The following is a 288,358-nucleotide window of genomic DNA, read 5'->3' as shown; positions in this document are numbered from 1 at the left end:
CTGAGAAAACAATTGCCAGGTGAGCAGCTTGTTGGTAACAGGAAAAGCACACCAGCCACAAATAACACAATGTCATTATTTTGTGTTTCTCTTTAATGCAGAACTGCTTTAACGTGACAAATTCACGGAGCCAGAAAGACTTTCAGAAAATGAATTTTACCAAACTCTTGTGTTTTAAATCTAGCAGTGACTTGCTTTTATATGTTACTAGAGGCCCGGTGCATGAAATTTGAGCATGGGTAGGGTCCCTAGGCCTGGCCGGCAATCAGGGCTGATTGGGGCCTTCCTTAGTTCCGTGCCGCCCCCTGGTGGTCATCGCATGTCATAGCGAGTGATTGAATTCCCGGTGTCTCCGTTGAACTCCCTAGGGGACAATTTGCATATTAGGCTTTTATATACATAGAAGATTGAAAGATATGCAAGAAAAGCCCTTACAGATACAGTAGGGAAAAAGGAGGCATATTCAGGAATTAGTGTGTACAGCTCTCTGAAATCTCGTATTCCTCCTATTGGCCATTTTCTTTTTCTTCTCCTTCTTCCACCCATTCCATTCTGACCCACAGTCCACCTCAACTCACTTGTGAATTTTGGAGTTGTATTGATGCTAAAATAAAAGCATTTTGCTGTAGTATATTAGTAGTTGCTTTGCTAGACTTAGAAATGCTTTGCTTGCTCTGACTGGTTTGGCTCAGTGGATGGGGCATTGGCCTGTGGACTGGAGGGTCCCAGGTTCGATTCTGGTCGGGGGCACATGCCCAGGTTGCAGTCTTGATCCTGGAGGGGGGTGTGCAGGAGGCAGTCTATCAGTGATTCTCTCTCATCATTGATGTTTCTATCTCTCTCTCCCTCTCCCTTTCTCTCCGAAATCAATAAAAATATATATTTTTAAAAATGCTTTGTATTGTTAAATGTTAAGAATTTATTTCATGGAAGGAATTCAGTTGAGTGAAAAGCTGATGCGTGGGCTCCAAGGAAGGTGGGAAATGAATGGTTGGTATAGGAGGGGACAGGAGGAGGCTGCCTGCATGATCCCCAAAACTGTATTCAAGATTATAACATTACCCTTCATTAAACGCTTGCTTTTAAACACACAACTTTAAAAGTTTATATAAATGACTTTGCATGTGAATTTTGGAATTCTGTTTTAACTGTTTCTCTATGAAATTTTCTGCAGTTAAGCCTCTTGTTTCTATTGCCTCTATAAAAATGACAGCTGACATTTATTTTGTATATTCTATGTGTGAGATATTTTTCTAAGCACCTATGTTGTATTTAACCATCACAACAACCCTATGGAGGAAGATATCATTTTCCCATTTTAGAGACAAGGAAATTGAGGCACAGAGAGGTAAAGTAACTTGCCCAGGTCACCCAGCTGATAAATTGAGCCACATTTCAAAACCAGGCACTTTGTCACAGAACCTGCTAATGTAAACACTGGATTATACTGTAATATATACTGTATCATTATATGGTCCCCAATATGTTTGCCATAGATATGTTAGGAAATTACTTTTCTTTCTTACTTAGATTTTAATTTTTTGAGCACTTATGAATAATTGTATTTTGTTGTTCTTGGCACTGGAATAGATGCTACAGAATAGAGTATCCTGGCCTAGCCTTTCCCCCTTCCCTCTCCCTCCCCTCTTTCACAAAGATGAAATGAGAAGGAATTGATGAAGACAGGTTATTAGATTAGGGTTCATATTCATGGCTGTAATAGTATTGAAAATTCCTCCTGTCATTTCAGTTTGTGTTCAGGAAATGACACCTACCTTTTGTGAATCACAAAGACCAGTGTCTTACATAAAGCCATTTAGACTTGGGGGATAAAATGTTTAAAAAGTAAAATTTTATTTTCCAAGTTTTTTTTTCTAATAGTAATTTTTACATTTGTTTTAGTTGTATGTTCTAAAATTGTTGCAAAAAGACATCAAACAATGGTTTAAATTTTAATTCATGTGGGTCAAAATGTGCATTAGAATATTTATTGCCATCAAGTTTTTGTTATTGCTTAATACTTGATCATACAGTCTTCCCATTTTCATTTATTCTCTTGGGCTCGCCCCTGTTTTGGCACTTTCCTTTCTGTGCTGGTGTTGGAAGCACAAGGTGGAGGGGGAACTTTCCAATAAAGTATACCTGACGTCGAAGGACAGTTTTGGTCTATTTGCCATATAGTCAAGAGAGCTTGTGTAATGCAATCTCTGTTAATAGATTGTGAAAAGGTTTCTCGTATTTTTTTTTACTCTTGACAGTCTTGGTCTCCCTTTTTCTTTATAGGCATACACACACACACACACACACACACACACACACACACATGTATATTTCAGAGAGGAAGGGAGAATGAGAGAAAGATAGAAACATCCATGATGAGAGAGAATCGTGGATCGGCTGCCTCCTGCACGCCCCCTACTGGGAATTGAGCCCGCAACCTGGGCATGTGCCCTGACTGGAAATTGAACCTATGAGCTCTTGGTTCAGTGGTCGGCAAACTGCGGCTCGAGAGCCACATGCGGCTCGTGAGCTACGGTTTGCCGCTCTGTTGACTAATGAGTTTGCCGACCACTGTCCTGGTTCATAGGTCGACACTCAACCACTGAGCCAGGCTGGCTGGGCTTGGTCCCCCTTTTGTCTGCACTGGGGAGCATAATTTTTAGTACTTAATTATAACAATAATTCTTTTTCATAGAGCCTTTCACTTGCCTAGTTTTAGGCTGATTATTTCACATCTCATTTAATCCTTCCAATATCCCTAGAAGATTGACATCATTCCCATTTAACACTCTCAGATAGATTAGGCAACTTGCCCAAGGTCAAATAATTGGCCAGTAGCAGAGCCAGGATTTGAACTCAACCGGTCTTCAAAGTCTGGCTTCTTAGCTATTATACCATGGCTTCTTTCCAAACTAAAGAATGTGCCCAGTGCCTGGTTTGAATGTACTACACCAAGATTAGGAGTCTCAGGGTCTTATCAGCTGAGCCAGCAAGTTCTTTTTTATTTTATGACAAACTATTTGTAATGTCTAATGACACCCTGAAGGTTTTACTTGACTACCCTCCTCACCACCACCACCACCACCACCACCACACCCCCCCGCCCCGCAGACCAACAAAACTCAGATATGGACAGCCATGGATTGGACTACACTTTGACCTCTGCCTTCCCTAACTCATTTTGTGTCTCACCTCTACCCTGTACTGTCTACCTCAGCACTGCCACTTCCAGCACTGGAGTGGCTATGAAAGAGATGGGACTGGAGCAGAGGTGTCTAAGGAAGTGGAACAGGGCAGTCACTGGGAAAGTTTTTGTGGAGTCAGAATTGTACAACATGTGGCCTTTTGTTTGTGTCTTCTTTCATGTGACATAATATTTCAAAGGCTCATTTCTGTTGTAATATATATTAGTACCTCATTCTTTTTGATTGGTGAATAATTTTCCATTGTATGGATATACCACACTTTATTCATTAGCTGATGGACATTTGGGTTATTTCCACTTTTTGGCTATTATGAATAATGCTGCTATGATCATCCATGTACAAGTTTTTGTATGGGCACATTTTCATTTCTTCTAGGTAGTTACCTGTGGTTGGAATTGTTGGTTCATGTGGTAACTTTATGTTTAACCTTTGAGGAACTGCCAGACTGGTTTCCAAAATGGCTCTACCAGTGTAGTGTATGAGTGTTCCAATTCCTCCACAATTTACAAACACTGTACACTAGCATCACCACCAACGACATGAGTAATGCATCACACTGCGATGTTATGATGGCTGTGATATCACTAGGGTGATGGGAATTTTTCAGTTCCATTATAATCTTATGGGACCACTGTTGTATAGGTGGTACTTCATTGACCCAAGTATCATTAGGCAGTGCATGACTTTATTTTGGCTATTCTGGGTCTCTTGCATTTCATATTAATTTTAGGATCAACTTTTAAACTTTTCAATAAAAAGGCAGCTGGCATTTTTATAGAGATTTCATTAAATCTTTGGATCAGTTTGAGAAATGTTGCTAACTTAACACTTAAATCTTCCAATTCGTGAACATGGGATGTGAGTATATTTGTCTTTTTAAATTTCTCTCAACAATGTTTTATATAAGTTTTCAACATATGTCTTGCACCCCCCCCCTTTTAAAAAAATTTATTTCAGAGAGGAAGGGAGAGAGAAATAGAAACATCAATGATAAGAATCATTGATTGGCTGCCTCCTGCACACCCCCTACTGGGGATTGAGCCAGCAACCCAGGCATGTGCCCTTGACTGGAATTGAACCTGGGACCCTTTAGTCCGTAGGCCAACGCTCTATCCACTGAGCCAAACGAGCTAGGGCTGTCTTGCACTTATTTAGTTAAATTTATTCTTAAGTATTTTATTCTTTTTAATGCTATTGTAAATAAGATTGTTTTCTTAATGTCAGTTTCAGGTGGCTCATTGCTAATATGTGGAAATATAATTTATTTTTATATAGTAACTATCTTGTATATTGTATATAGTATCCTGCAACCTTGATGAACTCCTTGATTAGTTCTGATAGAATTTTCTGTGATTTTTTTTTTTTTAGAATTATCTATATACTGGTACAAGATTGTTACCTGTAAACAGAGATGGTTTTGCTTCTTCCTTTCCATCAAGATGCCTTTTATTTATTTTCTTGCTTAATAACCTTGGATAGAACCTCCAATACAAGGTAGTATAGAAATGGATGTTACCATTTTTATAAAAACGGTGAAAGGGTATAAACTATTCTTATAGCTATCAATATTGAAGTGGGGTGGCTTCATGAAATTGGTATCATACCTATAGGATAGTGATTGGGGCTGTTCTGATCTAAGAAACATGTAACTTAAAAAAAAAAATTGATCGAGGAGCACTAACAGTTTTCCTTTTTTTCTTTTTCTTTTAGGTTTTCTCAAATAATGATGAAGGCCTTATTAACAAAAAGTTACCAAAAGAACTTCTTTTAAGGTAAATGTAGATAAACTTTAGATAAAGAACTCAGATTTGATTCCGTCATCAAATTCCAAGACAATCTTCTTTCTCACTGTGAGTCCGTAGCACAGAAAAACAGCCAGAATTAGCCTAACCGACTTTTTGTTTTTGTTTTATAGAATGCTGTTCAGCTTGTTGTTAAATTTTACTTGGTCTAATCCAGAATGTACTAAGTATGTACATAGCATTGGTCTGGATTCTTTTTGTAATGTGGTAAGTATTGTAATAATCTTCAGTAGGGGCCATTGTCTTGGTAGCAGTAGATAATTCCAATGTAGTCCATAACACGAGGAGAGACTTTTCAGGTTCTGAGCTCCTGAAGTCCTAGACATTTAGTTGTTTTCTGATAAATTGGTTTTAAAAGAAGTACACTTACTGAGCATTTAAAATGTGCTCAGCCCCAATATTGATATGTTTTTCTCCATTTTATGAGAATGGTGTGCTACTTGACAGTGAGTACTACAGAAACTCTGCTTTTTGTCCTTGGTTTCTGGCATCCCTGAATATGGAGCAAGTGGTATTTTCCTTGTCATTTTTACCAAGTAGAGCTCTCAACCAACATTTGTTGACCCTGTACTGCAGTTTCCTTCAGTACTCTGCAATCATCAGCTAAATCTTATTTTAGTTTGGTTGTTACATTTTAGTTATTAGTACGTATATCCATGGTAATCTTTGAGTAGCATTTCCTAGACTCTTCTCTTATCCTTGATGTTCCTCCAAACAAAACGAAAAAAAAAAATAGGTTTTGTGAACAAATAAGTATGGGAAACGCTAGGTTAACAAAACCAATTTCTTCACTGCCTGACTTCTCAGAGCCTTAGTAAGCCAGTAGGCATAGCGATGCTCCCTCATGGATAGCTGTGGCATTTAAACTCGCCATGGCACCCTTTTAATATTCCATGGAAAAAATTTTGGGAAATGCTGACACGCAGTAAGAGACTGACCAGATGACTCCATTCCCTGGCTGTGCTAAATCTCTCTCTAACTTCTGGGGAACGAGTATGAATTCTGTTTACATATTGGAATTCATCACAGAGTCATTGTAAATGCCACAGATGACTAACCTCTGCTGTCCACAGTGTGTTAGACTTTTTTCTTAAGCCAGAAACGGAGTGAGGACTTAGCTTCTTTGTGGTGGTGATCACATTTCCGGGGCTTCCGAGGGTGTCTCATTAGTCATCAGGTGTTGTTTGTCACTGTTGTCATGAGCTCACTCTACTCTGTTAATAAAAAGGAAAATTAACTCATGACAGGATCATGTGAAAAAATGCATCAACTATATTTTATTTCAATAAAACAAATAGTTGTTTGGGTCAGACAATATTTTTGGCATTTTTAGGGCATTTTAAAGTTAAGCAAGTGGTAACAAGGAAGGAATGATATGTTTATCATATAAACCCACAAGGTCTTGGTTTAGCGTCATAAGCCACTAGAAACAATATGGCTGGGTTAGGGTGGGCAGGCTGTTGGTAGACAACGTAGGGATGCCATCCACAACACACTACCAAATGGATGGTGTCCCCTATTGTCCAGTGTTTTGTTCCTGGTCTGCACATGTAGCACAGACATCGAGCTGTAATACGAATATGTCAACTTTACTCTGAGGAATCATAACCAGCTCCAGGCTGACCCATCTTAGTCATTCATGGGTGTGATTAAACTCCACTCGTGAGCGCTGCTGCTGTCGGTGACTCGAGGCTGCTAACTTAGTATGCTTTCCCTTCTGGTAGGTTTAGCTTTTATGCCGTACTCAGTCATGGAACAGTTTCTATCTATTGAGCAAAAAAAACCAAAACAAAGCGGAATTATATTGCCTGGCTGGTGTTGCTCAGTGGTTGAGCATTGACCTATGAATCACAGTTTGATTTCCAGTCCAGGGCACATGCCCAGGTTGTGGCTTAATCCTCAGTGGGTGGTGTGCAGGAGGCAGCCGATCAGTGATTCTCTCTCATTGATGTTTCTATCTCTCTCCCTTTCTCTTCCTCTTTGAAATCAATAAAAATATCCTATATAATAAAAGCGTAATATGCAAATTGACCCTAACGGCGGAACGACCAGAACGACCACTTGACCAGTCACTATGAGACGCACTGACCACCTCTTGGTCTCTTTCCCCGGGTGGGTGGCAGGGGATGCGGGTGGCGCCAGGCCAAGGCCCCCGCCCTGCCAGTCACCCCACACACACAGGGCAACCCTCGGCAGGGGCGGGGCCGGCGAGTGGGTGGGAACACCTGACCTCTCAGTCCCTTCCCCCTGGCTGTCAGGCTCCGATCGCCCAATGGTGAACGGGGAACCAGGGTGGGTGGCGGGTGGGGGCGGCGCTGGCTGCGAGCAGCCAGGGAAGATGGCCCCAGTTGTAGGACAGGCCTAGGGACTGTACCCACACACAAATTTCGTGCGCCGGGCCTCCAGTATTTAACCTTTTGCACTCGGATGTCGAGTGTGATTCGACACGGTTAGCATCGGTAGCAGCTCTTTTTATACTCTTTGAATGTATCAATAATTTGAAATATAAAAAATCCAAATAAATAAGTTTGTATGAAAAGAAACTCCAGTTTTTTATTCTATTGCCGTGCTTTGTAAAATCTGGGGTATTTAAAAAATTAAATCCCGAGTAGAATAAAGGAATCTAGAAAAAAGCAAGCAAGTGCAAAGGGTTAATAAAGGGGAAGGGAATTATATTACTTTCTGTGCTAGTGTGATTTCTGAACTGCTGTTTTAGAACGCGTAGTTTTTTTGGGTTTTTTTTGACTTTTAAATATGTATATATTTTTATTGATTTAAGAGAGGAAGGGAGGAGCAAGAGATAGAAACATCAATGGTGAGAATCATTGATTGGCTGCCTCCTGCATGCCCTCTACTGGGGAGCAACCGGGCATGTGCCCAGACCAGGAATCATACCCGGGACCCTTCAGTCCGCAGGCCTAAGCTCTATCCACTGAGTCAAACTGGCTAGGGCTGATTTTTTTTTTTAAGTTGAAATCTTTTTTTTTTTTTATTTCTTTATTGATTAAGGTGTCACATATTTGTCCTCATCCCCCATTCCCATCCCCCACCCCCCTGTTGTCCTTAACCATTGGTTAGGCTTGTATGCATGTACACAAGTCCTTTGGTTGATCTCTCCCCCCTACCCCCACCCTCCCCTACCCTCACTCTGAGGCCCGACAGTCCGATTGATGCCTCCTTGTTTCTGGGTCTGTTCTTGTTCATCAGTCTATGTTGTTCATCATTTCCCCTAGATGTAGAACTCGTAGTTCTTTTAAAGATCCATGATGGAGCTAGCTGTTAAGAATCCTGGAGTTACAGTTTTTGAATTATGCCACAAGGCTCATACATAGATCATTTTTTTTTTAAATTGCCATTTGAGAGCAAATATACATAATGTATCTATTCACTTGTGTTCTTTTTTTTGTTGTTGTTCTTATTTTGGTATCTCTACGGGGGATTTAAGTTGTCAAGTGCTGCCATACAGGTCGTCTCTGGCTCACGAGTCTCAAAACTAACTGTAGCCAATCACGGTATTTTAATTTGTGTTGGCCTTTAAACCATTTCTGCCATTTTACTCTCAGACTTTCTATTACAAGTAATAGTAGCTCTCCCCTTGCCTGGCTAACCTTTCTGAGCAAACTTCTGAAGGGTTTGAGCCGGTTACCAAAGCAGCCATCCACCTCCAGCCATCAGTCAATTCCCTAGTCACGCGAGCGCATGCAATGGTCTCCACCTTGTGAGCTTAAGTGTTGGTTATTTTTGCTCAGTTAAATGATGCCTTCATACTTGGTTTGTCCTAGGCTTATGTCTTGGCTTCCTACTGTAGGCTTCTTTGTGACAGTGCAGGCTGCGGTTCTGTTCTTGTTGAATTCCTGCTCCCTGGCAGTCTTACTTCACCAATAGGTGTGGTTCTTTGACTTGAGAATCTTGCTTGTAGCTGAGGTCATTTTCTTTTCTGCCATTTTTACTACATCTGTTACCACCCTCTTAAATCTCTACCAGCTCCCATCACTGGGCACATCAAGTGAAGCCACAGCTTCCCCTTTGGAACCATTCACAAGCATGACCTGGGATTATGTGCTTTTCTTCATCTATTTATGTTACTTTGAATCACTCAGAAAAATCTGTGAGTTTTTTTCATCAGATCATCTTCTTGCTAGTTTTAAGACAACTCAGTGTTATTAACTCACATATTTCTTTTACCACCCATTTTCAGTTTGTTATTTAACACGTTTTTGTAATTTTGCTTTTTCTACCCAGCTTTCACTCATAAATTAAAGGTATTCAGGTTCTCCTCTCTACCCTTCGCTCTCACACAGTTCAACCATACAGCCTGTAATTTCACTCTTCCTTGGGAGTCAGATATGTAATGCTTATAACAATGGGGATATTTAATTTGTTGTTATTGGGAGTAAATATTTTTAAACATTCTAAAAACACAAAGCTCTTGTTAGGTACAATAATGAAATCTCTTTTTAGAGACATTTTTAAAAACTTAAATCACCATTTTTTATGTCATTTCCTTCCCTTTTTAAATGTATGTGGATACATGACATAATTAAGCACTAATAGTGTTTGTTGGCTTGAGGAAGGAAGGTTTGATTGCCCCAAAGAGGATTGCTGAGCCTAATAATTCTGAGCAAATGAAATCAACTACACAATTACATCTAATTTGCCAGTTTAGTAGTTTGCCAGAGAAAATTATAAAATGACTGGCGCATAAATTTCCAAATTTTCCTTTTCTAAAATTTAGGAGCCAATTCTATGGGCAAAAATAATTGTGGCTTTTGTTGCAATCATTAAGTTACAGCCCAGTGCTTATGTGTAATTTTGGGATCTTGGGGAGCAGTGCGGTGAAGGACTCATTCCTGTTTGGGGCATCATGAGTGGGTGTCCTTGCCTGCTGGTTGGTTTCAGCACTCCATGGACTTTTTCAAGGACTGGTGCCTCCACCTCCTGCTGTCTGTGACACCTTATATACATTCCAAGACAGCTGAAAATCGTACCTAAGCTGCTTTTTTGGGGGGTATCCGCAATTTCGAGTTTGAGCATCTATGCAGATTTTTCTTTTTTGTTAAAGAGGTTTTTTGTTGTTCATTCATTTTCATAGTTGTATTTGCCTTGCATAAAGCCAATACAAGACTGAATTAATGTGTTGAATCAGATACAGAAGCTTAAAGGCCCATTCTTTTTATTACCTCTGTATACTATTATTAAAAGTAGATTAACTCTTAGAAAAAGCGTTTGAAGAAGTATGAACAAAGGAAGAAATAAAATGGCCGATAAAAAGATGCTCAGTCAGGCCCATATTTAAGTATAAAGTCTAAATCAAAATAATGAGTATTGCTTATCTAACTGGTAAAAAAACGTAGTTTGATGATACCAGGTTTTGGCAAAGAGGTAGGAGACAGATACTTCAGGCACTTTAGAGGTGGGAATATATATGTAACTGTTCTGTGGGGGCCACTGGGGGAAAATTCTAAGTGCTAAATGTACATCTTCACAAATTCCATTTCTAGGAATTTGCTAACAGCAGATGTATTAGCAAAGATGTATATACAGGGATGATTACTGCAACTTTTTAAAAAACTAGTTAAATTGGATTACAGAATTGGATTCCTTCTAATTCTTGGTTAATGATGCAGTTCATCATTGATCCATCCATTGCCCTTTCTCTCTCCTCACCATCATATTCATATTATCAGGAACTTACAATATGTTTACTTATGCTTAACTTTATTTAAAAAAAGTGTATCTTCTGAAACATGGTTTTCACTCAAAATTATGTTACAGTGATCCATGTTGCTTTGTTTGGCTCCTGCCAACATCCTTGCAGATGTCTCTGGTACAAATATACAAGCTTCTCTAGTAGTAGAATTGCTGAGGGTCATAGGTTATACAAATATTTAACTTCATGTAGTAATATTAAATTGTATTTCTAAAGTGGTCTTACCAGTTTGCATTGATAAGATGTGTCATCCTTTCCAACATTTAGTGTTGTTACATGTCTGAAGTGTAGAATAGCATCTCATTGTTCTCTTGATTTGAATTTTCCTGAATTCTAGTAATGTTGAGCATCTGTCTATATGTTCACATGTATTTTCCTTTGCCTATTGGGTTATTATTGATTTGTAGTTCCTCCCCCCCCCCTTTTTTTCTTGTTTTAAATATTACTGAATTTTCTGTATTTTGTCTTTATCCAATTTTCTATATAGTGTCCCAATTTAATACTCTTTATAAGAGGGCAATTTGGGGTTTTAATGATTAAAGCTAATATTTTTATTAAAGCTATGATTATTATTACGATTTTCTAAATTGTTATGGCTTGAATTATTCTCCCAGAACTATTAACTTCTTAACTCTTACTCTATCTCATCTCTCACTCTTTTCCAACTTCCTTGCATATCCTGGCAACTGATTTATTTCCAGTCCCTGAAAGTGTCATTTTCTAACTTGCTCTCTCCCATATTCTTTCTACCTGTTGATAGTCTCTCTCTTTTGCTTATGTTTTCTTCACCTAGTTGAACCTAAAGCTTTTCCTAAGTTCAAGGCCATCTTCTTTCCCTCTTAAGCATTTTACAATTTCTGGTGTTAGTCCTGGGTTTTATGTTCCATAACAGAGTAAAAAATCCCCTAACCTGGGGAAGGAAAAGGAAATCCAGATCCAGGAAGCCCAGAGAGTTCCAAATAATATGAACCCAAAGAAACCCACACCAAGGCATATTATAATTAAGGTGTCAAAAGTTAAAGACAAGGAATCTTAAAAGCAGCAAAATCAATCAATCAATCAACTTCTTAGGTATAAGTATACAAGCTTCTTTCTGGGAGATAAGTATTCATATTTCCAGCTCTGATACAGGTTTCCTGTGCTGTCAGCCACTAGGCAGATGTGACATATTTTAGACTTTTGTTCTAGAAGCACCCCACTCAAGGTATCTCTGTATTAGTATAGTTACAGTAGGCTCATGTGGCATACACATCTAATATACATCTAATGTCTTTAATACAACACAAGTGTACTTATTGCTCACCTGATAGATGAGCTGTCAGTTGCTCTCTGCAGTTATTGGGGACCGGGCTGAAGGAAGCTCTGCTGTCTTCAACCACAGCTTCCCACCAGCCAGCTCACTTCCCATGGCTGGCTCTCAGTTATGTGCCTCACGTACCTGCAGGGGAAGCGGGGGAATGAAGTGTAGGTGTGTATCCAGGAAACAATTGTCATCCCGGGAAGTTGAACATTGGCACATTCTGTGACTGAGCGTTGCCACTTCTGGGTATGCTCTAAGGAAGCTCCTGTAGATGTACACCTGGTGACATATAGAAAAATGTTCATCAGAACACTATTTGTAATACCAAAGATAATGGAAACAACCACATATTCATTAACGTATGTGGAATATGAGAAATGTAATGTGATGCATAATGTGTGATGTGAATTATAAATGTGTAGAGAAATGGACTGCAATCTCACAAAATGGCATGGACAAAACTTAGTTATAATGCTGAGTGGAAAAAAGCCAGCTGCAAAAGTCTATGTACAGCATGTATTGTTTTTATAAGATTAAAAATCAAGCACAAAACTACCTGGTATACTGCTTAGGAATGTATACATTGTGATAAAACTGTTAAGCACAAGGAACAAATCACATGGGCATTGACTGGTTGAGAGGTGGAGAAAGAAACAAGGGAGGGACACAAAGTAGGTGCAGTGATGCGGGGAATGGTCTAGTTTTCAAATTTGAGTGGTGACTCCTGCAGTTTTATTACTCGGGACTACAGAGTGTCATGTAGTCTTTTGTATGGATCAAATATTCCAACTAAAACCATTGTGAAACGTCTGAAAGGTACGAAGAGGATCTGCTGCATTTTATTTTTCCCCTTGATGCCTTCTGATTACTGGGTTTTGTCCCTGTGGCTGGTCCTCTTGGTGCTGCATCTCCCCTGGGCTCTCCTGTAGGGTCAGGTGTCCCTCATCTTCATGAATATTTTGTTCCCATTTCTCATTCAGAACTGTTCCCATGTGCTGTGCTCCAGCCTCTTACTGTGTTCACTGTTTATTTCTCAAAGGACTTTTATTAAGCTCTAGCTGGTTTTGCTCAGTGGATAGAGCATCGGCCTGCGGATTGAAGGGTCCTGGGTTTGATTCTGGTCAAGGGCACATGCCCGGGTTGGGGGCTCGATGCCCAGTAGGGGGCATGCAGGAAGCAGCCAGTCAATGATTCTCTCTAATCATCGATGTTTCTCTCTCTCTCCCCCTTCCTCTATGAAATCAATTACACACACACACACACACACACACATATACATACATATATACACACACACACACACACACACACACACATATATATATATATATATATATATATATATACTAGAGGCCCAGTGCATGATTGAATCATGCACGTGTAGGGTCCCCTACACGCTTTCGCTTTTGATCGCGGGGGAGCTGGGTGCCTGTCTGCTGGTGCACCAGGCCTTTCGGAAGCCTCCGGCTCGGCGGCGGCTTCCGAAAGGCCTGGTGCCGGAGCGGACAGGCATCCAGCTCCCACGCTTTCGCTTTCGATCGCGGGGGAGCTGGGTGCCTGTCCGCTGGTGCACCAGGCCTTTCAGAAGCCTCCGGCTCGGCGGCGGCTTCCGAAAGGCCTGGTGCTGGAGTAGACAGGCACCCAGCTCTCCCGCTTTTGATGGTCCACGGTGGGACGTGAGCTCGCTGCCCCAGAGGCCCCTTCTGTTCTGCAGCACAGCCATGGCACAGACGCTGGCCCAATCGGCTACCCCGGCCACCGCAAGTCCCGCCCCCTGCGGCTCCCCCTGGCCCAATCGTGGGCGTAGCGGAGTGATGGTAATTTACATATTACCATTTTATTAGGTAGGATACACACACACACACACACACACACATACACATACATATAATACATATTTTTAAAAAGGGCTTTTATTAAACTTCAGAGTTACTTTCTTCATCCTTTGTTGTAATTTGATTCAGTCTTAATACAGTCTATCTGGATTTCCTGTCCATTGTTGACTTTGCTGATCTCTCCTCTCCAGCTCCATGCTGCAGTTGTCTAACTGGAAAATTTCACCTTCCCATCAATCCATTTCTATTTTAAAAATTAAATCTTTCGTCCTCTAGGAACTTGATTATGGATACTTTAATATCACTAGCATTAAGGCAGAAGTGGAGTCATCATTGTTCCAGCCTCCTGCATTTGCACGAAGTCATTGCTCTTTCCTTTGACTGGACTCTTGTTGTTAAAATGCCTTTTAAATAAATTTAGTCAGAAGCTGGCTGATTTCCTTTCAGGGTGTGTTTTAATTACTATTTAGTGCTCAGTATTTATGATGAAACCTTGATTCATGAATTAGTAAGAGGATAATTGGAACCAAGCCATAAACTGTCTATTCTTTATCAGAAAATGTAATGATTACAATTTTAATAATGAACTAATTAACTTAGCTTTGACTTCCCTTAAAAATACGAGGGTCCAAACCAAAGAGAGACTGCCCATTCATGTGAGGCTAGTTTTGCTCTTCTGGAGTCATTTTCTTTCTTTAATCTTTTCTTTATTAGATTTTAAATTAAAGTGCTTGATCATTTTAGCAAGTGACACAGTAAAAGGATGCATAGAGAAAAGGTAAATCTCCCTCTAACATACTTCAGCTCTCACATTCAGATAACAAGTGTAAATAGTGGCCTGCTTGTGGAAACATTTCTGAAGTGGTAAACTCTTAGTGCAGGCTCATCATTACTGTTATGTGAGAGTTCACATGAGGTTCCATCTGATTTCCTTCCGGAAAATCGGAGCCTTTGCCTCATGTAGTTCTGATGGGGTTAGACTATAGGGAGAAAACGTGGTGGTTTCGTTTCAGAATCTGCTCATCTCAGCAGTTCAAGTTTATGTACACGTTTCTCTCACAGTTGAGTTCTTTGGAGATGCGCTTAAAAGAAGACTCATGGAACTTAAGGTTTTCTTTTATATATAAAATCACTAAACCAATACAAGACAAATTTAACATTTGCTTAAAGAACAATTGTTTTCACTAATGTACCTTGGTGTATGAACACAGGCTTTGTGGGCTTTACGAAAAAAATTATTTTCTGTATCCACACTTCCAAGACCAGTCATTTGCACAAAAGAACTGAGCCTAATGTTTTTATCTTAGGGCAGTGGTTGGCGAACTGCGGCTCGCGAGCCGCGGTTTGCCGCTCTGTTGACTAATGAGTTTGCCGACCACTGTCTTTGGGGATACTCTAAGTAGGCAGTTCTCTGAAGAGTGTGGGCAGGGCCTGGCATCACTCTTGGTTATCCTAGCTGACCCAAGGTAATCATATTCTGGGGCTTATTGCCATTCTTATCCTACAGCAGAACCAGTGATGTGCATGTGATAAAGTTCTCCACACTTTCCTAAGGTTCTGTTAAGGTTCTGCTTCCAGTTGAGAGACACTGTTGATATTTCTATTTATTTTAAGAAATTGTTCTCAGTGTGTATCACCCCTTCAGTCTAACATTTGTTCCTGATGATTATTTTTTTTGGGGGGGAATGTTTCTTGAGTACACTGTAGCAATTTCAAAAACATCACTTGATACTCAAAATAATCTCTTGAAGTAGGTAAAACAGTTTTAATCACCTTCATTTTATAGGTGAAAAATCTGAGGCTCAAAGGTTGAATGAGTTAAGATTCCACAGTTGTTAAAAACGTGAGCTTTGGAGTATGAAGGGTCTGTGTGGGTCTGAGGCTTCAAGGCCTATTGACTTTGACTCTCATGTTCTTCCTTCTTCTTTTTTTTTTTTTAATAAATCTTTATTGTTCAGATTATTACAGGTGTTCCTCTCCCCACCCCCCCCCATTGCTCCCCTCCACCTGATTCCCCACCCCACCCTATGCCCTTACCTCCCGCCACTGTCTTCATCCATAGGTGTAAGATTTTTGTCCAATCTGTTCCTGCACCCTTCAGGCCCCCTTTCCCCTGATAATTGTCCATCCCCTCCCTTTCTATGTCCCTGATTCTATTATATTCACCAGTCCATTCTGTTCTTCAGATTTTTTATTCACTTGATTTTTAGATTCACTTGTTGGTAGGTATGTATTTGATGTCTTTTTGTTGTTCATAATTTTTACCTTTACCTTTTTTTTCTTCTTCCTCTTCTTAAAGAATACCCTTCAGCATTTCATGTAATCCTGGTTTGGTGGTGATGAACTCCTTTAACTTTTTCTTGTCTGTGAAGCTCTTCGTCTGACCTTCAATTCTGAATGATAGCTTTGCTGGGTAGAGTAATCTTGATTGTAGGTTCTTGCTGTTCATCACTTTGAATATTTCTTGCCACTCCCGTCTGGCCTGCATAGTTTCTGTTGAGAAATCAGCTGACAGTCGTATGGGTACTCACTTGTAGGTAACTAACTGTTTTTCTCTTGCTGCTTTCAAGATTCTCTCTTTGTCTTTTGCCCTTGGCATTTTAATTATGATGTGTCTTGGTGTGGTCCTCTTTGGATTCCTCTTGTTTGGGGTTCTGTGCGCTTCCTGAACTTTTAAGTCTATTTCTTTCACCAGGTGGGGGAAGTTTTCGGTCATTATTTCTTCAAATTGTTTTTTAGTATCTTGCTCTCTCTCTTCTTCTGGCACCCCAAAAATTCAGATGTTGGTATGCTTAAAGCTGTCCCAGAGGCTCCTTATGCTATCCTCACACTTTTGGATTCTTCTTTCTTTCTGCCTCTCTGGTTGCGTGTTTTTTGCTTCCTCATCCAGATCTTTGGTTTGACTCTTCGGGTACGGTGATCTACAGTTGAGTTTCTGTATATTCTTTATTTTAGACAGTGTATGCATAATTTCTGACTGGTCCTTTTCCATTTTTTTGGTATACTCATTTAGGTCTTTGAAGGTCTCTTCAAGTTTCTCAGTGGTTTTTAGAAGATTCTTGAGTAACCTTATAAATGTGGTTTGAACACTGTGTCATCCATTAGTTTACTTTCCTCCATCTCTTCTATTCGTAACATACTTTGGTGTCTCCGCATTTTGGCTGCCTCCCTGTGTTGATGGAGTGGCTTTGTGTGGTCAGTGACCTATAGGGGCTAGTAGCTCAGCTTCCCCAATCACCCTAGGTGGTCGCTCTTGGTACACCCCTTTGTGGGCTGATTGGAAAGTCTTGGTGTAGTTAAAAGCCTTGATTGCTGTTGGTGCACTGGGAGGAATTGACCTCCAGGCCAATTGGCTGTGAGGACCTGCTCTGTCTATAATGGAAGCGCTGCTGCGCTGGAGACATGCTTATGGTACAGGGCTTGTTTTAGTGGGGCTTTGGTGCTCACTGAGTCCGCCTCCCGAATGTGTCACTTATGGATGTGAGGAGTTGAAATCTGGTGTCTCACACTGACCACTAGGTGCATTGGCTTCTGGATCTCCAATGGGGTGCAGTTCAGCTGCTGTCTGAGGCTACCCTGCAGGAGCTACAGCGAGAACTGCCTTCTTCTCCTCCCTGCTTAGAGCTTGGAGGCCTTGGAGCTGTCTGTACCGGGTTGCAAGTTTACTAGTTTAAACTGCAATAGAGAAGGCCATTCATATGAAAAAGCCGCTGCTAGGAGCTTGGGTGTGTTTGTAGATTGTGCGGGGCGGAGTCTCAGGGCGTCACTAGGCTAGGGTGTGGCAAACAGCAATGACTGGCAATGAGCCACCTCCGACTGCGTTCCCTCGCCTCTGACCGCGTCCCCGCCGTCTCGCGCCCCGGCGCAGCCAACAATTCTACCTCCACGCAGCTCTGCTAGTAGCCACCCTCACTCCGACCCGATGGCAGACAGCCCAGTCTCTCCCCAGAAACTGGATTTCAGAGAGATTGGGGGCTTGTCTCTCTTCGGATTGAAGAAAGCAACGCCTACCTCCAGCTGGGCTCCGCCGCCAGCTCGTATCACCCGTGCGCTCCCCTGTACCTCAGTTTTTCAGCGTTTGTGCCCTGCTTGCTCCCCTCTCTTTTCGGTCTAGTTGCAGAGGTTCCGCTCAGCTAGCTTTCCCGTGGTTCTGGGTGAGAGACGTTCTGTCTTTTAGTTGTAGTTTTGGAAATTGTTGTGGACAGCAGCAGCCCAGATGTTTATCTACGCCGCCATCTTGGATCTTTCCTGTTCTTCCTTCTTTGTAAGCAAAAACTTGTAGTTGAACAGATTATTCAGCACTATAAGTCATATGTCTAATCAAATAGCTCATGTACCTAGTGTTTTGTTGCTTCTGTTGTTTTTTGCTACAGTAATGGAAGTGAAGGATAGTTGGTATTCTACCCTGTAGAGCATTCTATGTACAGGGTGTCCCAAAAAATGTATACACACTTTAACAGCTGATGCTCAGTTTTGAAAATGAAATGTATCTTAATAAACACTGCCTTTTATAATTATTGAAAGTGTGTGTCTATATGTTTTTTGAGACACGCTATATTACACTGTTAATTGTTATCAAAGAAAAGGAGCACCTGACTTCTGGATTCTGTAACCTTGTAATTGGGCTAGCATGAAAACACAAGGAAAAGCAATGATTATAGTAAGATAAAAAAGTAAAAACATAGTTCAAGAAAGAAATAATCTCTGTGTACTCATAACTGGAGTGGTTAGCAGACTGTCAGTGGCTCTGACTTCAATGCTACCGTGAGAAAGGAGATGAGGCTGTGGTGCTGCTTGTGGGTGCATTGCCTTAGGGTACAGCTGGTGCTTTATTACTGTTCTTCCTCGAGCCCACAGATTTTCACCTCACCACTGATTGTTTCTCTGAAGAATTTTGAAGAATTTATAGGTGGCTGTTTGCCATCTCCCCAACACCCCCACGATTCTCTGTGGTTGAGTTTGCACGCGTTCATATGCATGCTAGGACTCCAAACTGGCAAACTGCAGCCTAAGCCAAGTTCCTGAGTCATGTGTCAATGAATGAAATAAATGCCCTGACTGACAGAGCCTGAGACACTGGCAATAGAAAGAGTGACAGAGGAGTTAGAGTGGTGGGAGATTGAGGTCTGGCCCTTGAAAGCATCCCCCCCCCCCCCCCCGGAAATTCCTTCCTACCTCAATTGTGGTAACTTCACCCTTAACTAGAAAAGCATGGCAGGTCCTGGCCAAGCTGGTTAGAGTGTCCTGATTCACCAAAGTTGTGGGTTCAACCTCCAGTCAGGGGAATCAACCAACGAATGCAAACCGGTGTGTCTGTCTGTCTGTCTCTCTCTCTCTCTCAAATCAATATTTTTTTTTTAAGCACTGCAATGGCAACTTGGTTATCAATACATATGTACAGGGGCATATAGAGTGGATGTACTTCTGGACTTTGTATTCGGTTCCATTGGTCTGTCTGTCCACCTTAATAAGACCATTTTAGATTTATGAAGCTTTATAACAAGTCTTGATGTCTGGTAATGTAAGTCCTTCAACCTTGTTCTTATTCATCAAGATTACCTTCTTGGTTCTTTGAATTTCCACTTACGTTTAAAATCAGCATATCAATTTCCACAAGAAAAGTTGATTAAATTTTTAATGGGATTTCACTGAGTTTATAGGAACTTAGGGAGAATTGAAATCTTTATAATATTAAGTCTTCTAATCCAGAAACTTACCAATAACTACAAGAAAGGAAATCTACAGACCAGTCTCTCTTGTGAGCATGATGCAGAAATCCTAAATCAAATCCAGCGATATATATTTAACATATCATGGTCAAGTCTAACACTGATTTAACATTTTAAATCAATGTAATTCATATTAATAGAACTAAGGAATAAACCTTATGCTATCTCAAAAGATGAACTGTGGGACAACTATAAGAGATGTAACATGCACACAATGGCAATCCCAGAAGAAATATTTGACGCAAAACCGCGAAGTTTTCAAATTTAGTGATAGGCACCAAACCATACTGTCTCAAACCATAGATTCAGGAAGCTCAGAGAACTCCTGAAAACAGCAGCAATTTGTTGAAAGAGTGAGAGAATCACTAATCAGCTGTCTCCTGTTCTACCTACTTCAAGGCAAATACCGGCCTATAATTTAACTTTTTTATAACACCCGCATTCAGTTTGGTATTAGGTAATATTGGCCTCATGAAATTCCCTTTAATCTATTCTAAAAATATTTTAGCTACTTTGCTTCAAACATTATCCCTCCTACATTTTCTCTATATTCCTTGTCTATAGTTTCCTTTATATATACGTTGAGTCATCTAATTCCATCTTCTGGGTCTCTTAATCTTTCCTATATTTCCATATCTTTATTTTTCTATGCTGAATTACTAGTATATATAAATTTCCCATATCTATTTTCCAGTTCTCTAATTACCTTTTCAGCTTCATCTAATAGATGTTTAATCCATTTACGGTCCCTTATGGTGGATCATTTCTTTAGGTATTTTGTAATACTTTATCATGACCTCATTTTCTTTTAAATCTTATTATAAATATGTTTTTATTTAATTCAGAGAGAGGAAGGGAGGGGGGGAGAGAGATAGAAATAGCAACGCCCCCTTCCACACACAGACTCTGGTATTTACCTTCCAGGACTCTAAGACCTGAGATCCTATGCCTGTCCCTGACCTCATCCCATGCACCTGTGTTCTAGAGAAGCTGTTGTTTTCACTGTCACTGCCCACAACTGAGGCGCACACAGCTGTTGGTCACTATGCTGTCCTCAGCAACCCATCCCCTCCACTGCCAGGATGTCAGGACCCAACCCAGGCCCCTGCCGGCACGGCTCCTGCCTCCTCCAGGGGCTTACTGGTGTCAACTCAGTTTTTGTGTGCTTCGCTCTGTTTTTCTTTTTCCCATCTTTCCCATCTTCTGTGGCTTCTTAGCTTTTGCTCACAAAAAACTGGTCACTTATAGACCTTGAGCTCCACCTTTCTACCAAAATAGGTTTTATCATCGAACTTTTCTTGGACACGTTGTTTGAGGCTCAGGCATCTGAGCCTGGTTAGGGCATCTTCCACCAAAAGAGGGGTTTGCGCTGTGAGGCAGGGCACAGAATTAGAAGGATTCAGCTCTTACCAGGCTCAGTTCCTGGGAGATTGGTCTTTGAATAGAACAAGTTTATAGTCTGACTCATGTCCATGCCTAGAGCCAGGGAAATTAAGTGTAATGAGTTCCATTTTAAGGGGATTTGTGTGTAGGGCATCTGAAACAGCTTGGGAACATGCAAACATTTAATATTTCACAGTAGTGTGTAAAATTATAGCATACTTGTGTGTTGCAAATTGAAGAATCTTGAAAGAAAAACTATGATCTATCCAGATAGCTCATATCTTTCAAGTTAAAGATATATCCTGAAATGTTAACACTGTTTCATTCTTTGTGTTTTTCCCTTTCTTCCTAGAATATTTTCCTTCTTGGATATAGTAACTTTGTGCCGATGTGCACAGATTTCCAAGGTAGGTTATCAACCAGATTTTTCATCAGTAACTCTCAAACTTTATTAGGATGAGGATGAGTTTCAGTTCAAGTAAATAGTTAAAAATTAAAACGTCATCTTTTATATTTAATTTAACACACTGTTGTCATCCTATATAATAAAGAGGTAATATGCAAATTGACTGTCACATCCTCACATAAGATGGCCTCCACAAGATGGCCTGCAGGGGAGGGCAGTTGTGGGTGATCAGGCCAGCAGGGAAGGCAGTTAGGGGCGACCAGGTCAGCAGGGGAGGGCAGTTGGGGGCAATCAGGCTGGCAGGGGAGCAGTTAGGCATCAATCAGGCTGGCAGGGGAGTGGTTAGGGGGTGATCAGGCTGGCAGGCAGGCGAGCGGTTCGGAGCCAGCAGTCCCGGATTGTGAGAGGGATGTCCCAGATTGGAGAGGGCGCAGGCTGGGCTGAGGGGACCCCCCCCCCACCATGCACGAATTTCATGCACCTGTCCTCTAGTAATTCCATATCCTATCTAATAAAAGAGTAACATGTAGATTCACCATCACTCCAACACACAATATGGCTGCCCCCATGTGGTCAAAGATCCTGCCCCTATGTGGACACAAGATGGCTACCACAAGATGGCCAGCAGGGGAGGGCAGTTGGGAGGGACCAGGCCTGCAAGGGAGGGCAGTTGTAGGCGATCAACCCTGCAGGGGAGGGCAGTTAGGGGTGACCAGGCCGGCAGAGGAGGGAAGTTGGGGGCAAACAGGCTGGCAGGGGAGCAGTTAGGCATCAATGAGGCTGGCAGCAGAGTGGTTAGGGGGTGATCAGGCTGGCAGGCAGAAGCGGTTAGGGCCAATCAGGAAGGCAGGCAGGCGAGCAGTTGGGAGCCAGCAGTCCTGGATTATGAGAGGGATGTCCGACTGCCCGTTTAGGCCCGATCCCCAGTGGGATCGGGCCTAAACGGGCAGTCGGACATCCCTCGAGGGGTCCCAGATTGGAGAGGGTACAGGCTGGGCTGAGGGACAACCCCCCCTCCGTGCACAGATTTCGTGCACCGGGCCTCTAGTTTGATAATAAACTTAATGTATATCAAGAATATAAGCTTGAAAACACACAGGTTGAATCAAGACTTTCTTTAATGGTCTCAATAAATGTATCTTTTTCACCCCAATCCCTCCTCCTTTACTCCCACCTCCCAGGCTTGGAACATCTTAGCCCTGGATGGAAGCAATTGGCAAAGAATAGACCTTTTTAACTTTCAAACAGATGTAGAGGTAAGTTAACTGTGCTTTAGACAAAAGACTTTTTTTATTTTATTTCTTTATTGATTAAGGTATTATATATGTGTACTTATCCCCCCTTAACCCCCCCACCCCACTCCCAGACAAAAGACTTTTTAAGAAGATAAGTGAACTGCTCCTTCTTTCCTGCGTTTTTATTGTGTTGCATTTAGATTTAATATTAACTTGGCAAAAGGTAGAATAGAGTGAGGAACCTAGAACATATTTCCATGCATCAAGACCAAAATTCTGCTTGTATTTTACTTTGCTCTGTATTGGTAACAGATTACTTTTTTCATATTTATTATCTGAGTTTTATCACTTAGCTTCTTAAAGCCTCACACCTGCCTCGTTAGCACCTGCTTCTGTGATTTAATATGAGGGGGCCATTGACAAAAAATTGTTGATCTGAAAGATCCACTGAGAATTCTAGTTCATCGTCAAGAATGGAGAAAGGGCCCAGCCAGTGTTGCTCAGTGGTTGGGCATCTACCTATGAACTAAGAGGTCACGGTTTGATTCCCGGTCAGGGCACATGCCTGGGTTGCAGCCTTTATCCCCAATAGGGCACATGCAGGTGGCAGCCGATCAGTGATTCTCAACATTGATTTTCCTATCTCTCCCTCTCCTTTTCTCTCTGAAATCAATAAAAATTAAAAAAATAAAATAAATAAAAAAGACTGGAGAAAGGGCAGCAGCACGAGCCAGGAGTGATGCGAGGTGTCACTGAAGTGTCACTCCAGCTCGGCCACTTGAGCCAGTGCCTTAGTTTTATTGCCTATAAAATACTCTTTAAAGCCTCTTACAATTCCAGGATTCTGGTATATTTATCTGGAAATATGTATACCTCTGTTTAAGAGTAGTAAACCTGACCAAATGAGAAGATTTTATTTTATAACCGCTTTAATATTAATATTCAGTTTCTGAACTTCCTAAATTTCAGGTTATTATTGTTAGATAAACAACATGAAAAACAAAATTTCTCTCCAACTTTCTTGGTTCAAGGGCCGAGTGGTGGAAAACATCTCCAAGCGCTGCGGTGGGTTCCTGCGGAAGCTCAGCTTGCGAGGCTGCATTGGTGTTGGGGATTCCTCCCTGAAGTAAGTCGAATCTCAGTGACTCACCAGCCACAGCAGGTTGTAGCTGACACTTCCATCAGCGAAAATACACCAAGCATATTGTCTGCTTTTCTTCTGTGAAATTCTTTCCTGGTGATTTGCTTAGAGCAGGGTGGGGCCATTTGGATATTTATAACATCATTCGGGGCCACACAAAATTATCGGCTTAAAAATCAGCCTGCTATATTTGGTCACACATTTAATTAACTCACCCCCAATGCCTTGGCAGGGCCAGGCCCCATGATTTTGCGGGCCTCATACAGCCTGCAGGCCGGGCGTTCCCCACCCCCTGGTGTAGTGTAGTGGGAGAACCATGACTTCGGAGTCAGTAGGGACAAGAACCCCAAGCTCTTCTGTGTGCACATTAAAGTTTGAGGAGCACTAGTCAACAATAACATACTGTACGCTTAAGATTTCGTTTAGTGAATATATCTCATGTTAAGTGTTCTTTGTCCAATAATATAAAATTTTAAGTTTGAGGAGCACTGTTCTAAATGTGAATGGTTATATACGCCCTCTAGTGGCTGCCCAGCAACTTGCAGGGAGTTTTTAAATGTGTTATCTTTTTAGAACCTTTGCACAGAACTGCCGAAACATCGAACACTTAAACCTCAATGGGTGCACAAAAATCACTGACAGGTAAGTAGGGAAAATTAGTTTGGTGACTAATTGGCTATGGGGAGACAGAGAGGAGAGAAACATGGTTGAAAATATCTTTAGTGCCTCTGCTCGTTTTCAGCACGTGTTACAGTCTTAGCAGATTCTGTGCCAAGCTGAAACATCTGGATCTGACCTCCTGCGTGTCCATTACCAACAGCTCCTTAAAGGGGATCAGGTAAGAGGACCTGTTGTTTGTGGTCAAGAGAAGCACCTTGGTGTGTGACACCTTTCTAATGGTCCCCGGGGTCCTCTCTCCCCAGAATTGCTTGTGATTTACTAAACTCAATGTTGGTAATGCATTCTCTACAGGCTAGACTGCACATGCGTGGTTGTGTTTCTTGTTCTCTCAGTGAGGGCTGCCGGAACCTGGAGTACCTGAACCTCTCGTGGTGTGATCAGATCACGAAGGATGGCATCGAGGCCCTGGTGCGCGGCTGCCGAGGCCTGAAGGCCCTGCTCCTGCGGGGCTGCACGCAGGTACCAGGCTGACGCAGCCGCGCTTACTACCGAGTATCTACAGTTAGGGGTGGGCACTTCATGAGGGCCTTGCTGTTGCATTTTCCTTGGTGCCCCACTGTTCTCACCTGGTTTCATCCTCTTGTTTTCTCCGTCCCAGTTAGAAGACGAAGCTCTAAAACACATTCAGAATTACTGCCATGAGCTCGTGAGCCTCAACCTCCAGTCCTGCCCAGTAAGTAGCGTGCCTTTCCGCTGTGCACCCTCCCGCTCGTGTCCTCCCTCAGAAACTGCTGGGGGTCCCCCTGACGCACCCAGGCAGGCAGGATGATCGCCACACCTGACCTCTTATCCTGTGTCCTTCTGTGATCTGTCCATTTGCCACAAGACGAAACCACACTGTAAACAGAAAGGCCCGTACAAAGCCTCTGACACTTCCCCTGTAAATGATATCGCTCGGGGTTTTGGGTTATTGAAGATATTAGGAAGGCTGTCACTAGCCTCATCAATTCATGGTAAGGCCTCAGCGTCTTCTTTATTTGTTTATAACCTGGGGATGACGACACTTCTCACATTGTCTCAGTAAATGAAAAGGAACACAGACATGAGAATGCTGTAGGAATAAGGGCAGGGCATCCTTTCCAACAGCGCGCCAGCCCGGGAAAAGCTGCGGTTCCTCTCCCCTGCCCTTGGAGACGCCGTAACTGAGGAGGATGCTTTCTAATCTCCTGGTTTCTCAGGCGAGAAGTCCCTTGCATTCGGGATTTAGCGCATGAATCATAAATCTCTAGAGTCCCTGATAATGGGAGGTAAAGGAGAAACTATCTTCTGGACTTACGTTGACCGATGGGCCTGCAACTGTTCAAAGTCAGACCTTGAATTGCATGTAGGCTAGCACTCGCCGTGACTTGAAATCCTATATAATAAAACCCTAATATGCAAATCAACCAAACGGCTGAATGACGCGCACTGACCACCAGGGGGCACATGCTCAACGCCGGAGCTGCCCCCTGGTGGTCAGTGCGTTCTCACAGGAGGAGCGCTGCTCAGCCAGTGGCTGGCAAGCGCAGTGGCAGTGGTGGGAGCCTCTCCTGCCTCCATGGCAGCGCTAAGGAGCAGGAAGCAGGTGGGCAGTAAGGAGCGAGAGGTCCTGGACTGTGAGAGGGTGCAGGCCAGGTTGAGGTACCCCCCCCCCGTGCATTATTTTCGTGCACCGGGCCTCTAGTATAACAAATGCATTTTTAGCTCCACCTAAATTAGTATATTTAAATAAATATTTTGAATGTTGACTTATCAATAATTTAGTGATTTAATTTTTCCATTATAGACACATAGCATTTATATGGTAGACAACTAAAGCATTAATCTATAGAAACTCAACCAAAAATTAATGTCAATTAGCCAAGTCTCATGAGCTTTTTATTTAATCTGATTTTTAATATAAGTTTATGATTTTTTTTCTGAAAATCCAATGAATCTGGGAAGGTAAGTGGAATTTTAAAATATCGCTTTCATTAGTAATGCTATAATATTTTTAAAGCTGTGCAGAAATAACATAAATACCCGTCTGCCGAGTACATCACTTTATTTTGTTTAAATTACTAGGCTGCAGTGCTGGTAACTGGCAACCTAGACCAGTGGACCATCAGTAGATCCCACGTTTCAGTTTCCTGTGCCTTCTGACCTGCCTTCCTGTTTTGGGTTCCCAGCGCATTACGGACGAAGGCGTGGTGCAGATCTGCAGGGGCTGCCACCGGCTGCAGGCCCTCTGCCTGTCTGGCTGCAGCAACCTCACGGACACCTCTCTCACAGCCCTGGCGTTGAACTGCCCGAGACTTCAGTGAGTGCGCATGCCTTCTGCCTTGCAGCTCACACTGTGGTGGGCCGGCCAGGAGGGCTTCCGTCGGAGGGGAAGGGCTTGCCAGCTGGTGGGACAGGTGGTGGCGGCGGGGGCAGTGGTTATGCTGTTGTCGGATGGGTCAGGGCGGGGCAGTGTGGCACCCAGTTCATTTTGGAATGTAGGGGTAGTGCTAAACTGTCCACCACCAGGGAATAGGAACCTTAATGTCTTGATGGACCGACCGCACAGGCCCACCTGATTTGCCTCATCCTGTTACTGATATCAGAGCGATCTGATCGTGAGCAGGATGACAGCCTCTCTCCCAAGTGTCACCAGTTTCTCCTCTAAACCAGCTGCTAAATGGACAGAAGGCGGGAGGGGCAAGGCAATCCTAATCGCCCTATTTGTCATCTCTCAGCCAGAAGAAAAGTTTTGTTTTAACAAAAAATGATTTATTTTTTGATTGGCCACATAATACAGTGAATATTAAGTCTTTAATAATGACAACAAAATACTAATCATAGTTAACATCCGTTGAACTCTACGTGAGGCATTATCTCATTTATTAATGTTCTGCGTTAGGCATTATCTCATTTAATCCTCACCACATCTCTAGGAGGTAGGTACTACTATTGTCACATGTGTTGCAGAGGAGAAATTGAGACTCAAAGAAAACCACATAATTTGTCCTGGATCACATGATGAGTAAGAAGTAAAACTAGAGTTTGAACTTGTGGAGTTTGACGTCAAAACCAGCAATCTTAGCCCCTCTCTATCCAATAGGCAGAAAAAAGATGCTTGTTTAATTATTATTTTAAATATATTTTATTGATTTCAGAGAGGAAAGGAGAGGAAGAGAGAGAAACAACAATGATGAGAGAGAATCATTGATCAGCCGCCTCCTGTATGCCCCACACTGGGGATTGAGCCCGCAACCTGGGCATATGCCCCAACCGGGAATCAAACAGTGACCTACTGGTTCATAGGTTGACGCTCAACCAACCACTGAGCCACACTGGTCGGGCTTGTTTTATTATTTTTTATTTGCTAGTGGAACTGATTTCTCATGCTTGTATCAGTTACATCTCGTATAAAGGTTTTCTATTTTTGTCTTTTGCCCATTTTTTTTATGTTGTATTAGGGAAGATTTTAGATATTTTGATATTTCTGCATAAAAGGAATCTATGGGATTAAAAGTGGTCAGAAAGGAGGTTAAAATTATTGCTATAAGAGTATTTAACTTAAAAATGTTATCTATGCATTCCTCCTGTTAAGCATGGGTGTTGAGAATTAACTCTGTCTCTCACTGGCTATAAATTTTTAAGTTTTCCTATACGGTAACTGAGAATTTCAGTAAATGCAGTATTTATCATGATTTTGTTGAGTAAAAGTTCATTTTAATGATGTTTAAAGACAACAATATGGGGAAAATGTTTGAAAACAACAGCAGCAACAATGTACTGTACTGTGGAAGATTCCTGGACTTACCGTCCCGAATTTCAGATGGGACTTTGGGATTCAGGGCAGGTCCCATTCCTCCCTAAGCTTTGTTCTCCTCGTCCTTCCAGTGGGGACAGTATCTGCATTTACAGCCTTAGGGCTGTTACCAGAAGCAAGAGTGTGTCTAGGAGCAGAAGGAACTCGAGTGTGCGCCACAGAGGATGAGTTTCTGTTGCTGACCAGTCGCTGCTTTTTCTCCTTATCCCAGGATTTTGGAGGCTGCCCGGTGTTCCCATTTGACCGATGCAGGCTTTACACTCTTAGCTCGGGTAAGGCGGAGGTTTCAGAAAACCAAACCAAACTCTAATTCACCTCCCTCATTCAAAGTGGCTTGGAGTGGTTTTGGAGTGAGGACAAAAGTAAACAGGCACCAAGTAGAAGAGTCCTCAGGGTGTGTTGTGCCTTTTTTCCAGCTGTCAGAAAGCTAGGGCGGCCCTAGAGGGATTTGTAGCGGGTCTAGACCTCTTGCACGTGGTCAGGTGGGACCACAATAGAGAAGCCTCCTCCCTGGGAGGAATTGGCCTTCCTTACACAGACCCCGACCGACTCAGCCTCTCAGCGCTTCCCCTCACTGGGCTGAGCTCTGCCTCTGCGAACGCAGACCCCTGGCCTGCTGCCAGTAACCCTTCCCTGGGGCTGCTGGCACACGCCTCCTGCCCCACCCTCACCTGCCCAAACTGTGGCTCGGCGCCCACCTGAGGCCCTCAAAGGACCTGATCTGCGCTGGCATCTGTGAAGACTGGGCAACTACCTTTCCAGGATGCGAGGAGATGCAGCCAGGGCAGCCCTATTCCCATTCCCAAATGGGTGGGATTCAAAGGGCACCTGCTTATGCCGGCTGACAGGGCAAGCCCCCAGGACTGCCCTTACACCAACTGCCTGGTGAGGGATGTCTGTGGACTCTTTCAGAATTGCCATGACCTCGAGAAGATGGATCTGGAAGAATGTGTCCTGGTGAGTGGACCCCCTATGCCCTGTAGGGCTGCCCCTCAGTAGCCAGGCACGCTGATGGGCTGTTGTTCACAGCCTCCTTGCCCAGCGTAGGGTCAGGGCTGGGGAACGCATGAAGGCCCTGGCAGTGGAATGTGTAAACTTTGGACTGCCCTCAGTCATCAGCCAGCCACAGCCCAGAAGTTCAAAGTTGCTCCATCTTTTGCCAAACATTAAAAAAAAATAAAAAATTAAATTCTTATTTTCACAGAACTAAAAGAGAAAAATAAGCTTGCATGTCCAGGATGAAGTGATGACATACAATCCTGGGGGACCCTCCTTGCCCACTCCCCCTTTGTCCAAACCCTACCCACGGCCCCCTTAGGCTCCAAGAGACTGAAGAAAGCTTTGAGTCTCCAGCAGTGGGCAGACGAGGTTGCTGATGAATGAGAGGCCCCCTGCCTGAGTGCTGGAGATGAGTCTTTAATTCTCTTTTGCTCCTTGATGCTCATGTTCAGAAGCCAGAGTCAGGTGTTAAGTTCTGGTGTAGAAGCCACACTAACCCAGTGTGTCTCTCTCCAGATAACCGACAGCACGCTCATCCAGCTCTCCATTCACTGTCCTAACCTGCAAGCCCTGGTAAGTCTGAGTGGGTGTGACCCTGTTCACCTCACCACAGCAGGAATCTGGGTTTCCTTCCCGTAAAGGTACCATCGTTCTTGGTTCCAAAGGTCTATAGGTTGGGCTAATGTGGGAGACAGGGTATCTAAATGTTACTGTTTCCCTTTAGGATAGGAACCTAATTTAGGGGCCCATGCCCTTATCACTTAAGTTCCTGTTCATGTCAGGTAGAGTGAGAATTAGCATGTTAACATGATATAACCTCAGGTGAAAGATGGGAGGCCATCCTTGAGTTATATTTGCACTTCCTATCTGCACATAGATAATCCCTTCTCCGTATATGCATGTATATGGAAAAGGAACTAGAATATATTAAAAAGGTCCAAAATGAGCAGTGGAAAGTAGCAGTGGCACCCCATGCACCTCTCACATCCAGCTGTTTGACTGGAGTGGGGAGTGGGATGGAACCCTGTTCATGGAGCAAGGCCCTGGACACTGTGCTACCTACACTCTCATTCAATCCCACCCACAGCCCGGAGTGACTCAGGCATGTGGGCATGATTTTATCCGAGGGAAAAAGAAAAAAGGAAGCTCAGAGCCGTTAAGGAGCCTGCCCAGAGGCCCCAGGTCTTCCCAGTCCTGAGATACACAACAGATTTCCTTACGCCAGTGTTCTCTGTCGTCCCTGAAGCTGGCTCTGTCCTCAGAGGCTAGAATTTTTAACATCACCAAAGCTCCATTTGGCCTTGTTACTCTCCACACCAGTTTCCTTATTTTCACATTCACTCTGGGACTTGAGTTTGGGGTAGGAAAAAAACTAAAAAAAAAAAAAAAAAAGGAATTTGGGGTCAGATTTCAGACATCAGTCATGAATCTACCTGTACCATTCTCTAAGCTGTTTCCCACCTACATATTACAGATAGTTTTGTAGTCTGACGTCTCTTCTCCCTAGTTGGTTCAGAGTCCATATAAGTGAGATCATAAGGTATTCATCTCTGACATTTCACATAGCATAATGCTCTCAGGGTCCATCCATGTTGTCACAAATGGCAAGGTTGTGTGTTTTTTTTTTATGGCTGAATATGCCACTGTGTATGTGCATTTATCTTACATTCTCTTCACCCACGTATCTGATGGTGGACACTTAGGTTGTTTCCACTTCTTGCCTGTTCTCAATGCATGTATCTTTTTGAACTGTTTTCATTTTCTTCGAAAACCGCAATAGTGAAATTGCTGGATTATCTCTAATAACTGTATTTAAAATTTTTTTAAATGAACCTTCTAGTTTTCACTAGTAATTGCACCAATTTATATTCCCACCAATGTAAAAGAGTTCCCTTTCTCCATGTTCTCATCAATACTTATTTCTTGTTTTTATAAGTCATTCTATCAGGTTTGTGTTTTTATGCCAATACTGTACTGTTTTGGTTACTATAACTTTGTAATGTAGTTTGAAATCAAACTGCATTGGAGCATGCCACCAGCTTTGTGCTTCTTAAGATTGCTTTAACTTATTAGGGTCTTTTGTGGTTCTATGCACATTTTAGGATTTATGTTCTGTTTGTGAAAAATGCCATAGGATTGCATCAAATCTGTAGCTTTGGATAGTATGAACATTTCAATATTAATTTTCTAGCATGGAATTTGTATCCTCAATTTCTTTCATCCATGCCTGTTTTCAGTGTATAGGCCTTTTACATTCTGGTTAAATTTATTTATAGGTGTTTTATTTTTTTTTCATGCAGATATAAGTAGGATTTTTAAAATATATTTTATTCATTTTTTTACAGAGAGGAAGGGAGAGGGATAGAGAGTTAGAAACATTGATGAGAGAAAAACATCAATCAGCTGCCTCCTGCACACCACCTACTGGGGACGTGCCCGCAACCAAGGTACATGCCCTTGCCCGGAATCGAACCTGGGACCCTTGAGTCCGCAGGCCGACGCTCTATCCACTGAGCCAAACCGGTTAGAGCTAAGTGGGATTTTCTAAATTTCTCTTTCTGATAATTTATTAGTGTATAGAAACACAACATTTTTTTGTAAATTGCTTTTGTGTCCTGCACCTTACTGAATGCGTTTGTTAGTTCTATTGTGTATCCAGTTAGAAGCCTGCCCATCAGGCTGTAACTAATAGGCCTCTTTCACTAAAAGACTGAGCTCCTGTTGGTTCTGTTGTGCCCTGGAGGTGGCAGCTGTTGAAGAACTCTTTCTCTGTTGGTTACAGTCCTGGGGCCACCAGTGTAAGCCCATGGGCCGCCAGAGCCAAGAGATGTAGGTGTCCCCCGGCGGCAGCCGCAGTAACTGGGGCCCCAGATATGCAGAGACAACGGTGCCCACCAGGAAAGGAAAAAAGCCGTTTTAAAAAATGGCATCTTCCAGGTAGAGAAAGGCAGGAGTGCAAAGATGGCACCCACTAGTCTCCATCACCAGAGCGCGCCCCAGCGTTCCCCCAAATGCGTGTCTAATCAGATGCCTACCCCTCAGGCTGGTGCTCCTCTCCCCATTTGCCCAAGGTCCCTCTACTGGCCCTTCCCACGCTGGGCCCTTTATGATCTGCTGCAATCTTGTGTCTTTGAGCCTGTTTGTTTTCAAAGCTAGTTCTTTTGGGGGCCTGTCACTCAGGTGTAGGTCTTAAAAGTCAGGGAGTGGGGGCAATGTGGGTTTTTAACCCTTCCCTCCCCAAGGAGAAGCTCCGGGTTTTGGTGCCCCCTCTGACTCTGGGTCCCGCACTGCGAGTGGTGTTTATGGTGAGATTGTGTCCCAGCCCCTCCTACCTGCTTTGTCACGGGCCGTCCCTCATGGTCCAATGTGTAGGAGGCGCTAAGCCAGTTTTTAGGCTTTTTTTTTCAGAGGAAGTTGTTCCATGTGTAGCTGTAGATTGTACAGGGGAGGTGAGCTCAGGATTGAACCAGACCATCCCCGGCAATTCCGACTTGCTTTTATATTCAGGAAAGAGAGAGAAACCGCTCCCCAGCTGCAGCAGTCCCACGGCCAAGGGCCCAGGCTTTGGGTTTGGCCCTGTAGATAAGCGGTTGCTCCCCTGCTTTTCCCAGGCCGTAAGCATTGGAATGAGGGTCTTGCAAACGTGTTGTCCTCTCCCTGCTGCAGAGCCTGTCCCACTGTGAGCTCATCACAGATGATGGAATCCTGCACCTGAGCAATAGCTCCTGTGGCCACGAGAGGCTGCAAGTACTGGAATTGGACAACTGCCTCCTCATCACCGACGTGGCCCTGGAGCACCTGGAGCACTGCCGTGGCCTAGAGCGCCTGGAGCTGTACGACTGCCAGCAGGTGACCCGCGCAGGCATCAAGCGGATGCGGGTAAGTGTGGGACAGGAGCCGTACACCTGGCACAATTTCTAAGCAAGCAGCAAATACACCAAGAATCAACATGCATGTTCCAACACACACACGTCTAAATGTCTCCTGAGGCTTCTTAAAAATTCCTTAATCGGACCCCAGCCTGGGTTCCAAGTAGTCGGGTGATCAGCACTCTTACAAGGAAAGGGGCCTGAGGTCATTACCGGTAGGAGGTAGATGTGGTCTTGGCTAATTTCCAGGTGAGAGCACTTAATAGAATGTGGCTTGCTTTCTACACATAGTTCATCTGCATTGTTTTCTTGAACATGCTAAGTTTTTAACTTTGCATTTACAGGCCAAAGCTGCCCCAGGATGCTACAGCTGGTGGGAACTCCACTGGGGGCCAGTGACCACACAGGGGCAGAAATAGTCTTAGTTTTTCCTTTGTCTTTGGAAGGTGCTGTTTTAGGGGATGGATTATGTAAACAGGAGTAGCTCTAGCCTACCCCCGAAATTCTTTTTGCACTATTTGCCTAATAGTAAAGTGAAGCCAATTCCCCGTGGAGAACTATGGGCTTTTTCTAGGACTATGTTTATAATTCCAAAAATATCAGTCAAGATTACTCCACCTTTTTCTTCTGTTTCCAGGCTCAGCTCCCTCATGTCAAAGTCCATGCCTACTTTGCACCCGTCACCCCACCGACAGCAGTGGGGGGAAGTGGCCATCGGCTGTGCAGGTGTTGTGTCATTCTCTGACAGCAGCTGCGGGGCCAACTCCAGAGAAGACCCGAGTCTTCCCTACCTTCTCCACGGTCACCGAAATCTGTTGATTCTCCATTGGGAAAGGTATTTACAGGTAAAAGACTTCTGTAGGGATTGCAGTAACTTTGGCGATAGTTTTGACTTTAGTCTGCTGCGATACAATCAAATCAAAGCCTTGTCAGTAAACACACAGCAAGAGTGGTTTCAGTGCAGCCAGGACCATGCAAGAAACCTGGTTTCTTAACAAGGTGGGTTTATCTTCCTAGGGGCAAGAGTTCTGTTCTCAGCTTTGTCAGCATTCCTCAGACCATCAGTGTTAGCACAAATTGAGCAGAAAAACCAAGCTGTTGATTTTTTACCTGATAATTAAGATAGTGGCCTACTTTAATTCACAACAATTCCATTTTGATTAGCAGGGCTTTTCCACTTTGACGCACCTTTATCAAAGTGACTGTACTGCAAATTCGTAATACCTAATAGTTTTGTATGTGGAAGGCATGTTAAGAAGTTTCTATGAGACACCAAAGAAATGAGGACTCTACACTGGGTGAAGCTGGGTCTTCACCTATTTCTGTCAACTTGGGGACCAAAACCAAAAACTCAACAGTAAACTCAGAGTTCATGTTGCCTGATTGGAAATTAGAAGCTCTGGTGTACGCTATAGCACACAGTTTTATTATAGGAGAAAAGCTAATGGGGGACCTTAAAAGCAATAGAATTAAATAAGGCTTAAGTTATAATAAATTAAAAATAATGAGTGGATGCATGTAGAACGGGTGTAATTTTTTCCAAGTTTATTTTAAAATCTTAGAAATCAAGTTACACCAGAACTAGTCAAAAGTTTTATACAGTTAAAACTCAGATCAGTCAAGTGTTGGCACCTTTTAGACTCAAAATATAAAAATGAATAAACCATTGCAATACTTAAACCAGAGGGTTTTATTGCTATAATCTATGGCAGGGAAATCTGAGCAAAAACACTTTCCAAATTCAAGACCTTCCTAATGTTACCTAAGCATCTGATAAGATGATCTAGTTTCTGCCTGTGCTGTCCACATTGGTGATCTTTATTAATTAAAATTAGGAACCCATCACCACCCTTCCTAGCAACCACTCCTGGACTGGAGTCCAGAGCTTGTGAGAAGCAGAAGTGAAACAGCAAACAGGGTTTTCTTTTCCCACAACTAGCAGTATTTCTAGACGGGCAGTTTTAGAGGTATTCAGGACACAGTACCTCAGCTGCTTCTAGGAAGAGAGGGCATACATAGAACCCCAAAAGTCGATTTAATGGGATTACCAGAATAAGCATTCAAGTCTTGATGATTTTATTGCTTTATGATATACTCTGGTGTTCACAGGTCTAAAAATTGTGTGTATACCACAGTAGTTACTTAAATATACATTTGCAACACCGTGTGGGGGAGAAATGACTGATGCTATTTAAATAAAACAAAACATATACCACAGACCTGCTTCAGTGATTATGAATTAGTTTCTATTTTATGTAAATGGGCCTTCTATACATTATCTCCCTTGAGCCAGGACACAATCTATCACAACTACTTTATTCACTGCTCAGTGACCCATTTATAAACAGGAGAACCTCTAATAAGAAAAGTAAGTTACTGGAATAACATTACCTCTCCGTTGCAGCAGCTTTGAGAAAACCACCTGGGTCTCAACTCTTATAACATTTGGACTGGTGTGTCCTCAGAACATACATGTGGAGCCTCTCTGTTCTGTGACACTGGCAGGAACTGGGATTTTAAATGACACACACACTTGCAAAACAATCGGAAAACATTTATTATACTGAAATGTATACATCCTACTATTAAAAAAACAAAGCAAATCTGCTGGTGCCATAATTTGTTTCACTGGGACAGACTAATGCTCAACACCACTTGGTGTGTGATTTCAAGTTTGACAAGCTTTTAACTTTTTTACCCCACTTCTAAAATCCTATGAGGAATTCAGAATAGCACACAGCATTGACTGACATTTATTGTTCCATAAGTCTTGAGACTCAAAAAGGAATGCTAAATCGACAAGCAAAACTAAAACAATTAATAGAAACTCTCTTCTTTCCCAAGTGATTGGTACAGAAAACATGTGCTCATACAAAAGCAAAGGGAACATGACAGAAAGGAAGGCTCTCCTGCTTTATGGCCTGTAAGATATTTTAAAACCAAAGATGGAAACAGACACCCCCCACCCCTTAGGAATAGAACAGTCAAGCTTTAAATCACTGAAGTAGTTCATCTTCTGGGAAAAGATATTAAATTCAAAATGACTCATTCCTATTTCTGCCCAAACAAAGAAAAGGATCAAATAATACATTCAAAACCAAGACACCTGGGTAAATGGACAGAGATGCTATAATTAAAATGGAATTGAAGTTTAAAAACAAGTTGGGTGTTCTATACCACAGGCCTCACCAATTCTTGCTGAGGAATTTTGGGAAAGGCTTTAGATAAAGGGAAGAGATAAAGAGTAGGAAAAAAATTGCAAAAACAGTGGGTTCTCTTTGATAAGTACAGTGGCTGACAAGTTGGTTTTGTGAAAAGAGACAAATTTTTTCTAGAAAAAAGAAACTATATGTGGTATATAAAAAGGCCTCTAAATAATCACCAGAATGTTTACTCATGATTGTACCAAAGCTCAATATTTGAGAAGTGTAAGCAGTTTACATGATACAATTTAGTGTTTGATTTATGATGTCTAGTGTTCCAAGATTAATTTCAACTTGTTGATAAAGACTCCTTGACTCCATGTCGGAACCTATACTTTTTCTCCTGCTTACCTATTTCCAGTGTCTGGGGTCGGGCTTTAAAAATGTTTAAGAGGGAGGATGGTGTGGGGGTGAGTTGGGAAGGGCAGTCAAAGACAGAGGGAAGGAGGAAAAAGAAAGAAAACCACATAATTTAAAAAAGGCAATGGGGCTTTAAAAATGAAAACCAGAAATAAAATGCTAAAAATGGAAGCAGAAGCAAAAGTTTTTCAATAAATCTGTGACAAAGCAAAAACACAAAGTCTTTGTACCTATTAGGATTTACACTGATCCTCTCACCAAGGTACTCTTGATAATGCAGCTCGCTTCCAGCCAGTCTTCCTGCGTGGCTCTTCCCAACCTGGCATGATCACGTGAGACGCACACCCTTAGACACGCTTCTTCCGAGAAGTGCCAAGCCTCTTACCTGACCACCAGTCACTGTATCAGCACATCGCATCTCTGCAGACAGGCTCCCTGCTGGCTCCACAACAGCACTGTCCCCAGCCCAGGTCAGCAGGAGGTTCAGGCCAAACTGGCACAGAAAGGTAAATGCCCACAGTAGGTTTTTACATTCATTTCCAAACCGCATACAGTGTAAAACGACAGCCAAAGCTGCTTTGAGGAACTCTTATCTACTGGCCTCTGCCAGAGAGGCAGGCAGCCCGGCCTGCACCGTGGCCCCAGAGCAGGCGTGCTGTCCCGACGTGCTCACTCTCACGAGGATGCTTGGCTATGGCAGTGACAGTGAGGAGATTCGCCTCTTGTGTTTTCAATATGAAACATTCATACAGTAAAATCCAATCCCAAGACTTCTTGGATTCAGTCTTCACACACTTTTAAGCGTGACTTTATTTGGTAATGAATATAGTTCAGACTATATAAATCACTTCAAAATTATGTGGATACCTCCACTATTTTCAACTGCAGAAAAAGGAAAGAGAAATTACAAATACAGCTTTTTTTTTTTTAGCCAGACTTAGGAAAATCAGGACTATTAAATTGAAACTCCCAGAAACTGACAACCTCCTCCCAGTTCATCTGTTATCTTTAAGTAATTCTACAGAAAAAACGCTGGTTAACCTGCTCCGGTTCCTCTTCCCTAAGGTAGCTTCGTGTACATATTTGCTTTTTGGTGTCTGGCCGATACTCCCAACAGCACCTGCGCCTATACTACTTGCCAGTGAGGGGCTGGAGGAGGGGGTATCAAGACACACAGCAAAGCGCTGTCGGCAAGGGGGGAGGAGCGGGAGGCAGGACAGTCAGCTCTCTACAAAACAACAAATAAATGGAGGGCTTCTATCCACCTTTTCTAGAAATGATTTTTGAACTCCACAGAGGTAGATCTGAAACATTTAAAAACACATCACTGCCCAGCCGGGTGTAGCTCAGTGGTTGAGCATCGGCCCAGGAATCAAGAGGTCACCGGTTCGATTCCCGGTCAGGGCATATGCCCAAGGTTGCGGGCTCAATCCCCAGGGGGCAGGAGGCAGCCAATCAATGATTTTCTCTCATCACTGATGTTTCTCTCTCTCTCTCTCCCTCTCTGAAATCAATAAAAATATATTTTTAAAAAATAAAAACACATCACTACTTTTGCCTGATGCCCTCGTGTTCTCAGGAAATGCGGAGACGCAGTACAGGCATCCATCATGGAACAAATGAATTTTTTCATGAGCACAAATTCTGAAGAAGGTGCACTGAGATTGGAGGGGATATCCCATGATGCCCGACATTGGGAATGTCCACCACTTCCTCAGAACATAACCACACAATTAATTCAGTGTGCATTTCCTTCTTTAGATAATGTGAGTTTTGTAGAGTAAAAACTATATTGCTCTGAGAACAAAAAATTGAGAAGGGTATCAAGCTGAAGATGTCTGTGAAAGTAAAGGATAAAGTGCATCAGTTTACAGTTAAACTCAGCATTGCAAGTAACTTGATGGCACATGCAACATGCCAGGCAAAAAGTGAAATGGTAATTTTAGTACTGTTTTGGGCGAATCCCTTCAAGAGTGTTCTTTGAGGTGCAGCTTCTGTGCTAAGACTAGATTTAGATTTGAACCTGTCAGACTTTTAAAAACATAATTTTGCATTTAAAAATCCCTTCTTGCAGAATACTGTAAACAAAATCTTTAAAATGGCAATAACTACATGCTTATCAATAATTACTTTAAATGTAAATAGACACATGCACCAATAAAAAGACATAGGATGGCTGAATGGATTAAAAATCATAACCCATCTATCTATATGCTACTTCCAAGAGACCCACTTACAATTGAAAGACAGGCTGAAAGTGAAGGGATGGAAAAATATTCCACACAAACAGAAATTAAAAGGAAAGCTGGACTAAGCAATACTTATACCTGACAAAATAGACTTTAAAACAAAAAATGGAGGCCCTGGCTGGGTAGCTCAGTTGGTTAGAGCACAGTCCCAACAGGCCAAGGTTGTGGGTTTGAATCCCTGGTCAGGGCACATACAAGAAGCAACCAATCAATGTATAAATATGTGGAACAACATAATTTTTCACGAGTCAACTCAAGAAGAGGATAAAACAATAGTAAACACCTAATACCCAACACAGGAAGGCACACCTAAATATATAAGGCAATTATTAATGGAAATAAAGGGAGACATCCACGGTAATACAATAATAGCAGGGGATTTTAATATCCCATTCACATCAATGGATAGATCATCCAGTCAGAAAATTAAAAAAATAATGGTCTTGGATGTCACATTAGATAAGATCGGCTTAATAGACAATAGAACATTTCACCCAAAAACTACAGAATACAGATTTTTTTTCCAAGTGCACATTGAACATTCTCCAGTTTAGATCATGTTAGGCCACAAAACAAGCCTCAATAAATTCAAGACTGAAGTCATACCAAATATCTGTTCCAACCACAATGGCATATAACTAGAAATCAACTAGAGGGAAAAAACTGAAGAAAAAAACCCCACAAACGTGGAGGCTAAACAACATTCTAATATACAACCAATGGATCAAAGAGAAAATCAAACAAGAGATAAAAAACCATTTTGACCCCTCCCCCCAATGAAAACACAACTTTTTTTTTAAATTTATGGGATGCAGCAAAAGCAGTACTAAGAGGGAAGTTCCTAGTTATACAGGTCTACCTCAAGAAAAATCCCAAATAATCCAACTACACTTTTAAAGGAACTAGAAGAACAAACAAAACCCAAAGTAAAAACCCTTTCTCTTTTCCTAACCCTTTCAATGCGACTCACTTGTGCCAGGTCTTGGCCCTCTTTCAACCTCACTCCTTAAAGGACATCAATGATTTCTACAGCTTTGAATCACCACTGATATGCTGAAGGTTTCCAAACTTACATCTCAAGCCAAGGCCTGAGAAAGATGTAATTAAATGCCAACTTGACATTGCTACATATCTACAATGGAACTCGGGACTGTTTTTCCCCATCCAAACCTACCTCTACCGGGACCACTGTCTGCCCACTCTTTCAAGAGTCACAACCACTTAACTGGAGTCCAGCAGAACCCTGTCTATAAATGTAAGATACCATCACCGCTCTCCTAGGTGACACCTCCTGCCTCATCTTCCCACCTTCCCACCTGTCTCCAGAGTTGCAAGAGTGAGGGAAAAACCTAACTGTATCACTCCTTTGTTTAAACAACTTCACTGACTTCCCAGTGCATCCAAGTCAAATCTAAACTGCCTCACCAGGTCTTACATACCAGACTCTGCTTCTCGCTTTGTCTCCATCTTGTTCTGCTCATCCCTCACACACTGCATAGTAGCAACACGGCCTTTTAAACCTCCTAAGAAGCCAAGGTCTTTCCTTCGCACACTGCTTTGGGATACTCCTCATATGGTCGATCCCTTCTCACTCTTCAATTATCAGCATTAACCTTTGCACTCGGATGTCGAGTGTGACTTGACACGGTTAGCATCAGTAGCAGCTCGAGAAAAAAGCAAGCGAGTGCAAAGGGTTAATGATACCACCTCAGAGAGGCCTTGCCCAACAGCTTCATGTCCCCCTACCCAGATTCCCCTCATCCATAAATACCCTACACTTTCCCATTCCTCCATGGCACTTAAAATATTTGTAATTATGTGCATCTGTTGGCCAATTCTGCTTTGCTTTTCCTACTATAGTAAGTTCAAGATTTGTTTAGCACCACAAGCATGGTGTCTGACAAAGGTGCTCAGTAAAAGGTTGGCTAAACGAACTGAGAATCTGCGCCCCCCCCCCCCCCCCGGGTCATCAGGATTGACTTCTCTTCCTTGTTGGCTAATTTCTATTACAACCCTTAGAAATATTCTCTGAATTCATTTTTCAAACTCTTCTTAAAATTAGTAAAGCCAGCATTTCAAAAATAAACACACAAGATGAGTGATTACAAGCACACACTATTTTTCATGCCGCCAGCATTTCAAGACACATGCACACATTCAAAGTACCTTTTACTGTGGAGAATAAAAAACAACTCTCATCTTGAAAGTTCTGAACCATCTAGAAGGAGAAAGCAGATGTGGTTAAGATCCAACGGTCCCTTTGTATCTGGTTAAAATTTGCGGTTAAAGGAAAATAGTATAATCTATATATTGCTGCACAAGCACAGGACTCGACGGCCAGAAGGCTAGCTAGCGGGTGAACGCAGGTGAGTGGTAACACTTTACACCTGCTGCCCTGGCAGCAGTGCCTGCTCATGATGGTCCCCGAGGACCTAGTCAGCCGGCCATCTGACCCCCTGGGGAGCATCCCTGCTGGGTCCTGGGAGTAACTGACAAAAAGTCACGGCATAAGTGCTCTTCTATTATTACTTGCTTGTCACTGAACACTGGAGGAAAAAACTATACCTCTAGCCTTACTGCTTTGTAAATTAGTCATCAACTAGTGGACAAAAGGAAAACCCATCCAAATGCCCCTCTCCATAAAAGCGGTGAAAGCCCCACTAACCTGCAGCCCCCCTAAGGGAGTGTCTGAGTTGCAAGGGGAGGGAGAGAGCCAGTTATCCTTGATGTGTATTCCTTAGGATCACCAGCATACCTGAAACTCTTGGTTATATATTCTTACAAATTTTGATCCCAACTCTTTGAAAAGGATTTTCATGAGTACTTGTAACAGAGGTCACAGAATTTTTCTAGTTCTTCAGCGATATAACAGTATGAATGGGAAAAGCAAATGGGCATGTCAGTTCGAGTTACCTGATCACTAACAAGAATGTGAATACCAGTGGGACCCTGTCTGTAAACCTGGTTAATCTGGTGGAAAGGAATATTAAACACCAACGCAAGTTTTCGAGCAACTTCTGAGGCAACCATTTCTTCCAAGTAGATTGCATGATAAACTGAAATTAAAAAAAAAAACACAACAGCATTTTAGCAGTAATCTTTTATCTGTTTTCCACCTGGATCTATAGGAAGATTACATATAAACATTAAAATAATTTTGTACAAAAGGATCTGCGGTTTTAATTTTTCTTAAAAATAAACAGGAGTTGACTGCAAATGGGCCCGGGGACCTTTCTGGAGTAATGAAACGGAACGGGGTTTTGGTGATGGCTGCAAAACTGCATTTACTGAAACATCACTGAATCATATCATTACAACGGGAGGCTTGTGGTATATACATTATACCTGAAGGAAACTTCAAAAAACGTGTTTCTAGCAATATAGTTTAAAAACCAACAAAAACCTAAGGTCACAGTTTTTGATTCAGTAAGCCTATGAATGGGAGTTCATCCATTTACCCTAAGGAATAAGAGCCCCCCTGCCCCACCCCCACCCCCCCCCCGCCGCCATTAAACACAGTATAAAAGACAGTACTCGAAAAGCTAAGGGTGTGGACCATGAAGCCTTCTGCTACCCTACAGAAGGTCCCAGGTGCAGCCCACGTAGTATCCTGTGTTTCTTTCTGGAACATGTAACCTAGCAGCGGCTCTGTTGGCACAGCACCAAGCACATCTGCAGTGGGTCTGACTCTTGTAGGTCAAGCTCAATTATTAGTGATTCAAGCCAGACATTGATCAGGAGTATCAGTGCCAGAGCTTTGCTTTCCCAAACAAGGGGAACCTCTGCCAATCATACACCATGAAAAGCTTAGAATTTGGAACTATAATTAGGGGAAGACTATAGAGATGATGTAGAGCAGGGTCACCAAACTACAGCCTATGTGGATCAAACCTGCCCTCCACTTGTTCTTTCAAAAATGAAATGTTATCAGAACATAGTCACACCTGCCTTCTACATACTGTGGGTTTGATGCTACGATGCAGAGCTGAGTGGGGAAAAGGCCCTATAGTCTGTGAGGTTGAAATATTTACTACCTACCTGGCCTTTAACAAAAAGTTTGCTGACCCTGATCTAGGATTAAATTTGCCTGTATTTCCACATACACCTACACAACACTCATGTCTGAGGATATACCTTCCAGAATATTACGATCCTGACCATATATAAATGGTGGAGAAGAGCTTGATGACCCATGCAGAGCTCCTTTAGAACTTTTAGCCTTTAAGACCAAGACTTTGTATATTTAGTCTTAAAATTAACAGCTTTTGAAGTCAAAATGACACCAAATGGGAAAAATCGTAACAGTAAATGCTTTCCTTGGGACTTTTACTAAAATTCAAATCACAAAGTAGTTTTCAGAGCTCTATGCAATTTGAGGGCAAATAGCTGTCTCTGAATTCCATGGCACACTTCTCCCTGGACAGTTCTTAGTGTGTTGCCCTTATTTTGTTTCAGAATGTGGGAAGAGGGGAGAGATGACCACATACCCACTTTACAAACGAGAACACATACGCTTTAAAACATTAAGAATATACATGCTTTTTTCCCCCCTTCTACAGACCATATTAGGAGGAGGGGAGAGGGGGCAGGATTTTTACTTCTGCCCCGATCCACTCCATTACACAATCAAGGACACCTCCCAGCACTCGGATGACCATGATGTAGAGTATGCTTAGTGACACAGCTCACAGTGCTGGCCAGATGCTTGTCTGAGACAAGTCCACACACTCAGCTCTGACACATGCGTGCATCTTTACTCAGGTGATATTTTAACTTTTCTCCCACAGTCAGTAAAATGGATTTAAAAAAAGAAAACAAAACCCTCCTCCTTTCTGGTCAAGATGCCAACGTCATCATACTCATTGCACCTGAGGATTTTTCTTTTTAAAGGCAGCAAGCTAGTCTTTCGCTTGTTAGATATTTCTGGCGTAAAGAGCCATATAAAAAGAGCTCTACCATGTGGCGGACATAACTGAGACAGGCCGATAGTTCCTTACTCTCCAGAAGACTTGGCCCTGGAGCTCATTGCTGCCAGGACTCCCACAACAGCAACTCGACAGAACTAATGGGACAGGGGTCCTTCAAAGCTCCAGTTACACCTCGGTGTCAGAAAGGGAGTGACAGGAAGCTGAGATACCCTCCATACCCACCGTAGGGTGTCCCACTGCCATTCTCGGCTCCACTGCCTGCAGCCTGCTGCTGCCCTTGCAGCAGTGAGCTGCCCGGCTGCTCCTGACAGACATAGATGGTTAAGCGGGGCCTAACCGACCTGTAATCACAAGATGCCACTCATGAGCCAAGGAGAGAAAGCTGCCTCACCACATGTACAAATGACAACTACAGGAATCTAAGTTCTATTTCCTTATGAGAACTTTACAATATTATTTCATTATACAAAATAAATTACTAATAAAAATATAAAAACACACACCTCACACCAACTATCACAGGTGGTCTAATCTGATGATCCAGACTCTAAACCACTGAGATGGTCTGTCAGATGCTGGTAAATTTAAGTTCCAAGATTAAGTCAGCAATTTAAAATCAGTAAGATTCAGTTTTAATGGAATTCTCACACAAGTCTAGAAATAGCAATAATAGTATATGAATCTAAAAATCCAGCAGTTACGGTTCTTTCATTTTAATTCACAATCAGAAGTTTACATTTTTAATAACTGTTTAGTAGTAGTCATATGACCTTGAAAACCATAGATTCTGTATAGCTCACCTAAATGAGAAGTTTGTTTTCTTGGCAACAAACCCAGTCGTCTTCAAGAAATCAGTACTGCCCATGTGCATTTCTACCAGTCTTACAGTCTATCTGCCCTCATCAGTGCCTGCATCAAATCTGGGCCTGCCCTGAAGGTGTACACAAAACAGTCTTCTTGTGAGCGCGACACTGCCGAGGCTCGACAGCGCACACAGGCACACGCCAACCCAGTGTGGAAACCCCTTCTGCCCCAGTCCCCACACAAGGAAAGGTACATAAGACATTCCTTTTAAACACAGTATTTTACCTTGACTTCAGTGAATTATACAGCCGAATTCCATCGGCTGCCCCACAAATTTGTACTAAATCTTCCTTTGTCAGTTTTAATAAGTCGGCACCTGGAGAACAGCATAAAGAGATTCCTCTCAAAGAAAAGGAAAAAGAACGAGCAGTTTGGTGGCTTTATGACATGTGTCTTCAAACAGTTAGATGACCTTCAAAACCATCACAGGTCTCCTGTGTATACACAAATACACACACAGACACACAAACATACACCATCACAGGTCTCCTGTGTATACAATATACACAACATAACACACACACACACACACACACACACACACACACACACACACACACGTTTCTCAGAGCCAAAGACAGTGCTGACTCTTCCACGTCCTGTATGAAGAAGGAGCTTAGAAGCCCAGAGGCTGATAAATCTGAACAATGAGCAGAGCCGACAGGAGTGTCTGTTCCAACACGGGATCTCACCGCCTGCATTATTCTGGGTGTGCTTATTGTGTGCATAAACATGATTCTGACCTCAGATAATTTACCCTGAGATCACCCAGACCAATCTTCTGTTTTACAAAAAAAGAAAATGTAAGTCCAGAGTTTTGGGAACTTGCCTAAAGTAACACGAGTTGGAAGGACACCTAGGTATAGGCAGGCCTCTCTCTGCACCAAGCAACGTCAAGTCAAGCACTCTGTAACCAGCAGCCAGTGTTAATACGAAAGCATGGCAGAGAAACAGTAATATACTATAAGATTCCCCCACAAATACTTGGTAAGTGTAAAGGACATATCTAGATTTGCTATGAACTACAACACAAAAGGGGAGAGGGAGTGGCTAAGAATAAGACTGATCAGTAAAGCTGGTCATTTCTGAAACTGGAGATGGTTACACGAGTCCATCGTTTCTTCTCTCTACTTTTTATGTGTGAATGTATCCTGTAATCTTTTGTTTTTTGTTCCCCTTTTGTTAACAAGATGTAGTTTACTGGGAGAAATGAGATGCCCTCTGGGATTAAGGCATGACTTCCATGTGACAAATATCCACTTACCTATTCGACTAGATAAAGGGGTTATCTTTCTTTTTTTGAGGGCTTGAATGTGAGAGCCTAATAACTTTACAAGTTTGTAAAAGAAATAAAGACCAGAGAAGCACATTTCTTGTGAGGCACTAGCATTGATGGAGTCAGTTAAACAAAGAGAGGCTCTCTCATCTCTCTACTGGGGACAAGGACATGCCTCTGAAAACAAGGCTCCCAGTTGTGAGCAGAGATGAGTGTGTGCACATCCTTAACCCTCCACAGAACTGGACAGATACTCATGTGCACAACCCTCTCCGAAATGTGAATGCCCAGGAGGCTCAGAGAAGGAACTCAATCTCCTCCTCACCATTCTATTGTTGGGAAGATCACAGGGCAAAGGCCAGAGGCCAAGCCACATGGTCACTGGTCACAGTGGAAAGAGCTTAGAACTCTCTAGATCAGTGATGGGCAACCTTTTGAGCTTGGTGTGTCAAACTTCGCCAAAAAACTGAGCATAACTCGGGTAGTGTGTCACTTTGAGGAAAAAACTAACTCCAATACTCTAGTCGCAAATGTTTCATCCTCAGGAGCAGCAAATGTTTCATCCTCGGCATGCGGCCGCGTGTCATCAGAAATGGCTACGCGTGTCAGTGCTGACACGCGTGTCATAGGTTCGCCATCACTGCTCTAGATGGAAATATGTACCTAATCTAACAGACATAATCTAGGACCTCCCTCAGCTCCAACGGTCAGAGTTTTATGTGTGGGTTTTACTCTTCATCTGTCTTCTTTTTTAAAAAAATATATTTTTATTGATTTCAGAGAGGGAGAGAGAGAGAAACATCAATGATGAGAATCACTGATTGGATGCCTCCTGCATGCCCTCTACTGGGGATTGAGGCCACAACCCGGGTATTTGCCCTTGACTGAAATCAAACCTGGGACCCTTCAGTCCACAGGTCAACACTCTATCCACTGAGCCAAACCAGCTAGGGCCATCTGTCTTCTTTATGGGAGTTCAAGATGCGTTTCCCTCTCACACACTGAAATTTTTAAATTTCCAGTTTCTGCTTAATCATAGAAAGGTGGCTGGTAGCACATGACTTTCATCCAGTACTTTAGAGAGACAAAAAGCTACATGTGAATGGCTAATCACCCATACAAAAGGAAGCCACATTCTTTGTGAAATCAAGCTTTCCTCTTGGCCGGGTATGTGCATACGTTCTGTCCTCTTAAAAGGCTCCAGCTGCATGTTTATAACCACAGCACTGCAGGCACTTTCCTGTGGCCCAGTGTTTCTCAGGACATGCTGGTCAGTGTCTTGTAGGAAAAGGGTCCCAGGGACAAATATGTTTGGGGAAAATCTCCCACCTGGTGTATCTATTACTGTCCCTCTAAATAGTTTTCTCCTGTTAAACTGCTTAATCCCTGTTAAAACCCCAGTAAATATTCTCTTTGCTTACTATGCAAGACTACACTTAAGTACTATAAAAACCATCCCCGAGCAGTTCATGCCATGCAATACTACACAGCAATAAAGAGGAGCAAACTACTGATACACACAACCACCTGGAGAGACATTACACTGAGTGAAAAGAAAGCCAATCTCAACAGGTCACATACTGTACGATTCCATTTATATAACATTCTTAAAATGACAAAATAGTGACAGAACAGATTAATGGTTGCCAGGGATTAGGGATGGGGGGTTGGGGGTTTAGGAAAAAGGGAAATCCTTGTGATGGCGTAGCTCTCATCGTATCTTCAGTGGTGGTTATCCAAATCTATGCATGTGATATATGACATACAACTACAATGTCAATCTCATGATCTGGATATTGTACTGTAATAATGTGAGTGAATGATACCCTGGAGCATCTCTGTACTATCTTTGCAACTTACTGTAAAGAAAAAATTATTTAAAAATAAAAAGTTACTAAATGAAAAAACTGCATAGAACTCTATGTGCCTGTACACAAATGAGGGCACACAGGACTGGTGAAGAAATAGATTGTACTGATGTCAGTTTCCTAATTTTGATAGTGTACAAATAGGTGTGCAAAGTATTACCCCGGGGGGGAACTGGGTGATAGGTACACAGGACTACCTGAGACGTATTTTAACAACATCTTATGAATTTATAATTGCTTCAACATTAAAAAAAAATAAGGTTAACTGAAAGTACAGAGAAAAATATGCACGTGCATGTGTGTGCTTACACATGTACATGTGTGTACACACACACAAACATACCTGAAAAATTGGAAAACAGTCTTGTGTAGGAAGAAAATCTGTTTTTGAGCAGCCACTGCTGTGTTTCCTGGGTGGTGGCTGAAGGCTGAAGTTGCTATTAACAAAGAAAATGAATATAAATAGAAGAAACTATTCAAACTTATAAAAACATAACCCAGGCCTCTAGCATGTTATAAATAACATTGAAACAAAACACAGAAATCCTCCAAATTTGAGGTAAAAGAACACCCAAGAAGAGCATTAAGTCTGACTACTCAGTGACCCAACCATTGACTCAAGCTTCTGTCAGAGCCTTAAAAATACAGGCCCCCAAAAGCATCTGATAGTTGGAGGAACAAGACACTTACTTCACTAGAGGTTTGTGAAACTCCATCTCCCTGATGATTTGGGGAAGAAGAATTGCTGGGGAAAAGGGAGAGGGGAGGAAAAGATAGTTATTATTTATATATTTATATAAAATCAAGATATTAAAGACTATTAAACTAGGTAAACTTAAAAAAATTACTGTGTGACAGAGCAATATAAATTTGCAATAAGAATGTTGGCACAGCCCTAGCTGGTTTGGCTCAGTGGATAGAGCATCGGCCTGTGGATTGAAGGGTCCTGGGTTCAATTCCGGTTAAGGGCACATGCCCAGGTTGTGGGCTTGATCCCCAGTGGGCGGCATGCAGGAGGAAGCCGATCAATGATTCTCTCTCATCGATGTTTCTATCTCTCTCTCCGTCTCTCTGAAATCAATAATAATAATAATAAAAAAGAATGTTGGCACAATTGGTCAGGGGTGAATATGATGAGATTAAGACAGAAGACTTCCTTTATAAAAATATATATTTTTTAATTAATTTTTTACGGAGAGGAAGGGAGAGGGATAGAGAGTTAGAAACATCAATGAGAGAAACATAGACCAGCTGCCTCCTGCACAACCCCTACTGGGGATGTGCCCGCAACCAAGGTACATGCCCTTGACTGGAATCGAACCTGGGACCCTTCAGTCCGCAGGCCAACACTATCCACTGAGCCAAACCAGTTAGGGCAAGACTTTCTTAATTTTTGCCTTTTCTTTCTCCATCTGTGATAGTAAAAGATTCTAGTTCTGTGAAACAAAAGGGTTCCAATTATCTCCAAGTGAACAGGAAAATGAAGGACACTCATTCATTTTAGTTGGGGGGAGGTGGGGGAATGTAAGAAATCAAAAAAGATAAACAATTGAAAGTAGCTGCAAAAAAATCTACTTTAAGAAAACAATGAGCTATAAAGGAGTGGTATGATAATTCTAAATCAAAATGATATCCCTTTTAATACATTTATCCATTATTAGAGGGCAGAAGTCAAGAGAACAAAAGAAACAATCGCATACTACTATCCTTTTGTTTCTAAGGTAAACAAAACTGAGAACCAACTGCACAGCGGATGTGGCCACCGCCCTGGTCCTGGCTCTGACTCCTGTCTTAGCACTCATACAGAAGTTTTACTTAGGTTTATTATGTTGATTGTTCAGCATCCTCCTCTACCCACTAGAACTTAAGCTCCTCAGAGAGGGATTTGTCTGTCATTTAAATGTCACAGCACCCGGAACAGTGCTGGGCACACAGTGGGCTCTCAGAAACAGCCAGGTAACTAGTGAATACACGAATTCACAGCTTACCTCTACTATCATAATCGTTTTCTAAGATGATTCAGGCTGAACTTGACCAAAAGAAGAGCCCCCTACATGGCAACATGCCGGTCTCCTGGTCTCGTTCCCGGTCTCTGAGCCCAAGATGGTTTTTCTTCTCTTAAAGCACAATAACTTAAAAGGCTGCCTCATCAGCTTTTCCATCTCGGAGGAAAAGCATGTTTGTGTCCCCTCAAAATCATATATTGAATCTTACCCACAGTATGACAGATAGTATTAGGAGGTGGGGCCTAAACCTGCTATCAACAGGGAAGTTCTGATCTGATCTGTCACTATTCCTTCAGCCAACCCCTAAGAATGCAACGTCCTGTGGGGCACCACTGTGGCACTGTGAGAGGCCCGAGACACAGCTTCTGCTCCCACCCGCCGCGCACTAGACTCTGATTTGCACATCAAGGCCAAAGAGTAGAACAAAGTCCACCATTCCCATTTCTAAAACCACTTAAGTTCTTTAAGGGTAAAGAGTCATTTAAAAAAAAAGTGTATCTATTAGGAGGAGAAGAAATGGAGCAGAGAAATAACCCTTGTGTAGTATGGTGAGCATTAAATTAAAGACAAATGTACTTTATAATGATTGCAATCTTAACATACTGATTCATAGTTTCACCTTAAAATCTCATTGTTCTTTCTCTGTCCACGAACCTCAATAATGTTCTTTTTATCTCACAAAGAATATATCTTGAAATGCTCCCCTTCTACAACTTCCATAGTTTGTGAGTGTGTGAGGCACAAAGGGCCAGAAGGAAAAGGCAGGCAGGTGAGGAAAGGTGATTTTCTCCTGAAATCGAGGAGGCTATTTCCCATGACCACATACTTCAGATAAACAAATGGAAAGGTAGCTGTAAATTGGGAGAAAGGGAAACAGAGGAGCGTGAGCATCAGTCAGCTTCAGGCACATGAGGACACAAAGCAGATACCTGTCTGGGACGCTGCAGGTGCTCTGCTGTGGGGAGGTGAAAGTGGGTGCTGTGGAGGGACTGTTATTCACATAGGCTGTGGGGGCATCGGGCCACGGAGAACACTAAGGATAGAAACAAAAATTAATTAATAATATGCTTTTAAAGGGTGTGGAAGAATACTTTGTATTTCACAATCTAGTCTGGCCAAACAAGATTATAAAACACAAGACATCTGACACTCATCAAGCAACAGCATGGGAACATATCATACTTCCTTCTATGTGGCAAGGAAAATTTTTACCTGCTATATGTGTCTAGACACTGATTAATTTTAGAGAAGCCCAGAAGTAATGATAGCAGCAAAACGTCATCAAGGCATTTTAAATGTATATTTATATACAATTTGCTTTCAAGAACTTTTTACCTCCCTCTTTATCAATTCTCCAAAAGGTGCTTATCAAGGTTTAAGAATAGCAGAGGCAAGAAAGGATTCATAAGCAACATCTGACATCACACGGTGACCAAGACAGTGCCTGTCCTTCCTAGTGCTTCTTCTGCCCTCACCAGTACCCACTTGCTTCCTTCATTTCTCTAAGATTAATAATCCCCAAGTAAGCTGAGACCATTCCAGTGCCAAAATACACCTGTGTATGGTACTGCCTATTCCTATCTATCCCATGTGTTTATTTCTTATATTTTCTGGACAAGGCATGGTGAACTAAAGTGTTTTTCAGCTCTAGACACAATTCTGACCAAAGATAGCTACAAAGACACAATGACATCAAAAGCATGCTGACAGGCCAGCATGGTGTCAAGTAAAAGTCTTCAAGCCTGAGCTATGGAGGGAATCCAATCACTCACCCCACATATTCTTCCTAAAACTAATCTGCTTGAGGATGCCCCTGGTTTCAAAGGTCCCCTTTCATAGTCACTCTTCTCCTACTTTTCACAAAAAAGGCTTCGGATCTCACGATGGCTAAACATGGGGTATAAGACTCTTCCAAATTAAAGCAAAAAAAAAAAAATTCAAAAATTTAGGGTAGATACTAAGAAAGTACATGACTAAAAATGGGGAGTTAGTGGAGAGTATGAGCAGATAAATGGTTTTAGAAGGAGACTTGACTTGGGGTGGTAAAAACACAATAGTGTACACAGATGATGTACTGTGAAATTATGCACCTGAAACCTGTATGATTTTGTTAACCAGTGTCACCCCACTAAGTTCAATAAAAAGGAAAAGAAATAGTCTGTGGGTTAATATTATTTCTTTTGCCTCTCAAACACAAAATTTTTTTTTAAAAAATTCTGTATGTCTGGTAGCTTCCAATTATTTGCTTTCAAAACAATTCTGGAGGATCTACCATTCATTAGCTGACACAGTATTAAAATAATCTACTAGGGTCATATAAAATCCATCACTGGGATATTTGGCAGATAACTCAAAAGGAATTTCAAAACCTGAAAGACACTGCCGAAAGAAAAATAAATATCTAAATAAACTTTCTCTTATCTAAATAACACTTCTATTTTTATATTTAAAAAATTCTCATCAAAATCTGTATGGCCCTGCCTGGTTTGGCTCAGTGATTATTGTGTCATCCCAGGTATCGAAGGGTCTTGGATTAGATTCCTAGTTGGAGCACATTCGAAAGGCAACTGATCAATGTTTCTTACATCACATCAAGATTTCTCTCTCACTCTAGAATCAATGAAAAAAGCACGCATATTCTTGGATGAGGATTAAAAAATAGTGATTTCTATGATTTGTTGTTTTGATAAGTTGGTTCCAATAATAAAGCTTAAATTTTTCAACTGACTAAAGAACCTATGGTCACAGGACATTTTAACCTTTTGCACTCGGATGTCGAGTGTGACTCGACACGGTTAGCATCGGTAGCAGCTCGTATGTCGAGCCACACTCGACACGTAGTTTCACTGTGTCTATTTTTCCAGTATCTTTTCTTGTTTTCATTAGCATGAAAGGACAAGTAAAATGTAAATGCCGTCTCAACTGATGCCAAAAAAGAAAAAATGAAAAACCGATAACGCATGTGAAATTTATTAGGAAACTAGTACATGATCTTGTTGGAGAATTCAGAGATGGTACACTAACTTTCAGGGGTAGATTATTATCCACTAACTTAGAGCAACGTTTAGATGGAAAGCTCCATATAATCACACCTCACCCTAACAAAAAACACAAAGATTGTGTTGTTTGTTCTAACAGAAAAATCAAAGGAGGAAGAAGAGAGACGATTTATATTTGCGAAACATGTGAATGTAAACCAGGTCTTCATGTGGGTGAATGTTTCAAAAAATATCACACCATGAAAAATTATAGAGATTAAAATTACTCTTTGAATGTATCAATAATTTGAAATATAAAAAAATCCAAATAAATAAGTTTGTATGAAAAGAAACTCCAGTTTTTTATTCTACTGCTGTGCTTTGTAAAATCTGGGGTATTTAAAAAATTAAATCCCGAGTAGAATAAAGGAATCGAGAAAAAAGCAAGCGAGTGCAAAGGATTAAAACATTTTCAGGCATAATAGTATGTCCTATCACGGTAAAACTATTTAAGGGGAGTGGAAGAGAAAAACAGATCAAGAAGGAAGAGCAGAGTAAAGTTTCATGAACTTTTAAAATGAACAATGGTGGGTGTCAAATTGCTATGGTAGTGGAGTCTACAGAATACACTTCAAAAAGCAATGTAATAGGTTTATCTTAAATGCAAATACTCATTAGGTCAGAAAATGGTCTCCTTTTGCAATGATTTAAATGTATGATGAAAACTTTCAGATGTCAACGTAAAAATGTGGAAGGGAGTATATTTTTTCTTAAAACTCTTGAGCATGGAGCCGAAACCGGTTTGGCTCAGTGGATAGAGCGTTGGCCTGTGGACTGAAAGGTCCCAGGTTCGATTCTGGTCAAGGGCATGTGCCTTGGTTGCGGGCACATCCCCAGTGGGGGGTGTGCAGGAGGCAGCTGATCGATGTTTCTAACTCTCTATCTCTCTCCTTTCCTCTCTGTAAAAAATCAATAAAATATATATATATAAAAAAAAAACAAACAAAAAAAACTCTTGAGCATGGAAGAGTCATGACCACTAGTGTGAAGGAGCTAAAAGACTGTGCAGCACTCTGGGGCAGAAAGGAAGTCTCTCCAATGGTTACAAGAGCTTAAAGCAACTGACAGCCATCAGAAGCATCGATACAAGGAAAATAAAACAGAAACCCCGAATCTTATTTACAACTGCCCATCATGTATTCTTCAAAAATGGGGAAAATAACTGCACTTATTGTTTCTACTACTATCAACTTTCAAAAAAAGGAATTTACTGGCTGGACAGCATTGCTAAGCATATTGCATAGCATACCAATTTCACTATAAACTTCACACAACAAGGCCATTCTTTTACTTTCCACCTTAGGAAGTAGTTACCTCCTCGGCTTATACAGTTTGAGGAAACGTAAGAGCTTGTGAGCCAACTGACAGATCAAATAACTATGGGTGTGCCCTGCTCATAGCCATCTCCACTACCCAGAAGATCTTCCTGCTACACCATCCTCCTCAGATACTAAATACCACCATTAGCAAGGGTAACTGCAAAATAATATAAACCTTTTAATGTCAAGCCTCCCAAAATCTGCCTTGTAATTTTTGCCAGCTGTCTACCGAGAAAATGAAGCCATCAAAAGTTTCAAGTTAGTATGGCAGTGCAGCGACAGCGACACCAAATTGCCTAAAACTTCATAAACATATCTATTTTCACTTACACATCTAGACTCTTAGCAGTAGAGAAGTAGAGCTGTTAATAGCTGACATCTGAAACTTGCCCAATAAATAAGAGACTCGATTCACTTAACACAGTGGTCGGCAAACTCATTAGTCAACAGAGCCAAATATCAACAGTACAACGATTGAAATTTCTTTTGAGAGTCAAATTTTTTAAGCTTAAATTATATAGGTAGTTACATTGTTATTAACTTAATTAGGGTACTCCTAAGCTGGCCTTTGCTAAAAACTCAAGGGGCCAAAGAGCCGAAAGTGGCTCGCAAGCCACAGTTTGCCGAACACTGACTTAACAGTAGAAAACTAGTGTTCAATGAAAGCTGGTTCTATGGGGAAGCCTCTACTTTTAGAAAAGAATGGATTCAAAGTTCTAAAATGGCCACCAAGCACCAAGACCTGCCTGCGTTTCATAGATTTCTCTAGCAGTCTCAACCCAGGAGGGTAAAGGCAGAGTAAAGAAGGAAGAGCAGGTCATTCTGCCCTGTCTTTAAAAGCGAAGGTGCAGGGCCTGTGTTCCTGAAGGCAACCTGTAATCCATTACCTGGCCTGGACCCTTATAGTCACGACACTGGTGCACTGGGAACAGAGTCCCTCCTCAGGCGGACTAGAAAATGATGACCCACCTGAGACTGCAGAAATTGGCAGCCCTGATTTGAGCCAGTAAAATACAGCTCAGAGGCAAAGAAACAGACACACTAAGTAAGGGTTTTGTTGTGCAGCAGCTCTTAGGAACCAACCACAGTGCCTGTATTCCACGTGGGAGCATTTCCCACAGCACCTTTTAACTTTAACAGATGAGTCTGGATATTCCTCTTTACCGACAGCCACCTGCAACTATCCAAGACTAAGAAAAATGTTGCCTTCCTCTGTAGGCACTCGAAACAATGAAATGCACCAGACTTTCTTTTTAACAGGTACCCAGCTTTTTTAAAAACAGATTTCCAGGTGGAGCTCTAACCACCCTTAGGAATATCTTAACCAAAGCAAATGCAGCCCGGGCAGCAAGCAACACACACAAGGAAGATGTGAAATCCCAGGCTCCCAGGCCAATGAACTGCTGACGTTTTGCATACTTTAGACTTGAGTCATTAATAATTTAAAAATAATTCTACCGTCTTCAGATTAGCTCTGGGCTCGAATAGATTTAATTTATTAATTATGAGAACCCACTCCTTTTAATTAGTGAAGTAGTTTCTAAAAAGAGTGGAAAGTGATTCAAGTTACCAGTATTTCCCCCAAAAAATTTAAGAATCACTTGTTATTCTTCAGCTGGAAAATCATAAGAGGCTAAAAACAAAATCAGATGGAGTATATAGTTGTTCCATACAACCTTTGAGTGGCATTAAAAAAACCAGTTAAAATGCAACAAGTGTACTCCCCATCCTTTCAGATTAGTCACTTACAGTTTTATTGTACAGAGAAGCATTTAAAACATTTTCAGTCAATGCTTTTAACTTGGAAATGATGTTCTAGTGATTGTGCTTGTGACTTTTGTAGTCTACAAATAATTAGACACGTTTCAGAGTGAAAAATTCCATTTTTGTCACCTTGATAGGATGAACACCGTAATGATAAATAGTGTAGCCATTAATACAGCTGTTTAAGAAAAGGTTTAATACTCTGTGTTTACATTTACTGTGGATATATAGCTGATCTAGACTGTTAGATGGAGAGTTGTGTCATAAAGGAAGAATTTGCTATACTCAAGCAGAGAAAGCTCATATTCAACCAAAAATCCCCTGGCTGTATGTTGGGGGGATCCGGATCGGAGTATAGCAAGGTGCACTGCTCTGGCCTGAAGCACAAGTTCATGATGCAATGCAAGTTCACGGTGCAGTGCAAGTTCACAGTGCATTGCTGAGAGGAACACTGATGCAGTCAAGGCCATTTTCCTACCAGTGCTGCCAAACAGGCTTTTAAAAGCACAGACAGACACACATTCTTACACTACATGCAGGGAAATGTGACACAAAGTATTGCATATGTTAATGTCAAGCTTGCTGCCATCATTTCTCTAAATATCCATGACATTTTCTTATCAGTTATACACATGAGGAAGCAAACCCTTTAAAATTAAACAAAAATGCTAACTATTTTACTAAATAATGTATTTTCCATTAATTTCAGTGCTCTTAAAGGAAGTGTGTGTGCCGAGGAGGGAGGGAGAGAAAGGGAAGGAGACAGGGAGGGAACACATTTCTGAGTGTCGTTTTTCCCTCTAAAACCACCCAATAAGGTCAACTTTGTTTTAAAGTGTTAGATTTAGGAAATTTTCCTCAGCAAGGAACAAACAGAAAGCAGGAAGTCTAAACAAAAGCAAATTAAATCAAGACAAGGACATCAAAAACAAATTTGGCTTTACTTTTCCGTGGAAGTAGGTCCTATATCTAACACTGCACAAGGTTTCCTGCACAATGAAAGGAGAAGAAGTCCCTTACACTGCCTCGCTTTGCCAGAGAATCACCGTAGTCTGCTGGCAAAGTCCGCTTGCTGGACTTTTTCTGCTCATGTTCAACTGCATCTTCAATTATAGGCTCAAGCCTCATCTGGACAAACACCAAAGATTGGGATCAATGTCTTTTCATTATACAAAGAAAGATCCAATACCCTGTTTATGTCTCTGCAGTCCAATTAAACAACTGCATGATTAGCAGGATTCAAAGTTAAAGAAAATGCAAAACCCCAGCAGTGACAAAATCAAACTTTCTAGGCCCCGGTTTAATCTCTTGCCAACTTCAAGGTTTTTAAGGTCTGTTTCTGAGACCTGATTGGGATTTCAGCATCTTCATTCAAGATCCCACCCAGGAAACTAATCCATTAAAATCCCAGAATTTAAATAATATATTTCCCCCACAAATTTCACAAAGAATATATGTCAAACTACCCCCCAACCTTCCCCAATCCCTTCTTGGCAAAACTCATCCTTATAAATAGTGCCAATATGCAAACCTCTGCTTCTCTCCAGACACCAAAATGCTGCTCTGCATTACCTCTGTGAGGATTGTGGTATCATAGGATGGCTGATACTTTTCTTTTTCGTGAGCAGTTCTCTTCTCCATCTTCTCTCGGTCAGTTTTTTGCTTCCGGTCTGCACCTTTAGGCTAAAAAACAGTAGATTATTTTGTCCATCAGGGTACAAACAACTTTATAAGCAAAACTGGGCCTTAATTACTGGAAGCCTGGTTTCCATCTCTTACCTTAAAAACTTTGATTTGGCAGCTAGCTGAGTGTAGATGATCTGTATATTCTCCATTTTCATTCTGCTTAAAGGTGTCAACCTGGATCCTAAAAGGCACTCCCTTTTCACCTCCATGCTTCCGTGGAGTAAATTCTGTGCTGATGCAGTGTACCTGGACAATTGGAGATGGATTCAAAGTACCATCCACTGGTTTGTCCCTCTGGATGTCCTGTCACCGCTATAAACGTAAGTTCTTTTAAAACAAACTCCCACATCGTAGCCAGGTATCTGTTACGGACTTCTCTGATGGTTTTTAATATATGGTTTTCCTTTCACACAGCCAGCTGGGCCTTTCTGCACTTTCTGGGAATGAGCTCTTCTTCCCCATTCCAATGCCTCTCCTCTGACGAAGGACTTGCTCTGATCATGGGTACAACAGTACAGAGGCTTCCTGCCTACTTCCCCTACCTCCACTCCAGACCATATACTGATCTCAGACCCAGCTAAGCCTTGCACGTGGCTCAATCCACGGCAATCTTGAGCTCATCATTCAGAGCTTCCACTACTGCCCTCTACTGCGAAATACCCTAACTACCCATTCAATCATCTTACTGTTATTCCAACCTCCATCAACTTGGAATACTTTTGCCTGGGGAACTTCCACAGGCCAGAAAGCCCACCACTTGTCCTACCTGTATCCATCTAAACTCTTCTGTCAACCCTTCCAAGGGTCCTAAGGGCATGTTCCATCGCTCTGCACCCTCACCATGGAGACAGCTTTAGGATACTTCACAGGACCAGTAAACAGATTTTTGTAATTTCAGACTGATACACATCCTGTCTTCTAGTGACTCTCAAAGTGAAAACTGATCTCTGAAGGAGACTGTGCACAACCTGAGACTTAAGGCCAGCTCCTACATCACTTTCATTCACTGTATGTCTAGTTATCCTGTTAGACAAACAGTATGAGAAAATATTCAACAAATATGAACCATGTTCTAGTGACTACTAACTGATGGGATATAGTATTTGCCAAACCACAAAAATTCAAAATACCAGATTCTTTACTGTTCACAAAAACCACAGTCTACATAGGCTGGTCAGCAATTAAGCAGTATGTTTTTTCTACGTAAGATTACCTACTCAGTATTTTTAATCTTTCCAATTACAAATCTGAACATCTTGGGTATTAGAATTACCATGCGTTTTACTGTATATATTTTTTATATATATATATATTAAACTTCCATCTCTTAAAGATACAAACTGAGTACTTATGGTTGACATGAAATGCCTGAGAGTTGCTTTAAAGCAGGGGTCCTCAAACTTTTTAAACAGGGGGCCAGTTCACTGTCCCTCAGACCATTGGAGGGCTGGACTATAGTTTAAAAAAAACTATGAACAAATTCCTATGCACACTGCACATATCTTATTTTGAAGTAAAAAAGCAAAACGGCAAAAACACCCGCATGTGGCCTGCGGGCCGTAGTTTGAGGACGCCTGCTTTAAAGTATTCCATCAATAACTTAAAAAGGGGAAACTACTTGTAACTGTTGAAGGAAGGTGATGAGTACACAGAGAATTCATTCTTATTATTCTCTTACTTTTGTGGTTTGAAAATTCCAGTATTAGAATGTTGCTAACAGAATCTTAAAGCAGTACACTTTTTTTCAGTCACATCCTTTTATATGTCAGCTTTGGTTCCAAAGAAATGCATCTTATGAAAAATGCACGTTTTGATTACTGTTACTACCAGTGGTAAAAGTAACATTTAAATAATGCTTGACATATCAGCTTGCCTTCACATGTGTTAGTCTGTAATAACAGCTTTAGTGTATTAACTCCAATTTAAGTATATAGTGTATTTTTAAAAAGACACTGCCAGATAGTTTACAAATAAGCTTTTAAAGAAATTTATATCATGCATCAAGAACTCAACCTCAAAAAGAAAAAGAAAAAAGGAATTCAACCTTATCCATGACCGTCTAAATGACGAGGCTAGTATATGTCTAGTAAAGTAAAAATTCCAAACCTGAATGAAAGCAGATGTGCGTTTTGCAGGGTCCCACAGAAATTCAACCGCATTTAACTGGCTTGGATTTGTCCTTGTGTCAATTATTCCCACGGACATTGGAATATCTGTATTTTAAAAAGAAGTTACATAGAAACTCATCTACTAAGAATAATTTAAAAGCTTATAGCTTACTCTAATTATGTTTTAGTGAAAATGTTATACCTCTATGCTGCACTTTGTTTTTCCATGTTCTCTGTGGTCAACCATTTTAACATCAAAACCCACCTAATGAGTATCAGACTTTCTCCCACCATGGTTTCTATTCCATTTTAATCAGAATATGATGGATAGTACCCAAAGGAGAATTAAATAAATGGTTTCCAACTCATAATATTACTGGCTCAGGGTCTTTCAGTTTCACCAAAACTCTACAGTTGGTCCTCACACAACATGGGTGGGAACTGCACAGATCCATTTATGTGTAGTTTTTCAATAAATACTGTAAGTGTATTTTTCCTTCCTTATGATTTTCTTAATAAGATTTTCTTTTCTCTAGCTTAAGAACTCAATATATAATACACATAACATACAAAATATGTGTTAACTGTTTATATTATCTGTAAAGCTTCCGATCAATAGCAGGATATTAATAATGCCATTTTGGGGGAGTCTAATTATGTGCAAATTTTTCACTGCATGGGGGTCAGCCCATACTCCAGCGTTTGTTGTTCAAGGGTCAACATTTTAAACTATAAAACAACTCCAGGCACACAGAATCCACTCACACCAAAACACACTCCACACAATTATATGTGGTGCCAACATGGGTAAAACTAAAATGCCTTTATATCTCCCTCCATGGTCTTCTGACGGTCACTGTACCTAAATCAAGAAGTCTATCTCCTGGGCGATTCCACTTCCAACCTTCGAGTTGCTGATGCTCTGTATACTGTAGCCGTCTGTCATGGAATACGACTCTTATGATGCTCTATGGAATAAGTGGGGGAAATGAGTACTTTTAAACTGTTCCAGCTAAAATGCAGAAGCATTTTCACTTCTTATGCATTCCTATAATAGAAGAGCATACAAAAACAAATTCTGCTTTAAACAGTTTGATAAAACTGCTAATTTAAAATAACAGTTAATAACTGAGTGTCTGTAAAACGATAGTCATCTGGGGAGAAGAGGGGACATCTGCACCCACCCTGAGAACTTATAGGCAAAATTCACTCTCAACTATTTTACCTGAAAGAGAGTGAAGGAAAACCAAACCAAACCAAAACACATCAAGGTAACTTTATCCAAACACTCAAGTCCTAAGGAAAGACTTTTAACTTCACAAACTCTAGGCCAAGTCTCTGTTCTCCACCTTTCATCCTTTCTTCACCTTCCACAGGTTTGGGGAGCCAGCTTCTATTTCATTCCAGGGGCCAGAATTAAAGAGGTCATCAAAACACATTCAGATGCCAAACTTGTACTAATTAGTGCTTCTGACACATGTATAAATAATTTTCTCAGACTATGCTGCAATAAGATAATCATATTTTCTTTTTTTAAATACATATTTTTATTGATTTCAGAGAGGAAGGGAGGAAGGGGGAAAGGGGGGAGAGGGAGAGAGAGAGAGAGAGAGAGAGACAGACAGACAGACACATCAATGATGAGAGAGAATCATTGATCGGCTGCCTCCTGCACACCCCCACTGGGGATCGAGCCCACAACCCGGGCATGTGCCCTGACTGGGAATCGAACTGTGACCTCCAAGGTTCATAGGTCGACGACACTCAACCACCAAGCCACACGCTGGGCAAGATAATCATATTTTCATAGGCTCTACTGGTTCGAATAGGAAATAATTTGTTAGCAATACATATAAATACTTTAGTGCGTCTGCCTTCCCCATCCCACAAATAATGTCCAAAATGTAGCTGATAAAGTTTATGTTATTTTTAATATTATTTTCAATCATCACCAGAGGGTATTATTTTCTCTCTTTTTTAATTTTATTTTTTTCTTTATTGATTAAGGCAGTGGTCAGCAAACTCATTAGTCAACAGAGCCAAATATCAACAGTATAACAACTAAAATTTCTTTTGAGAGCCAAATTTTTTAAACTTAAACTATATAGGTAGGTACATTGTTATTAACTTAATTAGGGTACTCCTAAGCTGGCCTTTGCTAAAAACTCAAGGGGCCAAAGAGCCGCATGTGGCTTGCAAGCCGCAGTTTGCCGACCACTGGATTAAGGTATTACATATGTGTCCTTATTCCCCTATTGCCCCCCACACCTCCACACATGCCCTCACCCCCCTGGTGTCTCTGTCCATTGGTTAGGCTTATATGCATGCATACAAGTCCTTTGGTTGATCCAGAGGGTATTATTTTCCATTGATTTTCAGACACAGTGGAAGAAAGGGAGGAGGGGGGGAGAGAGGGAGGGAGGGAGGGAGGGAGGGGGAGGGAGGGAGGGAGGGAGGGAGGAGAGAGAGAGAGAGAGAGAGAGAGAGAGAGAGAGAGAGAGAGAGAGAGAGAGGAGACACATCAATTGGTTGCCTCTTGCACACACCCTGACCAGGGGTGGGGAGCAAAACTGCAACTGAGGTATATGCTCTTGACCAGGAATCAAACCTGTAACCCTTCAGTCTGTGGGCTGATGCTCTAATCACTGAACAAAACTGGCCATGGCTGGATCCAGTTTAAAGGACCTCAATGCAAGACCCATCAAGCCCTATTCATTTTTTTAAATTAGTTTTTACAATTAAAACAATTTTACACCCTTTACACTGACTTTGTTTTTAAAAGTCAACATCTCAGAGTCATCAAATTTAACTTTCACAGTCACAGGAGAGTTCACCCATATCTTCTCTTAAAATATTACTAGGTCAAGCCCTAACCGGTTTGGCTCAGTGGATAGAGCATCGGCCTGCAGACTGAAGGGTCCCAGGTTCGACTCCGGAAAAATATATATTTTATTGATTTTTTTACAGAGAGGAAGGAAGAGGGATAGAGAGTTAGAAACATCGATGAGAGAGAAACATCAATCAGCTGCCTCCTGCACACCCCCTACTGGGGATGTGCCCGCAACCAAGGTACATGCTCTTGACGGGAATCGAACCTGGGACCCTTCAGTCCGCAGGCCGACGCTCTATCCACTGAGCCAAACCGGTTAGGGCTAGGTCGAATTTTAATCAGGTGTGGTATAGCTGGTAGATTTGTCCAAAGTTGAACCAAGCTGGTTAGGACCAAGGGCATGCCGAGAAAATCTTCACATTTCTAAGTTTCCTAGACACTGGAAAATGAGAGCTATTGTCTGGCTCCTTGAGCAGACCCTTAGCTATTTGCCACTAGCGTCCAATCAACCAAAATAGGGCTTGCTCAGTGATAACAATGCTGATGACTTCATAAAACAATTCATCTAATCAGTGAATGCCAATATCTTACCTTATAATAGAGAAACATGCAAATTGACCGCACCTCCGCTATGCCCACGATTGGGCCGGCAGGAGGCTGGGGGCGGGACTCCGGGTGGCATATCCACCGTTGAGAAGATCAAGATGGCGGTGCCCAGTGGCCGGGCCCATGCCGCCGCTCCCGGGGGTGCCTGGGGCGATCAGCACCCCGGGGGGGCGTGGCCGAGCCCATGCCGCCGCTCCCGGGGGTGCCTGGGGCCATCGGCACCCCAGGGGGCGTGGCCGGGCCCATGCCACCACTCCCCGGGGTGCCTGGGGCGATCAGCACCCCGGGGGGCCGTGGCCGGGCGATCGGCACCACGGGGGCGTGGCCGGACCCATGCCGCCACTCCCCAGGGTGCCTGGGGCGATCAGCACCCCGGGGGGGCGTGGCCGGACCCATGCCGCTCCCGGGGGTGCCTGGGGCGATCGGCACCCCGGGGGGCATGGCCGGGCCCATGCCGCCGCTCCCGGGGGTTCCGGGGGTCGATCGGCCACCTGGGGGGGCCTGGCCTGGCCCCTCTCGCCCCTCCCAGGGGTCCCGGGGGGGCGATCGGCCACCTGGGGGGCGTGGCCAGGCCCCTCCCGCCCCTCCCGCCGCTCACGGGGGTCCCGGGGGTCGATCGGCCACCCGGGGGGGCGTGGCCCGGCCCCTCCCGCCCCTCCTGGGGGTTCCGGGTCGATTGGCCACCTGGGGGGGCTTGGCCGTGCCCATCCCGCCCCTCCCGCCGCTCCCGGGGGTCCCAGGGGCCGAGGCTTTCCGGGCCTTGGGCACCAGCGGGGAGCCTGCACTGATCGCAGGAAACCACTGGGGGTCGGCTCCTGTGATCGGTAGCAGGGACGCTGGGTGCGGCGAACCCAAGGCCGGGAAAGCCTGGGGCGGAGGCTTTCCCGGCCTTGGGCACCAGTGGGCAGCCTGCAAGGATGGCAGGAAACCACTGGGGGTCGGCTCCTGCGATCCTTAGCAAGGATGTTGGGTGCCGCGGAGCCCAAGGCCACCGTCCGGGGCCAAGCCCCGACCCTGAAAAAGGCAGAAGGCGGTGGCCACAGTCAAGGCCTGGGTCCCTGGTGCCGGCAGAAAACTGGTGCAGGCAGCCAGGTGAATGAAGGTCTATTGCACGAATCTTCGTGCAAACGGGCTACTAGTCGGGGAATAAAAAAATAAGATCATTCCACTCATCCTCTAGGGAAATGAGCAAATCCACTGATTGAACACAAACATGACAGACCCAAAGTGCAGATGGATCCTTCTGATCCAAGTATACTGGGAGTCCCCGAGTGAGATGGGGAAATCCGGGAGCTCACTCTAGGTCAGTGGTCGGCAAACCGCGGCTCACGAGCCACATGCCGCTCTTTGGCCCCTTAAGTGTGGCTCTTCCACAAAATACCACGTGCAGGCGCACACGTACAGTGCGATTGAAACTTCGTGGCCCATGCGCAGAAGTCGGTTTTCGGCCTGGGCGAGTCTATTTTGAAGAATTGGTTCTAATGCCAAGCCACACTCAAGGGGCCAAAGAGCCGCATGTGGCTTGCGAGCCGTTGTTTGCCGACCACTGCTCTAGGTTGACAAGACAATGATCCAATGGAGACCAGACCCCTTATCTTTTCCTTCATCTTCTCAAGGATTGAGGGCTTCCTGTCCCAGGAGTGGGAGGAATACTAAAACATGTCAAAGACCCTCCAGGTGCTGAGCACCTGGCTTACCCAGACACCCCAAATTTGCTAGCTTTAGTATTAGTATCCACTGTCCCTACCAAGGCTGCCTTTTACATGCTCGCCCTCTAAAGAGGCAGATCTACAAAGGAGAGAGTCTTTCCAATGGAATGCCTCTCCATAGTGAGGGCCCAGCAGCACCTGGGCCCCATACATGCCTCTCTGTGGGGAGATGGAAGGATCAAGAGAACTCATGCTTCTCTTTTGCTAACACTTAGCCACACTGAAGTTTTGCCTTTTCCTAATTAAGTTTCTTCCATAAACCTTGCCCTGTAATGCTATGGAATTGGTAATAAACCGTGGTACATGATAAGTGAGGCTAGAAGGACCCACCATGCACGACAATGGAGGGGGTGGGGACAGTTCTGAAGATATATCCTATAAGCAATGGGTTGGCAGGCCAGTGGTTACACCTCCTATATCTGGAATGACTGCCTTCTTCATTCATATACATCAGTAGGGTAAAGAGAAATTTCAAAATTTTTTTAGAGAAATATTAAGAGGTGAAATAAAAGGACCTTTTGAAGTTTCATTTTAACACATTTTCCCTCATGTTATCTTTTACTTTTAAAGAGAAACTTTTTTTTGTAGTGGTGGTAGGTCTTTGCACACATAGCTGCAAGTAAATTTCATACGGTACGTTTCCAAAGGGCTTTCACATTACGTCAACAAGTTAGGAGCTTTAAAATAGTGAAGTTAAGTTTTTTATAAAACCTCTTGCAGCAAAACTGCTTTTTAAAAATCACTACAATATCTATTAGGAATGTAAAAGGATCGGCCTTACCTTTACCAATTTTCCAGTGATCTCAGGCATATCTCCCATTTTCCGATTATCCAGCATCCGAATTTCATAAGACTGACCTATTTTTAAAGAAATTGTACATTAAAAACAATCCACATAACGAACATTACTGTGTTTAATAAAAATATTAACTATCTTTCAAAATATAAAATTACACAATGTTCATTTGCTGGAAAAGCAAATTCAGGTTTATTACCTTTCTTTTTCCTGCAACTCATACTATCCTTTCCTTCTTACACTATTACATAAGACTATAAAGAATTTCTGTCAATTTATTTTCATTTTTATCTATTACTCTTACGTTAAATTTACATTATACATATATCCATTACCTGAGACCAACTTTTTATAACAGCTTTTTAAAAAATATATATATATATATATATAGTCCTAGCTGGTTTGGTTCAGTGGATCGAGCACTGGCCTGCAGACTAAAAGGTCCTGGGCTCGATTCCAGTCAAGGGCACGTGCCCAGGGTGCGGGCTCGATCCCCAGTAGGCAGCCAATCAGTGATTCTCTCTCAATAAAACATTCAGAGGAAGGGAGAGGTAGAGAGAGAGAGATAGAAACATCAATAATGAGAGAGAATCACTTATTGGCTGCCTTCTGCACGCCCCAACTGGGGATCGAGCCTGTAACCTGGGCATGTGCCACGTGCCGTGACTGGAGTTCATAGATTGACCATCAACCAAACCACTGAGCCACGCTACCCATGCAACAGCTTTTTTGAAATATAATTTACATGCCATAAAATTCACCCTTTTAAAGTATACAATTCGTTTTTAGTACATTCAGAGCTATGCAACTGCCACCGCTACCAATTTTAGAACATTTTCATCACCCCAAAAAGAACTCATATCTATTAGCAGTCACTACTCATCACTCCCATCCTCCGAGCCCCCAGCAACCACTAATGACTCTACTTTCTGTCTCTAAGGCCTACTTTGGACACTAGATATAAATGGAATCACACAATATGTGGCCTTTGTGACTAGCTTCTTTTACTCAAGAATGTTTTCAAGGTTCATGCATGTTACAGCATGTATTAGTATTTCATTCCTTTTTACTGCCAACTATTATTCATTGCATAAATACACCACATTTTATTTGTTCATTCATTCATCAATTAATGAACATGTGGGTTGTTTCCACTTTGGGCTACTATGAACAATGACATTAAATTCAAAGCATTTATTTTTAAGGTCCTAATATAGAACTTTAAAACAAGAACCAGACCTAGCCAGTTTGGCTCAGTGGATAGAGCGTTGGCCTGTGGACTGAAGAGTCCCAGGTTTGATTCAGAACAAGGGCACATGCCTGGCTTGCGGGCATGATCCCCAGTAGGGGGCGTGCAGGAGGCAGCCGATCAAAGATTCTCTCTCATCACTGATGTTTCTATCTCTCTATTCCTCTCCCTTCCTCTCTGAAATCAATAAAAAAATATATTTTAAAACAAGAACCAAAACTAACCTCAAGGAAATAAGATTACTGTGCAAAATGAAATTAACAAAAAATTACAATTATATGTGTCTCATCTCTAGGGCAAAGAAAACTAAGGAGAAAATAAACAAATGGGACTACATCAAAATAAAAAGATTCTGCACAGCAAAAGAAACCATCATCAAAATGAAAAGGGAGCCCACTAGATGAGAACATATTTGGCAATGATACATCTGATAAAGGGTTAATATCAAAATATAAGGAACTCATACAACATAACAAAAGGAAGACAAACATTCCAATTAAAAAATAGGCAAAGGACCTAAATAGGCTCTTCTCCAAAGGGGACATACAGATGGCCAAGCGACATATGAAAAAAATGCTCAAAGTCACTGATCATCAGAGAGATGCAAATTAAAATGACAATGAGATATTACCTCACACCTGTCAGAATGGCCACCATCAACAAATGACAAGTGCTGGCGAGGATGTGGAGAAAAGGGAACCCTACTACTCTGCTAGTGGGAATGCAGACTGCTGCAGCCATTATGGAAAACAGTATGGAGTTTCCTCAAAAAATTAAATATGGAACTGTCATTTGACCTAATGATCCCACTTCTAGGAATATGTCCTAAGAAACCCAAAACACCAATAAGAATGTTTGCACCCCTATGTTCATAGCAGCACAATTTACATTAGGTCAAATGACAGTTAAGATCTGGAAACAGCCCAAGTGTCCATTAGTAGACAAGTGGATAAAAAAGCTGTGGTACATTTACACTATGGAATACTATGAAGCAGTGAAAAAGGCTCCCTTACCCTTTGAGACAGCATGGAGGGACTTGGAGAGTATTACTAAGTGAAATAAGCCAGTCAGAGAAAAGCAAGTATCACATGATCTCACTCATATTTGGAATCTAATGAACAACATAAACTGATGAACAAAATAGATCCAGAGACATAGAAGCATGGAACAGACTGCAGAATCTCAGAGAGAAGGCAGGGGAAGGAGGGTGGGTTGAGACCAACCAAAGAACTTATATGCATAACCCGTGGACAAGCTCACTTATATCATGAGGTGTGAAAGCATCAAAGACCTGGCTGGAGCTATAAAACAGGGGGCAGCCTATTCCAGCTAAATCCCTGCTAAAGGGAGAGCCAGCTGTGTTTACTCCACCCTCTCGTGGTTCCATGTTGGGATTACAGGTTTTTACTTCACATAGTCAGACTGAACGCTTCTCGTTACCTAAGAACAGGTGCTTAAGGCATAACCAGGAAAACACCAAGTTTTTTAAACTCTGAATTTCTATTGTTCAAAATAGTACCAAAACGGATACTTTAAGGCATCAGTACAATTGGAAAACCTGTTCCAATTTCTATCTTACTGAAGACAAGACTACACAGAATTTACTTTTTATTTTTTCTTTATGTTACACAATGGCAGGTGAGCAATGATCTTTAAGGGGAGGCTACTAGGAGTACTAGTAACCAAGCTATGGCCAAACAACGGTGCAGAGCCCCTGCAATGTGCCCACCCTCCTATGAGGAAATTGTCCATTTAAGGTGGTTGAGAAGGGAAGCTCTCATATTTGCCTGAATATTCAAAATAAAAAATGCAGCATGGTCCCCAGACTAGCAGCATCAGCATGACAAGGAAACTTATCAGAAATGCAAATTCTCCAGCCCCACTGAATCAGAAACTCAATGGAGCTCAGCAATCATGTTTTGACAAGCCCTCTATGAGATACCAATGCTTGCTGAAGTTGGAGACCCTACAAATATCTAGTCAGCCAATACTATTTCGAACAGAAAGCGTTCAAGACCTTCTCCTGGGAATAACTTAATACTCAAAAAGCTGTGAGTAAATGGTAAGAATCAACCATCTTTTCTTAGAAGCTGAACAAATTCTGTAGGATATGATAAACACTCTTCCAAAGAGAAAAATGGCCTAATTTGGGATGGCTAATTATACATTTGCATCATTTTGCATAAGGCTCATTTAATACAATGATATATGAAGCACTGCACAGTATTACAGATAATAAGATTTCAAAAGTCCTTTTTAGTTCAAATTATTTAATTGTCTATGGTAAAATTAAGAACTAAGTCTATCTAAAGCTGTTTAAAATAAACTACAATATGATTACTTTACAAGTAACCAAAATTCACTGAAGTCATCAGGTTTGACAGGACTGTAAATCTCGCAATGGTCTAGGGCAGCTCTCACTCCATTACATATGTATGCTTCACAAATACACTGATGTTCACATATACATATGTATGTTCCACAAATACACTGATGTTCACATATATCCATTACATATGTGCATACAGTCAATATATTTGAATATACATATATGCACACATTTTATATACATAAGCCAAGAGCTCAAGGTTCATTAGATGCCCATTTGAAGACCCAGCTTTGACAGAGCTTTGAAAGATAAGCTAAGGAGGCAGTACTGCAGGAAGCAGAGTCTTTGTCTAAAGCCGTGGTCAGCAAACTGTGGCTCACGAGCCACATGCGGCTCTTTGGCCCCTTGAGTGTGGCTCTTCCTCAAAATACCACGGCCTGGGCGAGTCCATTTGAAGAAGTGGCGTTAGACGAAGTTTAAGTTTAAAAAATTTGGCTCTCAAAAGAAATGTCAGTCGTTGTACTGTTGATATTTGGCTCTGTTGACTAATGAGTTTGCCGACCACTGGTCTAAAATATATTGCATCCCATAGCCATTTTTAAAATAAGCCAAAATTTTTTGTTAACATCTTAATTTCAAATTTACACAGAACTTACAAGATCACTACAAAGAACTACGTATTACTAAAGAACTATTAACATTTTACCATCGCTTTATCATTTTCTCTTTATACTAGAGGCCCAGTGCACGAAATTCGTACACGGGGGCGGGGGTGTCCCTCAGCCCAGCCTGCACCCTCTCAAATACTCCTTGAGGGATGTCTGACTGCCCATTTAGTCCCAATTTCGGTAGCATCGGGCCTAAATGGGCAGTCAGACATCCCTCTCACAATACAGGACTGCTGGCTCCCAAATGCTCGCCTGCCTGCCTTCCTGATTGCCCCTAACCGCTTCTGCCTGCCAGCCTGATCACTCCCTAACCACTCCCCTGCCAGCCTGATTGATGCCTAACTTCTCCCCTGCCAGCCTGATCTGCCCCTAACTGCCCTCCCCTGCAGGCCTGGTCCCCCCCAACTGCCCTTCCCTGCTGGCCTGATCACCTAAAACTGCCCTCCCTTATAGACCTGGTCCCTCCCAACTGCCCTCCCCTGCTGGCCATCTTGTGGCAGCCATCTTGTGTCCACATGAGGACAGCCATCTTTGACCACATGGGGGCAGCCATCTTGTGTGTTGGAGTGATGGTCAATTTGCATATTACTCTTTTATTAGATAGGATATACGCATCTGCTTATGGTACCAGTCCCACTTGCACCCGCTGCTGGTGCCGGTGCCAATCACACTGCGCTGTCGGTGCGGGTGAGACTGGCACCGTCAGGTTGTGGGAGTGGCAGCAGCAGGAGCGGGGCTGCCGGCAGACAGGGGACCGGGGCTGCACGGGGGCGCAGAGGATGGGCTGAGACCCGCCCCTGTGCCCACCGCAGCCTCATGGCCCACAGTTCCTTTCAAGGTGCACGAATTCGTGCACTGGGCCCCTAGTGTAATATATAATGACTTTTATATCATGTAAACCACCTAGAGCAAGCAGTAAATTAAACATCCTAGTCAAGTACACTTTTTCTTTTTTTTCTTTTTTTAAATATATTTTACTGATTTTTTTACAGAGAGGAAGGGAGAGGGATAGAGAGCTAGAAACATCGATGAGAGAGAAACATCAACCAGCTGCCTCCTGCACACCCCCTACTGGGGATGTGCCCGCAACCAATGTACATGCCCTTGATCAGAATCGAACCTGAGACCTTTCAGTCCGCAGACCGACGCTCTACCCACTGAGCCAAACTGGTTTTGGCCACTTTTTCTTTCAACACTGCAAATAAACTTTTGCTTTGGCTATGAACGTCCTTGTGCTGAAGGGATACGCCTCTGTTTCCAGTCTTCAATCCAGGTCATTACAAGTTTCTCCATGTCTGATACAGACTCTTCTGGAATTTTTGTTAGTCTCATTGCCTTCAATAAAGCAGATCCTTGAATAGCTTCTGTCACTTTGTTTTTGTTTTTCAAGATGGTAGCTATGGTGAAATGGGACATGCCCGACTAATGAGCAATAACCATAATTAATTTTCCACCTTTGTAATCCTTAATTTTATTTTCCTTTCCAGGCCAGTCACTTGATGTGGCCTCTTACTGGCAACATTAGCAGTGGATCTTGTACACAGGAGCCATGATGAACAAAACAACATGAGATTAAATCAAGCACAAGAGAAAATGATGCTATTAGGAGACACAGTAAACACAAGATGCACGAGGCTGCAGCCGGGGTAACACAATTCACTGTTTTATGCTAACTTTTTTTTTAATAAGCAGGAAGAGTACACTCTAAAATAATGATAAAAACTATATAAACTAGTAACAGTCATTTATTATCATGACTATACATAATTGTGTGTACTATACTTTTATAGCACTGGCAGAACAGTAGGTGTGTTTACACTAGCATCACCACAAACGTGGAAATATTAGATATAGGCAGTATTTCTAAGGAAATTATGTAAAAATTCATTGAGCTATATATACTCTTTAAAAAAAATTTTTTTTTTTTTATTTCAGAGAGGAAGGGAGAAGGGGAGAGAGAGAGAACTATTAATGATGAGAGAAAATCACTGACTGGCTGCCTCCTGCAGGCCCCACACTGGGGATGGAGCCCGCAACCTGGGCATATGCCCTGACCGGGAATCGAACCGTGACCTCCTAGTTCATAGGTCAGCGTTCAACCACTGAGGCATGCCAGCCAGGCTGAGCTCTATACTCTTACTAGAGGCCCGGTGCATGAAATTCATGCACGGGGGTGTCCCTCAGCCCGACCTGTACCCTCTCCAATCCGAGAGCCCTCAGGGCATGTCCTGCTGACGGCTTAGGCCCGCTCCCTGTGGTTCTCTGCTCTCTGCAGGGCTTGCCTGCTCCACACCATAGCGATGGGCAAGCAAGCCCTGCTGGGTGCTGCCTGCAGCTGCGCTTGTCTGCTCCCGGGTCGCCGCGGCAACAGCCAAGCAGGCCCTGCTGGGTGCTGCCTGCAGGCTCACTTGCCTGTTGTGGGTCGCCGGCAGCTACCACCAAGCAGGCCCTGCTGTCTGCTGTCAAGCTGCACCGCTGGACCTACCCTCAGGCCCACCCTGAGGTTGCCTGTCCAGCCCTGCCTGGCTCCCCGGCCCCGCAGCAGCTGCAGCCACTGAGGTCTGGCCCTGCGTCCCTCTTTGGCCCTTGAAGCAGCCTTGGTGGCTGCTGACCAGGTCCTCCCCAGTGCAGGTGCATGGAGGCGGGTCCAGGCACCGCCGCCCCAGACCCGCAAACGCTGATGGGCCGCTGCCGCCCCCAGAGAGACCCCGCCGCGGCGGCGGGGGCGGGGTCTCTCCGGGGACGGTCGCGGCTGCGGGGTCTCTCCAGGGATGACGACGGCGGGGGCGGGGTCTCTCCGGGGGCGGCAGTTGCGGCGCCCAGACCCGCCCCCATCCGCCGCCACCGCTCGGACCCGCGAACGCTGAGGGGTCTCCCCTCAGCAGCGACGGATCCGGCCATTGAGAGGCCACCCCGAGTCCCACCCCCCAGCCTCCCGCTGCCCAATCGTGGGCATAGCGGAGTGATGTTTATTTGCATATTACTCTATTATTAGATAGGATGACCTGTGCACACTACTGTATATATACTTCAGTAACTTTTAAAAAATCTAAGATTGACCAAATTGATATTGAGCAAGCTGATTAACTGCTCTAAGCTTCAGTTTTTAAATCTATAAACTAGATTAATAGAACTTTTCCTGGGTTGTTGTGGAAGATAACACATATAAGGTATTTAGTACAATGCTTCATACACTGTAAGCACTCATAAATGTCAGTCTAACAAATCATCACTATAGATGGTGGACTGCAACTTTTGTCAATATAAACTATCTTTTTCTGGCTTAACAATAATAGTGATAAATTATCAATATTTTCCCCCAGACCCATGAACTTTGTGTGTGTGTGTGTGTGTACTCATTCATCCCAAGGTAAGGATGTAAAAGAACTTATTCAATCATTCTCCAATAAGAAAAATTCAGGATATTTTCTTTTTTTGTCATTAGAAATAAAGCTACAGTGAATATCCTTGCCTCTACATTGTTCCTTCTAATAGTTTTTTGCCCCAAACAGATTATCATATAAACTATTACAGTTCTTTCAAATATGAAACTTAAGTCTCAAATAATTGAATGCTTACCCAAACACTAATTCAACATTATACTAAATCAATATTAGTAACAAAATTAGAGTACGGCTATAAGTGCTACAGATAGAATTACCTAAAATAAAACCTCAGCGATTCTAAACTTATACATGAAATGAAAAGTTAAAAATAAGCTATTCTTTCATATTTCTGAATGTTATCAAAAGGAAATATACCTAAATGTTAATTTGTTATCTTGGTGAGATGCAACTGCTGTCAATCTTCAGCTTTATACCTTGACATATTTCCCAACTTTTCTACAATGAGTACGTACTATTTTATAACAAAATATTCGCATTTAAAAAAAGTTTCACATGCTTTCACTTTAAGTATCCAACAAATTAATTCCTGCATAACAAAGTACGTTTGTTTACACGTGGAAGTCACACTGGCCTGTGCCCAAAACTGCTAAGAGCACCAGAAAAAAATCTCTCATACTTCCCAAAGGTAAATTCTGCCCCGCCACATCTCTATTCTCCATCCATTCTTCCCACTCTCACTTTTCTATCACCAAAATATAATAGACTCATAAAGTATAAATAAGATATGTGTAGACAGGAGAAACCAAGATGGCGGCAAAGGTAAACACCTGAACTGCTGCCTCGCACAGCAATTTCAAAACTACAACTAAAAGACAAAACAGACATCATCCAGAACCACAGGAAGGCTGGCTGAGTGGAAATTCTACAACTAGAAGAAAAGAGAAAAGCACAATGAGACTCACAGGAGCTGCGGAAGTGCAGAGGTACGGAGGCACACGCACGTAAAGGGCTGGCAACTGAGTATGCAGCTGGCTTTCCCAATCGGGAGGGAGACACAAGCTCCTGACTGCTCTGAACTCCAGTTCTGGGCAAGACTCTGGGGACCCAGACTCATACGGGGAGAAACTGGACTGTCTGGCAGCAGGCAAAACTCGAGGGCAGCTTTCTCTCAGAGGTGCTTGCAGCAATTACCTCGGGACACTGAGACTCAGGGGCCTTTTAGGGCAGGGTTGATGGGAAGCCATTGCTGTTTGCTCCGCCCTAAGACTCCGCCCCATCCAAGCGGAGTGTAGAGTCTTTTGCATATGAATGGCCTGGTCCTTTGAATTCTAAACTTACCTAATAAACTACAGCTGAGTCAGAGAGACCCAGAACATCCAAAAGAAGGCCCAAGGCCCCACAGCAGCTTGCATTGCTTCACAGCTGGGCCTCATTTGGGCACCTCCAAAACCCAAACAAAGAAGAGGAATCTACAGATCTCTCCGTAGCTCCTGCTGGGTGGCCTCAGGCAGAGGCTAAATTAGCACCTCCTTGGAGACCCACGAGCCAGTGTACCCAGAGGTCAGAGTGGGACCATCCAGATTACAACTCCTCAGATCCATAAGGGACACACTCAGGGGGCAGACTCAGTGAGCACCAAAGCCCCACTGAAGCAAGTCTTGACCCATAAGGGTGTCTCCAGCACAGAAGTTCTCCCATCATAGACACAACTGATCCTCACAGCCAATTGGCCTGGAGGTCAATTCCTCCCAGTGACAACAACAACAATCAAGACTTAACTACAACAAAGCCATGCACACAGCCCACAAAGGGGTGCACCAAGAGTGTCCACCTCAGGTTAACTGGGGAGGCTGAGCCACTGGGCCCTATAGGACACCTAGCACACAAAGCCACTCTATCAACTCAGGGAAGCAGCCAAAATGAGGAGACAAAGAAACAGGTCACAAATGAAAGAAATGGAGGAAAGCAAACTACTGGATATAGAGTTCAAAACCATGGTTAAGTTTTTCAAGAATTTTCTAGAAAAGGTGGATAAATTTAGTGAGACCTCAAGGATATGAAAAAGGACCAACTAGAAATTAAGCATACACTGACTGAAATAAAAAATATTATACAGAGATCTAATAGCAGACTAGAGGATCGCAAGAATCAAGTCAAAGATTTGAAATACAAAGAAGTAAAAAACACTCAACCGGAAAAGTAAAAAGAAAAAAGAATCCAAAAATATGAAGATAGTGTAAGGAGCCTCTGGGACAACTTCAAGCATACCAACATCACAATTATGGGGGTGCCAGAAGAAGAGAGCAAGATACTGAAAACCTGTTTGAAGAAATAATGACCAAAAACTTCCCCCACCTGGTAAAAGAAATAGACTTACAAGTCCAGGAAGTGCAGAGAACACCAAACAAAAGGAATCCAAAGAGGACCACACCAAGACACATCATAATTAAAATGCCAAGAGCAAAAGACAGAGAGAGAATATTAAAAGTAGCAAGAGAAAAACAGTTAGTTACCTACAAGGGAGCACCCATACGAATGTCAGCTGATTTCTCAACAGAAACTATGCAGGCCAGATGGGAGTGGCAAGAAATATTCAAAGTGATGAATAGCAAGAACCTACAACCAAGATTACTCTACCTAGCAAAGCTATCATTCAGAATTGAAGGGTAGATAAAGAGCTTCACAGATAAGAAAAAGCTAAAGGAGTTCATCACCACCAAACCAGTATTATATGAAATGCTGAAAGGTATTCTTTAAGAAGAGGAAGAAGAAAAAGGTAAAGATAAAAATTATGAACAACAAATACATATCTATCAACAAGTGAATCTAAAAATCAAGTGAATCAAAAATCTGATGAACAGAATAAACTGGTGAATATAATAGAATCAGGGGCACAGGAAGGGAGTGGACTGACAATTCTCGGGGGGTGGCGGGGGGGGGGGGAGAGGGGTGTGGGGGATGCGGGAAGAGACTGGACAAAAATCGTACACTTATGGATGAGGACAGTGGGGGGGGGGGGGGGTAAGGGCAGAGGTGGGGGTGGGAACCGGGTGGCGGGGAGCTATGGGGAGAGAGGGAGAGGAACAATTGTAATAATCTGAACAATAAAGATTTATTTTAAAAAATAATAAAATTTTTAAAAAAGGATATGTGTAGACAAAATTTGACATGATTTATTTTAGCCACAGACTCCATCTTGACACAGCTTATGTCTATTTTCAGCACGTACATGCTTCATGCCGGAGACCCAGGTTCCTTGCTAGCTGGACTTCTAATTCATTCTCAAATTCCACATTGAAACCACTGTTACTAAAAATAACTGACATCCTTTCCTACTTGCTCCCCCTTTGGATTTTATCTGAAAAACCATATAATAAATCTTGTTCCATAGACTCTCATGCAAATCAGTCTCCACAAACTATAACTTTGTTGGCTCACAATAAGTTTCCTACAATTTTTGTGAACTAAAGTTATATAACTTAAGGGAAAAAAAATATAACTCAAAATGACTTCCAGTATTCTAGGCAGTCAAAACTTTCATTTAGGATTCTTGTAAATTCTAGCATCAAAATATGACACAGCCATACTAACCTTGGTTCAGGTAAGTGAGCGTTTCATCATGCAGTTTTACTGCTGGAGATGTTGCGGCACACATCACATACTGAAAGGGTGGGTTTTTAGTTTCATCATCCAATGGAAGGCTAGAATCTTCCTGCTTGAAAATGGGCAATGCCAAGACATCACTGAAAAGCAAAAAAAAAAAAAAAATCAACATTGACCTTACTTTGGGTTTAAAATATTTAAAAGCATGTAAAAATGTTTAGAGGTAGTTTCTTTTAAAATTTAAGTTTAGAAATGATACATAGAATAAAAGAATTATCAATGCTAATCTGGCTCCCATAAATGATAATATTAAACCTGTTATCTCTAGTGTGGCTGTGAGAAGGGAAGCAGCTATGATTAGGTAGCTTAAATAAGAAGTATTTAATAGTAAAGTCCATGCTACTGATAAAGGCTAACAAAAAATGTCACTTACAAAGTTACTTCAAAAAAATTTTTAAACACTTTAAACTCCATATCCTTCTTATAAAAAAAAAAGAAGAAAAAAAAAGAGCAAGTCAAGAGTGTGTAGCTGCCTGTTTTGAAAGGCAGGAACTATTGCTGCCAAAGGTAGGTCACATTAGCACCATGAAATCACAAAGAATCATTTGATTAAAATGGTACTTTACAAAAAGTTTCCTGCTAGGCTTGGCAAGTGCTGAGAACATAAAGCTTCATGCTTAGTCTAAAACAATGGCATCTTCTGAGAAGCAAACAGTGGCAGTAAAAACAACTGCTATTTTTTCTCCCAAGAATAACTTGGGGCATTAATTGGGAGGCAAATGGGAGGGAAGGTGGGGGTGTCTTCTGGGGCACTGTCTATATTCTGTTAACCTGGGAGGTTAAACATACGTGGATGTTTGGCTTGCTTTTAATTTTAATAATTTAAAAACAGCTGAGATTTAAGTTACATATCATAAAATTCATACTTTTAAAGTATATAATTCAGTGGGTTTTAGTATATTCACAGAGTTGTGCAGTCATCATCACTACTTCCAGAACATTTTCATCATCTCAAAAAGAAATCTCGTACCCGTTGGCAGTCATTCCCTGTCCCTTTTCCCCCTACCATACTCCTAACCCCTGGCAACCACTGATCTACTTTGTCTCTATGGATTTGCCCATACTGGTCATTTAATCAAACAGAATCAGGTGGCCTTTTCTTAATCTGTTTTGAAGGTCCACCCATGTTATAGCATGTATCATTACTTCATTCCTTTTTATGGCTGAATGATATTCCATTGTATGGATACACCATTCTATTTATCCATTCATCAGATGATGAACATCAGGGCTGTTTCCAATTATGGCTATTATTCATAATGCTGCTGTGAACACTTGTATGTTTCTGTGTAGACATGTGTTTAATTCCCTTGGATATCTATATCTATCTAGGAGTAGAATTACTGGGTCATATGGTAACTATGTTTAACTTTTTGAGCAAGTGCCAGAGTGTTTTCCAAAGTGGCTGCACCATTTCACATTCCTACAATTAGCGTATGAAGTAATTGACATAATTCACTAAGATGTACATTTACATCTTGATAATTTTTCTATATTCATTTTTCAATAAAAAAATAATAAAATATTCAAATGAATAACTACTATAACACCAATATCAACGGCTTGTCTGAATTACTTTATTTCCCTTTTTGTTTTCTGCAAGCTGTTGACTAACTCAGGTATTTGGCTGGCCCATTTTAAGTAAATTTAATTTACAAACAAAATGTGGAAATGAAATGGGAGGAAAATTCTGCATTCCCTCCTTCTCGGATACATTTCTATTAAATCACTAGACTTATTATTCAGAAACTAGATTACCACTAATTCTACTTCTCTTTTATTTATACCCAAGAATTATAAAAACACTCTTCTGCACACAGTATAACTGAGGAACGCAGTCAGCGATCTCCCCCAGCCCTCCTCTGGAGTTCTTCTCAACACTGTGACCTAGGTAGGGGCTTAGTTCCACTTAAGTGGAACAGATACAAAAAAATGAGACTTATGAAGACTCAGATCAGTTGTCTTTATGAAAAAACAACCATACCAGCCACAATGGCTCTACAGTAGATGAAAATATGTATATACCTATGTCATATATATATATATATATATATATATATATATATATATGCATTTAAAATCCTCTTGGTGAGAATATAAGTAAGAATGAAAGCTATGACTTAGAAGTATTAGTTAATTATACTGAAAGGTGACATGGGGAATGCATAATTTTAAGATCCCAATGCTAACTCTGTGGGTTGATCAATAAATACACGCCATCAAAATATGACATAAGATGGGCCTGCGTGGCTCAATGGTTGAGCATTGACCTATGAACCAGGAGGGTCACTGTTTGATTCCTGGTCAGGGCACATGCCCGGGTTGCAAGCTCGATCCCCATTGTGGGGTGTGCAGGAGGCAGCCGATCAATGATTCCCTCTCATCATTGATGCTTCTCTCTCTCTCCCTCCCTTCCGATCTGAAACCAATTAAAAAAAAACCCTAACAGGTTTGGCTCAGTGAATAGAGCGTTGGCCTGCAGACTGAAGGGTCCCAGGTTCGATTCCCGTCCAGGGCATGTACCTTGGTTGCAGGCACATCCCCAGTAGGGGGTGTGCAGGAGGCAGCTGATCGATGTTCCTCATCAATGCTTCTAGCTCTCTATCCCTCTTCCCTTCCTCTCTATAAAAAGTCACTAAAATATATTTTTAAAAAAATTATAAATAAAAAGGAAAAGAGATCTTTCCCTCCTCTCCAAGCAACCAGACAGAACAAGCTATGTGAATACACAAAGAAGGCAGCTGCCTATAAGCCAAGAAAAGAAGCATCAGAATAAATTCTACCTTGCTGGACTTCCCAGATTCCAGAACTGTAAGAAATAAAAGTCTGTCTTTAAAAATAATAATAATAAAATATGACATAAGACTGCATAAAAATGCCCAGCCAGCATGGCTCAATAGTTGAAGCTTGACCTATGAACCAGGAGGTCATGGTTCAGGCACATGTCTGGGTTGTAGGCTCAATCCCCAGTGTGGGGCATGCAGAAGGCAGCCGATCAATGATTCACTCTCATCATTGATGTTTCTGTCTCTCTCTCCCTTCCTCTCTGAAACCAATAAAAAAATAAATAAAATAAAAAATAAAAAGTTAAAAAAAGAAGGTAATACCTAGAATAAGTTCATCAAGGTCGTGGAGGGAAAAAAGGCAAGACACAAGAAAAAATTTTTTAAATAGATACTATATATAGCATTCCCAAGTGATTCTTCCTATCCAGAACGATCATATTCCCACTACCTTGAGAAGACTTCTCAATTATTAATTGGTAGGTAGCAAAGGGTGCCACAGAAAGAGGGGGGTCAAACCCCAGCTCTGGAGGTTCAAATCCAGCTCTGCCATTTGTTGAGTGATACTATGGCAGGCTATTTAACTTCTCTGAGCTCTAATAATGGGTTTGTTTTTAATTTAGAATATTTTAACTATCCTAATTCTAGGCGCACATTAGATCAAAGGTTTTCAAAGTGTGGTCCGTGTAATCCTGGGGAACCCGAGACTCTTCCAGGGGGTACAAGAGGTCAAACCTATTTTCAGAATACACTATTGCCTTTTTTCACTTTGTTGACATTTGTACTCATGGCACAAAACCAATGGTGATTAAAACTGCTGGTGCCTTGGCATCAATCAAGGCAGGGGCACCAACTGTACTAACAGTCATTGTTTAAAATTAACTTTATTATATATTAGTCCTTGGGTAGGTATAATGTATTTCGGGGCACACCTAAGTGCAATGGTTGTCTCAACGAAATGATTCTAGCACTGGGATCTGACCTAGCAGTTTCTCTCACAGAATATTATTTTTAATTTGAAAGAAAAACTGACAAACTGAATATTCAGATCTGGGTATTTAACAAAAATTTCCTCAAAAATGAATAAGTGAACCCATCGTTTACAACTGTGATATTTGTTGCCAATGATAAAAATCTGACCCCTCCACCATGTGCTTTCTCTGATAAGATAGTGGCCACATTGATTTTTTGATACCGCATAGTGAAAAGCATCAACATTTAGAAGATCTGCACAACTCAGAAAAAACCACTGTTTTTTTCAAATTAACAATGCATGCACATTTCAAAATCATGCAGGGTAAGAGATCAGATTAAGTCCAAGACAGACCAATTGATTCTAATGTAACAAGACAAAAAAAACACAATGACACAATTGCCAATTCTAAGTTGCAATTTTAAGAAACCACCACTTGTCAAGTGCTGGTATAATATCAAAGAATATCTAACATTACTTAAAAGGGCTATTAAAATAATCTTCCTTTTTCCAACCCCATATGTATCTGAAGCTAGACTTTCTTCATGTATATCAACCAAAACAATATATTCCAAAAGCAGATGAGAATTGATTTGTTTTCTAAGTGAGATATTAAAAAGATGTGCAAAAAGCGTAAGACAATGCCACTCTTTTTCACTAATATTTTACTTAAGAGAATAATATTTTAAATAGGAAACATTGAGAGGGAGAGGAGATAAAGTAAAAGAGAAGGAAAGTAGGAAAAGGGGCCTTGAGATTATTAGGAGATGGCTACTTCCCACTTCCCAGTAATATAAAGGCCTTTGTTATTTTTAAAAAATATGTATTTTATTGATTTTTTACAGAGGAAGGGAGAGGGACAGAGAAACATCGATGAGAGAGAAACATCGATCAGCTGCCTCCTGCACACCCCCTACTGGGGATGTGTCCGCAATGCCCTTGACTGGAATCGAACCTGGGACCCTTCAGTCCACACGCTCTATCCACCGAGCCAAACCGGTTAGTGCTAAAGGCCTTTGTTATTTTAAGTAAATTTTTAAATTTATTGATTATGAAAGGACTACAAAAAAACACAGCATACTATTCTATTTAGAGACAAAGTAATTTGAGATTGAGACAAAGTAATCCATAAATGAGTGAAAATGACACCAAGGAGTGATCTTACTCAAAGTCATTCTGCTAAAATGACAAGAGATCCTCTGAACTCAAAACAGTATTCACAGGTATATTCTAGCTTTGCTTCCAAAATTTTATTTTTCATGTTTAAAAACAACAGCTTTGACCACTACATATCAAGATTGTCAAAGAGAAGGAGACAAACACTAAGCGCAATGATGTCTGAGATTGAAACCCAGATCACAAGGACAACAGACGAAAAACCGTGAACCACATAAATTCTGTACTTTACATAACAGTACTGCACCATGGCATCTTTTAAAACTGTACTCTGGCCCTGGCGGGGTGGTTGGAACATGGTCCCATATACCAAAAGGTTTTGGGTTCGATCCCCTGTTAAGGCTACATAAGGAAGGCAACTGATTTGATGTTTCTCTCTCACATCAATGTCTCCTCCCTCCGCCCCCTTCTCTCTCTTAAGATTAATAAAAACATATCCTCGGGTGAGGATAAAAAAAATTGTACTCTGGTTATGGAAGTAGGAGGAACTGGGTAAAGGGTTCATGTCAACTTGCTAGACTATCTCTGTAAGTTGTAAATCTAAAATCATTTAAGAATAAAAAAATTAAGTTAAAAATGCGGTTGCACTTAATAAAAACTAGTTCTTTTGTAGTCCATATCTCAAGATAACAATTTTACAAACTCCAAAAAACTCAGCAAGTTTTTTTTTGTTTTGTTTTGCTTTGTTTTAATATATTTTATTGATTCTTTAGAGAGGAAGAGAGAGGGATAGAGAGTTAGAAACATCGATGAGAGAGAAACATCCATCAGCTGCCTCTTGCACACCCCCTACTGGGGATGTGCCCGCAACCAAGGTACATGCCCTTGACTGGAATCGAACCCGGGACCTTTCAGTCCGCAGGCCGACGCTCCATCCACTGAGCCAAACCGGTTTCGGCAACTCAGCAAGTTTTAAAAGAGATTGCCACACCAAGGTTCAACACAGATCTGTTTCATATCCATCTATTAGTCATGTACCAAAGCAAGCAAAATAATTGTTACAGAGCTCCTAAATTCAGTCACAGAACCTAAAGCAAACAAAGATGAGGCATCAGATGGTATTTCCACTAATAGCAAATGTTTAAGTATGTCTTGGCAAATTGACAGGTGTCACCTTAATATCAAATTTATGAGACCCTATCAATAAGCTGTCACATTTCAAACAGCCCTGAACGAAGGATATAAACAGCATTGAATCTTGTTTTTAGTGGGGAGAGGGGACACTATAATTTTTAAAACAGAACACAAAATCTATGGACGAATAGAATGTATGTTAATTAGTTGACATTTGTTAGTCTATATAAAAGTTATTTCTTGAATATAAGATTTCAATACGCAGCAAATCTTTCTAGAGGCAATCAAAGCCTATTATTCATCTATCTTTTGGAGCAGGGGTTGACTAACTACATCCCAAGGGTCAAATACAGCCAGACTGTTTTTGTACAACCATGATCTAAGAATGGTTTTCACACTTTTAAAAATGGTTGTAAACAAACAAAAAAGCGTGATAGAGACGCTCTGACAGGCAAAGCCTTATAATTTATCTGGCTTTTTTTTTTTTTTTGCCAATCCGTTTGAAGGTAATACATTTAAAAACCAGTATGAACAATATGATCTGAAATCAATATGGTTTCAATCAATAACTTATTAAATTCTTATAATTCAGCCAAGATTAAAGCCAGAACAAGATTTTAAACTTTGAAATGAAAAGTTTTATAGGAATTATTGCCAATTCTGGAAGTAGTCTCAGGCACCACTATAATACATTTTTAACATTTCACTGATCCTAAAATTTTTCTATACTTCCAAGACATGTCACCTACTCAAGAACCCTTTGTTTTATTTAGCATGAGACCAAAGAAAAACATCTGCTATTAATAGCTACATAATAAACCATATCCTTAGTAATCTTTCACTAACTTAAAACTGATCAAGTTGAAATTTTCCCATTACCTCACAAAGTCTGTACACTGGCATTTTAACCTATCAATCAATAGAGGAAATTTGTCTTCACCTCAAAGCAGTTTTGATTTAGCAAATAATTTGTAAACTATGAGTGCATCTCCTACAGAATCTGTAATGTGTAACTTTTGCTTCAAAATAGACTTATACTACAGGGAAGTTTAACAGGGCAGACCAATGTCCTTTGTAAGGTAATAATTTAATATCAAAGTTTTTATGTGTAGTCTAAAGAAGTTGCATTATTTCTTTTTGGGGGAAGGGGGTTTAATCCTCACCCAAGGATATTTTTTCCATTGATTTTGAGAGAGAGAGAGAGAGAGAGAGAGAGAGAGAGAGAGAGAGAGAGGGAGAGAGAGAGGAACATCTATGTGAGAGACATATCGATTGGTTACCTCCCACATGCACCCGGACCAGGTCGGGGATTGAGCATGCAACACAGGTATGTGCCCTTGACCGGAATCGAACCCAGGACCCTTCAGTCTGCGGGCCTTGCTTTAACCACTGAGAAAAACGGCCAGACCGGTATTATTTCTTAAATCCTGAAAAGTAACATGCTACAGATTATAATTTCATGTGAACAATGATGGAAAGAAAATTACCAGTGGTCCAAATGACCCTACTAGAAGTTTGAGTTACTTAGTTACCTGGTCCTTACTTCACAGAACATGAATGACCCAGATTTCAGATGAGTTTCAGCCTTCATTCAGCATGTGGGAGCTGAGCCTTCATTTGGAATGGTAGTGCCACTGACAGGCCACTGGGGCCAATCACTTAACATCTATGAGCTTAGGTTTACTCACTTATAAGGAAAGGACTGGTCTATTGGTTTTCTAGGGTCTCTTCATCCATCTCTAGAATCCTGATGTTGTAACAGAGATTTTAAAAACTCTATGTAACCTGCCTCATTTTCTATAAAATCTGAAGCAGCTCATATCTCACAACAATACACACAGAAGAACACAATACACAAAAGGAGGGGAAAAAGGGCAGCAAAGGCAATACCAGAAATTAGCCTCAACATATCCCAATACTATCCACCTACATCATTTAATGCAAATATATTTTTAAGTTAAGTCAGACAATTGAGAAAAAGGATCTCTTTCAAGCTAGGTACCATAAAACCTGAAGAAACCATTTTCTAAAAAGAAGTCTTTAAAAATCCCTCTTGTTTTAAGTCATCCAAAAATCAAATACAGTAAGCATACTCCACTTTGAAAGGAAAATGCAAAGCTGCCTACAAAGTAAACTTTTATCAATAAGTCACTTTTCAGCCCTCGCCTGTTTGGTTCAGTGGATGTAGAGCATAGATGGGCCTGTGGACTGAAGGGTCCCAGTTTCCATTCCTGTCAAGGGCACATGCCCAGGTTACAAGCTCCATCCCCAGTAGGGGGCGTGCAGGAGGCAGCAGATCAATGCTTCTCCCTCTCTCTCTCCTCCTTCTCTGAAATCAAGGAAAAAACAAAGTCACTTTTCAAATAATTTCAAGTTTAGCGCAAGTTTACTTCTTGAACTTGAGAGAACAAATGAAAGAAGGACAAGCATCAGTCGCCCTTACTTCCCATTTGACACCAGAGGAAAAGAGACTGCCATGCAGTGAAAGGCCACTGGGCATTTCCGAGACCCACCGGGCCGCAGAGAGCTCCAGGTCCAGGTGGGGAATGCGATGCAAACAAAGGCAGCACAGCTTAAAGCACTCAGACTTTCTCCAGGTCAAGTCAATTTTGCAATTTCCTAAATTTGAATCTCAAATAAAGGGTCTTGAATTTGCAAGAGGCAAGGACTCTCATGGGTTCCTCTTAGTTTTTGAGGAGCAAACGGATACCCAAAATATATGAAAAAAATAACCAAAATTTGCCTTCAAAGATACTTGAACATTTTAGATTAAATGACACATACCGTATCACCAATAACCAAAAGCATTCAAGGGGAAAAGTTTCCCCATGAGAAGTGTTGTAAAAAACACAGAATTACAAAGATATCACACATTACTTTAAAAAAAAAGTCAGGGAAAGGTTTAACATCAAGATTTTACTTCCTTTGCACAAAATAAAAGTTCATTAGTTGGTCAAATCACTAAAACAAACAGAACTCTTGGGGGAAAAAATAAAAGCTCAAAATAACTCAATAAACAATGCTCTCAGCAGCAAACTTACATTTTGTCATCACTGGTAACTGAGAAGCAACTGAAGAGACACATTGAATTTGTTTCACCTGCCCTCCTATTCCTTGTAGGGCAAGTCCAGGTCTCCGGGAAAAGCCGGAGGCCACCTTTTTCCCCAGGCAATCGCTGCCTCTAGTACTCCCATCTGGGTTGACCCTATGACTTTCAGTAGCTCAATTTCCTCAACAACTGAAACAGTTGTTCCAAAACAACAAGCCACCTCATGCAGTTGCACAACTGCAGAGAGAAGTAGTGCCAAGTTCAGAGAGACCAGCACAGACAGAATCAGGGTCAGAGACTGGTGAACGAGGGCTTTCCTTCAAGCACTTCCTCTAACACCTCCATCTTTCTGAGAGTTACTTGTTTATAAGACTTAAAAGCCTAATTACTTCAGGGAGCAGCCCCCGCCAACCCAGGCCTACACTGACCCAGAAGTCTTTCTTCTTCAGGACATGTGTCCTCCCCAAGAGCAGCAGTGACATGGATGGAGGCTGCTGGGCACCTGGACAGCACTTCAGGGCATTCCTTTAAGGAACACATTTGGAAATAAATATCTCACTTTAGTTCGCATGAACAAAAAGCTGCCAAACCATCGCGTTTCCTACTTTAAATGGGGCGACTTTATAGTATGTAAAACGGAATTTCAAAAAAAAAAAAAAAAAGCAAAGAAATAAAGAGCTGCCAAGTTGACAGGGGTTAAAAGAACAGTATTGCTCAGGATCAAGGCCGGAGACGAAACTCAGATCAGTTTCAAGCCCTCAAATTTCAACGAAATGAATGGCTGCCGATACAGGCGGTGAAGACTCCACAAACTTATTGTTTGTGGTGCATTCACCGTATCTTAAAGGCGTCTTCAAAAGGAAGCAAGCAGCCTAAGAGGGTAGTCCCCAAAATGAAAAAAAATTTCAATTTGAGACAAAGAACCGTCACTACTGCTGATGTGCTTTTCTCCCCTGTGGCTATTGTCACACGGAATCACGTGACTAAAATGTGCAACTAGGAAAGACTACAATGTAGAACAGAGTAGGTAGGAACCGATTATCCAAACTTTGGAGAAGTACGTTCCCCATTGTAAGTCCTAACATTTCGTCCCGTTTTCCAGCTCTAAGTGGCCCGTAAATCACTTGCAAGGAAATGAGACCCCTTCCCCATCAACCCAAGCCATCGTTTGTAACAGCCGGGCGTGTTTTACAGCAAAAAATGAAACCCTCGGCCATGCCGGGGCCCAAGGTTGCAGGGCCGCGCTCCCAAGCCCGCCACCGGGCTGGGCAGAGGCCTGCGAGGCTGCACGGCCCCGGCGGCCACGCGGCAGGCCCGGACCCCGAGCCGGGTAGGCCCGGGGCACCGCTGATCGCAGCCGCGCCTGGCAAAGGCCCAGGGTCCTGCAAGCCTTTCCCCAAGGGTACGGAGGCGCCCGGCCGGCCCAGGCCGTCCCGTACCTCATGCTGTAAGCGCCGGCGCCCAGCTCCTGCCCGATGCCCGTAAGGCTGGCGTCGAAGTCGTGCACCAGCCCGGACTCGATCACCTCGTCCATCTTGAGCACCCAGGCCATCTTCCGGCCTCGCCGTCACCCGGCGCGCAGCGCGGCGAAGAGGCCGGAGCTCCGCGGAGCGTCCTGGGGGAGGGCGCGGGTGAAGCCTCCGCGGCGCGGCGAGTGGTCACCAGCGGCGGCCGGGGCGGCGGCCGGCACGAGAGCGGCCGGGGCCCCGCGGGCAGGGCAAGGCGAGGAGCTCAGGCGGGAGCGGCAGGGCCGCCGGCAGCGCCTCCCTCCCGCGGGCGCCGGCCCCGCGCCTCATGCCGCCGCCGCCGCCCACCCCCGGCGCCGCTAGCGCTGCAGCCGCCGCCGCCGCCCGTCCCGCCCCGGGGCACCCGGCTGCATCCTCCCCGGGACTGCGCGGGGAGGGGCGGGAGTTCAGCCCGCTCCGACGACCGCGCGCGGGGGAGCCCGCCCGTCCCCCGGTTCCCCGGCCTCGACCCCCGGGCTTCAGCCCGCCCGCCCAGGCTCTACCGCCCCGGCCAACCCCGCCGACGCCGCTCCGCGGGCGCGGACGATGGCTTCGCCACAGCTCCGGCTCGAGCTCACTCGCCGCTTCCGCCTCCTACGGCTCCGCCCCGGCCCTGCCCCCGCCCCCGCCCCCGCCCCCGCGATTGCCCCCCGGCCCAGGCCTGCCCCGCAGGGCCCGCGCACGGGACAGTCCCGGCGCTTCCCGGCGGAGGCACTCTCCCTTCAGGGAGGCACGACCCCGCCCACACGGCAAGTTCCCAGCCCCGGCGGCCGGCTGCCCTTTCACACCGGCCCAGGAAGAGGCGGTGCCAAAAGGGCTGTCTGTTTTCGTCCATCCTGAGAAGCTAATTGATTGACAGGCGAACAGGACAATAAAGGCAAGTGCTTGGTCGAAACTCCCGTGAGCCTCTGTGCCCCTGTACTAAACAACCAATCAGAATGTTCTTCCTCTTGGGCGGGTTCCAGGACTGAATTTGCTGCCAAAAGAAGGAGTTCATTGGACCGCACTAGACCCCACTTCCTGTGGTGCATTACTCCTCTATGGTCTTTTGGGTTGTCTTTGGATTTTGCTCACACTACCGAAGAGAAAGCGGGTGGGAGTCTTAGCCAATGGGCTCGCACCTTATTTGTGGACTGAAAGGCCCATTGGGCAGAAAAAGCTTGATTGACATGAATATAAGTCAATCAGTGGTCCCAATAAAGGGTTCTGGAAAGAGTTCCCACAACTGCTGATTCCTGGGAGCAGTATGGCGAGCTGGAGTTAAACTATGGGTTCGTTAGCAGTAACAGCTGGCAATCGTGTTATTTATTGTCTTGCATTTATTGTACTCGGATTCACTGGGCTTAGCTAGGAGCTTCTTATTCAGGGTGCAGTTATATGACTGGGGCTAAGCCTCAAGGGCTTCTGTACGGAGGGACACAGAAGAAATAAAATGGTGTTGGTATAGTCATTCTGCCAAATGAAAATTAAGTTGGTTGAGGTGTGTGTGGTAGGCAATTAGACATGAGTAGAACAAGGACGTTGGGCCAGGTATAGAAAGGTCACCACGGTGGAAAGTCCTTGGAGCCTAGCAGAGGACAATTGTAGGGTGGGACCTTGCCCCCAGGGTGATCTTTCCTCCCCTAGCATATCGCTGGTCCTGTGGTTTGGGCTCCCTAGAGATAAGATCTAGGCCTCAGTTGTATTTCAGCTCCAGGCCCAGGAAAGCAACAAAATCAGACAAGCCACACCAAAGCTGACCTCAGGACCAGCTGCATTGAATAATGACCCCCTGCTCTGGTGCCACAACCCTGCTAGGACACACCTGGAAAACTGCTGACCATTCTATTGAAATCTTCCCTGGGGCCTACCCCAAAGTCTCCACCCTTAAAACCCTTAGGACAAAGGACCCAGCAGGCTCTCCCTCCCTGGAGCATGCCCACACCTTTCCCTTAATCCTTTCCCCTTCTTCCCCTTTCCCATCCCCCAGACGTGTTACCATTAGCTTCCTCACTCCCAAACTCAAAGGGCCCTTTCTTTACTTGTATAAATGTTCTCTTATAGTTGGAGTCTTGGCTCTGAATTCTTTCCTAGCCAGAACTCAAGTACCAGGGTTGCTGAACCCAGGTCTGGTCTGACCCCATAGGTGTAACACCCAGTGCTGTTCCAGCCACCTACAACAGAGAAATGGAGACAAGATTCTATTCTTGTTTTAACTAGCCTGGGAACGTAAACTTTCGACATTTACAGTCCTGCTTAATGCCTGCATATACATCAAACCTCAGATAAACCTCTGATTACCCCCTGGAGGACTAAGGAAAGAGTATCTAGACATCCTGGAGGACTAAGGAAAGAGTATTCAAGTAGCCATACCACCTGACATCTATTATCCATACTGCCTGACATCCATTGTCCAAACCACCTGAGGATTACAATCTTGGACCAGTCCAGAGGCTAAGAATGCAGGACTGATTCTTCTCAAGAATGTACTCTTAACTATAAGAAGCTTTTCTTCTTTCTTCAGAACATCCTGGATATTACCTACTTGTGTGTTTAGTTTGCAAACCCTAAGACCCTTGAATAAATATTTATTTTTAGCCAAAGCTTTCTGATTCATTTACCATCAGTCAACAGTACTCACATGTTTATAGCTCGATCTTGGTTGTTGTCTGGGACCTCAATTGGGGCTGCTGGAATTCCTACAACAAAAATCCTGTAAGGTGGGTTTACCCAGAACTCCCCTTACTAACTTGATGTTTTCTCTTAGTACTTTTCCATCCACTGCCTCCCGACCTGCACCTGGGCTCTAAATGCCCATTTACCCATATGGAGTTCAGCCCAGTCTCTCCCACTGCAAAATCACATTGCAGTGGTCCCTATACCTATTGTGATGCTCCTGAATAAAGTCTGCCTAGCCATCTTTAACAAACGTAGAATTTTTTTTTTTTAACACTGAAGACCCAGGACCAGAAACTATTGCAGAATCTTTATTCTGTAGCGTATTTTATTAGTCAAACAGCCACATAATCAGATTGATGGGAGTAGAGTGAAATAATTTGGAAGTCATGTTTTAAAATTTCTGAAATCCACACTCTGGCTACAAATGTTTTACATTTGATGACCTTGACAGTTTTGAGGAATACTGGTCACATATTTTGTATGATGCCTCTATATTGGAATTTTTCTTATGTTTTTCTCATGTTATTGGCTTTGAGGAAGAAAACCACAGGGGTAAAGTGCCCCTTTATCACAAATAGCACATGGTTTACCAATGTAGATATTGACTTTGATCACCTGGCTTGTCAGGTTTCTCCACTTTTTTTTTTCTAATATTGGTAATGTTTGTCTTCTCTCTTTTTCTTGGTTAGCTTGGGTAGAAGTTTAACCTTTTCAAAAAAACAGCTTTTTATTTTTGTTGATTTTTTCTCATAATTTTGTTGATTTTTCCTATTTTCAACTTCATTGATTTATTTTTTGTTATACTGTTGTCTTGCTTTATACAGTATATTGTTCTCAAGAAGACTAATGCCTTCCTCCTTTTATTTAGAAGTCATTGATCTGTTTGATTCCAGGCCCAGAGGATTTCCCCCATTACCTTTAAAGTCTAGTGGTTTTCCGAGGATATGTCTAATAATTATTTCAGAATAATTTCTCCAGGTGTGCCTTTTGATTATGTTGATTCATATCTTCTTTTCTTTCTGGAAGGTATTTTTGGATTTTAAATATTTATTTTTTTAAATATTTATTCCCTTTTATTGTGTGTGTGTGTGTGTGTGTGTGTTTGTGTGTGTATGTTTAGAAACTCCAACTGTGTGGATGATGAATCACTTTTGCCTATTTTCTACCAGTTACTTTTTTTGTGATTACTTTTACCGCTGACTTATTTCATTTTCTTGAACGTTTTATTTCCTCAATATCTCTTATTTTTCTGTGAAAATTGTTTTATCTTGGATACTTTAATTTAGTCTTCTTTTCTGAGTATCTGAGATCTTTCTTGAATTTTTCTTCTATGTCCTGTCAACTCTACTTAATATCTTTCTGTTTTACATCCACACATATTCTGAGTTGTTTTTTTTTAAATATATTTTATTGATTTTTTACAGAGAGGAAGAGAGAGGGATAGAGAGTTAGAAACATCGATGAGAGAGAAATATCGATCAGCTGCCTCTTGCACACCCCCTACTGGGGATGTGCCCGCAACCAAGGTACATGCCCTTGACCGGAATCGAACCTGGGACCCTTGAGTCCGCAGGCCGACGCTCTATCCACTGAGCCAAACCGGTTTCGGCTATTCTGAGTTTTTGAATTTTTGATTTAAGGTGTTTTTGATTTACAGGTGTTATCTGTATGTTCATTTTTGTGAAGATAGACTTATTTGGGAGTATTGAATATTGTCTAATAGGAATCTTTAACTTATAAAGTCACAATAGTATTCCTTTGCCTCAGCCTTTGTAACACACTAAACACAGAAGCATTTTTCAGGCATGGGCATCACTATATGCAAACTAGGGTTCTAGTTGCATGAATAATGGTTCTTAAGAAAGAGCTTTCTTCTGTGTCTATTTACATTCATGCTCCAAATTACAAAAGCATTAAACTTGAGGCTCTCAGGCTAGCATGGTGATAACTGATCTTAATAAAAGTGGTCACTAAGAAGTTTTAAGTCTCCCATTAAAAATATATATATTTTTTAATTTCAGAGAGGAAGGGAGAGAGATAAAAACATCAATGATGAGAATCACTGATTGGCTCCCCCCACTCCTCCCCCCCAGGGATAAAGCCCACAACCTGGCATGTGTCCTGACTGGGAATGGAACCATGATCTCCTGTTCTGGTTCATGGTCAGACACTCAACCACTGAGCCACACTGGCCGGGCTCTATGTTGTTTTATAACTGGTATGAAGTCATGCAGGTTAAAACTGGTGAGCAGCAAGTAAATGCCGTTTAGACAAATGTTTGGCAGAACATGGTTGATAAATATTGAGAAACAACAGGTCTAATTTGCAGTATTAGATTAAGTACTGCTCAACTCTTTTCTTGGTGAACTTCATTTATAAAAATAAGTCTACAGCGGGTGGCCGAGGAGAGGTCAATGGGGGAAAGAGGAGACATTGTAATACTGTATGTAATACTTTAAACAACAAAGGATTTTTTAAAAAGGGTCTACAAAAGAGACTGCGTTTCTGGAAAAGCAGTGTGCAAACTGCAGCTTCTCAGGCAATCCATGGAAAGCTGCTGGACAATTAGATCTTCAAGCAATGATAGGGTTATATTCCACTCAGGGTTCACAAGAAGTCACGTTGTGGGGGTGTTTTTCCACACATCTCATTGAACTAGGACTACATTTTTGGAAAGAGGCTTAACAGAATTTCAGTACTTAAGTGTCCCAGACTGTGGCTGGGCACTGATATGAAACATTGCAAAGTTAGATAATGAGCACTTGTCAAAATCTTATCACATGTTTGATAGCAAGGGAATCATTTCAAAAAAACAAAACCTGGCTCCTCAAACATTCCTGAAGGGGGATCCCCTTGAAAAATTTTAAACAAGGTTGGCAAGCTAATGCACTATTTTTAGTCACATTGTAGCCTTTTATTTTTAATTTTTTTAATTTTTATTTAAAAAATATATTTTATTGATTTTCCACAGAGAGGAAGGGAGAAGGATAGAGTGCTAGAAACATTGATGAGAGAGAAACATCGATCAGCTGCCTCTTACACACTCCCCACCGGGTATGTGCCCGCAACCACAGTACATGCCCTTGACCGGAATCGAACCCGGGACTCTTGAGTCCACAGGCTGACGCTCTATCCACTGAGCCAAACCGGTTAGGACACATTGTAGCCTTTTAATAATTTGGCCATTTAAACCTGGATCATAATGTCCTAGGGCAAGCATGTCAAACTCACAGCCCACAGGCTGCATGTGACCCACAATGGATATTTTTTGCAGCCCAGCCAATATAACGGTATGTAAGAAACGTTTTAATAAAAATTTCATTAACTTAATTTTTACAATATCCTGTCATACATTATCTATACTAATAAAAAGGTAATATGCTAATTAGACTGGGAGACCTTCTGGGAGAACTTCCGGAAGTCTTTCCGGACAAAGCAATGGTGGCGGGGCCGAGGCAGAGGTGGTTAGGGGCGATCAGGCCAGGAGGGGAGGGCAGTTGGGGGTGATCAGGCCTGCAGGGGGGCAGTTGGTGGCAAGCATGCTGGCGGGGGAAGGCAGTTGGGGGCGATCAGGCCTGTGGGGGGGTAGTTGGGGTGAGCAGACTGGCAACAGGGGACAGTTGGGGGCGATCAGGCTGGCAGGCAGAGTAGTTAGGGGCGATCAAGCAGGCAGGCAGGCGAGTGGTTAGGAGCCAGTGGTCCCAGATTGTGAGAGTAATGTCCGACTGCCGGTTTAGGCCCAATCCCTGGATCGGACATCCTCCAAGGGGTCCCAGATTGGAGAGGGTGCTGGCCGGGCTCAGGGACTGCCCCCCCCCCCCCCCCCCCGTGTGTGCATGAATTTCGTGCACCGGGCCACTAGTTATTAATAATGAACTACAACGTTTGCTAGACTGATTACTATAATCGTGTTGCATTCATTTCCCTACATGCCTTATGCACAAGTGCACCATTTCTCTCCACTAATAACTAGCAGCGAATATTTTAGCAGCCGATTGCCACGTCATTAGTCTTGGACTGATTTGTTTGGTGTGTGAAACAGGAAATATTTCCCTTTCAGAGAACAAGAAAAATAGGTTGATTTGTGCTACACTTATTCATTTGTGCAGTTATTCAGTGTCTGGTCAGTTAATGCTCAAGAAAAAATATTTTCATCAAAATGTTCTATTATTTTATGTTAACGATTACTCATTTATTTCAGCCCTTTGTATTCAGCATCTATTGAAATAAACCTGTTTCTATGAAAACTGAAGCTTTTGTGTTTTTGTGGCCCACATAAACTTAAACCTTGTTTATTTGGCGCATGTTAGTCTTTGAGTTTGACATGCTTGTCCTAGGGCCACTTCCCGGAGTATGGACAATGTTCCAGAAATATTGAGTAATATGGTGTGTTGCCTGTCTTGAATGGGGGTATTTTTCCTTCTCAGTTCTTCCTTTTGGCTAAGCCACATTATGGGGCTACCTTGGCTACATGAAGAATTTCTTCATAGATTTTTTTTTTTTTGCGCTAGATTATTGATTGGTCAATTTTGTTTTGCTTTTCTTTTTTTCTTTCTTTTTAAATACATTTTATTGATTTTTTACAGAGAGGGAGAGAGATAGTTAGAAACATCGATGAGAGAAACATCCATCAGCTGCCTCCTGCACACTCCTCACTGGGTATGTGCCCACAACCAAGGTACATGCCCTTGATCAGAATCAAACCCAGGACCCTCGAGTCCACGGGGCGACGCTCTATCCACTGAGCCCAACTGGTCAGGGCTGTTTTGCTTTTCTATTACTCAGTTCACTCATTTCTGAGTTGCCTGCCTTTAGATGCCTGCTGCTTAGTCTACGTTTCTAAGTAGAGTTATTCAGCTTAAGTGACTTTAATTGTCAACAGTAGTTAAAGCAAGACCGTAAAGAACAGGTCAAAATCAAACCACTATTTAGATTAAAAATGATTATATAAAACATATCAAAGGTATGGAACATAAAACATTACTAAGAAGCATTCAATGTTTAAAATGCCTTTTCATCTTAGAGCTATAATATATACATGCATACATAGCTATATATACTTAATTGTGGCTGCTATTCCTGATAAATCTTTTCTCCTCAGATGCACTTATAAAATTTATTGACACATGAGCTTTTTAAAAATCTAGTTATAAGTGACTTGTCACACAGTGAGACAGAAAAACAACTGATATGTATTGTTAATTTTTTCAAGTAATGTTATGTACAGTTTTATTGCCAGTATATGCACAACAGTAAGCATAGAACTATAAATACACAATGTAATTAACAGTAGAAAACAAAATTGTTACAGGTAAAGGGGAGGAGATACAGAGAAACTTCCTGCTGCAAGAACAGAAACAAAGGTAAAAGCCGATGACAAATCCATTCAGTACTCTTAAATTCTTTACATACATTTCTACATTTTGTTCAATTAAACAAAGTACAGATAACTCTGTAACAACAGCAAATGGCTTCCCTAATAGCTATTTGCATTTCCAGTCAAATTCACTTAGTTAGGATTAAAAAAAAGTCAAGATGAGCAATCATTAGTATTCTGGTTCCAAATTATCTACTTTGCCTTTCACCAACACTGGTAATTTTTGCAAATTGGCTGCACATGAAAAGAATAGATGTAGCCAAAGGTGATTTAAAAACGTAACAGAAAAATCACCCTTTAGTTTTCCAAAAGACACTATAGGCAGCAGCTCAATTAAAAGTATTAGCCCTGAAGAGGTAGAGAATTTGAGCCCATTATACAAGATAATAGCCTTGGCACCATCTTCTCTCTCATCAGGATCAACGTTTTCAAGTAAGAATTTCATGGTAAAAGGAAACCAGGTTCCACCATTTAAACAAAAGGTGCTGGTCGACTCCCATGTCTCAATAATTAGTTTGTTTATTAAATGAGAAACAGAAGACTGTCAAGGACACACATGCACTTGATTTTTTTTTTTGTCTGTTTCCATTATCAAGTTTATTTGTAAGTGAATTTGATATTAATAAATATAAAAAAAGCATCATTCACAATAAAGATAAACAAACCAAAAACCCTGCAATGAAACCTTCCATTTTAATAAGTATTAAGAAAAAAACAGGCAGATGATTTGGTGCAGCTTTCTTAAGGGATCATAGAGGGGACATGGTTTTAAATAAAGATGGCAAGATCAGTAACCAACAAACAATATCAGTTTTACAAAACTGGCTGATTCTGTAACATTTCTCTTTGAAGTCTTAGTTTTAAAACTACAGACCACCCCAAAGAAGTTATAGCTAATGACATGTATCACAATCACACCAACAGAGTCCGGCTGTAGCTCAAATTAGTCCTGCTGTGTTTCACGTCATTTCAATATTACTAGCATAGGACATGATAGGAAACAAAACTCAAAGTAGCAATTAAAAAATATTATCCTGCATTTGAATAAAGGCAAAAAATGTTTTAGACTGTTCAACTTTTAAAGCTTTAAGCATTCCTGTTTAACCAGCATTAAAAAAAAATTATACAACCATAACACTGGCAAAGGTTAATGGGGAAGACAAAGAAGTACAAACAGTGAAATGATAAGTTAGATTTAAAATTACTTTATATTGATCAACTGTTGTTAATACTGCTTTTTCTTGGATTTGGGATAACTATCATAAAAGTTACATGCAGACTGAGGAGAGCCCTCTGTTACAGAAAATACAAAACAAAACAGAAAACTAAAACTAGGAAACAATGGTAAGCTCCAAAAGATGCATTTGAAAATTTCCTTCCATTGATGAGGGTGGCCTGTGTCTTTCCCTGGAGAGACCTGGTTCACTTCCACCGGCTTCACTAACTTTGCCCAGGGACATCAGTAGTGGGATCAGCTCCTCCAGAGCCTGTTTGTGCACGTTTGATGTAAAGGTTCAGTAGCTTCATCTGCAGATTGAAAGCAAAGCAAACATGTCATTTGAGCAAGCTGCCCTAATTTATAGTATAAGGTTTATTAAAAAATTATATACATAGTAGAGGCCCGGTGCATGAAATTCGTGCATGGGGGAGGAGGGAATGGGGGTTGGGTGTGTCCCTCAGTCTGGCCTGCAACCTCTCGCAATCCGGGACCGCTGGCTCTTAACCGCTTGCCTGCCTGCCTGCCTGATTGCCCCTAATCACTCGCCTGCTTGCCTGCCTAATCGTTCCTAACCACCTCTGCCTCGGCCCCTGCCACCGCAGTTTCATCCGGAAGGATGTCCGGAAGGTCATTCGGCTGTCCAGTCTAATTAGCATATTACGCTTTTATTATTATAGATATGTGAGCTTTAAAAGATAAATTTTGAACAGAAGGGTTATTATAATGCCCAAGTTATTATTGACGATTAGAAATTATAAAAAAATGTTTTTGATTTGTTCACGATTTAGTAATCTAGAATGTCCTTTCAAAAACTATTGTAGCCCTAGCTGGTTTGGCTCAGTGGATACAGCATTGGCCTGTGGACTGAAGGGTCCTGAGTTCAATTCCTGGTCAGGACACATGCCCGGGTTGTGGGCTAGATCCCCAGTGTGGGGTGTGCAGGAGGCAGCTGATCAATGATTCTCTCTCATCATTGATGTTTCTATCTATCTCTTTCCTTTCTTCTCTGAAATCATATATATATATATAAAACTATTGTAGTGGTAACATAAAACTTCAAGTAAATTTAGAAAAAGAAGTCACCATTAAAACAATAATGACAAACATTTAAGTACTATTTGCTATACAATATACTAATTGCCTTATCTTATCACTTTTTATCTTCAAAACAGAACGTGTGAGTCACTCACTGCCTAAGGTCTCAGAGCTAAGAAAGAAGTGGGCCAGGATATAAAATTAGGCACTTGGGTTCCAGGACCCAAGATCTTAGACAATTATGCCACTGTCCTCCTAATAAAAATGTTTTTGAGGTGGGGTGGTGATCACACAGTTCAATGTATGGATAATGTGTTGTGGGGGTTGTATGCCTGAACCCTGTATGATTTTATTGGCCAATGTCACCCCAATAAAGTCAATTAAAAATGTTTTTTTCATTTCTCATTTTGCAGTGTTTACAGTATGAGACCATATTTTTATAGTTTGTAATCAGAGCATATACATTTTTTTCATCTGATGTCATTTCCAAATATTTTCCCCCTACCTACCTATTGTCTTCGTATGCAACATTATTTATTACTGGCTGCCTAATATCCCGATAAGGTGATTAATTTTAATCCTCCTGTAGGCAACTCTGAATTATCAGGACCTAACTTAAGCTCCTAACAAAAGTTAGGATCCATTTTTCTTTGAAAACCACTTTATTATTGAAAGTTTTCTTTTTTAATATTAACTCTTTGATTCAAGGGTTTTTAACCCAGTGTCCATGGGATTTAAGGACTCACTGCATCCTCTGAAACTAGGTATAAAATTTTCTGTATGTATGTATTTTTCTTGAGATTAACCCCAGAAAGGTTTAAAAACCAGTGCCTTAATCTATGTATAACTTGTGAAAGGCGTATACCTGAGCTCATTTTCCTTTATGTGTATTTTTCTCCCCTTTTGCTATTTTAAAAATAAATATGATCATAGTAACGACAATCATTTGGATTTGGGGAAACTCTTTAACTAAAGGCAAGTGTCTCCTATTAACTTGTTTATAAGCCACAGTTTAACAATCATAATCTATCCTTACCCCCTATAACAAATTTCAAAATTTTGGTAGTATCAAAGAAATGAGAAAAGCAAGACTTATTTTTTCAACATACCAATCAAAGTTGTACACTTATCTGGATCAAAATAAGAATGGAACGAGAACAGATATTTATCATAGTTCATAGGGGGAAAATTTAAATATGTTCAAGTGGTCCATATTTTGGGAGATATAAAGTAATTCATGAATATATAACCCTGTCTATTTTTAATTAAACAGTCTTTGAGGCTAAGGATTTGGTTGTAGGAGTGGCAAAGAAGCTGGCTATTTTAAATAACCAGAATCTATAGGCATTTCTTTCATAGCAATCTACCAGCCACCCTACCAAACTGCCTGACTTCCCCTGAGTGGCAAATATGAAAGGAGAAACAGCTAAAATGCAAATGGTAGGAGGAATAAGTTGAATGCTCAAAGCATGACTTACTAAAAGCTGAATACAAAAATAAATTTTGTATTAACACAGACACACACACAAATAAATTTTGAAGAATGTACCATGGCCAGCATCCTTAGAACAAAGCAGCTCTACTTACTTTACTGCCAGTAAGCTGACTGAGATGTGGTTTTAGTTCATCCCCAATTACCGCATGAACAGCCACCAGGCAGAAGACACAAGCTTTCCGAACACTGCTCTCTGAATTATCATAACCCTAGGGAGAAAAGTCCGTATTAGCACTCCTGGGGGATCTGAGAAAAGCACGATTCCAACAGAGACAGAACAGGTAACTCAAAGATGAGATCTCAAGCTTTAATGACCGATGAGCTTTTCAACCTTTTCAGGCAGAGACATTCCCTTCTTGCCTTCCATCTCCCCTTCGGCACCTCCACTGTTAGCCTTCCTTCCCTTTATTTAGCCTGGAAAGCTGCAATTCTCTGACTCTGAGGCTGCCCCTTTGCCAATCCACCCTGCAAAAAGTCTCCAGATTAACCTCCCTAAAGCATTCAGTTTTATAGAACTCAACAGCTCCTCACTAGCAAATAAAGTCTCCTTGGCCTGGCAGTCAAGATACTCCTATAATCCAGGCTGAGTTAAGCTTAGTATCTGTCCCATCCCTACCACTGCTCCAAACTATTCATCCAAACATTTATTCAGTATTCATGATATGTATGACATATACATGATACACACACACACACACACACACACACACACACACACACACACATATATACACACACACACACATATACACACACACACATACACTAGAGGCACGGTGCACGAAAATTCGTGCACTTGGGGAGGGGGGGTCCCTCAGCCCGACCTGCGCCCTCTCACAGTCTGGGAGCCCTTAGGTGATGTCATACTGATGGCTCAGGCCCGCTCCCTGCGGGGAGCAGGCCTAAGCTGCAGTCTGGCCTCCTTCTGTGGGAGAAGACCGGGTGTATAGGGGAAGGCGCCGCCCCCATCATCCTGCCTCCCTCTGTGGGAGGCTACCAGGCGGCCAATTAGGGAACGGCGCCAGCTGGCGAGGCCCCGCCCCACCCCACCCACCATCGCCCCTCCACCGAGGCTGGTTGCTGCTGCCTCCCCTCCCCCCATTGCCGTCCCCTCCCTCTGCCCACTGGCACGCACCTTGGCTGGCCTGGCGCCGCCTGCTCACCAGCCCCGCCCCCCACCAACTGGTCATTCCGCCGTTTGGTCAATTTGCATATTACGCTTTTATTATAGAGGATTCTATTCTTAGTATCAAAGCATAGACCAAGAAGAAAGATATTTGGATCTGATCTTCAAAGATCGCACAATTAAAACTTTTAGGGCTTAGAATAAAGTCACAAAGATAATGCACAAAGAAATAAATGATTAATTCTCTTCAGGAGGGGGTCTTAATATATACACTATTGCATTAAAATCACATAATAGAATATTATTTATTGGATGGCAGAAATCTCATAATCTATGAAGTTAAGCAAAGCATGTTATAAATTCCATATTTGTCATAATGTTTATATGAATGGGTTTGTGTGCATAGAAAAAAAAACTGCATTACATTTATGACTATAAATTACGACCTATTTGAAGAGGAATCTGGTAATACCTAGGAATTCTATTTCTAGATATACACATATAAGTACAAGAAATTTCGCTGTAATACATATTTAATTAAAAAAATGGAAACACCCATATTTCCATCAACACATTAATGGATAAACAAATTGTGGTATAGCCCTAGCCAGTCTGGCTTAGTGGATAGAGCGTCGGCCCATGGACTGAAGGGTCCTGGGTTCAATTCTGGTCAAGGGCATGTACCTCAGTTGCAGGCTTGATCCCTGGTCAGGGCGCACACAGAGGCAACCAATTGATATGTCTCTCTCACACTGATGTTTCTCTCTCTGTCTCTCCCTCTCCCTTCCACTCTCTCTAAAAATCAATGGAAAAATATCCTCAGGTGAGGATTAACAACAACTACCACCACCACCCCCACTCCCACAACCCCCCCCACAAATTGTGGTATAAACATACCAGTAAATGGAATATTATTCAGCCAAAAAAACAATGAAATTGGAATACATCCTACAACATAGATGAACGCTAAAAACATTATGCTAAGTAAAATGAGCCAGCCATGAAAGGACAAACACTGTATGATTCTACCTCTATGAGGAACCTAGAAAGTAGAACAGAGGTCACCTGGGACTGAGAGGAGAAAGAATGGGGATCATTGATTAATGGGTACAGAGTCTCCATTTGGGATGATTAAAAAGTTCTGAAAATGAATAGTGGTGATGGTTGTGTAACCTTGTGAATGTATTTAATGCCATGAAATTGCACACTTAAAAATGACTAAATGGTAAATTTTATATTATGTATATTTTAACACACACACCACACCTGCCTACTGTCTTGGATGTTCAGAGCAAATAGGCAGGCGTGGTCATGCCATTAGTGTTGCCTGGAAAAGTCCCTAAAATAACTGAATCCCAAATCTATCGTAACTTATCCCTCCAAGCTTAGCTGCTTACCTGTATTAGGCCTGGCATAATTTCTGGTAAAAGCAGATTAAGAGTTTCCTTGGACACTCTCTCTATCACTTTTGTTTGCATTTTGATTGCAGCAAGATTAATGGGGTAATCTGCAGTTTGGATGATAGGACAAAGCACTTTGATGCACTGCTCTGGACTGATTGAAGTGGCCAACACGGATGCAGCTTCCTCAGCTGATCTCACCACCTAAAACAAAGAGGAAATTGAGAAGGGAAGTAATAAAAAAATATTTTTTATACTGTGTCCTGGAAGTACAAACTTCATGAAATAGGTAATTGGACATAATAACTGGAACTTGATTTGAAAATATTATAGTAAACAAATAAACAAAAAGTAAGAGTATTGATAAAACAGGGTTGGCAAAATGTAACTGTTGAAGCTAGGAAATGGATTCATGGATCTTTATTAAATCATTTTTCCTTCTTTTGTGTTATTTTAATGTTGGCTAAAACGATTTTAAAATCATATTGTGGTCTAGTTGTGCAGGGAAGTGAAGGCTCTATTTACCTAGACTACAATGTGGAGTCTTTTGTATCAGCCACGGTGAGATGCTGCTCATTATTAGTGTCCTCAACTCCAGGAGTGCTATGTCCCCCTTTACCACATAATTACAACATAAAACATTCAATACGTTATCAAGTAACATGCTATTCCTCCTTCTGTTCATAATGATTTTCTTTCCTTCTGTATTGGGCTTGGGCTTCTTTTTTCAATAAAGAGAAGAAACAGTTGTCCACCTTCTTATTAGAATCTGTAATCTCTAATGACGGTCTTGAAAACATGTAAAAATTATTGCTTTTCATGCTACTTTGGTAGTGTCTTCCTTATGATCTCAATCTGTGAGAAGTGCTCAGAAAAGCACAGGGAAAAATACACTGGAAGTCAGAAGACCGAGGGCTAATTTCAGGTATAACACCTTAAGAATGTTAATTTTATCTTTTGTAAAAATAGGGATGTTACAGGCATTATTTGGGTCAGAAGGTGGGTAACTAAACTATAAATATTAGTTTTTTAGACATTCAGCAAGATGTTAAACACCAGCTGAAGAAATCTGAATAAAAATCCAGGCAGATTTAGAAGTTATGATTCAGTCTCCTCTAAGGGTCACAATCATATCTTTTGAAAAGTGAGTTATAGAGGCTTTCAATTTCTTCATATCCTCACCAACACTTCTTAGTGCCTTTTTCCTTGGTCTGTGTTAAGTGGTATCTCACTGTGGGTTTTACCTGCATTTTCCTAAGACTAAGGATGTTGAGCATCTTTTTGTGTGCTTATTGGCCATTTGTATAACTTATTTGCAGAAAAGTCAATCCAGATCTTTCGCCCATTAAAAAAATATATTTTTATTGATTTCAGAGAGGAAGGGAGAGGGAGATAGATAGAAACATTAATGATGAGAGAGAATCATTGATTGGCTGCCTCCTGCACACCCCCACAGGGGATTGAGCCTGCAACCCAGGCATGTGCCCTTGACCGGAATCGAACCTGCCACTCATCAGTCTGCAGGCCGATGCTCTATCCACCGACACAAACCGGCCAGGGCTTTTGCCCATTTTTTAATTGCGTTGTCTCTTTGTTGTTGGTTTGTAAAAGTTCTTTATATGTTCTGGTTGGTAGTCCCTTATCAGACCCATCATTTACAAAATTTTTCTCCTACTCTGTGGATTGCCTTCTCACTTTCTTTATAACATCTTTTGAAGTACAAAAGTTTTAATTTTGATGAAATCCATTTATCTTCTTTCTTCTTGTTGTTGTAGGTTACTTGTACTTTGCATTCTATCTAATTACTGCCTAATCCAAGGTAACAAAGATTTATACTTGTCTTCTTATGAGATTTTTAAAGTTTTAGCTTTTACATTAAGTATTGATCTATTTTGTCTCACTGCTATTTTAATGTTCCTTTTTGACTTTTGCTCATGTCTGTTTTACCAGACACCTAATGCTATTGCTCTGGTGCTTTTCCTTAGAATTGCAGTTTCTATTTGAAATTTCCTTTTCTAATTACTTCTGAGATTTTATAAAAATCCTCATGATTATCTTATCAACGTCACTGGTGGTAGTGGCAATATTAGACTCTTCCAGGCAAACTGTCCTCATTATTTTATTTAATAATCTTAAAAAAATATTTTTATTGATTTCACAGAGAGGAAAGGAGAGGGAGAAACAGAAACATCAATGATGAGAGAGAATCATTGATCGGCTGCCTCCTGCACGCCCCCTACTGGGAATCGAGCCCGCAATCTGGGCATGTGCCCTGACTGGGAATCCATCTGTAACCTGGCTCATGGGTTGATGCTCAACTGCTGAGCTATTTAATAAACTTTTAACAGATATCCAGCTCATATAGGCAATTTACCACTTTAAAATAGTAATGATTCTTATCTTCATTACTTAAAAAAACAAACCAAAAACCAAATTCTTATTGATAAGTGGAATGTGAAAATAACTTTGGTGAACGCTAAGTAAATAACGAAAAGTGAAATGAAGGAGAGAATGATTAATTTTATTTCCTAGAGGTAGCCATGATATTACAATAATTCATTTAATACGAAGGAATATATGCCTGTATCTCAATTAGACATTACCTTGAAAATCAAGGTAAGTGTTCATTAAGGAAATGATGGATAAGGATACTTTTTAAGCAACATTTATGTTTTATGCAATATAGTAGTCCCCCAGTTTTCTGGGGGCTCAGTTATCTGCACTCAACCATGGTATAAAAATATTAAATGGAAAGTTGCAGTAAGAAATCATACATTTTAAACTGCACGCTATTCTGAGTAGCATCATGAAATCTTGCATCATCCCACTCCGTCCCGTACAGGACGTGAATCATCCCTTTGTCCAGCATAGCCTATGTTATATACACTACCACCTGTTAGTCACTTAGTAGCCAGCTCAGTTATCATATCCATTGTTGCAGTATCAGTGCTTGTGTTCAAGTCGCCCTTCTTTGACTTAATAATGGCCCAAAGCGCAAGAGTTGTGATGCTGGCAATTCAGATGTGCCAAAGAGAAGCTGTAAAGGGCTTCTTTTTAGTGAAAAGGTGAGTAGAGTGCAATAGGATATTGTGCAAAAGACCACATGCACATAACTTTCATTACATTATATTGTTATAAATGTTCTATTCTATTATTAGTTATTGTTGTTAGCCACTTACTCTAATTTATAAGTTAAACTTTATCATAGGCATTTATGTGTAGGAAAAAAAACCATAGTAAACATAGGGTTCGGTACCATCTTCAGATTCAGGCATCCATTGGGAGTCTTGATACATAACTCCTGAGGAAAAGGGGGGACTGCTGTAATATCAGAAGTACTAGGAATAAAATAATAATCATGTAAGTGTCAGGTAACTTACCTCCTTATGAGGATCTTTATGTGCTTCCAATGTTTTCATGACAGTCAGTTCTGCATAGTTTTTAAATCTTGCTGGTTGATGCCTTAGGATTTCTTTTAAAACTTTTAATGCCAAAGCCCTGATTGTAGGCTAAGAAGAAACATTTTAATGTTTTTAATATTTCGAGTTATAGATAATCTTTTACATTTCCCATGTCTGAAATGTAAGGATCTTAATATTGAGGTGAGGGTCGGGGGATCATAGACAACTGCATAAAGTATGTGGAATATTGCATAATTAAGTTTTCACATCTCTAGTTGGAAACATACACACATCTTTAAAAAACTGAGAACCAACTAAATACTATTAAAAAGGAAGTTTTACTTCTGAACTAATTTAAGTAAGCAAACAAGTAACCTGTACTCTCCCGTAAAGACCTGTCAGCAGCCCCAACCGGTTTGGCTCAGTGGATAGAATGTCAGCCTGCGGACTGAAACGTCCCAGGTTCGATTCCGGTCAAGGGCATGTACCTTGGTTGCGGGCACATCTCCAGTAGGAGGTGTGCAGGAGGCAGCTGATCGATGTTTCTCTCTCATCAATATTTCTAGCTCTCTATCCCTCTCCCTTCCTCTCTATAAAAAAATCAATAAAATATATTTAAAAAAAACAAAACAAAAAAAACCCAAAAAGACCTGTCAGCAACTTCTCATATTTTTGCCATTGTCAATTATTCAAAATCGCTGGGCTACTTGGTTTATAAGAAAAAGCACTTTACAGTGAAAACTTCATGCAGAAAGCAGCAGCAGAAGAGACTCGTTTTCCCAATTTCCAAATCTGTGTAGTGCTTGGTTAATTGGCAGTGACATGCAACAGAAGGCAGGAAAAAACAGGCGATTATTTACATACTAGAGGCCTGGTGCACGAAATTCATGCACTTTGGAGGGTCCCTCAGTCCGGCCTGTGCCCTCTCGCAGTCAGACATCCTTAGCACTGCTGCAGAGGCAGGAGAGGCTCCTGCCATCGCCGCTGCACTTGCCAGCCATGAGCCCAGCTTCTGGCTGAGCAGTGCTCCCCCTGTGGGAGCACACTGACCACTGGAGGCAGCTCCTGCATTGAGCGTCTGCCCCCTGGTGGTCAGTGCGAGTCATAGCAACTGGTCATTCCGCCATTCAGTCAATTTGCATATTAGCCTTTTATTATATAGAATTATGCCATTTACCTCTTTATCCCCAAGGGTTTCAAGCAGTAAAAGTAATATTGTTTTGAAGTGTTCATCCCAAACACTAAAAGATTCTTCCTGGGTTAGTTTCATAAGTTCATAGAGGGCAATTTTTCTTTCTTCTACACGTTCATTATGGTTCGACAACTCCTTCAACAACTCCGCAACCAGGTCAGAATGGTCTAGGGAAAGATCTGTCAAAGGACATGGCTTTCATTTTATAACTTCATAGGTAAATTCTCACAAGTATGGGGATAACAACTTCATAACATGAAACAATGCTGGCTGTAAAACAAGAGAAAACTAAGTAATTTTCTTTTCCATTTATCTTTTCCAAAACACCAATGTTAGTTTAAAACTTTTTATAATAAAAATTCATGCTGAAACCGGTTTGGCTCAGTGGATAGAGCGTCGGTCTGCGGACTGAAGGGTCCCAGGTTCGATTCCGGTCAAGGGCATGTACATTGGTTGCGGGCACATCCCCGGTAGGGGGTGTGCAGAGGAGGCAGCTGGTCGATGTTTCTCTCTCATCGATGTTTCTAGCCCTCTATCCCTCTCCCTTCCTCTCTAAAAAAATCAATAAAATATATTAAAAAAATAAAATAAAAATTCATGAGATTACAGTATAATGAACCTCCATATACTGACCACCCAGATTTAACAATCATATTTTTACCATTTTTACTTCATCTTCGTGCACCCCCTTTTTTTCCTGAAACATTTATCACAAATACCAACTATTTTATCCTTGCATACTTAAGTATGCATTTATATGGTGGCATCCCAAGAGGCAATGATCACTGAATTTAAATGGTAGTAACTTGTTCCCACCACTATAAAGTTCCCTATCAAACTTTTCACTAATAGTTTCACCCACTGATTGTTGCTAAATCAATTATTTTATTAGAAGTTAAAAATGGGCTGAATTCTTCTGTAGAGAGTAACTTCATCAACTAGAGCTAAATACTCTGAAATATAGTTTGATAGAAGAATAAATACTTAATATTTTCCCTTTTAAATTTCAGAGTCAAGAGTTGGGCCCAATATTGTTAAGTTTTCATTTGTTTTTGCTTTTAGTTGTTGTTAATCCTCACCCAAGGATTTTTCCATTAATTTTTAGAGAGTGAAGGAAGGGAGGGAAGGAGAGAGAGAGAGAGAGAGAGAGAGAGAGAGAGAAAGAGAGAGAGAGAAACATTGATTGGTTGCCTCCCACACGAGCCCTAACTTGGGTTGTGGATCGAACCTGCAACCCAGTCAAGTGCCCTTGACCTGGAAATCCTTTGGTGTGCTGACTGATGCTCTAACCACTGAACAACACTGACCAGGGCTGTTTTTGCCTTTTCAAAGTATAATTATGAAATCATAAATTTTATGAATGTTAAAGGACACTTATGTCTCACAACAGTCATTAGATAATGCTTTGAATAATTTTTGTGGGAAAGACAGTTGTCCAAAAGTTCACATTAGAACGTTACAAAATAACAAAGTTCTTCCTAAATTTTTTTTAATTACTTGATTGATTAAGGTATCCCATATTTGTCATCAACCCCCCCCCCATTCCCATCCCAAACCCCCCCACACGCATGCCCCCATCCCCCTGTTGTCTGTGATCACTGGTTAGGCTCATATGCAAGCACACAAGTCCTTTGGTTGATCTATCTCCCTTGTCCCCACCCTCCCCTACCTTCCCTCTGAGGCCTGACAGTCTGATCAATGCTGTTCTTGTTCTTCAGTCTATGTTGTTCATCATTTCCCCTAGATGAGTGAGCTCATGTGATACTAGGAATACACTTATAGGAACCGAAAATGAGACAAGCAATAATGGTTATGCTGAGAGGCAAATGAATCAGTCTATAGTGAGTTTCTTTCTGGGCCAACAGTTCTTTTGAGTCCCGATTTCTATGTCCAACAGTTGTTTATGCGTACATAACAGCAATGATATTTCAGTTCTGGATGGTGGACAAATGGTGGCAATGCAGGTCCGACCTTCCTAAATTTTTTTTTTTAAATATATTTTATTGATTTTTTACAGAGAGGAAGAGAGAGGGATAGAGAGTTAGAAACATCGATGAGAGAGAAACATGGATCAGCTGCCTCTTGCACACCCCCTACTGGGGATGTGCCCGCAACCAAGGTACATGCCCTTGACCGGAATCGAACCTGGGACCCTTGAGTCCGCAGGCCGATGCTCTATTCACTGAGCCAAACTGGTTTCGGCCCTAAATTTTTTTGATGATAAAATACATAAGTTCGGACCTTGAGGGACTTGGGCAGACAGTGGCTTGAGCTTGTGCCATAGACTCTTTTCCTTACTAACTCCTTCTCTGAAACAAACAAGCAAACAAACAAAGCGCAGAATATGGTGCCTGAGCCTGGAAGGCACTTCCCTGGGCCATTCTCTCTCCTGAGTCTCCAGGAAAGACAGCATGGAGCGGTGTTCTCTGTTAGCCTACTTGGTATGAACATGCTGGCCTTTTGTGGGAAAGGGCTACCATTCTGCTGATCCTAACAGACCAGAGAAGGCTTGTGAACCTGGCATTTGGGAGAGGGCTGCTGCCCACAAAAGAAAAGCTCAGGAGGAAAGAGCACTCTTCCCCCAAATGCCTTAAGCTTGCACTTTGCCAGATGGTTCCCTATTGGGTCCTTAAAATAAGCTACCATGTCTCATCCTGCCAGCTGCTTAGCCTCTGACCTAGAGCTACCAATGGCCTGACAATATAGGCCTCAGGGAACATACAACTACAAGCAGGAAAATGAAAAATATATTCCATGTAAGGGGATTCAGAAACCTGAGGGAAAAAAATCAAGTCCAGCTATTAGAACATATGACCTCAACTAGAGGAAAGCGAACTGATGATAGGAAACATGTAATGACAACATTCATTGACTATTAAGAGAAAGTTTGTTATGACAGCTTTCATGGAACTAAAACTACAGCACTAAGAACCTCTGTCCCCAAAAACTTATACACAGAGCACAAAGGAGAATCAAATTAGAATTTAAAATCTTGAGGTAATCTGGAAAGACTGATCACTAAGGAGAACCAAATTAGAATTTTGGGAGGTCAAGGAGAATTTATGCAAAATGCAAAGCAAAACAATGAAAAAGAAGAAATTTGGTTCAAAGATAAGATCTTAACTTGGAGGAAAATATTGTCCTATAATAATTTCATTTGTATAGACCAACATTAGAACAATATTGTTGGTTTAACAAGAACTACTACAGCAGGATGAATACATCTCTATAAGCCCCACAAAAACCACTCCTGGAAAGTTATCTGACTCCCACAGATGTTAGAGGATCATTCTGACAAGAGGGTTTCATTTCAGCTGAATAAATGGAATTCAAAAGAAAATGCTTTCAAAGGAACCCAGTTCTTTTCTCCATGAATATAGCCTTTGTAATTACTCTAGGAGATAAATTAGAAATGACTAGACATAGAATGGTCTAGAGATGACACAGGGAAATAATTTCTGCTGAAGAAAGCACATAAAATATTTGTTACAAAACTGAACTACTTATACCATATAAATTAGATAAACCTAAGGTACTGAATTAATTAAGGTAGAGTATACTCAAGTATATTTCCTCTGTGCCTGACACAAAGGGGCAGTGTGGTCATGTTAAAAAAAAAAACCCACAAAAAAACACAGGCTCTGGAGTCTTACCAAACCTCTGCCTCTTGCCCTTTGTGTGATAGGAACATGTTCTTAATCATTATGGAGGCTCAGTTTTCTTATCAGTAAAACGGGAAAGTAAGAATCACCTCCTAGTGTCATGCTGAGGACCTGGGCCTGGAATACAATAAATTCACTAAGGCTAATTTGCCTTGTGTCTTCATGACAAATGTTGGCACAATTACAATTCTATTTTTGTTGCAGGGCTCAAAAAATATAGAATACTAGTAGCCTGCACATGAATCTGTGCGCCAGTAGCTCTCTGCGGCCCAGAGGCCCATCCGCGGCCAGGAGTGGAACACTTGCCTCGTTGCTGTGGCGACAAAGCAAGCATTCCACCAGGCCACTCACACTGCCCGCTCTCAGTGGCCGCCCCCCCCGGGACTGGGGGACTCCGGTGGGGCTGAGAAGACTGGGCGCCACCATCTTGTGGCTATCGGCGCTGCCATCTCTGTGACAGAGTGACTGTTAATTTGCATATTACCCTTTTATTAGATAGGATTCTTTCAACTTGGCAAACTCTGATATGAGTCTCCCCTGGATACAGTAACATCCTAAATAGAGGCAGTATTCTGAAATATTATAGTCCCTGGTAAACTTTACAAAGGCTGTAATTAGACATGAACACTAGATGTATTTTTCCTGAGACTTGTTAATTTTGATAAATTTATCACTAATGTATCTGTCTGTAAATATGTACAGAGACATCTGAGTGAGACATACTTAGTCTCAGAATTTAAAAACAATATGCTTTATAGAATTTCTGACTTGAACAAAATAATTATCTTCTCCCAAAAATTTTAGGTTTTAAAATAAGAAAAAGAGAAGATATTTTGCATAATGGGGGTGGGGTATGGTGGCTTAAAGGAAAATCAAAACAGCAACAAAAGTCAATAAAATTTTTTAAAAAGGATACTATTAGCAATGTTCACAATACAATAATGGCAAACAAGGCTTCTCCATCTCAAAATTAGAAGTAAAAATAGACAATGAAAACAACTGGTATATGAACTTGGAGCAACTACTATTTGGTTAACTGAGGGCTTATCTATCTTTAAAGAATGATTACACAACCAAAAATGGCTACCTATGTTTCGGCAGTCTATCAAGAAGTATTATGCAGTGAAGAACTTAGGTTCTCAAGATCAAAAACATTCTATCCTGTTTAGGTTTCAGTTATATAACTTCCAAAGATGCCTTCCTTTAACAAATGGAAAATATATAATCCTTGAAAAAGGAGAAGAATATTAGACAATAAGGGGGTGATCTCGCTATATTGTCATAATTTTGACTTTGTGATATTTGTGCTATATTAAGTCTCTTAACATGAGAAGTTATTAAAAATATGATTCTTCTATGCCATAAAATATATTTTTCCATTTATAAAAATTACAAATGACCAGCACTGGGGATACAGATTCCTAAGCAGAATAAGGAAGATATCCACATTGAGTCTTCATTAAAAAATAAAATAAAAAAATTAATGGATTATGTCATTTGGTAGAGGGAAAATGTAATTCTTTATTATTAAAAATAAAATATCTGCAGTGTTTTGTACTTTTTAATCACTTTTTATACATTTTTTCCCAAACCTTACTGCATACTGTGATCAGAAGGGCAGGTGGTACAACATCTGCATCCCTTTTAAAGGTGACAAGTGAGACTCAGGGAGGTCAACCAATTTATCAAGCTTTGCAGTTTAGTAATGTTGAGCTTAGACTTAAGCCCATTGTAAGCATTAGAGCTTAGACCTAAGTTGACTCCAAATCTTTTTTTTTTTTTAATGTATTTCTTTATTGATTTCAGAGAGGAAGGAAGAGGGAGAGAGAGATAGAAACATCAATGATGAGAGAGAATCATCGATTGGCTGCCTCCCGCACGCCCCCTACTGGGGATTGAGCCCGCAACCCAGGCATATGCCCTTGGCCAGAATCGAACCCGGGACCCTTCAGTCCGCAGGTCGACGCTCCATCCACTGGGCCAAACTGGCTAGGGCGTGACTCCAAATCTTTTTTTTTTTTTTTTATTGAATTCATCTTTTATTCTTCTTTTGGCAAACAGATAATATGAACAAAAGTATACTGCTCACTATAGTTATACACACTCTGTCTTGCTTTACACAAGTTGTAAACATATTTAAGTGGATAAAATTCTTGACTTAACACATTCCAAAATTCTGACATACTTTTTGAGTTAAAGCAAAAGAAACCTTATGAAACTTCCATTGGATTATCATTACACAGCAAACGAAATTAGTATATCTGCTTTTAAATTAACATCTACCATTTTTTAAAGACTTCAATTTTAGGTTTGAGCTAAATGATTTTTATCTAAGTGACTCCAAATCTTAATGGTAGCTTTTCCCATATTTGTTCCTTGGATATATCTTATTAAAGCATATGTTTATGGCTTCACACTTAATAGGCTTTTGTAAAGAATGGGTATTCCACCCTAGCCAGATTGGCTCAGTGGATAGAGCGTTGGCCTATGGAACAAAGGGTCCCTGGTTCGATTCCAGTCAAGGGCATGTACCTTGGTTGCAGGCTCCTCCCCAGCCTGGGCCCTGGTCGAGGCTCATGCAGGAGGCAACCAACAGCCATCGATGTTTCTTTCTATCTTTCCCTCTCTCTTCCACTCTCTCTAAAAATCAATGGAAAAACAACCTCGGGTGAAGATTAACAACAACAAAGGGGAAAAAAAGAAAAAAAAGAATGGGTATTCCTTCAGAGTTTTGTCATTCTGGTATAAAAATTAATGACTGAAATGGTGTCTAAAGATAAGTTTATAAGCTACCATTGGTTTCAGTTATTTCTGGGAGGCCATTAAGGTTTTCTTCATTTCAAGGATGATCTTAGAATGATCACTGTTTCCCATTCTTGGGAAGATATCTACCAAACCATTAGAAATGAGCTCCTAGAAGATGGGATAAAACTTGACCACTGCAAAGATCCCAACTTCTTAGGATACAAAAAAAGAGCATCTTTTGCTTCATTGATGATCAGGCCTCCAAAACACAGGCAGTAACAGTATGACACAGAGCATACATACCATCAGGAAACTGGTCGGCATCATCATCAAACATAGCTTCCTTGAGGGCAGACTTGTTAAAGGGACTGATGCTGTCTGAATAGTTGTACGGATTATAATCTCGAGAGCGCGGAGAGGAGTGAGCAGGAATGGAATGGAGTAATGAGGCTTTATTGTCAAGGGCTGTTTGGCCTGAGTCAGTAGCATCACCTCCTGCTCTTGGGTCGGGCATCCCAGGACCACCACACATCTATTAACAGGAAGGGAAAGACAGCACATTAACTCATTTTCAAGTATCAATTCAAAATTCTAAGAAAAGGTTTCCCTACTGCTTAAAAGGTGATTTTATTTTATTTAAACATTTCTTTTTAAAAAAATATATTTTATTGATTTTTTACAGAGAAGAAGGGAGAGGGATAGAGAGTTAGAAACATCGATGAAACATCGATCAGCTGCCTCCTGCACACCCCCTAGTGGGTATGTGCCTGCAACCAAGGTACATGCCCTTGACTGGAATCGAACCTGGGACCCTTGAGTCCGCAGGCCGACGCTCTAGCCACTGAGCCAAACCGGTTAGGGCAAAAGGTGATTTTAAAAAGGTAACAATAGCCCTAACCGGTTTGGCTCAGTGGCTAGAGCATCGGCCTGCGGACTCAAGGGTCCCAGGTTCGATTCCAGTCAAGGGCATGTACCTTGGTTGCGGGCACATACCCAGTAGGGAGTGTGCAGGAGGCAGCTGATCGATGTTTCTCTCTCATCGATGTTTCTAACTCTCTATCCCTTTCCCTTCGTCTCTGTAAAAAATAAATAAAATATATTTTAAAAAAATAAAAAGGTTATAATAACCTGCTGAAAAAAATTTACGTACGGGAAAGCAATGAGTTAAAAGTTACATTCAAAATGTCAACGCTTATAGTAACGATGTAAATAAACCTGTTGTTGGATCCCTGGTCAGGGCATATACAAGAATCAGCCAATGAGTGCATAAATAGGTGGAACAACAAATGGATGTTTCTCTCTCCTTTCTCTTCTCTCTCTCTAAAAAAAAAATCAATCAACCAAAAAAATAATTATAAAAATTAAAAAGAAACAGCAAGGAGGCCAGTGTGGCTGAAGAAGACTCAACAGGGAGGAAAGTAGGAGGAGATGAAGCCAGAGAGGCAACAAAGGAGAAAAGTGTATTGTGGAGACTTCGGCTTTTACTCTGAGACAGGGACCTCCGAGGTGTGAGCAGAGGAGTAAGAATTGACTAGGAGGGCAAAGGCAAAATCAAGGAGGCCAGTTAGGTGTCTATCTATTTTAATAATCCAGGTGAGAGAATTAATGATGATGATGGCTGGAACCAGAAAGGCAGTGGTGAGAAGTGGTTGGATTTCAGATATATTCTGAAGATACTAGTACAATCAACAGATACCCTGACAGACTGAGTATGGAGGACAAGAAAGAGAGAGGAGACAAGAACAACTGTCTTGTCAGCGGAGCAAGTAGTGTTGCTATCAACTAAGATAGGAAAGAGCAGTTTCAGAAGAAAAGATTAGGAGTTTAAACAGGCACTTGATGTATGAATTTGGAGCTCAGGTCTGGGCTGGATGAAGTCATGTGACTTATTATACTCACAATAACTTCTAAGATGTACAGAAATACCCCTACCTTCCTAATGAAGACACGGAGGCTTAGAAGTGATTATTTGTCATAGTTCGGCTCCCAGTCAGGGCAATACCTAGGTTGCAGGCTCGATCCCCAGTAGGGGTTGTGAAGGAGGCAGCTGATCAATGATTCTCTCTCATCACTGATGTTTCTATCTCCCTCTCCCTCTCCCTTCCTCTCTGAAATCAATAAAAAAATGTCTATTATAAAAAGTAATAATCAGACTAGCTAACAGTTGCCAGGAAACAGGATTCAAACTCGTTATGCCAGCTCCCCACAATGTACCCTATCTTTGGGGAGAGAGGGAGAGTCTCAATCAAGCAGTGATTCTTACTAACCTGTCCGTACTACCACTCGCAGCCTCTGGGATAGAGAACTTTAAATGCGAATGGTTAGCTGGTTTTTAGCATCCAGTTTACCAGGCCCATTTGCCAGAAAGGCACGGAGAGAAAAACAATAGGAAAGAAGCCAGGAAGGCAGAGGGGGTAGCCCTTTAGAGATGTGCTGAAGCACTGCAAGGTTCTCCAATTTTGAAAACCCCGAGAAACCCTAGATTCCTTAGAAAAGAGTGGGATGGCTTATGTTGAGAAAAGTTAAGCTGTCAGAGAAAAGCCTAAGGCACTGGTCGGCAAACCGCGGCTCACTAGCCACATGCAGTACTTTGGCCCCTTGAGTGTGGGTCGGTGTTAGAACCACTTCTTCAAAATAGACTCGCCCAGGCCGAAAACCGACTTCTGCGCATGGGCCACGAAGTTTCAATCGCACTGTACATGCATGCCTACACGTGGTATTTTGTGGAAGACCCACATTCAAGGGGCCAAGGAGCCGCATGTGGCTCGCGAGCCACGGTTTGCCGACCACTGGCCTAAGGAATAAAAAGTAACTGCTCTTTGTATAATGGCAGAAGCAACAAACTGTACAATAATACTCACAAATATCAGAAAGAGATCATAATATTCTTATTGGAAGCACACAAACAACTGATAATGCAAATCACTGTCACTACAATAACAGGGAAAAAAACCTACGCGCCAAGTTTTGTCTTGTAAGATCCAGGTAATCTGGTTCAGGTGCCGTTCCTCGCCTCTTTCTTTCTTTTTTTCTAAATATATTTTTATTGATTTCAGAGAGTAAAGGAGGAGAAAGTAACATCAGTGATGAGAGAGAATCACTGATCGGCTGCCTCCTACACACCTTCACTGGAGACTGAACCCACAACCCAGGCATGTGCCCTTGACCGAAATAGAACCTGGACCCTTCAGTCTGCAGGCCGACACTCTAGCCACTGAGCCAAACTGGCGAGGGCTCCTCACCTCTTTCCTAATGCTCCACCTACACTGGCTTTCACCCTGGCCGTCAACTATGCATAGGGTGTTCTCATCTAATTGTCTTTACAGCACTTGCTATTTCTTTTAAGGAATTATCCTCTCCTTAATTTAGGTCTCAATGCAAATGTCACCTTCTGATTGAAGACTTCCTGACTACTTAATCTAAAATAGATTCACTTTACATTTTAACTTAAAACTCCATAGTACTCAGTTCTATCTGAAAATCTACAAGGAACTTGAGGACCTAACTCTGCCTTCTAAATATAAGACCCAGAACAACGGTATATACACAGTAAGTATTTGTGTGACCCCTGAAAAATTAAGTTTGCAAATGATAGAAAGCAAAGTTAAAAAAAACAACAACAACCCAGCCCTAGCTGTTTGGCTCAGAGGATAGAGTGTCAGCCTGCAGACTGAAGGGTCCCAGGTTCTATTCCAGTCAAGGGCACATGCCAGGGTTGTGGGCTAGATCCCCAGTAGGGGATGTGCCAGAGGCAGCCAATCAATGATTCTCTCATCATTGATGTTTCTATCTCTCGCCCTCCCTCTCTGAAATCAATAAAAATATTTAAAAACAAAAACAAACAAAACAACAACCCAAACCAAAAACTCTTAATGAAAAAGTCTGTAATGTAAGAATATTCAAATACTCACTGAATCTCCATCATCTTTTTTAGAATCCCTTTTCAATGGCTCATTCATATCTTCTTGACTACGGAAGCTGAAATTCTGAATTGCTTCAGTGACACCTCTAAGAGAGCTATAAATGTCTTCAGAGTTCATATTTTCTGTGTCATAATCAAATGCACTATAAAAAAGACATCAACTAATTTTCATTTATGTGCAGTTTTAAAATACTAACACATTTGAGGAAATCATGTAGGATATTTATAAAGATGGGATTAGAGAATGTGTATTCCCCAAAGCAAAACAAAATCCAACAGCTATAGATGGTTAAAGTACATGTCCCCTTGCCCTCCTATTAAGGACAGCTTACAATGACTCTAACAATGTCACAACTGGTTTGTTTTTTTACCTTTAAAGATGTTCTGATTAACCAGGGGCCAGCAAGCTATGCCCCTGAAATGTAATAATGATTTTTTACATGTTTAAATAGTTGAGAAAAAAAATCAAACTATTTCGTGACACATGAAAATTATTTAAAATTAAAATTTTAGGGTGCATAAATAAATGGTAGTAGAATATAGCAATCCTAATTTATTTGGGTATTGTCTATGGCTATTTTCACCCTATAACATCAGAGTTGAGTAGAAGTGATAAAGACTGCATGGCCACAAAGCCTAAAATATTTACCATATGGCCCTTTGCAAAAGATTTGCTAACTCCTGTGATTAACTCACTAACAACAGAGATAAATGTATTTACACAATTAAGAAGGCAGAAAATTTTTAACACTGAACATATTATTGACATGAATTCTATAATCACATTCTAAAATTCAACTGAAGCTGAAATGTAGCTATTAAAATTGTTACATAACAGGAAGAAATAGGCTACACGAAAAGTGTGCAACATACTTTTCTTCCTTATGCTGATGACGTAGCCTATAATTGTAATGAGTATGATGAAGCATGGTATGTATGGCTAAATAACAAAAAATCCAGCTAATAACTACAAATGGACTACTATGCAAATTACTTTTTAAAAGGATAGGAAAAAGGAAAAACTATTAGTTTTTTAACGAGTCAGAACTTCATCTGAAATACAGCCCAAGCTTGAATTGCACAAGTGTGTGAAAATTATATGTGTTATATTTTATATTAAGGACCAATCTCAGTTACATTTTCCTTAATTAGTATTACATAATGTTATCCCTTCTCTATTTTTGTTTTTGTCTGTAAGCTTTATTTTTTCCACTTTTAGAAGTGGTTGGCTAATATTAGATCTAAATATCCATCGTTATAACTTGCCCTCACCATTTTCACTAAGTAGTATAACTAAAAGACACAATTTGCAGTTTATTGGATTTGTACAGCATATTTGAGAAACTTAACTATGCTATTCAATGTAACAAGCTGTAATTTACCAAAGTTATGTCACTAACTTTCCTTTTGACTTATTAAAAAAATTCTGTATCATATACATTATTATCATTTAAATGGTTACTTTTGGAATAAATGTTATATTTTTTGAATCTACTAAGTTTCTATTTGTCTGAAACCTTTCAAGTCAAGTGGAAATCAAATGGAATTATATTAACATCTGTTTTTCAATAACGGGAATCTGCAATAACAAACCTTGATGGAAAATTATCCCTTTATTACCTTGGAGATAAAGTATTCTGTGATGTATTGGTAGGAGAAGTAAGAGGACTGGACCAGTTGGCTGGTGAACGTGGTGTTGGTCTTGTCAAAGGACTCCCCATGGAACTCTGATGGAGGGAGTCAAATAAATATTAACGTATGATAGTTGTGTTAAGTTCAATTAAAATGCTCTTAAGGCATACAATCAAGAAGTTGAACAATATGAAAGACATATTTATAGATCTACCATTTAAATATTCATGTACTTATCTCTGATTTCTGTAGAAAAAAACTTTCTCCCCATTTAGAAGTCTAACTCTTCAGTCTTTTTTTGTTCTCCTCACTCACTGACTTTCCATTATTATCAATATCTTTTCATCAAAGATTCAACACAATCCCAAATTAAGAATTTTAAATTAGTTTCCTGTTCTGAGCCAATTTCCTTTTTCTTTTTGTTAATCCTCACCTGAAAATATTTTTTCCCATTGCTTTTTGAAAAGAATGTATTCTATAATCACATTCTAAAATTCTGAGAGGAGAGGGAGAGGGGAAAAGAGAGAAACAGCAATGTGAGAGAGACACATCAATTGGTTGCCTCCCACATATGCCCCGACTGGGCAAGGATTGAACCTGCAACCTAGGTACATGCCCTTGACCAGGAATAGAACCCGTAACCCTTTGGTGTGTGGGCCAATGCTCTCAACACTGCACAACACCAGCCAGGGCTCAAATTTTATTCTTCCCTGAGTTTGTTTTACAAATGATTTTCACAAGTCACCAAAGGCATAAAAATCTGGTCATATTATAAATTTGCCTATCTCTTAAGATGTATAACAATCCCTTCTCCTTTTAAAAAGATAACTGACTTTGGTCCCAGGAAATTATTCTCCAGACTGTTTTTAACATTCAGACTTTACTTTAAGCTTGCCATAAGTGAATCGATTTGTTCCTTTAGCCATTATCAAAGGTCTGTCTTTTAAAAACAAGTTAAATTTTTTAGGCATATTACATAAATGATCCTATACCATTTAGATGTATATAACTGCATTGTTTCATTTACTCTAACTTTATTTCTCTCAAATAAAATCCAATATATCTAGCACCTTTGGACTGACAAGCCTGTAATTATTAAATATGAACACATCTTTAAAGAATATTTTTATTGACTTCAGAGAGAAAGGGAGAGGAAGAGAAAGATAGAAACATCAATAATGAGAGAATCATTGATTGGCTGCCTCTTGCACGCCCCACACTGGGGATCGAGCCTGCAACCTGTGCATGTGCCCTGACTGTGAATCAAACCATGACATCCTGGTTCATAGATCGACGCTCAACCACTGAGCCACACCAACCAGGCTGAACACATCTTTTTAAGCACTACCCTCTTTGGATTTATACATTAATTCTGGAATAAGTCATCCCTCTAGTCCTCAAATAAGATTGGTTCATCTAAATAGCATGTTCTAATTTAATGGCATGCAAAGTTGATGCCTTCATCTAAATTCTTGTTCACATTTCTTTCCTTGTTCATACTTTGGTCACCATTCACCACCCTAATCTATACCAAATTATAATATAAACATGACAGGCCTAGGGATTCTATTCTTTCTGGGACAACAGTTAATTAGACTTAGGAAATGCTGTCTAATGTAGATGCAAACATTACATACTAGGGTCAGAAATTTATTTCACGTAGAAAAAAAAAAAGCAGTAATTGTTAAACCAACCATCATATTATACTAGAGGCCTGGTAAACGAATTCGTGCACCAGTGGGATCCCTTGGCCTGGCCTGCGGGATCGTGCTGAAACTGGCTCTCCGACATCTGCCGTGGGGTTCTGGATTGTGAGAGGGTGCAGGCCAGGCCAAGAGACCCCATCGGTGCACGATCGGGGCTGGGGAGGGATGTGGGAGGTTGGCCAGCCAGGGAGGGACCGTGGTAGGGCTCCAGGGTGTGTTCGGCCAGTCTTGCTCAGTCCCGATCGGCTGGACCCAGCAGTAAGCTAACCTACCAACTGGAGCGTCTGCCCCCTGGTGGTCAGTGCATGTCATAGTGAGTGGTCGAGCGGCCTTAGCATATCATTAGCATATTGTGCTTTGATTGGTTGAACGGTCAACCAGACGACCAGACACTTAGCATATTTGGCTTTTATTATATAGGATAATAGCTAAGAAAATAACTTAAAAATACCTGGGTTCCATTGCCAGTGTTTCGAAGGTGGTTATAAAGAAGCTTGGTAGCACCATCCTGAAAAGTTTTTGGTAAAGCTCCTAATAACATTGTAAACTCTGGGGTATTGAGTTCAAAGAGGGAAATCAGCACTGAGTGCGCCGCCTAGAAAACAAAGACACACAGAGGTAGATGAATATATTTTGGTTACTCAAAGAAGACCATTTTCTTTACTCAATATTTCTGTTCAATAACAAGGCTATCTTTCTCAGAAAAACAGAAGTTCTTATACACTTTAAAATTTCTTTATTAGAAATTTTTAACCTATTTACTTGAGCATATGAAAAATATTAGCCATAGACATGTGGCAGGGATGTTGAAAATACTAACAGATACTTAAAAAAACATTAGAGCCTTGACTGGTGGCTCAGTTGGTTGGAGCATCATCTGGTACACCAACAAGGTTGCGGGTTGGGTTCAATTCATGGTCAGGGTACGTAAGGGAGGTAACTGATTGATGTCTGTCTGTCTCTCCCTTCCCTCCTTCTTCCTTTCTCTCTAAAGTCAATAACAAAAAAACATCCTCAAGTGAAGATAAAAAGAACATCAGAAAGATCTGATGATATAGGAGTGAATACTTCCAAAGTTAAAATATAAATCTTTTCCTTTGGTGACCAACAATTTATTCATAACTATTCTGAAGATTATGGGGAAAGATCTAGGAAAGGATGTGGGAATAATATAGGAAAATTTAACGAGGTAGATAGACAGATACATGACTAAATTCATCAAAAGATCAATAGATAATGCCTAAAATTAATAAGTCAAGAACAGTGTAAGCTCTTATTTGAAATACATAGGAAAATAAATACAAGGGGAAAGATTTGAAATATTTTGAATGGTTACAAGATTAGAGGTTAGAGAATTATGGCAAGAATAGTTTTTTATTCTAAGTTTGAACATTATGCTCATATTAAGTGGATAAAACTTAGAACAATTTAAAACAGAACAGAAGATTAAAAAAAAAAAGGTCTTCATATCACCAGGTAAATAACTCAATGCTAACTGGTAATGACCTGAAAATATTAGCTTCCTTCATTGGCAAACCAAAATGACTGACTTGCTTTTCTAATTTATCTTTTAAAATTTATATTAAAACATACCTTCCGAACTTCAGAACTTTTGGGTTCTGTTGTCCAAGTGATAAACCGAGAGACTGCCAAGCGAGTTTCACTGGAATTTACAAAATCTCCTGGATCCATCTGTTTGGCTAGAGTTTCTATATATTTAAGGATAGCAACCTTCACCTGCAGAAGTAAGCACAACGAGAGGACAATCAGATAGATGGTCACTGAGGGACACTGAGAACACTTCAAAAACAATTAGGTGATTATTTTTTGACAAATAAAAGATGAAAAAAACAAATGCAACCAGCAAAGAATTAAACCACCACCTACCTACCTGAGGTACAAGTGTATGACAATGTGGATTTTTGTTTTTCACACACAGCAGTACTTTTAAGTCCCAGACGTTTCACTGCCCGGTTTGATCAATTGCTGAAGACTCTCTTGACAGAATTATACACCTCTCCTTCAGTCTGCCTTCAGAGCTTATAAATGACTCTTGTCTAGACTCCCTGAGAGCCAGTCTTTATCAACTGAGTATAATTTGGCTTTTGGGAAAATGAACCAAAGTATTTTGAAAATAAGGCATTACAAATCAAGTGAGTAATTAAGGTGGGCAATATAGGGTTTTTGTCAAATAAGGCCCACACAGTGAGACCAGGTTCTTTAATAGTTCCATCAAGTGCTAGAACTACCTTCCAACAGAAGTGTCACGGAAAATTTTACACTAGTAAAACTGGAGAAAAGACAACACTTATGTGTACAAGAGTTATATGTACGTTTAAAAAGTCTTATCATTCTCCCAGGAATGATGTGTGGCTACATGGTGGGATGCAAGCACACAACTTCTTCCTTAGAATTAGCTGTTTTTTATCCTTATAAAAAGCCACGGTTAAATTATCTCCCTTCTCTCAGGTATGTTGGGGAAGAAAAAGAGGTTGAGAACCACTATTTTTATTTCATTCATTCATTCATTTATTTATTTATAAATATATTTTTATTGATTTCAGAGAGGAAGGGAGAAGGAGAGAAAGATAGAAACATCAATGGTGAAAGAGAATAATTGATTGGCTGCCTCCTGCTTGCCTCCTTGACTGGAATCGAACCTGGGACCCTTCAGTCCGCAGGCCGACACTCTATCCACTGAGCCAAACCAGCTAGCGTGAGAACCACTATTTTTAAAGTCACATCTTCAAACATTCCAGGATTTATAAATAAGGGCTTTCTAAGACTTTATTAGTATAGTCCACTTTAGAAATGACACCTGGCAGAGTGCACAGTCCTTAGATACAGAAGGTTCCAAACACATAATAAATGCTGCTTTCCTGACTTAAAAAAGGGAAGGTTTAAATGTTCGATTCAGAGAGCAACTTTGAAAACATATTGCCAAAGATTAAGGTAATCCATTTTTTTGTGCACTTTCTGCCCTTATTGTTGATATTAATGGGTAATTTTTCTCAGTCAGTCCAAATAAGGTCTCTGGAAAGTACCATGCTAATATACAGAAAATAAAATATTAAAATAAGGTTCTGCTGCTTGTGTATTTTCTCTTTTCTGTTTCCAGTAAGACAAACAAGACAGAAGGGATCAAATTACATATTTCATTTCCAAGTGAATGAATTTAAGAATTACAACTTCATGAAATGAATTGGGAAAAAACACACACCATGAGTTAAGTTATCAGCCATCCTGGGTAAAATGTACAATGGAGAAGAAAAGAGACTATGGTTAACTGTGCAGTTGCAGGCCCCTCTCAATTACAGCAGAACATAATATTCTGTATTCTTGAAGTCATGTAACCTTCTATCAATGTTAATATCTGAAAGGTGCTATAGTAAATTAAAAAATGAACATCAATGTATGTTGTTTTCAATTTGCTATCATTAATAATTGAACAATGAGATTCAATTAATGCAGTATCTTAGCAATTTATAGAGGTGTGCAAAGTTTTAAAAGGGTTTCACAGAATAGGTGGGTTTATTATAACAACAGGCAAAATAACCACAATGCACATATAATCATTTGAAAGTTTACATTTTAGTAGAATATTTCTCGAGATTATATACATAGTCTGTAACTTTAATAACAGAAACATGCATTCTTCTTAAGAGGAGGAAAAATAATCTAGTTGCTAGATCAGGTGTGTATAATTTTCAACATGTGTAACCCAGAAAAAGAGGTAATCAAATTAAATTTATTTTTTAAAATATTACTTACTTAAATAAAGTCACTCTGTATTGCCATTTCTCCCTATTCTATTCCTTCCTTTCTGATATTTAACCACAGCATACTGTGAGAGAGATAAAATTTTATACAAACATCCATCTTTTATCTGAAAGATTCATAATTTTTCAAAAGATCTCATATTTTTTATTTGTATTTTTCTATAAACTATTAAGTTTTTTATTCTTAATCCTGTCACCCATCTGAACATTACTTCTATTTTTGGCGTAAGGTATGGATGGCTCCATGTAACTTCTCCTTGCTATCCTAAAACATCAATTTAAGAGCTGAAGAGTGATTTTTCCCTATAGCTTTGCATATGTGTATATATAACATATAATGTGTGTGTATATGTGTAATATAAAATACATAATAAAAAAGCCATATAAACTGTTTGTGATTCCAGTCTCCAGTATAATGTTTCCCCAACAGGAAAGCTAATTTTAAGTTGTCACTTTCCTTTCTCTCTTCCCTTTGTGTCTTTCTCCTCAGTCCTTAGAAATTTTATTTTCTCCCTCAACTCACCTATCACCCTTCTTTCTCTCCTCCCCCTCATTTTCTTCTCTCTCTTTCTTTTTATCACCCTTATTTCTTAAGCTAATGGTTTAGACCTCCATTTCCACAGGCCCATGAAGCATTTCTACATACCTTTTTAACACTTGAATATCTACCACCTAAATCATAACCCTTATTACAATTTACAGTTTATCAGTTATTATAGATAATAATGATAAAATATTATAAGTTCTATATTGCATTATAAATTTAAAATATCTAGCATAATGCCTTGGACAAAGAATGAGTTCTAAAAATATTTATCAACAATATAAAGTAAATTATTCTCTTCTGCAGGTCACTTTTCAAAATTAAAACAGATGGAATCCCCTTCACAAAGCAGTTCTGAGAAAATAACATTATGTTGAGAGTAAGTCAACCCTGGTAAGAAACACAATTGTGATTTCAAGACACAATCATATTTAGAAACTTAAAGGAAATTCAGTCCTGGGCAGTAATGCTTGTGGAAATATATTTCGTGCAGAACAGAGCAGAAAAATATAAGGATTGTCAATGCATATATGCTTGTTATTTCCCTGACTTTACTCTCATTTAATAATACTCACTACAAAACATTTTACTAAAGAATGCAGGAGTTCTTTGGTTTATATTATTTTTTATTTTAAATTTAATACTTAGTTTTATAACAAATTGGAATTCACCTAGTTTTCACATAATTGGAAAATGTGTGCTAACAACAATTGAGAAAGTTAAATTCTGATTCTAAATATTAGGCACACATCAGAAATATCACATTGAAAACAGCAAAAAACATGTTACTATTTCAGTTAAGGAGAACAGCACTGAGATTAAACTTAAAAATTTTTGTTTACTAAAATAAATATAGATAAAAGTGACATTTCACCCAAAATACCTATTCAGACTCTAAATTTAAAAGAGTATTGGGAAATCACAAACATAAAATTAGATAAGACTTTATAGAGCGAGTTTGCATCACGAGCCCAGGGTTAGATGGCCATACTTTGTGTTGCTTTCTAAATGTGTACTCCAAGTAAGCTTTTCCAAAGAATAGCCTGGCATTTGAATAACATTTGAAATTAAATTATGTGCATGCTTACAGGCTTACAAAGGTTAGTAGTTGAACAAAGATGCATACAAACACTATCCGAAACACTGCAGAATTTGGAAAGAGAGTTAAGAAAAGAAATAATGCAAAAACAAAAAAAACCTTAGAGCTCCAAAAAGAGTGAAGCTGGTCCCGAAGTGCTGGCTTGACTGTCTGAAAGTTTATAAAAACAAAATCCACTGATTGAAAAGCTTCTCAGGTGACACAAATATACACATCAACAGAACTTTATTAATAAAACATTTCAACTCATTATAATCTCTTCAAAAGACTTTTAAGTTTTTACCTTCAAGCTTGGTGTTTGAGTCTGATCAACTGTAAATCTCATTAGAATATTAAACTGAAGATCATTTGGAAAAGATTCTCTAAAATAAGGGGAAAAAAGCAAAACAAAATAAAAATTAAGTCAGCATTTAGCAAATTTAACAGCAAATTATGCTTAAACCAAAATATCATGTCATTCAAAAAGCATGCATGAAGTAGTAAGTATCTGTATGCGGTATCATCTATTTGATACAATACACAATAAAATTTATTCCCTGGAAAAAATCTCAACATTTGAATTTATGTCCTGTGGGGGGTTAAATAGCAATACTATGTAATTAATGGTCTATCTTGCCTCAACTATAGATTTAATTTAAAACCTATTCAGGGGGGTGGGGTTGATGACAAATATGGGATACCTTAATCAATAAAGTAATTTAAAAAAATAAAAAATAAATAAAACCTATTCAGAAAAAGTTCAACATTATCAGAGATGTTTCCCCACACCTAGTATCTGAATTATAGATTCACCTTAAATCAATAAATGAAAAGAATATTTGAAATAAGTCACTTCAACAATCTATACAAGAAAGTAAAAATATAGCATTGGTTCAAAATCTTCTGAAAAAAAGATTCTGAATATTTTAATGCATAATAAAACATTCTTTTTAAACTTAGAAAATAATTTATTTCTACATTAAATTGAATAAAACCTTCAACTCGAGTTAGTAGATATATCTTAATTACAATAAAATACTACCTTAAATACTGAACAAATGTTAATGAAATTTTTATTAAAGAAAACAGTGTTTGATTTAAGGACCAATGTCGCATGAAATACACAAGTGAATGGGCCTCACTAACAATTTTAAAACGGAGCCTATGCAGTTCAAATGGTTTGAAAAGACTTACATATCTGAACTTTTAACACAGGAACTAAATAGTCCAATTATTATCAGGTAAACTTGAAATATATAAAGAAAATATTACCTTGTAATATCAAGGGCTTTCTGAACTTTTGCCTGAACAGACCCAAGCAAATCAGCACCCATTTTTTTTAGTAGTTGCGTCAGTAATACAAATAACCAATCTTGAAGATCATCTTTGTGGACTTGTATGAAGTCCACTAGTGTCTCCAAAAACATGCTGAATACCTACAGTTGATAAACAGGGGAGGAGGGAGAAAAAGGAGGAAATATTGACCTTTATGATCAATTCAAACTGAAATAGAAAGGAATACAGGAATCAGAGGCACAGCGATTGGCAGCCAAGCAGAAAAATAATCTCTCTTGCTTTTCATTGGACTCTGTGATACAAGAGTACATTTGAAATGTTATCCAACTTCTGCTGAAGTTCGACAATTAGCTATTCCATGCAGCATCACTTGGTAAAGAAACTTTGGCCGTAATGACTGGCACACCTATAGCTTAAATTGGTTAAACTGAAATCCATTTCATCTGAAATTTAGGGCAAGAAACTACCTATAGTTTCACTGGCCCTACACTCTTATGAAGAGTGGCACTGAGTCATCAGAAGATGACTATGCTGATAGCTACCTTAAAGCATAAGGTTATTCTGACATAATGGGCTAATTAAAGGCTCTTTAGATTTCTCAAAAAGTCAGTTGTCACAGACTTTTTGTTTTGTTATAAGATATATTACTTACTAAAACTGCCCCAAAAGTAATTTTAAATGATTTGGGATAACTATAACTAAAATATGTAAATTCAGGATACAAATTTACATCTAAATTTTAATGATTTTTAAAAAGTCCTACTCTTCATTTCTATTGATTGGTTTATACCTGGTTCCAGTATTAACACACTAGTTTAAAAAATTTTCTAAGATGAAAAACATACTAAGGGAAGGAATGCTAATATTCATAAGTGATGTATGTCATTAAAATACTTATGAAAAGTGACTTACTTAATGTGTATTATATCTCTTTACAAGAAATTCCACAGCATACTGGAAAATTTGTTTCTAGGTAAATAGGAAAAAAACTCTTAAGACAATGTCAGGCATGTTGTATTGAGACAATTTATAATTACAAGTTATAAAAATTATGGTTTAAAAAAGTTAATCTGAAAGTAACTATTTTAATTTGAAAATTAAAAATTTTGTTCTCAATACATACTTTATTTCTTTTATACAATTATATATAAACTTCCATTTTTCCTCATGTTAGAAATGAAGAATTTTTTCTAACAAAATTTTAACTAAGCTTTAACATTGTATGAATTAGAAAATATACACTTTCATTATTTGCTAAAAATGCTCTGTATTTATAAAAGCAGGAACTATGACTATGTACTTAAAATTTTCTAGTACTCTGATCCCCAGGCAACATCTGCTTCAAAATACTCTTATTCACAATGCAGAGTCATTAACTTTGTTCCACCCCCACAGCCACAGCCAAACAACCTGGCTTCTATTAGATTTAAAACTTGGCCTACTGCTAAATTAAAACCGTCTCTGGCCCTCAATTCAGGACTCAGAATACTGTTGAACTTCACTAGACCTACCCTCCGACAAATGCATGAATCTAACCTAGCACTCACTTTTACTGGTACCTGGCAAATCTATTCAGCCAGGTGTGCTGGAGATAGTTAGCACCTACTTAGAAAGTAGACTATTAAATATTCACGAATTTTGTGAGCTGGTTGGTAGCTTGAAATAAGCCATTGCGGGGGTACTTACACTTCTGAAATTATAGCAAACACTATAGATCAGGGCTTCCTGCCCTTCTCCCAAACCTGGTTTACCACTATACCACTCTCTTAATTCTTGCCTATTTTCCTGAAGACTCCAAGTTTAAGCTTTCACTATACCAAAATCCATTCTGAAAACTATACACATTCGAATGCCTAGGTCAACTTTCCAATTTTATTTGGTTCTTAGGAAACAGAACCAGAAAAGTGACTTCCCAAGGTTTCCACAGCTGGTTTTCGGTTGTGTTCCATTCATTCTATTGCTAAATAACTTAGCTTATCTACTTTACTGTCATTCAACATAGAATTCTCCATTCACTTTTCTCCTACTTTGATTTCATTTATAGCTATACTTCCAATAATTGTCTCTCTAAAAGACAGCCATTTTGCCGGCAGGCGTGGCTCACTGGTTGAGTGCCAACCTATGAACCAGGAGGTCACAGTTCGATTCCTGGTCAGGGCACATGCCCAGGCTGCCGGCTCGATCCCTAGTAGAGGGTGTGCAGGGGGCAGCCAATCAATGATTCTCTCTCATTGTTGATATTTCTATCTCTCCCTTCCTCTCTGCAATCAATAAAAATATATTTTAAAAAAAGAGCCATTTCCTTTGTAAGACTAATATTTCTCTTCTGTATTCTTGCTCTCTAAAGTATGGTCTCCTCCACTATATATTTATTCTCACTTAAATACTTTCCTTACGGATGCAAAAAGACACTGTCTTAAGAATTTCTCCTTCAATTTCCATCTTAATGTTCCCACCAATGACCTTTTAATCGTGAAATGTAGTAGCCTTTCATGAACTTAGTATGCTTGGCCATTCTGAAGCTTGATACTGCTTTACTCTTATTATTTCCTTCTTTCTTCCATTCTTGTTGCCAAGCATTTTCCTTTGCATCCCCAATGTGAGGTGATTTAAGAGCCAGTCTTCCCCCTGATTCTCTTTTAATAGGAAGTATGACGTTGACAGGGCCTTTCTGACCTAGCCTACTAGGTCCCATGACTTCTAGAACAGTTCTCTCTTTTGGCCTTCCTCAATCTATCAATCACACCATCATTGTAGGCACCAGGCCTTTCTCACCAAGTCTGGGTTTTTGTAGTAGCCTGTCTTTAGTTTTTCTATTTCTGTATACCAGGGTGAAAAAAGTATTTCTGTAATAGGCCAGATAGTACATGTTCTAAGCTTTTGCAGGCCACATGATGGTATTTGTCACAACTATTTAACTCCGCTGTGGCTGCACAGCCACAGTATGCAAACACATGAGCATAGCTGTGTTCCAATATAACTTTATTTACAAAATAGGTAGCAGGCCAAATCATGCTTCTTTCTCACCATAATATTGTAATATCACTCTTTTGATATAAACAAAATCTTTTAATGTCCCCACTTTCACTGTCTATAGGATAATGTCTCAAATGCTTAGAGACATCAGTTAGACATCTCCAAACTGACCTTGGACTATCTGGCAACACAAACTCTTTTTCCCTGAACACATCTCACTCACATTCCTGATTTCCTTCCATACTCCCCACTCACTCTATTTACACACAGTATGTGACTCACTACTACCACTTACATCCCAGCTTAGAAGCTTCTTGGATAATAGCCACTGATTCTTCCTACTTGAAACTTGTGGTGGGGCTAGCTTTTTGGTGCTTTTTAACTTTTTCTATATTTACATTATTTTCCCATTTGGAATATAGAAGATTTGAGAATAAAGACTATATTTTTATACAGTCTTGCATCATGTATTTGAACCAAGCTCAAGGTTATTAGAGGCTGAGGATCAAGTATAAAGTTGTTCAATGAATGTGTAGGAAAAGTTCCTTGAAGAGTAAGAATTACCTCCTAAGTGAAACTTGCTCTGTAATTAACTGGCAGCTAAGCTTTTTTCTCCAATGCAAGAGAAGATATGTAAGACTCCCTTTATCTCAGCTAAATTTAACTTCTTTTTCTTTCCTATAAACTTTCTGAATCTCCCACTTCTCTGGACTCAAGCTAGCCCAGCAGTCTCTTTCTCTCATGCTAACATATCCAAAGTTGATGATCCTGTCAAGCTACTGCTATTTCCTTCAAAAAGACTTCTCCGAGTCTCCTAAGTAAAAAGTTCTTTTGATTAAATATAATGTAAGTATAGCTGAATAAAAATGTATACATGGTATTGATAGTTTTCTATATATAGAACTATACTATTATTTTTCAAAATACTTATATCCTATCAATGGTACTTACTAACTGGTAATATATAGCTGTCGTCTACATGTATCAATCTAAAAAAATATATTGGGAATTTCACTAATATTTCTTACTTGATTGCCCTATCACAAAGAGTTTACTGTCAGATGTTGATAGTCTCCCATTTCCTTATCTATGATTAAAGGAGAAAATGAAAAGTGAATATGCTAATATAATACTAGGACTAAAAATTTGAAGAAAATGTTGAGAATCACTGCTTTGTTTGCTCTTAAGGAATGACATTATTATAATATTAGAAAGTACATATGGGGTGTAGGGAACTAAATTTTTAAAAGTAATAGTGAAACTTGGAAATGATGTTATTAATAATTCAATGGAGCCAAAGTTCAATGGAATCAACTTATGTTCCCACAAATCTCACAAATATAACTTATTGGGGGAAAAATCATAATATTTGAGCTATTACAATTGAGGCAGCCTTTTCTTAACCTTGCTTGTATCTTAGGTGTGCCAGTCATCAAATACAGAACAGAAGAACATAATCAAATTAGATTAATTAGTAGATTAAAAAGCACATCTCCAAACAGAATGACAGCTTGCATAACTGCGAATAGCATTTCGTGGATTGCAAAGGGTCCAACACTGCATGAACTCTTCGGGAGAGAAAATAGAGAAAAAGGGTTAATTGCACAGTCATGCAGTAAAGTTAGGTTTCCAACAAATATTGAACCAACTTACTCTCTATTGAGAGTTCCAACACAGGGGACAGCATGCAAAAAGAAAAAAAGAAAAAAAAAGAAAAACACACAAATTAGTCGCCATCAATGCAAAGTTCCTGTATGGAAGAAAAACACTTAGAAAATAAAAGTGACAAATGTTTTTCAGTTGTATGATAAACTCAAAATAGTTTTCAAAACAAGAGTTCAATGAGTAGTATGGAAAAAGAGCATGTGATTTTCTTGTCTCTCTCTCTCATCTCCTTACCAATGAAATTAAAAACAAAAAATCCCCTTTTTTTCCCAGACCCTATATCCTTGAGGCTCAACTTTTGGAAAGAATCGAAGACTAACAGACACCTGCCCCCATTTATGGATAATGCCAACATTTGCTCCCAAAGCATGGCATCCAGAATTTTTCTTTATTTTTTCCTCCTCAGAAGCAACAGATTTACAAATTATTTCTGTGAAGGCTTGGAACAATTACTATTGTTTGGAAGTAAAAAAATAAGTGTTTATACCACAACTTTTAATTTTTCCCAGATGAGTGTCATGGTCTCCTGATCCTAGGACCACAGGCAGCTCAGTACCTAGAACACTCTCCAGGAGACCAAATGTGACCTTCCAGGGCGCTCAACTGTGTCCCATTTTAGTAGTTCCAGGCTGAATTCCTACCCTCACTTTCAAGACTCAGGAGTGTGACTTCAAGAGGTAGAAAGGACCACACAGATCATAAAATGCCAACTGAAAACAAGCACTCCTTACACTTGAGGGGAAAATGGGTCTAGAGCAGTCAAAATAAAAATCATCCCTGAACTCCTTAATATTTCAAACTTATTAAATTTAAATTTAGTTTTTAAAAACTTATATTGTGCTTGCTGTGTTCTAAGGGCTTTATAGATATAATTCACTTAATCCTTGTCCCAATTATATGAGGTGGGAATTACTATTAACTCTATTTTACAGACTAGAGGCCCAGTGCACAAATTTGTGCGAGGGTGGGGTCTGGCTGGCCCACCCCGATAGGGGCTGATTGGGCGGGCCAGCTGAGGGAGGGGCCTCAGGCAGTTGGCTGGCCAGCCCCGCCCCCAATTTGGGTGGGAGTGGGGGGTGATCGGGGGTGGGGCCAGTTGGGGGGAGGGGCGGCAGGCGGTTGGCCAGCTGGCCCTGCCTCCTGGTCGAGGGGAAAATTTGCACATTAGGCTTTTTTATATAGGATTAGGAAACCAAGGCACACACTGTTAATAAGTGTTGGAGGTCAAATTTGAACCCAAGCAATCTAGCCCCACTATGCATACTTGTTATCACTGTGTGTACTGCTTCTCTTATACAATTATTAAGGGGCTTTAAATTATACATTTGTACTTCATGGTCTAAATTACTGTCACACATGTATTGTGGATCCCTTACTTCCATACTGGTATCTGAAGTAAAATAAATAAATAAATAAATAAATAAATAAATAATTTATCAAGTTATAGACATCAAATATTTTTAGCTTGCAAACTCTATTTACCAAATACCAAATACCTGGCACATTACTTCTGTCCCAGGAAAGAAATGCAGCATCTATTTCAACTATATTCAGAAAGAGCTCTTTTCTAACCCTTCCTTTCTGGGATGTCTGCACTGTACACTGGAGTTTGCCTGACATTTTAGTTGGTCTCATATCCTTACCCTAATATATCAAAGGAAAACATTCTGGGGGCTGAGCGGGTGACAAAGGGATGAAAGGAGATGGGACTTTCATGGATGCTCACAATTTGATTTTCTAATATCCCCTTTCTGCTGGGGACAGCAGGTGGTCTGCCATGTTGGGGAAGAGGACAACTTTCAGTTATCATGGAAGCTGGCTACTATCCAGAAGCTATTAGCATAGAGACTGATATGCTGACTTCAACCTAGAACATGGGAAAACACACCTAATCCTGCTCATGGTGTGAGGTACCTCCCCAACTCTAGGGCCCATTCTGAGGGCAAGGCTTCAGATGGTTTCTGCCCTGTGAGCTTGCAGAGAAGTGATTCCAATTCAGTGTAAAGAGTTAACCCAACCCAGGCTAGAAAAAGTGTCCCTGATAGCATACTTAAAGTTATAGGGAAAAGTGCTGGCACATGTGGGGAAATGAACAATTCATGCGGGGCTCAGATGAAGAAGCAATAACAAGCCAAAATGATAGGCTTTGTTCGAACATTTTCTTGAGCAGTCACTGAAGTGCTGTAAGCTGGTAGAGAAGGTTTATTTACCTTTGAGAAAGTATGCTAACTAAGGCAGTGTGTAGAATTCAGGGGTAAAAGGTGGGGAGGAAGTATAACAGGCAAAAGATGATGGTGTCCTGAATTAGCAGTGGGAACAGAGAATTATTTATTTATTTAAAAATATATTTTATTAAATTTTTTACAGATATTTAAACGATCGAATCAATTAAGATTGAGTGAAGCCCGGATGGCATGGTGGTTGAGCATCGACCTATGAACCAGGAGGTCATGGTTCAATTCCCAGTCAGGGCATGTGCCCAGGTTGTGGGCTCGATTCCCAGTGTGGGTGTGCAGGAGGCAGCCGATCAATGATTCTCTCTCATCATTGATGTTTCTATATATCCCTCTCCCTTCCTCTGAAATCAATAAAATTATAATTAAAAAAAAAGAAAAGATTGAGGGAAGTTTCTAGAATGATGCCCAACTTCTTCACTTAAGCAATGAGGGGATAGAGGTTTCATCGTATGAGATAAACCAGTGCATGAGAAAGAATAGTTTTGAAGCTGAAGATGACCTGTAGTCATGTGACTAAAAGTACATGAGGAAAAACAGGGGCTTTAAGGACATGTTTGAGAGTCATTAAAATGAAGCAGGTAATTTATTCTTCTGAGAAGGTATGAAGTTGAAAGCAGAGAAATAGGTATCTGCAAATAAGAGCAGAAGAAATGGTGTGAAAGAGACTAAGTCAGGCACAACAGAAGGGGAAAACCAGATCTCTTCCTCCTCTCCCACAGAACAGTCCTTAAAATAACAGAAAGAACACGTTGAATAAACAAAAAGGGATGGCAATCAACAAACTGAAATTTATGAGAAATTCCTGACTACGCTAATGAGACCATATTATCAAGACACTTGATACACATTGTATTTATGTAGTCGAACAACAACTTCAAAGTAAGCCCTCCCTCCATTTCAATTGGAAGAAAGGTAGGAAGAATGGGTTGATGGGTAGTTAAGTTTGCTGTTTTAGAATTAGGAAATGAAGTAAGAGGCCAGGACATCTACTTGGGGCATGAGATGGGTAGGGAGGTGAACAGGGCTTGATTTTTGAGGACAGACTATTTGACACGGTCTCCACGGAGGACAGAAGAGAAAGATGAGAGGAAGAGAATTACCAGGCAGCCCTGAATACTTAGACAAAAATCACAGATCAGAAACGGAGAATGGCTGGAATATATAGGAATGCACAGGGATGGTTTCACCCAGCAGGGGCTAGAGTATATCGTTCCAACCTTCAATCAGCAGCATGAGCCTCTCTAATAAAAGGTCTTTAAAAAAAAAAAAGGCCCTAGCTGGTTTGGCTCAATGGATAGAGCGTAGGCCCATAGACCAAAGGGTCCCGGGTTCAGTTCTGGTCAAGGGCACATACCTTGGTTGCAGGCTCCTCCTCAGGCCCAAAGCCTGGTCAGGACTCATGCAGGAGGCAACCGATCGATGTGTTTCTCTCACATCGATGTTTCTCTCTGTCTTTCCTTCTCTCTTCCACTCTCCCTAAAAATCAATGAAAAAATATCCTCGGGTGAGGATTTAAAAAAAATTGATTTGAGAGAGGGGGTAGGAGGGGACATTGGTTTGTTGTTCCACTTATTTATGCATTCACTGGTTGATTCTTGTACTAGTATGTGCACTGATCAGGGATCCAACCCCCAACCTTGGCGTAAAGGGTTGATGCTCTAACTAACTTTGCTACCCAGCCAGGACTTAAAGGGTCTTAACTATATGTTTCTATTTTAGTGTCAGTAACTTAAGAGTTGATACAGAACAAGAGCCAGCAAACTGCAGTCTGTAAAAGAATGGTTTATATTTAAAAAAAATTTAAGTCAACAGGTCAGTTAGTGACACATGAAAATTATATGAGAACTAAAATGTCAACATTCATGAAGTTTTATTGCAAGCCAGCCATCTTCATTTATTTAAACATTGTCTATGGATGCCTTCATGCTATTAATGGCAGAGTTGAATAGTTATGACAGAGATAATTTTGGCCCACAAAGCCTTATTTACTATTTGGCCCTTTACAGACTCTTGATAAAGAACTAAACTGTATTTGAAAGAAAAGTATAAAAAACAGTTGCTTGATACGGGAGGTTGCAGCTGTTGACACTTTATAAAGATATGTTTTATTTATTATTTTTTTTAATTTTAAATATATTTTATTGATTTTTTTACAGAGAGGAAGAGAGAGGGATAGAGAGCTAGAAACATCGATGAGAAACATCGATCAGCTGCCTCTTGCACACCCCCTACTGGGGATGTGCCCGCAACCAAGGTACATGTCCCTGACCGGAATCGAACCCAGGACCCTTGAGTCCGCAGGCCGACGCTCCATCCACTGAGCCAAACCGGTTTCGGCCATATAAAGATATGTTTTAAAAAGGGGTGGGGAAATATCTGCTATTTTAATAATAGCAGGATATAATGCTAAAACTTGAAATCAAACCTTTAAACTCAGGATATAGTGATACTAGAGGCCCGGTGCACGAAATTTGTGCGGGGGGGCGGGGGGGGGGGGGGGAGGGGTGTCCCTCAGCCCAGCCTGCACCCTCTCCAATCTGGGATCCCTCTCACAATCCAGGATTGCTGGCTCCCAACTGCTCACCTGCCTGCCTGCCTAATTGCCCCTAACCACTTCTGCCTGCCAGCCTGATCACCCTCTAACCACTCCCCTGCCAGCCTGATCGACACCTAACTGCTCCCTTGCTAGCCTGATTGCCCCTAACTGCCCTCCCCTGCCAGCCTGGTCACCCCTAACTGCCCTCCCCTGCCAGCCTGGTCACCCCTAACTGCCCTCCCCTGCCAGCCCGGTCACCCCCAACTGCCCTCCCTTGCAGACCTGGGTCCCCCCCAACTGCCCTCCCCTGCAGGCCTGGTCCCCCCCCCCCAACTGCCCTCCTCTGCAGGCCTGATCGCCCCGAACTGCCCTCCCTTGCAGGCCTGGTCCCTCCCAACTGCCTTCCCCTGCTGGCCTGATTGCCCACAACTGCCCTCCCCTACTGGCCATCTTGTGTCCACATGGGGGCAGACATCTTTGACCACATGGGGGTGGCCATCTTGTGTGTTGGAGTGATGGTCAATTTGCATATTACCTCTTTATTAGATAGGATAGCCTGTTTATCCTAGTAAATTACATTACTGGCAGAGCCTCTCTTGGACAATCACCAAAAACAAGTTAAACAAAAATCTTCTAAGTACATTTGTCTTCACTGAACTAACTAAAACAACAAAAAATCAAACCAGACAAACAAAGCTAGATGGGTCACTAAAAACTGTTAAAAAATTCTACGAGGAAAAACTAAAAAGTACCCTTCCTGACAATCCTAGGGAGGGATGTAGCTGGTTCTCCATATCTATTAAGGGAGGCCAAATAGTTCCTTTACCAGCATCAAACTCAGCTTTATTTTATTTCCAAGAGACTTTTAAAAAGTGTTTCTCCTTATTTCATGTAAATTGTAGCATCCAACTAAACTATAGTATTGTCTTAACCAGATAATCAAAAATTATGACTTCAAGAAATAAACAAGGCTCAGTCTTCTACCTTCCAGGAGGAATCAATTATTAGAGATGTTTTAAAACTTTTCATTTTAAAGTTGTACAGATTATAAATTAAAATATATTTTTAGAAAACAAGTCCACATAGATCATAACTGTCTTGTCCTTTGTCTTATATTGCCAACAAAGTACATCAACAGTTAATTTGTTCAGAATTTATAAAAAAATTTGCATTAAGGCAAGTCCTACAGCTGTAAATAGTGGTACCAATGTCAGTATAAAATTGTACAGTTACCTACCTACAGGTTGAGAGTTATAAATTTTTAAAGTTTTATTAAATAAAGTGCTTTAATCTTTGTCTTTAATGGGATTTTTACATTCTTGGATAAAATAAATATACCTTCTGATAGAAGATAATATTTTAAAATTACTATTTTAAAATATTGGTAATTTATTAGCTGGATTTTAGATTAAAGTGGGATTTTAATATTTTTAACTAGTGTTGTTAAGTAATGAAAAGAGCAGAGATAGAAAAAAAAGAAAAAATGATATGTGCAACAATAAAATGAAAAAAACACACAGTAAAGTGAAATTCATTAATATTTTTCTTATAATTTCCTTTCCACATCTCCCTCTCATCTGGGTTAGAAATGCTCATGTAGATACCTGGTGTCTGTCCTAAAGGAAGATACATAATAAAGTTTCACCATTGTCAAATACACTGCTGAAAACAAAATAAATGAATACATTTTACAATAGTACTGTCCATCAAAGTAAAGCAAAATTTCACAGTACATATGCAGATTATGTAGAAGTACTTAATCAAATATGTTTTAAACGACACTAAAAACTGAACAACATTCTTAAATTTTTATGGACTATTTCAATATACAAATTGCTTCTTTCAGATTACTATCGAACTATGGCTAAAGCCATTTTTTTGTGTTATTTAATAAAATTCTTTTCTATAAAACTGTTCTTTTAAGATAGTATATGTTTACATTAATGTTGTAATAATCACAGAAGAGAACTGCATAAAAAGTTACAAACTTACCCCAATTATTTCCTTTATAAATAGTGGAATGTTTTTAAATACAAATACATATACTCATCCTGACTAATTTATAAGAGTTCTGCTTGTTAAAATTCCCTTCAGTTTGTAGTCTTAGACAATCACTCTTCCAAGAAGCTTAAATGATTACCAGAGAGCAACTTCTAAATTATGTATGATATAAAACAATTTCAATTATATTTAAAAAGATTATTACAATTCTAGGGCAATAATAAAAATGGCTTTTTTTTTGTTTTGTTATTATTTTATTTCTTTTTTGGGCAATATACAAATGACACCTACAGGAGTAAATAATCTTAAATACTAAAACATACCTTGCCATGAGGATCAGCAAACATTCTTGTGAAAATTTCACATAGTCTTTTCAGTTCAACTCGACTGTCAAAATAATAAAGTGGCTAATTAATACCTTGTTGTAGGAAGAAGTCACTTAAAAGTAACCTTACATATAATTGGGCTTAAAAAAAATAAGCCCTCAAAACTGAGGAATTTGTAGGATTTACTTGTTAGAGCTAAATATAAATTTATCAAATACAACAATAATTCTGTTGCAACCCACTTTATTGTAAAAGCTGAAAGTTATAAGAGAATAGAATTGTATTTTATTAATGTAGCATGACAGGGAAAACTGAACAAATGTCATTCCCAGAATCTTATCCTTTTAAATGCAAACATGTTTTCTTAAATTCTGTCATTTCAGGGCTAAAATCTTTCTCAACTATGCCATTTAAGATGATATACTGAACCTAGTATTACTCTAATCCTGATGGGACTGGGGACAATATTACAATGATTTATTGCAGTGACTCGTGAAGTATGATATGCAAACATTAAACTATATTAGACAGTACATAGAAAAAATTTTCATTTTAAATTTTATAGTGCTAATACTTCCTAAAATAAATACACAGCTAATAAAACCCTGATTTTAGGTATCAAATCAGAAAGTAACCTTTTATTATCCACCACACTCAAACCTACAAATTATCTGAAACTAGGTTCTTAAAGGGGAAGTCTATAGAGGTTTAAAACATTACACAGATAAAAGCAAAGAATTCAGGGGGAAAAGCAAGCAAAAGCTATCAGGAAAATAAACAAAACCAAAACAAAAAACAAAACAAAAAACCCCACCACAAACTAAAAACCCATATAAACTTCTCTCCTTAAAGAAATCATTCCAATTCCATTTCATATTACTCTAAGATTCACATATTACACAAACACTAAGCATATACCTTAATTTTCAAGTGAACATAAATTCTTTCCTCTCACTAAAATTCAGGAATGAATTTTAATAAACCAGTCAGCTTTAATATTATGTGCATCTTATTTATTTTAATTTTAAAAATTAGTAACATTTTTCATTTAACATCTATTTGTGAATAAAAAGTTTCCTTTTAAAATGTTTTTTGCCCTGGCAGGTATGGCTTAGTTGGTTGGGCATCAACCTGTGCACTGAAAGGTTCCTGGTTTGATTCCCAGTCAGGGCAAATGCCTGGTTGCAGGCTCAATCTCTGGCAGGGGGCACAAGGGAGGCAGCCAACTGATGTTTCATTATCACATCAATGTTTCTCTCTCACACCCTTTCCCTTCCTCTAAAATCAACTTTAAAAATCTTTTTTAAAGGTTTCTTTAGCCCGGCCAGTGTGGCTCAATGATTGCATGTTGCCCTATGAACCAGGAGGTCATGGTTCAATTCCAGGTCAGGGCACACGCCTGGGTTGCAGGCTGAATCCCCAATGTGGAATGTGCAGGAGGCAGCTGATCAATGATTCTTCCTCATCATTGATGTTTCTATCTCTCTCTCCCTCTCCTTTCCTCTCTGAAATCAAGAAAAAAAATATTTTTAAAATAAATTTTTAAATTGATGTCAGAGAGGAAGGGAGAGGGGGATAGAAACATCAATGATAAGAGAGAATCATTGATTGGCTGCCTCCTGCAGGCCCCCTACTGGGGATCGAGCCCACAACCCAGGCATGTGCCCTTGACCGGAATCAAACCCGGAACCTTTCAGTGTGCAGGCCGACGCTCTATCCACTGAGCCAAACCAGCTAGGGCAGAAAAAAAATTAAAAAAAAAAATGTATTTTATTGATTTTTTACAGAGAGGAAGGGAGTGGGAGAGAGAGTTAGAAACATTGATGAGAGAGAAACATCAATCAGCTGCCTCCCGCACCCCCCCCCCCCCACCACTGGGGATGTGCCCACAACCAAGGTACATGCCCTTGACCAGAATCGAACCTGGGACCCTTCAGTCTGCAGGCCGATGCTCTATCCACTGAGCCAAACCGGTTACGGCAGAAAAAAATATTAAAATAATGTTTCTTTAAGTAGAATAAGTGAATTTGAAAATTTCTTAGTATAATAGTACAGATCATCCGAAAGGCCTGAAGATTGGGAAAATATTTTAATACCACCTTCTAAATTCAGGACAAGTCTGTTCCTATACCAGTATCTCTAAAGTGTTATAGAAACCAAAGTCAAGTCAAAAAGTGCTAAATAGGACAACTATTTTAAGGCAACACAACTCACCTCAGTGTTCTCTGATTTTTTAGTAAGTTCTGCAAACCCAGAAGGCCTTCTTTCCTTTCTGACCAGTTGGAACTAGCACACCTATTGAGGACTTCTGCCACATCTTCGGTCTGCCGCATATACGTAGGAATACTACCATTTCGAGAACTGTAGGAGCGTTCTGAACAAGCACTAGACGCATCGCTGTTGGCATCATCATCTGAATGCATTCCATATGACTCATACCTTCTTCGAGCAGGTTTTTTCTGTTATATACATAAAGATTCTTATTAGGGGTAGCTAAAAGAACACTGGTATTTCACAATTTCCACTGATACAAAAGGACTGGTTTTTGTTTTAAAATCAGTACAAAGCATGCTGCTAAATATTTTAATAATATAATGTCAATATTTAGTTTTTCTTCAAAAAACATGTTTTAGGATTTAGTAGAAGATGAAATATTCTTTATGGGAAGTGGTAGAAGCAGAGTAACACTATCGAAGTTCAGATATGTAAGTGGGAAGTGATAAAAAATGTGGGTTTTCCTTCTTTCTTCTTTTCTTGGAAAACCAAGGACTACCAAATTATAAATGAGCAGAAACTGTACTGGAAATCTGAGTTGGTAAGAAGAAAATATTACCTTTTTAAAGGATGAGAATGGATTAGGAAATGGACAATGGATTAATTTAAAAACTCAGGTAAAGTTCTATTTTTCCTGTCTATATCTCTTTCCTCTCTACTTTCCTTTTACTTCCACTACCATTTCTCTTCCACTCCTTCTTCCCTTATACCCAACTCTCATGTCACCTTGAGAAATAAAATACAAACAATGATGAGAACCAGTTTTGCTTACTATTATTTATAGGAGGCAAGCTCCTTGAGGGTCCTCCAAGTTTTCCACAATGTGTCTATACCATCTATTTGAATAAATATGAGAAAGTATATTTAGATTCCTTTACATGTTTATTATTTAATACTAGAGGCCCGATGCACGAAATTCATGCAAGAGTGGGCCTTCCTTCCCCTGACTGACGGCACCGGCTTCCCTCTGGCACTCGGAACCAGGGCTTCCCTGGCAGCCCCGGCTTCATTCCGGAAGGTCTTCTGGTTTAATTAGCATATTATGCTTTTATTATTATAGATATGTAACTGCTAATTATACCTTGCATATCAAAAGTGAAATGAGAGAGTAAATGGATTATTTGATATTTCCTTGGGAAAATTAAAAGCAAATCTTTCTGTAATCTAAAAATCTGTTAAACAGAATAAGTGGATTTGAAAAGTGAGAGGTGAAGACATTTCTACAAAACAGGTTAAGCACTATTATTTAAAATAGTTCCAGATGGCTATAAACTCTCCAAATTCTAAAATCTAAAAGAAATATAACTTGAATCAAATTCAAATATTATATAATGACGTTTCCACCACTAAATGCCTTATATTAATTCAGAGATGCCAACTTAATTTAGAATAGCAGTAATGTGACATTTCCTGTGTCGAGCTCCAGGATTTGTTAAAGATATCAGTGTGAATGACATCATCTATTTGTATGAAGTATTCAAGCTTAAAGGATGAGAATCCCAATATCTACCTATTCTTAATCAAACATATAAAAAAAGACAGGATGTATGTCTAAAGATTTTATTCACTTGAAGTTTTTATAGTACACTATCATCTGTTAATGTGATAAAGGAAAGAAAAGGTTACGGTATCATAAGATTTCATAAAGTAGCAATGTCTATACCTTAGTCCGCATGTCTCCTAAGAGCTGAGAGCAGTAAATTTTTAAAGAGAAAAATTAAAAATAATGAAGAACATTTTGCTACACAGCACAATGAAGTAGGAATACATAATGCTCATAATCAGAAACATTAAACTTTTTAATATATAGATACATAAGAACAGCTTATTAGCAGGCTATATCTTTAATTGCACCAATTAAAACATATGTAAGCACAAAAATATTCCCTTAACCAGTTTTCCCAATTCAAGTCTTCCTATTTGGATCCTTTTGTTATTTCCAAAGTTAACTTTATTCCTATAATTTTTTCCAAGGTCCAAATTGGGCTTGGAAAGTCTTTTCCTAAAAACTGATAGTTATAACTGGAATACCTATACTATGCAAATAATGGAAATAGATAGAATCAATTTATTGGGATTCAGCTTTTAGCCCTGGTGGTTAAATATTCCCTATATAAGCCAAACACAAAATCTCAATATCTTAGTATTGTAAGTAATACTTCAAGAAAAAAACTCATTAAATTCATACAATTTACGTGAGCAGAATTTAACTGGTAAATCATCTGTTTAAAAAGAAACTAGAAAATATGAATTGAAAATCATAAATTTAAAACATCTGATTTAGTATCATCAAAACAAGATGTGATCAATATATCCAATGCCCAAGAAAACGAAGTTACTACTTAGTTACTTTAATTTATTTAAAAATAATCAAATGGCGGAGATAAAAAGAAAAATTAAGCACATATAGATTGTCAGAGCAGAATTACATATATTACTACATTTATTACATTACAGTGATGACAAATATTTTTTTAAACTTGTTTTTAAAATTTTTTTTGGCAAAACTATATTATATCAACACTGGTTAAGATTGAGCTATAGTTTTAAAAGGTACAATGTATTTTTTAATTTCAAAACAAAGATGAAGCCTTTTATAAGTTTTGAGATTAATATAATTTGAAAAAGGAAGTGTCATACTGAATTGACTTGGGAAACTGGCAAAAGCCCATTATTTTCATTGTTTCAAATGACACTTCCTTCATAATTTTAAATGAGAAAAACAGCAGTGATATATGTACCGCACTCTTATGAAAGAGTTTATCTGTACATTATGTTTTTATTATTTATTTATTTTTAAAATATATTTTTATTTATCTCAGAGAGGTAGGGAGAGGGAGAGAGAGAAAAATATCCATGATGAGAGAGAATCATTGATCGGCTGCCTCCTGCACGCCCCACACTGTAGATCGAGCCCGCTACCCAGGCATGTACCCTTGACCGAAATTGAACCCGGGACCCTTCAGTCCACAGGCTGATGCTCTATCCACCGAGCCAAACCGGCTAGGGCTGTATATTATGTTTTTAAAGCTCACTTAAATGTGTCAAGCATAAAGAGCCAGAAAGATATATTAATTAAAATGTATCTTGAAGTTGTACTTTCTATCAGCTCTGAAAATACAAATAAGTAAAAAACTAAACAAAATCCTACTCCGAACTAAAACAATCTCCAAATACTCAAGGTTAACTTACCCTTGAAATTATATGCTCATAGAGTATATATTCTAATCTGTGCATAAAACACATCACCAGATTAGACATCAGTATTTATATTTTTACTATCAGTATTTATATTTTACTATTTGATATTTGTTACGTACAAATATCAGTATTTATATTTTACTATTTGATATTTGTTACGTACCTACTAAGTGCCTGACATTCTGAGGTATGTGAAGACAAACCAGATGGGTTCTCCCCCTTAACTACTTTCTATACCATCATTACTATATAATTACTATTGGCCATCATTTAATTTCTGACCAATTAAGATCAAGAATTAATTATACTGCTTTTAACATTGCTCACATTTGATCTTCCTAGATTCAATCCACAAGAATTTTCCCACCTTCCTTCTGACCCTGTGGACTGGCTTACTCATACATTAGTTTCATAATTAGAACATCTATAAAGATAAGGAAATAAAGAAAAGTACCAAGGCATCCGCTACCGCCTCCTCCACATCAGAACCTGTGTTCAGGACTCGCATGGCACTGACAGAAGATGATAGTCGACTTGATTGGCTGATCCCATATCCTGGACCTAATTCATCAGAAGAAGGAAAACAGTTTAGAGAGAGTCATAAATGTAACAGTGTCAGGTTAGAAACTTTAAGATCCTTAAGGGGAGGAAAAAAGAAAAAAAAAAACCCAATGGGGAAAGCATTTTAAAAGCAATACAATATTTTCTGGTACATATAGTTTTTGGTCAATAAAACGGTAAAGGCAATTAAAATTGCTGACAATCTGTAAAAACTAAATTTAAAGACCAGTAGTTACAATACATTCACAATTAGAAGATGGAAGAAAGCATGGCTGGCTGACTAGGAGCTTACAAGTTTGTAGCATTATAATTAATCCAGCTCTCAGTCGGACATATCTCATCCACCTTGGTGAGACTAGAACAAATTTCAATCCTTAAACCAATAATGATTATTAAGTTCACTGAAGCCATACCAGGACTTTACAAGAGAAAAAACCCTCTAATTATTATCTCTTCTCCTTCAAGACAGGCTGAATTCATTCTACAACTAAGACATATCATTTGATATTTGTTACGTGCCTACTAAGTGCCCGACATTCTGAGGTATGTGAAGACAAACCAGATGGGTTCTCCCCCTTAACTACTTTCTATACCATCATGCACAATTAAAACACTTCATCCACCATTTTGGTTTTTTTTTTTTTAATGTACAAAGATGAGGTACATAACTGAGAACATAAAACAATTCTATATTTAAAAATGACATAACTTAGATTATACAAAAAAAATGTACATCTGCCAATGAAAAAAATGTTCAAATAAGGTTGCCAAAGGGGGGAAAATTAGTTGGAGGAAAATAAAAATACCACAAATGATTTATTCTCCAACAAATTAAATTTAAATAAAAAACAAATTAATTTTAAAACATGAATATTATTCAATGGAAACTGAAAAGGACAAAAATCTGAGATGAATGCACAGATGAGAGTGAAAATGTACTCATCCTTCACCTGAGGCCCCATACACATCGGGGGCGTAGAGGGCACCAGTAGATCTGGAATGGTGTCTGGAGGCTGGAATAACAGGACCATACAAACCTCATCTATCACCACAGAAACAAGGAATAGTGGCAGCACTACAGTCAGGCAAGGAGAGTTAGTTAACACTGGCATTACTTTGAATAGTTAAGGATCAGAACACTGCCAAACAGGGTAACTGAACATTAGCAATTGAACATCATCCTTGACATACAACAGATCTTACACCTTAGGGGACAGACAATCCCACAGGAGACAAAAAAAGTAAGTATTCAAATGGAAGGAAATGTCAAAAGTACAAGCATGAAACAAAAAAATGAACATTGTAGTTTAAAAAAAAAACCACTATGGTAACTAGTAATCAATAATAATCCTATCTCCTCCAATCCTAAACCCAATGAAAGTTATTACTATTCTACTTTATAAATAGGAAAGCTAAAGCGTAGAGAAAGATTAATTAACCTGATCAAAGCCACACTTGTATGGGATACACCTCAGTATCTTACTCTTTCAAGGCCTAGTATCTCACACTTACCATCTTCACATTGTTCAAAAGATAACATACATCATTTATGTTAACATAAACATTTTTCATATAGTTCATAGACTGTAAGTTCTACATTCAGTAGATTATTTAAATATTAAAGTACATTTGAACATCAAAAAAAGAACATTACAAATTTAATATTTAAAAAACCTGGAAATGTGTGAAACATCTCCATGCCCTTACAGCATGTTTCTCTAAATCTAAATTTACCATATTTAAAATTTTAGATCTTAAAATCCACAAGATCACTATAAAGTCAATATTTTTCATACATGTAGAAACAAATAAGTCAGGAAAAAAATGCATTTTGATATCTAACAAAATATATTACTTTTATTCTAAAAGTTACTCTTCTTCAGATATATTAATTAGAGCAGTTAAAATACTTTTCTTTCATAAATCACTCTTTCCTTTGCCACAGGAACTTAATGAATAAGAAAATGATAATAAAGATTGAGGGAAGGATTAAACAGAAATACTGCGGCACAAAATGCTTTATTAGAACTTGAAAGATGATTCATTTATTGTTAGTAAACATACTTATATATAGTTTTTTAAAGAAATATTTTTATTTATTTCAAAGAGGAATGGAGAAGGAGAGAGAGAAACATCAATGATGGGAGAGAATCATTAATTGGCTGCCTCCTGCATACCCCTCACAGGAGATTGAGCCCGCAACCTGGGCATGTGCCCTGACTGTGAATCGAACCAATGGCCTCTTGGTTCTTGGCTTAATGTTCAACCGCTCAGCTACATTGCCTGGGCATATATAGTTAGTTTTAATTTTACTCAATAGAAATAATTTCTATAATAGTGAGAAAGAGTTGAACCAATATAGCAATTCCTAATGGATGAAAATCTCTGCAAAACTTTAATTAGTAGTTATCTGTTGGTGAAGATAAGAGGGTAAGAGGCAGCACTCATGTGCTTGTCATAATTTAAGCATTTCTTAGTACTGGAAATAAATGAAAACTACGGGTGCAAGTTCCAGGGAAGTTCAGCTTTGCTCAGCTCTGATTGATTTGTGATGTTTTAGGGCCCTCACACTGGCCATGTGCTACCATACCACTGAATAAATGACAAGCTATGGAATCCACCTGCTAAATGGCCTCGATCACCAGCTAGGCCAAGGGACCCTACCTATGTATGAATTCGTGCACCGGGCCTCTAGTCTATAATAATAAAAGCATAATATGCTAATTAGACTGGACATCCTTCCGGACGACCTTCCGGACGAAGCCGGGGCTGCGAGGGAAGCCCGGGTCTCGGGTGCCTGCTGGTGGCTGGAGGAAAGCCCAGGTCCCGGTGCCAGAGGGAAGCCAGTGCCAGCACCTGGGGGAAGGAAGACCTACTCTTGCACGAATTTCGTGCATCAGGCCTCTAGTATGTAAATAAAAGGGCTATAAAAGTAAGTTCTTCTAAAACTATAGTATATAATTAGTAGACTTAATATCCTTAACTGAAATAGGATATTTCATTAGAATCAGGAAAACTGCTTCCTTTAATAAAATTTAAGTGACTTAAATTGTCAAATGGAAGCTTTGAGATAAATCTAGAAAATTAATGGCTAGACAACATATGTCTTAAAAATAGACATTAGCAATGCTTATTTTATTTATTTATTTATTTATTGTGTTAATCCTCACCTGAGGATATTTTTTCCATTGATTTTTAGAGAGAGTAGAAGTTAGGGAGAGAGGACAGTATGGAGGGAGGGAACGAAAAAGGAGGGAGGGAAGAAAGGAGGGAGAGAGGTAGGGAGAGTGGAACATTGATGTGAGAGACACAGCAACTGGTTGCCTCCTGCATGCACCCCACCTGTGAACCTGCAACCTAAATACATGCCCTTGCCCAGGAATTGAACCCACAACCCTTTGGTGTATGGGCCAATGCTCTAACCACTTAAAGATACAAGGGCGGGGCAACAATGCTTGTTTTTTTAATTAATTAATTAATTGTTGGTTGTAAATTTCCTTTACTCTCTATTATACAGATTTTAAAAGTACAGACACACATTTTTGTTTCTTCATATCTTGTGTTTCCTAATAATTCTGTAGTATTATCATTATACAAATGCAGGTGTTAGACCATTAAAAAAATCTAAGATCCTAGAGCCTAATAGAACTATTTCTAGGTGAGCAATTAGAGCCTCAGGGGAAGAGGTGCAGGAGCAGCAACAGTGGTGGCAGGCACTGCTCTGAGGGTTTTTTCACACATTCTCTCATTAATAGCATTTTATAAACAATCCTGAGTACACGCTACTAATTATCCTAGTTTTACAGATGAGGACACCCAGGTATAGAAAAGTTACAGAGCCCTAGAATATATGCTCTTAACCCTATACCCACTCTATTTCCTTCAATTCTTGAAGGTGGCACACTTATTTTATACAAATGTATAATTTATTTTACTTCTTAATGTATGTGTGTACATATGTGCACACACACAGATACTCCACAGACTAAAACTATTGTATATGAATTAAAAAGATCTCTGGCAATATACAGAAAGAGGCTCTTTGGTACCTGGGACACTTGGCTACACAACAAAGATTAAGGATATCCCTGTCTGTGTCCCCAGCTCAATGGGGTTTTCTAAGTCAGTAAAGGACAATCTAGTGATATATTTGAGCCAAATGACCCAGAGAACAATAAATTAATCTCTAGAAATTCTATACTAACATGTCTGTCGAAGGAAATAATTCCAATAGACAGTAAGACGTATGTTCTACTTAAGTGTCACAAAGTCTGAAGAGCAACTCTCCAAGTATTAGTTACCTAAATTTTATAAAATTAAAAGAAAAATCTGAAATGGCTACATGTATGTGCATATAAACAAAGTACTAGTTAAAAATGTTAGAGGACCATGCAGAAATCCTAAAGAGTTTCAGTGAAAAATATTCTGCCTTTCCATTATTCTAAAATACTAAAGGCTTAAAAAAAGCATTTAACATTTTTATAACTGAGGTAAATATAATGTTATATGGTCTTATAAACAAGATTATAATACAATTTGTATAATGAGGGACAGATAGGTTCTACAGCAATGACATGACATGAGCCATATTATATATAGGAAATGACAAACTGGAAAATACTATAAAAATGTTAATTCTGCCCATTTTAATAAGTAGTTCATATATTATTCTGCAGCACTCTTTCCAGTAACCGAAGTCAAATGTCTAAGTAGAAATGTTAATATTTCTGCTGAAAAGGACAAAAGTACTCAAACAATTCATATTTCAGTTGAGAGTAAATATCTGTATGTTATATTTAAATTTTATGGGTTTATTTGTTAAGAAAAATACTGAATTCAATATTCTGTAGTTTAAATCTGTGTGATATTTACTGGATTATAAAGACAATTTGTTTATACAATGTCTAACTTGCTCATTTAAGGTAAACAAACATCAAAGGAATGTCCCAAATATAAAATTTCCTTCTGTCTCTTTCCTCAAAGAAGCAGAAAAGAGATAGAGTTGAAGATACATTCGATACAGAAAGCTAAACCCAGCGTCCGCTGCGGTTATCACCTGGTGATAACAACAAGGAGAAAGCAGTGCACCTCACAACTGCCCAAATGCTTACCGAGGGGCTGAAAAGAACGGACAGGACTTGTGTCCCGGCTGCTCTCCCGACTAGCCTCTCGGCTGCACCCTTGACTGACACTTGGTCGAGGAATACGACTGCTTCGGGCTGGTCCAGAGCATCAGCAGCATTCAAAAGGGAGAAAACAGAAGACAGAATTTGTATTTTGGATATTTTGGTTTTATTTTTCTTTCTTGAAAACTGATCAATAACTTAAGTTTTCTAAGACTGGGAAGAAGTTAACTCTTCCTAGAAACAAAGCATTACCAGAAATATGGTTAAATTTCTTGAATACAGTCCTCTAATTTGTTTTAGATTAGAAGGGTAAAATAATAGTTTAGTAATTACATGAATTACACTTTTAAGATAAACTATCTAATTCAATTTATAACCTATATTTCAATTTGCCTTGGATTTTAAGTTGTTTTCCTCTAACTTATAAGTGCCTAATCAGTCTTCAATGCTACCAAAACCTGAAACACAAAAGAAATAAAAGGTCCCAAGTCTCATGTAGAAAATCTTACCCACTGAGAGCCTAGAAGGACTCGCCTCTCTGCTACAGCCCTGGCTCCGTGGTATCTTGCTTCTCTTCTGTGCTGAGGCTGAATTGACCAGGACTCTTTGAACACCAGAGCTCACAGTGGAGAGGGCTGTTGTGGTCAGAACTCTTCCTGGAGATCCAGACCGGCTGCCAGCTGAACCAAACACACATACAAATGTTACGATGTGAATTCCAAGAGAACTTGCTGAAAGGATAAAAATTTAAGAAATACATCTGAGAACACTGTGCTAGTATTGTATCTAAGTGAAAAGAAAATGGAATGAAAAAGATTTATATATACCCATAACCTATGGGAAAAAACATACACTGAGTGGCCAGATTATTATGATCTCTGAACACATAATAATCTGGCCACTCAGTGTGTGTATATATATTAGAGGCCCAGTGCATGAATTTGTGCATCGGTGGTGTCCAGCCAGCCTGGCCAGGGGGAGGGGACATGGGCCATTGGCCGGCCTGCCTGCTGGTCGAACTCCTGGTCGAAGGGACAATTTGCATATTAGCCTTTTATTATATAGGATATACACTGAGTGGCCAGATTATTATGCGTTCAGAGATCATAATAATCTGGCCACTCAGCATATACTACAAATACTTAAACTGAATGGTAAATCATGTGAAATATACTTAAAATTTTGGGAGGTACAAGATACCATCTATGTTTGATAAGGACAACACTATTATGATTTTCAGAATACAAATAGTATAAAAGATTTCCAAAGAAAGAACTTTCAGGCAATACATTTCATATGGCTAAAGCCATATATTAAAAAGGAAAAAATTAATAATCTGTCGCTATTGTTTTTGTTGAAAATAAAAACTTGCTTCATGTTAAGTTGTCCTGCTGAGAATGCCTCTGAATGGGTATAACAAAGTTATTTTTTAAATTTTTACAAAATTAAATTTTAAATGTTTACAAAATTGTCCAGCTGAAAAGAAACTTGCTATTTGCCTTTAAATGGCAAAGGGATCTTGCGTGGCCACAATCTGAGATGTAGAAGTACTGAGGGTAGAATAGGACTAAAAGGCAAATGTCAAAGAAGTCAGACCCTTTCCAACCTGGTGATACTCAGTCTTGAAAGGAACAGGATATGTGGTCGGGGAAATAGAGGAGGTAAATAAAATCTCAGAGATTAAGGCAAGGGTTTAAAAAAAAACCTTAAGAAACATGTTTTAAAACTAGAATTGCCTGGGTTAACTTTTCAGGGGATGAGCTCCTTGTGAAAACATTTTATGTCTGCATTGACTAGATAACTGCAAGATATAACCTGACTCTAGATTCTGAATGGTAGGTAGTAATATAGAAAAGTTAAACCTGCACACAAATAAATCTTCATGAAAGCAACATTTCCCCTTTGTTGGCATTACTTCTCCTAACCAACAGGGCAGTCACTGCTCACCTTGTGCAATCTTACCCAATCACATTTCATTTCCACGGAGCAGAGATTAAAGACTCAAATGCCAATGAGATAAGAAGGGATGTCAATGAGGGCACAGTGCTGAGTGTAAGGCAGGGAGTGGTGACTTTTTAGTTCCAGCCAGCTGTCTTGAGGTGATACTGGCCAGGTTTGGGAATTTTTTAAAAAATTGAAGCTTTAAAATTTCCTGATTTTTATTATGTTGTGTAGCAGACCAAATAATACATGAATGAAGACAGGCGGGATGTGGTCCATGGGCTGCTGATCTGTGACCCTTGCTATAGCTTTCTTGGCTTGGATTACTGAATACAGTATAAACATATGCTTAATTCCTAAACTTTACCAGCACACTATATGAAATATAACTTCCACTGGTTATAGCAATACTGTAAAACAAAGCAGTGTTTCTAATGAAATTAATGACTTAATTATTTGAGTAGAAGAAATTCTAAACTATTGTAGGGAAATTATTCAAGTCTACTTTAAAATGTGGCTCATATGAATTATTTCATGATGTTTCAGGTGAAGAGTCTTTAACTCAGGTTTCTTTAAGTTATAACCTTAGGGATACTCACAAGGCACCTATTTCTCCATGCAGTGTCTAAACTAAACATACACACCAAAACATCCAAACACCCAACATGCCACAAACTCACAATGCAACATAAGCTGATGGAATATTTTATGGGAACACTTGCAACAATATAAAAAGTGGAAATAATGAACTGAACATGTACAATATGGTATTCAGTTAAAACTAGTATAAGTTTAGGGGCAGAGGTATTTGTAGGAGACTAGAGAATTCCTTGAAGTGTGGGTCTATTCAGCAGACAGCAAACATACAGTATAGAAGGAGAGTAACCACTCCACCTATTCTAGATATATTGAATTTATCCAAATAATATAACAGTGATAACTGCAGTGCCTATGACTCATTTGGAATTACTTATACTTAGAAGAAAATATCAAGGCTCTTTCCTCAGCAAGAACTACCAAGGCTAATTATTTCTAAGAAAACCACAGAGTGATGAAAAGGGGCATGATGTACCTACAAAGTATCACACTACTAGAAAATACTCTAATTTGTAAAAATTGAAAATGGATGCCTAATTTCTCTTGTGCTGCCTAAAGTATTCAAACTACCATTTTATATTGTTATGAGATATTTTCAAAGCATTACTAAATCTCTTTTGCTTCTGCATGTTTATACCTGTGGGTCAACTTGGATAATTTTTAAAATCCAGGTTTTGGTAATAAAAGACAGGCCAAGGAAAAATCATAATGGGCAATATAGCTCCAAAGTGATGGGCCATTATGTTACGAATTTCTGCTGAATAGAACCCATTCTTGATAATGAAAGTAGGTGATCAAACAATAGATGGACACATAGAGTCTACAGATTCTTACCACCAATGGTATTAGCAGATTGTGATCCTGAACAAGTGTAAAGGCAGAATTAGGGTAAGGGTTATAATCCATGTTGAGGGGAAGAGCAGATTTAAAGTGGATGGCAGATGGAAATAAGAAAGCTTTAGTCAGTTCTTAGAAAATAAAAAACTGTAAAGCAAAAAAACCCAAAAATCCCAAAACCATAGATGTCTGTAACAAAAGCAGGTACATTTAGTAGTTTTGCAGCTGGTAAGCTGAAATAAGACACTCATGTACAAAGCAGATGAAATGAAGTTGCAAAAATAAGTGTAAATTCTTCAGCTTTTCTTCTGATGGCCTAAAATCTAAATAATTAAATGTTTAAGTTTTTATTACTTAAACATTTAATTTTAAACTATAGGCAAAGAAGAACTACAACATCTTATAGCTGAAGAAAAATTACATGAAAAAGCTACACATTTTATCTTTCTTAAGACACACAGAATAAAACAAATGGCAGAGAGTGGGTTGGGGCAGGGAGACAAAGTTTCTGACAGGCTGTACAATCATTTGTACACAACCAGTCACTACCAACAACAAAAACAAAAAGACACAATCCTTACATAAATATAAATCTGGAAGTCTCAAACTTGGTCTGCTTTTATTTATTTTGGTTAACCATCAGAACACACCTGCTTTGATCCAAGAGTTTTTTTCTAAATGATGACATAAAAATATGGAAATACCATGCAAACCCTAATGAATTACTCTACAACAAAGTGAGATGGGTATCACAGCAATAATTCTGTAAACATATTATAAGGAAACTTGCATCAAATTCTATAGGGCCACAATATCTTTTTTCAAGAGGATATGGAATGGAACAGATAGTCATTCAAATAAATAAGCAAGCAAAAACCTCTCCAACATGATTTAAATCTTAGTAAAAATGTCTTCTAGTTTTAAAATCCTACTTAGGTCTAAAACGCTATCATTACGTTCTCACTCTTTTTTTTTCCTCCCCCTTTTTAAAAAATATATTTTATTGATTTTTTACTGAGAGGAAGAGAAAGGGATAGAGAGTTAGAAACATCAATCAGCTGCTTCCTGCACACCTCCTACTGGAGATGTGCCTGCAACCAAGGTATATGCCCTTGACCGGAATCGAACCTGGGACCTTTCAGTCCACAGGCCGACTTTCTATCCACTGAGCCAAACCGGTTAGGGCCGTTCTCACTCTTTAGGAAAGATTTTGAAGTATTGTGGATTAGGGTTTTGAAGTAAAAAAAAAAAAAAATCAATATAAAAAAATTATGCTATATTCTACTGAAGTAGTTAAATACACCTAAAAGTGAGGTCCTTAAGTAATGTATTAAAAATCCATACACTACGCACTTTGAATCTCTACTGTGAGTTCAGTCTTTAAACTTCACATTTTCAAACTTCATCATTATTTATTTCTTTGTTTCCTGAAGGCCACAGAATAACACAGTATATAAGTACACAAAAGGAGTATAAAGTTAAGTTGACATTAGGTTTTGAATAACAAATTTTATTAGCTAAAATATATACTCTGGGCCCAGGCACTGTCTTAAGTGTATTAAATGTACTTCATACTTCACATCATTTAATCCTCACAACAATCCTATGAGAATATGCTCTTTATTTTACAGATGAGAATATGTAAATACAACTTAAAAAAATCTGGAGGGGCCATGATTCAAATCTGGGCAGTATGGCGCTGGAGTCTGTGATTTTTTCCCCCCAATATACTTTTATTGATTTCAGAGAGGAAGGGAGAGGGAGAGAGGGATAGAAACATCAATGATGAGAGAGAATCATTGACTGGCTGCCTCTTGCACTTCCCCCCTACTGGGGATTGAGCCCACAACCCAGGCATGTGCCCTTGACTGGAATCAAACCCGGGACCTTTCAGTCTGCAGGCCGATGCTCTATCCACTGAGCCAAATCAGCTAGGGCTCTGTGATTTAAATCAATAATTCTCAAACTTTTTTGTAATTTTTGATCACAAATTATTTGGTGATCTTATTATAGACTAGAGGCCTGATGCATGAAATTCATGCAAGGGGCTCAGCCCTCACAGCCCCAGCTGCCCCGGCCGGCCCTCGCAGCCCCAGCTTCATCCGGAAGTCATCCAGACAGTTTTCTGGAATATTATCCGGACAGTGGTGTGGCTGATTGGTCTAATTAGCGTATTAGCTCTTTATTATATAGGATTGAATTGAATGAGGTTGTGCATTCCTAACAAGTTCCCAGTGATGCTGATGCTGGTCTGGGCAGACATTTGAAGTATCCAAGACTCTAAACTACTATGACACATTGCTGAAGATTAAGTTACTTTAAAAAAGTATTCTAAAAACACACAAGGTCAGGGAAGACTGTGATATTACCATTCCTAATTGGTTGGGAGAAGAGCCCTTACCCAGAAGGCATTTGCCATTTTTTCTATTTGTAAAATTTGTAATTTTACTGAGCATTTCTGCTTATTTTTAGGACTCTTGTTGAGTGCTCCGACTGTTACTCTGCCTGGATTTTTTGGCTTTGGAAAGAAGAGGGGAGAATCTGCTAGGTAGAATTATATATTTACCACCCTGGCCTTCTCCAAGCCCAGCTATCTTTCCTTTGATTCCAAGATTCAGGAATCAAGTTAAAAAGGAGACAAAATAGGGCTTCTTTTTCTTGATAAATCACATGGAAGATAGCAACATGGAAGGTAGTTAAATCTATTCCTTTCCAAAATAGCCTGTATGTATAATAACCCAGAATGACTTCCCTAGAAAAAAAATTCTATTTTTAGAGATAAGAGCTAATGAAAATCTTTTGGTAAAGAAGGAATGGGAACAAGCTGCTTTAAATTAATAATGCCATAAGTGTATGTGTTACTGTTCTGGAACATGTAGAAATGGATCATTCATTTAACCTAGGCCTCAAAATTGTGCTTTTTAACAACTGGCCTTATACAGAAGCTCAGCTTCCAATAAAATAGCAAAAATATAAATATTAAATTTAATAAGAACTGTAACAGAACTCATCATTTTAAGTTGTTTCCTCACTATGAATCAGTTTATAGCTGCCAAAAATGCTAACTATATTCTAATAGATTTTGGGACAAATATGAAGATACCATGTATCTGTCCTTGAATAGCATTAGCTAGATGCAACCAGATTAGATGTTAATACATGGCAATTATTTTGCCTCTAAAAAGCACAATTTTCCATTTGCAAGTTTCTGAGTAAACTGTCAAAACCTTAATACTAAGAGATCTGTGCTACTTAAAATATCTCCATGCAAAAGTTTATACAGCAGATGAAGTTTTTCTTTCTAAGTGGCAGATATTAATGATGCAGCCCTAATAACACACCAAAGACAAGACAACACCCACTCAAAAAAATTCCAAAACATGCACAACAACTGACCCAAAACATTGAAAAAAAAAATACCTTCATTTTTGTCAGGTGATGATGAACCTAAAGTATAGAACAAGAACTCAGTATGTGGCTTGTCTTTTTAAAATTAGCTTTGTCTTTATCCACTGGTCAATCTCCTAATACAGTAATATATAAGCAACACACTTAGTATAACATATTACAAATATAGGAGAACTGATAGGCAATACGTACGCTGTGACTGAGACACCATTTTTGTTCGACTTCTTCCTCTGGAATCTGTCTTGGCATTTCCTATGCCAGCAAGTGGTGCTGAAAGCTTTGCTCTCACCCGACCTAAGGAATAAAATGTTTTACATAAATAAAAGCAGTTTTGTATAATAATATTCAGTAACGAGGGGGGAAATCTCACTAAAATTTTCTAATTGAGTGTGGTTTCCAAGTATTCTTAAATTATGTAATAATATAGTCATCACTTATAGGTTATACTTCTCTTAAAATTTTAAAAATACATACTGTTTTTTATGTGTTCCACCATAAGCTAAATTTCCACCAAGGATAAGAGTAAAGTCAAACTAAAAGACTTCTATTCTTAGTTTGATTAATCCAGTAGAATTATAACTAAGAAAGTTACAATAGACATTCTATTTGGTAATTCCAACTCTAAAATTTCAGTATCTATGACATTTATCCTCAAATCCAGAGCATATTAAATAAAGGAACAACAACCCAAACAATTCATTTAACTGAAAATATACTTCTTCTAAAGGGATTTGCAAGAACATTTTACTAGGTAAAATATTTAATCCTGTTATCCTGTGCTAAACATCAGATTACTACAGATGGATATGGATGTGTTTACCATTGTCTTCCCCCAAGCAACCAATTTCATTTATAAAATGATTTGAGAAGTAACTGTCACACAAAAGTTGGCAACTTTCTCAACACATTTCCTTCTCTACCATTCTCCTCTACGAGACTCTTCCCCTCCACAAAACCAAGCCACAAACATCTATCTCTGGAGCTCTTAAACCAAAAGAGATAACGCTTATTAAAGCAGGTACTTTGGTCTTCTTAAGATATAGTTTCAACCACTATCAAAGCAGAGCCAATACCAATCACAAAGAAGGGCTCAGAATCTTTTTTATTAAAAGGTACAATTTGTAGGGCAATCACAATATACTGCCTAGCCTGATATGACTATATCAGCCACGAAAAATAACCAGAATATTAAGGAGAAATAACAAAATTAAGATAAGAGAATAAGAATTGGGAATAAAACAAAAGCAAAACCAGAAGTATAGTTGGTAGAGTCCTGCACTCTATCAACTTCTTCAAGGTTCCATAAAAAAGCCCATAGTTTAGGCCTTTCACCCTTTTAGAGTCTGTTTAGAGTTGGATACAATGTTCTCCTGACTAAGAAATAAAACAGAAAGATAAAATTATTATTTTTGAAATAGATAATTTATCCAATATAACAAAGAAATTAGGATAAGTTAAGTATTGGTACTACATTCTAAATTACAATAACACAGTGCCAGAAACCATTTTCATAAAGAATTCCAACTTAAAACATAAAATATGAAAAGATTTCAAATATATCAGAGTAAATATAAGAAAAAGAACAAGTTAAATCTATTCGGTTTTGTATCACAAGAAAGTGTCACATCCATGTCAGACTTAGGAAAAAGAGAAAGTGTATCCAATCAGATATTTAATAAGACAGACTTCATGTAGGATAAATATAAAAATTGAATTTTTCCCTTCTCTACAAATTCAAAAGCAATAAATATTAATTTTTAAGTAAGCGGGCTCAGTAAAATAAAATATTATATCTAGCAAGTGTTTTGTACTCTCAAATTCAAATCACATATGTAATACCCCAGTAACTAATTCAAAAACAAATATACAATTAAAAGCTGACTAAACACATTTAAAAGCTGATGATATTTAAATTCCAATAAAGCAATGGCACATGCTTCCCCAAATGATAAGTGATATGGCATACATTAAAAAAACATAAACACAAAAACAAAAGAAAAGCATTACTGTCACTATGGAAACAAATGGAACTGTGTGCAAACTTTATACTAGATAGTATTAAACATGTTAAGCAATTATTTTTTTCCAGCATGAGATGATTGAAGATACAAAGCAAAACTCCAGGATGAAGAATTAAAAAAATAAAAAATCCACATACATAACTAACACAAACCAAGCATAAAAATGTAAAAGCTACCACAGCTGGCAAATAATATGGATTTGCAAAGAAATTAGCCTATTTTAGTTTTTAATATTTAATTCCTATTGATGAAAATATTAATATAGAGGTATTTGTGTTACTAACAAAATGTATAATTCTTACCATCTTCAGATGCTGTTCCTAAATAAGAGAAATAAAACAATAACATTTCAACAAATTCTGCCAATGCTAATTGTTAAGACCTACTTTGTGACTCCCACCCAAAACTAAAATGAAAGGGTAAAAACAAAACCTCCTACTCTTAATAGTCTTCAGTTAAGGTTCATTTTGACAAAGAAGAAAAATTGAGGTAACCTAATGACTCACAGCACAAAAAAGGTTAAAACTAGACAACTAAAAATGGCAAAATTCCATAACGTAAACTTTTTTCTGCTGTATTTCATACTCAAAATTTGAAATAAAGAAGAAAATCAGAAAAATTAATCACTCAAGAAAGATGCAACTGTCATTACTTCCCTTTGAAATGAAGATTTTTATAGATTTTTCCAGAGTAAGAGTATTTTTGGTGCATTTTCAAAGTTAGTCCACAAGAGAACTAGAAGAGCTAACTGACAAACATAGGAACCAAATCCACGACCTAGGCCTCATTAATCCTATATTGTCACCAAAGCATTATAAAGACCTATCAATCCATCAGCTATTTACTTAACATTTATGTTTGCTCCTTAAGATGTCAATGAAAATAAGCAAAAATGACCAAACACAAATATCATAGCTCACTATTACTAAAGGGCAATAACAGATGTCTCTCTGTGTATATATAGATATTTTAAAAAATATAGGATCGAGCATCAGTGAGAGTAACACATCACATAACAAGTGTTTTGTCAAATAGGCTGATGTTTCTGACCCAAACAGGAAAATATTTTGATCTGAAAAGTAAGAATGATTTGTTTTTAAAGGATCCATAATCTCAGTGGTAGAAGTCATATCAAGAGTTTGATGAACTTTCATTTCATTCAAAATATTTTAAAAATGAAATATATTAAACATTAGAGAAACATAGACTAATATAAGTAACACTCATGTGCCCAATGTTCCATTTCTTCAGAATGAAAGATACATCAATTTCAGAGATTATGTAAAAATTGACAGAAATAATACAATTCTCCATTTTTCCTAGATCTCATACTGTGACTTACAGATTCAATATCTTCTTACAAGCTCTTTTATAAAACTCAAATTCCTAGATAACATGAAGGTACCTAATGCAGTGAAGGGAAAGTGTGGACAAAATACTGTGTATTAATAGACAAAAAAATACCCCCAGATAAAAAAATACCATATTGAATCAAGTAACAAAAAATCATTTGAATAATGAAATGAAAAAGGCAAAGCTTAAAGTGAGTCAAGTTTTGATTAAATGTTAGTTTAAAAGTCACTCTTAAAAATATAGCATCTGTAACTTGCATTTTATATTCATAAATAACCAAATGAATCTGAAAAACATGTAATTTGTCTCTGTATCAGAGTTAGTAAACTAAAGAATTGAATCCAATAACTTATGAGATTCCTTTCTATTCTTCTAAGTCTGATATATTAGAGAAAAACTTAAGAAATAAAGATTATTACTAAGAGCTCAGGTAAAAACATTTAAGATAACTGATTTAACTTATAAGCAATAATCTAGTATTTAGGTAGACTAGGAAACCCCAAAATGGATATGCCTAATCTAAAATAAAATCACAGCATCGTGCAAGCATTTTCACATAAAGATTGCTGCTAAATAAGCAGTCTATTTTCAGAAATGAAGAAAATAAACAAAGATATTAAATAGAATCCAAGAACTATAAAAATCTTTAGTAATAGAATCAGGGAGTTCTTACCATCCATCTTGTCAGAAGTATCCTCTATGATGAAAAAGCAAGTAAAGAACAGAGGAAAACTTAGTATATTAGAAAAATGAATATATAAGACCCAGAAAACATTATTTTTAAGAAGACAGAATTCTGTAACACGTTAATCAATAAAGAAATTTTAAAAAGAAGAAGACAGAATTCACAGCATAGACATACATATGAAGCTTGTTTTCAACTAAAACATTAAATAAGGTGAGGTTCCTAGTAGATAGAGACAACAACAACAACAACAAAACCTCTGAGTCTGATTTTCACTCGCCTAGAGAGAGAAGTTAGCGAAGCCCATGTCCTAATCTTGGACCCTTGCCATCATCAGGCAAACCCTCTGCTCTTGTCTGTTGAGTTTCTCCTAATCAGTGTCACACCTTGCCTTGCTTATTCTTTTCCTCTGTAGCCTACAGGAAACCCAAAATTCTACTCTTTAGCTCTCACATCATTCATTATCTTATCTAGAGCCTTGTTGCTTCCCCACCCCGTTCTTTCTTAGAACTCCCAGGCCCTATAAAACCTTAAGCCTGGATAAATCCATTCAATGTTTCTACTCCACTACTTGAGGTGCCCAATAGAGAAAATTACAAAACAATGAAATCATGCAGACTGGCACAACAAAAACTGGGATAATTATCAGGCTTTGTGTCTGTGCAGGAAAGTACTGACATATCAAGTTTGAGTTTATCTTTTTTTTTTTAAAATATATTTTATTGATTTTTTACAGAGAGGAAGAGAGAGGGATAGAGAGTTAGAAACATCGATGAGAGAGAAACATCGATCAGCTGCCTCTTGCACACCCCCTACTGGGGATGTGCCCGCAACCAAGGTACATACCCTTGACTGGAATCGAATCTGGGACCCTTGAGTCCGCAGGCCGACGCTCTATCCACTGAGCCAAACCGGTTTCGGCAAGTTTGAGTTGATCTTAAGGATCTTATGGGGCAGGCCTTTTGGAACTTTGTTTTGGATGCACCCTATACCAATGAAAGGTTATTCTGTGTGCAAGATGAGGGGTGGAGGGAGGAATACTGAGGTCTTAAGCCAGCTTCCCTGGGCAGAAACACTGGGAATGTGTTCCTGCTTTTCACTGCTGGAGGAGGGAGCACTTTACATGCAGCCCTCATCTTCACCTCTGGGAAGGAGAACTTTGAAAGGCTAGCTAATGTGTCTTTTCCCCTTGCTGATCCTGGTACATGTCCTTTCACTGTAATAAACCTCAGCTGTGAATACAACTGCCTCTGAGTCCTGTGAATCCTTCTATCAAGTGCCCAAATATGGGTGGCTGTAGGGAGTCCAGAAGAATGCCCACTACTTGTGCCCCCTCAATGGCTATTCCAAAACTCAAGCCACTTCTCAGACACCCTGCTTTTTATTAGCACATGATCCTGACTCTGACTCCCCAGGCGTTATCACAACAACCTCCCGGATGACAGTTTTCTTAATGGCCACTCCCCAATCCCCAAATACATCTGAATCTACCTCCTTCATTTCCTTCCCTTCTACATCAGCAAAACTGGTGCCCCTTCCACATCCAAGGTGAACTTCCCAGCTATGCTCTATACTCCCATTCCTCAGGCTTTTCATGAAATTTTGGTCATAAATTATTTCTTCTCATCCTTGCATTTTTAACTTCGTCTCTCTACTAACTGTACCATCTTAGGATACAAACATTTAACTCCTTTGATCTTAAGAAACAAAAAGTTCATTAACCTTTTTAATTTTATTTTGTTATTTCTTTCCAGTGCTTTTTAGAGAGAGTGGAAGGGAGGGAGGGAAAGAGGGAGGAAGGGAGGGGGGGAAAGAGGGAGGGGGAGAGAAAGAGAGAGAGAGAGAGAGAGAGAGAGAGAGAGAGAGAGAGAGAGAAAAGAAGAAGAAGGAAGAAGGAAGAAGGAAGAAGGAAGAAGGAAGAAGGAAGAAGGAAGAAGGAAGAAGGAAGAAGGAAGAAGGAAGAAGGAAGAAGGAAGAAGGAAGAAGGAAGAAGGAAGAAGGAAGAAGGAAGAAGGAAGAAGGAAGAAGGAAGAAGGAAGAAGGAAGAAGGAAGAAGGAAGAAGGAAGAAGGAGAAGAAGAAGAAGAAGAAGAAGAAGAAGAAGAAGAAGAAGAAGAAGAAGAAGAAGAAGAAGAAGAGAGGAGAGAGAGAGGGGATAAAACCTGCAATCCAGATATGTGCCCTTGACTGGGAATCACACCCAAAATCCTGCCATTTTCGGGCCGATGCTCTAAACACTTAGCAACACTGGCCAGGGCCATTTTTTCTTTTTTTAAAAAAAGCTAATTACCTTTAACTACAAAAATTCCCCACAATGTTCTTTCCGCGCTTATCAAGCACAGCAAAAATTTATAGATTCTTCTCCCAACTCCTTCCACAATTAACTGAAATCTGACTCCTGTCCACATGACACCAACAAAACCATTTATTTTATTTTCCATTTTAGCAATTCCATAAACCCAGTTGTTGAGAACAAATATTCATAAATATGCATAATTATACCAAAGTTTCCTTAACATCAATTATTGTCTCCCATGGCACCAAGCTTTCCTCTCCAGAATCAAGTTTTAAAGGGTAAACTCCAAAACACTCCTAATATTCCTAGTTTCCAAAGGATTTGGTACTTTAGTGGAAGAAAATACCAAGAGCCACAGGAAACTAGCTCGTCCCTGTGAACCTGGGTCAGATGAAGAAAAGAAAATGGCGGACAGGATACCTTTCCCTTCTTTAATGAGGCAAACATGCAATTCAAACTTTAAAGAACCAAAAGAAACAAATTAAGTCAATCTCATGGCATTATTCTAGGCCCGTGGTCGGCAAACTGCGGCTCGCATGCCACATGCGGCTCTCTGGCCCCTTGAGTGTGGCTCTTCCACAAAATACCACGGCCTGGACGAGTCTATTTTGAACAAGTGGCGTTAGAAGAAGTTTAAGTTTAAAAAATTTGGCTCTCAAAAGAAATTTCAATCATTGTACTGTTGATATTTGGCTCTGTTGACTAATGAGTTTGCCGACCACTGTTCTAGGCTTTCTTATGAAAAAAATATGTTGCAAATTAGCTTTCTATTTCACATTAAAACATTTCAAATATAATATTTTTGTGGTATTACAATGAATAGATATTAAATGTATTTTATTTTTAAGACAGGATAAGTTTTATTTTTATTTGTTTTCCAGTTTTTCCTCACTTAAACAAGGAAAAACTGGAAAACAAATAAAAATAAAACTTATTCATCCTAAGTCTTAATATAATTCATGTACCATAAAATCCACACTTTTATAGTATACAAATCAGTGTTTTTAATATACTCACAAGGTGTACAACCCCCATTACTACCTAATTCCAGAACAGTTTCATCACTCCAAAAAGAACTCAGACCCATTAGGAGTCACTCCCTATTGCCCTGACTCCCAGCCCCTGACAACAACTAATTTACTTTCAGTTTCTGTGGAACCACCAAATCCAGGGTATCAGGATGACAATCCAACCAAATGACCTACCCAGCCAGGGAGGAAGGCACCAATCTTAAACTTCCTTGTTATATTTACAGGTCTTTCAATTTCATTTGTTTGATTACAGCTGAGGTTCAACATTTGTTCTGGTGTTTTGGAGGCCAATTTTGATACATGATTTTCTTGATTTATGTAGAATGTTTTTTCTATAAAAATAAGCTCAGGTGTTTCTCATAGATAAGTATGTGGCAAAAACTTTTTCCCTTTTAGTTTTCAGCCATTTGACTTGTTTTCACATGATTTAAATCTGAGGAACTCTTCCCTCATGGGTTTTTTGGCCTTTATGTTTAGCAATTCCTTCTCCCACCTGAGATTAGATGAATAACTTTTATCAAGTTGTTCTATGTTTTTGTTCAACATTATAGTCATCTGGAATACATTTTTATATGGTGTAAAACAAGGTTCTTCTAACTTAACTTTGTAGCAAATGGTTAAGCCATTTGTCTAGATACCATTTACTGAATAATTTATCTTTTCCTTACTGAATGTAGCTGTTAACTTTTTTTTTTTTTTTTTTTTACAGAGAGGAAGGGAAAGGGATAGAGAGCTAGAAACATGGATGAGAGAGAAACATCCACCAGCTGCCTCCTGCACACCCCCCACTGGGGATGTGCCCACAACCAATGTACGTGCCCTTGACCGGAATCGAACCTGGGACCTTTCAGTCCGCAGACTGACGTGTAGCTGTTAACTTTATCATGTACTACATTCATACTAAACTCTCCACTTCCTACTGTGTTCCAATTATCTGTCTACCTGATGTTCCACCAGTACTACCCATGAGAAAGAAAAATGAAGCACAAGGCAGAGATAAACAATGTGGATAACCAACCTCCAACTTTAAAGTTGATGGACATAAAAAGAAAATTCTGAGTAGCCTTAGGAAACATAAGTTTAAGCTTTGATTATGATTATGTCTTGCAGTTTTCCCAGACCCTCAAAAGGCTTTATTTTCTTAGTGAAGGAACAAAAGTGGAAGAAAGAGAACAGAGAAGCTGGATACAAAGCCGGTGTCGTTCCTAATCTTCCTTAGTAACCAGTGGTTGGATGTGGCAGTAGTGCGAATGCTATGAAAATGCTATAGGCAAACCATGGAATCAAGAACTTTTCCTTTGATCAAGATGATTAGGAAGACGACAAGAGGGAAAAGTGGAAACGTGATAGCTTACATACCTCAGAACCATGTCCCAAGTATAGAATCATATTAAAACATATGGACTATCCTTGACGGGCAAGAATAAAATAGAAATAATTACAATATTACCACCATTCTGACTTCACTGAAACAGGGAGAAAACACAGTATAATTTCCCACAATTAGCTGTCTTACCTAGTGATGCATAGGAACCTGGATTCAGGGCACCTGCACCCAAGCGCCCACTCCGCATAGCCTGCCCAGCAGCATGATGTGCCTTGGCACCAGCAGCAGCGTTCACATCGATGTCACTTCTGGAACGCTGCAGGCTTCCTGGAAGGGAACCAGCTTTGCTGCTGCCTGCTGATACTATGGAAAACAAAGCAAAGGTAACCTATAGTATATAAATCACTGCAAACAGTATTAAACTTATATAAACTTGAAACCATAATGCCTCATTTTCCTCTTCCATAAAATGGGAAAAAGAACCATACGTTGTAAAATTCATAGGACTGTTTTGTAGATAAAGAGATGATTCATGAAAATGAAGCTCTATACAACTAAACAGATGGCAGCACTGGTTTTCCACTATCAGAAAAACACAAGGACTAGTCCAGGAGTGGGGTCATTCAGAAAATAATGCAGGTTCTGCCATGCTTAGGCAATGCAAATAGGTTATTAAATTTCTGATCTTCAGTTTTTCAGTTTTAAAAATGAAAAGTTTTACAGCCCAGCTGGCATGGCTCAGTGGTTGAGCATCGACTCATGAACCAGAGAGTCACGGTTCAATTCCTGGTCAGGGCCCCATGCCTGGGTTGCAGACTCCATCTTGGGGGTATGCAGGAGGCAGCCAATCAATTATTCTCTCTTATCATTGTTGTTTCTATCTCTCTTTCCTTCTCCCTTCCTCCCTCTGAAATCAATGAAAATATACTTTTTTAAAAAAAGGAAAAGTTTTACAAACAGTGAATGGTGACCCACTAATAGGCTGTGAAATCAACTGAGTAGGTCATGACAAGCATTTTAAAGAAATGAGACAATAGGAAATAGAGTACATCCATCACAACTAAGGGTAAGTAGTACTTTGTGAAACTTCAAATAGTACTACATGTGTATTACATGTATGCAATACACACATAACATATGGATATTGTAGGCACACAATTGTATACACTATACTGTATATATTATATGTAGTATATGTATATGGTATACAAATATAGCTACAGTGTATATGTGTGGTATTAGATCACTATATAAAATTATTTTCTCACTGTAGGTCAGATCAAGAGTTTAAATGTTTAGAAGAATTTAAAAGCTATACTTTAAAAGCACATCAAAATAGTTCTTAAAAGCTAAACCATTTAAAGCAATAGTTTTTAAACTGTTTTAATGTGACCCACAGTGAGAAAAATCATTTTATACAGTAACTTCTACTTTATTTATAGAATAGCCTCACTCTGGTCCTTTATTAAATAAAAAATGTTATGACTCTTACTTAAAAAGGCAAATTACCTCTTCCAGCTACAGTTGATGGGTTTGCTGTAGACCATTTGGAAGAAAAGGGGCGACTGCAAGATAAAAGGAAATACTTTAGGTAAGAAGATGTAATTTATCTCTTATCTGATAACAATTGGTAAAATACCACTGAGTTTTCTAAAGAGTTGAGAAGTACTTTTAATTTCCCTTTTACAAATCACAATACAACAGTTGTTGTTACATATCAATCACATCTTAATAGCTGTGAAGCAAAGATAAAATCAGTAAAAATGAATAAAGACTGTAAACTACAGAGACAGAGCTCAGTTTGCTGTTGTTCACTCTGGTCCTTGCACACATTATAATGCTCACCACATAGGACTCAATAACTCTCCAATACTTGTATTCTGAAATATTTTACTTAGGGGTGGTGTTATTTTAGCAGAGAGGGAATTCAGAGTAACTAAAATCTTTCGTACCTAAGTCATAATGGTTGTGGCTATTGGCAATCTGTGCAGTTACCACGTAGGTATCACACCACCTATAGCAGTGCTACTGAGCGAGTGGGTGGGGCCAAGAACAAAGGCTAAGAACTACCACTGAGGATAACATGCACAATCAGAAAGCAAAGCAGCTCCAATAATTAAAGAATCCACATCTCTCAATAACTCTTGATTAATTATCTTTATGCAATGGTATTGTACAGCCCATAGATAAGAATATATCTAAATATGTAAGGAAGATCTGAAAAGTATATCTATAAATTTTAAAGGTGGGGGAAGAGAAGAGCAAAACACCAGGTGCCTCATTTGCCTCACTCTGGTCCTACTCCTGCATCAGAGAGCTGCCAAGGAAACCAGCAATCTTTCTGTCTCCAGAGACAGAAATTAGAGAGGTAAGCTCACATCCTGTGAGCTGTTCTTCCTGGGGAAATCTGCAGGTACCTGTGGCACCACTAGGGAGTGCAGAAGGCATCTGAGACGTTAGCAGTCTCATAGGGCTAGAGAGCCAGAAAATAGGGTTATGGCTGCCAAGCAGTAGGGTTTGCAGCAGCCAACACAATGACGAGAATGGAGCTAAAGAGAAGTGAGTCAGATACTAATTTTGCCCCTTGAGGGAACTGCTGAAATCTGAAGCTGTGCAGGTGAGGAACGAAAGCAGTGGAGTTTTCACCAGTTTACAGTGTTGCCTAACAGTTCTGAAAATGACTTTAGAGTTTCCATAACAATTCCTCCATTGCAGTGCCCCAGAAATGGACTACCTACCATATAAAGTCTTTTGTGGATATTTTTAAAAAACGTATATAAATCAGTGCTTCCCAAACTTTTTTGCAGACATGAACATATAGAAACAAAATCTGAATCACTAAATTCTTTACCCAAAGAGAAGTTACCGTATACCAGCATGTAATCCAACCCTTGAGACATTAAACCAAAGAAAATGAGTACTATTTCAAATCATCATTCTCTCAAGGCTTTAAGGGAAAGCAAGCAGATACTCAAGTATCCACCCAACTGAAGGCACTCCGGGGAGTTGGGGAGAGGAAGAAATCAGTAATTATCATTTATATGACCTTACTTGAGACTTTCTTGTGAGCTAGATGAAGACCTGTCAGACTGTGGAAGAGATGCTACACTGCCAGAACTCTTTAAGTACGTTTGAAGACTCTTCTGATAAGATGGCTCAAGGGAATTATACAATGTTTCAGCTTCACCAGGAAAGTGGTTTCTAAGACCCATATATGTCCTGTAAAGCAATGAACAAATTTAAAAAAAAAGAAGAAAAAAGCACAATAGCTTTACATTATTAGTCATTAAAAATAAAATGTATACATTCAAGAATGCAGGTGAGCATGTAGGTTTTTAAGACACCCACTGTATCTCAAGTGAATGCTTTTTAAAGTTAACAAGTTTTAGAAAAATGGCAGGCTTTTGAGAAAAGCAGATCAAAAGAGATCTGCTTTGGGGCTTGGGTATACCCTAAATCTCCAAACTTCAGTTGCCAATCTTGCACTTCAAATGTTAGAAAAGAATGAATACCAACTGCTCCACACAGTATCAGGTATATAACACATGCTCAATAAGTGACAGTTATTTTATTCACAATAAAAGGGGAGATGTATTATGATGGACTAGAAATACTGATGACTATACACATGACAAAAGGAGGTAACTGTGAGACATCTAGTACAGATTTAGTGGAGGAAAATCAATCTCAATTTCACTAAAGAGCTAATCAAAAGTAGAATAACTGGGACAATTCTAATATTTTCATTCTCCCAATATAATTCCTTTCAATGAAAAGACTAAAGTATTTTAAACTGTCACGAAAATACATTATGGACTTACTTTCTTGCTTCCACTCTGGCCTCAGCATCAGCATCATGAATTCCCTTTTTAATAGTTTCAACCAAGACGGCTGCATGTCTATAAAATAAAACATCTTTGCATATGAGCCTAACCAGTGATCACGGACAACAGGGGGATGGGGGCATGCGTGTGGGGGGGTTTGGGATAGGAATGGGGGGGGGCGTTGATGACAAATATGTGATACCTTAATCAATAAAGCAATAAAAAAAAAACATCTTTAGTGTCATGTGTAAAACTGTATTTCACCACAAATAACACTTAATGCCTATGTGTTACACATCAATCACAAAGGAGAAGGGAAGGTAAAAAGATTAATCAGTGAACAATGATAAATCTAAGGCTGCAAGATTTTCTAAGAATCCACCTCATACATTTCATTCATATTCAGTTTCCTTCTGACAAGTTAAACATTATAAACCTGAAAATAATTATTTGTATATGAGATCCAAATGTATAAATATATAGTACTCAAATTTTATATTTGTAATGAATAAAAAATGATCTTCTGTGTGGTTCATCACTAACCCACCAATGTAGAAAATGATTTGCTAATAGTATGATCAGTTATAAAACTGAACAGGAGCTGCCACACACGAACTTAAAGAAAACTTGGAGTTACTAGAATATCATGCCTACATTAAACAACAAATTCTATTTTTTTTTAAAAGGGGCTGTGGACAAATTTAATGATTTCCATAAAAATGGTAAATCAGCATCATTTTCAGCATAAATGTAGGCATATCCCAAGTTTCAAACTTGAAACCAACAAGAAATACAGCCATACAAATAGCCAGTGACTACCGAGCTACCTACATTTTTCTCTTGCTCATCTTAGAATAAGCACTGCCCATGACCCCTGACAGCTGGTGTGGAGAAACTTTTTTTTTCTTTCTTCCCTCGGAAAGGGAGTGCCTTCCTTCTCTCTTTAGTCACTATTTACTTGATGAATTGAACCTTGGTAAACTTGTCTCACATGACTAGAGATACATTTTTAATTTTTGCCCAATTTAACCTGGAGTATCTTGTATGATTCATTCTACTTAAGAAACCCTCACTCACCCCACAAAGAAGAAAATCATACCATTCATAACTGCAACAAATAAAAGGAACATTACACCACTGTTTTAAAGGAAAACCAATACAAATAACTTTTAAAGCAAAATTGGAAATAACGCAAAACCAACACCATCAACTTCTAAAGAACTGGTAACACTGAGGAGGGGAGGGAGGGTGAGGAGGGAGGGCTGATGCATACCTTTCCAATGAATGAGTCTGCCACTCTTGTAACAATAAATCTAAAAATTCAAATGAACGCCTGAAAAAGAAAAGTTAATTATAACTAAATGTTATAACATTATATTAATTTATAACTAAATACTAAGTAGCACTTTCTTCTATAATACTGCACTTTGAGCCCTGAATTGAAGTACAAGCAGCCCTCTGTATCTGTGGGTTTATACACTTAGATTCAACCAACTAGGGACTGAAAATATTAGGAGTGGGGGTCCCCCCAGAAAGTTCCCAAAAGCAAAATGAATTTGCCACACACCAATCACTATGCTGAATCCACATGAATGAAGTGATGTGTAGGCACACCTTGCTATAGCCTATATGCAAATATAGGTTATATGCAAATACTACGCCATCCTACCTAATAAAACAGTAATATGCAAATTGACTGCACCTTCGCTACGCCCAAGCCACACCCACCATCCAATCAGAATGAGTATGCAAATAAACCCAACCAAGATGGTGGTTAATTGGCATACACAGGCGCCCTGAGCTGACCCCCTGCGACGGATTGCAGAGAGCTGGGGTCCACTCTGGCACCAGACCGAAAGCCTCTGCCGGAGGCTTTTGGGGAGCCGGAGCCGACACCCACCTCCCCACTTTCGATGGATGGTGGGCGTGGCGGACACCCAGCTCCTCGCTCAGATTGGATGGTGGGCGTGGCGAGCGGACCCCCTGCCATAGAAAGTGGGGAGCTGGGTGTCCGCTCCGGCGGAGGCTTTTGGACTGGTGCACGAGCGGACCCCCTGCCATCAATTGCAGGGAGCTGGGGGTTTCTTCGGCCTGGTACACCAGCGGACCCCCTGCGATTGATCACCTGGGCAGGGAGCTGGGGGTCTGCTTTCGGCCTGGGCAGGAGCGGACCCCCTGCGATTGATTGTAGGAAGCTGGGGGTCTGCTCCTGCCCAAGAGGCTTTCGGGCTGGGCAGGCCTGGGCAGGGGCTGAGCCGGTGATCAGAGGGAGCTGGAGAGGCCTGCCCAGGCCTAAAGCTTTGGCCAGAGGCCCTCCATTGGTGTGAACTATAGAGGAAACACCTTTTCTGACTGCACATTGGCTAAGCTTCCTGTATGCCACTGGTAATATTCTTAGTAACTTGAGTATAAGAATCCAAAAAGGTGATCTAGGGTTTTTCCACCACACTTCTGGAGAAAAAAATAAAGGTCTGCTGCTGGAAGGCTAAAAAATGTCATATCCTGCCCTAGCCGGTTTGACTCAGTGGATAATGCCTCAGCCTGCAGACAGCAGGGTCTGGGTTTGATTCTGATCAAAGGCATGTACCTAGGTTGCAGGCTCCTCCCTGGCCGGGGCCCAGATCAGGGCTCATGCAGGAGGCAACCAATCAAAGTGTTTCTCTCTGTCTTTCCCTTTCTCTTCCACATTCTCTAAAAGTCAATGGAAACATACCCTCAGGTGAGGATAAAAAATAAATAAAGAAATCCATATCCTATGAAAGACACATCTTGAAAATACCTAAAGAAAGTTGTCATTTTTTCTTGGTGAAGGGACTGGAGTCCGTGTTGATGAAAACACCTTGGTGGCTGCGGTGACTGACAATGGCTGCAGCAGTGGGGTGATGGGGCTGGTGCCTTCCCCTGACCAGCCCGGTTGCCTCCCACAAAGGGAGGCCAGACTTCGGCTTAGGTACACTCCCTGTGGGGCGCGGGCCTAAGCCGTCAGTAGGACATCCCCTGAGGGCTCCCAGTATGTGAGAGGGGGCAGGTTGGGCTGAGGGACCCCCGACACCCAGTGCACGAATTTCGTGCACTGGGCCCCTAGTTTTGTATAATAAGAGACCTGAGCACCTACAGATTTTGGTATCCATGGGGATCCTGGAATCAATCCCCACAGATTTCTAAAGACAACTGAACAAGATATGTTTTCGGTTATCTTTATTGTCAAGTACTTAACTTACTTTAAGGTTCCAACTATTTCTATGCTAAGTAGTTAAAAAAGACTAAGAGTTCCCCATACATTTAACTTAAAATGCTTGTCAAATGTAAAATTAACAAATTCCATTTAATTTTAAAAATACTTATCAAATACCTATTATGCACTAGAAATTGAAGACATAATGGTAATCAAGAAAGATGTGATGAATTTTCTATTTTTAAAATGTTTCCTTAAAAAGATACACATTTGATTTTTAATCAAATATCTGTACATTTTCTCCTAAGCCTTCTAGTCCTCAACTTCTTCAACCGTCTCATTCTTGAGCTTCTCTTCTTTCTTGGCATCTAATGATGATACTTTTTCTCCACCTATCTTTAAACAGGTGCTCACCTGGTTTGTGTTGATCTCAGCCCACTTCCCTTTATAGTCAACTTGGGCAACATAATCTGTACCTGACTACCAGCTATGCTTCTAACATCTAGTCAGCATTGGTTCAATTCAACATCTTTACATAGGCAGTGAAAGTCAACTCAAACACTACATACAAAAGAACATATGAAATTTTACCCTCTCAAGCCCACTCTTTTGGCCCATATTACACAGATCAGTAAATGAGAAATAGGGAAGTTAAATTAAGTTGCCCAAAGTGATAGAACTATAACCCCTGGCATTCTGACTCCAGAGTTCACACTCTAAAACATTTGACATCACCGCCCTCATCCGTACCCAATTATCAGGTCTCCTTTCTACACTTGAAATCCTTTGAATTTATTTATTGAATAAAATCTCCTTCAATCAATTATCAACAATATAGCTCTAGTTCAGACCCTGCCTCTCTTCAATGAGTTATTAATATTCCCACTTATTTAAACCATTGTGCTTTCTTAATCACTGTTCATAGCTGGAATAAAAACTCGGATCGATGACACTGCCTCCTCACCAAAAACTGTCAAAGAATGAAACAATGTCAAAATTTCTCTTTATGACACTCAAAGCCCTCTATACTGACTTCAACCTAGTCCTGGCCCTTCCTCCTCCACCCCATCAGGCACTTTTCCGACGGAAACCTTCCACTTATGTGCTCTGGCCTCAGAGGCCTATCTGACAGCTCTGCAGTGAGTGGGAGTTTTACATCTCTGTTTAGGTTATACCCCACTCACTGCTCCTACAGTTATTGAGTTGCTTTCCCTTCTCAAGGAGTTCTAGGATGTACTTCCTGACTCCCTCTTCTGTTACATTCTTATTCCTCAATTACCATTTTCCTAAACAGAGATTGGTCAACATTTTCTGTAAAGAGCCAGAACAGTAAATATTTCAGGCTTTAGGGATCACATACCATTTCTATCTCATATTCTTCATTCCCCCTTTCACCCACCCTCCCAAAATGTTAGAAATAGCCTGGGCTGGTGTAGCTCAGTTGGCTGGGCATTGTGCCATGTACCGAAAGATTGCCAATTCGATTCCCTGTCAGGGCACATGCCCAGGGTTGTGGACTTGATTCCCAGTAGGGGGCGTGCAGGTGGCAGCTGACTGATATCTTGCTCTCACATTAATGTTTCTCTCTCCCTTTCTCTCTCTCTAAAAAAAAATCAATAAAAAATCTGAAAAACACACACATTAGAAATAGTCTTAGCTTGTGGGTTGTACAAACAGTCTTAGCTTGTGGGTTATACCATTTGGCCAGCGAGCTGTCATTTGCCAACCCTCAATGAGAGAATTAATGAACAACTGTCACCAAAACTCCAAAACACTGAAAGTAAATAAGGATGTCTTATCCATCTTCTTCCTAACATTCAAAGTATTAAATATACTTATCAAACTTAAAAGAGAAAGAGTTCTTTACAATTTTCTCAAACATCAAATCGCAAATCTTGTTTTTGCTGTCTTTGTTATTGATGGTGATATTAAAGTTTGTAGAAATCATAAGAAGAGAGAGGGTGACTGATTGACCGGATATGGCTGTTGACTCTATGCACTTTGTTCAATTCTACTAATGTGCATCTCATTTAATCCTCAGATCCTATGGGACTGATATCATTAGCCCTATTAACATGTGGACACTGAGGTTTAAAGTGATTCAATAATTGCCCAAGGCAGGACAGTCAATTAGTGGCAGCTACAGGACTCCAGCGGAGTCCTGACTCCAGACTCTGAACTCTCTAAAAACCAAGCAAACAGCGACCCAAAAAACCAAAGCTTAATACGATAAAACTGAGAAACGTGGGTCGTCATAATAATTGCTTCATTCCTTTTCCCTTATAATGACATAAGGCAAAAAATTTTATTAAGGTTTCTAGAAGGCAAGAAATCAATAACAACTAATTTTTACACCACACTAAGAATGAAACAAAATGAAACATTAAAGCCATACTAAAAAGAAATTTTCCCCTCCAAACTTACCTTCTCACAGGAACTGATTTTGATGTGCAATTGCTTGTTATTAAAGGTATAAGTCTGGGTACATGAGTATGCTGAAAAAGATGTTTTAGAAAAGGTTGAAAAATACTGGGCACTTCACATAATCCCCCTCTTTTGTCTTACATTCACGTATTTATATTAGTATAGGACAAAAAGATAATAAAATCTGATTTTGAAAGAAATTAAGACCAGTAAGAAAGTTTTCCCAAATTAAAGTACTAGTAATGATAACACAGTTTCAGAAGGACAGGTGTGGTTGTAATATTATAAAATAAAGACAAGCTAATTGTACAACTGCAAAGAACCGTTAGGACAGTGTAACTCTAGGGGGGGAAACACTAAGAGAAACTGGGCATGTAGTATTTGTTATATTTTCTGAAGTACCATGGCTCCTGCTGGTAGAAGATAATAACTGCTATGTAATCAAAGTAGATAATCAGTGTGAATCCACATACCTAACTATTGGGAATGCACTCTGAAATGGTGACTTTAACTGAACTTTCATTCTGGCTGAACCATAGCTCTCTAGAATTCAGGTAAAGTTCAATAGGTATAATCTTCTGACTTCTATTAGTAATTCTTATGCTCTTCTTTAGTGAAGCAAATGCTACAAAGTTCAACATAGACATAATAAAATAGTAACTGAAGTATACATTTTTGATGCTTTAAAGCTCTAGTTTCCTTCTGAGTTAATGGTACAGGCTGGGTTACCTATGAAACAGGATCTGAGATAGAGGTTAGCATGAGGCTATTAAGACATGCCCTTGGGATCAACACCTGTGGAAGGTATGAAAAGGAAACAGGAGTGGGCAGAGGAAGAAACTGACCTATGATATAGCCCAAGGATATCTCATCTAAGGCCATTAGGGAGCTATAGAGTTAAAATGGCCCTTCAGCATAGTCTCGAATTGGTCCAAGATGGCCAAACCTTTACACTTCCACATGAATCAGTTAATGGATGAGGGCCATACTGAGAAGGGGCAAGACCTTGGGAAAGGCAGCTCCCTGCAACTGAGGCAATCCTTGAAGAAGCTGGCATGTGAAGGCTCTTGCCAAGAGTGCTTCATTACAAGTCTTCACTGAAGTAGAATACGCATGCCACATCTGCCACAACCAACTCAACCGAAATAAAAGAAAAAACTTTTTCAGCTACTACAGAGAGAAACCACCCATAGACTTGAAGCTGTTCAAAAGACTAGTGCAAGCGAGTGCTGACCTGCATGTTATTCAGCTGTTATGTTCAGCATGGAAGCACTCTATGGACCTGCTCCTTAGAACATCCAGAACTCATTCCTCAAACATTACTATGGAGTTAAAGTGCAAGGACAGTCCTAGGCCACAATACACAACCATCTCTCACCCAGCAGCCTCCTCCTCTCTCTCATAATCTCCCCAAGGCCCGACTGCTGATTAACCCACCTTCAACACATGGCAGGGATGGGGAGACACCTAACAATTGTGACACTATATTCAGGGGTAGCTGTACCAAAGGAAAATAAAAAATGACCCTCACGATGACAAAGCATTCAACCAAATACTAAATCAGAACAATTCAGACTTTAACTTATTAATATGAGTAGAGTTAACAACTTGAAAAGAGAAAAAAAAAGCTTCTCTAGAATTAAAAAGAGAATGAGGAATCGAATAGAGCAATCTAAGGAAGTAGTCCCCTAGGAAGCACACTAAATATATAAAACAGGCTATAACATAAACAAACAGAAACCCCACCTGATTGTATTTTCAGTGAGATGGAGGAACAGTATATCAATAATATGACAAGCTCAAGAACAGCAAAATGGGTACTGTCAAGGGAATAGAATTTAAGGGGGGGCGAGGAGATTTATCTTTTTATCTCTGTTCTTTTGGGTATCTTCAAGATACGGACAATGAGAAATAGTAAAAATTTTCCTGTCATCGTTTACCACTGTCTATAACAATTTTACTATTTTACATCTGTAGCCTGTTACTACCTGTAACATTGTTACATGCACACACACACATGCATACATGTACTCATACGTATATGTTGTTCAAAAATGTTTACTTTGTAATACTCTGCATTATTTAAATGTTCCAGAATAACTATAATTACCATGTATTGCTTTTATTATCAGAAAAATAATTCAAAAGTAATTTTCCCTTGGAGTTAAAAAAAATACCAATAACGTATTTAAGTACATTTTTAAAGGGGGGAAGGGAGAGAGAAGAAAAGAACCTACCCGAATGATGAACCTGATCGCTGCACATCCAGAAGTTGCCATGACTTTTGCACTATTGGGGACGAGATTAAAAAGTGTAGGTACAATGGCCTCAGCGCCATGATCAAATTTGTTCCCCAAAACTGTTGATAGATGGCTACAAAGGAAGACAAAAATGCTTTTTAAAAAACAGTTTAACATTAAATATAGGTAATATAACTGGTCCTACCTATATTTGATTTTAGCTACTGAGCTGGCCTGGTGGGTCAGTTGGTTGGAGTATCATCCTATACCGCAAAGTGTTGTGGGTTCAATTCCTGGTGAGGGCACATACCTAGGTTGCAGGATAGATCCCTGGTGGGGGCACATATAGGAGGCAACCGATCAATGTTTCTCACATCAGTATTTCTCTCTCTCCCCCTCTCTCCTTCCCTCTTTCTCTAAAATCAATAAAAACATATCGTCGGGTGAGGTTTTAAATTTTTTTTAGCTATTTCACCCTTCAGAAACTCCAATCTCTTGTTTCTTCTCAACTTAGTGAGACTGCCTTGCTCTGCTTGAGTTCTCCCTCCCATCCCCATAGTCCAGAAAGTGCTTCAAGGTCATAACTATGCTGATCATACTGTTCACATGATTTGATTCTTTCAAGAATCATAGTCCTCCTCTGTTAAGACTTGGGCTCCTCTGCCCGTTGTCTATCATTTGAAAAAAGGTGTTTTACATATTCTGTTGCTTTCTGCAAGAGGGGTAGTCCTGTACCGGTATTGTATCATGGCCAAAAGCAGAATTCTCATCATGGGATATTTTTCCTTCTTTCTTTTTTAAGAGAGAGAGAAGAGGGAGAGGGAGAAACATCAATGTGAGAGTAAAATATCAATCAGCTGCCTCTTACACGCCTCCTACCAGGGATTGAGTCCACAATTTGGGTATGCGCCCTGACCAGGAATCAAACTGGCAACCTTCCAGTGCACAGGACAATGCCTAACCAACTGAGCCACACCATCCAGGGCTGAAATACATTTCAAGGTTACATTTTGTGGATTTTTGTTTTGTTTTGCAATTGAGAGATATTCAATTATTTTGGTACTCTGGTATACTGACTTGTATCTAGCAATCCTGGTAAAGTTCCTTAATTATAATAATTTATTATAGATTCTCATGGTTTTCAGCATAGATAATTATATCACTCATTAAAAATGGGAGTTTGTTCCTTATCTTGAATCTTCATAGTTTTTATTTCCTGGTGTGTGTGGGGTTTTTTTTATTTTATTTTCTGTTCTGACTAGAACATCCAATTCAATCCTGATTAGAAATATTAATAGCAGGCATCTTTGTGTTCCCTATCTTCAAAGGAATGCTTATTCAACAACATATACAATAAAAGTATTCAGATGGAGAGGAATTTTAGGGTTCTACCATCCTTAAATTTTAGAAGAATATAAACATACAGAATAAGTTTATATTTTGATAAGTTAATGATGCATGTTATAATTCCTAAAATTGCTAAAATATCAGAAATAGAGCTTAACGTCCAAATTAGTAAAGAGAAAACTGAATGTAGCCCGTTCTCAGACCCATTCACTTTCTTCTTACATTCAGAGTTAGTGACCAAAAATCCACCAGTAGGCTTTAGACATATAAACACATTTGAGAGTTGGTATAATGTGCTGTTAAGAATTTTTTTTTTTTTTTTTTAAATCACACAAATTGGCCCTGGATGGTTTGGCTCATTGGACAGAGCGTCAAAATGCGAACTGAAGCCGAAACCGGTTTGGCTCAGTGGATAGAGCGTCGATCTGCGGACTGGAGGGTCCCAGGTTCGATTCCGGTCAAGGGCATGTACATTGGTTGCGGGCATGTCCCCAGTGGGGGATGTGCAGGAGGCAGCTGGTCGATGTTTCTCTCTCATCGACGTTTCTAACTCTCTATCCCTCTCCCTTCCTCTCTGTAAAAAATCAATAAAATATATATATTAAAAAAAAAAATGCGAACTGAAGGGTCCCAGTTTTGTTTCCGGTCAAGGGCACATGCCCAGATTGCGGGCTCAATCCCCAGTTGGGGCATGCAGGAGGCAGCCCATCAATGATTCTCTCTCATCATTGATGTTTCTCTCTCTCTCTCCCTCTCCTTTCCTCTCTGAAATCAATAAAAATATATATATATTTAAAAATCACACAAATTGTATCCTTATAATATAAATGATATTTGGATCAACATATATGCTTTCTGGGGGTTATCTAGCTACTGCTTTACTTAATGAGATCTGATTCAATGAGTACAAAATTCATTCATAGAAAGCACTTGTCACATAAAGAATATACTTACGCTACAGTAATACAAGCTTCTCTAACCACCTGGGATCTAAGATCCTTAGCTGAAAGTTTAAGTGCTCCATCCAACAAGCGTAAATGTTGAAAAAAGCAATCATATTGTGCAGCTCCAGCAACAAGCAATGATCGAATTTTCTTAAGCTGAAATAAAGAAAATTACCATTATTGACCAAAAAAAAGTGGCAGTGCAAAAAAATCTTAAAGCTATCTGAACTTCATTATTTAAACAAAAATTTAAAAATAACATTTCATTCTATTTACATAACCACATTCAGACATTTTAACAGTATTAAACACCTTAAAATAAACATGCAAACCAAAACACAAAGCTTTCTGGAAAAGAACATTATAGATTTGGTTATATGCATAATAGACATATGTAATGTATGAATAGATTACTAAATTTTGAAGTTTTAAGGAAGCCTTTTTTTAATAAACTGTGGTAAAATTCACATTTACATAAAATTTACCATTTTAAAGTATACAATAATCAAAATGTTTTGCAACCATTACCACTATATACTAAGGAGACTATTTATAAAAGGGCCCAATTCTGGAAATTATTTTCATGCATAAGCAAAAGAACAGAGGCAGAAGGACCAACCATTAAGCCATCAAAATAGAGACTTGGGCTCTCAGAGCAGAGGAGTCTTCAAATGGAACCACTTCTCTGGCTTCTTGAGGACAATGAGGCACTCATGTGGTAACTCAGATGTAAATTTGTCCGAGTCACAATCTTTGAATTATAGTCTTTTGACATTGCAAATATCATTTTAAAATTTATCAAATAGTATCTCAAGGATTTAAGTGAAATAAAATATTCTTAATTAAAAAATATCAGGCCTTTTAAAAAAAAATCATGGTGGTGAAAATATTTATCAGAGAGAGAGAGATGTGAGAGGAAAAAAGAAAAAGCCAGACAAATGGCCGTATTGTGAATTTATGTTGACATTATGAAAACACTGAGCATGCAGGAAAAGTGAACTGCTTTTTTGGTAAAACCTGTAAGAATGGAGGACAGTACTGACTATATAGCCCCACAGACAGGCCACGACCCTGTGGCATCAGGGAAGCTCACACTGGTCACTCAACAAGTGGCACAGGTAGAGAGACTAACAAACGGGTGAAACAGGTTCCACCTGACCAGCAAAAACAATAAAAATTACCCTAAGTCAGAAATGCCAACTATCTCGATATATTTTCCAGAAAGAAATATAACTTACCAGACTTTCTATTTCATAAGTATCTGAAATACCAGATAGTAGTACTACTGAATTTCCAAGTTTTTGAAAAAGAACATTGAAAACAAGAGGAGAGGGGTAAGAAAATAAAAAACTTACTGCATTGGCACGCTGATCCCAGTCATGTTTGTCATCTGACAAAATTTCCCTGATTTTATTTAATGTTTCTTCAAGTTCTCGACCAGAATAGATCTTAAAGATGTAAAATTGTAAGGTTAACATTTCTTACCATGAGCAATATTAAAATTATGCCCTGATGTTTAAAATAATCTTTCAAGTAATAAGATTATTTATTTACCATTCTACCACCATTTTTAATGGAGGATGGAAATATATTATGACAATAATAAAGTGCTTTCATTTGTCTTCCTTCCCTGTTACCCTTATGCTACTTCTTCATACATGAGTAATTTCAAATATACATTTAAAATGCTTTATCATTTAAAAACAAGATGCAAATAGTCCAATTAATAAAAATAGGCCTAATTTCTCAAAATGACTTCAGGTATATAACATATCTATGCATTCATACACTATTATACAATATTGCAAAAGGACGTGTTTTAAGTTAGTCTCCTCACTGCCCCATGCTAGACAGTAACCAGGATAGCTGCATGTTTTGTTTCCTCTGGAGCCTACAATTTGCCAAATACCATTATCCTTTCATTCACTTAAAAAATATTCACATAACAGAAACGTACTATGTTAGGCACTAAGAATACTATGGTGAGCAAAAACAGACATGTTTCTTGTATTATAAAGTTTATAGTCTGGTCAGGGAGAGAGAAAAAGAAATGAATCAAATGATATAAAATATGAAATTGCAAATAAAGTATCACCAAGGAGAATTATGCAGTGCTATGAAAGTCTATAGTTAATATAGGGTGTTTGAACTAGTGTTAGAAAAGTCAAGCTTGAACTGAGAGCTAAAGGATGTGTTAAACATCATTAGGCAAAGTGGAGAGAGAGAAGCCTTCCCTCGAGTAAATAGTATGTGCAAAGGCTCTGTGACAGAAAGAAACTGAAAGAAGGCCAGAGTATAGGAGTAAAGAGTGCAAAGGAGCCCGGCCGGCGTGTCTCAGTGGTTGAGCTTCGACCTATGAACACGAGGTCACTGTTCCATTCCTGGTCAGAGCACATGCCCAGGTTGTGGGCTCCATCCCCAGTGTAGGGCGTGCAGGAGGCAGCTGATCAATGATTCTCTCTCATCATTGGTGTTTCTGTCTCTCTCCCCCTCTCCCTTCCTCTCTGAAAAAAAAACAAAAAAACAACAACAAAAGAGTGCAAAGGAGACCAGGGGTAGAGACAAGGCCCCAGGTCTACATAAATCAATACCCAGTATCTCTCTACGTAACAAGCAAGGTTCAGAGATGGGCACGTGACCTAAATCAGAGTGAATCTCACACGTTTTACAGGATCAACCAGACAAGAGACAGAGGGTAATGAAGGTCTGAGGCTCAAAGAGTTGCAGCCATGTTGCTGACCATAAGGAAAGACAATGCAGAGCAATCCAGAAATGAAAATGGAGAGAAAGGGGGTTGTAGTGATACCTCCTGAGTGGTATCAAACAGACACCTTCATCAAAACAGCCCTACTTATATCTGTCACTATCAACAACCATTACATTGCATTAAATTCGTTTACTTAAAAAAATCATTAAATTCGTTTACTTAAAAAACAAACAAACCACGCCCAAACAAGAGCACCAAGTTGAGCAGGGCATTAGACAGCTGAAGAGGTAGGAGGAGGACCAGATAACATTCTGTTAGAAAATGATTTCAGGAGGCTTCTTATCTAGTTTTTTCTAACGCCCTCCCCCCCCCCCCCCAACAATAATCATTCTGCTGTATTTCAGAAGAAAGGCAGGTTCCCATACCACTCCCAATCTTATTACAATCTTATTATGATGCATTACTCTGGAATGTAATAAAAGGTTCCCCTCCCCCCAATAAGGAAAAAAGGGTCCACTAAAAAAATTTACTTTAGTGAGAGAGCACACTATTTTTTAAATACTCTTTTAGGAGGTATACAAACAAAAAAGGTTTGAATACAAGTAAAGAATTGTTGTAGTATAATGATTGATTCCTAGGTTTCTGACTTTTATAACTGATCAAGTAATGGTTTCCACATATAAAACACTGGAAGGGTAGGTGTATGAGGGGGAAGATCATGAGTCTAATTCCAGACAGGCTGAGTTTGAGATGCCTCAGACATCTAAGAGGAGATGTTAAATAGACAATCAGTGGAGAAACTGATGCTCCAGAGGTCTGGCTTAGAGATAAAAACCTGTGCATTATCTATGTAAAGAAGAAAACTGAAGCCATCCATTTAAAGAAAGTGACTTATTAAGAAAGAGAAGAGTGAGAAGAAAAGGCTCAGAACTCTTCGGAAATCCCAATATTCAATAGCTAAGTAGAAAAGGATGTGCCCACAAAGGAGATAGACATGAAATGAACAAAAACGTAGGAGAAAAACAAAGAAGGGGAGAATACTCAAGCACCTTAAAAAGAAAGCAGATGCAGTTGGACAGTGGAATGTAATATCTAAGTCAATAATATGGATTCACTTTTATTTCAGCCTCACTGAAAAATCATTTGGAAAATCTAACTATACCAACAAATAATAGCTTGGTAATAATCAGTCAAGTATTTTATTTTTACATAGTCTTTTAAGGAAAAAATATTTTTAAAGGGACAAAAACAATGATCTGAAGAGGCACAGAGACAACATTCATGGGGAGAGCCAGTATATTGGTATCCTTACCTGAATAGAAGGGACATCTGTAAAGGCTTTTATAAAATCTTCTTCATCAACTGCTCCAGCACCTCCTTCCTTAGAAGCACCTGTTAATTTAAAATAATTTTACTTTTTAAAGTTTATTTTTAAGCATTTTAGCATCAATAATAACATGAAAAACATAATTTTTTGGAGCAAAACTTTAAGAAACATTCATTTTATAAAAAAAGCAATGAAAAAAATCTCCACTTTTCAGAAAAGTCAAGGTACTTAGTAGTAGGCTGGCAGTAAAATTCAAACTAAGAACAGAGCCCTTCCATTCCTCATCCAATACAATAACAAGGACACAGATAATGAAGTCAAAGGATAAGGTTTAAAAGCTGAAAAGCAATTTTAAATGACACAATGTGTCAATAAATGATGGAAAATGTGATGTACAGGGTCCATGTGTGCTGCAGGGGTCAGAAAAGCAAATGTGAAAAAAATGAGAGTCTTGAGATTATACTTAAATATGCAAACAAATCATCCTTTATTGCACATAGACTATCAAAAAGTAAACTTGATAGGTAGCTGTTGTTTAGGAACCAGTAATTAAGCTACTGTCTTTCAGCTTCAAAGTCACTCTGTTATTTTCAGTGGTACTGGGCCTCGGATTAAGCAAGCCATTTTTGTGATGATTCTAGTGCCTTCCAGTTAAACCCTGTCAATGGGAGTGCTGGAGAGAGACTGGAAGCTGAAGGAAGAAGGGACCTTCCTGCCCTACCTGACTGCTTCCTGGTCTTGTCAGCAAAACCCTAGAAACTCTGGAAGGACCTCTGTTTCCAGCAGCATCCGGTTTCACTTTGTACTTTTTTCTAACACTCACTAAACCGGTTCACTTACATCCATCAGAGGCAACGGTCATCTATACTCCCTCCTCAGAAGTCTGAATCAAGGCTCTGTAGGGCCCCTCCTCTAAGTCTCTTAAGTTTTAATAACTTTAACCTCCTCATTTTGTTCCTCCAGATCTAGGGATAGGAGCTGTGTACTGTAATGCTGCTACCTCCATGACACTTTAGTGATCTCTTTTTGCATTAATTCAACAATACCCATTTAATAATTCTTTATATTAAATTCTCTTGGTAAGAATACCTGTTGAGGTTTCTGTCTCCTAATTGAACCCTGGCTGACACAAGGGATACTTAAGTTTCTATCTCTACTTTATATATTTCTTACTTCATGGTAAGAATTCAACACATGAAATGGATTTCAACTACATAAGATATATACCCAAATGATAACTAAAAAAAAATATATATATATCCAATTAAAAAATTAAATTAAAAGTAACTCCCCAATTAAGTTTATCATCTGCCAAAGGAAATATTAATATTTCAAAATTGGATTTAAAAAGTTAATATCATCCTAATAAAAATACTACTCAGGATTTCCAAAGGCATGTAAGAAGAGCCTCAACTTAAAAAAATAACAACCTTTGAAGACCTTTGTATGTGACTTGACCACAGAACAGCATACCAAAGCTGTAAGGCAATAAAAACTGCAAATTAAAAGCAGTGACAATTTAATAAACTAAGAGAGAAAGGAATGTGTGGTTGCTATAGGAAATTCAATTACAAGAGTAAATAAATTACAGTTATTCCCTAAATATTAAAAAAATCCAATAAAACAATAAACTCTCAACCCCATCCAAATGATCATTCCAAGTTACTGATTAACTGAAAATAATTAAAGCGAATAAACAAAAAATAAGATACCTACCTTTATTAACATATTACATTCATTTACAAATCTTTTAATAGGCGTTTACTGTTTTTGACAGTAGGTCCTCTAATAGGAGTGCAAAACCTCGATTTTTAAAATTTCTTCCTGATCTTTCACAATTGTCTTACACAGACCACTAAACGGCAAATTCTTTAGAGACATAACTTTATCAAGTAGTTCCTCAACTTTTAGCAGTTTTCATTAAAAAAGATAAACTTTCCACACTCCTTAATATTTTGTACATTTATACATCACTTCTTGCAATTTACTTTGTTACAGTAACAAGAGCAACCATTAGGCATATCTGGGAACACACAATTGATTCCTGGAAAGTATATACTTCAACTGATAGAGGAGACCTGCACTGATGTACCAGAGCAGAAGTTAACAAGCCAGTGTGCTGAACTGTGGAAGACAATTTTACAGAGGAATGGAAAAGCAAAGGGGAGAACATAATCAAGAGTTACTACAGTGTAGCCCTGGCTGGTCTGGCTCAGTGGATAGAGTGCTGGCCTGCGGACTGAAGAGTCCCGGGTTCGGTTCTGGTCAAGGGCACAATGCCTGAGTTGTAGGCTCAATCCCCAGTAAGGGGCTTGCAGGAGGCAGCTAATCAGTGGTTCTCTCTCATGATTGATGTTTCTGTCTCTCTCTCCCACTCCCATCCTCTCTGAAATCAATAAAAATATATTTTAAAAAAGAGTTACTACAGTGCATATGCAGTATACAAAAGGTATTATACACAGGACAGAATGTTAACTCCACAGCATAATGTCAAAAACCTTCAAGGGGATGCAGAGCACCTGATTAAGTCCCAATAAGGCCAGAAAAAATGGGCCATAGATTAGGAACATTACATAGGAAAGCCTAACTTTGAAAATTCACTCTAATCATAACACCTTTATTATCCAGTAAGTTCTGTCTTGTGAGTAGGGCCAAATAAGCTAGTGGGGAGGAAAGGGGAGGAGAAAGAGAAATCACATGGCTTTTAAAATCCCACAGAAGCTGCAGAGTGGAAAGGCTGCAAATATTATTAAATGCAGCTTTATGATTATCTCAGAGGTGACAATTAGGTCTCTATACCTGGACATGAGCATTACCAATTTAGCAAGAACTTGCATAGTTTGAATAGTTGCTCCCAATCTACCTGACTCCTATCTTTTGAGAATCACTTTGTATAAGCAGAGCTGCTGCCAATGGGAGTGTACTGGGTATGTGAATAGTGTAAAAACAGAGAACATGATGAGCTCCTCATTCTAGCCTTGCTTCTCTCTTGTATGCATTACAGTAAACTTTTTTACCATCCTAGTTTGCCTAATATTTCCCCTCACCTTGGTTTTGTCTGGCCAGAAAAGTTAAAAAAGGATCCCTGCATAAGAGAAAAATCTGTTAAATCACTGTTTCATCTCACAATCATCATTCCATTCCCATACAGCTTTAAAAATTCACCTAAAAAAACTACAAAATACTTTTAGCACCAGCAGGGAGAATGGATGCCATAAGAGAGATATAAAGAGTAATGGGCCCTAGTGTCAACTATTAAAGCAAGAAAAGGAGAGTGAGTATACATATCAAAAAGAGATGTATTTAGAAAAAAGCAAATTTGAGAGCAGGAGCACAAGTAGAGAGAGGGCTGAAGGAGGGAGCAATGTTGGCTTCCAACTTGACTAAAGCTCTTTGAAACATAACTGGGTCAACAATCACACTAAAAGATATAAATGGGCAAAAACAGAACGGAAGAGCTTTGCTCAGTTGCTAACCACTCTAAAACAGAGATAAATTTTTCTGTAAAGGGCCAGATAGTAAGTATTTTAGGCCTTGTGGGTCATATGGTTTCTGTTGCAATTACTCAATTCTGCCATTGTAGTGCCAGAGCAGCCACAGACAATATGCAAATGAACAAGCAAGGCTGTATTCCAATAAAGCTCTACTTATGCAGCTTCATTTTGTTGTTCAACTGAACTTAATATAACTTTGTCACTTATACCTCAAAAAAAGAAAAGGACAATGCATTGAAACTATAGATGAGTTTGGAGAAAACTGAGAGCTTTGTAATATTGTCTGCCTACCCAGGAAAGTAGTATGCCCATTTACTTATGTCTTTTAAAATTTCTTTCAATAAAGTTTTATAATTAAAAAAAAATACTATGAACAAATTCCTATGCACACTGCACATATCTTATTTTGAAGTAAAAAAACAAAACGGCAAAAACACCCGCATGTGGCCCACAGGCCGTAGTTTGAGGACGCCTGTCCCATAATAACAAATATTTTTGAGGTACAAGCCAAACCAAACTAAAAAAGTGAAAACCTTTTAGGGAAAAAATAATAAACATTAATGAGCCCAGATGGTTTAGCTCAGTGGTTGAGCATTAACTTCTGAACCAAGAGGTCATGGTTCAATTCCCAGTCAGGGCACAAGCCTGGCTTGCAGGCTCGATAGGGGGCATGAAGGAGACAGCCAATCAATAATTCTCTCTCATCATTGATGTTTCTATCTCTCCCTCCCTCTCCTTTCCTCTCTGAAGTCAATAAAATTATATATAAAAAGAAAGAGAAGGTAAAGGTTCTACAATGGTATCACAGAAGCAGAAGCAGAAAGCTGCCCCTGCATCATCCTATATAATAAAAGCCTAATATGCTAAGTGTCCGACAGTTCAAATAGTCACTATGACGCACACTGACCACAAGGGGGCAGACGCTCCAACCAGTAGGTTAACTTGCTGCTGGGGTCCAGCCAATTGGGAGTGGGTGAGACAGGCCAGACACGCCCTGGACGAATCCATGCACCAGGCTGGTTTCGGCCTGATCCCCGCAGGCCAGGCCAAGGGACCCCACCAATGAATGAATCCATGCACTGGGCCTCTAGTTTAGTAATGAAACTGCATTTCAATATACCAACAGGAGAGGGCATTTTGAGCTAAGAAACTGAGTAAATTTTTTCCCCCTGACCCCACAAAATCACTTGTTATATTCTTAGGACATTTAAGGAAATTTGAATATAGAAGAGAGTATTTAAAAGGAGGTAAGTATATAGTTTAAAAATAAATTTACAGAAAATAAAAGGGCTAAAAGAACAAGTTAAAAACATCACAAAGAAATCAGAAAAATCCATAACATGAAATAATCTGAAAGACAACTGGCCTAGACTCTTCAAAAAAGTCACTATCTTGCTCTGGCTGATGTGGCTCACTTGACTGAGCATCATTCCATGCACCAAGAGATAATGGGTTCCATTCCTGGTCAGGGCGCATGCCCGGGTTGCGGGCTCAATCCCTAGTAGGAGGCAGCTGATTGATGGATGTGTCTGTCTGTCTGTCTCTTTCTCAAATATAAAAATAACATTAAAATAAAAAAGTAAAATAAAAACTGTAACCAAATGATGAGAAGACAAAACAGCCCAACTAAAGAATGGGCAGATAATAACAACATGAAAGTCATAGAAGAAGATATGCTAATTCCTATTAATAAATTTAAATGTTCTGAGCCTCACTAGAATAGAAACTCCAGGAGAGCAGGGTCTTTGTTTTTGCATTTAAAGTTGCAAACAATCTGAATGATATTAACAGGAAGTGGTTAAATTATGATACATCAATAATATGGAATACTGTACACCTATTAAAAGGATGTGATAACTCTCATTCTTTTTTTTTTTTTTTTAAATATATTTTATTGATTTTTTACAGAGAGGAAGGGAGAGGGATAGAGAGTTAGAAACATCAATGAGAGAGAAACATCGACCAGCTGCCTCCTGCTCACCCCCTACTGAGGATGTGCCCGCAACTAAGGTACATGCCCCTGACCAGAATCGAACCTGGGACCCTTCAGACCGCAGGCCGACGCTCTATCCACTGAGCCAAACCGGTCTCGGCATAACTCTCATTCTTAATGTTGAAGGGTGAAGAGCTATTTTGTTTAAAAAAAGCAAGTTGCAGAATGTTTACTAGTATGATTAAGGTGAGCAAAAATAAAATCGAATCTCAATACTTACATAAATGAACACAGTAACATGTGAAAGAATATGTATCAAATTTATCACTGGTAACCTCAAGACAATGGAATTAGAGAGGCAAGATATCATTCACGATTTTTTTCATACATCTCTCTATTGTTTGACTTGTTAACAGTGATCATGTCTTTTGTATTTAAAAAGAACAAATTATTCATTCCAATTCTTTTCATTAGTAGGAAACACACAAATTGGTTTAAAAAAAAGAAAAATGATGAGTTAATGAAAAAAATTAGTTTAAATTCACAACATACCCATCATAGAAATAATACTTCTTAGCAATTCAACTATATTATAATGTATGTGATAAATATAAGGCTAGAATTAGTTATTACAAACTTCTATTTTATACAGATCAAGTATAATGAATGTAACTAATGGGAAATTCCTCACATGTGCGATCTATAGTAATGATATATTTCATTCTTTTCAAAGGCAAACCTTGAATCAATTTGCCTTCCTGTATGAGACTATAATTTTCTAACACCTAAATCTCAGTCAAAATATGTACTCAAATGAAGTATGCAAGGATCAAAATGCAAACACTATTAACGCTGGTGGGTGGAATAATAAGCATAGATAGATTTTGTAATAATCTTTGAAAGTTTAAAACCTTGAACATTCCATATGGTGTCCTCAATGCCTACTCTGAAGCCTTGCACACAGTAGGCTCTATACAGCCATAGGAAAAAACACACAACTTATCTGAGAAGAGACTGGGTCTTCAGTTTGCCTATTAATTTCAATCACAGAATTTGGTTGTTTATATTTTTTGTAACTTCTCTTAAACATTCTGAATGTTTCAAAAAATAAACCTTGCACTATGAAATTTCTTTATCATTAAGTTTTGCTCATGAAGTAAAACAGAATAGAGGTCAATAAAAATAGCTACAGTAAAACATGCATTCTTATAACTAGTAGGCAAGTTAAGTAACAATGACTTATATTAATAACAACATCTATTGCTAACTCCAATCATATTTACCTTAAAAATCAAAGTTTTAAGGGCATCTTATGATGGACAGCCAATGATATGGGATTCACAGTAATTTAAGACAAAATGGTGACTGGCCAATCCCTAAACTCCAAATGTAAATCCTATTGTTTTGCTATCTGGGATAAAAATAATAAGTATCACATGCAGTATTTGTTAGGGGATAGCCCAGAGATGATACATGCCAAGCACTGGGTTCTCATTTCATCTCTGCTAACAACTGTCTGATCTTGGATACTCATTTAACTCCATGAGGCTCAGTCTCGTTATCTGAATCAGGATGAGATCATTTTTAAGACCCCACCCCTTCAGGATTAAAATCTTCTGGGGTTAGTATCTTTCATTGTCATTAGCAAAAGAAAAGAGGAATAAAACAAAACACAAACAGAAGTTATTTGGTTTTATATAAAGTTCAAAAACAAAAATTGAGGTTTACAAATTAAAAATTTGGATTCCCAGATTAAACAAAAAATTCTGTGAGGTTTGTTTTATTAGATATGTACCAATTCTCATAATCTTTATTTGTTTAAAAAGAACATAACTTTTTTGTTTGCATGATAAGAAAAAATGGACACGATCAGCATAATTTGAGGAAAACAGATATTTGGACATTCTTAAAACCCAAGTTAGACATAAATGAAGTAAAATAAATATAAAATATCCTAAAGATGCATTAAATACTACTGAATTTGAAAAGTTGGTAATTACCTAATTATAAGAATTGAAAGTTAAAACCATTTCAAAATAGCCTTTATCGCTTCTCGGCCTTTTGGCTAAGATCAAGTGCAAAATAGCCTTTGATATTAGATGGAAATAAGAGAGAGATAATATTCTATCCACTTGAATGAGAGAACGACAGAACTTTGAAAATCAATTATTTGGTCAATGATGTATCTCAATAGTTATATACAGGCCTCAATAACAAACCACTAACCTCAAAATGTGGTACTAATTATAAACAATGACAATTTATCATCATCTAATTCAATCTTTACTTTTTAAATAGAAAAGCAGCCAAAATAATTGGTACAGTAACGGCGATATTATAACTCAGAAAATAAACTTTTAAAAAGGCAATTTCAACAAAAACATACTAAAAAGTATTTATATTCACAATGAAAAATTACAGGTTTGCTTATTTCCAAATGTTCTATTTTTCTGGTAATCATACTAGTTGAGCTTTAAAATGACAGATTTATGGATGTTGAAAGGTAGTGATCATTACTGCAGATTATAATCTCAGAACTACAGAATCCAATAGCAGTTATTTTCATGCTTTGCCCACTTATTATATGCATGACTCTGTGCAAGCTACTTAACTTTTCCAAACTTTAGTTTGCTCATCAGTAAAGTCAGGATAATAAAGTATTAATGAAAAATATATATATATATACATAAGAACATTCATTAACTTTTAAAAAATTATTACCTAAAATCTGTAGAAAAATAAGTACTTTAAACAACTGGGTATCTTCAGCAATTGTATTCCAAGCCATTAAGCCAAAAAAAAAAAGGGGGGTGGGGTGGGGGGTGGGGAGAATGTGTTTACCTAAATTCCTATAATAAAATTATAAATCTTATTCAGAAAATGGACAATTTAAGGGAATTCACTTAATCCTTATTCTAATCAGTAAAGCACAAAGGTAACATGAGTTTTTATGGCAATAGTATATTGGTATGGAACCTCTTTATAATTTCCCTTGGCTTAAAGGCCACACACATTTATAATTTGACAACAGGCTGGAACACTGAGCCAAAGAACAAAGCAACACTAACTCACACTAAAGATTAAACACCGGCTCTATTGGTTTTAATTAATTGGATAAGACACTTTGCTAAAAATAGCATACATCTCTCTAATCTTAACATATATCTCTGGGAGAAGTAAATTAAACTCTAAAACTTCAAAAGTAGATTTAGTCAGGATTCCGAAGAAGCTCATTTTATTTTTATTTTGGTAATCTTATCTGAAAGAATTATGTTAAACTCGGTGAACTGTGATTGGCTTATACCAGTGATCGGCAAACCTCGGCTCTCGAGCCACATGCGGCTCTTTGGCCCCTTGAGTGCGGCTCTTCCACAAAATACCACGGCCTGGGTGAGTCTATTTTGAAGAAGTGGCATTAGAAGAAGTTTAAGTTTAAAAAATTTGGCTCTCAAAAGAAATTTCAATCGTTGTACTGTTGATATTTGGCTCTGTTGACTAATGAGTTTGCTGACCACTGGCTTATACCACTATTATATACCTTCACCACCACCCCCATCATACTATGCGTATTTTTGAGAAAGAAAATGTATAGTCTAGAGCAGTGGTCGGCAAACTCATTAGTCAACAGAGCCAAATATCAACAGTACAATGATTGAAATTTCTTTTGAGAGCCAAATTTTTTAAACTTAAACTTATTCTAACGCCACTTCTTCAAAATAGATTCGCCCAGGCTGTGGTATTTTGTGGAAGAGCCACACTTAAGGGGCCAAAGAGCCGCATGTGGCTCGCGAGCCGCAGTTTGCTGGCCATGGGTCTAGAGACATATGAAAACATCTTCAAAGGCACTAATCATCCGAGAGATGCAAATAAAACCACAATGAGGTACCATCTCACCCCTGTCAGAATGACTATCATCAACAGACAAGTGCTGGCTGGGATGCGGAGAAAAAGGAACCCTCGTGCACTGCTGGTGGGAATGCAGACTGGTGCAGCCACTGTGGAGATCAGTATAGAGTTTCCTCAAAAAACTAAAAATGGAACTCCCATTTAACCCAGTGATCCCACTGCTAGGAATATATCCCAAGAAACTAGAAACACCATCAGAAAGGATATATGCACTCCTATGTGCATAGCAGCACAATTTACCATAGCTAAGATTTGGAAACAGCCCAAGTGCCCATCAGCAGATGAGTGGATTAAAAAACTGTGGTACATCTACACAATGGAATACTACGCTGCTGTAAAAAGGAAGGAACTCCTACCATTTGCAACAGCATGGATGGACCTGGAGAGCATTATGCTAAGCAAAATAAGTCAGTTGGAGAAAGATAAGTATCACATGATCTCACTCATTTGTGGAATATAATGAACAACATAAACTGATGTACAAAAACAGATCCAGAGACAGAGAATCATTGATCAGACCGTCAAACCTCAGAGGGAAGGCAGGGGAAGGCGGGGGGAAGGAGGGGAGATCAACCAAAGGACTTGTATGCATACATATAACCAATGGACACAGACACTAGGAGGGTGAGGGCACGAGTGGGGGTGGGGGGGGGCAATGGGGAGATAAGGACACATATGTAATATCTTAATAAAAAAAATATAGCCCTAATAGGTTTGGTTCAGTGGATGGAGCGTCGGCCTGCGGACTGAAAGGTCCCAGGTTCGATTCCGGTCAAGCGCATGTACGTTGGTTGTGGGGACATTGTTTCTAACTCTCTATCTCTCTCCCTTCCTCTCTGTAAAAAATCAATAAAATATATATTTAAAAAAATATATATATATATAAAGAAAATGTATAGTCTAGAAAACATAATAGTTATAAAGAGAGAGAGGGCAACATTCAACTATTTGAAAGTCATGTTAACAAATAATTCATCTTCCCTCCCAAGTTACAAGGAGGCAGATTTTAATGTAACATAAAAAAAGAATTTATCAAGAATTGAAATGGGCTTATAACCTTTCTGGAGGACATTATCACAGGCTGAAATGAGAAATCCCTGCACCTTTTAACTCAGTAAACTTTAGAAATTTATTCCAAGGAAATGATTGGAGATATGTGAAAAATAAACATAAAAGAATGATAGTACAGTTTATAATAGCAGAAAATATTGAAAGCAACCTAGATACTATTTAGCCATGAACAGTGTTCAATTAATAGTTTAAGATAATGAGAAAATGCTCAAGATAAAATAGAAGAAAAAAAGTATACAAAACTAGATAATAAGTAATGCCAATTCTGTCCTCCTAAGAAAACATTTGCATATCCTATCTAATAATAGACAAATATGCAAATTGACCATACCTCCGACACACCCACAAGCCACGCCCACCACCCAATCAGAACAAGTATGCAAATTAACCCAAACCAAGATGGCTACAGCCACAGAGAGCAAGGTTTCCTAGGTAACAGAGGAAGCCAAGCTTTCCGCCTGCCCTTGCCAGGCCTAAGCCTCCACTCAAGCTACAAAGTTTCAATTACAGAAGGTAAACAAATTCAAACAAATGGCGGCAGAATGGAGCTTGAGAGAGCAGGCCAGGGTTGCCGCCGGCAACAGGGGAAGCAAAGCTTTCCGCACACCCTGGCCGGGCCCACCGCTTAAGGCAACAAAGTTTCAATTATAACCCCAACACAAATAGCTGCCGGCCTCAGAGGGAGCCCCAGGCTTGGCTCCGCTCCAGGCTACAAAGTTTCAATTGTAGAAGGAAAATAAATTCCAGATACCAGGGCCTCCTCTTGGGTTGCCAGGGGGCGTGGCCGGCCTGCAAACCACCACAGGCCCCTCGCTCAGGCCGCCCCACACCCCAAGGTAACCCCCACCTGATCCGGGACACCCTTCAGGGCAAACCAGCTGGCCCCCACCCCTGTACCAGGCCTCTATCCTATCTAATAAAAGAGTAATATGCAGATTGATCATCACTGCAACACACAATATATCTGCCCCCATGTGGTCAAAGATCCTGCCCCCATGTGGACACAAGATGGCCACCACAAGATGGCCAGCAGGAGAGGGCAGTTGGGAGGCACCCGGCCTGCAAGGGAGGGCAGTTGAGAGGGACCAAGCCTGAATGGGAGGGCAGTTGGAGGTGATCAACCCTGCAGGAGAGGGCAGTTGGGGGTGACCAGGCCGGCAGAGGAGGGAAGTTGGGGGCAAACAGACTGGCAGCAGAGTGGTTAGGGGGTGATCAGGCTGGCAGGCAGAAGTGGTTAGGGGCAATCAGGAAGGCAGGCAGGCAGTTGGGAGCCAGCAATTGGGAGCCAGCAGTCCTGGATTGTGAAAGGGATGTCCGACTGCCCGTTTAGGCCCGATCCCAGGGATCGGGCCTAAACGGGCAGTCGGACATCCCTCAAGGGGTCCCATATTGGAGAGGGTACAGGCTGGGCTGAGGGACAACCCCCCTCCGTGCACGAATTTCGTGCACCGGGCCTCTAGTATAAAAATAATTGGAAAAGTAATTATAAAAGTAATTGGAAGAAAGTACATCATAATTTATCAGTTGATTATTTCTACATGTAGTGGTCTTACAGGTACTTTCTGTTCCAAATTTTAATTCATGAGTACATTATTACTTTAATCGGATGCTGAATAATCATCTATGAGGAGTATTTTGAAAGGAATTGTTATTCTTGAATAGTAAAATGAGCTATGTGACTCCCAATGTCCCTTATAACTCAAAGGTTCTAAACTCTAAGAAAACTTTCTACAACTAATTTAAAAATCAATGAGCCTCTGCCAAGAACAGAAAATCTAAAGTTAAGTTTTCAAAGAAGGATGGACAGCCAAGAGTGATATTAATTTCTGAAGGAACATCAATGTCCTTTGGCTAATAGCTCTTTTCTTAGATAGAAAACGGGCAGTGAACCTAAATGAGCTGGACAAACAAAACAAACATACAAAACAAATACAGTATAGAATGAATCTACTATTGCCCAAAGCAGAAGCAGGTGGATGAAAAAGGAATGAAGGTTTCTCCCTTATTTTTACCAAAAGGGCCACTGCCTAGAAATCTGTGATTAATGTAGTATGGTGATTGACTGATGGCTACAGTCATGGAAATTAGCTAATATTTTCATCTGGTAGGACTATAAACCAAACAAGGGTGGAGTGGGGGTGGGGTTGGTCTAGCATTAAGAAAGTCTCTTGTTTCTTTAAAAAGAATATCTGATTTTATCAAGTTGAGTAATATCAGAATTAAGTGACCTTTGGTAGTTAAATCACAATCTCAATTTTCATCTAAGAAAAGAAAGTAAAACATGAAAAACAGAGCTAATTATAAACCAATGGCTCAGAATCACAACAATATAAAATATTATCACCATGCATTTCAAATATTATCCATTCTAAGTCAAATAAGACAGATTCATGAAATAACTATGATAATATCATAGATTAGAAATCTAAAACTCAAATCAAGGGAAAAAATAATCCCCTTGTGATAACTAAAGGTAGCCTTGTTACCAAGAACAAACCATAGAATGTCATACACTTTTTATCAGAGATAAGAATGTATAATAAACAATATATAATAGAATATAACTAACATTTGGATGAAAATGCACTCCTATAATTGCAAAGAGAAAATAAAACACTGAAGTGTAAATTACTCAAAATATTCAGAGAAATCAGTAAGACATTTCTATTTCACATATTTATTCATATGCATATAAATATATAAGTAGATATATGTATATATTTATTCCTACATATATAAGTATATGTATACATATACCATACCATCTTTCTTGCTAGTGATACATTAGTTAAAGATATGATACATTAGTTAAAGATAGTTAAAATGAAGTATTTATGATAGTTTTCCTATATTTAGAATATAATGAGACTTGGAAAATAATATGTGGTTATATACAAAGATCAAGAGAACACAACTTACAGAATCGGTCAAAATACACAGTTTTCCTTTTTGTTTTTAATAAATGAATGATAGACAAAAAGAGGGGGGGAAATCCTAAACACTATGATTTCCTCACCAGTTATCATTAATTTAAAAAAGATCTCTTTCTAAAATTTAAACACAAATTTATTAACAAAAAAAAAGAGAGAAAAAGAAACTGTCGATATTAAACATTTACCCTTATTTGTACAGGATTCATCCCATCAGAAAAACATGGCAGAAATTAGCACCTGAAAAGTACTCAGAGCTTTCTAATAAGTATATGAAAAATATACACATTTTAAAAAATTAAAATAAAAAATATGCTAGAAACAGTTCTAATATAATCTAAGAATGTACTATGTGCAACACAACTGCATAAAATCTGTTTTTTACTATTTATTATTATCTAATTCAGAAACAATTTTTGAGGCAATTTTACTTGACCACCACCCATTTCCTTTTGTGACAAATGATTCCATATCCAGCATTTTTAACCATTTTTCCAATGTTGGAGAATTTAAAATTCACTACCTTGATGAAAGCATAAAAACATCAAATAAATCGGTATTTCTCTATCAACTATAGCACCTGAAAATTAATAGTCAAATTCTGAAAAGCATGCTTCCTCCTTAAAATAAAGAAAAAAGAAAAAACTCCCTTAAATATCTCCCTTTAAAAATGGCATCTGAAAAATAAATATGTTCAAGAAAATACTAATTCACATACAATATACAACATTTTAAACATTTTGAAAAGGCAGCACATTCTTCTGTGTGTTGCAAAAGACTCCATATCTGCAATCGTGCTGCAGTCATGAATAAACATATTCCTCTGAAGTTCTAAGTATGTGTGGCCATATCAAGGGCACATCAGATTTGAAATGGATTTACATTACCTCCAACTTTAGGGCCACCTGCTGAACCAGGCTTCCTTGCACTGTTGACAGGATTTCCGGATGTTTTAGGTGCAGGAACCTTGAAGGCTGAAGCAGCTGATGATGGCCTATTTCCATCCACTGATTCTTCATCATCAAAGCTTTTATCTGTACAAAGCATTAGCAAAATGTATCTTAAGAGATCTAAGCTTTGCTCCATTTTCCATAAGGCTTAAAAAACAAATAAAGCTATATATAAAATCATAACTTTGTGAGATATATAATACAAAATAAAGCTCCTTTGAATAAGCATTTATATAATGGCTAACACTATATAAAATAACCAAGTGTAATTTAAAATCAGGTTGCAGTACTACCGTATTTACTACCTATATCTATAAAGTCAAAACATAAAACCAAATATATTAACTCTAAAGATAGAAAAGGCAGTTTTCCTTTTTTTGCTACTAATAAGCATTTTCTGCCAGCTCCTCCCATAGTGTATCTTCAAGCACACCCTGCCTTAATCCTTACACCCAGATTCTGCAACTTACAATCACAGATCCGTTTGCAAATCAGTCGCCTCATTCCTCTGAAAGCTCTTAATTTTCCTCACCCTAGGATGCTCCTAATGGTTCACATGGCCAAATGCAGTAGATTTGAGACTAATCAAAGATTCTATCAAAAATAGATAGAAACAACCACAGAACCACCACTGAGGTTTGTGCCGGCATTTTTCTTTCTCTTCCCTGCACTAGGTACTGTAACAGCCAATCAGCTATAAGGTGACATCATCTTATGGCAGCTACTGCCAGATGAAAGGTAAAAATTCTCCATGTATTTTAAAAATCTCTTTGCAGCTGCAATCCTTATTCTTTATCAAAATTTCAAAGGCATTCAATACTACAGGTTTATAAACCTAAATTTGTATTCTCTTATTTAGCTTACTTGAATATTTATACAAATAGAAAATAAGATTTTATGCAATATTCATTCTGTTGGTGTGCTTATTACTGCATCATTAAACCATAGAATATCACAGTGCTCATTAGTGTACCTAATTAACTCTGTAATCTAACAATTTGCTGTTTATTTAGGTCACAGAAACCAAACTGAACAATTTGTTCTCATAAATGATTCAAAAATATTCCATAAAGCTCCTTTTATAATCTTCATGAATGACCACACTAGTATCATCTCCGTGTATAAAATGAAACACCCCCACTTCCACCCCACCCCCACAAGATATATGCATTTTATTCGTCGGAGAAGTTGGTTTTCTCTAGGACCCTGCACAATCCAACCAGGACAAACAAGATGGGCGAGGCAAAGAGGCAGCTTTACCACAGGCTTCAGATCAATATACCAGAATCTTTCCCTTTCAATCTGCTTCCCTTACCTATGCAAATAACCAAATCAAGGAGAAATAATCATCCCTACAATCTTAAATATATATTTAAAGGAAATACACCAAACACATGTTAAAAAATTGTTTAATTAAAAACAAGAGAGTCAAATAGACACCCTAATATAAAGCCACATTCCATTTCAGCAAGTGTTTTCCTTAAATAGCACAACTTGTAGGAAAAAAGTACCTTCTAGTTCAGGTAGGGAAGGTCCGGCCCGCAGGCCATATAAGGCCTGCAATCATTTGATCTGGCCCTGACAAGGCAACTGCAAGTGGGACTCAAAATTCAATAAATCTAGGAGCTTTTTTCATAGAAACATAAATTTATATTAAGTGAATTATATTAAGCGAATGACGTTATAAATATCCTAATGACTCTTGGCAGAAAAAAGATTCCCCACCCCTGTTCTGGTTAAACAATGTATTTTTCTTTCTTAGCATAATACTATAAGGTAGTCAGTGTGGATCACTTAAAACCTGTGCTCTATGTAGACTGCTGTGTTAAAAACACTAATACAATTCCAAATACACTTTATTTTTTGCCCATGTAAAAAAATGTAACCAAGAGAGACAGTAGACACACAAATCTAAGGAAAGATGAGTATTGAAACAAAGTAGCCAGAGGTTCCCATGGAAACAGTGCTCTGTGCCTACAAACACACAAGAATTTAAAAGAGTAAATGTCTCTATTTAAAAAAATTTAACTCTTAACATTCTCAAACTACTGAGAAATTAGTTTTTAACTTATCAAAATAAGGCCGAGAAAAGTATACAAATCATAACTATGCAGCTCAATGAATTTTCACAAAATGAACATTCCAATGTAACCAGTCTCCAGAATATATCATTATCAGCATCCTGTGAGCACCCTCACTGAACCTCCTAAATTCACCAGTTCCCACCGAAGTAAACTGGTCTTGACTTTTAACACCATAGTTTGTTTTACCCATCTGTGAACTTGATGTAAAAGGAATCACACAATAGGTACTCTGGTACCTGGCTTCTTTTCACTCAATATAATGTTTGGAAGATTCATTTCATTACTTATAGTTTCCTAGTATATAAATGTACCGCAATTGATTAATATCCATTCTACTATTGATGGACATTTGAGTTGTTGCCAGTTTGAGATGAATTCAAATATGTATACTGTAACCTCTAGAGCAGTGGTACTCAAAGTGGGGTCCAGGACCAGTAGCTGAGCATTACCTGGCAATCTATTAGAAATGAAATTCTTGGACCCTAACCCAAATCTTCTGAATCAGAAACTCTGGAAATAGGGGCCCAGCAATATTAACAAGACCTCCTAGTGATAGTGATGTAAGCATGAGCAAATTTAAGGATCACTGTCCTACAGAAGGAGTTGGCAAACTTAGTCTATAAAAGGCCAGATAATAAATGTTTTAGGCTTTACAAACCAAATATATATATATATTTGGTTTATATATATCTATATATATGGTGATGTAGTGTCTCTGTGCAACTACTCAATTACACCACTGTAGTGCAAAAGTAGTGATACACGATATGTAAGCAAATAGGTGTGGCTGTGTTTCAATAAAATTGTACGTATAAAACAGGAGGGCAACTGGATTTAGCCTGCAAGAAATAGTTTGCCAATCCCTACTCTAAAGCAACCACTAAAATAAGAGTAAATAAACTAATAAAAAACTAAAATAATTTTTAAAAATTGAATAGTTAAGAAGCAGGAAAGGAGACAAAAAAGCTAAAATCAGTAGATAAAATAAAAGATAAAGTGGCAAAAATAAAACCAGGTATGCAATAACTACTTAAATGTAAATTAACTAAATATTCCCAGTAAAAGACCAAGACATAATTTTTAAAACAGGTTGCTTAAATAAAATATATTTTACATATAAGGTCACATTAAAATAAAAGTAAAATGGTAGAGACAGACCATGGCAAACACCAACCAAAAAAAAGCTGGTATAGCTAAACTAACTTCAAACAAGCAGCTTGAAGAAGCATTACTAGAGATAAAGAGAGACTTTTAATAATGATAAAGGAGTAAATCCAGAACCCTAAATTTTTATGAACCAGTACACAGCTTCAAATACATAAAGAAAAAAAATGAAGAACTAAAAATAAATAAATAGGCAAATCTATAACCATAGAGGGCAATAAAGTTTTACCCACTTCCAATAAAGTTCTATCTTTTTAGTCTATAAGCTAAGAAAATTTGTATAGCTATATCATCACAAGCCCCCAATTAAAAAGTTTGCAAATTATTTAGAGGTTATAAATATTCTAGGCTTAAAAATATTTTCTTTTTATGACATTATCTTTTAATGTATTAAAAGAAATACCAAGTCTATATTAAATCTCAGGAACTTATTTAAATTATTTTTATAATCTATATACTAAAATAAATCTGTTATTTTTGAGGTAGGGTTCAGGCATACAAGAATATATACCTTTTATTAAAAACTAGAGGCCCGGTGCACGAAATTCATGTGGTGGTGGTGGTGGTGGTGTCCCTCAGCCCAGCCTGCACCATCTCCAATCTGGGACCCCTCGGGAGATGTCCGACTGCCGGTTTAGTCAGACATCCCTCTCACAATCCAGGACTGCTGGCTCCTAACCACTCGCCTGCCTGCCTGCCTGATTGCCCCTAACCACTCTGCCTGCCAGCCTGATAGCCCCCTAACCGCTCCCCTGCCAGCCTGATTGACGTCTAACTGCTCCCCTGCCAGCATGATCATCCCCAACTGCCGTCCCCTGCAAGGCTGAGGGGACTGGGGGACTGAGGCTGGATGAGGCGGGGCTGAGAGGACTGGGGGACTGAGACTGGATGAGGCGGGGCTAAGGGGACTGAGGCTGGATGAGGCGGAGCTAAGGGGACTGGGGGACTGAGGCTGGATGAGGCGGGGCTGAGGGGACTGGGGGACTGAGGCTGGATGAGGCAGGGCTGAGAGGACTGGGGTACTCTGGCTGGATGAAGCAGGGCTGAGGGGACTTGGTGCCGCCATCTTGTGAGGGTGAGACAGTCAATTAGCATATTCCCTCTTTATTGGCTGCGGGTGCCGCCATCTTGTGAGGGCATGATGGGCAATTAGCATATTCCCTCTTTATTAGATAGGGTATTTTCTTAATAACTATAAACTATCAGAACAAATCAGTTATATTTTTTCCTAGCACTTCTCACGTCCTGAAATACTTTTATGAGTGAACTAGAAGTTGTACTGAAAGTGGACAGAACTCTTTCTTGTTTATGCTATAACCTCATTACCTACAACAATCCTGGGATAACTGTCATAGCTAACTCTTGTTCCTGCCTACCATCATTATCCCCAGGATTACTCTCAGCATAATGTGCTGTGAGTTGAACAAAGTCATGTCACATTGCTTCTCAAAATCCTCCTATGACTCCATGAAAGGCCTACCAGGACTCCAAGATATACAAGATCTCAGGTCTCTCTAACCTCATCTTCTACTCAATATCCAGCTTTCTCTCCAATCCAACTTCACCAATGTCCTTGCTGTGACTCACATCAGGGTCTCTATACATGATCCCTTTGCCTAGAATACCCTTCTGCCTCTTAGCCACACTGTTTACTCCTTCAAACTCACTTCCTTCAAATCTTTACTAATCAATTACTTTCTCAAAGAGGTTTCTCCAGATGATAAAATTGTAAGCCTCCCAAAATTCTGACACTAATGTTCTACCCCTACACTTCCATCCTTTATTTCTCTCCCTAGTACTTACCATTTATATATTTTACTTACTTTGGTCATTATTTCCCTCCTCTCACTGAAATGTATTGTCTATTAGGGTGAGAACTTCTATTTTGCCAACTGCCATGTCTCCAGCATGTGGAACAATGCTCAGAAGAACACATTTCACAGTAGGGAGACTTCCGATCTCCAGTAAAAGCTTTACTAGGTTATTTGAAACAAAACTCCAAAGACAAACAAACTATAAACATTTTAAAAATATCTCCTGATAAACAATAAAAATACCTGCTAAAATACTAAGAAATATAAGAATAAAACCACTATATTTGAACTTCTATTCCAAAGGCCTGTGGGGCAAAGGGAACAAAATTCAAAACTCACATAAAGATGCAAACTTGAACAGAAGAGTCTTCCCACCAAAAGCTCTTATACCAAATGAGTATATAGTTGCCCTTGAACTCAGGTTTGAACTGTGTACTGATATGCGGGTTTTTAAAATAAATACCTGTACTGTTTAGACCTCCAGTTGGGAATCCACAGATGTGGAGGGCTACTGTATGCACTGACTATACCATTTTATATAGGGGAATTCAGCATCTGATTTTGGTACCCACAGGGGTAATTACAGAGAGTAGTTAAATTTTGGGGGAGTCAGACAGAGGTTATATGCACAATTTCAACTGTATTTGGTGGGGTTGTACAGTTGTTCAAGGATTAACTGTATCCTCAAGGTTAAAGTGAACCACAGGTAAGACTTAAACTTTTTTTAAAATATATATTTTTATTGATTTCAGAGATGAAGGGAGAGGGAGAGATAGAAACATCAATGATGAGAGAGAATCACTAATTGGCTGCCTCCTGCACACCCCCCACTGGGATTGAGCCGGCAACCTGGGCATGTGCCCTTGACAGGAATCAAACCCTGGACCCTTCAGTCCACAGGCCGAAGCTCTAAACACTGGGCCAAACCACCTAGGGCAAGACCTTAACTTCTTCTAGTCTTTTAATCTTTTCAAACTTTTCTCAAGAGGGCCATAGAGAAGTAAATCAAATGGAGTACTTCATTTAGGTCAAATGCTTACGCAGTCGAGACACTAAAGCCTTTAAACTTGGTAGGCTCACACTTGTAGTACTCCCAAGCAACAGCCAAAGCAAATGCAAAATTTTCCTAGAAGAAAGTCTATGGCCTCATGTTATTTTCAAAGTAATTTTCCAAAGGTCACTTAGCATGAGATGAAACAAGACACCAGGAGCAAGAATAAATAGAAAGAAATAGACAATAGGAACAGATCCACTTTAAATCCTAGAATTATCAAGCACAGACTCTAAAATATCTATACTTGGAACCTTTTACCACGCAGGCTTGAAAATAACTTCAGAGATGAGGAAATTATTTTAAAAAGTGACATTGATTTTTAAAAACAACCAAGATTTTAAAAAACTTCTAGAAATAAAAATAACTGAAATTTAAACTCAATGGGGAGACACAACAGATTAGACACAGCTCAAGGGCTCATTAATGAACTTCAAGATAAATCACACAAAAAATCATCTAGGATTCATATAGTAGGAGCTTTCATATTTACTGAATAAACAAATATAAAGGGTCAAATATAGAAAGCAACCTATAAATTACAATTATGTTGATACCTCTGTTCTTAGTCCAATGTTTCAAAAAGACAATACTGTGGTTCGGTGCAGAAACAGAACAAGATGAACATATACAAACTAATAATGTGAGCAGGCTCTAGTGGTTATGTGTATGATGGAGATGAAAAAGGAGAGAAGAAGGAGCAGAGGTCCTGATAAGAGGAAAAAGAGATGGAAATGGTGGCAGAGAAACAAATATAGGAGGAGATGATGGAGGAGGAGGGAGAGAGGATGGGGAGGAAAAAGAAATGGTGATAGAAGGGAGAGGGAGATGGAAATAAAGGAGATGATGGAGGAATAAGTGGGCAAGAGGAAAAGGAGGAGAAGGCAAGGAAGAGAAGGAAGAAACAGAAAGAGAGGAGGGGGAAATGGAGGAGGAAAGAGGGATAAAGGGAGTAAGAGAAGGGAGAGGAGGACAAGCAAAGAGAGGGAGGAGAAAAACAAGCCCAAATAGGCTAAGGCTTTATCTTATGCTGCCTTCATATTACACAGGAAAACTGCCCTCAGTAAGCACTGAGCTCCTATAGGCCCATGATTCCCTATCAGCATGCCTAAAAGCCAAAAAAGCTCTAAAAGTCTTTTGTCTTTTAAATTTATCTGGCAGCAAAATCTGAACTGATTTGAACTCAGTGTATGGCAAAACATAATGTGAACTGACATTAGCCCATTTATTGTCTTTATTTCCCCTACTGTGGAAAAATATTAATGTGCTTGATTATAAGGTCAGCCCCAAACCCAGCTCGGGTTGTTATAAAATATATGGTGTATAACTGTATTATTTTTCTAATATCTAACATATTCTGAATTCCAAAATATAAGTTGTGTTCAAGATTTCAGATAAGAAAGTATGAATTGCCCTGGCCAGGTGGCTCAGTTGTTTGGAGTGCCATCCCACATATCAAAAGGTTGCCTGTTCCATCCCCGGTCTGGGCTGTATGGGAGGCAACCAATCAATGTTTCTCTCTCTCTCTCTCTCTTTCTTTCTTTCTCTCTCTCTCCCTCCTTCCTTCCCCCTCCCCCTTTCTCTTTCTCTAAAATCAATAAAAACCTATTCTTGGGTGAGGATTTTTTTTAAAAAGGAAAGATTATAAATGCATATTACCATAATCAAGTCCCTTCCTTTTTTCCTTTTTCCCTTCAAAGAAAAGCCATATACGTATTTAAATGGCTATTCAAACTTTCCACTTCACTTTTATAGGTACATGTATCCCAAAACATAACATTTTTGGTTCTGAATTCATATAAAATATGAAAAGCTGCTCCATCTTAAATGGAAAACAAAGAGCAAGCCAAAAACTTTATACCATGTCTCTTTAAAAAAATTCATTTTGTGTGATTATCCTCAGTGAACCAACCAGCCATTTCAGTAAGAAGAACCCACAACATGACTGACTTTCATGCACAAAATAGACTGTTTCATAGTAAGTAGTTTCTTATACCAAAGTTCCTCTTTTCAATTGAAACTATATCCTTCCTTATTCTAATTAAAACACCAAGCAATAGGACTTTGGATTTCTGAACTGTTTCACACTCTTGCATATCCAACAATGATCATGGTTATATCTAACAGCTAAATTAGCAACTGATACTAGGAAACAAGCCTATATAATAAAACCCTAATATGCAAATTGACCGAACGGTGGAACAACCGGTTACTATGACATGCACTGACCACCAGGAGGCAGACGCTCAACACAGGAGGTGGACATCCCACAAGGCATCCTGGACTGCGAGAGGGCGCAGGCCAGGCTGAGGGACCCCACACACACACCTCCCCAGTGTACAAATGTCATGCACTGGGCCTCTAGTAATCTCTATAAGCTATTAAATAGCATGTATTTCAGAAAACTTAAACAAATTTTAGTTGTTTGCACTCCCCACTATGTTTTTACGTTAGGATATTCTTGGCTTTCTTCTGAACTCACACGTCCTTCTTGCTCAGTCTCTTCCTCTTTTACCCAACCATTAAATGTTGAATATCCTCCTTTTCTTCTGGCTGCACACTTTCTAAATGGCTTCATCAATTCTCAACAGTTTAAAATATCTCTACATGCTGACAATTTTAAAATGTCTCTAGCCTAAACCATCTCTCATTTTCAGGTCTATATATTCAACTGCCCAGTAGAAGTCTCCCCTAAGAATATCTCAAATTAGAGAATTTGACATAGGTAACCTAACACCAACACATCTCCAAACCCATTCTTCCTGTCTTCCCCTACGCCAGTAAATGATATCAACTCAAGCTTACAACCTGAAAGCTTCATTCCAAGTTCTCTCCTCTGCCCTACATGGATCGTCTATCAGCAGCTCTTATTGTATATAACTCCAAGTTATATACAGCTATTTTTCTTTACTTCCTCTGTCACTTGTAGTCTAAAGCCAGACCAATATTATCTCTGCCTATATTGCTACAACTTCTTAACTGGTCTCCTTGGTTCTATTCTTGACCTTCCGAAACCACAACACAGATGATGCAATCTTCCAAAAAAAATAATTTGGACCAATGGCTGCTGAAACCATTCAGTGAAAGACTGATAGGAAACTTTATATGAGGCTGGTAACACCTATTCAATATTAATACAACAACAAAAAGACAATCAGACAGTGTATGCCTTCTGACAAACAATATATTTTACCAAATACAAAAATCTATATCAAAAGGAAAAAAAGAAAAACCATCCTGGCTGATGTACTCAGTTATTAGAGAGTTGGCCCAAGGACCGGAGGGTGACGGGTTTGATTCCCAGTCAAGGGCCTGTACCTGGGTTTCAGGTTCCAAACCTGACACCGGTTGGTGCACGTTCGGGAGGCAAGTATCTCTCTCTCTCCCTCCCTTCCACTCTCTCTAAAAACTGATGGAGCCTGGTTGGCCTGGCTCAGTGTTTGAGCATTGACCTATGAACCAGGAGGTCACACAGTTCGATTCCCAGGTTGTGGGCTCGATCCCCAATAGGGAGCATGCAAGAGGCAGCCAATCAATGATTATCTCTCATCATTGATGTTACTTTCTCTCTCTCTCTCTGAAATCAAAAGTATTTAAAAAAATAAAAATCAATGGGAAAAATATCCTCGGGTGAGGATTAACAACAACAACAAACAAAAGGAAAAACAAGACCTCCCCCCGCAAAAAAAATCAGACCTGATTCTGATCAAGACATTATCAGAATTTTCAATTTTCAGAAAATACAAGGGATATAAAAACATTTTAAAAAAACAAGCAACATGAAACCACATGGCAATGTAATGAACAAAATCTAATATATCCATACTAGATTTTATCATACAGGTGTTTTCTTCTTTAATAAATGGCGAAAGGAGAAAAAGACAGACAAATGCTTTAAATAGAGCCCTAAGAGGTATATCAAGCCCTAGCTGGTTTGGCTCAGTAGACAGAGCGCCGACATGCGGACTGAAGGGTTCCAGGTTCGATTGCGATCAAGGGCACATGCCCGACTTGTGGGCTCGATCCCCAGTAGGGGGCGTGCAAGAAGAAGCCAATCAATGATTTTCTCTCATCAGTTATGTTTTTCTCTCTCCCTCTCCCTTCCTCCCTGAAATTAAAAAAAAAAAAAAAAAAAAAAAGATATATCAACCAGCTGCAATGGTAAACCTTGTTTGAATGCAAATTTAAAATGTAAAAAGATATTTATGAAACAATTAAGGAAATATGCACGTGCACACACATACACACACATCCCAGTCCAGCAAGATAGTAGGGCTGGGGAAGATAGGTAGGAATACTAATGAATAAAAATTGTCTATGTATTGATAATTTGTTGAAGCTGGATAATGGCTGGTAATGCAGGTTTATCACAATATTTTCTATTTCTGGTTATGTTTGAAAATTCTCCTAAAAATATAATTTTAATAACTTTACTCTCTTCCTTAAAATCCTGCAATGGAACTCCAATAAAATGATAAGTAAAACCATAAGAGCAAAGAAAATGAGGTGAGGCAGAGAGTATGTGAAATCAGCACCTAAAAGATAGCAACAATTCTTATAAAATGCAAATAAAAAGGATACAAGGCTTTTGAAGAATAACACCACAGCAAAACTGCAACTTAGAATTCTCAGAAGCCCACTCAAACAGCAGAGAGACTGATCTACCTTGGAGAATGACAGAAGTAATAATTTCTAAGCCAGAAAGTACAGGAATGACTAGCAAGGAACAAATGAAAAATCTATAGAATGATTTCATCATTAAGCTCTTCCCACTCCCAATTCAGTGAGCTCAGTATTTTACATACAGGTGTGTATGTGCATGCTTACACATGTGCGCATACACGTACACACAATTCTGTAAAAATGGAGCCATCAGGAAAGGAAAAACAAAGTTCTTGGAACTATTTGAACTTTTTTTGGCAAAATTAAAATTTAATAGGAGGGCTGGATGAGAGTCAAGGAAATCTCCCAGAATACAGAGTAAAAGAGAAAGATGTAAAACGTTAGAAGACAAACAAAAAGGACGCAGTGAATCAACCCAGGAGCTTCAACAGCAATAACAATTCCCTAAGGAGAGACTAAAGCTAATGAAGGGGAGAAACTTATATTAAAAAAAACAACAACAGATTTCCCAAAGCTAAAGAAAATCACAAACCCTCAAAAGTAAAATAATCCAACAGTAAAAATGTAAAATGTCTTCATTAAAACTAAAATGAAAAATTTTAGTAAAACAATTAGAAATTGAAAATCCAAATGCTTCAAAATAAAACAATGGCCAAATTTTTATATCCACTTGAAGATGCTGTGTTCTCAGAAGCAAGTTAGACTTAAATAAGCTATTTTATTTATAAAAAAGTAAGTTTATATTATACAAAGTTTAAAAGAGGTGAAGAAATTGGTAACATCTCTTAAAATTTCGGGATAGGTATCAACTATTTGAAGACATTTACCCTTTTCTTTAAGGGAGCCCTTTAAAATTTCAAGATCTTCAATAGTTCAGTGAAGGGGCAAACACAATTTATACCATTTGGTATTAACAAAATTAATATACTTCATGAAAACATAATATCAAACTAAATAATAAATGCAGCTCATAAAATGGTTTATTTAGAACCTTTACACAATCTAGTCATTTCAGGTAAATTTTTTCTTTTTTTTTAATAGATGAGAAAGAATCACTGATCTGCTGCCTCCAGCACGCCCCCCACTGGGGATCAAGCCCACAACCCAAGCATGTGCCCCAACCAGGAATCAAACCATGACCTCCTGGTTCATAAGCTGATGTTCAACCACTGAGCCACATCAGCCAGGCTCAGGTAAATTTTCATGACAGCTACAGGTTGGTCATAACAGCTGTCAAGAACATCAACTATACATTCTACAATGCTGTAAACCTTTTCTTGAAGATTCAAGTTCATTAGCAACGTCATGTTTGAGGCTAGGTTGCAACTGGGCCCAAGGTCTTGCGCCCAAATGGGTAAATGAGCCCTCTTCAAGAAGGCTAAGATTTTCAATCTTAGTGTCCGCTAATTACTGCCTATATTGTTGCTAAATGCTCAATCTTTTGTCCCTTGTAATTGACTTTTTCTCCTTATAGACTTCCCCCCCCTTATCATTGCTCCCAGAAGAAAATTTTGGCCTTTTTGCCAACAAATTAGAGTTGTTTTCTTTTAGTGATTTATATTACCCAATCACAGAATATTCCAGGATATGGAAATGATCATCCATTCAGTATTCAGCATAATTTCTTACTGTTGTGCCCTAGCTCCCCAAACCAGTAGTTACATGTCTATTTGGAGTGTCCCAGAAGGCTTACCTCTAGAAGGCCAAAGTTATATCATCAATTATATACATTTTAAAAAATATTCATTCATGTTTGAAATAATAAACTGTGTTGAAATATTAAAAGTTTACAAAGAGTCTATTTGCAACAAAATCTTATTTCTTTCCAGCCACTCTTTGGCATAACAACAAAAGGCCAAATTCCTCTTATGAGCTTTTGAGGCAGACTGCAGGGCTCAGCGCCATATAATAATCCTACAGGTTTTTAACTCTATCAGGTTTGACTGCCCAGAGTTGCTTCACAGTCATTTGACTGCTTAGTTTTATACTCTTGGGTAAGGATAAATCAACTAAACAGAAAGATACCTGAAACTCTTCAATTGATAGTCTTTATAGTGCTTCACAAATCCAAGTTTGCTGAAGTTAAGCTTATGTAACATTTAATAGATAATAGATTAATAACCAGAATATATAAAGAACAATTATAAATAAGCAACAAAAAAGTCAAACAACCAAAAAGTTGCCTAAGGATGCCAGAAGGTAATCCACAGAAAAGGAAATACAAATAAACAAACCTATGAAGATGATCAACCTTATTAGAAAGCAAAGATGTTTTTAAAGGGTGAGGTATTTCTCACTCATCTGATAGGCAAATTTTAAAAAGATTAATAACAACAAAAAACGAAAAAGAATGCAAGATAATAGGCACTGTTGGTGATAAGTGGTAAAGCCTCTTTTGGCATAAATTAGAGCTAATGCAATTTGAAATAAAAAACTTGGATCCAGAAATTCTAGACTACTTTAAGAAATATATATGTGTAGGTGTATGTGTATATATATACACATAAGTTTTGTACAAAGGTGTTTTTTCATAATCATTTAGAAAAATAATGTGATTAAACAATCTAAAATTCCATAACAGAAGAAATGGTTATAATGCATCCGTACTATGAAATTCTATGCAACAGTTCAAACAAATAAGGCAGTTACACATGACTGCATTAAAAAATCTCTATGCCATATTGAGCACACAGCAAATGGAAAAATATATGTTCAGAATGATACATATTTTAATACTTAATATGCATGTAAGGTCTGAAAAGACAAACTCCATACTAATAAAAGTACTCATCTCAGCTTATACCTATGATTGAGGCTTACAGGTAGTTCGAAGGGGACTTTTGCTCTATCTTCATTGTTTGAATTTTGAAAATAAGATTGCATTTGTCTTAAGTTTATAATTCAAAATGAAGGAATAAAAAACAACATAGGAATAGTGCAATCCAATTGTTAAATATATGCTCACATGATAACAGTATGGTGTATGTACATTACATGTGAGAGATTAAGTATGCAGAGTATATGAAAATGTTATAGCTATAAATCTCTCTCTATATATTTCTATCTTTATTGTTTACTATGAAGATTTTTAATTTTTTAATAAAGGTGTATTACTTTAATTATCAATAAAATGCAATAAAGGTATTTCCATTTTGAAGAAAAGAATGAACAGAAGGTTAACCTCTGAGTTTTATAAGAGATTACTTTGATTTTTTAAAAATCAAGACATTCCTAAACAGTCTGAATGCATTTATATACCATGTGAAAATAGAAAAACTAAGCATAACTATAACTTGATAGCCATTGAACCTTTATGTTTAAGAAATAAAATCTGAATATGGCCCAAACCAAATGCAATATTTAAAGTTGCCTGTAAATTAGGATTTACACAAACAACTTGGCAATGTCCTAAGTATATGAAAACTTGATGGCTTTTACCTTAAAAATTAGTAGTTAAAATTATTGTTACTTATTTATATAAGGTCATATAAAACAGTTACATAAATTCTTTTTTTACACAAATTCTTGGAATAAACTATAACAATATGCAAAACAAAACTTACTATCATATTTCTATTAACACATACATAATAATTTAAATGACCATTACTAATACCATCATTTTGTTAAGTTTGCCTCCTATTCCTCATAGTTCCAAGGGGACAAACTCCTTAGAGGGTAATCATTGCATAGTCATAAGGAAGGCTGAAGCTATTAGAGTTAAAACTCCCAAATACAGTCAGTCTTCCTTAACTTAATGAAAAAATACACAAAACATTTTTGAGTAACCTCAAATTCCCCTTCTGATATTGATGCAATTAGAAAGTATACCTCTAAGTATCTTAACAAAAGATTTAATAATGAAAAAAGGAAAAAACACCTCAATTATTATGTGCTATGAAGGACAATACAAATGCACTAGATTTGGTTCTAGTTTGTTCTATGCCTGGGACTTACAATCTCAGCAAGCCTCAGTTTTCTAATCTGTGAAATCAAAATACCAAAATACTCTGTATACTTCACAGAGTTATCCGTACCTGATGAGTTAATGTATACTAAGTATACAAAAGTGCTTTGGGAACTAAAATGCATTATAGAATTATTTTTTAGATGATTTGACCGCTTAGTTTTATACTTTTGGGTAAGGATAAATACAACTAAATCACAATAAAGCACTGGCAAAAAAAAAAAAAAATCAATTTTTAATCTAATTAATATCCTATATAGAAACAGTAAAAGAGTAAATATTTTCTAGAGAATTGTTTACTAGGGACAATGACAAATCACAAGCATATTAATTAAAATAGTGTCTATGGCAAGCCATTTTGCTTCTTTTACTACTTTATACCACAGAATTCTACTTGTTGTCAAATACCACAGGAAAGATGTCAAGCTAGTTAACCAAACCTTCCTGCCAAAATCTGTCATTCTTCCAAAGGCCATGTTCTCTCTTTAAAGCTTTTGCATATATTCCATGTTCCTTCCAATATCGCTTCTTCATATCCACCACCAAAGACTGAGGGCTTGCTTGGGTTACTTGCTTGCTTAGGTTACAAGGTAAATTGTCACCTTATATTTGCCAAATCTCATACAGACATATCAAGTAGAAAAAGATACCAAATGACAAGTAAGCACACACGTGTATACATCATACATGAGTGTATACACACACACACACACACACCTTTTTCATTCTTTAGGGAGAAATATATCCCTTACATAGCAAATGATTGTCACTTTAAAAGGAAGTATATAACACAAGCAAAAGATGAAAAATAAATCTTACTCACCATCTCCCATAGCCATTCAGATGGTCCAGGGAGCTCTTTCTCAAACCAAGAGGTCAAACAGCACAGCAAATAAATGCAGCTCAGTGCCTGCGCCACTGGGCTCGGCCTGCAGCCTGCAGACACCGGGAGCACTGTGTGACCCAGGCTGCGCTGCAGCTCTGCACCGCAATAGCCAACAGCTGCTACTCCATTTCAAAATAAAAGTCTGGGGTCTTGTTGAAAACCCTCGTCTAATTTAGCTGAGCCTAGCAGTGCTTGATCAAGATTATTCTTTAACTGCATACAAGCAGTTAGATACAGGTTATGATGTTTCTCCTTGTGCTGGCCGACTGAAATGTAATATAAGAAAAGCTCTGAGAATCAATAAATGCCATTCCACGGGGGAGGAGGAGGGACTTTTAATGCAATCATCAAAACACAAGGCATGTGTTCAGCAATCATTTTCTGCTTCCCTAAAGATATGCATGTAATCAGTAGCAATCACATGATCTGATGGATTAACTGATTTGCGCCTTTTTAAAAGGTTTTCATCCTTTTAATATTTACAAAAGGAGATTGCTAGAAGTGCACCAACAGGAATAGCCCAGTTTCCATGATTAACTGCTCTCATTATGCAGGAAGCATTTCTGGCTGCCGTAAACAAATCACGTCAAAGGCAGCCCATCAAAGGCTGTTCTGTGTGTGGACAGCAGGGCCACGCAGAACAAAGCTTGCTTCTGGTGGAGACAGAAGCTCGCCAGTGCGCAGCTGCAGGGACACGGAGCACCCTCCAACCAAACTGCACAACCATCAGCACACTGTCAAGCTCAGAGAAAGCCCTAGGGCTCATGATCACAAATAGATGCAGTACCTTTAAAAACCAACCTAAGAAGAGGTGCTTTGCTTTTCACCAAAGGGTATGTTATAAACATATATTAAAAAAAAGCTAAACCGTGGGTTACCTTATTGCCTCTAATAAGCCAAATATCAAGGTAATTTGATATCCTAGTTTCTATGCATTATTTTATAGCCAGCCTCCAGCAATTCTTTTCCTAGCAATTGTTTCAAACAGAGAAGCTGGGAAATATTTTACAATGATTACATGCTTAGACTGCATTAGGTCTTACACACACACTAGACTAAATCAGAATTATTCAGTTTTTTCACAGTGAAAGAGAAAAAAACTTGCAGTCAGAACCACCAACACTGTTGGTGTTTACATCTCGATTAGCGTGGGAGACTGTCTGGAAAGCTCCGTGAGGACACCCGGCCCTGTTATAATCATAGTGGCCTGCAACTTTCAGTCTTTTCTTCCCAGCAGGGCTGGTGTCCCCTCCTTTCAGCCACAATCTGATTAATTTCAAATCCAGTTTCCTTCTACTAGCAGAGCTAATTCCACTGCACTTAGGGATTCTGCCTAACTCACACTCTGTAATACAAGAATTAAACTCAGGCTTGAAACACACTCAAGACAAAAAGCGCTGTGCATTTCTCACTATTTCTAAACTAAATGAAATACGCAAATCTTAGATGATACAATTTACTTTATGTCCTTCCAACTCATCCCTAGCCTCACTGGACTCTAGCCAACCCTGACCTCCCTTCTGTCCTTTTCTACCTCTGGGTCTCTATGGTCACATTTTCTCTGCCCAAAACACTTTTCCTATCATTCATTCCATAATTAGCTTGTTCTCCTTTATCAGGTCTCAATTCAAATGTCTCAACTCTCAGAGAAATCTGCCCCATTATTCTAAAGTGGCATCACTGAGTTAATTACCAACTCCATATCCTATTCACTGTACTTAATGACTTAAGATGACAGCTTTTAGCTATAATGACTCTTAAAAAGTCATACCACCTTTACAACAAATCCTGTTTTTTGTTTTTGTCTGTATTTAGCAAAATGACTTTTCATTCCCAAACACTCTAAGTCAATATAAGAAGTGTGACGTTTCATTATTATGGTTTCAGGCAAAGGCACACTAAAAAATTTTACTTACCATAAGTTTCTAGTCACAGAATATCATATGGAACAAATGTGAATTAAATGCCATGTCTGGGTAAACTCCCAACAATTTGATTTGTATATGTATACAAAGTGAGAGAAAGAAAAGGTGGTATCTTTAATGGCTCTTTAGTCCATTATGTGCATTAACCTAAATATAAAAACCTTATATGCAAATTGCCCCCATGGAAGTTCGACCAGGAGACAGATCGCTCACTATGATGTGCCCTGACCACGGGGGTGGGGGTGGGGCAGAACAAAGGAAGGCCCCGGCCGGCAGCCAGAAGGCCCCAATAGGCCTTGATCACCTGCCAGGCCTATGGACCCTACCCGTGCCAGAGTCTCGTGCACCAGGCCTCTAGTTATTTTTACTAGGTTTATTTTGACCTAAAATGAGCCTTTATTTTTACCTAAAATGGTCCCTTGTTCTATTACTTTTTTGTTTAAGACTTTTTAATTGGTGTTGTTTTTTTAAGAGAGAGAGAGAAAGGGAGAGGGAGAGCAAGAAACATCAATGTGAAATATTGACTGGCTGCCTCCTGCATGCTCCCTACTGGGGATGGAGCCCACAACCTGAGTATGTGCCCTGACCAGGATTCAAACCAGCAACCTTTCAGTGCATAAGATGACACCCAATCAACTGAGCCACATGGGTCAGGGCCTCTTCTATTACTTTTAGTTTACAGTTTTAGTTTGAGTGCACAATAACAATGAGCCAATAAAGGGCTGAAAATGTTGTGGGAGAAAATTGTGCAGAAATAAAAAGGGAGTTGAATAAACCTTCATTACATGCTTTGGGTAAAAACTATTTTTTGCATTTAATATGTTACTTTTTGTTTTCAGTGTTTGATACATTTGTCTACCTGTGACGATTATTCAAGTATCCTGTGCTGAGATGAAACATACTATTAGTAGAAATAATTTTCTCATTTAATGGCTTTTGATTTGGCAAAAAGGATTTTAGGAATAATTTAAATTAATTTCATTAAACAAAGGGTAGTTGTATTTCGTCCATCACCAACTGTATTCACTCTGGATTCCCATGTGTTCACTTGTTTATGATCTCTTCTCCCTTACTAGAATGTAGGCGTACTGAGGCAGAATCTTTAACTGTCTTCTTCACTGCTGTGACATGATCTAATTTTAAGATCATTCTCACTTCTGGCCCTAACCGGTTTAGCTCAGTGGATAGAGCGTCGGCCTGCGGACTGAAGGGTCCCAGGTTCGATTCTGGTCAAGGGCATGTACCTTGATTGCAGGCACATCCCCAGTGGGAGGTGTGCAGGAGGCAGCTGATCGGTGTTTCTCTCTCATCGATGTTTCTAACTCTCTATCCCTCTCCCTTCCTCTCTGAAAAAAATCAATAAAATATATTTAAAAAAAAAAAAAAAAAAAAAAAAAGATCATTCTCACTTCTGGATAAAAAAGATTCCAGAGGTCAAACATGGAATTGTAATATGTAGTAATCTAGGTAAAAACTATCTACTGTAACATGTAATAATCTAGGTAAAATCTAAAGGAGATTTAGAGTGGTGTTTTAGCAGTGGAGATGGAAAAAAATGTTTGCGATATATCAATATTTCAGAGGAAGAAATGACCAATTAAACTAGACTAATCAGTAAATGAGTAATTAATAAATGACTAATTAGTAAAGGACTAATTAGGAGTCAATTCAGATTTCTAGCCTGAGCTGACAGTGGTACCACTGACTGAAATGGGTAAAGCAGGGAAGAACAGATTTGAAGGAAAGCATGAGACAACAGGGTTTCAATTTTGGACATGCTAAGCCTGGGATGCTCATTAGGCATCCAAATGGAAATGTCATAGAGGCCACAGGCTACCAAATCTAGAGCATAAGAGATACAATGAATGAGGGCTAGAACTACACATTTAAGAATCATCAGCAAATAGTTACCATTTAAAGCCTTTGGGCTGAATTAGGCCACTGAGAGAAAATAAAGACAAGGGAGAGAAGGGGGTTGGGGGTAGTCAACAAGATAAACAGGCTTCCCTCTACTAGTCTCCACCCTTATTAACAAATCCATTAAAGTATTTTTCTTTTTTAAAAAAATATATATTTTATTGATTTTTTACAGAGAGCAAGGGAGAGGGATAGAGAGTTAGAAACATCGATGAGAGAGAAACATCGATCAGCTGCCTTCTGCACACCCCCTACTGGGATATGCCTGTAACCAAGGTACATGCCCTTGACCAGAATCGAACCTGGGACCCCTCAGTCTGAAGGCCGACGCTCTATCCACTGAGCCAAACTGGTCAGGGCCATTAAAGTATTTTTCAATGACAGCATAATATTTTCATCAAAAACATCTGGCTGCTTGGCTGGTGTGGCTCAGGGATTGAGCAATGACCTATGAACCAGGAGGTCACAGTTCAATTTCCAGTTGGGGCACATGCCCAGGTTGCAGGCATGGTCCCCAGTGGGGAATGAGCAAGAGGCAGCCCATCAATAGTTTTCTCTCATCACTGATGTTTCTATATCTCTCTCCCTCTCCCTTCTCTCTGAAATCAATAAAAATATTTTTTAAAACAAAACATCATGACCCCAATATATATGTATTACAGATTTTAACATTCACATTTGACCATATTTATAATATTCAGAGCATAATCTCTAATACAAAAATATCTCTGAAGACTCCCCTAAGAGAAATAAGTGGTAGATACTAACCACAAACCTCCTTGTTTATGGAGAGGTAAACAAGAGAAAAATAAATGAGACCTTAAATAATAGGGGATAAAATAATCTTCTATTTTGAAGGTAACAGAAATAACCTCACAAAATAAAATGACAGTACTTTCAAAAGAAACCATACCAAATAATAAATATTTTAAGTTTATAATATCCATTACACTCTTTTTCTTAGAGTTGTAACTCGAAGTTTGGAATACACAAGTGAGAATGCTCTGTAAATGGTATGAAAACACAAGTCTTAATTTAAGGAATTTTTACAACTCTTCATCTTCCTGCTGTTTCTGGTTTCTATGGAAATGGACAGAGGTAACTGCTGAGAAAATAAGGACAAGGCACTTAAAACACTTCTATTCAGAGGAGTGATAAACAGCTGGCAGTCAGGGTAAGGACCATAGTGCTAAAGTCAATTTATGCTTCTGGAACTAAGTTTAGATTAGAGTAGACACAATCTTTTTAACACCAATTTCTCACTCCATCTGCCTTCCTGCAACAAAACAAGGTTCAATCTTGGTTTAATCCAGAGGGGGAAAACAACCCCCATTAAATTATATTTATTAGAAACTAGTTATCCTATTATTTAACTATACAACTCATATACCAAATTATTTCTCCAGCATCATTTACATAGTATTAAATTAATCACTCTCTTTAATATGAACTTAATTACGTAGGTGAAAAACCATCTATACTATCCTTTGAAATAGAATATATTCTTTACATATAGGCTAATTAATAATTAAAGACTGAAGTTTAGGTAAATGGTACCAAATAAAACCAAATACAATTTAGTATCCTTACAAAAAATAGAGCAACTACAAAATCAAATAAACGCCACATATTAACTTCAACTTCTAATTCAGAAGCCAAAGATAATTATGTTGGTAAAGTTCCTACTTCTGTGTTTCTTCACCAGTGTCATCACTGGTAGTTTACACATAGGTGTAATAGAGCCCATCAACTCCACAATTTCTACTAAAAACAACAAAGTAAAACAGTTACTATGGGAATAAAAAACACATTCCATGCATGAAACGTGGAGGACAAGAAGGTCACCATATCTTCAACCCAGAAGATACAAAACATAGGCAAAGAACAGGATCATTTTGCACGAATGAGTACACCCAATATTAAACTTTCATATTCCAAGTAAGTGCAAATGGCCAGCAGGATATAAAGACTTTGTTATTATATCTTAACTAAGTTTTAAGCCACAAAATCAAATCTAATGTAACAGTTGACTTGAAAACATATTTTAGTGTCTAAAAGTTTGTTAATAATCTTAGAAATGTTTAAGAACTAGAATTTAATTATTCTTACCTTTGCAGACACTCAAAATCATGCCGCCTGAATTTTGCACTTCATCAAATTTGGCAAATATCATTTCTAATCTGGGAATAAAGAATAAATTTTGTTTGTTTTACATACACTTTAATGAGGAACAATTCCTTTCACCATCTCCCTGAGAAAAAAGACAATTCCAGGGATTTAGTTAGTTCTATACAACTCTCTTTTACAATGAACTCACTTACTGAAAAGAAAGACAAAACCCATCTCTCTTCACTTGACAGAACCAGCCAGATACAGATAGCACTCTCCACACTTGTAGGCATATTTGTGAAACGGTAACTTTAACACAAAGCAGTTTCCCATGTTTCATCATAAAATTATTTCTCCAACCCATCAAAAATACTTCAGTTACAACTTTATAATGAATCCACTCAGTCACTAATACACCCTTAAAAGTACACAGAACCATGTTAAGGAAACATAAAACCAGTGAATTGAACTGGGCCCATATAAAACAAGGAACTTAACAGATAAATGCTGTGTGTGTTCTGACTGCTCCAATGAGCAGAATCTGACCACTATGAAAAAAAGAATATAATTTTCAAACAACTACAATATTCAGGATAATATTACACAGAATTTATTATATTGAATTGACTATACTGAATTCTTGCGAATAAATGCTAGATGAAAGAGGGCAATGGTTAGTGGAAAAATCATCTGAAGAAATAGGTAAAGCAAAATTCATTAATATCAGAAATGTGTCCAGTATTTTGAAGATTCAAAATACTACCTATAAAATAATGAGGCCATGCACTAAAAGAGTAGAAAACACTCTGCATGGTTGAAAAATTCAATTGTACACGCCTTGTACCTATGTAGTCCTTCCCATCCTCTACCACCTGGTTAGAGAAGCATCATAGAGAAAATTGACAAAAGCGTAACACAGAGGAAAGAACTATGGGCTGAGAGTCAGGAAGCCTTCAGCTTCTCATCAACTACTCTGGGTCTCAGAGTCTTCATCTGCCAAGTGGCTAGCCACTTAGGAGAGAAACCACAGGTAAGAATAGGATTAATAAGTTGCTGGTGTATTTCAGTAAGGACATTAAAGTATAAGCTATCCACATATGATAAAATCCCTATGAGGCTAAAATTACTTATAAAATATAACTTAAGAAGAAAGGAATATTGTAGGCCAATTTTATTTTGAGCATAACGCAAAAATCCTAAGCACATATGCAGAACTTAATTTATAACAAAAGGAATATTGAAGAAAAATGTTTTTAATAAGTGGTACTAGGTCAAGTGGATATCCATATGGGGAAAAAATGTATCTGAACCTCTATCTCACACCATTAGAAAAATATCCCATGTGTACAATAAACCTAAATATAAATAAAACTTCAAAACAATTACACAGAGAATGTCTTCACGACAGAGCAGGCAAGATTTTTTAAACCAGACACAAAAACATGTCTAATCATAAAGGAAATGATTGAGAACTACATTAAAATTAAGACCTATGCACACCAAGAGACATCAAGAAACTAAAATGGCAAGTGACAGGGTAGGAGAATATATCTGAAACATATATATATAGCTAATAATGGGCTTATATCTGGAATGTATTTTAAAAAGTCCTAGCAATCAATTTTTTTTTTAAAATGACAGACGATCCATGCTGGGCTGGCGTGGTTCAGTGATTGAGCGTTGACCTAAGGGAGGTCAGGGTTTGATTCCCGGTCAGGACACATGCCAGGGTTGCAGGCTTGATCCCCAATAGGGGGCGTGCAGGAGGCAGTTGATCAATGATTCTCTCATCATTGATGTTTCTATCTCTCTCTCCCTTCTTCTCTGAAATCAATAAAATATATTAAAAAATAATAAAATAAAATGACAGACAACCCAATTTTTTAAAATGGGCAAGAGACCTGAAAATACACTTTAAGAGAACATACCCAAATAACTGATAAATTTGTTGCTCACAATAAATGTTGCTCTTCTTTATTAGTAATCAGAAAAATGCAGATTACAACCATATGAGGATATATGAATCAGAAACCTAAATTAATAAGAGTAACAATGCCAAGTATCAGTGAAAATGTAGAATAATGGCAACTTGCAAACAGTGCTAGTGAGCATATAAATAGGTACAACCAGCCTGGAAAACTGTCAATCTAAACTAAAGGTAAATATACCCTACTAGAGGCCTGATGCAGGAAATTCATGCAAGGGCCTTGGCCCCCGCCCTCGCCCGCGGCCCCCGCCCACTGCGGCTTTGTCCCGCCTGCTGCGGCTTTGTCCAGAAGGAAGGACGTCAGGTTGGAAGGACGTCAGGTCAGAAGGACGTCCAATCTAATTAGCATATTATGCTTTTATTATTATAGATGGCCCAGTAATTCCACTCAGATATATTCCAAGAGAACGAATACATTCATACACCAAAAGACAAGTACAAGAATGCTTTGAACAGAATCTACACTAACAAAAGAGTAACATGCAAATTGACCATACCTTCGTGATGCCCACCAGCCAATCAGGAGTGTGCAAATTAACCCAACAAAGATGGCAGGTTAATTTGTGTACACAGGCGCTGAGCGGCCAGGGCCAGGGCGGGATGCTTGCATTGTCGCAGGCGTTCCACACCGCCCCATCCGCTCTGGGCCTCTGGGCAGCGTGGGAAGGCTGAAAGTTGGCTCCAGGCCGAGCAAAAGGCGGCTCCGGCCAGAGCGAAGGCGGTGCTGGCAGCCAGGGGAAGGAAGGCCCATTCTTGCACGAATCTTTGTGCATGGGGCCTCTAGTTATTCATAAAGCTACAAATTAAAAAAACAACTCAAAAGCTTACCAACAGTATGGAATAATCAAGTATGGCCTACTCACACAATGGAAAACTATAAGGCAATGAAAATGAACAACTATAGCTGAACCCAACAATGAAAATGTATCTTAAAAACATAATATTAACTGCCTGGCCGGTGTGTCTCGGTGGTTGAGTGTTGGTTGACCTCTGAACAAGGAGGTCACAGTTCAATTCCAGATCAGGTTAAATGCCCGGGTTGTGGGCTCGATCCCCAGTGTGGGGCATGCAGAAGGCAGCCAATCAATGATTCTCTCTCTTCAATGATGTTTTTATCTCTCTCCCTCTCCCTTCCTCTCTGAAATCAATTAAAAAATTTATTTTAAAAACCCACAAAACCATAATATTAACTGAAAGAAGCCAGATATAAAAGAGTGTATACTATATGATTCCATTTATATAAAATTCAAAAACGGGCAAAACTGAACTATGGTGATAGAAGTCAAATTGTAGTTACTCTTCAGGAGAGAAAAGGGAAAGATTAAAATGGATTTGGGGAGGCTTCTGGAATGTTGTAATATTCTACTTCTTTACCTGCATGATGGATACATGGGTGAATTCACTTTGTGATAATTTACAGAGCTTCATACTAATGATTTATGTATTTTTCTGTATGGGTGTGATATTTAAATAAAAAATTAAAATAAAAAATTATTTCAATAAAAAATTTTAATTACATAATTTATCATATGTAATATGTATATAACACATATATACATATATACAGGGTGGGGCAAAAGTAGGTTTACAGTGTGAGTACCCGAAACAGTTTATTCTCATATTATTTATTAATTATTGTATTCTTTTCCATATGAATGACTGTAAAACTACTTCTGCTCTACCCTGTATATACTCTCACACACACAAATATATGTGGTAACATTTCTTTCATCCACTTAAAATAATATAGAATATATTCAAGTGAAATTCTTGTTAGCCCTACAAGTAGAAAGCAAATTAGTGAATAAGTAAGCAAAATACTTATGTATTGAACAACCTTATCACCAAAAAATAATTAGCCCTTGAAAACTCTTACATAGTAAAAGATAGCCAGATATAATGATATTTATGATAACAGAACACACCACCACCTGTGAAGTAGTTTTGCTCCTCTTAATACCCCCTGCCAAAAATCTAATCAAGTCTCTAGATCCAACTACCAATTTACAGAATATAAAGACAGAAGAACATGTTAAACTGCACCAAAGGAAAAGAATTATCAATACTCAGAATATGGGAAACTTTATAGGATAAACTACCAGGCATATTCAAAACATAAAATACAAGGCAAAACAAAACAAAACAAAACAAAACAAAACAAAACAAAACAAAACAAAACACAAGTGCTGGGGCTACATGAAAATTTAAAAAGACATAAAACATATCAACTAACTATTGGACTTTATTTGGATAGTGATTCAAACAAACTGCCAAAAATACATAGATACCTATGACATTTGAAAAACAACTGGAAATTTGAACCTTGACTGCATATTTGATTTTACAGAATTATTTATAAAGAAATTTAAGGTGTGAAGATAGTATTGTGGTTGTAACTGAAAAAAATATTTCTTCCCCTTAGAAATATATTAAACCAGAGGCCTGGTGCACAAGATTTGTGTACTGGGGGGCGGGGAGGGGTTTCCCTCAGCCCCAGGTGCGCCCTCTCACAGTCTGGGACTCCTTGGGGGATGACCCCTGTGCGAGTGCCCCTCAGCCGGAAGCCAGGCTCGCTGCTCCGTAGTGCTGCCTGAGCGGCACTCCCCCTGGGGGAGCACACGGACCACCAGGGGACAGCTCCTGCATTGAGTGTCTGCCCCCTGGTGGTCAGTGTGTGTCATAGCAACCGGTCGTTCCACTGTTTGGTCGATTTGCATATTAGGGTTTTGTCCTGCTGGCTTAGGACATCCTTAGCAGTGCTGCGGAGGAGGGAGAGGCTCCTGCCACCGCCACTGCGCTCACCAGCCGTGAGCCCAGCTCAGGGATTCTGGCTAAGTGGCGCAGCCCTGTGGGAGTGCACTGACCACCAGGGAACAGCTCCTGCATTGAGCATCTGCCCCCTGGTGGTCAGTGTGCATCACAGTGACCAGTCATTCTGTCGTTTGGTCGATTTGCATATTACCCTTTTATTACTATCTATAATAAATAAAAGTGTAATATGCTAATTAGACCGGACATCTTTCCTGATGACCTTCTGGACAAAGCTGTCGCGGCGGGGGCCAAGGCAGAGGCAGCCACAGCGGTGGCGGGGGGGCCAAGCCCCTTGCACGAATTTCGTGCATCGGGCCTCTAGTACAGGATAATTACAGAGGAAATGTTATGATGAATTGGATTTGCTTTAAAATAATCCTATCTAATAATAGAGTAACATGTAAATGACCATCACTCCGCTATGCCCACGATTGGGCGGCGGGAGGCTGGGGGGCGGGACTCGGGGTGGCCTATCCGGCCATTGAGAGGTACGGATCTGCTGCCATTGAGAGGCGCAGGGGGCGGGACTCCCGCCCCCTGTGCCTCTCAACGGCCAGATCCGCAGCTGCTGAGGGGGCCTGCCGCGGACACCCAGCTGCGCCTCTCAACGGCAGGGTAGCCAGGTGTCCGCGGCAGCCCCCCTCAGTGGCCGTTGAGAGGCGCAGGGGGCGGGCGCCTCTCAACAGCAGGGTAGCTCCCCTCAGCGGCCACGGACCATCAAAAGTGGCGGAGCTGGGTGCCTGTCTGCTCCGGCACCAGGCTTTTCAGAAGCCTCCGCCGAGCCGGAGGCTTCTGAAAGGCCTGGTGCACCAGCAGACAGGCGCCCAGCTCCACCGCGAAAAGCGAAAGCGTGTAGGGGACCCTACACGTGCATGATTCAATCATGCACTGGGCCTCTAGTACAGTATAAAAGTAAGTAGGTAAGGGTATAACATATAAAACTGGCCACAGTTGTTAACTGCTGAAGCTGGGCAGAGGGTACATGAAGGTTCATTGTACTATTCTGTTTAATATGTTTGAAATTTTCCATAATAAAAAGTTAAGCCCTAGCTAGTTTGGCTCAGTGGATAGAGCATTGGCCTTCGTACTGAAGGGTCCTGGGTTCAATTCCGATCAGGGCACATGCCTGGATTGTGGGCTCAATCCCCAGTAGGGTGTGTGCAGGAGGCAGCCAATCAATAATTCTCTATCATCATTGATGTTTCTCTCTTTCTCTCCCTCTCGCTTCCTCTCTTGAAATCAATAAAAATATATTTTTTAAAAAATGTTTTAAAAAAATCCTCCAGGTTCTCCTTAAAATTGAGACTAAAATTTCATTACAAAAAGAAAATATAATTGGAATAATGTCTTAAATAAAAATATAAACTCTAAGAAGTAGTATAGAAAAAAAGTATCTTTAAAAAAATAGTTCTGATACACTGGAAGCTCCTCAAGAGGAATGTTATTAACTTGATTGCTGCTATTCTACTCATTCAGGATCTTTTTATTTCACTAGGTTTTAAGGGTAATGACTGATTCTTATATAGTTTTCTGTTAGCCAGTATCTTGTATAGTATCTTTCAACAGCAGGTACTCAAAAAATAATTAATGAATGGATTACTCTTTTTATTAAATCCTTACTCAAGCCATCTTCCAAATTATGACCATATTGCCTGGTATCAAAAGATAGTTACTTATACCCCTGGCTGGGCGGGATCAGTGAGTTGGGACATTGTCCCATACACCAAAAGTTTGTGGGTTAGATTCCCAATCAGGGCACATACCTGCATTGTGGGTTCAATCCCCAGTTGGGGAGCATACAGGGCAGCGGGGAGGGGTTGTGGCAACCAGTCAATGTTTCTCTCTCTCTAAATAAGTAAATAACATGTGCGTATAATGAAACAGTGTCCAAAAAGATTACAGGGTCTAAGAACTTTTTTTAAAATATATTTTTATTGATTTCAGAGAGGAAGGGAGAGGGAGAGAGAGATAGAAACATTAATGATGAGAAAGAATCACTGATTGGCTGCCTTCTGCATGCCCCGTAGTGGGGATCGAGCCCACAACCCCGGGCATGTGACCTTGATCAGAATCGAACCTGGGACCCTTTGGTCTGCAGGCCGACCCTCTATCCACTGAGCCAAACCAGCTACAGCTAAGAACTTTTTAAGTGGTGATAACTTATATATCCTCTTGTATCTTTTGAATTTCAAAACATTTAAAAAACTGAATCCATCTCAATGAACACATAAAATTAAAACTTATAAAATCAATGGCAAAAATTTAGTAAGACTTACCTAGCAGGGGGAATTCCTCTCTTAGAAAGGTCCACTCTTACTTTCTCTCCCACATGTCTATAAATCTCCACTATAGCCAATATTGCCGCATCTCTCACCTGCCAAAGAATTCAGAACTTTAAAAAAATATATGAGATACAATAAAATACTTCACATCAAGGTAACATTACACAAGAAGACAAACTTGAAGCTCCAAGTTGGTGTAATATCTCTAAACTCCTGAAAGATTCTGGCAGGTTATTAACAACAACAACAAAAAAACACACAAAAAAGTAAGAGGAATGCCAAGAAACCTCTAGAGAAACCTTGTAAAAGATTTTATAAAAATCTAAAAAACATGTCAATAAAAGTTACTAAAGTGGCTTTTAAAAAGTCTTCTTTTTGTAATAAGATTGTATAAGCACTGCCAATAATGAATACAAATCATTATCACGGTTAATATATTTTCCAGCCTTTCAAGAATGTGGCCTGGTCCTAGCTAGTTTGGTTCAGTGGTTAGAGTGTTGGCCCGAAGACCGAAGGGTTGTGGGTTCCATTCCATTCAAGGGCATGTACCTCAGTTGCAGGCTCCATCCCCAGCCCCCTTTGGGCGCGTGCAGGGGGCAACCAATAGATATGTCTCTCTCACATTGATGTTTCTCTTCTCCCCCTCCCTCCCACTCTCTCTAAAAATCAATGGAAAAAATATCCTTGGGTGAGGATTAACAACAAAAAAGAATATGGTCTGAGCGCAAACAAATATTTATACACCAATGTTCTCAATATCATTATTCAAAGTAGCCAAAAAGTGGAAATAACCCATATATCCATGCATGAATGAATGGATATTAAAAAGTGGTATATACATGCAATGGAATAGTATTCAGTCTTAAAAAGGAAAGGAAATTCTGACACATGCTGCAACATGAATGAACCTTGAAGACATTATACTAAGTAAAATATGCTAGATGCCAAAGTACAAATATTGTATGGTTCCACTTTTATGAAGTTACCTAGAGTAGTCAAATTCCTATGGAGAGAAAGTAAAATATAATTGTGAGGAACTGAGGAGTTGGAGGGAATGGGGAGTTACTGTTTAATGGGAAGACAGGTTCTATTTGGTAAAATGAAAAAGTTCTGGAGATGGATGGTGGTGATGGTTGCACAATGTGAGTGTACTTAATGCCAATAAACTGTATACTTTAAAATGGTTGAAACAGTAAATTTTATGTTGTGTATATTTTACCACAATTAAAAGGGGAAAAATGTGGCCTAAAGACAGGAATTTGGAAGATAGCTAGCTCTAATTCCCTTGCAGAATTCACTGTCAGAGAGCAAATGAAGAGACAGAACTCTTTACAACCTCCAGAGAAGCTAGCTAGGGACTAAAAGGAGGGAAAACCTTATGCAGGGTATTTCCAAATGCACAAGCTGTGCCAAAAAAGGTTACAACTGGCTATGGGCTGGGAAAAGATGGCGACCGGCAGGAAGGTAGGGAGAGAGTGTGAGTGAGGAACCCATAGAGGAGAGTGTAGATGTGTGTGGTGTGTGTGTGTGTATGAGATAGGGTCAGTTAGATTCTGCAGGTCTTCCAAGGGGCTCCCGAACAGGGCAGCCCTAGACGGCGGAGCCCCGCGCACAAAGCGGACACTTCTCGGCGGCTGGTGCGGACGCAGAGACCACGCCATCTTGAGAAACAGAGCTGCCTGAGACTCAGATCCTGGCTTCTGACACAAACCAGGACCCTGCAGCCACTGGGGACAGAGAACTGCTATCACAGCTTCAGACAAACAAACAACAAGAATCCAGACTTCCAGGCAGATTTCCGTGAGTCAAAGAGCCTATCCCCCTCCTCGCAGGCGCTGATAGCGCCATAGTAACTGATAGACCTGCCCCTCCCCCAAGCTGCTGAGCGCCCACAGCGCGCAGAAAGCGCCATAGTAACTGATAGACGCGCCCTTCGCCCTAGCTGCTCACAGGAGCGCGCACAGCGCGCACAGACAGCGCCATAGTAACTGATAGACCCGCCCCCGGCCCAAGCTGCCGAGCTTTGCACAGGGACGCGCTCCCTCTTAGGGAATTTGGCGTGCGCTCGCGCACGGGACAGAAGCAGCTCCCCGTCGGGGAAATCTGTCAGTGCGCACAGAGGGCTCCCCTTCGGGGAATTTGGGGGAATTTGGCTCGCGGGGCACAGCTCCCCCTTCGGAGATTCTTAAGAGCCTGCACAGAGGGGCTTCCCTTTGGGGAATTTGGCGCGCAGGACGGACTCCGCCCCCCTTCTGGGACTTTGGGAGAGTGCACTGAGCCGGCTCACCTTCAGGTTTTTAAGAAAGTGCGCTCTAGCCGGTTTGGCTCAGCAGAGAGAGCACACACAGGACGCAGCTCCACTTCAGGGAATTTGGCACGCCGGACACAGCTGCCTGGGATCCCTGACTCACAGCGCATTCACACTAAGAGCCAGCGACCCCAATTGTTGGTGCGTGCACACACAGGGACCCTGATTCTCAACAAGAAACCGCACAAGGCAACAGAGACTTTGACACTCGAGTCTTGGTGCAGACACAGGGAAACTCTGACTCCTGGCACATGCTAAGGATCTCATTCTCGGCACATACCAACAGTGTGGTGCAGACAGGGCCCCTGATTCTAAATGTGCACACGAGACCACACAGAACACTGGGGACACTGATCCTGGGCAAGTCTGGTTCCCACCAACCAAAGACAGCCACACGTCCTAGTGTCAGAGCACTTCAGTGAAACTAGGGTGGAGAGAAGTCCCCACAGCACACGGCCCAGGTCCACGCAAACAGAAGCTTGAGCTTTCTGGTAATAGCCAGAATGGGGAAACGAAATAACTCACAGAGGAAAGAAAATGTGGAGTCGCCAAGAAAGGAAATTAGTGAAAATGAAGCTTGCAACATGACCGAAAAGGAATTCAGAGTAATGGTCATGGAATTTATACATCGGATGGATGAGAAAATCAACAACTTATGCAAGAATCAGGAAGAAATGAAAAGTGATATAGCTACAATCAAAAACACCATGGAAAGTTTCAACAGTAGACTACAAGAAGCAGAGGACCGAATTAGTGAGTTAGAAGATCAGGTACAGAAACAAGCTCAAGCTGAACAGCAATTGGAGAAAAAAATTAAAAAGCAGGAGGAAAGCCTAAGGGAACTTCGGGACAACATGAAACGAAGTAACATGCGTATAATAGGGCTGCCAGAAGGACAAGAAGAGCAGCAGGGATTAGAAAATCTATTTGAAGAAATAATGACAGAAAACTTCCCGGATATGGGAAAGATAAAAGTTACGCAAGTAAAGAGAGTCCCAAGCAGGATCAACCCCAAAAGACCCACGCCAAGACATGTCATAATTTCAATGGCAAATATAAATGATAAAGAGAGAATCCTAAAGGCGGCAAGAGAGAGACAGAGAGTTACCTACAAAGGAACACCCATCAGATTGTCAAATGATTACTCATCAGAAACACAACAAGCTAGAAGTGAATGGAAGGAGGTATACAAAGTGTTGCAAAGCAAAGGACTGAATCCAAGAATACTATATCCAGCAAGACTATCAATCAAAATTGAAGGGGAAATCAGGAGCTTTGCAGACAAAAAAAGCCTCAGGGAGTTTATCACCACCAAACCAGCAATGCAAGAATTGCTAAAGGGAATACTGTAAAAAGAAGAAATAAACAGGTAAGAAGGAATACAGACACAAAAATAGATATGACTGCAAACAAATACCTTTCAGTAATAACTTTAAATGTAAACGGACTAAATGCTCCAATCAAAAGACATCGAGTAGCTGAATGGATAAAAAAACACGACCCATATATATGCTGTCTACAAGAGACCCACCTCAGAACAAGAGACTCACACAGATTGAAAGTGAAGGGATGGAAAAATATCTTTCAGGCAAATGGAAATGAAAAAAAAGCTGGGGTAGCAATACTTATATCTGACAAAATAGACCTCAAAGTAAATGCCATAACAAGAGATAAGGAAGGCCACTTCATAATACTAAAGGGAGAAATCCAACAAGAAGAAATAATTCTGGTAAACATATACGCTCCCAATATAGGAGCACCCAAATACATAAAAAAACTCCTGGAGGATATCAAGGGAGAGATTAATAGCAACACAATCATAGTAGGAGACTTTAATACCCCACTATCACCACTGGACAAATCCTCTAAACAAAAAATCAGCAAAGAAACAGCAATCCTAAATGACTCACTAGACCAGATGGAATTAATTGACATCTTCAGAACATTTCACCCCAAAGCCACAGAATATACATTCTTCTCAAGTGCACATGGGTCATTTTCAAAGATAGACCATATGCTGGGTCACAGGCAAAGTCTCTTCAAATTCAAGAAGATAGAAATTATATCAAGCATCTTCTCAGATCACAGTGGCATAAAACTGGAAATCAACTACAATAAATACAATCCAAAGAAATCAAACACATGGAGACTAAACAGCATGCTATTAAACAAGGACTGGGTCACCAGAGAGATCAAGGAAGAAATAAAAAACATCATGGCAACAAATGACAATGAAAACACAACAATCCAAAATCTATGGGACACAGCGAAAGCAGTCTTGAGAGGGAAGTTCATAGCTCTACAGGCCTATTGCAAAAAACAAGAAACAATGGTAATAAATTACTTAACCCTACAACTCAAAGAGCTAGAAAAAGAGCAGCAAGAAAAGCCCAGTGTAACCAGAAGGAAGGAAATAACAAAGATCAGAGCGGAGATAAATGACATAGAGACCAAAGAAACAATACATAAGATCAACAAAACCAAGAGCTGGTTCTTTGAAAGGATAAACAAGATTGATGGACCTCTAGCCAGGCTCACCAAGAAGCAAAGAGAGAGGACCCAAATAAACAAAATCAGAAATGAAAGAGGTGAAATAACAACAGACCCCGCTGAGATACAAAGGATTGTTACAAAATACTACGAACAACTCTATTCCAACAAACTGGACAACCTGGAGGAAATGGACATATTCCTAGAAAAATATAACCTTCCAAAAATCAATCAAGAAGAATCTAAACAGCTCAATAGGCCAATAACTATGGACGAAATTGAAGCAGTCATCAAAAAGCTTCCGACAAACAAAAGCCCGGGGCCTGATGGCTTCACAGGAGAGTTTTACCAAACATTCAAGGAAGAACTAAAACCTATCCTCCTCAGACTATTCCAAAAAATTCAAGTGGAAGGAACACTTCCAAGCTCCTTCTATGAAGCCAGCATCACCCTAATACCAAAACCAGATAAAGACAACACAATGAAAGAGAATTACAGACCAATATCCCTCATGAACATAGATGCCAAAATCCTCAACAAAATTCTAGCAAATCGGCTCCAGCAGTACATCAGAAAGATCATACACCATGACCAAGTAGGATTTATCCCAGGAATGCAAGGATGGTACAATATCCGCAAATCAATAAACGTGATACATCACATAAACAAATTGAAAGATAAAAATCACATAGTCATATCAATTGATGCAGAAAAAGCATTTGACAAAATCCAACACCCTTTCTTGATAAAAACTCTCAACAAGGTGGGAATAGATGGCTCATACCTCAACATAATAAAAGCTATATATGATAAACCCACAGCAAACATCATACTCAATGGACAAAAACTAAAAACATTTCCCCTAAGAACAGGAACAAGACAGGGATGCCCACTCTCACCACTCCTGTTTGACATAGTACTGGAAGTATTAGCCATTGCAATTAGACAAGAAGAAGAAATAAAAGGCATCCAAATTGGAAAAGAACAAGTAAAGCTGTCTTTATTTGCAGACGACATGATATTGTACATAAAAAATCCGAAAGACTCCGTCAAAAAACTAATAGACTTAATAAATGAATTCGGCAATGTAGCAGGATACAAAATTAACGCCAAGAAATCTATGGCCTTTCTATACACCAATAGTGAACTTACAGACAGAGAGACTAAAAAGGCAATCCCATTTACCATCGCACCAAAAAAATTAAGATACCTAGGAATAAACTTAACTAAGGAGGTAAAAGACCTATACGCGGAAAACTACAGGACACTGAAAAAAGAGATAGAGGAAGACGTAAACAGATGGAAGAACATACCATGTTCATGGATTGGTAGAATCAACATCATTAAAATGTCCATACTACCCAAAGCAATCTATAGATTCAATGCACTCCCCATTAAAATACCAACGGCATATTTCACAGACCTTGAAAGAACTCTCCAAAAATTCATCTGGAATAAAAAAAGACCCCGAATAGCCACAGCAATCCTGAGAAAGAAGAATAAAGTAGGAGGGATCTCAATACCAGATTTCAAGCTGTATTACAAAGCCACTGTTCTCAAAACAGCCTGGTACTGGCACAAGAACAGACATATAGATCAATGGAACAGAATAGAGAATCCAGATATTGACCCAAACCACTATGCTCAATTAATATTTGACAAAGGAGGCATGAACATACAATGGAATAAAGACAGTCTCTTCAATAAATGGTGTTGGGAAAATTGGACAGATACATGCAAAAAAATGAAGCTTGATCACCAACTTACGCCATACACAAAAATAAACTCAAAATGGATACAGGACTTAAACATAAGACGGGAAACCATAAAAATACTAGAGCAATCCACAGGCAGCAAAATGTCAGACATATGCCAAAAGAAATTCTTCACTGACACTGCCCCTAGGGCAATGGAAGCTAAAGAGAAAATTAACAAATGGGACTACATCAAAATAAAAAGCTTTTTCACAGCAAAAGAAACCATCAACAAAACAACAAGAAGGCCCACTGCATGGGAGAACATATTTGCAAATGGCATCACTGATAAAGGTTTAATCTCCAACATCTACAGGCAGCTTATACAACTTAATAAAAGGAAGATAAATGATCCAATAAAAAAATGGGCAACAGACCTAAATAGAATCTTTTCAAAAGAAGACAGAAGGAAGGCCAAGAGACACATGAAAACATGCTCAACGTCACTAATTATCCGAGAGATGCAAATCAAAACAACAATGCGGTACCATCTCACACCTGTCAGAATGGCTATCATCAACAAATCAACAAACGACAAGTGTTGGCGAGGATGCGGAGAAAAAGGAACCCTCGTGCACTGCTGGTGGGATTGCAGACTGGTGCAGCCACTGTGGAGAACAGTATGGAGTTTCCTCAAAAAACTGAAAATGGAACTCCCATTTGACCCAGTAATCCCACTCCTGGGAATATATCCGAAGAAACTAGAAACACCAATTAGAAAGGATATATGCACCCCTATGTTCATAGCAGCACAATTCACCATAGCTAAGATTTGGAAACAGCCTAGGTGCCCGTCAGCAGATGACTGGATCAGAAAACTGTGGTACATCTACACAATGGAATACTATGCTGCCATAAAAAAGAAGGAATTCTCATCATTTGCAGCAACCTGGGAGGAATTGGAGAACATTATGTTAAGTGAAATAAGTCAGTCAATGAAAGAAAAATACCACATGATCTCACTCATTTATGGATAATAAAGAACATTATAATCTTGAACAAAAAGATAGATACAGAGACAGTAAAGCATCAAACAGACTGTCAAATTACAAGGGGAAGGTTAGGGAGAGGTGGGGGAGATAAGAGATCAATCAAAGGACTTGTATGCATGCATATAAGCATAACCAATGGATGCAAAACTCTGGGGGGTGGGGGCATATATGGGAGGGGGGTGTGGGGAGGGCAATGGTAAGATATGTACACATATAATACCTTAATAAAAAAATTGGAAAAAAAAAAAAAAAAAAAAAAAAGGTTACAACTAAGATTCAACTCTACTAGAAGGAATGGGATCCAGAACACACCCCTGTATTATGCCTACAGTATATGAAGCTCAGGTAAAAAAATTTCTAACAGCCCTAACCGGTTTGGCTCAGTGGATAGAGCGTCGGCCTGCGGACTCAAGGGTCCCAGGTTCGATTCCGGTCAAGGGCATGTACCTTGGTTGCGGGCACATCCCTAGTGGGGGGTGTGCAGGAGGCAGCTGATTGATGTTTCTCTCTCATCGATGTTTCTAACTCTTTATCCCTCTCCCTTCCTCTCTGTAAAAAAATCAATAAAATATATATATATTTTAAAAATTTCTAACAAATGTTACATCACTGGCACAAATTCCCTTTGTTAAATATGGTTTTGACTGTTGCAAAAAAGTTGTTGTTATGCCACTCAGAAATAAAGGGAGCTGACAACCTGTTCTCACAATTAATACATAGGACTACAAAAGGGAATCCAAGTTATTTGTTACTCAATTTTTCAAACTCAAGAGCTATACTTTAGCCCTGGCCAGTGTGGCTCAGTGGGTTGAAGCATCGTCCCAAGCACCGAAGGGTCAAGGATTCCATCCCTGGTCAGGGCACATACCCACGTAGGAGGTTCGATCCCCAGTCCAGGTGCGTACAAAACGCGAGTGATGAGTGATTTTCTCTCTCTCTCCCTCTCTCTTTTCTCTCTACAATCAATGAAAAACTTACCCTGGGGTAAAAATGTAAAAAAAAAAAGAATTATGGTTTAAAAGTCCCATCTATCCTTAATACTAGCTACAACTAACAAACTTAAGCAACTTAATAAATATGTCCTTAAAAACTAGCTTTGGTGGATTTTAAAGAAAAAATGAGGTGAAATCTTAATTTCACTAACTCCTTTCTACCCTTTTTCTTCTTTTTCTTTTTAAAATAGACTAAGGAGACATCTGTAATACTTTCAATAATAAAGCTAAATTAAAAAATAAAATTAATTAAGAGCACTAGCAAAGAAGCCGTAGCCAAAAAATTAAGTCAACACTTAAATGTAAATAAAATTTTACCTGACTGTTGGAATCTCCAAATAGGATACACAAATGTGGTACCAACTTGCTGAGGACTAGTGGTTGAGCTCCAAAACTAAATATAATTTGAAAAAATAAAGAGAATTTGGTTTTAATCAAACAGTAAACAAATACCTTTGCTTTCTTCTTGTCTGTATTAATAAGACAGATATGGTAGAGAGCATGGGCACACATTATTAAAACATGAAGGTATGAGACACAAGCAAAAACTAATTCTAAACAATGTCAAATATGCAAACTTGAGTAATCATGACTGACAATGAAAACTGTCAATACAAGATCCAACAGAGCAAAATGTTCAACCAATGGCACTCTTAAACTGGGCAAATTCTCAATGACTCAAGAAAATTTGAGTTTTAAAATAGTGATTTTTTTTTAGACTCTGGATCTCAAATTTGCATTCCAATAAAATCTTTATTTATGTATTAATTTTTGGTGAGGTCATGGGTTGAAAGCAAATGACAGGAGAGCCAAAAAACACAAAAGTTGTGCAGACTGAATGCACTTACAAGCTCTAGATGGCAGAAAGGACCATAGAGGAATAAAAGAAAATAAATGAAGGTATAGTTAGAGGAAAGGAAGTAACATTACAGGAAAAGTTGAAAGCTACTATATATGACCTATCTTGTTGCACAGAACTTAAAAAAATAATCCAGAAAGAGAACAAAACTACAGTTTACAATTTCTTCAGATTGGAGCTCTAAGCCCTGTGGCAACTATGCTGTCAGAACTCTGCACACAGCTACCAGATTCACTGTCTAGTTATCTGGGAGTCTTGTTCAGTCTATGATTTTCAAAACCACCCACATTGTTCTAGAAAGCTCAGGTGGGGAAATGGCTACAATATCTGAAATACCACTGAGTTAAAACCAGTTCCAAACTAAGTCCAGAACAGAAGTAGAACCTAAGTTACATAAACATATTTGCTATATGACCATGTACTTTGGGTATCAACTATTAACATGCTAAAGAAAAAAAAGAAAAACACTTCTTATAACTAATAAATTTAAATTAACAACCTGAAAGATAACAATATGTATACAAAAAATTAACAAAGGTATCAAATAAAATAAAAACTCTTGTACTTGAGATCAATTAATAACTACTTAAAATTTATTTCCATAGCTCTCCTCGAGCTCTGTGAAATGGATATTACTTTTTTAAGAAAAATGAAAATCACAGGCAGCTGTTTCCAGTAATCATAAAACTTACATGTTTAAGGTTTCAATAAGACACAGACACACGCCTTCTCGAGATCGAAAATTCTTGTGCTTAAAACCAGAAGCCAACTGTTCCCAAATGTGCTATTTGAAAGAAAAGTAAACATGTATAACAAAATATTAAATTACTCATGTTAAATATTAAATTACTCATGTCAAACTTACCAATCTTATTGGTAAATGAATTTTCCCCTTAGACTATTCACTTCTCTACAAGTTTTTCTAAGCCAAATTTTCACTGATGTTGCTCTCACCCAATTTTTAATATATTAATTACATTTTTAGTTTTTATTTCATATATTTCACTTTAGAATTAAATTATTCTCAGAAAAACTATGTCCAACATCCAAAAACATTAGAATTTCCAGGACAGAATTTGTTCTAAGCTTTAGAAATCTTCAACAACAATGCTACCATTATAAGTCCAATAGTCCAGTAAGCATTTAAAAGGTCCAATGTTGCCTAGCAACTACTACAGACTGTCACATGGAACAGGCTTTTTCAACATTTTAGAATTCAGGCTTTTCTCCTTTTAAGATCAGATCCAAATACAGAAACATATTTGAGCATGTCATTTTATTGTCAACCACTATACTTTATTTTAGAAAAAGCATAGATAAACCTATACAAATAATCCAAAACAATTATATGAGTTTGGTATAAAAAGGAACCCAACTTTATTTTTCCAGCTATACAGCCAATTGTCCCAATCAATTCCAATCAATTCTTTCTCCACATTTAGAAATATAATTTATTAAATTCAAGTGTGTACGCACACACACACACACCTCTTCCTGGACTCTATTCTTTCTGAACTCTGTATTCAGTTCTACTAATATATTTCTCTCTTCTCTCACTCTCCGTCAAACTTTCTAGAAGGTAACTTGGAAGTTTACAAAACAGAACAAAACAAAATAAACTTGACTCTGTAACACCACCTCTGGAACATTATTCTATATGTATACTTACAGTTATGTCCAAAGATACATGTACAAGGATATTTCCTATAGTACTATTTGTGATAATAGCATGTCAAAAACAAGTTAAAATTTGAACCACTGAACAAGGATTGAAGGATACCCACCATACTATTAACAAGGACTTTGGTTAAATCTGGGGAAACAGTTTACTTTTACAAAGCAATACTCTTTGGCTTTTTTATAAATCATGTAATATTATAATTTTTAAACGATAACACATAATATCATTATGTGCATTACAAATTCTGATCTTTTCCTACTTAACATGGGCTACTCTTTAAATGTTTGTATACATGTCAACTAATTTCTGCTCCTTTCAAAACAATTCCACGTAAGGGCAATTTTTTTTTTACTGTATTCATAAAATACAGGTCACGGTCATAAACTATATATACCTTATACAATTAGTAACTACCTGTTAAAATAAAAAAATTTCTTCCTGTCTTTGTAAGAGTTGCAGAAATTAACATAACATTCAGTATTTCTCAAAATAAGCTTTGGCACTGAACATTTTATAATAATGCAGGTAAGAAAAAACTGAAAATCCTAAAAAATAATATTATCAGTATACTGTCAAGTCACTAAAATCTCCGAGTTAGCTTTTTAAAAAAGCATTTGAGTAGGAAAAATCAAACAGTTAAATATAGATATTTAATCTTAAATTTCAACTTCTTTAAAGCATTAGCAACAATTAATTGTTTAAAATTTCAGCTTTCATGTCCCCTGGGGATTGACTTGCTGTGATTACCATCTATCCTTGCTGATATTTCATCAATAGTTAACAAAATAGGAATTTTAAATGTAGGCCTACCATAGGTGGTGCTACTTGGTCCATTAACTTCAAGAGCAGAATCTGAGCTTCATCACGAATTTTGTCTTTGGCATCTCCCAGTCTGTCTGTTAAAGCTACAATAACTAGAGAGAGAGGAAAAAGAATAAATAAGCTATATGTTATAAAATTACAAATAGCAATTGTTTTCACAAATTAAAAGTTATGAAGTAAGCAAATTGTTTTCACTTCTTTATTCAGGAGTCTAATAAAAAATAACTGAGAAGCAAGCTCAATAACACTTAAGGAGAAAAGAAATCACATTCTTTTTGGTAGGAAATGATTATAGAGTGAGAAGCCAACTATACCAAATGGAGTGATGCCATTCCAATATTTAAGCTTAATTAAGGAAATGATTGTGTAAGAAAACAAGAAGTCCTCATTATAATCATAAGCCTAATAATGAGGCAACACAAATACCTGACAATTGGAACAATGTAACTCCTTCTCATCTTGCTTAGATGTATTGTTAACACTAGAGAAATTCATCAACATCTATAGAATTAGCTATTGTGGGACTCTGGTTCTGATAGCTTCTGAGAGGCAGTCCAGGACAATAATAAACCTTCACGTTAGATATATACTAAGAACTGAATTATCTCATTTAATTCCACTGCCTCAATGTGACCAGTCAATATATTAAACCCCATCTGACCCTCTTTGCATCTGAAAAGTAAGTGGTATATGTAATGCCTAGAATTACTCTCAAGTCTAAATACCGTCTGTAACAACTAATAATAGGAGCTACTATAGGGCAGGGGTCACAAACATAAATACCTACAGCCAGAGAGGTATGGGAAATACAAAAAATGGACCAGGTCTAAGAACTACAGTATTCCAACCTTGCTGTATTATAACTGACATTCTCAGTTTTGAGGAGACAAGAGGAGATACGAAGGACTTAGGAACTGAAAAGCTCATGATCCAGACAAAAGGGAAGCTACAACACAGCTTCAACCAATAATTAGTTACATGTGGGAATACAAGGTTGGGGTTGCCACATTGGCCAATCTTTCAAAACAAATCATAAATATGAATTTTTATGTAAAACTTCCTAATGTTAAACATTGATTCAATGTTTTAAGAAAATACATAAATAAAACATGTTTACAGAGCAAAGATTTAAAAACCTATCCTAGGATTTTAAGCAGGAGACTGACGTAGTAAAAAAAAAAAAAATCTTTTCAGAAGTTATCCCACAGAGAATGAGTTGGAACCAGGCATTAATTTAAAAAGGAACAATAAATATAGGAAAATTCACTAAGATGCTTCTGCAGAAAGGATAGCTAGACAATAAAAATAAGTGGAAACTGGCAGAATTTGGTGACATACAAAATATGAAGAAAAAAGCTGACCAAAGATAATTCAAAAGTGTGATGATACATTATGAGACATTAACTTAATCCATAGGAGAGATTAACAAACATCTGAGGTTACCCTTAAATGTTTCTGTATAATCAGGACCAAATCCACTCACCAAAGCACTCCAAAGGTACATGAAGGTCACTCAGGTTTAGAAAATAGGTCAGAGCCAACTCTGATCCTAACTACTATACAAAGAAGAGCATTGTACTGGTATAATGCTCTTCTTTGCAAACACACTGTAAGTAAGTGCTGTTCAAAGTATGGCTGGTAGCCCAGGACCAGTCTACAAATTGTCTGCAGTAAGAAAAATTAAGAATGTTTATAAAATAAAGTTTTTAAAACAATCTGACCAAAGTAATTTTGTTTGTTAAATCTAATAATAACAAATTGGACCTTGTATTTTTTCATTTCATTTTGCTATAACCTATTTTTATTACATTTTACAAAATATTGGTCTGCAACAAACAAGCAATGAAAGAACTAGTCCTTCACCATAGAAAGTTTGAAAAGTGGTGCTATAAGTTATATTATAAATTTTTAATATGTTATAAAAAGAGTAAAAGAAAATACAAAGTAAAAATCTATTATACTGCCCTGACCGGTTTGGCTCAGTGGATAGAGCGTCGGTCTTCGGACTGAAGGGTCCCAGGTTCGATTCCAATCAAGGGCATGTACCTTGGTTGCGGGCACATCCCCAGTAGGGGGTGTGCAAGAGGCAGCTGATCGATGTTTCTCTCTCATTGATGTTTCTAACTCTCTATCCCTCTCCTTTCCTCTCTGTAAAAAAATCAATAAAATATATTTTTTAAAAAATCTATTATACTATACTTAGTAAGTTTCTTGCTTTTGTTTGTCTCAAAAGGAATGTAATTATCTATTTGAATATGCTTAAAGTCTTTTATGTCCGGGTAAACTATAATGCTATTTAGCAGATCTCCGAGTTGTACAAAATTACATTTTTGCATTTACAGATAACTAATTCTGTTAAACAAAAACTATGGGGAAAAATCAGTATGTCAAAACCTACAATAATTTTTATTTTATTTTTTAAAATATATTTTTATTGATTTCAGAGAGGAAGGCAGAGGGAGAGAGAGATAGAAACATCAACGATAAGAGAATCATTGATCAGCTAGCTACCTCATGCATCACCCACACTGGGGATCGAGCCCACAACCCAGGCATGTGCTCTGACTGGGAATTGAACTGTGACCTCCTGGTTCTTAGGTCGATGCTCAACCACTGAGCCACACCAGCTGGGCCTACAATGATTTTTAAATAAATAAAGTTAACTTACCCATTGCTACGTAGGACTTAAATCGTGTTGACAATCTGTCCACAAAGGCACTTAAAATTTCCAATCCCATTAATGATATCTACAGACAGAAAAAAATTTTTAATGAATACAAATTACCTATGTATACTTTAATACCAGTTTACAATTGTTGATATACAAAGACCTTCATATAATATACAAGAGGCCTGGTGCACGAAATTCGTGCACTGGGGGGTGGGGGGGGGCGTCCCTCAGCCCAGCCTGCACCCGTTCACAGTCCAGGAGCCCTCGGGGGATGTCCGACTGGCAGCTTAGGCAGCTTAGACTGTGCGGGGAGCAGGCCTAAGGCATCAGTCAGACATCCTTAGTGCTGCCGCGGAGGCAGGAGAGGCTCCCGCTACTGCCGCTGCACTCGCCAGCTGTGAGCCTGGCTTCTGGCTGAGCGGCGTTCCCCCTGTGGGAGCGCACGGACCACCAGGGGGCAGCTCCTACATTGAGCGCCTGCCCCCTGGTGGTCAATGCGTGTCATAGCGAACGGTTGTTCCGGCGTTCAGTCGATTTGCATATTAGCCTTTTATCATATAGGACACTATCAAGGTGATGTCGACACTGGAAAGCATCATCCTTCAAAAGGCAAAGGAGCTGTGATTTTCAGATTCCAAAAAAAGACTTGAAATCCTAGCACATTACTTAGCCTAGCACTTGACAGTTATAATATAAATGCTATTTATTATTTTCACCATTTTTTTAGAATCAACTTAGTGTTTATAGTTGCAGATAGATAATATAAAAAAGTGAAAATAGTGCTGACAAATGATAGGATACTGAAGAGGTTATAGAAGGACAGAAAAGGAAAAGGAGAAGGAAAATTCTTACCTCCCTAGGTTTAGGTACTCCTCCAATAATTTACCAGGTCTGTGACCTAAAGCAAAATACATCTTTTCTACAAAATGAGGAAAATAATAGTACTGCCTTTATAAGGCCACCTTAAAGATTAAAATGAGGTAATGCAAATAAACCACTCTGAGACAGTGCCTGATGCTAAGGATTCTTTAAATGGTGGTGATTATATTTAATTGCACTTTAAAGGACATTTTATTGTCATAGTACCATTTTAAATTTTGGGGACTCCTGAAATCACAGGACTGTTCTTAGCACAAGTCAAATGCCAGTGTGTGTGTGTGTGTGTGTGTGTGTGTGTGTGTGTACACATACTTATTTCCATATTTTTAACCTCCAAGACTGACCTCTCCATTTCAATAAACAGCACCCTCTATTGGTGTCCAAGCAAAGCAATTATCCCTAATTCTCTCAACCCTCACACTCATTCCAATGGGAGGTCCTATCCTATCCCCAATTGTATTCCAAATCTTCTACTTCTCAGCATTGCCAATGTGACCAAACCAGCCTTAGCCACCATCATCTCCCTGCTTCTCCTGCTGCTCCTTTTCAGAGTTCAGTCTCCACAAAGGAGACACCCCTCTACATAAAACTCTCCATTGATTTAGAATAAAATCTTATACGTCTCTTTCCACCTGCCTCCCCAACTTCATTCTCTTAACAACTCACTCATTTGTAAGCTCTAGTCATGCTGGCCTTCTGTATGTTCAACAGAACTAGGGCCTCTGCATTTGCAGTTTTCTCTGCCTATATTTCACTCCTATATTTCTTTCATGTCATAGTCAAATTTCACCTAACTTCTTTGACTACACAAAATAGTCTCACCACACCCTCATTCTTTCACATCAGTTGATTTAGAAGCACTTGTTACCTGAAATTATCTAATTTGTATACTCATCCATCTTCTTTCTAATAGGATCTCCATGACAGCAGGGATCTCACTCTCCAATCTCATTTAAGTCACCCTCTCATGAGGTCTTCAGTGACCAGCTGTTTAAAAGTCAAACATCTGCATCCTGCCCAACACTCCCTAATCTCGTCACTGCTTTTCTCCAAAGTAAGTATCACCTTCTAACATACTGATTTTAGTTATCTATCTTGTTTATATTCTTCTCCCCCAATAAAATCTACATCCATAAAGGCAAGGATTTCTGTCATCCACCCCCCCCCCTATTGTATCAGAAGTGCCCAGAAGACTGAGTGCTGCACGTGGTAGGTCTTCAATAAATATCCAAATGAGGCTGAATGAATATTGTTAGTCTTGTTCACAGCTGGATCATCAGTATCTAGAATACCCAGCACATAGTATAGTCACTTTCAATTGATTGATGCGATGGCAGTTATTAAGACACTCAAATTCTGAAGTGCTATCAAATCCAAAGGAACATTTTATTTTGTTCAGCATAATTTAAAATTTAACTACAACTGTCTATTTGTGTGTACGTTAAAAAATTCTGACACACTTTTTCCAAGAGAAATGTTTTATTGTATCGTGAGTAAAAAATGATGACCTAATTTGAAGCAACTAAGGTTATAAATAACAAACTAATTAGAATGTCCTCTCTCTAACAATGTCAGAAAAGCTTCTATACAGCATTCTGTAGAAAGGAGAGAACTAACGATTCTGGAAGGAGAGAGCAGAATTGATGAATTAATGTCTTTGAGTAGGCAAGAGGGCATAGGATCTAATATGCACGTAGAGGGATTGGTATAAGAAAGACAGACAATTCGTGCATTGTAACTGAGAAGAAAGTAGAATATACGGGCACAGCTACAAGGAAGTGTATAGATAAGACTGTAGGAGACTGAGGCATCTCTTCTGATTGCTGAAATTGTCTCCTAGTGAGGAGCATGGAGAGAATGTGTAGTAAAGAGATGAGAACTTGGGTCAGGCGCCTGATGGATTCTAACTCTTAAACACTAGTTAAAGGAAAAACACAGCCCTTGAGTGAAGTAGTGCATAGAGACTTAAAGGAAAATTGAGATACTGTGGTATTATAGAAGCCAAGAGTGTTTCAAGAGATGTGGCTGCTCAAATGCCATTCACTGATTGTACATCTGAAAAGTGAAATGACCCCCAGCCAGCAAGCACTAAAGAAAGGGAGTAAGCGTTACTAAGCTAGCGAGGACAAGGGTCTCAAGGTCTGAGAAGTTCTAAATGTTATTACTAAGTGTTATTCTTGCTAAATGTTAAAATGTAGCATAGCATTTTGCAGGTACAGCTGTAAACAAGGTAAGTTTGACAGGAACTTAACAGGGATGCGTGCAGCCAACCACAAAGAAGAAACCAACATGTAAATGACCAAAGAAGTGTATTTAAGCAATGGCTAAGACTCCCTTCCAAGAGACAGAGCTTCGGACATGAATCTGGTCTCCTTTCTTTGGTACAAGTAAATGAAACTTCCTTGTGACAATCACGTCTCCTCTTTGAATTGAGTTCCGAATGCCCCAGCATTACCCAAAAGCTGACTTTCTGTAACAGCCTATGCCGCAACATAAAATCAACTGTCTTAGTGTTTACATGCCCTTCTTAAAGTATAAGTAAATCTGGCTTGTTTCTTCCAAAGAAATAAGAATAATCCCCAAGCAGTAGTGACATATAATTAAATATTAACTTTTTCCAAAGTTAAAAAAAAGGAGATAGTATGTAATGGAGCACGAAGGTAGTAATTTTCAAGCTGTTTATTATCCCGTAAAAGTCAATCCTTTCCAAAACTCATACAAATTTCACTATTAAGTCTTCATAATAACCGTAGTATGCCTTTCTTCTCTATGAGGACAGGGTTCACAGTACAGCCTATTCACTGGATTATAACATATATTACCAAGAACACTTCACTTCATCCACAGGAGGTTTGGGCCAGTATTTTAAAGCAACACTGCCACCAGAAGACTAGAAAGAAAAGTAACTGCTAAAAACCTACAACACAAGCTAATGACAGCATTTTTTTACCGGGTCTCCCAAAGTAGCTACATTACAACCTGCCCACTACTACCGGCTCATCAGAAACACTTACATCTTTCCTTGTACCTCATTCTCTTACGTATTTATTTATTTTCTGCATCAGCTGACCTGCTAGGGCACGGTTTCATCTCCGAGGTCAGGCCTCAACGGCGTGAAACCGAAATGACAGAGCGCATTCAATTCCTTTCTGTCGACCATACATAAAAAAGCAAATGCGTAATGCCCTGGAGTTAGCGTCTTGTTATTAAGATTTAACGGCACCCGATTAAGCTCTAAAAGATGCTTTAGAGATGAAGAACACAACCTTCCAGACACAACATTTATAAAGGAAAAAGGAAACAGGAGATTAAGGATAAAAATCACTTATTAAAGAGGGATTAACTTGACTTCTCTTTGTAATACCTGGATTCTAACGTCTTAGGTCTCGGTCTAGGTAGTGTTTACTTAGGGACGTACAAATGTAAAAAAAAAAAAAAAAAGAAGTCTTCGAGCCCTTGATGTGCGTTATCACCGATTTTTAAAAAATTAATGATTAAACACTGTGTCCTAATGCCAATCACGCAGCACCGTGTCGGGGAATCGCTGGATTTGTCATTGTTCACGATTGTGGAAAAACTTGGTCGTGATGGGACGTCGGTCCCCGGCTCCGATCCGGAGAGGCAGGCTCGCCCGAGGACCCGCGGGTCCCCGGGTTTCCCCTTTCCGGGGTGGTTCCGCGGAACCGGGCGCCCCCAAAGGGGGCTCGCCGGGCCGGACCCGCACGTCCGGAATTAAAGGGCTGGCCGGGGAGGGCGTGCCCAGCCCGGCCGCGCCGCCGCCGCCGCCGCCGCCGCCGCTTACCCGGTAGTTGCTCGAGCCCACCCAGCCGGTGAGGGCGTCGATCGTCTTGCCCAGGCTCCCCACGTCCTCCTCCAGGTCCGGGATGGCTCCGGGGACGCCGAGGTACAGCAGCAGCTCCTGGCCGACCTGCTGGCGGCCGCCGACGTCCTTCTGCTGCACCTGGGCGCTGAAGTACTCCATGCTGCGGGGCTCCATGGCCGCGGCCGCCCGCCCGCCCGCCTGCCCGCCCGCCCGCCAGGGGCCGACTTTCGCCGGGGGCCGCCCAGCCGCCAGTGCGGGTCCCCGCGGGAACGGGCGGGGCGCGCCGGGTCGGGCCGAGGGGCGGCTCGCGGGGCGCGGCGGGCGGCGGGAGCGGCGCCAGGCGCCCAGCGGCCCCCAAACTAGTCAAACTCGGCGCCCCCCGACACCCAGCCCGCTTCAGAGGCCGCGGCCGCCGGCGACGTCAGCACGCGCGTGACGTCAGCACGACGTCGGCGAGCTTCCGCGGGTCTAGACTAGGGCTCGGCGGCGGCGGCGGCGGCGGCGGCAGTGGCTGCTGGAACCGCTGGGCGAATGGGGGAGCCCGGGCGGAGGGCATCGGGGTGGCGCTCGCTCGGCAATCCCTGGAGCCCGGCTGTCCTCCGTCCCCCGCTATCACAGCGCCCTGCCCTCGCCCGGCAAAATATAGAAAGTTTCCCAGTTTTCCGGAAAGTAGCTGGTATTTGGAAGCCCTCTTCCCCAGCCCCGCTCCAGTTTGTTGCTGTTTTTTTACCTTGTAGAATACACTCCTTCATTAAAGAAACATCATGACCCCTGTTTCCAGCCACCACCGCTACTGATTGGGTGACTGTGCCTTTTTTATTTTTAACGGCGTTTTAGTTTCCATAGAGTAAAATGCGCAGATTTTAAGTGTACAGTCCATGAGTTTTGGCAAATGTATTCACCAATGTAACCCTCCTCCCCTCCCCCCGCCCCCCACGCTCCCCAACAATGATGTAGCAAATTTCCATCACTCGGGGAACTTCCCAGTCAATACCCACTGCCTCCCTAGGCAATTCTAATCTGATTTCACTTTAGCGTAGTTTTTTCTGTTCTTTCACATCACATAACTTCGAGTCTGTAATTTTTTTTTTCTTCAAATTCATCTTTACTGTCGAATATTACACAAGTGTCCTTCTCCCCCTTCCTCCTCCCACTGACCCCCTCCACCCTGCACCCGCAGGTCCCAGGCCTTCACCACACTGTCTGTGTCCGCGCGATATGCATATATGCATGTAAATTCCCCTTCCCCGGTTCATCTCTCCCCACCCCCGCCTTCCCTCTGAGATTTGTCAGTCTGTTTCAAGCTTCCGTACTCTTTTTGAGTCTGGTTCCTTTCTCAGCGTAATGTTTTGGGATTCATCCCATGCTGTTGTAGTGTTAGGAGTTCCTTTTGATTGCTCAGTATTATCCATTGTATGGAAGCATCACAATTGCTGACTCATTCACCAGTTTACAGACATTTGCATTGTTTTCAGTTTTGTGTAATTATATATAAAGCTGCTATAATCATTTATGTTCAAGTCATTGTGTGGACAATTGTGTTCATTTCTATTGGGTAAAATACCATGGACTCTGGGGGGGATAAAAAATAATAATAATTTTTCTCCCACCTTCTAAATTCTAGCTGGGCTAATCAAATTAACAGATGAAAACCAATTTCAACACATGTGTGTGTGTGGGGGGGGGGAGATTCACATAAGTATAAACATTCCAGATAGTGAAGTAAATTAGGTATATATGTTATCTTGGATAAAGGAGAGGGGGAATCTTAAGATTCCAAAAACCAGAATGGGCCATTTGCAGATAAGGAAGAACAGAACAAGGCAGGCAATTTTTTGCTAGGCAACCTAGAAACAATGAGACAGAGGGGGATCCAGTAAACAGGCCCCTGCTTGACATCTTCCCGCCTGCCATACTCAATTCAGATTAAGCTGAGGTTAAGATTTCTTTCCTGGAGCAAGTTTTTCAATCTGAATCTCTTAGTCAGGAAAGGGGAGAAGAGTCAAAGATTCTGAGTCTTTTCTTTTCTTTCTTTTTTTTTTTTAAAATATATTTTATTGATTTTTCACAGAGAGAAAGGGAGAGCTAGAAACATCGATGAGAGAGATACATCGACCAGCTGCCTCCTGCACACACCCCACCGGGGATGTGCCCGCAACCAATGTACATGCCCTTGACCTGAATCGAACCTGGGACCTTTCAGTCCGCAGACCGACGCTCTATCCACTGAGCCAAACCGGTTTCGGCATGAGTCTTTTCTTAGTAACCAGCTTTAAAAAGGCAAAACTTTGGTTCCTTTCAACTGGAATTATTAGTTCTTATAAGTGTACTGGAGGCCCGGTGCACGACTGGGGGTCCCTCAGCCCAGCATGTGCCCTCTCACAGTCCTGAACCCCTTGGGGGATGTCCTTCTGCCGGCTTAGGCCCCATCCCCTGGGGGATCGTAACTAAGCCAGCAGTCAGACATCCCTCTCACAGTCTGGGGCTCTCACAGTCTGGAACCCCTCACTCCTTACCGCCTGCCTGCAGCGGAGGCAGGAGAGGCTCCCGCCACTGCTGCTGCACTCACCAGCTGTGAGCCCAGCTTCTGGCTGAGCAGTGCTCCCCCTGTGGGAGCACACTGACCACCAAGGGGCAACTCCTGCATTGAGCCTCTGCCCCTTGGTGGTCAGTGCACATCATGGAGACCGGTTGTTCTGCCGTTTGGTCAATTTGCATATTAGGGTTTTATTATATAGGAAGGATGAGAAACTATCAAACTGCTTTTCCAAAGTGGCTGCACCATATGACACCCCCACCAGCAATGCTTGAGAGTTCCAGTTGCTCCATATCCTCCACAATATTAGTAAGTTAGGAGTTATTAGTTTTAGCTGTTTTAATGGGTCTAAAGTGGTCTCTACTATATCCTAAATGAACACTATATTTACCTTCCTGCCAACTATTTCCAACTACAACTTAATAATGATCTGTACAATGTCGTCTCCTCTACGATGCAGAAAGCTCCAAGATCATTTGTTTTCTCTCAGATGGTGCTCGGCCAATATTGGGCACTCAATCAATTTAAGTTGAACAAGTGAATGAAAACTGACATTTGAAATGTTCACAATAACAAAATAATAACAATAATAAGACACTCCAAAGAAACCTGACTCTTTTCTGTGTTTATTGTTTTTTTTCTTTCTATATTTCTGTGTTTCACACAGTATTGTGTTGTAAAATTTCTTCCATATTTAATTGACTGTTAATTTCCCTAAAACTGGACCTCAAGCAAGTAAACTCTGCTTACTATTCCTTAGGTATCTAAAGGTTCCATTTGTCAAGGGTTGCAGAAGAATATAAAAAGAGGTTCCAGCCCAGCTGGCATGGCTCAGTGGTTGAGTGGCTACCTGTGAACCAAAAGGTCCGGTTGGATTCCCGGTCAGGGCACATGCCCAGTTTACAGGCTCAGTCCCCAGTGGGGCGGAGGGTGTGCAGGAGGCAGCCGACCTATGAGTCTCTCTCATCATTGATGTTTCTATCTCTTTCTCCCTTTCCTTCCTCTCTGAAATCAATAAAAATATATTTTAAAAAATAAAGAGGGTCTGTTCACAAGAAGTTTGCATTTTAATTGCCAGTGATCAGATGCAGTATGTAGCAGAGAAAAAACAAAATGTAGGAGCCCTGGATTCTAGGTTCAGCCCTACCTGTCCCTGACAACAAAAGTGATGGTTGCTCTTAGCCCTGTGTTGTCTCTATTCACCTTTCTGAAACTTACGTAACTCAATAATCCACACTAGATGGTCTTTAAATTATAACTAGTCTTCCAGTTATAAGAAAATATTCTGGCATTTGAACAACTTTGGAAATACCTATGAAACGCTTAGTAAACACTAGTTACTATTACCTGTGTATACCCTCTGTGTGTTTCATTAACTCATCAACAAATATATTCTGAGCACTTATGAATTAGACTTTGTGCCACGTTCTATAGATACAAATTTTATTTATTTTTATTTTTATTTTTAAAAAATATATTTTATTGATTTTTCACAGAGAGGAAGGGAGAGGGATAGAGAGCCAGAAACATCAATGAGAGAGAAAAATCGACCAGCTGCCTCCTGCACAGCCCCCACTGGGGATGTGCCCGCAACCACGGTACATGCCCTTGACCGGAATCGAACCTGGGACCCTCCAGTCCGCAGGGCGACGCTCTATCCACTGAGCCAAACCGGTCTTGGCTATTTTTACTTAAAAAAAAAATTTTTTTTTTTTATTGATTTCAGAGAGGAAGGAAGAGGGAGAGATAGATAGAAACATCAATGATGAGAGAGAATCATTGATTGGTTGCCTCCTACACTGTGGATTGAGCCTGCACTGGGGATTGAGCCAGCAACCTGGGCATATGCCCTGACCAGGAATTGAACCATAACCTCCTGGTTCATAGGTCAATGCTCAACCACTGTGCCACACTGACTGCAGCAAGTTTGTTTAGATAAACTCAAAACAAACTCAAACAGAAACAAGAAAATCAACATTTCCAGGATGCTATGATTGGGTAAGCAGAAGGTTTTGGGAAGTCTAGATGAGAGGCACTGAGAATGGGGATTGGAGAGTTGTAAATCAGAGTTGAGTTTTAAGGCTGTGTAGGAATTAGCTAATTAAAGAAGTGGTTTCCTGGAGAATAGCATGTTTATTTACAAGATGTAGTCTTGACTATTTTAACATTTATTATTATGATTACATACCTAGTAAAAAATCTACATATTTCTCCATATCACTATTGCCTGTTCTAGGTTAAACAGACCAGAAAGTTCTCAAAGTTTCTAATTCACAGCACTCTTATTACCTCATTTCCCCCCCCACACACACACACATATTTCTAGACCAAACAAAAAACCATTCACTGGATAGAAAGATCCAAACACTTAGTGAGTATTCATGTCCTAACATCTTATTAGGTATCTGAAAAAATAATACACATAAATTAGAAAAAATACATTTTTGTTTCATTCTTAAATAACCATACTTACATATGAATAAGATGTCTGTGCCTGCTGGTCACTGCGCAACTCCTCAAACCTTGGAATTAGACTAGATACTGCCATCTTCATCCCGCTGTACATTGATTTTCATGCAGCACTTGCTTTTATCACAACAACTTCAGAAAACACAGTCTTGCAAAGATAGGATATCAGTGAAAGAAATGTATTACAATTTAATGTTGAAACTGTGAACTCCTTCGAGCCAGTAGTTCATTCCATGTCTAACAGATGCCACTGTTTCCCTTTAAGATTTACAATATCCAGCTCTTGCTGAGTTTGCTGCAGTACTCCGGGGTGCCTGACTACACAGTTTAGGAAACTTGGCGGGCAGATGCCTGATGATGCCCAAATTATCAGAGGCAACGAATAGGAAATGCAAGCAGTAGCTAGTGTAGGAAGTAGGCATGGGCCCAGTGAGAACTGGGCTTCACAAAGCTGTTGCCTAAAGAGCTCACCATAACCTATGTTAGATCTTTCAATCCTCCAGGCAACCCTGTATGGGAGGTATTATATCCCCATTTTAGAGACAGCTGAGGCTCAGAGGTTAAGTCTCTGGTCTTGCTCATGATTTCAGATCCAGGACTTAAGCCCAGGATATCTGCCTTCTGTGGTCTCTCAAATAATCTTTCTTTTAAATATATTTTTTATTGGTTTTAGAGAGGAAGGGAGAGGGAGAGAGAGAGAGAAACATCAATGATGAGAGAGAATCATCAATTGGCTGCCTTCTCCACTCTCCCCACTGGGGACCCAGCCGTAATCCCTGCATGTGCCCTAACCAGGAATTGAACCATGACCTCCTGGTTCATAGGTTGATGCTCAACCACTGAGCCCACGCTGGGGATCGAGCCCACAGCCTTCCAACTAACCTTAAAAGAAATAAAATGAAAACAGAAGTTGATAATTAGCTACCCAAATAATAATACTCCTTGTATGCACACAGCCCTTCTTCAAAAGATCTAAATAAAATATCATTTTCACTTAAAACCTTCCTTTTTCTGAATTCCTCTTAAAAAGAATAAGGAGATGAAGAAAGTGGGTAGGAACATTAGGGAACAAAATAGTGTAGGGAACATCTACATTCTTTCGTGATCGGTCACTAAAATATATCTGGGAGCACAAGTCTATTTTTAACTGGCAACAAGACTGAAATAGGTCATTTAAATACAAGAGACTGACTTCCTGACCTATTTGTTCATTATTTGTGATAACAGTGGAAACTTTGAGTGGACTTTGTTCTGATGTGGGACTTTATTTTCCACATGAAGTCTAAGAGACAAGTCACCACACTGCTAGTTGGAAACCGTACTTCAAATACCTGTCAAGAACGGCACTGGGTTAGGTACTAGAGTGGGGGCATTGGATGGCCTACCAAAGACAGATCACAAAAATCCCTTCTCAAAGCTGAAGAGGAATATGCACATGAATGTTCAGACCACCTTCATTCTTATTAGCTCACGTAGGAAAATTTGGTGCTTTGTTATTATCAAGGTGACATTTTCCGGTCAAACATGTCAAAGATGAGTTCCATTGTGGTAAGAAAGGCCATGAAAATATCACTGGGAGCCACTGCATTTATGTGAAATTTCTTGCCCAGGCTGCAAGGATCCACCAATCTGATATTTTCAAAAATAAAGTTTCCACCTTATGATAGACTGTTTTAAAAAATGTTTAAGATAAAAAAAATTATCCATTAATTCCCATAAAATCAATTCCTACCCAGTTGCCTGTGACGGGGTGTTTTGTCCCAAATGGCACTTTATTTGCATTCTAGCAGTCTTGTCATGTGCAATGAAAATATTAGCAGTACTTTGCCACTGTCATTTGAGAGTTTAGCTTTAAAATGTCAATTAAGTTAACCTGGTGAACCACTTTATTAATAAGGAGGACACATGAAAAATTTACTCATTTAGCCTAAGTTTTACATGACATTAAAAGAAAAAAAAACACACCTAATCCAATTGTAAGTTAGAAAACTGATCAGCAGCTACTCCTAGCTAAGCCTTCAAAGACATTTTCTCTTGTGCCTTGTTGGTTTAGTTTAATAGATCTCATGGCAGATGTTCATTTTCCTGTGTAGTTAGGAAAGGTATTTCTGGCAGAAACTTAGTGAAATCTCACAATGAAAAATAGAAAGCCATCAACATTAAAAACAACAACAACAACAACAACAAACTAGCAACATGACCAGATCTACCAATAGCAATAGATGAGACAGTCTGGAAAGAGAGGAGGTTAGAAACAAGACTCCTTAGGAGTTCAATACAATTGTCCAGACAAAAAATAGTGACAGCCTCAATAAAGAAATAATTTCCTGCTCTGGTTTCCACCTGACCCACTCAAAGCACCAATCATAAAAGGAAAAGTACATATTAAATACTAAACAGTCAACATTTATAAAGTTCTTTATTTATCAAACTCTTAGATAGCATTATTAAGAACCAGATGCTATTCCAAGCACTTTGCAAATATTAGCTCATTTAGTTCTCATCACAAATTTATGAAGTAGGTACTATTAACCTCCCCTATTGTACAGATGGAGGTAGGTACAGAGGCAAAGGGAGATTAAGTAACTTGCCCATATTCACCATGTTCACTCAGCTAACAAATGGCAAAGCCAAAATTTAAATCCAGATAATCGAACCCCAAATCTCTTAGTCTTAACTGCAATGCTATGCTTATTTGGGAGCAAGGGGGTATAGGGACTGTATAATTTGAGTGTTGATATTCAAGATAAATAGCTTAAAGCATCATTTGGAGAGTGAAAATGTAAACAGGTAAGGAGAGAGGTACTTTATAGTCCCAAATCATTCAGAACTCATAGATAAATTTGTGGAAGAGAATTTGATCCATGTACAAAAAATTGCTAAGTACAGCAAACCATCTCTGAGCTTGTAATATTACCTCCACTTTGGTTGATGCTTAGGCAAAAATAAATAAAATGAAAATGTAAGAACCTGTGTTTATCAAGGGAAACTTTAGTTAAGTCTATGCAGAATATCTCTAGAAATTTATGTTGTGGTTGAAAAATATGAATGCATTTATTATGTTTTGCATTGGCATTCAGGGAGAGGTGAAGCGAAGTCATTTTAGTTGTTTTTCTACTTGTGGCAGCAGTGAAAAATGTGAGGTTTCCAGAGAACTGAAGTCAGCTCAGTTAATAAAAGACCACTCACCTAACAAATATTTGTGAATGAGAAATTAACAATTGTAAACACAATGAACCTGAAAATCTATTAAGAAAATAACATCATATTGCTTTTTATTTTTAAAAAAAGCAACTAATGCCAATGAGTAATCACCTTTCCAAAGTATAAGGAAACCATAGTTAATTTAATGAATTAGTTTAATGAATATTACAGGAATAACATGATAATTATATGATAAAATCTCCTCCTGGGAATTTTCTAAACATTTTACATACATGTATTTTGTCATTTAGTTCTCATAGAAACCCTGAAAGGTTTGATTATTGTCATCATAATAATCTATAGATGAGTAAATTGAAGCATAGAGAATAAAAGTCATAACTAATAAGCCAGGGAAAAGGGATTCCAAACTATCAGTGCTCCTACCTGCAGACATTTTTTTATCCATTCAATTCCTGCATTTCTCTCCCAGATGGGTTTCCCTGGCAATGAGAGCATGCTGTACAGTTAGGACCTCAGAGTGACCTTCAACGGAATTGGTGGATAGATACCCCAGCTTCCTTGCTTCTCTATGACACAATTTTAAGTATTCTACATCGTCCCCTGAGGGATTGAGCCCCTATTGCCCTGTAGTAACTTTATTCATAAATGTCCCTTTTCCTTCCTTCCAGGTTTCACTTCACCATTCTCTCACCACCCTTCCAGCAATCACTTCCTGAATCAGCTACTTGCACCCAAATCCTTGCCTTTAGAGAAACCCAGACTAAGACAAGATCTAAGCAAGTCTGCCCCCAGCTCCCAGCCTCTGTGTATCTATGAGCTGTAAGAACCGGTGGTAGCCATATTCTCTATGGGAGGCTACATAATCACTTTATTGTTCTGGACAAAACTGGAAATTTGCCATGGTGACTAATAATTATTAAATTTAAAAAATAATACCAAATAAACTCTGTTCAACATATTCACAACTTACCCACCCCTGTATCACTAATCACAGGGAATCACTAATTGCTGTTTCTTGAAAACTCCAAACCCTTTCTTACTTGAATGAAATGCATAAAATGACTTCCTAGGCTCAGGAATTGCTCTGCACCATTCTAAAAGTTTTCAGGTCATGAACAGACCACTTTTCCTAATATCAAAGTTAAGTTTTTACAAAGAAGGATGGAATAGAGGAAATTTAACTCATCATAGAAAAGGATGTTTTAACCACCTTCCTTTTTGGAGTTGGGCCAACGTGAGTTGGGTGAACAGCTTCCCAGATAGGAATGACAGAGAGGGGATTTAAATGAACCCATTTCGAGGCTCCCTGTTTCATTATGAAGGTTTTCAGAGAAGCCTCAGATGCAGTCAGTAACTCTGCTCCTGCCGTTGCACACTGCTACTGGGAACAACAATTTATATAGGAGAAGACTGAGGTAGGAACCTTAATACAGTATCTGGTTCTGATTCTGCTTTGTCTCTTCCTTATTTTAGTTTTTTTTTTTAAATAAATATATGTATATTTATTTCAGAGAGGAAGGGAAAGGGAGAGATGGAAACATCAATGATGAGAGAGAATCATTGATTGGCTGCCTCCTGCACACCCCACACTGGACATCAAGCCCGAAATCTGGGTATGTGCCCTGACCGGGAATCGAACCATGACTTCCTGGTTGATGCTCAACCATTGAACCATGCCAGCTGGGCTATTTTGTGTTTTTTACACAACTCACATAACCCATATTATGGGATAACTCACGGATCCCATATTATGATAGTATCTCATGTTATAAAAGCACCTCATAAAAATATTTTAAGTGCTTTTTAGCTTCCTTAGCATGATCCAGATATCAGAATAATCTAGATAAAATTGCCTTGAATGTTCATATTCCAGGCCTTAGGGAAAATGAAACCAATGCCCTGACCAAAATCTTTGTGAATTCCCAGTGGAGTTACGGTCTCATGGCCTTACTGGCTGTGGCTGCCACCACTGAATTCTTGTTCTTCATTATGCAGCTTGAGGCTGTTCCTTGCTCTCTACCCTGCCTTCAATCCATTCCTTAGTCTTCATACCAACACAACTCCTATTTACCCAAGGTTTTGAGCATGTAGCAGTCTACAGTGAGTGTTTAGGGAGGTGGAGCCACATAAGCATCTTAAAATCAAATCACTCTCGTTCTCAGAAGTCTTTTGGCTACATCTCTTGTTGTTGTACTCACTCCTCTCTCCTCTGTGCTTGCCCTTTCAGAAGAAAAACACACACACACATGAAAATCAAATTCTTTCCATTTCCTTCTGTAGAGCAGCTTAACCTTCCCGAGCTCCCACTTCCCAAAGCAGCTCTGAGTCTTCGTCCAGCACTTGTACGGTTTCCTTTTTTAGATATAAATCTTTGGACTATTTGTTTTTAAGGATCATTTAATTTTTTTTCTTGTTTTGTATAAACCAACATAAAGAGGTAGCACATAAATGAGCAAGGATTAGTAGGAGAATCTTGCACAGAATGAATCAAAGCAGCCCTGGAAGACTGCTTGTTGTCAGGTGCAGTGCACACATGGGCACCCTGCTCATCTCCCCTCAGAACCTCCTCAGGCTATACCAGCAACCTTCTTCTTCAAAGGGTTGGAGCCACCTCTAGGCGGAAGCTTGGAGATGCCTGGGAGTTCATATCCCCCAAGGTGGCTGGTAGCCAGCCACCCACTAGTGAAGCCATACAAAGCCCAGCTCCCTTGCCTTAAGATTGAATGAACTCAAGAGTTGTAATTTATGCTCCAGATCTCCTACAGGATCAGACCAAGTCCAGGAATTCATCTACAATTGTACCCTTACTTGTCTGCCTCCCCTTCCTTGTCCTGCTTCCCATACTCTCTTACTAGTCTGCCCTGGGAACACTTCCTTAATAAATCACTTCCACTTGAATCTGTGGCTCAGTATGCTACTAAGATACTAGGTATTCTATTTTGTTGGGGAGACAACCTGGAAATTCCTTCTTTTATTTTTATTTCATTATTATTATTTTTTTTATTCCTCACTTGAGGATATTTTTCCATTGATTTTTAGGAAGAGAGAGGGAAAGACAGAGAGAAATATTGATGTGGGAGAAACACATCAACTGATTGCCTCCTGCATGCGCCCAGACCAGGAGCCTGCAACTGACGTAGGTGCCCTTGACTGGAATCGAACCAGGGACCCTTTGGTACACGGGCCAACATGCTATCCCCTGAGCCAAACCAGCTAGGCGGAATTCACTCTTTTATACATATATACTGAACACCTCATATATATTGGGTGCTACTAAGAAACAATCTTGCCCGGCCGGTATGGCTCAGTGGTTGAGTGTCAACCTATGAACCAGGAGATCACGGTTTGATTCCAGGTCAGGGCACATGCCTGGGTTGTGGGCTCAATCTCCAGTGGGGGGTCTGCAGGAGGCAGCCGATCAATGATTCTCTCTCATCATTGATAAAATAAAAATAAGAGATTCTCTCTCTCCCTTTCCCTTACCTCTCTGAAATCAATAAAAATATATTTTTAAAAAAGAAACAATCTTGATCATGTGTATAATACAGTCTGAGCCCTCAGGAAAAGTAAAAACTAGTTAGTGAGAGACATAATTATAATATGAACCAAGGTCCTTTATTCATGCAGAAAATATTCAATATCCTCCATGTACACATGATGGGATCTCAGAGATAGGGAAGGAGTGCTTACAACTTCATGGTCTTACATGCTGGGTTTTGAAAGACAAGCTAAGATTTCCAAACAAAAAGTTTGGAAGTGGGGGGCCTATGAACTGGGGGAAACAGTTTGGGTAGTTGAGCATGTGCGGTTGAGAAGATAAAGCCATAATGCTAAGAGACCTCTTGAGAGAATCTTCTGTCTTTTGAAAGACTGAATCCCTGCCAGATAACTTTATCCCTTCACTCTGTCCCTCACATCCCATGGGCATATGATAGGATGTGGGTCAGTGAGTCATTCCATACTAGTGTAATGGGTACAATCTGAACATGTTCAGATATGCAAAACATATGCTTTTTTCCTGTATAACTTTCTGTATAATTGTTTTTGTAAGCTTCCATTCCACCAGGGTAGTAAAATTTAATCTTGGTCAAATTGTGTGTCCCCTTACTAGCTCTTTTTCCTTTTGGGGAATTTGGTAGGATCCCTGATCTTCACCGTCATCTAGACATCTGGTACCTGTGTTATCAGTCATGGGCAGTTCATTGCTGTGTTGTCCCTCATTTCTATCCTCAAGGCACCTTTAGGCCTCACTGCTTTCTGCTCCTCCCATATTGTGCTGGAACACAGTATACCCTGGGAGGTTGGTCCCCAGGATCTGCCCAGGGATGAGCAAGGTGCAAGTTTTCATTTCTATTTAAACTTCCAACATTTCCCTGCTTCTTCCACTCCCTCCTTTTCCCTCTACTTGCAGAATCATATTTAGAAACAAGACAGGAGTTGGCTCTTACATTATTCCATTTTTTCCCTCTCAAACATTGTCTACATTTGGGGCCATTTCCATTCCTTAAGGATTTTAAAACTACCAAGTGTGGAGGAAACATTCTGTTCTCTTTCTGCTGTTATAGCTTGAAATAGGGACAGAGGGGTGGAAGTGGGAAAGAATTATAGAAAGAAACAGAGTAGGGAATAGAGTGAGGCAAGTGAGGAGCCTACAACATGGAATATAAGGAAGTACTCACTCTCAAAGTCATATAAATGTTGATCCTACAGAACCCTGAGGATGCCCGTAGTTTACTTTAAGGTTTACTCTTGGTGTTGAACATCCTATGGGTTTGGACAAACACAGTATAATGACATTTATCCACCATTATAGTATTTGTACTCACCCTGTAACTTTTCTGTAAGTTAGCAATCATAACACATTTAAATGTTACCAACCCCCAAGAAAGCTTTAAAATTAAGCACCTCCCCCCATTTTAAATCCTGTATTTAACATATATTCCTGATTTCACTCTAATGATCCAGACTTTTTTAGCTCACTCAATAGGTGTAAATAGACTCTTTCACCTAAAGATATAAGTATAAGGGGAAAATAGTTTAAAATACCAGATAATGTCATATCAATTCATAGCTACTACATGAAAAATATAAAAGGGAAATGAGACAAGAGCTGAGATCTGACCGAGGGGAATGGAGGTCTAGGCTGAGAACAGATTGCATAACCATATGAGTGCACACTAAAGACCTCTGTCCATGCTAATCCTACCTAATAAAATGGTAATATATAAATTACCATCACTCTGCTACGCCCACGATTGAGCCAGCGGGAGGCGCAGGGGGTGGGACTCGGGGTGGCCGGGGTAGACGATTGGGCCAGCAGGACGCTGAGCTCGCGTCGCCAGCGTCTGCACCACGGCTGTGCTGCGGAACCAAAGGGGCCTCTGGGGCAGCGAGCTCACGTCCCGCTGCAGACCATCAAAAGCGGGGGAGCTGGGTGCCTGTCTGCTCCGGCACCAGGCCTTTCAGAAGCCTCCGTGGAGCTGGAGGCTTCTGAAAGGCCTGGTGCACCAGCCGACAGGCACCCAGCTCCCCCGCGATCCAAAGCGAAAGCATGTAGGGTACCCTACATGTGCATGATTCAATCATGCACTGGGCCTCTAGTTATATTATATGCTAAGAGACCTCTTGAGAGAATCTTCATGCATGGGTAGGGTCCCTAGGCCTGGCCAGCAATGAGGGCTGATCTGTGGGGTGACCAGTGGGGTGATGGGGGGGGGGAGGGGGGCTTGGCTAGGGCAACTCCTGCATTGAGCATCTGCCCCCTGGTGGTCAGTGCGTATCATAGCGACCAGTTGTCCCACCAATCGTTCTGCCCGTAAGTCCTGTTGCATATTAGGCTTTTATTATATAGGATGAGCAAATCCACATGAATTTAAAATAAGATGTATAAAAGAGCTAATGAGGCACTTAGGAGGTCATAACATTTAGGTGTTTCAGGAAAAGATAAAATAAATAATCGAGAGATAGGGCATAGGTTCTAGATAAAAGGGATACACTGTGCCTGGGAGTTCCTGAGTATCTTGGCTAATACGCACATCTATGGTTTCTCCTATGGGCGTTGCTACAACTTGTGAAAACCAACTGAGGATCTATGGCTCCACGTGGCCTCATCTGTATTGCTTACCAGTGTGAATGCATGGAGAAAACCTGGACGTGGAGACAGCAGAGCTCTCTTTTCCCACCGCATTTTAATATGGGTTTTGGTACGAGCCTGGGAGGAGCCTGCTACTGTGGCTGTCTCTCCGCCCCCAGCGGAGGTAGGAGATGAAGGTGGAAAAGGTCCAACCTGAAAAAACAAAAGGTTCTCCTGGAACATGGGTGTTCAATGACCAGCAGAGCAAGTCATTGAGCATTTTCCTCTCATATATATGCCAAGAGGTTTACATAGTTTTGTCCAACTAAAGAGCTAAATATCTGTGAGAATGCATACATTTTGGAAATCTATTTTCTATTTCCAAAGTTTCATTTAACAAATAAATTTTGTCAATACTTCTTTCTGTTAGCTTTCCAAGCCTACCGTTTGTCATTAACTTTGTTGAGTGGATTTCCAAGCTTTTTGATGATAATGTAATTTCCTCCTATTTTTTTTCTCAGAATGCAACGGTGAATGACGTTTTTCTAGTTTTAGTCTTGCCTCCTATGTTTGTAACAAGATGCATTAGTGATATTGAAAGTCATCATTTCACACTAATTAAATTAAAAAGTCAATAGATTTTTATCAGCGAGGTCACTGCTTCTTTGAAAACAAAGCAATGTTTTGACGAACTCATACCAGTAATTGACCAGGTTTGAAAACAGTCTGTATACTGTGGTCCAGAGACAAATGGATTGCTGAGTTCCTGCCAAAATTTTCAGATGGTCATACTTTTAGTCACATTTTTTTAAAAATTTCTTTATTGATTAAGGTATCACATATTTGTCTTCATCTCCCCATTCCCATCCCACACCTCTCCCCACACATGCCCCCACCCCCCTGTTGTCCTTAACTGCTGGTTAGGCTCATATGCTTGCACACAAGCCCTTTGGTTGATCTCTCCCCTTTACCCCCACCCTCCCCTACCTTCCCTCTGAGACCCGACAGTCTGATCCATGCCTCCTTGTTTCTGGGTCTGTTCTTGTTCATCAGTCTATGTTGTTCATTATTTCCCCTAGATGAGTGAGATCATGTGCTATTAGAAATACACTTATAAGAACCGAAAATGAGACAAGTAATAATGGTTATGGTGACAGGCAAATGAATTAGTTTGTAGTCACATTTTTTTTTATCCACTTGTGTACATCTCCATTTTACATTTGTTCTGGAGACCTGTGACAAGTTATCCAAAGACCCTTATTTAAATCCACTTGTATAAGTCTTCAGTTCTCTTATCATCCATAAAACATTTTTCTCTTATCCAGAGAGGGGTGGGGAAAGAGATGAAAGTTCAAATTTGAGGACAGATGTTTACTGTTCTTAAGATTAAGATCTCGGGACATCTTTAGAAAAATTAATTCAATTTTATTGTAACAAATAAAACATTTAATAGTTGCAACATTACTAGAAGAAATCTTTGTTTCAAAAATTGTGCCAAAACAGTCTGGCAGTTCCTCTACATGGTTAAACACAGAGTTACTATATGACCCAACTATTCCTCTTCTAGGCATATACCCAAGAGAAATAAAAATATGCAACAATTTGTACACAAGTTCCATAGCAGCATTATTCATAATAGCCAAAGTTGGAAACAACCCAACTGATGAAGAGATATATCAAGTGATGAAGGGATAAACAAAATATGGTGTGTTCATATAAAGAATATTATTCATTCATAAAAGTAAATGATGTACTGATACACGTTGCAACATGAATGAACTGTGAAAACATGCTAAGTGAAAAAAGTCAGTCACAAAAGACCATATAGTGTCTGATACCATTTATATGAAATGTCCAGAGTAGGTAAGTAAGTCCATAGAGACAGAAAGTAGACAAGGGCTGCCTAGGAGCTGGGGATTCCCTTAAAGGGGAATGGGAGTGACTGCTAAAGGATGTGGGGTTTCTTTTGTGATGATCATAGTACTCTGAAATTAGATGGTGATGATTACACACCTCTACGAATATACCCCAAACCACTGAATTGTATACTTTAAATAGGTGACTTTTACTGTGTGTAATTATATCTCAATAAAACTGATATTTTAAAGAAAATGTGCCAACTTTTTATTTAATATTGCAACTAGAGAACTGAGAGAGACCTGCTTATAAAGCATTGCTCAAGTGGGTAATGTGGTCAACCCTGTCAATTTTTATTGCCCTGAATGAGGTTTTATGTGGGGTTGGAACAACCATCTCTTTCACAGCAGGTGTCTGACTGAGAAGGAAATCTCACCTTCCCTAACATCATCTTCCCCCCAAAAGTGCAGGGGCAAATTTTGCCTGGACATATCACAAGCAAAAGTCTGAGATTATTGAAGAAAGGACTGAAACCAGTGTGGTAGCACCTGAATGTTCTTCATTATGGTTTTCCTTAGAGCAGTAGTTCTCAACCTTGGCAGCACACTGGAATGACCTCGGCAGTTTTAACAATACCAATGTCTGGGACCCACCTCCAGAGATTCTGGTTTACTTGGTTTGAGGTGCGGCCTGGGGTTTGGAATTTTAAAAGCACCTCTTGTGATTCTAATGCGCAGACAAGGTTGAGAGGCACTGCTGTGGGGGAAAAAAATAAGTAGCAGAATAACTGACTAGTTTATTGGTCCCTTGGTGCTTTGAAATTTCCACTTACTGCTCATTTTTAAAAGCTTAAAAGCCCAGACAAGTGATGTTGTCAAGTGCCTAGAACAGCTAAGTTATTCTAAGTGGTAGTATTCAGGTTACTATTTTTGTTACTAATGTTAAACTTCCAAAAACCATATCTCAATGATTGGTATATTAGATGATTTGGGAAAATAGGAAAACACTGCAGACACCATAAAAAATATATATATTTTGATATAAGTAAACAATTACATATAAGTAACTCACAAATCAATGTGGCTGAGATAAACTGTTTAATTGAATTGGATTAAGTATACTTCATATATGTAATGCAATTTAATGGAATTTTAGCCAAAATGAGTTGTTCTTTAAGAACACTTTAAAAGCCATCTTTAAGCCCGGTCAGTGTGGTTCAGTGGTTGACAGACAACCTGTGAACCAGAAGATCACATTTCGATTCGTGGTCAGGGCACATGCCCAGGTTGTGGGCTCTATCTATAGTGTGGGGCGTGCAGGAGGCAACCGATCAATGATTCTCTCTCATCATTGATGTTTCTATCTCTCTCTCCCTCTCCCTTCCTCTCTGAAATCAATAAAACTATATTTTAAAAAGTAAATAAAAGCCATCTTTAAGATGGTAATGATTTGTTAAAGAATGTAACCATCTTTCTGAGACAGCCACAGTTAGACCTGCCATATGATTGTGCTATTCCAGTGCTAGATATTTACCCAAGAGAAATGAAAGCATATATCCATACAAAGACTTGTATACAAGTATACATTGAAATTTCACATAATAGTAAAAAACTGAAGATAATGCAAATGTCTGTCAACAAATAATGGATAAACAGAGTGATGTATATCTATAAAATGAATTGATATTCAATAAAAAGGAATGAACTATTGGTACATCCTATAACATGATAAATCTCAAAATACTTATGCTGAGTAAAAGAAGCCAGGCATAAAAGATTACATGCTATATGACTTAATTTTTATTTCTTTATTTTTTAATATATATTTTTATTGATTTCAGAGTGGAAGGGAGAGGGAAAGAGAGATAGAAACATGAATGATGAGAGAGAATCACTGATCAGCTGTCTCCTGCATACCCCACACTGGGGATTGAGCCTGCAATCCGGGCATGTGCCCTGACCCGGAATTGAACCGTGACCTCCTGGTTCATAGGTTGATGCTCAACCACTGAGCCATGCTGGCCGGGCCACTTTACTTTTTAAATAATCCTGTTCTCATTTCAAAGACTTTATAAAAACTTTTGCTTGCTCTATTTCTATCACTCATTAACACTCCCATTCATTTATATCTCATCTTGTTCCAACCCACCCAACTACTGGGTTGGGTACTAGGGATGGGCCTCAATTGAATGAATTACCAAATGTGGCTGGAATTTTATTGCCTGAGGATTAATTCCTTAGTTCAATCAGGTACAGATCTGTTCTTGAAGTAAGAATAGACTAAGCAATCTTTCAGATTATTTTCTTTTCAATAAATTTATTAAGTAGTCATAAGTGGTTGTTGTTAAAAATGACAGAGGCAAGTAAATGAGATAGTGGACCTTAGCATTTGCAGTTACATATATGTCCTTTCCTTCTTTTCCCTTTAGTCCAACCCTTATCCAAGTCTTACTAATATGTGATAAAGACCTTGACTCTACAGGTTCCTGGGATGGGTGGAGTGAGTCTGAATGATGCACACATGTAAGGCATGCCCAGGACATGCATGGGCACATCAGGAGGCACACCTATACCATGATTGGTGGATCTAGATTGGAATTCCTTTTCTCAGAACTGCTTTAATCATGCATTACTTCTTTTAATAAAAGGAGCCTCTGGTTTTACCAGTTATATTTTGCTCACAATCCCAGTAGGCAAATAATTGTTTTAGTTTAAAATGTTTTTGTTCTCACGGTGAATGGGAGAGTCCCAAAATGATCAGGAACTTTTTCTTTAGTATAATTCAGAAACAGAAACTCCCAGATCTAAAAGGCCTTTAAAATAGAAATCAGAAGGTTTCAGTCTAGAATAGCACCTTACACATGAGGTAGGGCAATTTAAAAATTTTTTAAATTGTTAAAAAGTTAGAAAAATGAAGAAAACTGGGGGAAATGAGTCCCTTGAGGGCAATGTTCATGTTTTATTACCTCTATATTCATATTGCCAAGCAAAATAGGTAGACATCTGTTGGACATTTAAAATTCTGGGTGTGATTTTCACATTCCTTTCCTCTTACTCTGATACTAGGCCACCTCTTGCCTGTGGTGGAGGAGTCATTGCATGTGGATCAGGTGAGACTCAATGTTCATTCACAGGTGACCAGGCCTGGCCATTAATTTCCCTGGGAACAGTGATTGGTCCAGAAATAGGCATATGAACTAAGATGAGCCAATTATAGTTCTCCCCAAGGCTTCTCTTGCTTGTTAGAATGACTTTTCTGAGACATAGACATAACCTCTGATTGTAGGAGAAAAGATGAGGCCCTGAAGACTGTGTTTGAGCCCCCCCCACCAAATCCAGTTGTGGTTGAAAGTAGCCATAACTTTTATTGGTTTGAATTCCAACTAATACAATCATAATGATTTAATGAAACCCTTTAAAATAGATTTTTAAAATAATTATGAAGGTTGGCTCTCTTCCAACTCAAATGAAAACAAAATATGCTTTCAAGATTTCTTCTGTCTTCAGTTTTTAGGAGTTTGATTATGATGTGTCTTGGCATGTATTTTGAGGGGTTTATCCTGTTTGGTGTTCAAGAGCTTCTTGAATCTGTGGGCTAATGTGTTATGTCAAATTTTGAAAAATTTCAGCCATTATTTTATTGAACACTTTGTCAGTCTCATTCTGTTTCTCCTCTTTGGAAAGACTTGCTTTGGTCCCACAAGTCCCTGAGGTTCTGTTCATTTTTTTCTTCAATCTATTTTTTTTCGTAGTTCAAATTGGTTTTATTTAATTTTTTAAAAATATATTTGATTGATTTTTAACAGAGAGGAAGGGAGAGGGGTAGAGAGCCAGAAACATCGATGAGAGAGAAACATCAATCAGCTGCCTCCTGCACACCCCCTACTGGGGATGTGCCCGCAACCAAGGTACATGCCCCTGACCAGAATCGAACCTGGGACCCTTGAGTCCGCAAGCCGACACTCTATCCACTGAGCCAAACCGGTTTCGGCAGTAAGTTTTATTGATCTAACTTTAAACTCACTGATTTATTCTTCTACCCTCTTCAGCCTGCTTTTGAGCTCTTCCAGTGAGTTTTTATGTTTTATGGTATTCTTTTGGCTCTTGTTTATAGTTTTTATTTCTTTGCCGAAACTTTCTATTTTTTCACGTGTTTAAAGCATATTAAAATTTTCCCTTTGAAGCGTTTTTATAATGGCCTATTTACAGTCCTTGTCAGATAGTTCCTATGTCTGTGTCATCTTGGTCTTGCCATTTGTTGATTGTCTTTTCTCATCCTAGTTGAGATTTTCCTAGTTCTTGGGAAAAATGACATTTTCAAAATTAGTTCCAGACATTCTGGTTATTATAAGACTCCAGCTCATATTAAAATCTTCAGTTTTAGCAGGTTTCCTCTGACATCACACCGCTGGGGAAAGGGTGATGCTGCCTTGTCAATGCCAGTTGGGAGTGGAAGTCCAAAGTCTTCACATGGTCTCCACTGAAACTCCAGAGGATGGAGAGGTTTGTTGTTGCCTAATTAGGACAAAAGTCCTGGCTCCTCACTTGGCCTTTTCTGGCATCACCCCAGTGTGGGGAAGGGCTGGGAGGAGAATCCCTATTCCAGCTGGGTGAGGGCGGAAGTCTAGGCTCCCCACACAGACTCTGTTGACAGGGGTTGGGGTGGGACCTCAGTTTTTCCTGTGGTGTTTGGCTGCAGTAGAGCCATTATTGTCTAAAAATTTACGGTCTTGCTGGACTGTTCCTTTTCTATCCTTTGGCTAGAAAGAACTGGCATTTCTTGAGCTTTTTTTCTTTTTTGGTTTTGTTTATATCTGTTAGCATCTCTGGGTTGTTAGCTTCTCCAGCATCCAGTGGAGAATTTGAAGGAAAAAGAAAAGCCAGTAAGCTCAAAACTCAATGCATGTCATTCCTTGGGTCATGAGATCCCTAGCCATTCTGTTTTCTTTGCTTTATCTTTCAGAGTCTTTATATCATCCATCCACCCATCCACCCATCCACCCATCCACCCATCCACCCATCCATCCATCCACCCATCCACCCATCCACCCATCCACCCATCCATCCATCCACCCATCCACTCATCCATCCATCCACCCATCCATCCATATAAAACATCCAGGACTTAGAGTTGTACTTAGTAGAAGTAATAAGGAGGTCACGTTGGAGGTCACAGTTCTATTTCCAGTCAGGGCATATGCCCAGATTGTGGGCTTGATCCCCAGTGCAGGGCATGCAGGAGGCAGCCAATCAATGGTTCTCTCTCATCATTGATGTTTCTCTCTCTCTCTCTCTCTCTCTCTCTCCTTCCCTCTCTGAAATCAATAAAAACATATTTTAAAAAAGAGTATTAGTATAGAGAAAATGGAACTTTAAAACTGTGTATCTATCATCACTACTTTTAAATGATCCATACTACAAAATCTTTGTTATTTTGTGTCAACTGACGACTCTTAAAAATGTTTGTTCAAACCATACAGCTCTTATAACGTACAAAGCAAAAGACAATAAAAATTACAATTATTTTTAAAACAACAGTTTTTTTTCTTGTCCCTATAACACTAGAAGCAGTATTCCCACAGCACTTTGTACTCTACAACAAAGGAGTGTTAAATTCAACTTTAAATAATACAATATTTTCTGTGAATTTCATCCAAGAAGTCAAACAACTTAAGGCATAATTAATCAGATAGCTCTAATTTATATAACTCTACATTTTCCAAATAAAGATACATCTTCTTGCTGTGTCCAAGAAATATTCATAAAATGTGATTTTTAAAAAGTTAATAAATTTAAAAAAAAGAATTTTTTTTAAAAAGAAAAAAGAGTAGCTTTGTACCTAATGCAATTAAATTAGAAATTAATAACAAAAAATACCAACAATTCAGAAACATTTTTGGATCAAAGAGGAAATTGAAACTGAAATGTGAAAACACATAGTAAAACATTTGAAATACATACAAAGCAATGCTTGGAGGAAAATAAAGTCCTAATACTTATACTAATTAAAAAAACAACAAGACTGACAGTAAAAAAATTAAATGCTCAAATCAAGAAATTAGAAAAAATTCACAAGAAAAAGCATAGTGATAGAAAATTAGTGAATTAAAAAGATAAAAGCAGAAATTAAAAACTTTGAAGAGTGGCAGATCTGAGAAATAAATTCAAAACCTAAATCTTAAAGAAATAAATCAAGATAAATAAACTGTTATTTAATTTAATTGATCTTAAAAGAGTAAAATCATAAATACACAAAATAAGAATTTATATGAGGGAGTTAAATGTAGACACAGGAGAAATTAAAAGATTCAGGCGAGACTACCATGTATAATATGATAAATTTGGGAACCTGGTTCAAATGAGGGGTTACCAAAATTGACCTCCAAGTGCATAGAAAACATCCAAATATGTGGCAAAATATTAAAGAGCTGCTTCCTCAAAAGTATCTTAGCATAGACATTTTTACTGAAAACTTCTACCAAACCGTTAAGAAATAAAGCCTTTGTGTGTGCTTCTATGTTCTAAAGCATTAAAGGAAAAGACTTCTAAAATTTTTATGAGTGAATGCAACAACAAAGGTACCAAAAAATTAAATTATCGCACAGTATCACTTATGAATATTTACATTAAAATGCCAGATAGCGTATTGGCCAACAGAATTAAGGAGTACCTTAAGATGATAACACAACTTTACTAAGTGGTATTTACTTCAAGAATGCCAGGATTGTTCAATAATTCACCATTTACTAGAAAAAAAGTAAGATAATCATATAATCATCTCCACAAGTGCTGAAAAGAATTTGATGAAATCCAACATCCATTTTATATAATAGCTACTAATAGAAGTAATAAGGTAGATTATCCAATACATTTTTATTGAGATAACTGGCTAGCCATCTATAAAAAAAGAGAACTGGATTACTGCTTCTCTTTTTATACCAAAACAAATTACAGATGCATTAGATTAAGTGGGGGAGAAATAAACTCATATAAGTATCAGAAGAAAATATGGGAGAATCTATAATAATAAAAGTGTAATATGCTAATTAGACTGGATGTCCTTCTGGGCGAAGCTGGGGCTGTGAGGGAAGCCCGGGTCCTGGGTGCTGGCAGCCGGGGGAAGGAAGGCCTACTCTTGCACGAATTTCATGCATCAGGCCTCTAGTTTCCTAAATAATCTTGGCCCAGGGAAGAACTTGCTTCAGTACCATAAAACAATCAAGAAACCATAAACAATAGGCTTATATAGTCCACTACCTAAAGACAAGGAAGAATTCTTCATAGCCCTGAAACTCCATAAACAAAAAGACAAATGACAAACTTGAAAAAATATTTATAACATATCACAGAGATATCTATAGAGTATCTACAAATTAATAATAAACAGCCAAAATCCAATGTAAAAGTGACAAAGAACTTAAATAGAAAAAGAAAATGAAAGAGACTTTTAAACATATAAATACATGCATGATATCATTCATTATAACCTTTTTTACACATCAGATTGGCAAATATAAAACAAGTGGCTAAAAAACCCCACAAAAACGAAAACAAAAACATGTGGAATCATATTGGTGAGGGTTGGAGAAACAGCCACTACCATATATTTTCAGTGGTAGTGAAAATTGATTCAACGTCTGTGAGAAGCACATTAGCAATATCTGCCAAAAATACAAATGCACATACCATTTGACCCAGGACTTCCACTAACAGGAAATTATCCTACAAACATATTCATAATGTATGGTATTTCATACAAACAAAGATTCACTATAGCATCGCTATGTTTGCTTATTTAATAGTTAAGCATTGGAAACAATGTACATGGTCATAATTAGGGGACCAATATTCTAATTACAGTAGATATTTACAACAGAATACTCAAGAGCATTGGTTAAGAACCATCTCCAAGATCCATTATCAAATAAGGCAAAAAGCAAAACAGTGATAGTGTAGGATACCATTTATTTATATAACACAAAAAGAAACCTACAGAAACACTTATTTAACGTAGCGATTTTTATATTTACACTAGAGGCCCAGTGCACGAAATTCATGCACTGGGGGCGGGGGTGGAAGGGTCCGTCAGCCCAGCCTGTGTCCTCTTGCAGTCCAGGAGCCCTCAGGGGATGTCCGACTGCTGCCTTAGGCCCGCTCCCTGCGCTGCAGCAGAGGTAGGAGAGGCTCCTGCCACCACCGCTGCACTTGCCAGCTGTAAGCCTGGCTCAGGGCTTCTGGCTGAGTGGCACTCCTCCTGTGGGAGTGCACTGACCACCAGGGGGCAGCTCCTGCATTGAGCATCTGCCCCCTGGTGGTCAGTACGTGTCATAGTGATCAGTCGTTCCACTGTTTGGTCAATTTGCATATTAGCTTTTTATTATATAGGATATTATGTATATACGTATATAAATACACACACACACACACACACACACACACACACACACACACACACATATACTTTTAAAAAAATTTCTGTAAGTTTACCCAAGACCCTGGCAACTTTGGTTATCTTTCATGAGTGAACTGGTAACCTGAAGGAAAGATGCAGGAAGGAAGCTTACTTTTCATACCTTTGTCTTAATGTCAGGTTCCCAAGACTCAGAGCCTGAGACAGGGATTCTTGAGTGTGTGCTTTTAGGAAAAGGGAAATGAGGTAAGAAGGATAGGGTGGGGATCAAAAACCGAGCAAGAATGTATCTTGGCTGGAGTGTAGCTTCTGCCTGATACCTTGAGGAGCTCTGGAACATGAATTTCACCATAATGTTGGTCCTTCCATGAGACAAAGGGTTCAGGCCTTTGTATCCTTATCAGCCAGCAACTGGCTGTGAGCTGCCTGCAGCAGGAGGAAGTATCTTCTCAGAAGAGGTGGCTCCTATTGGCCAAAAGCAAATCTCTAGAAAAGGCGTCAGCTCTAAGGAATTAGTAATCAATTAGAAAGAGGGATCTGGACCCAATAGATTAGTCTACTATAACCTCATTGTATTTCTTGAAATCTGAAGAGGTTGTATTTACCTCCAAAAATAAAAAATAAAAAAAATGAGAGAAGGGTCTCTTTTTATGGTTTGTCTAGATTCTAAAATCAGCATGAACACCAAAATTTAAACAGAAAGCCTTAGAAATCCTTAGCAAGACTCCAACTTGAAATCATGTTAGTCAATTTTTCCACCAGTATTGGAACACGTTGTGTTTTTTTGGACGAGCACCACATGAAATAGTTGGCTTGCATGTAGGTGACCTTCTGTTCGAAAAATTCACAGCTTTAAACACTGGACTCATAATCATTGATGAGAGTCTCCAGGATACAAATGTAACAGCAGATTTTTGTCTCCCATCCCAGACTCATCCCAGGACAGAATGTTAGGGGGACCAAGCATATTATTTAGTCTCTATTCTTTATTTTTCCATACCAAATGTAGTTATGAATGCTGTATATGTTGTACAGAAAAAAATTATCCAGAAATTGGACAAAAGGCAAAAGGTGATTTTAAGTGACCTTTTAATATATTAGAACATATATATATTGATTGATTTCATATATTTATTGATTTCAGAGAAGAATGGAGTGTGAGAGAGAGAGAAACATCAATGATGTTGAGAGAATCATTGATCAGTTGCCTCCTGCAAGCCCCACACTGGGGATTGAGCCTGCAACTCAGGCATGTGCCCTGACCAGGAATCGAACCATGGCTTCCTGGTTCATAGATCAACGGTCAATCCTCAACCACTGAGCCATACCGGCGGGGCTTAGAGCATTTTCTAATAGACTCATTTGAGGGTCATTCTCTCTCAGGAAATGTAACTTGTTTCACTAGCAATTGATTAGCAATAGATTCTCACAACTCTACCAAATTAGATGTTAGCTTATAGAAACTGTGATTCCTCCCCACCCGCTCTGTAGCGAAGATAAACTAAAGGTTATGGTTTATGCCCTCTAGGGTATAAACCACTTCCACATCTAACTCAACAATCTGATTTCAGCATTCCTTTTCCTACTGATACTTATGTCCCAGTTTCTCATATTCTCATAAAACTCTTTTCTCTGTCTTCTGGTTCCTTCATTGATGAGTTAACTTGGACATGCTCACTATTCATATGAGAATCATGCCTTTTAAATAATTTGAGAACATATGCATTTTCAGTGTAAACTAACCATGTAAATTTATGTGTTAAATACACATACAGAGTAGCTTGCTATAAAATAATACATTGGATGACATAAATCCTAGTAGAAATACTACCAGAATCATTGTGCATCATCTTCTCTCCTAAAGGCAGGGTTGTATGTATTTAAATCGGGCTATGACTATTAGCCTGGCTGCTGAAGTGCTTGACATACTGCCATAGGTAGTACTTTGAAAAATGGCTTCACCAGTAAAGAGAATAAAAATAAAAATTAGTCATATATTTTTCCAGGTGCATTTTCCTCAAAAATCCCATTGGCAGAGCCCATGGGGCCAAGGTTGCCAAATTTAGCAAGTTAAAAATACAGACTATCTAGTTAAACTTGAACTTCAGATAAAAATTTTTTAGAATAAGTAGATCTCAAATAGTGCAAGTATTTTATCTGAAAAGCCTATCGGTTTGGGTTGGAGGAAGCAGGCAGGGGAAGCAAGGTGTTTTCCAATAGTGCCAGAAATGCAAAGGATGGTAGCCAGAGCCTGAGTCCTGTGCTGGGAAATACCAAAGGCCAAACCCAGGAAGTGGGATCCTGTTATCAATTGCAAGGAGTGAAAGTAGTAGCCTCGAGTCAGGAGCTAATTGGCACTGTAATAGGGCAAACAGCTAGAGCCAGGCTTGGGACCAATGAAAAGAATTCACAGAGCTGCTCTGAAGGCTAATGTGTTAAAGTGGGTTTTTAGTTCCCACACACTCTGGAAAGTCCATCCAGATAAATGAGTTGACTAGATATATTTAAAATTGAAAGAGAACATATTTTTAAAATTATGTAAATTATACATAAAATTTATAGTTTTAATCATTTAAAAGTGTACAACTCAGCAGCATTAAGTACATTCACAACATTGTGGAACTATCACCACTATCTATTTCAAGAACATTTTCATCTTCCCAAATACAAATAATCTAATCATTAAACAATAACTCCCCAGGTCCTGGTAACCCCTATTATACTTTGTCTCTTTATGGATTTGCCTATTCTAGGTAACTCACATAACAGGAATCATACAATCTTTGTTCTTTTGTGTCGGGCTTATCTCACCAAGCATAATGTTTCCAAGGTTCATTATCATGAATCAGAATCTCATTTCGTATGAAGGCTGAATAACATTCCATTGTACACACATACCACATTTTGTTCATCCATTAAGAAGACATCTTGTGGACATTTTATTTTTTTTAGTTTGCCTACATAATAGTTATTTATTGCTATATAAAAAGCACTCCATAACTAAGTGTATTAAAATAACAACCTTCTTTAAAAAATTGCTCTTGAGTCTTTGGATATCCGTGGCAGTTCTGCTGATTTGGGGCAGGCTTCAGTGACCTCAGCTGGATTGTCTGTCATATCTATGCTACCTTCTAGGTTGGCTGGGAGCTGACTGGTCTGGGACAACCTCAGCTTGCCTCTGCTCCATGTGGTCTCTCATTTTCCAGCAGGCTAGCCTGAGCTTGCTCACATGGTAGCAGAATGAGAATTGTGTAAGGCATCTTTAAGCCTAGTCTTGGAACTAGCACAATATCACTCTTGCCTCAGTCATTTTGGTCAGAATAAGTCACAAGGCCAACCTCAATTTAAGGAATGGGAAATAGACTCCACCATTTCATTGGAGGAGCTCAACAAACATAGCATCTATCCAGAGATATGGAAAAAAAAATAATTATGGCCACCTTTACAAACAGTCTACCACAACCTATTAAACTAGAATAAAATTTGTCTGAAAGTCTGTTTTTCTACTTCCCAAATTGATCAACAGATTCAATGCAATCCTATCAAAATTCTAATAGTGTGTGTGTGTGTGTGTGTGTGTGTTTAAGAAATGGACAAGCTGGTTTAAAAATTCATATGAAAATTCAAGGGGCTCAGGACAGACAAAACAATCTTGAGAAAGAAGAACAGAGTTGCAGAACTCACAATTCTCAATTTAAAAAATTACTACAAAGCAACAGCAATCAAGATAGTATGGTTCTGGCATAAGAATAGAAATATAGAATAATGGATAGGATTGAGATTCCAGAAGTAATCCTATACATCTTTGGTCAATTAAAATTTAACAAGAATGCCAAGACCATTTAATGGGGGAAACAATAGTGTTTGCAACAACTGGTGCTGGGACAGCTGGACATCCATAGGCAAAAGAATAAAGTTGGATCCCTACCTCACATCACATACAAAAGTTATCTCAAAATGATAGGAGGGAAAGTCACACAATAAGAATACCACAGATGTTTAATGATTATTCACCTTACTAACGATGGATAAGAGGTGTTCTTACAGACCTGGGAAACTGGAGGATGTGCTGCAAGAAGAAAAACAGAGCTCTAAAACACTATGAGACATCTCAGAGCACGGGATGGGTCCATTGCTCAGAAAAGAAAGTGCATTTTGAGGACAAAGGACAGGATGCACTTTGATTTGGTTGCTGTGCCTCTGGGAGTTTGCCTCAGGAATGCTATCCCTTCTCCGGTCCCAGGAACTGGCCAGAGCTGGGTTTTAACACCATCGAAAATTAGCTACCTTCTTATTGGACTTCAAGATCTTGGAAGGAGAGACACAACCACAGATCCTGAGGCCATCCCTCTTCTTCCCCCTTGCCTGCAGCCTTTCGACCTTACCCCTATATAATCAGTCAGCTCATAGGAAGTGGTTATTGATTAGTGCTATTAAAATGATACAAAGTTCTAATAAAATGATATAAAGAGATTAGATTATACTTTTCTATAATTCCTGAATTTTTGAATTCAGCATGTGTTATCTGTACAATCATAAAAATCAGTAAAACTAGTTCCACCTTGAAAAAAATGCCTTGGTCTCCAATAATGAGTGGTTAACCCTCTCTGTCTTATCCTCTTTAACTACTAGACTGCATTCATATCCTGGGACTTCTTTGAGCTTCCCCACTGCACTATCCTACAAGGAAGGCAATGTAGATTTCTCCCTGTTCCATAAAAGCTTAAGAGATGCCAAGGTGAGGCCAAAGGTCATACCAGAGAAGGGCAATGACGGCCAATTCCAGGGTCTTTAGCCAGTTGCCACGTTCAGGGTTCTTAGGTAGAGAGTTGCCACAATGCTTCACAGTTAAGCTTGTATGACACCTCTCCCAGGAATTTTGAGGAGCTAAGCACAGTTCATGCCACTGACCTCACCAAAACATAAGCCTCCCTCAGCCTTGGGAACTTTCTTCATGCCCCAACTTGGCTCTCTACTAAGCTAGTCTATCCCATGCCTCCTGTTCTCTCATTGTGGTGCCACTCATTGTCTACAGCTTGGGAAAGTTTCCCTGTGGCCATTGAAATACATGGATTAGGGGTATCTTTGGAGATAATTTTAACCTACTACCATTGTATTTTCCTTGTAATATAAAAAAGGTGAAGGGGAGAGTGAAGAAAACTTGAGGGCACTGTTAGCCTACACAAAGGGTTGAAGGAGAGAGGGAAGTCTAGGGACCAGGCAGACAGATCAAGCCAGTTTCACAATTTTACCTGGGGCCAGGTTGAAGTGGTTTACTTCAAAGCTCCTGTAACTGGTTGAACCACATCTTCTCTGTCCTAACTTGGTAATGTCTTGGGCAATAAACTTCATTCATTATTGCAACTTGGCTTGTCATGAGCTAACAATTCTTAAAACAGTTTGCTGTCAAATATATATTCCTAGTTTGGTTCATGTTTTTGCCTCCTTTTCATATAAGCTACCATATATCTCACTTAAGAGCTTTATAGTCCAGTTTAAATTCTAGTTCATTGGTTATGGAGCTTGCACTGGCAGAGCAGATAATGTAGCTGTCATAACATTTATTCATTCAAAAAATGTTTGCTGAGCGTCTCTACGTGTTACCAGGGAATGAGGCAAACAAGATAGCCCTTTCCTTAGGGGTTCAGCAATTATTCTTTATGGCTGGTGGAGTTGATAGACACTAAATTGTTTAGAAGACACCATTCTCTAGTCCCGTGGTCGGCAAACTGCGGCTCGCGAGCCACATGCGGCTTTTTGGCCCCTTGAGTGTGGCTCTTCCACAAAATACCACGGCCTGGGCGAGTCTATTTTGAAGAAGTGGCGTTAGAAGTTTAAGTTTAAAAAATTTGGCTCTCAAAAGAAATGTCAGTCGTTGTACTGTTGATATTTGGCTCTGTTGACTAATGAGTTTGCCGACCACTGTTCTAGTCAGTAGACATTCATTAACAAACTTCCTTGTTTTGGGGCTAGAATTCCATAGAAGGAACATTGTGCCAGTCTGCAAACTTTCCAGGGAAACTTGATGCTTTCCCCCAAGGCAGTGGTCGGCAAACTGCTGCTCGCGAGCCGCATGCGGCTCTTTGGCCCCTTGAGTTTTTAGCAAAGGCCAGCTTAGGAGTACCCTAATTAAGTTAATAACAATGTACCTACCTATATAGTTTAAGTTTAAAAAATTTGGCTCTCAAAAGAAATTTCAATCGTTGTACTGTTGATATTTGGCTCTGTTGACTAATGAGTTTGCCAACCACTGCCCCAAGGTATCCATCTCCACTATAGAGCAGGGCACAGCAGCAAGGTCTAAATGGGATGGCATTATGCTGATACACTGAATAAATCTGTATTACATATCACTGGCTGACTCAATCTCCCACCAAATATTTTCAAAGCTTCAATTCACATGTGGGCACTTACATTCATTCTTTTATTGATTCATTTGAAAATATATATTAAGCACCATCTGTGGATGGATGAGAACTATCGGCATCATTCCCAAGATGGAGGCTTTTTGGGAGACTGGTCATTCCATTTCTAGTGCCTCTACAGGCTGACTGACTTCAGTTTGAGCTGCTCTGTGCAATAACTATACTCTCCATGGGTCTGAGATTGGGGATGGGTCCCCTCATCTTCCTGCAAATGAGGATTGGAGTTGTAGAGATGAAAAATGGGGTGCTTCTGCTGAAACCTTAAGATATCCTGACCTTACATCTATCGCATTAATAAGGAGGAAATGATATGCTGGTTGAATATTATCAGGTATTATCTCTCGGCTGTGATATCCCTTGTATCCTCCAAAGACCCCTTTGCCTTGATTACTATATCCCAAGACCCACGTTCCCAGGTACTTTGGAGACATCTGCCATATCCCCCTTTTCTCTCCCCTCAGCATGGAAACCTGTCATCAATTGTCTCACCACTATCCTAGGTGTCCAGGTGTATGACTACCTTATTTCTGCTGACAGTCATCTGTAAAGGACACAGATGGCTACACGGTGAAAGATAACCAACCAATGTCCAAGCTCAGAAAAAAAAAAAGATGAATTCATTTGTTTTCCTTTTGGGTTATAAGAATAAATCATTACTCATTCAATAAATTGTTGAGCACCTTTATGTATACATAAACACTCTGTCTTTAGAAGCAGCTTCACTGTTAAAGGCATCTCTTCAGAGTATTTACTCTCCCCGCCCCCCCCCCCTTTGCTTTTCAGAAACAGTGGGAGGGAGAAAGGGAGAGGTGAGGGAGAGAGAGGGAAACATCAACGATAAGAGAGAATTATTGATCAGCTGCCCCCTGCACTGGGGATTAAACTCACAACCCCGGGCATGTGCCCTGACCAGGAATTGAACCGTGACCTCGTGGTTCATAGGTCGATACTCAACCACTGAGACACGCCAGGCAGGCTGCCTGTCTTCTTATCCTATACCTTTTCCACTATAAGAGGACATTTTTCTAAAATTACTTGTAAGGTTTGATATGTGTTGACTGTCATTTAGACTACCCTACATATGTAAAATAAGTAGACTTAACAAATACTTATAATTTGGGTTTTAAAAGTCCTACTCTTAAGTGAAAGGGAAAGGGTTGACTTTCTAAATTATACAAAATTTCTCCATCTTTTATCCATTTATTTCACTGGTTAACTGCTCATCTTCTTGCTTACCACAGACAATGATAAAACTGATAAGAACTTAAGCATACAGCCCTGCCTTGTGTGGCTGAGTTGGTTGGGCATCATCCCATGCACCAAAGGGTTCCCGGCTTGATCCTGGGCCAGGGGCATGCACGTGGCAACCAATGGATGTTATACTTTCACATTGATGTCTCTCTCTCTCTCTAAACATCAATAAAAACATTAAAATAAAGAACTTAACCTTACATAAAGAGTAATTATTCCCTAGTTAACATTTAGTAAAGATACTCTTATATAACATATATAACATATGAACTATAACATCACTTATACATAACAAGAAATTATTCTCCAGCTCTTGTTTAGTTGATATATTCTTGTTATATGCCTTTTTTAAAAAATAGCAGATACGATCTTTCAATGCTTGGTAATCTAAGCACAAGAAAATCTTAGATCTGGCCATCTTATCCAGGACGTACTGTTAAGAATTAATAAGTTTTCTCTTGCTTTTTAAATTTTTTTGTACTCTGTTTATAATTTTAAAAAACAACAACACCCCAATGTCTATTCGGTAAGCATTTTTGTGAGTAAAATGATTTATTTAATAAATATAGTCTGACCATGCTGAGGGGAGATATTTTGTGATTCTATTTCTACAAAGGACTTCTGTCTATATGATAAAAAACACCCAGGAGATGATGTGCTTTGCTGAAATGCTTTGGTTTATGCTCATGAATTTGGTTTTTATTTTCTCTCAATGTGTTGTACAGTCTTCTGTATATTTTTCCACATTACTTCTAGGAAGGGCCCACATTTCAGTTTTTTTTTTATATCAGTCACAAGTGAATACTTTAAAATACAATTCTATGCTGTGATGTTAATGTAGTGAGGAGAAATTATTTTTCACAGTGTATGAGACCATAAAATATAATTTAAGTCTTTTTGTTAAATAATTAAAGTGTACATTTAGCATGAAACTCCTCTTTCTTTCCTCCCTCTCTTCATATTTAACACCATCTACACCAATCCATCCCTTACTGCCGGCCTCAGCAGCTGTTCTTCCTTTTTGTTCAACACATCAATCTGTGTACTTGGCCTCCCCTCTCCCATCTCTCTGTGGACTCTGCTTCATCAAATTTCCCCTTTTATGCCTTTGGCCTCATTTTCTCCCTGTCTGCTAGCCTGCTTTTTATAACTGAGTTAAAATTCCCAACCTGATAACAAAATCAAATCATCCGAACCTGATAAAACGAATGATCTTTCTGCAAAAATGAACTCAAGAAGCAACAGAAAACGTAGGTCAGTAACTACCAGAAGAATTAGGAAAAAAATAATTAAAAAGAATTATTAACGATAGTAACTATATTTATTAGCCTTGCTAAACATCTAGCTATATTTAAGTGCCATCCTAAACACTTAATAAGTTTATCTTATTAAATCCTCAACAATAGTATGAGATAGGTATTATGATTGTTAACACCATTTTACAGAGAAGGAAATTAGGTTTAAAGAAATAAAGTAAGTTACCCAGCCAGCGTGGCTCAGTGATTGAGCATCGACATATCAACCAGGAGGTCATGGTTTGATTCCTGGGCAGGGCACATTACCAGATTGCAGACTCGATCCCCTGTCGGGGGGGTGGGGGTGGGGGCGGGTGGTGGTGTAGGAGGCCAGAGATCAATGATTCTCTCTCATCATTGATGTTTCTCTCCCTCTCTCTCTCTCTCTCTCTCTCTCTCTCTCTCTCTCTCTCCCCCCCTTCCTCTCTGAAATCAATACAAATAATATACTGGGGGTGGGGGAGGAAGTTGCCTCGGGTTATATAGCTTTATTTATTTCACTTATTGGGAAAGAACCAGAGTAGGACCCAAGTTTTAAGGATGTTTTCTCACTTGATCCAGACAATTTAATGAGTGAGAATTTTAAGAAATGAGAATTTCCTTTGTGTGTCTTTTGAACATAGAAAATAAAAAATAGCTTTCCAAGTTTCTTGGTAAAAGTAACTTAATCTTCCAAACCTATACTATACATGGATGCAAACATCTTAAAATTTAACAAATTGAACCCAAGATCATATTAAAAGATTAATGTTGCCTGACCCAAAAGAGTTCATTTTAGGGGAAATGGATATAAATAACTTACACTGCCCTATAACTACGTAGGTCATTTCTATCAACATTCAAATATTTTCATCTAAAATCATACACAGAGAGGCTCACACTTATACGCACAAAGCTCCCTCTTGACACACCAATGCCCAACCGGTTCCCTTATCAGAGAGTTGCTATTCTTGCCATTTTTACTTTCCATCCTCACATGCTCTCTAGAACCCACTTGGATCAGGCTTTCACTCCACCAAGATGGCTCTTATCAAATTTAATGATCAATTTTCATTTTAACTAACAGCACTTGGCATGCTTTATCACTGTCCTTTTGGAAATGGTTCCTCCACTTAGCTTCCAAGACGCTACTCCCTTATGGTTCTCTTCTTACAGTTCTGGCTGCTCCTTCTGTCTCCTTTGCCGGCTCCTCTTCGTCTTCCTGACCTCTGAACAGTGGAGGGACCTTGGACTCGGATACTAGAGTTCTTTTTTTCTCTGTCTATCTCATGATCTCATCCAGTCCTGGCTTTTTAATTTAATTTTTTCTTTGTTGATATAATTACAGATATCTCCCATTTTCCCCCTTTAATTTTTATTTTATTAAAGTAATATATACACATTTTGAAGAGTCAAATAGTACTTGTGAGATAATAGAAAAAAATATATATATATTGGCCTATACCCCCAGTTCCTGGCACAGAGATCCAAAAACCCTTGTCATTTCCTAAGCGTTAAGAGCACTAGGAGCATCTTTTACGCCTTGAGATGACTCTGAGTGATGGCTCACTCCTGAAAGGGGGCTGGTAACCAGAAAGACTGAGCCATGATTAGAAGCTTGGAATTGTCATCCCCACCTGTCATCCTCCAGAGAGGGGAGGGGGCTAAAAACAGAGTTCATTATTGATGCCCATGGGAGAAAGCCTCCATAAAAATGCCAATGGTGCGGGATTCAAAGAGCTTCTGGGTTGTCAGACACATCTGCACAGGAAGATGACATCAGAACTCCACGGGGACGGAAGCTCCTGCACTTGGGACCTGCCCAGATCTTGCCATCTGTATCTTTTCAACTGGCTGTCCATCTGTATCCTTTATCATATCTTTTACTGTACTGGTAAATGTCAGTAAGTGTTTCCCTGAGTTCCGTGAGCCACTCTAGCATATTCATTGAACCCAAGGAAAGGTCATTGGAACCTCCGATGTATAGCCCATCGATGGGTCAGAAGCACAGGTGGGTTTGGGACTGGCGTCTGAGGTTGGGGGCAGGGAGCAGTCTTATGGGACTGATATCTTAACTTGTGGGATCTGACACTACCTTCCAGGTAGATAGTGTTAGACTTGAGTTAAATTGTAGGACACCTCGCTGGTGTCAGAAACTTGCTTGTTGTTGTGGGGAAAAAACCCTTCACGTATTTGGTGACTACAAGTGTCAGAAGGAAGTGTTCCCTGTGAAGGTAAAGGAGACACATAGGAAAGAAATAGAGAAGAACTGGATTTTCCCCCTACATTGGAAGGAAAAAGTAGAGTTTCCCCCTTTTTAGTACTAAAAAGGCTGTGACAAAATAGAGGATTTCCCTTTCCTACCCCTCCTTACTTTCTTCACTCCTCCGCTCTAGACGCACCTAATTTTTACTCTTTTACCTATCTGCTCTGGCTTTTTGTGTCCTCTATCTCTTTGCCAATAATATGCACATGCTACCTTTAGATATTACCTATCGACTTCATATTACGATAGATGAGAATTTATTCTCTTATAGTGCCATTCCCTTTCCTACTATCCTTCATCTTCTGAATATAGTTATATTATAAGATTTGGTCAAATCAATATTTATATTGCTATATATGCAAATGTAATTTCCAGCAGAGATCCATGCTGAAAAAGTGGAAACAGTCTACATAATAAAACTAGTGAAAATCACTCCTATGACAATAGGATGTTTTAGCAGAATCTATATATATAAAAGGCTAATATGCAAAGTGTCCCTGCAGGAGTTCGATGGGGAGTTCTATCACTAGCTATGGTGTGCAATGACCACCAGGGGGCAGCGCGGAACAAAGGAAGGCACTGGTCGGTGGACAGTGGTTGGCAGCTGGGGAAGAGAGGCCCCAGCCAGCAGCTGGAAGGAAGACCCTGGTCAGCAGCTGGAAGGCCCCAATCAGTCCTGATCGCCAGCCAGGCCTAGGGACCCTACCTGTGCATGAATTTCATGCCCTGGGCCTTTAGTATAGTTATAAATTTATAGTATAATAAGTGATCACTATTGGTAAGTTGTTGATTCCTGGGTAACGGAAATGAGATTTACTACCATTTAAAATTGACAGCTGCATCTCTGAAGTGGAGGTCCCCAATAACCCTTGGTTCTGGAAGGGGGTTCTTTTTAATTGGGTAGATGGAAGGCAGGTAGGGGAAGGGTGTAGCTGGACACGTTGGGAGTTGTCAATGCTGCTCTTGTATAAAAAGTTTGAAGCTTGCCAGAAGAAAGTCAGCCAATTTTCCCAAAGACTAAGGAGTCCTTTGAGAAGGAAGTTATTGAAGCCTTGAGCACTTTCTTCAGGAAGGTCAGTGTTACTACATCACCTCTGATTCCCTGAAGTAACACTGAGAGGGGAGCAAAGGATACCAGGGGCTTACCCAGGAGAAATTCACCACGAAGGAGAGAGAAGCCTGGTCTGCTTAACTGGGCTTAACATTGCTGGCTGGGAGGACAAGCGCAGGGAATATAAATTTTACTCTAGCATCACAGGTGTGTCCCAGAAAAAAGAGGCCTTGGCATTTTTTTAAACATTGGAATTGCAGACTATCCCAGCACTTAAGTTTTAAGAGCTCCATCTTGTGAACAGTCTTTGCTATAGCAGGTCTTCTGTGTTTCAACAGTGACACCTTGTGGGGCAGAGGTAGGAGAGACTGGGGTCTATGAGGGCTATAGCAGTTTTTCATCTTTCATTTTTCCAGATATACATACCTACGTGTGTGTGTGTGTGTGTGTGTGTGTGTGTGTGTGTGTGTGTGTGTGTATAATTGACAAGTAAAATTGTAGTTTAAGTGTACAATGTGATATTTGATATACGTATACAGTTAGATTCCCACTATTTAGTCCATCCATCATTTTGTTTTGTGAGAACACTAAAGTTCTACTCTCTCATAAATTTTCAGTTATACAATACAGTACTTGAACTATATTCACCACATTATCATTAGATCCTCAGACCTTACTCATCTTATAACTGAAAGTTTGTAATCGTTTACCAACTTCTCCCTAATTTCCCTATCCCTAATCCCCTGGAAATCACCATTCTGCTCTCTGTTTAGATGAGTTAGACTTTTTCCCCACATATAAGTGATACTATGCAGTATTTGTCTTTCTCTGTCTGGTTTTTATAACTTTGAGATAATGCTCTCCAGATTCATCTATGTTGTTAGAAATGGCAGGATTACCTTCTTTGTTGTTGTTGTTAATCCTCACCTGAGGATATTTTTTCCATTGATTTTTAGAGTGAGTGGAAGGGGGGAAAAGAAGAGGGGCAGGGAGAGGGAGATGTGAGAGAGACATATCGATTAGTTGCCTTCTGCATGCTCATCAACCTGGGCAGGTATCAAACCTGCAACCTTGACCAGAAATCAAACTCGAGACCCTCTGTGCCACGAGTCAGCACTCTAACCACTTAGCAACACCAGCCAGGGCAGGGTTACCTTTTTATGAATGTACTAGAGGCCCGGTGCATGAAATTCGTGCATAGGGGGGAGGGTTGTCCCTCAGCCCAACCTGCACCCTCTCCAATCTGGGACCCCTTGAGGGATGTCCGAAACGGGCAGTTGGACATTCCTCTCACAATCCAGGACTGCTGGCTCCCAACTGCTCGCCTGCCTGCCTTCCTGATTGCCCCTAACCGCTTCTGCCTGCCAGCCTGATCACCCCCTAAACAATCCCCTGTCAGCCTGATTGATGCCTAACTACTCCCCTGCCAGCCTGATTGCCCCTAACTACCCTCCCCTGCCGGCCTGGTCACCCCTAACTGCCCTTCCCTCCTGGCCTGATCGCCCCCAACTGCCCTCCCTTGCAGGCCTGGTCCCCCCCAACTGTTCTCCCCTCCTGGCCTGATCGCCCACAACTGCCCTCCCTTGCAGGCCTGGTCCCTGCCAACTGCCCTCCCCTGCTGGCCATCTTGTGGCGGCCATCTTGTGTCCACATGGGGGCAGCCATCTTTGACCACATGGGGGCAGCCATCTTGGTATTGGAGTGACAGTCAATTTGCATATCACTCTTTTATTAGATAGAATAATATTCCATTAAATGTCTATGTAGATATATATTACATTCATCCATCAACAGACACTAAGTTGTTTCCATATCTTGGCTATTGTGAATAATCCTGCAATGAACATGGGGGTACAGATCTCTTTGAGATTATGATTTCATTACTTTAGATATATACTCAGAAGTAGGATTGCTGAATCATATACTAGGTCTATTTTTAATTTCTTGAGGAACCTCCATAGTGTTTTCCAAAGTGGAAAGTGGCTGTACTAGTTTACATTCCCACCAACAGTGCACAATGGTTTTTGCTCCATATCCTCACTAGCATTTGAAATCTCTTGTCTTTTTTTATAATAGCCATTTTAACAGGTGTGGAACAATATCTCATTGTTTTGATTTGTACTTCTCTGATATGGGTGAGCACTTTTTCATATACCTGTTGGCCATTTGTATGTCTTCTTTGAAAAAATGTTTATTCAGATGTTTCCCCCATTTTTTAATGTTTTCTTTGGGGTGGGCTATTGAGATGTATGAATTTCTTGCAGTTTTTAGATATTAACTCCTTATTGGATATGTGGTTTGAAAATATTTTCTCCCATTCTATAGGTTGCCTTTTCATTTAAAAAAATATATGTTTTATTGATTTCAGAGAGGAAGGGAGAGGGAGAGAGAGAGAAACATCAACAATGAGAGAGAATCATTGATTGGCTGCCTTCTGCACACCCCCTACTGGGGATGGAGCCCGCAACCTGGGCATGTGCCCTTGACCGGAATTGAACCCGGGACCCTTCAGGCTGCAGGCTGACACTCTATCCACTGAGCCAAACCAGCTAGTGTGGTTGCCTTTTCATTTTGTTGATGATTTCTTTGGCTGTGTTGAAGCTCTTTGGTTTGATGTAGTCCACTGGTTTATTTTTGCTTTTGTTGCCTTTGCTCTTGGTGTCAAATCCAAAAAAATCACTGCGAAGACCAATGTGAAGGAGCTAACCCCTAGGTTTTCTCCTAGGAGTTTTATGGGTTCAGGTATTACAGTCTTGAACCATTTTGAGTTAATGTTTGTATATGGTATAAGATAGGAGCCCAGCTTCTTTTTTTTTTTTCCTGCATGTGGACATCCTCTTTTCCCAGCACCACTTAATGAAGATACTATCCTCTTTTCCCAGCACCACTTAATGAAGATACTATCCTGTTTTCACAGCACCACTGTTGAAGAAACTATTCTGTTCCATTGTCTATGTATCTGTCTTTATACCACACTGTTTTGATTACTATAGTTTTGTAATATGTTCAGAGTGATACCTCCAGCTTTGTTTTTTCTCCAGATTTTTTTTTTCTATTTGGGGTCTTTTGTGGTTTCATACAAATATCAGGATTGTTTTTCTATTTCTGTGAAAATATCCTTGGAATTTTGATAGGGATTGTATTGAATTTATAGATGGCTCTGAGTAGTATGAACATTATTGATTTTAGAGAGAGAAACATTGATTTGTTGTTCCACTTATTTATGCATTCATTGGTTAATTCTTTTTTTAAAATATATTTTATTGATTTTTCACAGAGAGGAAGGGAGAGAGATAGTTAGAAACACTGATGAGAGAGAAACATCGATCAGCTGCCTCCTGCACACCTCCTACTGGGGATGTGCCCGCAACCAAGGTACATGCCCTTGACCGGAATTGAACCCGGGACCCTTCAGTACGCAGGCTGACGCTCTATCCACTGAGCCAAACCGGTTTTGGCCATTGGTTAATTCTTATATGTGCCCTGACCAGGGATAAAACCCACAACCTTGGCATATTGGGACAATGCTCTAACCAACTGAATTACACAGCCAGGGTCTAGAATGGACATTTTAACAACACTAACTCTTCCAATCTCGGTATCTTGTTCAATTTCTTTCATCAATGTTTTATAGTTGTTAGTATACAGATCTTTCACCTACTTGGTTAAATTTATTTCTAAGTATTTTATTGTTTTTGATGCTATTGTAAATAGCATCGTTTTCTTATTTCCTCTTTGATAGTTCATAGAAATCCAACAGATTTTTATAAATTGGTTTTGTAGCTGTACTGAATTTGTCCATCTTTTATTCTTTTTTGTTGTTGTTAATCCTCAGCCAAGGATATTTTTCCATTGATTTCTAGAGAGTGGAAGAGAGAGGGAGACAGAGAGAAACATCCATACGAGAGACACGCATCGATTGGTTGCCTCTTGCACACACCCCGACCAGGGCTGGGGAAACTGCAACCGAGGTACATGCCCTTGACCGGAATCAAACCTGGGACCCTTCAGTCCACAGGCCAACGCTCTATCCACTGGGCCAAACCAGCTAGGGCCATCTTTTAATCTTAAAGCCAGTTATAAACAGGATTGATCTTCTGGACTCTTCCTAAGCCTACATGGAAGGACACAAACACACAGTACACATGATGTACTATATGACTTTTTTCCTTAGTGTAATGGCAAAGTCCTCAAGAAATTCAAGTTCTTAATTTCTCCCCCCTAATCTTAGACACCAATCTCTCTGCAACAATGCTTCATTCTCATCTCTCAAAGGAAGCCTTCATTCATTCTTTGGAACAACCCACTCCTTCAAGGTGGATTGTACTGTACTCCCAGCAGTTATTTCCTCAAATTTTGGAGACTGTGCTGAACAGTATGCTTCCCATGATTGAATACCACTCTCAGTACTACTGACATTTTAGACCGAATAAGTTTTTGTTGTGGAGGAGTGTCTTATGTATTGTAGGTAGCATTCCTGGCCTCTACCCACTAGATGCCAGTAGCAAAACTCTATTTTGAAACTCAAAGCTGTTTCCAGCAGGGTTCTGTTCTTCCAAAGAGGCAATTATTTCTATTGGTTCAATCAGTGGGGGTAAGGATTGGCCTACCAGAACTAGAGATTATCAGGGAGAAAAATCTTTGAATTTAATATCCCCCCTAAATATTACACTGAGAATACATTCTAAGAACATCATGTATGAAGTTTGAGTACACGGATGGAAAAGCAATGTTACCACAAGCAAGTTTGGAAGCATGAAACTCATTTTTGGAATGTATCACTGGTGATCCCCAATATCCAGTTCTCCCTTCCTTCCAGGGCATATAGAAGACTAGACTTCCCAGTCCCGCTGCAGTTTGATGGGGCCAGGTGAGAGGTCTAGCCTGTGAAACGTGAGTGGATGGGAGAGGGTCGAGGCAGTGAAAAGCTGCTGTGTGGTGCTATAGAGTTCCTTTTTCCTTTGAATATGGAGTCTCATGTTGAGATGGCTGAGCTAAAAGATCAATTAGTCTGGTTTATTGAGATATTGCTTAAAGTACAGTTACCCTGGACAGTTGCCTTGACTTAGTGTGAGCAAGAAACAACTGTTTATTATGTTAAGACACTGCAATTTTGCAATTGTTTATTACCAGAGCACAAGCTAGACTATTTCAATATAACATCCTCTTTCCGCCACTGGCCTATTTCCTAATTAATGAAGGTAACTGTGATTAGGGAAGGTGAGGTGTTTTACTAGAAGAAATCTATTTTTTTTTTTTTTTACAAATAATAAAATAATTACTCATTCAAATATATTTACTGAGTGCTTAGAATGTGCCAAGTACTGGACATATAACGGTATATTAAACAAACACAATTTTTTGCCCTCATGGAGCTTATATTCTAGTAGGAAAGTCAGCAAAAAAGTAAATCAACAAACAACATACTTGCGAGTTAGGACAAGTTTATGAAGGAAATAAACAATGGCTGAGTTAAATATTAACAAATGAGGAGTCTACTTGATTGATCCCTTTTCGTCCCTTTCTTTTCCTGTTTATCAGTAAATTCTTCAATGTTTAACTCAAAACTATATCAACATGGTTCACTCCTGCTAATGTTAGCTTTCATGATCTCCTACCTGGATTTTGAAATGGTCTCATGATTTGCCTCCCAGGTTCCATCTTGTCTTCCTCTGAATGCATTCGCTACACAGTAGCTCTTTTATTTTAACCTAGAATATTTTAATTAAAATAAAAATTTAAAAATTGTGATAAAAATAAACATATATAGCAAAAGTAGTATGTATGCTGTAAAAATTACATAAAAAGATAGGCAAAAATAAAATACACATTTCCACTTTCAAAGATTATAACTGCTAACACCTTGGGGTATAATGCTAGATCTTTTCTTTTATAGCACCTAAAAGCACAGCATTTTGCAATCAAAATGAGATATTGTAACATATAAAGGGGCGGGCAAAAATAGGTTTACAGTTGTATGGGAAAGATTATTCTTGTATTATTATTTATGAGACATTGTATTATCTGTTTTTATTTCAACTGTTCTGTGGCTTGTTCTTCCCAGTTAATGATCTCCACCTTCCATGGCAATACATTTTCAGCATACACTCAGTCCATTTACATTAAAATTTCCTCAAGGGTCCTGAAAAATGCATTTTATAGGTGGCCTGTTCAAACTAGAATTTAATCCAGACTCTGTGTCCCTTAAAGTTCTTTTCATAGAGTAGTGGCTTTATTCATAACAATGAATTATTGAA

The 288,358-nt window shown here is 39.3% G+C and overlaps 3 protein-coding genes across 12 annotated transcripts in view; 1 reads left to right on the top strand and 2 right to left on the bottom strand.

Annotated features, from left to right (window-relative positions):
- The window catches only part of FBXL2 (F-box and leucine rich repeat protein 2), a 36,680-nt gene extending 1,221 nt beyond the window's left edge, over positions 1 to 35,459 (top strand). Inside the window, exons 2-16 of one of the 4 annotated variants that reach the window (XM_079794761.1) lie at positions 4,917 to 4,978; positions 21,318 to 21,372; positions 22,553 to 22,627; positions 23,638 to 23,732; positions 24,321 to 24,389; positions 24,490 to 24,585; positions 24,761 to 24,887; positions 25,027 to 25,101; positions 26,576 to 26,706; positions 28,415 to 28,475; positions 29,116 to 29,160; positions 29,719 to 29,775; positions 31,548 to 31,649; positions 32,869 to 33,081; positions 33,709 to 35,459. In XM_079794761.1, the coding sequence (XP_079650887.1) occupies positions 4,917 to 4,978; positions 21,318 to 21,372; positions 22,553 to 22,627; positions 23,638 to 23,732; positions 24,321 to 24,389; positions 24,490 to 24,585; positions 24,761 to 24,887; positions 25,027 to 25,101; positions 26,576 to 26,706; positions 28,415 to 28,475; positions 29,116 to 29,160; positions 29,719 to 29,775; positions 31,548 to 31,649; positions 32,869 to 33,081; positions 33,709 to 33,816 (1,371 nt within the window). In that variant the 3' untranslated portion in view covers positions 33,817 to 35,459. Of the gene's footprint in view, positions 1 to 4,916; positions 4,979 to 21,317; positions 21,373 to 22,552; positions 22,628 to 23,637; positions 23,733 to 24,320; positions 24,390 to 24,470; positions 24,586 to 24,760; positions 24,888 to 25,026; positions 25,102 to 26,575; positions 26,707 to 28,414; positions 28,476 to 29,115; positions 29,161 to 29,718; positions 29,776 to 31,547; positions 31,650 to 32,868; positions 33,082 to 33,708 lie in introns of those variants that run through there. The other 3 variants (XM_079794762.1, XM_079794763.1, XM_079794764.1) reach the window with 3 other exon arrangements.
- A 145-nt stretch (positions 35,460 to 35,604) lies between these two features.
- UBP1 (upstream binding protein 1) lies at positions 35,605 to 88,108 on the bottom strand. 6 transcript variants are annotated; one of them, XR_013814818.1, is made up of 16 exons: positions 88,014 to 88,108; positions 87,432 to 87,607; positions 76,866 to 77,017; positions 65,667 to 65,743; positions 60,603 to 60,708; positions 59,739 to 59,845; positions 57,726 to 57,878; positions 57,519 to 57,629; positions 56,967 to 57,074; positions 50,755 to 50,858; positions 48,510 to 48,564; positions 48,163 to 48,256; positions 44,901 to 44,991; positions 44,034 to 44,152; positions 41,050 to 41,939; positions 35,605 to 37,516 (listed from the first exon to the last, which is right to left on the bottom strand). XR_013814818.1 is itself a non-coding variant. In XM_079794759.1 (16 exons), the coding sequence occupies exons 1-16, from the start codon at positions 87,542 to 87,544 to the stop codon at positions 37,479 to 37,481; spliced, it is 1,623 nt and encodes a 540-aa protein (XP_079650885.1). In that variant the 5' UTR covers positions 87,545 to 87,559; the 3' UTR covers positions 35,605 to 37,478. The 6 variants fall into 6 exon arrangements, 2 of the variants coding, with proteins under 2 accessions (XP_079650885.1, XP_079650886.1); XM_079794759.1 differs by lacking the exon at positions 88,014 to 88,108 and having other exon boundaries at positions 41,050 to 41,101; positions 41,797 to 41,939; positions 87,432 to 87,559; XM_079794760.1 differs by lacking the exon at positions 56,967 to 57,074 and having other exon boundaries at positions 41,050 to 41,101; positions 41,797 to 41,939; positions 87,432 to 88,107.
- Positions 88,109 to 95,365: 7,257 nt separating this feature from the next.
- On the bottom strand, positions 95,366 to 245,712 carry CLASP2 (cytoplasmic linker associated protein 2). Of its 2 annotated transcripts, XM_079795624.1 has the most exons (37): positions 245,305 to 245,712; positions 240,621 to 240,699; positions 237,941 to 238,044; positions 236,142 to 236,233; positions 234,909 to 234,984; positions 226,049 to 226,146; positions 218,975 to 219,045; positions 197,372 to 197,518; positions 183,136 to 183,215; positions 180,472 to 180,564; positions 179,127 to 179,272; positions 176,823 to 176,958; positions 174,586 to 174,656; positions 170,260 to 170,319; positions 168,984 to 169,061; positions 168,214 to 168,381; positions 166,672 to 166,727; positions 165,352 to 165,525; positions 156,643 to 156,744; positions 150,177 to 150,347; positions 149,653 to 149,760; positions 144,435 to 144,541; positions 140,720 to 140,964; positions 138,503 to 138,566; positions 126,741 to 126,904; positions 125,773 to 125,851; positions 125,589 to 125,639; positions 121,661 to 121,804; positions 120,519 to 120,662; positions 118,350 to 118,456; positions 116,719 to 116,872; positions 113,111 to 113,339; positions 106,386 to 106,579; positions 105,188 to 105,316; positions 101,805 to 102,011; positions 99,374 to 99,490; positions 95,366 to 97,059 (listed from the first exon to the last, which is right to left on the bottom strand). In XM_079795624.1, exons 1-37 carry the CDS (start codon positions 245,497 to 245,499, stop codon positions 96,973 to 96,975), a joined length of 4,527 nt encoding a protein of 1,508 aa, XP_079651750.1. In that variant the 5' UTR covers positions 245,500 to 245,712; the 3' UTR covers positions 95,366 to 96,972. The 2 variants fall into 2 exon arrangements, with proteins under 2 accessions (XP_079651750.1, XP_079651751.1); XM_079795625.1 differs by lacking the exon at positions 125,589 to 125,639 and having other exon boundaries at positions 95,367 to 97,059; positions 245,305 to 245,711.
- Positions 245,713 to 288,358: the final 42,646 nt, after the last annotated feature.

Source organism: Cnephaeus nilssonii (assembly GCF_951640355.1).
Source record: "Cnephaeus nilssonii genome assembly, chromosome: 17".
Taxonomy (NCBI): Eukaryota; Metazoa; Chordata; class Mammalia; order Chiroptera; family Vespertilionidae; genus Cnephaeus; species Cnephaeus nilssonii.
Note: the sequence above shows the minus strand (reverse complement) of the source record. Positions and strands in the feature narration are given on the sequence as shown.

Coding starts and splice junctions, on each gene's coding strand:
- CLASP2 (XM_079795624.1), bottom strand. CDS start 245,499: ATGGAGCCCCGCAGCATGGAGTACTTCAGCGCCCAGGTGCAGCAGAAG. Junction 121,805..125,588: donor ACTCTTTTTGGAGCTCTAAG/GTTTTTTTTGTT, acceptor TTACTTCTGCAG/GTGAAGGTTGCTATCCTTAA. Junction 97,060..99,373: donor GTCAGCTTACTGGCAGTAAA/GTAAGTAGAGCT, acceptor TTCAATCTGCAG/ATGAAGCTACTGAACCTTTA.
- UBP1 (XM_079794759.1), bottom strand. CDS start 87,544: ATGGCCTGGGTGCTCAAGATGGACGAGGTGATCGAGTCCGGGCTGGTG. Junction 50,859..56,966: donor CTCTGGCAAAGCGAGGCAGT/GTAAGGGACTTC, acceptor TTCTATCCTTAG/TGTTCTCCGTGGCCCGATGC. Junction 48,565..50,754: donor ACCTGCAGCGTCCCAGACAG/GTATCTGCTTTG, acceptor CCTTTTCCCCAG/CAATTCTTCTTCCCCAAATC.